Genomic DNA, 276,820 nt, shown 5'->3' with positions numbered 1-276,820 from the left:
AGTCCTGCTGGAAAATGAAATCCGCATCTCCATAAAAGTTGTCAGTAGCAGAGGGAAGCATGAAGTGCTGTAAGATTTTGTGGGAAAACAAAACTGCACTGACTTTAGACTTGATAATAAAACACAGTGGATCAACACCAGCAGATGACATGTCTCTCCAAACCATCACTGATCATCAGTAAATTTTACATTTCATTTGTAAATTAAGGGATCAGAGTCTGGAGGAAGAGTGGAGAGACACACAGTCCAAACTGCTCGAGGTCTAGTGTGAAGTTTCTACAATCAGTGATGGTTTGGAGAGACATGTCATCTGCTGGTGTTGATCCACTGTGTTTTGTTGTCAAGTCTAAAGTCAGTGCAGTTTTTTCCTGCAAAATCTTACTTGTGGATTTCATTTTCCAGCAGGACTTTGCACACTGCTCACACTGCCAAAAAAACTGCCACTGATTTTTGGGTTTTCATCTATTATTATTAGTAGTCCATGTCAGGTCCTGTCTGTCCTCGTGCCTGTGTGTGTTCCACGTGACCTGTGCCCCTGTGTTTTGTCCCAGTACTTTTCCACCTGTGTCTATTTGTAGCTCCGCCCCCTAGCCCCAGGTGTTTCCACTTCCCTTGTGTGTTATATAGCCTTTCTTCGTCACTTGTCTTTCGCCGGTCTTTGCACCAACTCCTGTTGTCTGTCTCTCTGCGTTTCTGTGTTGCTCTAGCCCTAGTTCTGTGTTTTATTCCTAGTTTGTTTCCCTTGCTCCTTATTCCATGTTCTTCTCTGTTTTATTCCAGTTCCCTGTTTATTTCCCTTGTTTCCTCCCTTGTATAGTTTATTTATCCTTTTTCTAGTTTAGCTCCTTGTTGTTTTCCTTATTTATATTTATATTTATCCCTGCCCTGTTTAGTTTTGTTTATTTCTTGGTTATCCTTGTTAGATTCTAGTTTCTTGTTTATTCCTTGTTTATGTTCTTAGCTCTGTTTAGTTTCTCGTTTATTAACCTCCCTGTTTGTTTGTTAGTTTTCTCACCTCCGTTTCTTGTTCATTTCTCTATTGCTTGTTTACTTGTTTCTTTTGTTCACCTTTGTTATTTATTTAATACATTATTTATTTCGCCTTACCTGCACTTGCGTCCGTCTCCTCGTCCCCCTGCCTGGGTCATCCATGACAGTTCAAATAGTATTTAAACTAGTATTAAACTAAATAATCATGTAATTAGAATTCAGCTTAGTCAGACTTTTATTCACCTTACCCTAAAAAAAGTAATATTTTGGACAAATTGTGCTAAATTGTTTTGTGATCTTGGAGAGAAATTAAGTTAAAAGTTGCTCCTAAAGCTGCTAATCATCCTAAAGACCTTAAAGCTGTTGAATTTCACAGCATCTCTATTTTTAAGCAGTTCTTCTGCTCTTCTCTAGATGGCAGCAAATCCTCCTGCTAAGAGTCTAAACCTGTGATAATCTATTGCTCTGTATATAATCTTATTTCACTCTTCTATTCACCTTTCATTGTTGAGGAAACACTCTTAAAGATGGTTTCAAGGGTGAAGGAGTAATGATGGAAATGGTTCAATAATTACAGTTTTTCCACATTGTTTTCACACAAAATATGGAACTATATGCACACAAATTCAAAAACATGAAGCTTATTTGTTGACATTGTGACTCCAAACTGCTGAACTCTAAACACAATCACAGAGGTTCTCACTCAAATATCATTCTAAATCACAGCTTTACAAATCACTAATCACTAAACACAAACTGCATCATTTAGTACAGCTTGGTCACCTAAGAATACATAAGAACCTACAAATACATAAATAATAAATACATTTCTGTTACCTCTTTGTATGTGAACTGATTTTCCTCGTCATGTTTCTCATTTTACTTACATAAGTGAAAATTACACTTTTCCAACGTACTACATACAGTAAAAACAGCTTACATTTGTGCAGCATATACATGTAGTACTGTAATGCTATATTTGGGGGTCCTACACCACACCAAATAAATATAAAGAACAGAAATTCAACATATTTTCATGGACTTGTATGTATTTGAATTTGTACAGGGGCCTCATGAAGTCAAAATCATAACCAAATACTTTTGATAACGATGCTTTGGATGTATCTTATCAGTGTTTATTTGATGCTCTGCGAGAGATAAGTATATAAATAGCTGTGTTTGTTGTTTTGGTGGAAAGAATCAGTTTTGCTGGAGATTTGTGGAGTTTCAACAAAACAGTTAATCTTTTTTTTTTTTTTTGAGTTTAGAGTTTTAAGAAACTGAGCCAAGTTTCTAGAAATGCGTTTAAACATTTGGGAAAAAACTGTGTTTGAATGCCTAATAAAAGGGTTTTACTATTGGCGAGTCAAAAAAACCATTCATTACTATATAAAATATTTTTGGCTGATTGTTGAACGTGAACGTCCAGTGCGTCCAGTGCGTCCAGCCCCGCCGACATTGTTAGCGTCATGCCGTTCAGTCCCGCCCACTTTGTCAGCATCATGTCTTAGCTCCGCCTCTGAACGGAAGTAAACAATGAAATCAGAGTTTAAAGCAATAATCAAAGACGGGGTTAAAAAATCTGGCAGGACAAATGGGATAAGGAGGAGAAAGGCAGGCATTTTTATAACATACAAAAAGAGGTAAAAGAGGAAAAACAGGTCACTATCACGGCAGGAGGAAACCTGGTCCACCAGGCTAAGGTTAGGACATACAGAACTGAATAGTGGACTTCACATTATAGGAAAACATGAGAATGGAATGTGTCCTTATTGTAATGAATTAGAAACCGTAAATCATGTACTTCTTACATGCAGATATTACTCTAAAGAGAGAGAACGTTTTAACAGGGTAACGAAGAACTCAGTTACATTGGAAAAATTATTGAGTTTGTGTGGTACAGAGGCTACAGTTAAGCTGTCATAGAATTTATAAAAGAAACACAAATTGCAAGAAGACTTAAATTTTTTTTTATTTTATTTTTTTTATTATTTTATTATCCAGTAGATGGCGGTAATGCAGTAACATTGCAAACTGCCATAAAACAACTACAGAAGAAGAAGTAAACAATGTAAAGGGCAGTTAGCGGACTTTAAATATAATGTGCCGCGTCGTCCGGCTTAAATACTGTGTATACACTACAAGCTTGCGAGACTGACAAGGCGTGGCGTGGACAAAGTGGGTGGGACTGGACGTGCTGGACGTCCAACTCCGCCTTCCCGCAGGCTGCAGTCAGTACCCCTCTCGATTGTTGACTGACAGAGATATTAAATAGAATTCACTTTAGGGTGCTTTCACCCCTGCTTTCTTTGGTCCAGACTTTTTGACTTCTAAATTTAGGTCTGAACTAAAGTATCGGTATTAACTCAACAATAAAGCTGCTGGTGTATCTTCACAGTGTGAACGAGCAGGTCAGTATCTCAGCTCTGCTGAGACGCACAAAAGCACAGAGCTGTTAAGATACGAACACGCCAAAGTCAGACTCTAGTGAAAAAAGGAGATTAAAGTATATTAAGCATTATTATGCTATAGTGCACTAAAGTGTTCTTGTAGCCACTTTATTATTAAACAGTATATTGTATAAAGAGTGCTAAAATGGAACAACTTTTTTGTACTTATTATACTTTAATTGTTTAAAATTAGTACAAAAGTCTTACTTGAATTGTGCTAAGTGTACTTAACTGTACTAAAATGGAACTATGTTACTTTAAATATACTTAAGTAACATTTAAACATACTACTTTATGTATAAAACTCTAACTTTAAACATGCTTACAGTGAAATACATATATAATACATTTAATGAGTTTTACAACTGCATCACTATTATACACCAGGTATATAATGTACTAAGAATTAATGTTACTTAGTACTAAGAATTGTACTAAGAATTTCTAAAATACTTATCTCCAAATATACTTTTGTACATTTTTAGCAAAGTGTGTTAAAAACAGCTGTTACTGTAGTTCACTTAAAGTACAATGTATCATTTATACTTTTTAGAAAGTAAATTAAATTACTTCTACTAATGAAAAAATTCTAAAGTAAATTTGTAACACGCTAAAAATTGTAATATAGTATATTCAAATATATATATTTTATACCCAACAAAGTATATTAGAAGTGTGCTACTTAAGACAGGAGACAGGAACAAGAGGCATATTTGTACTCTAACGTAAATATATCCTTATATTTAAAAATAGATTATACAAATTATACAATATTTTTTTCACTAAGGAATTTACCAGGTATTACAGCATATGCAGCTTGACATATTACAATATTACAAAATATGATTCGTAACCCTCAGCTCAGGAAACTCAGCAGCCGTAAAAACTCTTGTTGGAGGAAGTGCTTCAGTCTATCAGCTCCATGTATAGTTATCTTTACCATCTGTGGCCTTCCGCTCTTAACCTCAAAAATTCTACAAATCCAGCTCCAGACTGTTCTCCCTCCTACACCAGCTCCACTGTCTTTACTCTCCTATACTTACTGCCATATATCACAAAAGCTATGTATACAATCCAGACTGTAGTACCCCTCGATTTAATGAGGTGTGTTCAGGTAAATTTCTGGTGTATTTCTCTTTTGGCAACAGAAAACACAGGTACGCCACTGTCTGATTAAAACCCTGACAACCAGTCATGCAACAACCATCAGATGTTCATTCCTGTTTTGGCAATGATTGTTACACACACACACACAGGGATGAGCTGTAGTTCGCAAACCCAACCTTTACATCAAAAATAAAACACATTTTTATCTTATAAGAAAGTTTCCTCTCACACAGATTTGCGCAATTTTTCCTGCTGTGTGAATATAGCCCAACTGGAATAATTAAATAAATATTTTTTTCCTCAAAATGGTAAAAAAAAAAAAAAAAAAACATGCAATAAATCGCAGTATTCTGAATTATTTTCCTTTGATTGTGACATGTATACTATTGCTAGACTCTTGGCAATACCCAACCTTGTTTTTTTTATGAAGTTTTGTATTAAAATGATGTGATGCATAGAAAATTACTATAGAAAATTACAACTTTTTTACCTTGACTTACATTGAAAGTAAAAAAAGAGACTAGTTCAGTTTCTGAATCAGTTTCTCAGATTTTGCTATTTATAGGTTTATGTTTGAGTAAAATGAACATTGATGTTTTATTCTATAAACTACAGACAACATTTCTCCCAAATTACAAACAAAAATATTGTCATTTAGAGCATTTATTTGCAGAAAATGCAGAGCTTTCAGACCTCAAATAATGCAAAGAAAACAAGTTCATTTTCATAAATTTTAGAAATCAATATTTGGTGGAATAACCCTGGTTTTTGATCACAGTTTTCAGGCATCTTGGCATCATGTTCTCCTCCACCAGTCTTACACACTGCTTTTGGATAACTTCAAGCAGTTCACTTTGGTTTGATGGCTTGTGATCCATCTTCCTCTTGATTATATTCCAGAGGTTTTCAATTTGGTAAAGAAACTCATCATTTTTAAATGGTCTGAATTTTTTTCTGGAGCTGTATGTCCTTTTCTTGCAAAGGTGCCACATAAAAGATACAAATTGTTATTTGGTTATTATCTTAGGTCTCTATAAGAAAAGAAAGGTTTAACAAAAGTTGATTCATTTCACAGAAATTAATACAAAAAGGCCCATTTTTGTTGCGCAAGAAGAATTGAGTCACGTCCACAGCTATAATAATCTGTTAAAATAGCAGTTACCTAGTTCTAAAACTACACAAACATCTGATAAACATCTACATACCAACATCCCCTGTGCCATATTTACACTTACTGGCCACTTTATTAGATACTCCTACCTCGTAGGTTTACAGTTAGCTCATCTATTTCCATGCTGGGTTTGTGTTACTCATCCACCACCAGCCCATCATCAGCGGTCAGATCCTGACCACTACAGCACTGCTGGCTGGAGGTTCTGTTTGATGGGTTATTCTAGACCACAGTTTCTGCCAAAGGCTAATTTAAAGAGAAAATAAATAACACTTAATAAAAAAATAACATATTTTCCCAAATTACACATCATGTCTCAATGTTTGAGGACATTATTTCTAACCTAAATACGTTCTGTTACATCCTGACCTCACTAACTTGCTTTGCAAATACATACTGACAGCAATGCTCCAAATTCTAGTAGAAAGGCTTTATATAGGGTAGAGACAGTTACTCCAACAAAAACACAGTTGCGCCACTGTCTGATTAAAACCCTGACAACAGTCAACCATCAGATGTTCATTCCTATTTTGGCAATGATTGTGTGTTCCTTCCAAACAACTCAATTTTGGTTCCATCTGTCCACAGTATATTTAGCCAGTAGTGCTGTGGTGTCCTCCTATTAACTCCGTTCTTGTTTAATGTTTTCTTTTTTGTAGATTTGGCAACGCAAATGTTGGCATGTGCCAGAGATTTCTGTATTCAGTCTTTGGCTGACACTCTAGGATTCTTCCTCACCTCACAGATCATTGATCTGTGCTGTGCTCTTGCAGTCGTCTTTACAGGACTCTACCACGCCTAGGGAGATTAGCAACAGTACAGCTGAACTTTCTCCATTTGTAGAGCGTCTGTCTTACTGTGGATGCATGAACATCAAGTGTTTTAGAGATACTTTTGTAACCTTTTCCAGCTTTATGCAAGTCGCCAATTTTTGGACATAGGACTTCTAAAAAACAGCAAACTCAAAACTGTGTTTTTTATAGGGCAGATCATCCTGATTGAATTATAGAAACTTTGATGTTTCGCAATAAACAAATAAAAAAAGTGCATGTGTATTTATGAATACATAAAACTAATATGAGAAAAAAACAAGTAGCATAAGTTATATGTGTTTTATTCTATTGCTATTTTTATATCTGTTTTATTCAATAAACTACAAACAACATTTCTTCCAAATTCCAAATAAAGATATTGTGATTTAGAGCCTTTATTCACAAAAAAAATGAGAAATGGCTGAAATAAAAAAAAAAGATGCAGAGCTTTCAAAGATTTAAGAGTTCAGAAATCAATATCTGGTGAAATAAACCTGGTTTTTAATCACAGTTTTCATGCATCTTGGCATCATGTTCTCCTCCACCAGTCTTACACACTGCTTTTGGATAACTTTATGCCTTTACACTCCTGGTGATCATCCATCTTCCTCTTGATAATTTTCCAGAGGTTTTCAGTTTGATAAAATAAAATAAAAAATTATCATTTTTAAGTGCTCTCTTATTGTTTTCCAGAGCTGTGTGTCATTTTCTTGTAAAGGTGCCAAATAGAAGATACAAATTGTTATTGCAATATGTGTAAAAACTGCCCATTTTTGTTGTACAGGGAGAATTAAGTCACTTCCACAGCTATTTTAATCTGTTAAAAACATCAAACTCAAAACTGATATGTGTTTTTATAGAGCAGATCATCTTGATTGAATTATAGAAAGTTTGATGTTTCGTAATAAACAAATTATGAAGTGTACTGTATGTGTATTTATGAATACGTAAAACTAATATGAGGTAAAACATGTAGCAGATTTTTTTTTTTTTTTTTTTTTGCTTAACCTTCCCATGTGGGGTAAACAGGCCATTTCTAACACACCTTCAGACACAGTTCAGACTGATGGTAAATAAACAGCAATCAGGAGCTGAACCCAGCCCAGCTGAACCAGCGCTTAGCGTTAGTCTTAGCGTTAGCATTAGCCCAGCCGAGCCCAGTCTCCCCCCGGGCAGCAGACAGCGCAGCAGACAGACGTGTGGTCGGGGTGTGTGGGATTTCTTGGCAGCTGTGCTGTTTAGATTATGCGGTTGCATTATGAGACAGTGTGTACAGTGAGGCTGCTGCTTCCTCTGAGCCTTAAAAAAAGAAAAACAAAAAAAGGAAGACGACCAAAAAAGGACTTCCAGGATATAATGCTATTTGGCAGTATTTGGGAATATTTGGCATTTAACACATATTTGCCATGATTTCATTATTATTTCCAGCTCATTTTCTCGGAGAGGTGTGACTGTGCAGGGGACTGGTTAAATAAAGGTGGAGGAAGTGTTGCATCAGAGACCTGTCAAAAGATACGTAAGTGATGACGAAAGGATGTAGGAGCATCACACAAAGGTCCAAATATATACAAATATATAAGCACACCAAAGATATACAATGTAGCAACCATGGTCCGGACTTTCAGGTGTGAAAGCACCCTTAGTCTAGTTTTAGTCAGAGGTGGAAAAAGTACTAAAATACTGTAATTAAGTAAAATTACCTTTGCTTTGCTAAAATTCTACTCAAGTAAGTAAAACTACATCTAAAAATCTACTTGAGTAAAAGAAAAAAGTACTCAATTTAAAATGTACTTTGAGTAAAAGTTACATAGTTACTTTTAATTATTTGATGTAAAAAAAGTTCAACAAATCATAAATTAAATCGTTTTTAAAGAATCATTATTCCACAGTACTTGGCAGTATTTGTTCAGAACACCCCATAAAACATTTTTTCAAGAACAAGTAGTAAAGGTTTCTGTGATGCATTTTTTTCTTTACTGTTAAAAGTTGTGTTCATATAGGTGACTATAAACCGTATTTTTATAGTTTATAGTTTTACAGTTCATTATTACTTTTTAACTTCCCATTGATTTGCTTTCACTGCTATTTATTATTATTTTTTTTACATTCAAGCAGATTGTTTAATGATAAAATACTTCCTCATGCTTTCGCAGGTTTGATGTGGAAGTTATTCCACATGCGAGCATCCGTGCACCTGCACATCCCCACCAATAGTTTTTTTCCCCCAGCATTTAATTTTTTACTCAGTAACGTAACGAGTTTTACAATGCAGCGAAGTAAATTACTAGTGTCAAAATGTACTTGAGTAAAAGAAAATTACCTATTTTAAAAAATACTTTAAAAAATTACAAATTACTCATAAAATCTACTCAATTACAGTAATATGACTAAATGCAATTTATTACTTTCCACCTCTGGTTTTAGTTAACAAAAATAAACAGCATTTAATCTAGTATTTAGTCTAATGAATTTTAGTCATATAAAAAGTATGTATTACATATTTTTTTCATTATTTTTCTATTTTCTATTTATGTTGTTATTTTGAGATGTTTATTAAAATAATAGCCTTTAAGTTTTGTTTCATTTAAATAATGCTAACATTAAAATGTTTTAAAGCAAGTTACCTGTAACTATGGTAGAACAAATAAAGTCAAGTTTCTGAAATGATACACTTCTACTGCAGTACATATTTAAACTAACATTACTGGGTTTTAAAAGAGTAGACTTAGATTATTAAGTGGGGGGGGACCAGTGTTGTGCTGAATTCAGCACCCACGTCAGGAAAGGGGGAAAAGGTGGTGCTGAATTTGGCACAACCCCGATCATAAGGACGCTGTGTGGAGCGGCTGTATTCCGATCACTGCTCAATAATATCATTAATTACAAATACTTCCTCCATTCGTCCATCTTTGAAATTTTTGCTTAGTTTTTATAAGTTGACGAAAAGTGCAATAAATTACGTCATGTCATGCTTCCCTCTGTCTTCCAAGCTGATCCGGACTCCATTTCCCAGAATGTCACTGACACTCCTATTCATCATCACATGACACTCACTCAGTCTTAGTCACCTGACTAATTGATTGTTTTCACCTGCTAATCTGTCTATATATACCCTCTCCTTTGCTCAATTCCTTGCCAAGTTTTGACTAGCCACCTAGCATTACTAGCATTCCTGTCGCTCTTGTTAGATTTTCCGTGTATTACCTTTGCTACTCTATTTGTGACTTTGGATTTTTGCCTAGACCTCATTTGTTAAGTTGTCCAGACTTGCATTCTTTGATATGTACCTGTTTTTGCATTTTTGCGTCTCGTTTTCGTCATGAATTTTGTTTTTCGTCATAGTTTTCTTTAACAACATTAACACTGGTGCCAACAAAACAAAACCAAGCTCTAAAAAAAGCCAAGGCATTGACTTTATTCCATTACATTATGTTACATTAAATTTAACAGATGCTGTCCTAGAGGACCCAGGTGGTGAAACTAAATTTCACTGGGTCTCAGAACAGTAGTCACTTGCGATCAATGCCGACTGAAGACTCATCTTTTCAATATAGTTCTTAAACTAATCTTTTTTAAAAATAAAAAATTCCTAATGTTCTAAGCATTATCAAAGCTTGGTGTATCTCTTAATCCTAGTCTCTACAAACTAGCTGTGGATATTTTAAAGTAAACAACTGTTTACTCAATAAGTCGCTGTCAATAAGGCCGACTGCTAAATACCTTAAATGTAAATGTAAATGTAAATGTAATGCTTTTATCCAAAGTGATGTACAAATAATGATGTACATTTAGCAATGAAAGACATAGAAGTTTAAAGCAAAGTAAAAAAAAAATTGACAGGGCCTAAAGGAGGCCAAAAGGAAATAGTGGGATAGAGGAGGAAAGGATAGGACAAAGAAAATGAGCCAGTGCCCCAGTACTTTTCTCTATATACTAGTACATCTAAAAAAATACATTATCTTTGAAAAGTTACTTTATTTCAGTAATTTACTTCCAAATGTGAAATTCATATATTATATAGATGTCTATTTTGATGATTGGAACAATTGGTACTTTTGGCAGTGTGCCAAGTCCTGCTGGAAAATGAAATCTGCATCTCCATAACAATTGTGGGCAGAGGGAAGCGTGATGTGCTGTAAGATTTTGAGGGAAAAACAAAACTGCACTGACTTTAGACTTGATAATAAAACACAGTGGATCAACACCAGCAGATGACATGTCTCTCCAAACCATCACTGATCATCAGTAAATTTTACATTTCATTAAAAGTAAATCAAGGGAGCAGAGTCTGGAGGAAGAGTGGAGAGACACACTGTTCAAGCTGCTTGAGGTCTAGTGTGAAGTTTCCACCAATCAGTGATGGTTTGATATATTGGAGAGACATGTCATCTGCTGGTGTTGATCCACTGTGTTTTATCATCAAGTCTAAAGTCAGTGCAGTTTTGTTTTTTCCCTCAAAATCTTACAGCACTTCATGCTTCCCTCTGCGCACAACTGTTATGGAGATGTGGATTTTATTTTCCAGCAGGACTTGGCACACTGCCAAAAGTACCAATTGTTCCAATCATCAAAATAGACATCTATATAATATATGAATTTCACATTTGGAACTAAATTACTGAAATAAAGCAACTTTTCAAAGATAATGCGATTTTTTTTTAGATGTACTAGTATATGGAAAAAAGTACTGGGGCACTGGCTCATTTTCTTTCCTCCTTTATCCCACTATTTCCCTTTGGGCTTTTTTAGGCCCTGTCAAAAATGTTTTACTTTGCTTTAAACTTCTATTGCTAAATGTATATCATTATTGATAAGTCACTTTGGATAAGATTTCCCGGAAAATCTAACAGAACGTCATGCTTTCCTCTACTGACAACTTTTATGGAAATGTGGAATTCATTTTCCAGCAGGACTTGGCACACTGCCCACTCTGCCAAAAGTACCAATTGGTCTTATTTATTCTACGTTTCTGAGACACTGAAATAAACACTTAAAATAGATTACTCTGTGTGTGATAGATAGATAGATAGATAGATAGATAGATAGATAGATAGATAGATAGATAGATAGATAGATATGTAGCAGATAGCCTGATGTCTCATTGTGAAATCACACTCTTAGATCCACTTAAGAAATTCCACTGGAGAGCAGAGGGGGATTCTCCCCAACCTTGAATGATAACACTTTAACGACTTTTACGACCATTTGCTGGAAACATCTGTCTCGCTAAAAGCATCTGAACAAAAGACCCATAAACTTTGGGGATTAACATGTCACCTGCTGATCCGCTATCTTCGGAGCACACCTCTTAAACAGTCACATCTAATTTACACACTCACGCACACAGCGTGACCCTTTTACTGGTCCGGGACCCGTGGACCATTTAACAAGACAATACTGCCACCCGCAGGAGAAGAAAGGAACTTTTCTTGGAGCACGAGGCTATGATCGAAAAATTACATATGTATATGTTTTTACAATAACTTAAATAACTGTTGGTTAATTCTAATATTGTGAGAAGCAGGGTATCAAGCAATGTGATGAAACACTTTCTAATCAAGAGAACAATTTTGAGGTTTACCTTCATTTTCTTCTACAGGTTCCAGGCTGAAGAATTATGTCTTGTTTGTCATTGGTTGAACTATTGCAACTAGTCAGCGTAATTTTAACCTTTGCTTTGGTTATATAGATACATTTTCCTGTTTAGTAAAGAACAAAGTATGAAAGTATAAAGGTATAGTGAATTTCTGATTTAAAGAGGTCTGAAATTATGTTAACCAGAGCAATGAGACCCGCATTCCTTAGTGGGGGAGAGGTGTGAATTACGACGGCCAGAGTTCTTATCTCTTCAAATACACAGGAGAGTCTGCCTTTTCAAAAAGGAAATTTAAGGCTGAAAAATGTTAAAACATTAAAAACAAAATGTATTCTTAAGACGTGAATGAACATTAACTACAAAAAAGAATACGGATGGCAACAAACTAGCAGTCTGGTTAAAATAATTACTTAAAAGCTATCAGGGCATGTTTCCACAATACTTTAATCAGGTTAATAACCAAATCTTGAATTAATAAGTTTAAAGTTCATAACGAGTTTCTTTCTTTCCTTTCTAAGAGTCCGATGCGTGGAAGTTAGTGTATTCCCTGGTCATGTGTTATATTTCTTTCCATTCTTACACCTCAAAATCAACTATGATTATCTAATTGTCTGGTTAGGATTTCAGTTCTGAGATGTTTATTCATATCACTAAAATGCTATGCAACAGTGGGTGAATGTGGGGAAATTGTGGGTTTTCTATGTCAAAGTATATTTTAAATAAGCAATTGTTTAATCTGATCATTTAAGAATGTTAAGGTTTAAGTTAATAAAAGAAAAAAGGGGGAGTCGTCCAGGCAAGACTCCACCTACCTGGAGCTGATTGGGTTTTTAGAGATTATACTTGCAGTTAGGAAACCTATCACAAGTTAGGGCCAATACGTCACGAAGGGAATGTGTTTCCAATAAAGGGGGGTGTTAGATTATTCAGGAGTAGTTCGTAGTTCGTGGTTCGCAGTTCGGAGTTCGTGCGCTTTTTAGGTTTAGTTAAGTTCAATTTTTTTTTTTCTTAGAAGTAATTTTAACTTAGAGTTTTAGTTAGAATTTTGTACTCTCTCTTTTGTTTTACTTTCTCTTAGATTCAGCTTAGTGATTCTTAAGTTTTTGAGTCATAGATCTTAGCTTGGGCTGCGCTTGCAGCGCATCCGCGCTGACCAACACAAGTCCAGCGATTATCAACAGAATTAGAGAATTAGGTGCTTCCAGCTATTGAACACCTTAGCGCTACGGAGCTGCCTATAGTTCACCGCTCATCTTTAGCGTTATACATCGCTCGCCGTACCAGACCCAGACGCGAAGAGAATCCTGAATCAATCAGCTGCCCGGAGCGATCGCTCCCGCTTGCCGTTGGAACCGAAGCCCTGCTTGCACCGTGAAGTCCACCTGAAGAACCCGCTTCGGCCACTTGGATCGAGCTACCCTTCCTGGCGGTCGACACCAACGGTTCCCTTCGCGGCAGAGACGACACCGGTTGCCCGAGGCCGGTCAACGCAAAGTGAGGCGCTGGTTAAATCTCTAATTCTCTGGTGGCGTTCTGTTGGTCTGGTTAGGTTGAGTCTTGCTAAGTTTTCAGTTATAGTTATTCCCGGTTGAGAGATGGTGGGATCTCTGTCAGCTCCATAGTTCTAATGTAATCTAGTTTAACTCAATTAGCTTGGATTTAGAGCGTTTTGCTTCTTTAGTAGTTAGTTCGTTTATAGCAGTATATAATCACTTATAATCTTGTTTAATCTCCTAATATTCTTATAGTGGGTTTAGTTATTCATATTTAGGTTTATCTCCTAGTGGGTTATCATAATTACTTCCCCTTTGGTATATTAAACTGGGTATTGATTTGTTTATTTTTATCTACTTATACATTTCTGTTGTTTGGGTCTAAAGTGTTTTGAGTTATTCATATATGCGATGAGAAGGTTTGGTTGTAAGACTGTTATCATCAGCGTGCTTGAATTTCACTCTCAAATTGTTGTTTGAATTATGCCCCTTATCTAATTCTGCATATATCCATGTATTACTTTTATTCTAAATAAACATTACTTGTTTTAGCCAATTCTTGACTTAAATGTGTTCCTCCCGTGGTTCAAAGACTTTCTGAAACCGACAAGAACTCACCCTGAGGTTAAATATAAATTTTGTAGCTAGCCGCTACTGGCGCCCTATTAACCTTTAATATTAATATTAAAATTAATATTGATATCAGGTAAATAGTTCGGTATCCCTTGTAACCACTACATATTTGGCGCCCAACGTGGGGCCAACGTCACATCTCTGATCTACGGGAGAAAAGCACGGAGTTAAGAAAACGTATTGGTGTGTTGTGTTTATTAAATATCTACCTTACGCTCCGCGTTAGTAAAACGCCAGCGGGCTGGCGAAAGCTAACCGGGTCACCCCTCTGTCTGTGTGCGCGCACATCTATATACATCTATATATATATCCAACTCCTTTATGTGTATGTGTTTGAAAGAGCATTGGTAATCACTTGTGAAACGCCTCATATTACTCGCCAAAGAGCTGATCAGTGTGAGCGCGTGTGTGTATGGTAGACGCCGCTGTGCGTCTGCTTTCATTATCACTGTTATTGGTGCTTTACATTTACCCGGGGTATCTAAACAGGCTCAGCCGACAACTATTATCACGTGAATTATATCAGCGCTATTTGTAAAGGCCTCAGCGAGGTTGCTGTAGCTGCGGATTTCCAGTGCAGTAAACCCGCTTCCCAGTTTAAACGGCCCGTGTGCGCGGATTTCCGCACCCCGGTCGTACTGGGACCCTCTCGTGTGCCCCGCGGCTTTGCAAACCGCGGCGTAACGCTATCCTTTTAGGTGGTAGAGAGGTTTACAGTCGCGAAAACGCGACGGGCGAGGATCACGCCCTCAGCGGAAGCCCCGCTTGACTCAGACTGTGTGAAGTAAATTCCTGCGTGCTGTGCTCCTCTCTGTGTCTCTGTGTTAAGGTCAGCAAGACCGTTGTGTTCCCCACAAAGCTTGAAAGCAACTGAGCTCTCAGGAGCTGAGGTTTGTCCTCCCACTCAAGGGGGCGGGACTCAGTTGTGTCACCGGTAGGCGGAGCCTTCCCCACCAGTGGCCTCTAGTCGCCATCTCGTGGTCAACTGTATCAGCTACATCTTGCCTCAAGGCTGTCTTACCTTTTCGTGCCTCTAGGGGTAAAGCTATATCTACACTGCCCTCTTCTGGTCGTTTGGGTGAATACTCAGGTTAAAGGGGGTTGCAGTTCATTTATACGCTATTTTGGGAAATTCTTGTAGTAAACTGTGTTTACGTGTGGTTGGTGTTGGCTTCATATGAGTTTTGGCATACCTTAATCGAGATACCCTCTTCCCCTGCTTTCTTTGCTTGGTTACTGTTATATTTTAAATGTTGTATCGTCCTAGTTATTATTAATACTAGTAAGTGCCATTTCCATTCTTAATTACTAGTAAGTATATATTCAAAATAGAATTCACTTCAAATAGATACATTTAGATAACTCAATTGTAATAATTCACTATTTTGTTCTATGTAGCCATCCTACTTCAAACATAGTGTCAACTCTCAAAGCTAACTTGCTTGTCAGCTGTTCTACTCACATTGCTTACATTAAATATATTCATTTGAGCTAACCATAATATCCAGTATTTTTAAACATTCAAGTTATAATCATTGGTCGCTATAAATACCTGTTATTTAGGTAATCCATAGTAGCCATTCATTATTTTGTTTTGTCAAACATATTATCCACTTCTTCTTGTTATTCTAAATACAGGCATACAATCCCTATCCTATTTAGCCATATAAAAAAATAATAAATAAAAAATATATATAAAAAAAAAATAAATAAAAAAAAAAATAAATAAATAAAAAAATAAATAAAAATCTGCTCGCTAATACTGAAGGTAGCTTAGACTCTGTCTGAGTCACTTCGTTGAATTTCTAAATAAATCAAAGCCTTATAGACATACATACATCCGCTCTATGCTGGTTTTTGACAGGATTTGACTGTGGTGTTGGTGACAGCAGTGCTATCTTTAATGCATCCACAGTCATTCAAACCTTGCCAGTTACCACCTAGTTAACAATTTAATTAATTACTAATAGGTATTTGACAATTTTTATGCAAAACTATTAAAACTTATACCTATCCAAGGTCACCCAAATAAAATTAAAATAATAATTATCCATTAAAAAAAAAAAAAAAAAAAAAAAAAAAAAAAAACTACACTTTTGGCTTATTAGATTCACTAGGGACTACGCATCAAAGTTGTTACCCTAGCATCAATCTCTCCAATCTCAGCAGCAGTGCTAAGTCACCCATCCGGGACTGGCTTCCAATACAGCTCGCATCGCTTGACCCTCGTCAAGTCAAAATGAGTTCTCCAAGAGAGGCAGGGTCCCCGCTCCTCAGCGAGGCTGAGTCGGTGGACCAAGTAGAAGCCACTCTTCTTGATTTAGTAAGCTGCCGCATTCCAGACTATGCTGAAGGCGTGCAACAGGCAGATGATGCCCACCTTCAGAGTTTGATGACTAGCTGTGTGGACGACCACCTAACTAAATCCCTAAAAATAAAAGAACAAATAGACACCGTGTACAAAATGGCCCTCATACTCTGGAGACAACTCCAACTCTCACAAGAGAGAGAGCAACATGCTACTAACCACTGTACAGCTCTCCAGCAAACTAACCAAAAACTCAGGGACGAATTGGCGCAATGGCATAATACTGGTTCAGAGATACAATCCCAACAAGAAGCCCTTGAACATAAAGTAAAGTCACTGCAGGAAGAGGCCGCAACAGCCACAAAGCTTGCCATCCAGTCACGAGGTAAGCTGGAGGAAGCCCAGGAGCAGCAGACCGAACTCGAGGCTGAACTAACACAGGCTATGAGTGCTTTAAGATTAGCTCGTATAGAAAAAAGGGATGCAGAAACGCAGTTGGCAGAGTTCAAATTAGAACGGGATGAGACATATTCCCGGGGGCCAAAGGTAAGCCCAACAAAGGGTAGACCAGCGACCCCACATCTCTTTAAGACGGAGGTACATACTCCTACGCCCGTAACTTCCATGGGTTACCAGGGAGGAGCTGAAGCTCCTCGATCACCCATCAGAGTCAAACCGGAACCGGCTGGCCCCAAAAAGGTGAACCGGACCCTGTTTGGCTGGGACGAATCTGAACGCACCCAACGACCCCAAACAAATGCAGATATGGCCAGGCCCATAACGCCCTCAGATAGAGATTTGGATAAAGTTGCCCGCAATATCAGCCGGTTTGAACCTAAGCCTGGCTGTCCTAATGATATCCACCTTTATCTAAATGACATTGATTACTATCTACGGCGCTTCCCTCTGGCCACCATAGACGACAGAATCTATCTCATTAAAATAACATCCAACCGCGACGTTAGCAGTTTCATTGAACGCCAACCACCACACGTAAGGGGGAACTATAGGGCTCTCTGCCAAGCATTGGTGGCAGAATTCTCTAGCTTCTCAACCCAGTTAGGCCTCTCTGCTGCATTCGCGGTGAGGCAGAACAGGCAGGAGGGTCCCGAACAGTACTACTATCGCCTCAGGCGCGCTTACTTTGGCTTCAAGAATGAACCAGAGATGGAGGAGGACGAAAATTTCAAGGTCCTGTTTGTCCAGAACCTCCATCCTTCAACCAGCCACCATTTAGGTGTCTCGGCTTGTCCCCGCACCCTGACTAGTCGGCAGCTAAGAGATCTAGCTCTTAGAGGCTTTGCAAAAGTTCAGCAAAGTTTGGGTAAAAAAACCGACTCCGAGGTCCTTGCAGTAGCCAGTAACCCTTGTATGGAACTAGAGGGGAAGCACAGCTTCCAGGGAACAGATAAGACTCACGGGTCCAGACCCTATAGACAAGAACCAGCCCAAAGTCAGCAGGTCGATCCACAGCGACGCCGCTCACCTACTTATAAGGTGAATCGCGGCCAGGGCAGACCCCATCGAGGTCGAGCCTCCCACCATCAACGTGGTGGCAGGCCACACCATCATGGGAATAACAGGCACTCTGGACCAAACCAGACTGCAAAAAGCCCTAAATCATCACTTGACAAAACCCTTAACGGCCTGGAGGCAGGGGATCTTGAGTTAATCCTACAATGGGTTAACCAAATGCGCAAGGAGAAAAGGGGTAACCTCAACCAAGGGCGCAACATCCAGGAGCAGTCGAGCACTGCTCCCCATGAAAAAGACCCCAAACGAGCTACTTGGGAGCATGCCCAAGACACTGCACCTAGTGCAGTCCTAGTTGTGGAACTAGACACTGACCACTCTCTCAAGGAAGAAGACCCATTTCTAATTCGGGGGGAGCTTCCTTTCCGACAGTTCTTGGGCCATCTGAGCGAAAGGGGGGTGGCCAGAAAATTCTATCTTGCTACTACTTTGGAGGATGAATTTGTGCAAGATGCTCTTCTTGACACGGCATCAGACATCACACTGATGTCCATGTCCCTTTTTAACCGAGTGCGGGCATCCGCTCGGCGACGGAACAGGGAGATACAGCTGAGTAACTGTTCTCTCAATATCCAGCCCTACTCACACACGGGCATCACCATACATTCGATGGCCCTAATTCAACTTACGATTGGGCCCGTGACTGTTGTTCATCCAATTCATGTGTCTCCCTTGGAGTCCATCCCATTCCTCGCAGGAAAAGATCTTCTTAATCGGTTCGAGCCCCTTATCGACTTTCAAGGTCTTAAGATCTGGGCGCAGGTTCGGCAACCCCTTCCTGTTCTTCCCTCTCGTGAGGAGGAGATCCAGTGCTACCGTCTTTGTGGACAGTTCCAACCATGCAAGGGACTGATCGACCCCGTGGTTCCTATGGAGATTGAGGAAGAGCCTACAGCCGCCGTTTCACAGTTTACAAATCCTTCTTGGCCTCCAAGCTCAGTCTTGGAACAACGTGACACCTTCTTGTGTACCATGGTCCCATCTGAAAATCCTGGGGAATATTGTCCCAGAGTGGAGAAGGGGGTCACATTGGACGACTTCCAGGTGGATGACGTGGTCATCGCCCTGTGGTCGGACAAATCCGCAGTCAGCCAAGACTTAGTAAACTCATTATCGGCAACCCATGCTAGCTTTCATTTCATTCAATCCCAGGGAGCTTTTCCGCTTGGGCCCGTTCCTCAACCCACCTTGCCAGCAGTCGGCACTTGTTCTTTGACTGTCCGTTGGAACAAGAAAGAGTTCACCCAGCTTTTCCTTGTGGTCCCAGACTTACCTCACTCCATCTATGTGGGCGGTGACGTGTTAGTCAGGTTGGATGTTCAGGTAGACACCATCAATAACATCCTTTGGTCCCTCACAAACACTCAGGCAGATGGCTCTTCCCCTGAGCCAGAGTATCTGCACTCGGGTCAGACCATACCTGAAGTTTGTCAGGTGGCAAACAACCAAGCCATCACCCTACCGGCAAATACCAAAAATATCGGCCTCTACCTGACCATCCTACCTGGACAACAACTATGTCACCCCCATGCACTGTTCCAACCCTCACATCGATTCTTTGATCTTGGTCTGACCGTGGAAGCCACACCTCTTGTGGAGTTACGTGCTAGGTCAGTCTACTTGTTCGTTCAAAATTGTACAACCCAGGACATAGTGATTCCCCAACTCACAGAACTGGGTTGGCTGGTTAGCACCAAATTTCATGACTTTGAACTGCGGCTTCCAGTCATCGGTCCGATTCCTCAGCAGTTGCTCCCAAAGCAAGAGTCCAAGACATTATACACCCGACCGTCTGGGGCAATTGCTATTTTTCCTGTCTTGGAGACCAATGAAGATGCGTTGTACCGCATTGATCTGACCCACAGGGACCAAATGGTCTTGGATACAGTCACTGTCCTTAGTCTCGATTCTGTCCCATCACCTGGCACTAACACAGTCCTGGTGAAGCAGAAGGAGGAGGCCGACAGTTTTCCTTCAACTCAAACAGAGTTTGAGAAGCAACTACAGCAAATGCTGTTAGATGCGGATGCATTGCAATCAGACGAAGAGCGTGTAAAGCTCAGAACAGTGCTGACTAAGTATCGCGCGTCTTTCTCTCAAGATTCTATGGATTGTGGATTGACCCACATCCATATGATTCGTATTCCGACGCATCCCGACGCTGCTCCTGCTTACGTTCGCCAATACAAGATTCCACTTGCATCATACGGGCCGGTGCAAGAGATCATAGATGATCTCTTAGACAAAGGAATAATCCGACCATGCAACAGCACCTACTCTGCGCCACTTTGGCCGGTGTTGAAGCCCAATGGCAAATGGCGTCTGACTATTGACTATCGCCGCCTAAATGACCAGGTCCCTCTTTCTAGATGGCCCATGACCCAATTGGAGCAAGAACTCCCTAGGGTCAGAGATGCCAAATATTTTTCAACCTTAGAGGTGGCATCGGGGTTCTGGACCATTCCGGTCCATGTGGAAGACCAACACAAACTGGCATTCACATTCGCCGGCCGTCAATTTACATTCACCCGCTGCCCATTCGGATATTCCAATTCACCAGCTGAATTCAACATCTTTCTCAACAAAGCTTGTCCTGATGCAAGAGAACGAGGAACCTTGATTTATGTTGACGATGTTCTTATCCGGAACAATTCTCTCGATGCTCACTTGGAAGAGATTGATCATGTGCTAGATCAGCTCACAAAAGCAGGTGCGAAAATATCCCTAGCCAAATGTCAGTGGTGCAAAACTAAGGTCAACTATGTGGGCCTTTTGGTCGGTCCAGATGGTGTTCTCCCGCAACCATGTCGTGCCCAAGGCATCGTGGATATCGCGGAACCAAAAACCATCCACGCCCTTCGCAGCTTCTTGGGGGTATGCAACTACTCCCGCCAGTTCATTGAAAACTTTGCGGAACTGGCCAAGCCACTGTACCAGCTGTTAAAGCAGGATGTACCTTTCATTTGGGGTGAGGCCCAGGCACAAGCCATGCAAACCCTCAAAGACAAACTGGCATCGGCACCCTGTTTAACCTATCCGGACCACAGCAGAGAATTCTACCTTCAAGTTGGGTTTTCAGAGCACTGTGTGAGTGCTGGTCTATACCAGGTACACGATCGAGACAAGAGAGTGGTGGCTTATGCAAGCAAAGCTTTGATGGCTCCGGAACTCAAATACTCTGACTGTGAGAAAGCACTTCTGGCCACGGTCTGGGCAGTGAAACACTTCTCCAACTACCTTGGGGGACAAAAGATCATTGTAGAAACGAACCACCAGCCAGTGGTCTTTCTCAACAGTCAGCGCATTCGAGAAGGTGTGGTCACCAACGCACGAGTCGCCTCCTGGTTAATGGCCCTACAAAGTTTTGAGGTTGAGGTGCGCTATGCGCAAAACTCGAGATTACCTCTAGGCACTGATCTGGCGGCATGTCAGCGGTGCGAAACTGACATACCGGCCACATCAGGGCCCATTCCCAATCTCGCCTCCCAAAAACCCACAAACCATCGTTACTTTGACCCCAAGGAGTGTGAAAACATTCCCACGGTCTACGTAGATGGATGCTCTTTCCGACATGACCAAGAAGGCCTCAAAGCTGGTGCAGGAATCGTCTGGCTTGATGACAATCCTTGCGAACCACAACAGTTCAAACTAGGATCACAAACTTCTCAGTATGCCGAAATCGCTGCCATACTCATCACAATCCAACTTGCTATCGACCAGGGGGTAAAAACCCTGGTAATCTGTACAGATTCCAACTACGCACGTCTAAGTTTCACATGTCACTTGCCAATCTGGAAAACCAAAGGTTTTCTCACATCTGGCAGGAAAGCAGTCAAACACACAGAGCTGTTCACAGCCGCGGACTACCTGGTAGTTCGGCATGACATGCTTGTCTACTGGAAAAAGGTGAGGGGACACTCACGTGTCCCAGGGACAGACAAGACATACAATGATCAAGCTGATTCACTGGCCAAAAGAGGTGCCTTGGAAGGAGTTTCATGGGTCTTTGACCCGTTGAAATACCCAACCCAACCCAACCCCACTGTTTTAGCCGTGACTAGAGCACAAGCTAAACAAACCTCAACAACAGAAATCCTACCCTGCGCTGCGGTCTCCATTGATGCAGAAATCACAGATGCTGATTTGATCACGCTACAAGACGCAGACCCCGACATCAAATCTATTAAGGCTTTCTTGCTTGATCCCACCAACAATCCCATAACCAGCCAAATGCTGGAGGCATCAATTCCGCTTAAACAACTCTTGGACAACCGTGCATTCTTGAAGGTGGTCAAGGGCTTGCTTGTTCATGTCACTGAGACCCACACTTCTCCTGCGTTCGTGGTGCCTCCGTGCCACAGGGGGGTAATGTTGGGGCACGCCCATGACTCTCCATCAGCAGGTCACAAAGGGATCAAGGAAACCTATAGGACACTCAAACAGGTGGCCTTTTGGCCACGAATGCGGGAGCATGTAGCTAGTTACATTAAAGGATGCTTGGTGTGCTGCCAGTTCCAGCCGGCGAATCCTCTGCACAGGGCTCCCTTACAGAGAAAGGGGTTAACCTTCCCGTGGTCGGATCTGCAAATGGATTGGGTGGGCCCGCTCACAAAGTCTGCTCGAGGGAACAAATATTTCCTCACAGTCACATGTGCATTCACCAAGTGGGTGGAGTGTCTTCCAGCCGCCAATGACACCGCTATAACCACAGCGTGTCTCCTGGTTAATCATATCTTCACCCGGTTTGGTCTTCCTTGTAGGGTTGACTCAGATCGAGGTACTCATTTCACGGCAGAAGTCATGCAACAAATGTGGCACGTCCTCGGTGTAAAAGCCAAGTTGCACGTGAGCTACCACCCCCAGTCCTCTGGTCAGGTCGAACGGGCTAACCGCACAGTGGTCAGCATCCTCAAGAAATTTGTGGCCACGCATCACCGCGACTGGGATGTGAAATTGCCATTGGTACTCATGGCCATTAGGGCAACTCCTCACGATTCCACCGGCGTCTCTCCATTCGAGGTGATGACAGGCAGACAGATGACACTTCCGCTACATCTGTTATATCAGCCAGGTGGAACAGATACCTCAGTTGCCTACACAACACAGCAGTACATAGACGATTTGCAGAAACACCTAAAATCCACTTTTGCTTTTGCCCAACAGCACATGGCACGAAGTGCCCAGGGTCGGAAGGCCTACTATGATCAGAAGGCGTCCTATGACGAGCTTCAGGTGGGAGATAAGGTGTGGTACTACATTTTCGCTCAACCTGTCGAGAAACCCCAATCGAATACGGGTAGGCTGGCTCGCAAACTCATGCCTCGCTGGACTGGACCCCACACAATCACGGACAAATTGTCCCCGGTGGTGTACCAGATCCAGATCAGCCAAGGTTCTAAGGAGCCAACCCGCAAGTGGGTACACCGCAACCAAATTAAGCCACACCAAAGCCCTATGGGACAAGTCGGGGCCGCCAATGCCTTGATTAGAGTCTAATCAGGTGGACAAAACCCCTGCTAGACCCCTAGGTGTTTAGCAACTCCTAGCTGTACAACTGGCAACTAAACTAATAACTTCATTTTTTAAATTTAGGAATACATTGATCTTTGATCCATATACAGTAGTCTGTTGTTTGCAATTTCAACCCAAGTACCATTACACATCGGCCGATCAAGCCAGCCAACAGAACCATCATTTTGTGCCTGGGAATAGGATATCACTGATTGTTAGCCACTTATCTGTTAGATTCTACTTCATTGGTGGTTCACACTAGTACACCCAGGTTAATCATGTACATTTGTCTCGTTAGGAAGATGAGGACTCTCCTGCTCCTGACGCTCGTGCTGGGGACGATCGTCGCGGCCCCTGATGTGATCTCCCCCGGACCTACCTCAGGAGTAGTTCTTAGGGATAATTCGGGACTACTAATCACAAACTGCCGGTTACATACCCAAAGGGTGTTTGTACGACTGAACCCGGAGGAAGTATGTAAAAAGAACTTCCCTGATTGGTCCCGCCAAGTGGGGTGGGCTGGGCATTGGTGGGTACGAGAGGCAGTAAGCCATGCCGAACGAGACACCACCCACATGCTACAACAGCTGCAAAAATTTGCGGTCACACAGTCTGAACTGAATGGGGCTCAAAAGAGATCCAAACGGTTTCTTGCAGGTTCATTAACTGCTGCCGCCGCTGTAGGCTCACTCCTTGGCGTCGGCACATCCGCTGTTAATGCCGTGGGCCTAGCCACGGTCCGCCGTAATGTAGGGGAACTACAGGCAGAACTACCACACATCAAGGACCAAATAGACACCCAACAGAGACAGCTACAGGCAATTGGACAAACTTTACAGGGTACCATTGTGGTCCTCAATACCCACACGGTAGCTTTAAACAAAACTCTGCAAACGATCACCTCCCTGACCCGGGCAATCCAGACAGATATGGCTCACATCCAAGTGATTAACATGCTTTTGAATGACATGCTACAGGAAGTGGGATCCTCAGTAGACAGTCTAGCTATGGGCAAGATACCAGCTTATCTGGTGCCTTTAACCCTGGTACAGGAAATCCTCAGTCGGGCTACCCGAGAGGAAGTTACTGATCTCCAAGCACATTTAGCCTATACACTCGGAAGTGCAGTACCTCTTTATGTCAATCCAGAAAATAGAGAAGTAGCTTTTCTGGTCAACTTACCTATAATAGCTGCGGAAAACATTTATCGCTTAAAAGAAGTGGTAAATGTTGGGTTTTGGCAAAAAGAAGCACACATCAAAATTCAGACTCCGACCTTGGTAGCTTACCAAGACATCAATCCTGGACTTTATCTGGCCCCAAATTTGCGCATGTGTACCCTGTCCAAGGATATACACTATCTCTGTCCCAGTAAACCGTTCACTCGAGAGGGTGCCGGCAATCTTTGTGGCCTTAAGCCCATGCTCACTAAGGACCAGTGTCCTGCCACTGTCACTCATAGGTACCAACAGGTCGAGACTCAGGTTGAAATCGTAGGGAGCCGGTGGTTGGTAAATACTGCGGCACGGGAAGCGGTGTTGTCCTATGACCAGCATGATATCGATGAACGTATTCCCCTTCCGGAACAAACATTTTGGGTAGACGTACCACCTGGGGCTACTCTGCATGTTGGGGAATGGTCCCTGTACCACTTAGTACCTGATCAATATGAGAGTGAAATTGAGGTGTCTGATTTCTTTACTACCCACTCCTTAGAACTCAGCCCTGACACCCTTGGTCGGATACAGTATGAGGGTCCCCAGTCTATCGATTTGACCCCCATCAATAATGTCTTAAAAGAGATCGAGTCGCGTCCCACATGGACAGTCCAACCTGTAAGATACTCCTGGTCATTGCCCGATACCTTGTTAGCTGTGCTGGTATGTCTGGGGTATGTAGCAACCTTTGGTATAACGTGTTTTTATCGTAGGAAGACCGTGAAGCTACAGAGACAAATGGATTCATGGTCGGGTAAGGTGGTTAGATTTGTGAGACGTAGAAGGGGGGGTCAAGAAGTGTCAGTGGAAACTCAGGAGGACGCAACTGATGAACCTATGCAGGTAGCTGCAGTAAGGGAAGTGGTTTAGCTCTGGTTTGGATAACGCTAATGCAGCCTGTTGTGTACTGACCAGCAAATGCCACCAGTAAGAGTTGAGATACCCAGTAACCTTTTTGTCCACAGCTATCTACGTCATCTCATCGACTGATAACCTGGATCTCTGCTGATTATCACCCGATGGGGGGGGATATGTAGCAGATAGCCTGATGTCTCATTGTGAAATCACACTCTTAGATCCACTTAAGAAATTCCACTGGAGAGCAGAGGGGGATTCTCCCCAACCTTGAATGATAACACTTTAACGACTTTTACGACCATTTGCTGGAAACATCTGTCTCGCTAAAAGCATCTGAACAAAAGACCCATAAACTTTGGGGATTAACATGTCACCTGCTGATCCGCTATCTTCGGAGCACACCTCTTAAACAGTCACATCTAATTTACACACTCACGCACACAGCGTGACCCTTTTACTGGTCCGGGACCCGTGGACCATTTAACAAGACAATACTGCCACCCGCAGGAGAAGAAAGGAACTTTTCTTGGAGCACGAGGCTATGATCGAAAAATTACATATGTATATGTTTTTACAATAACTTAAATAACTGTTGGTTAATTCTAATATTGTGAGAAGCAGGGTATCAAGCAATGTGATGAAACACTTTCTAATCAAGAGAACAATTTTGAGGTTTACCTTCATTTTCTTCTACAGGTTCCAGGCTGAAGAATTATGTCTTGTTTGTCATTGGTTGAACTATTGCAACTAGTCAGCGTAATTTTAACCTTTGCTTTGGTTATATAGATACATTTTCCTGTTTAGTAAAGAACAAAGTATGAAAGTATAAAGGTATAGTGAATTTCTGATTTAAAGAGGTCTGAAATTATGTTAACCAGAGCAATGAGACCCGCATTCCTTAGTGGGGGAGAGGTGTGAATTACGACGGCCAGAGTTCTTATCTCTTCAAATACACAGGAGAGTCTGCCTTTTCAAAAAGGAAATTTAAGGCTGAAAAATGTTAAAACATTAAAAACAAAATGTATTCTTAAGACGTGAATGAACATTAACTACAAAAAAGAATACGGATGGCAACAAACTAGCAGTCTGGTTAAAATAATTACTTAAAAGCTATCAGGGCATGTTTCCACAATACTTTAATCAGGTTAATAACCAAATCTTGAATTAATAAGTTTAAAGTTCATAACGAGTTTCTTTCTTTCCTTTCTAAGAGTCCGATGCGTGGAAGTTAGTGTATTCCCTGGTCATGTGTTATATTTCTTTCCATTCTTACACCTCAAAATCAACTATGATTATCTAATTGTCTGGTTAGGATTTCAGTTCTGAGATGTTTATTCATATCACTAAAATGCTATGCAACAGTGGGTGAATGTGGGGAAATTGTGGGTTTTCTATGTCAAAGTATATTTTAAATAAGCAATTGTTTAATCTGATCATTTAAGAATGTTAAGGTTTAAGTTAATAAAAGAAAAAAGGGGGAGTCGTCCAGGCAAGACTCCACCTACCTGGAGCTGATTGGGTTTTTAGAGATTATACTTGCAGTTAGGAAACCTATCACAAGTTAGGGCCAATACGTCACGAAGGGAATGTGTTTCCAATAAAGGGGGGTGTTAGATTATTCAGGAGTAGTTCGTAGTTCGTGGTTCGCAGTTCGGAGTTCGTGCGCTTTTTAGGTTTAGTTAAGTTCAATTTTTTTTTTTCTTAGAAGTAATTTTAACTTAGAGTTTTAGTTAGAATTTTGTACTCTCTCTTTTGTTTTACTTTCTCTTAGATTCAGCTTAGTGATTCTTAAGTTTTTGAGTCATAGATCTTAGCTTGGGCTGCGCTTGCAGCGCATCCGCGCTGACCAACACAAGTCCAGCGATTATCAACAGAATTAGAGAATTAGGTGCTTCCAGCTATTGAACACCTTAGCGCTACGGAGCTGCCTATAGTTCACCGCTCATCTTTAGCGTTATACATCGCTCGCCGTACCAGACCCAGACGCGAAGAGAATCCTGAATCAATCAGCTGCCCGGAGCGATCGCTCCCGCTTGCCGTTGGAACCGAAGCCCTGCTTGCACCGTGAAGTCCACCTGAAGAACCCGCTTCGGCCACTTGGATCGAGCTACCCTTCCTGGCGGTCGACACCAACGGTTCCCTTCGCGGCAGAGACGACACCGGTTGCCCGAGGCCGGTCAACGCAAAGTGAGGCGCTGGTTAAATCTCTAATTCTCTGGTGGCGTTCTGTTGGTCTGGTTAGGTTGAGTCTTGCTAAGTTTTCAGTTATAGTTATTCCCGGTTGAGAGATGGTGGGATCTCTGTCAGCTCCATAGTTCTAATGTAATCTAGTTTAACTCAATTAGCTTGGATTTAGAGCGTTTTGCTTCTTTAGTAGTTAGTTCGTTTATAGCAGTATATAATCACTTATAATCTTGTTTAATCTCCTAATATTCTTATAGTGGGTTTAGTTATTCATATTTAGGTTTATCTCCTAGTGGGTTATCATAATTACTTCCCCTTTGGTATATTAAACTGGGTATTGATTTGTTTATTTTTATCTACTTATACATTTCTGTTGTTTGGGTCTAAAGTGTTTTGAGTTATTCATATATGCGATGAGAAGGTTTGGTTGTAAGACTGTTATCATCAGCGTGCTTGAATTTCACTCTCAAATTGTTGTTTGAATTATGCCCCTTATCTAATTCTGCATATATCCATGTATTACTTTTATTCTAAATAAACATTACTTGTTTTAGCCAATTCTTGACTTAAATGTGTTCCTCCCGTGGTTCAAAGACTTTCTGAAACCGACAAGAACTCACCCTGAGGTTAAATATAAATTTTGTAGCTAGCCGCTACTGGCGCCCTATTAACCTTTAATATTAATATTAAAATTAATATTGATATCAGGTAAATAGTTCGGTATCCCTTGTAACCACTACAGATAGATAGATAGAGTGCTTGTTTCTCTACATCCTGCTGTATGGGCTCTAGTCCTGCTGCTGCTGCTGTATGTTATGTAAGGCTTACAGCTCGTACATGTTTTCATAATTATAACCTTTATAATAAAACCCCAGAATATGGCGTAGCGGGCTGTGGATGGTTGGGTCGCCGGTTTCCATGACTTCAGTGGACCGTTCCTGTAATGTAGGCCTATGGTTTGTTTATACAGTATGCCCTTAATTAAATGCAGAGGTGTTCCCGAGTTGGTACGCTCTCATTATCCACTTCCTGTCCTGTGTGGGATGAGACTACGAGCATGCTCGGTGCGCTCGGCCCAGACACCCTATAGTTTACCACTCAAAATAGACCTACAGAAGAGGAAGAGGAGGGGTAGAGTGTGTGTACAGTATTCCACACATATGTGTGTACGTGTGTGTATAAGTGTGTGTGTGTGTGTGTATGAGTGTGTGTGTGCCCCTGCCCACACAGCAGTCGTGGTAAAGCTGAGCTGGCACGGAGGAAGTGATGCTCTCACCTTAACACAGATAAATAGAGACTCCTCCACCACAGAGCAGCACTTAATCCACACACACTCTCACTGAGAGACACCACAACCCGCACACCAACCGTCTGTCTGCCTGACTTACTGACTTACAGAGATACTCTGACTGCTACTGGGATTTACTACTGACACACTGCACCAGAGAACAGGTAAGAAACTCAGATTAGCATCTCTTTACTACATAATTATCTGTATTATGACTGAATATACAGTGTTCTTTCATTATTTCAATGATTTTTTTATGTTCTGTATTGTAGATTAATACAAATTAAACTCATCCAAACTGTGAAGAAGAAAAAATATGGAATTATTTACTGAACAAAAAAAAAGTGTGTTAAACAAACCAGAATATGTTTTATATTTTACATCCTTAATAAAGAAAAATAGCACCTCTTTCTTATATCACAGCTTTGCACATTTTGGCTTTTTTTATTTATAAATTTATTTACAAAGCACCTTTCATACCTTGGCAATCCAAAGTGCTTTACATGAGTAATAAAAGCATTATGACATTTAAAATAATAGTAATAAAAATATCAACAATTGAAACAATTGTTAAAATAAAAACGGTATATAAAATAAAATACATTAAAAAGAAGAACAAAGATTTCAAACAATAACAATAATAATAATAATACAAATCAAGTAAAATAATATAATATATAAAAAATAAAAAGAACAAAAAAGAAGAGTTTTTAACCTGTATTTGAACAATTCTACATTTGGGGCATTTTTAATATTTTTCTGGTATTCTATTACATTTATATGCAGCATAATAATTAAAGTTATTATTCTTCAGGTTTAGACTGAGCTCTGCATTCAACTAACTGACCCGAGTCCATGGATCTAAGAGATCTATTGGATCTATATACTCTTTCAGTTAACAGCTGTGCCCCGTCAAGAGCTAATTACTACAGTTTGAGAGCATCAGTTGTAAAGTAGTGAAGAGGTAGAGTTACAGGTATACAGTGAATAGTGAATATTTGAGTAATGTTCTAATCCAGATTATGAGAATCAAGAACTACTCAACTAAATAAAAACAAAAAATCCGTAAGTGAAGGTGGAAAGACCATCATGATGAAATCATGATGAAACTGGCTCTCATCAGGACCACCCCAGGAAAGGAAGAGTTCAATTCAATTCAATTCAATTTTATTTATATAGCGCTTTTTACAACAAAGGTTGTCACAAAGCCGCTTTACAGGTAAAACAAGTCCACGCCTCTTATGAGCAGCACCACAGAGATGCCAATTTTATGGTGACACAGTGGCAAGGAAAAACTCCCTTTAAGAGGAAGAAACCTTGGAAGAAACCAAGACACAGTCCGAGGAACCCATCCTACTTGGGTCGACCCGCTCAGTACAAACAAACAACAAACAACAAACAAATAACAGAACAAAACAGTACAGAGAATTAATGTGAACTATGGCTAATATAACAGGTACTAATTTATGAATATAAGAATGTGATGGGCACAAACTATAGAGCTATGGCTAATACAGAAACAGATACTGAGTGTGTTAATGGTAATCAGTGCAGGGTTGCAGAGCCGGAGAACAACACAGCGGGCAGTGGAGAGCCAGGCTGGGAACATCAGGAACAGGGCATCTCCATACATGTAGAAGAGATAGATAGAGAAAACAGAAAGGAAAGGAAGAAAAAAAAAGCAGAAGTTAGAAGGGTTGTGAAATAATTCTGATGAGTAGAAGGACAGGGCTGATTCCTGAAAGCTGGAACCACAGACGGACACATCCAGGAAGACCGGCCGGCCAGGCGTCTCAGCACATGTGAGAAAGACAGAGAGAGAGAACAGAGAGGGGAGGGAAGAAAAAGGGGTTAGAATGGTTTTATAAAACTCTGCTGGAGTGGGATGGGCACTGGTAGCAGCAGCTCAGGACATGGGGAGAGAAAGAGAAAGCAGATGATTAGGACAGGGTTTATATTTGCTGGATAAGCTGTAAGAGGAAGAAAATTGTAATGAGACATTACTCAAAAGCTTGAGCAAATAGAAATGTTTTGAGTCTAGATTTAAAGATTGGGAGTGTGTCTGAGTCCCGTATATTAATAGGGAGGCTATTCCAAAGTTGGGGAGCTTTATAAAAGAACGCTCTTCCTCCTGCATAGTTTTTTCTAATGCGCGGGACTAATAACAGGCCAGCGTCTTGGGAGCGGAGTGAACGCGGCGGATTGTAAGGAGTAGGGAGTTCCTGTAGATAATGCGTGGCCAGACCATTGAGGGATTTATACGTCAGGAGAAGTATTTTATAATCTATACGAAATCTAACAGGTAGCCAATGTAGGGATGAAAGAATAGGTGTAATGTGATCGAACTTTCTAGCTCTGGTAAGCACTCTTGCGGCTGCATTCTGAACTAGCTGGAGTTTATGGAGTAATTTATGTGGACTTCCAGCCAACAACGCGTTGCAGTAGTCCAGCCTGGAGGTTATGAATGCATGTACCAGCTTCTCAGCATCTTCCAGAGAGAGTATACTGCGGATTTTAGCTATATTTCTTAAGTGGAAGAATGCAATTTTGACTATGCTACATATGTGAGCATCAAACGAAAGAATTGGGTCAAAGATGACCCCAAGGTTTCTCACAGTTTTACCAGGTATAATTAGGTGACCGTCTATGTCTACAGTATTAACATTTATGTTTTTATCAATATTAGGACCTAATAGAAGGACCTCAGTTTTATCAGAATTAAGTAAGAGAAAGTTGTGTGTCATCCAATTTTTAATGTCTTTAATACAGTCTGTTATTTGATTTATGCAGAGCTCCTCGTTGGGTTTAGCAGATATGTAAAGTTGCGTGTCATCAGCATAGCAGTGAAAGTTAATACCATGCCTACGGATAATTTTACCCAGTGGTAGCATATAAAGAGTAAAGAGTAATGGACCCAGTATTGATCCTTGAGGGACACCATATTTTACTCTAGACTGATAAGAGCATTCGTTATTTAAGTAAACACACCGGAATCGATCTCTCAGATAAGATCTGAACCAGGTGAGGGCTGATCCTTTAATTCCTATAAGATTTTCTAACCTATCAAGTAGAATAGCGTGATCTATGGTGTCAAAGGCAGCACTTAGATCTAGCAGTACAAGGATGGCATTACTGCCCCTATCAAGAGCTGAAAGTAAATCATTAGTTACTCTAAGTAGAGCTGTTTCAGTACTATGGTTTTGTCTAAATCCAGATTGAAAAACCTCATGAATACTATTACTTTGTAGATACAAGCGCAGCTGGTTAAACACAATTTTTTCTAGGATTTTGGCTATAAAGGAAAGATTAGAAATTGGTCTATAATTAGCAAGCTCGCGGGGGTCCAGATTTGGCTTTTTGATAATGGGCTTAATGACCGCCAATTTAAGAGAATTGGGTACGTAGCCCATGCTAAGGGATGAATTTACTATTTCTAGTAATGATTTTCCCACCTTTGGCAGTGCCTGTTTAAATAATTGTGTGGGTACTGGATCTAATATACATGATGTTGATTTTGATGAGTTAATTACACTAAGTAAATCTTTTTCTGTAACCGGGCTGAAACACTCTAGGTGTGTCTCAGAGCTGGAGCAGCATTCATCGATATCTATAAGTAAATTCTGGGGGTGATACTGAATTTTTTGTCTAATGCTATTAATTTTATCATCAAAGAACTTCATGAAATCATTACTATTAATGTCGACAGGGATAACGGAGCTGGTTTGTTTTTGACTGCCGGTGAGTTTAGCCACAGTAGTGAAAAGGAATCTAGGATTGTCTCTATTTTTCTCAATAAGCGATGAAATATACTGGGATTTTGTTTTAATTAGGGCTTTTTTGTAGTCTGTGAGACTATGCTGCCATGCTAGCCGGAAAAATTCTAGTTTTGTGTTTCGCCATTTACGTTGAAAGTTACGAGCGGTTTGTTTTAATGTGCGTGTGTGGTCATTATACCACGGTGCTAGCTTTTTATCCCTGATTTGTTTTATTTTTGTCGGCGCTACGCGGTCAAGGTTAGAGCGGAGCACAGTTTGTAGATTTTCTGTTTTGTGCTCGAGATCATGCTCATAGGACGGAAGGGAGATAATTAAGTCGGGGAGTTTATTTACAAATTCATTAGCAATTGCGGTTGTTATTTTACGCTTGCTGATATAGCGGGGCGGGAGGAGGATATTTTGATTAAAAACTATTTCAAACATAATTAGATAATGATCGGATATTGAGTCATGTTGAGAAAGAGTAACTATATTCTCAGCCTCAATACCCAGTGTCAAAACTAAGTCTAATGTATGACTACATCGGTGAGTGGGGCCAATTACATTTTGTTTAAAGCCTAGAGCATCTAAAACTGATTTAAATGCAATTTTTAGTGGATCCTGGTCCTTTTCAAAGTGGATATTAAAGTCTCCAACAATTATGATCTTATCAGAAAGAAGAATTACTGCTGCTAGAAAGTCAGCAAATTCACTAATAAAATTTGAGTATGGTCCAGGAGGACGATACAGTGTTATAAGCAGAAACGAATGCTGCGTTTTGGAAGCAGGAGACGGGCCTGCTTCTTTAAGACTAAGAACTTCAAACGACTTAGCATCCAATTGTGAGTTTTGAGATATACCTAACATTGAGTCATAGATTGTGGCAACACCACCGCCACGACCAGAGCTGCGTGGGTAACTGAAATAGCTAAAACCTGGGGGGGTAGACTCATTTAAAGCGATATATTCATCAGGTTTAATCCAGGTTTCACACAGACATAGTGCATTAAGGTGATTATCAGTAATAATATCATTAACAATAACTGATTTTGGTGCTAGCAATCTTATATTTAATAGCCCTAGTTTCATACGGACGCTGCTGGTACTCTGAGAGACGGATGCTGTTGTTTTAATTTTAATAAGATTATTAAAACAGATTTTCTGAGTTTTTCGGTTTCAAGCGACACGGGGGACAGACACAGTCTCAATCCTACAAGGTAAAAATGCACTTGTATCTGAAAAAGGCACATAATTAAAACTCACAGCCTTATGCACAGGAAAGTGGCAAGATAACTCATTAGAACAATGTATATTACTAAACTGCCCATTACTTAGACCACTAACCTGGCCGGTATGACTGGTTAGAGCCAGTCAGTCCCGGCGTAGCACCGCCTCAATGTTACCAGAGAGGACGGTGGATCCCAGGCGGCTGGGGTGAAGCCCGTCTCGGTGGAAGAGGGCTGGACGTTCCCGAAAACTCTCCCAGTTGTCCACGTAGCCAACTCCACTAGCAGAGCACCAGTCCCGCAGCCAGCAGTGGAGAGCGTAGAGGCGGCTGAACGGCTGGCTCCCGCGGTGGTAGGTGGGCATCGGACCAGAGATGAGGAGGCGGGCGCGGGTCAGTCTGTGAGCGGTATCGAGAAGAGTGCGAAAGTGCTCCTTCAGGACCTCACTGCGCCGGGCGGACGTGTCGTTGGTACCCACATGCAGGATGACGGTGCCGGGGTCCCTGCGATGCCGAAGCACCGTAGGAAGCCGCCGGGCGACGTCCGCAAGAGTTTCCTCTGTTGTACAGGATAAGATCATCAAGAGTTACCAGCCTCAGAAACCACAAGTTAACAAACAGCTCCCCAGATAAGAGCATCTAAAAGCTTCTTCACAGAGTATTTTGGTCTGTTTAAGACTAGACCAATAGAAATGCTTCAAAATATGACTCTTTCATTAAAAGGTTCGGTATTTAGATAACATCACCTTCTTATTTCTTTGTGGTACTGTTGCAATTAAGCCCTTTAAAGGAATCTTGCCAGTGGTAATACTACAGCTCTGGAAAAAAATAAGAGACCACCTAAAATGATGAGTTTCTTTGATTTTACAAAATTGAAAACCTCTGGAATATAATCAAGAGGAAGATGGATGATCACAAGCCATCAAACCACCAAACAGAACTGCTTCAAATTTTGAACCAGGAGTAAAGCAGCATAAAGTTATCCAAAAGCAGTGTGTAAGACTGGTGGAGGAGAACATGATGCCAAGATGCATGAAAAATGTAATTAAAAAAAACTCATTAAGCTTTATGAATATGAACTTATTTTCTTTGCATTATTTGAGGTCTGAAAGCTCGGAATCTTTTTTGTTATTTCAGCCATTTCTCATTTTCTGCAAATAAATGCTCTAAATGACAATATTTTTATTTGGAATTTGGGAGAAATGTTGTCTGTAGTTTATAGAACAAAACAATAATATTAATTTTACTCAAACATAAACATATAAATAGCAAAATCAGAGAAACTGATTCAGAAACTGAAGTGATGTCTTATTTTTTTTAGTTGTATACAGTCCTGCTGTTTGTATGTAATGTAATATGTAATATAAGGGCTGTTTCCGCTGCATGTTTTTATAATTACAGTATATGAAAGTTTAAAATAAACCAGTGCGCTGTGCAGGGGTGGACCGCAGTGGATGATTTATTTTAGGCTGTGTATGACATGGTTTGAGTATAAGCTTTGATTCAGTGTTAAATGTTGGATCAGTGTGTTTCAGTGTGGTTGATCTGTGTGTTCTGCAGGATGAAGCTCACTGTTGTAATTCTCTGCCTGCTGGGAGCCACCGCTGCTAACCCTGTGAGTACTGGACACTTTCATATATATATATATATATTATATATTACACTCTACTTTGTAGAATAGGGGGTTATCTATCCTAACAAATAAATAAAAAAACATTTTAGTAGTACTGTATAGAAAATAAGTCAACTCAAATATTAATTCTGATGCTTAATCAGTTTTTGTCTTGTTTGAAAGTGATTATAAAGTGGACTCATTATAAATATTAGACCTAATGGGTTCAGGAAATTGTTAATTTCCAGAAAGTGTGAATTAAAAGTGAATTAAAATCATGTTTTCCATTGCTTTGGGCAGATCCTTCACAAGGTTTCCATGGAGATCATAGACCACGCATCCAATTCTGTAAGTAAATCACATCATTTCTTATCTAAATTCATATTTTTTTAGCATTTATTATGTTTGTATGATGAAATGCGACTAATATTAATTAATATTTGTTATGTTTTTACTTTGTTACAGACCTCATCTGTATCTGAATCTTCTGAAGAGAGCAACACATCAGAACATGATGTATGTATAATACATGGCTTTACAATACATTACAAGAATTTCTGTATATGTATGGCTTTAGATAAGGAAGACATTGCATTTACACCCATATACAGGTGTATCTTAACACCAGCAGATGACATGTTTCTCCAAACCATCACTGATTGGTGGAAACTTCACTCTAGACCTCAAGCAGTTTGGACTGTGTGTCTCTCCACTCTTCCTCCAGACTTTGCTCCCTTGATTTACTTCAAATGAAATGTAAAATTTACTGATGATCAGTGATGGTTTAGAGAGACATGTCATCTGCTGGTGTTGATCCACTGTGTTTTATTATCAAGTCTAAAGTCAGTGCAGTTTTGTTTTCCCATAAAATCTTACAGCACTTCATGCTTCCCTCTGCTACTGACAACTTTTATGGAGATGTGGATTTAATTTTCCAGCAGGACTTACTGGCACACACTGCCAAAAGAACCAATTGGTCTTTTATAATATTCTAATTTTCTGAGACACTGATTTTTGGGTTTTCATTGGCTGTAAGCCATAATCATAAAACTTTTCAATGATATGCCTAGTTAGCACCTGTACAGTATATTTGTACAGAATTTAAAATTAAATGCTTTATTTACTTTTTATTTATTTTTACCTTTTCTTTTTTCACAGAGTTCTCCAGAAAACACTTCAGAGAACATCGTAAGTACAATATTTACTCTTTTATAGCACACACTTTTATGTATCTTTGCTGAATCAACTTTTGACTTTTAGAAAAAAAATATTTTTTACAGTGTGCTTATTGTTTTGTGTATGTTTTTTTTTTATCATTTCTTGATTCAGTCCTCAGAATCAGATGAGTCTAAATCAGATGAGCAGGTAAGATAAGGAGATGATTAACTGCTAAACATTAAAGCCAGAATACAATAAATTCTGTTTCTAAACCAATTGTTATTCATTTGTCCTTTAACAGACCTCAGACCTGAGCCACAGTCACTCACTAGAAGAACGGGTAAGTTATTTAACTCTAATACTGCTCAGGAAATTCTGCTTTAGGATTAGGGTTGAACTGATTATTGATATTGCAATATATAATATGGTTTTCATTTGCAATATATTCATATTTTTGTTACTCGTTTACTTTGTTACTTGTATTTAATTCAGCAAAATTAAGCAATTCTACATTAAAATGCTTTACACATGCTCGCTTCACCTAAATTGCAAGCAATATAAACAGCTTACATGGTTAATATTTGCCCTTTACCTTTCTTATGTTACATTTCTTTCAAAAAGTGCTACTCTTTTTTTTTTTAATTTTTTAATAAAATGTAAAAGAAAATAAATTTAACTCAAGATATGAGTAGAAAATTTGTTTAGTTTTAAATTTACAAATGAAGCAATGTTTATTATCCCTTGGCCAAACATACTGTATGCAATATAAATATGTGTGTGGGGGGGGAGGGATTTACAGTGTGTGTTTATTGAAAATGTGTTTTGATATATGTTTTTCACAAAAAATGAGCCAATGCCAATGAGTTTGAGTTAGAAAAAATATATTTTTTGTATGATTTGATGAAAAATGAAAACGGGTCCCACAGACCCGAACACCACACAAGAGTTAAATGGTATAAATTTACTGGTTCTGATCAGATTCCATGTTGGTTCAGTTTGGTACAGGTGAGCCTGGAATGACCACAGACAACAGCCAAGGAAGCCAGGAGAACATGCGCAAGGTAAGCACTGACAGTTATACAGTATTTTTTTGTCCAATTAAAGACTATATACTATATTTGTGCTAATTACCTTATATAGTAATGCTAAGCATCATCATCATCATCTCATTGCAGAACTGGGTTCATCTCATCAACGTCAAAATGGCCAGTAAAGAGGACACGGAGGAAGTGACCGACCAACCAGACGAGGAGGACAAAGACACGACAGAGGACCAGACCTCAGAGAGCAGCGAGTCCACGGAGAAGCCCACCCCCAGCAGCAGCAGCAGCAGCACAGAGGACAGCAGGGCGGTGGTGGTGGACAGCTCTGAGAACAGCCACAGCAACAGCAGCAGCAGCAGCAGCAGCAGCGAGAGCCACGAGTCCAGCCACAGCACAGAGAGCACAGAGAGCCAGTCCAAAGAGTGCCCGCCCGGAACAGACAGCAACGAGTGCGACAGCGACGAATACCAGTTCCACGACGTCGGAGACGATGGAGCCACTGACCCCTTCAACGGCTTCCACACGCCCGACAACGCCGGCCACGAGTTCGCCTTTAAGAGATGACCGGCTCAAGCTTTTTAACATCTAAACTTTAAATATTGCTCTGAGATATGCTATTTGGAAATCCCTGGAGAGAGATTATTAAAGGATAACTAAAGGAATAAGAAGAGAGAGAGGTGTGAAAAAGGAGGTATCGTTACTTTAGTCAAACAAGGGCTAAAGTAGAGTAAAATTAAAAGTAGACTACCTTTAAAAAACCTTTGTTTTTTTGGAGTAAAAGCACAAAAGTAGCAGCTTTAAAACGACTTCAGTACTGTACTGAGTACTAGTTCTAGAACCAAAGTGGAACGTCTTAGACTTTCCAGCTCTGTAAGAACAGGAACCAAAGATTATTAAACTCTACACAAGGCAGTCCAGTATGAAATCACTCATATCAGCCATAACATTAAAACCACTTTACACATTACACATTACTATTATTGATTAGATTTACTCAGATAAAGAAATAGCTTGTTTTTACCAAATGCTTTAAGACCTGTAAGTTATGGATCACATCAAATGGGCCTAATGCACCATGTAGTTACCACAATCTGACTTTCGTCAAGTTGTATCACATTGTTATACTTTTACTGCTTCAACGTCACATGAACTCCAATAACTCTTTATTTTCTGTCTAATACTCTACATAAACTTGGCATCAGCTGCCAAGAGTCCCGAGAGAGCACCATTGGTCTTGCTCTCTTTCTGGGTGGGTACAGTAGATGGCGCTCTTTCCCCTCATCACTCCTAGGGTGATGTCGATCAGCACAAGGCTGCGTCTGTGAGCTGATGTATCAAAACCGAGTCGCCGCACTTTCCTCCGAGTGCGCTGTGATGCTACTTAGCAATGCTGCATCAGCAGCAGTTTAAAAAGAGGTGGAGTCTGACTTCACATGGGTTGGGTTATTGGCCTTGTAAACTGGGGAGAAAATGGGATTAAAAATTAGAAATAAAATTATTTTGAAAAATAAAAAAAAATCTATGTAGATCCCATTCCTTCCCATTCGTGCAGTCGGAACTGGATGTTTCAAGTGAATCAATGCTATTTACTTCACGTGTCAGTGGTTTTAATGTTATGGCTGATTGATGTTGGATATCATGACTTCACAAATGGTCAGTTTTGCTCCTTATTTTCCATATAGGGACTTTAGATAGGGCCCAATACTTTTTTTTTTTCCACATTTTACACTTGTTCACTTGATGTTTGGATCAATATTTGTTTCAGTCTAACTGTTATAGATTACGCTTATTTATTGTATTTTAGTTTAAATATATAGATGTAAAATATATGTAATATGTTATATATATATGTCGTTTTTCACTCCTGGAACATGGCTACCATACCTCAGTTACAGCATGAACTGTTGTTACAGTTTGAAATTGCACAGTATTTATTATTATTATTATTATTACTACATAATATCACTGTTTATTTATAGCTGAAATGACTCTGTATATACTGTAGTCATCTTATAGTCAATGACTCTGACGTCTGTAAATAAACACTGATGCAAACAGCAACGTCACGACTGTGTCATTTCTGTCATTTCTGTCCACTCTGTCCACTCTGTCTCTGTATGACGTGCAGTGTTGCTATAGACTGCGTGTTGTATTTGGTATTTAACTGCTCTGTGCTGATGGGAGGTGCAGTAAATATGGTAACTGAAGTTCTTTGGCTCTTGTTTTTATGCTCAGGCTGGAGGAACTGCAGCCGTCAGCACCTTTATAATCCTGAAACTATCAGTTTCTTCACAGTAATCCTGTAAATCCTTTAATCCTGTATTCCGCCTCAGACTAGCCCCTTATTTTAAACAGTTATTACCACTCCAGCTCATCCAGCTGCTGAGATGTCTTCACTTGCCCAGGCTGTGCTGCTCAAAAAGAGATTTTGTGTCTTAATACAGTTTCTAGGTTGTATTTTTTTATGTTTATAAAGATCAGAGGTGGAAAGTAATGAATTACATTTACTCAAATTACTGTAATTAAGTAGATTTTATGAGTAATTTGTAATTTTTAAAGTAGTTTTTAAAATAGTTCATTTTACTTTTACTCAACTACATTTTGACACAAATAATTTACTTCACTACATTGGAAAAATTACTGAGTAAAAAATAAAACGCTGGTGAAAAAATCGTCTGAATTAAAAAAAAAATTGGTGCAGATGCGCCAGCACACGGATGCTCGCGCCTTAAACCTGCGAAAGCATGTGGTGTAAGTATTTTTATCATTAAACAGTCTGCTTAACTGTTAATAAAAACATGTAAATAGCAGTTAAAGCACAGCAATGGCAAGTTAAAAAATAATAATGTACTGTACAACTATAAACTATAAAAATACAGTTTATAGTCACCTATATGACCATAAGTTTTTAACAGTAAAGAAAAAAATGGATCATAGAAACCAATGCCACTTGTTCTTAAAAAAAAATCTTTAAAAACAATTTAATTTATGATTTGTTGTATTTTTTTACATTAAATAATTAAAAGTAACTATGTAACTTTTACTCAAAGTAAATTTTAAATTGAGTACTTTTTTACTTTTACTTGAGAAGAATTTTAGCAAAGTAAAGGTACTTTTACTTAATTACAATTTTTCAGTACTTTTTCCACCTCTGATAAAGATTAATAAACTTAACTACTTCAACTACATCAACTTTAATAACTCAGACAACTCAAATAACTCTTCACTTTCTGTCTAATACTCAATTTAGATCTCATCCATCCAAAGGGTGCAATTGGAACCACATGTTGCAATTGAATCAATGATTTTTACTTCATGTGTCAGTGGTTTTAATGTTATGGCAGATTGATGTTGGTGATCTTAACTTCATAAATGGTCAGTTTTGCTCCTAATTTTCCATATAGGGATTTTTTTTGACATTGGAGAAAGTGGTGTGTTTGGCTTGTGGATACACTTAACTAGGTCCTCAAACTAAGGCAATAATGTGCTTTAATTAAATAAAATATATTTAATAGTGCAATATATAGCTCATATAGTGAATCATCAACACCTGGATCCAGATGCATGTCTTATTACTAGACTTTTGCTAGTATATCATAACAACCATAATTATGACACCCTTTTGGGCATCAGATAAATCAAGTTTAGTTCTTAAACTACTTGAATGAATGTCTGATTATTTTTATAACCCTAATAAAGTGATGCTTTGAGTAACAACTTTTTAAATATATCTGAAATTAATAACTTAAATAGGGTTAGCTGAGGTCTTTGTTCAGCTCTCACTTTAAACCATGATGTTCCCTCTAAGGGTGCTTTCACACTGAAAGTCCGGACCGTGGTCCGAACCGAGGTTCACGTTTGTGCTACATTGTATATATTTGGTTCGCTTATTTTTGTTTTCACACTGCAGTTTAAGGAGCGCACCAAAGACCTTTGTGTGATACTCCTACATCCTTTCATCATCACTTACGTATCGATGCGTTGTTTTCCTTAACCTGACGCTGATTGGTTTTAGAAGGACATGCGTCTGACGTTGGGGTGTTGACAATTCAGCGGCCGAGAAGATCATCAGGACTCCACTGCCCTCCCTGCAGAGCATCTACCACCACAGAGTCCACAGGAGAGCTGCATCCATCCTCAAAGACTCCACCCATCCCCAGCATGGACTGTTCACACTTCTGCCCTCAGGCCGGAGGTACAGAAGAGTAAAATGCAAGACCACCAGGTTAAAGAACAGTTTCTTCCCCACGGCCATCAGACTCTTGAACACACCTAAGGAAGGACCCTGCCTTCAGACTCTAAAGACACCTCAGGTATAACCCTGCGATCAGACTCTTGAACACAACTCAGGAATAACCCTGCACTTTACTTCAACATGTTTACATTGCAGCCGTCACTTTACTGTTAATCTTTTTTTAATATATATAGTTAATGTCCATAACTGCATTATTTCGCACTTGCACTTTTTTTATACATTTCTTTGCTTAAGTAACTTTTATTTTTTTATGTCTTTGACAATTAGTTTAATATTTATAACCTTATTGTATTTTTTTGCACTTTTTCTATCTTCTATTTGGCATTCTTGGCGAAGAGCAAAGAAAGAATTTCATTGTACACTGAAATCCGTTTCTGTACTGTACATATGACAATAAACTCTTTGAATTTTGAATTTGAAGTGGTTCATTCGGCGGGAAGCCTTTCCAGAATAAGGATAAAATGAATAAACAGATTCATTTCGTCTCCATATTAGTGCTGCTGCTATTGTGTTTTTATACCAGCAGCAGCAGCAACTTCAGTACAGTACTCTAGATTAGTTCAAATTCTCCAAACGAACGTGTTCGTCCTGAAGCAACTGTATCCACGGCTCATTTTTCCTGCTTTTCCGGTTATTTTAAGAGGGTACTAACTGCATCCTGCAGGAAGGCGGAGTTGGACGTCCAGTGCGTCCAGTCCCGCCCACTTTGTCAGCATCATGTCTTAGCTCCGCCACTGAACGGAAGTAAACAATGTACAGGGCAGGTAGCGGACTTTAAATATAATGTGCCGCTTCGTCCGGCTTAAATACTGTGTTACACAACAAGCTTGCGAGACTGACGAGGTGTGGCGTGGACAAAGTGGGTGGGACTGGACGCGCTGGACGTCCAACTCCGCCGTCCCGCAGGCTGCAGTCAGTAGTAGTTGGTTATTTTTCTTCTTCTGCTGCCGTTGCTGAGGAACGCCTGCTCAGCTTCCTGTGATTGGTCCGAAAGTTCAAACCATCCAGAAAAGCGCTTTCACACTGCAGGAGAACCGGACCATGGTTCAGAAGATCCGGACCGAGACCACTTCTCTTGGTCGGACCAAAATCTGGTCCTTTGGTCCGGACCATGGTTCGCGGCCCCTTTCACACCTGCTACTTTGGTTCGGACCAAATTGAAAAGTCCGAAAGTCCGGACCAAATGAGGCAGCTGCGAAAGCACTCTAAGTTAGGAAGCCAGTCAACTTGCTTTCTTTCACTTTTTCTCGTCTCTTAACCTTCTTCTCACCGTCTGTCCCTCTAAAAACGGGCAGCACTGAGCCTCTGTTCGTTTAAGTCTTTTATACAGGTCCCCTGCAGGTGTGGTTGATCAGTGATCACCAGTAATAAGCGCTGAGGCTTCTGGGAAACTGTTCCCTGAGTTCTGGGAGCTGTTCCCAGCTTATCTAGTACTACACTGCTCTAGCCTCCTACTGGTGGCCGGTGGTGTGGCCTGAACCCTCACAAATAAATCCTAAACCACATAAATGTTATTTACAGCTACATGGTTCTAGCTAATGTAATACTGTATGTTTGCTTTCTGTGTTTTGTGTCTATGATGTGTGTCTGACTCCCTCTACAGGAAGGCCCAGAGCAGACTGTACTTCCTCAGAAGGCTCAGGTCTTTCAACGTCTGCCAGAAACTCCTGCTGATGTTCTACCAGTCTGTGGTAGCCAGCGTCCTCTTTTACGCTGTAGTGTGTTGGGGAGGCAGCATCAGCAAGAGGGATGCTGAACTACTGGACAGGCTGGTGAGGGAAGCTGGTTCTGTGCTGGGATTAGAGCTGGAGTCCTTAACACCACTGGCAGAGAGGAGAGCCCTCAGCAAGCTGCTGAACATCATGGACAATGTTCACCACCCTCTTCACAGCACCATCACCAGGCAGAGGAGCTCATTCAGCGGCAGACTGCTGTCCCAGTCCTGCTCCACAGACAGACTCAGAAAGTCTTTTGTCCCTCAGGCCATAAGACTGTTCAACTCCTCTCAGCACAGCAAACTAAAGACTCTGTGACACTTTTTCACCCTGGCAACTCTGGCCATACCATGGACACACCCTCAGCTATAACACTTTTTTATAGTTCTACCCTATTCTGCACTAGTAGTTCATTCACTAGTTCATCCATCTACTGTTTACATATCTTTTGAACTGCTAAATTTAAGTTATTATATAACTGTGTTTGTACTTTCTGTATGGCTGACATCAGTATCCTTATCCTTACTTTATGCACATCAACTGGTGTTCACTGTCTATTGTTCAACTGCACTACCTCCATTCTACATTACACACACACTAAAGACTGTATTTTTACATTGTACATTCTATTTTTTTATTTGGTTGTATTTATATGTATCTTTATCTTTATATTATATATATTTTATTTTGTAAATTTGTGTATTCAATTTGTAACTTTGTGTATTATACCTACTGCTGGATGTCTAGAATTTCCCCTCGGGGATCAATAAAGTATCTATCTATCATGATAACTTGATAGACATCAGTGACCAGCTAATTAATGACATTATATTAAAAGAATGGTGAAGCGAGAGTGAAGCTAGAGTCCTTTTACCTAAAATGAGCTGACTAAGCAGATTCAGATTCGTGTTATAAAAATGATAATAGATCTTATATTAAAATATAACATATCATGGTACTCAATGCTTATTATATGATATGTATTTAAAGTGGAATATTTTTTGATGGTCTTTACAACTGTGTTTGAGGATAGTTTAAAAGTTCTTGGGGGTTTTTCAGATTGAGAGACCTTCATTTCTTAAAGTAGCTTTTTTAATTGAGTTGACTCTTTACTTAGTTGAGTAGTTCTTGCCATAATATGGATAAGAGAGCAAAAGTATTGGAACATGTGATTGTCATGTGTTTTGTTGCTCATGTGTGTCCTGTTACATTAATTATTCTAACAATAAACAGTGCTAAATATCCTTGTGCATACAGTTATAGATTTGGATTTTGCCTTTTCAGATTTTGCATTTATAGATAGAGGAGTAACCAACATTAAAACCAGAGAGTTGGAGAGTCTGTGGTTAATAAAGAAGTAACGGTGAAGCTGAGAGAAGACGGAAAATCAATCCGAGCTATTAGAGCACAAATATTGGTCATAGCCAGTGTTTGGCACGTTACTTTGAAAAAGTAATTATAGTTACTAGTTACTTCTCCAAAAAAAGTAACTGATTTACTAACTGAGTTACTCCACTATAAAAGTAACTAGTTACCAGTAAAAGTAACTATTGTGTTACTTTTGCATACCTGTCAAGTTTTGAATTTAAAAATAAGGGAATTTTTTCACCGCCTGCTTTGAGCCGTCCCACCAACCCAACTGAGGTTCAGTATCCCTTACATTTTAAGACAGGTTTACAAGAAATCTAAAATAACCACCTGTGAACCACTTACACACTACAATTAGATGATTCCCACACCGACCCTCCTCTGCGCTCCGCTAAACAAGCAAGCTGATTGGCTGTTTCTTCTGAAAGGCGGGACTTTCTCTTTGAACTGGCACCATGATTGGTTAAGATATTTAATCATCTCTCATTAATACGGTCATAAATACTAATACGGGAGGGCGGCGGGAAAGAGAGGTAAAATACGTAGTTTCCGGACCGAAACGGGAGATTTGACAGGTATGCTTTTGTAAAAAAAAAAGTTTATTAAGTGGTTAAAGTAACGTGCAGTAATGGGGTGTGGAAAATGATAGCGGCATTATAGTTACAGTCAGAGTAATTAGTTAGATTACTCATTACTGAAAAAAGTAACGGTGTTAGTAACGCCGTTTATTTTAACGCCGTTATTCCCATTACTGGTCATAGCCAGAACAATCGGAATGTTCGGAATGTTCTGAAGAAGAAAGTCATCACTGGTGTACTAAATAACATAAACATTGTGAGTTCTGTAATGAATCGTCTGCTTACAAAATACTTCATTAACAAAACTAAAGAGGCTTTACCAATGAGAACAGGATTTTTTAAGAAGTACTATGGACTGATTATGGTCTGATGTATAGTCTGATGAGAGAAAGATGAGAGAACATTTACCAGTGTGATGGAAATACTAAAGCTTGAAGAAAGAAAGGATCTGCTCATGATCACAAACATATATTGTCAGAGAGTGTCATGGCTTAAGCTTGCATGGCTTAATCTGTGATGTGTTCATTAATAAATAATATGTTTTAATCACTTTAATTTATGCTTTTTTTAAAGGTTTATCTGCTCCAGTACTTTTGGCTAATAAGAAAAATAGATGTGTCCATACAGAAGGTGCTGAATCTTCTGAACTGTGTATTAAATCCAGATGTAAATACCTGCAAATAAAAACTGAAAAGTTGATCTTTCGTCTCTTTTATTCATCTTTTATTTTCAGTCTAAAGCAGAAATAAAGGGATTTTCCTCACACTTCACTTCAATACCATACTTTTGCAGGGGAGTATAAATGGAGGCTTGCATTCTTGAGTAAGCACAGCTATGAAAAGCTCAAGAACACACAAAATTTCCCCTTTAATTATCTCAATATTCATGGTTAAGTCAGGTGTTTGAGCTCCTGTAAGCTTCTGTAAGAGCATTCAAAAGACTTCATCTTCTTCAAAGAGTCCAAACAAAGAATCTCCCACCAAAGAACAAAACCCCGAACTGAAGAGTAAAATTATACTTTTGCTGTAAATGATCTATAATTTTTATTCCGAAATCATAAACACATATTTAGCCACAGAGCGCATGTCCCTGCAGAGCACCACAAGATGGTAGCAAAGGCCATAAACTCCTCCAAACCCGGGCAGGTTCAGGGGGACTTCCTGCTGTCTCAGATCCCGCGTGCTCGGCGTGTTTGGCAGGCAGATGAAAGATGGTGTTAATATACAGAACTGTGGCACAGACTCTCTGCACTGTTCACTAATTACAGCGCTGTAATTAAAATGACTGTTTTATAGGGCAATCTTCAGATGCTGCAGTCAGCACCAGCCTCATTTACAGTCTAGACATTGTGTGGTTCAGGATAATGAAAGGCATTATGGGTTATTATGTAAACCCGTGGTTCTGAGCTGTACTGTCTTGTGTTTTCTCTGATTTAACACTTCTAATGCACATTCTTTAGTGTGTTATAATTACGCGGTGGTTTGAGGAGGGAACCTTTAGATTGCAGTGGTGGGGAGGTCCTGGGATTGAAGTTTAGAACTGTGGATTGGGACAAATTTCAATTACAAAGTAGAAATATTGATAAATGTGGTTGATAAAGAAGTTTAATCAATCAAAAATCAATATTTAAACTCTATAGGCCTTATTGAACAGCCTGCACAAGGTGTGATGTAAAGCAGCATCATGTCGCAAAACCACATTATGAAGCTTTTTTTGCGAAGATTACTTTATTATCACTTATATAAACCGAGTTTATGCAAAGTGACCATGCCAACACATTTTATCGTAGCCTACTTTATATATTTGCATGAATAATTAATAATGAATGAAATTACTGTAGAACAATAGGGACGATATTTATCATCATATCGCACAGCACTATCTGGAGGCAACAAAAGACTTGAGACCTTCCAGCAAGACAATGACCCTAAACATACAGCCAAAGCTACAGTGGAATGGTTTAGATCAAAGAATATTCATGTGTTAGAATGACCCAGTCTTAAATACCACTGAGCTTCTGTGGCAAGACATGAAAATTGCTGTTCACAGACGCTCTTCATGAAGAAGAATGAGCAAAAATCTCTACAGTCTCTAGATGTTAGAGACAAAGCTGGTAGAGACAAACCCCAAAGCATTTACAGTTGTAATTGCAGCAAGTTATGGCTCTACTAAATATTGATATGGGGGAGCTGAACACTTTCCAGCTTTTTATTTTATAAAAAAAAAGTATAATTTTCCTTCCACTTCACGCTTATGCAGTACTTTGTGTTGGTCTATCACTTAAAATCTCAAAAAAAAAAAAAAAAAAAACATTTAAATTTGTGGTTGTAAGATGATAAAATGTGGAAAAGTTCAAGGGGTATGAATACTTTTTTTGCAAGCCACTGTAGGTAGGTTCAGACAGATGGTACTTTAAACTATATAGGCCTTATTGAACAGCCTGCACAAGGTGTGTCACAATGCTCTTTGCTATCTTGCACCCTGTCAACAGTCTATTTTCACGACTTGTGTGTTTAAATAGAGTTTATTTAAATCTACACTGATGGTCGTGGAGGTCTGGAAAGTGAGGTGTGTTCAGGTACATTTCTGGCATTTTTCTGTGTATTTTGATGATGGAAAATACAGGAGCTCCACTGACTGATTAAAACCCTGACAACAATCAATAATCAGAATTTTCTTATTGGTGGTCCCAGCACTCTTACACGTAATTGCGACTTTCACTCCTCAACAACATAGAACAGAATATAGAATAAAATAGCATTGCTGTTTCCTTAAATGAGCTGCTGGTGTATCTTCACAGCGTGAACGAGCAGCTCAGTAGCCTCTAAAAGTGCCACACTGTCAAGATTTGAAAGCGCCAAAGTCAGAGCTCACGTGGCTCTTAAAGAGAAAGACAACTGGCACACTGATTGGTTTATTTTTCACATTATGCCCAAAACCTAATCACACCCATGATTAATTAAGAGAGTTAGTTCATGCCTTTTGTGTGTTTCAAGCTGCACAAGACGTGTTTTTACTAAAATAAAGACAAAGAAAAAGACATATATATCTAAAATAGGGTCTTATATTTACTATTTAGTGATTAATCATCAGGTGTTTAAACACTTGTCCCGAATATTGGATTGGAGATTATTGGATTTTAATCACTTAGAAAACTGAATTATATATGCTAATTAATTATTTCTTCTTAAATCAAGGCGATTTAAAAAGAGTTTATCCTGCTTTTGTTGGAGTAACTGTCTCTCCTGTCCAAGAAAGACTTTCTATTAGATTTTAGGTCAATTGTTATTAGCTCTAGGGAGTCCTATTCTATTTGCAACGCTTTTTAAAGTTATTTAATTATTAATTTGTAACTTTTATTTACTGTAGTTGGGCAAAACATTGCAAAAGTTTCATTGACATTTTTTTATTTATGGCAACACCATGCAGTCAAAGGGTTTAAATATGATCCTTAAAAATTCTATCTATTTTGGAGCCATATTCTATTTTTATGGAATTAAAAAGTCCATGTAATGTGTAAAACTCAAAGAATGTACAGTCTGTTCTGTATAAACAAGTAGTCAGTTTAATCATACCATCAGTTCAGAGACATCTGTTAAGCATTTAGTCTCAGGGCTACAAAAAAAAACTAAGGGAAAATTTGGTATGACTTCAGTTCAGAACCAAAGTCAGTGTTGTCTGATCCTATTATCTCCCTTTATTCTTCCCTTTGATAGTTTCACCTCTGCTGACATCTTTTATGGAGATGCAGATTTCATTTTCCAGCAGGACTTGGCACACTGCCCACACTGCCCAATACCAAGTACCAATTGATCTTATATAATATTATATATATATTTTTTATTTATTTATTTTTTTTATTAGATGGAAGCCATAATCATCAACAATAAAATAAATAAACTCTTAAAATATTTCACTTTGTGTTTAAAACATCTATATAATATGAGTTTCACAATTTTAACTGAATTGTAAAAAATAAAGTAGCCTTTCAATGGTATTCTATTTTTTTATATGCACTAATATGTGTATCTTAAAAAATGTAATATGTAGATTAATACCTGGATTTAGAACAACTATTACAGCTAATCAACAATTAGAATTATAGATAAAGTCTGCAAGAAGGTTTATCCTCAAGAACATTACAGATTTTTTTACAATCTATCTATCTATCTATCTATCTATCTGTCTGTCTGTCTGTCTGTCTGTCTGTCTGTCTGTCTGTCTGTCTGTCTGTCTGTCTGACTTTTATTAAATAAAAATGAATACTGAAAAGGGTTAATAACATACAAATTGAGACATCTATTTTTTTTTTACTTATTTTTCAGACTTTTCCATTTTTAATCTTTAACCAAAATCTGATGTTATAAACTTTTGGAAAAAAAAAAAGATATTTAATTAGACCTCAAATTCAGAGGGGAAGAAATATAAGAAATATTTAATGTGGTAATTCATACATTTTAATGTTTTTTTCATGTTTTGAACCATTCCCATATATTTTAAGATTAAAAACAATTCTCATTCATAAATTGTAGATACATTAATTCAAAGCTATCTACTGAATGTTTCTTATTTGTAAGTTTCGAAACATAAATTTGAATTTATGATTTTTATATTTGAAAATTGTATGTATTTTATGTTTTTTTTTTTTACAGAAATGTTTAATTCAAGTTTCATAAAAATCATAAAAAAGCATTGCAAACATTAAAACATATGAATTACCCCAGTAAATATTCTGTTTAGAATTCAGGTAATTCAAATTTAGAAAATGTAATTCTTAACTTGTCAGATATCAGATTTTAAGCTCCCAAATTAAAAATAAAACCTCTTTATTAAATCAATATTTTCTTCTTTTCTGCACTTTTTCTCTAAAAAAATAAGAGAGCACTTAAAAATTATGAATTTCTTTGGTTTTACCAAATTAAAAAACTCTGGAATATAATCAAGAGGAAGATGGATGATCACAAGCCATCAAACCAAACTGAACTGCTTAAATTTTTGAACCAGGAGTAAAGCAGCATGAAGTTATCCAAAAGTAGTGTGTAAGACTGGTGGAGGAGAACATGATGCCAAGATGCATGAAAACTGTGATTAAAAAACAGGATTATTCCACCAAATATTGATTTCTGAACTCTTAAAACTTTATGAATATGAACTTGTTTGTTTTCTTTGCATTATTTGAGGTCTGAAAGCTCTGCATCTTTTTTGTTATTTCAGCCATTTCTCATTTTCTGCAAATAAATGCTCTAAATGACAATATTTTTATTTGTAATTTGGGAGAAATATTGTCTGTAGTTTATAGAATAAAACAACAATGTTAATTTTACTCAAATATAAACCTATAAATAGCAAAATCAGAGAAACTGATTCAGAAACTGAAGTGCTCTCTTTTTTTCAGAGCTATATATATATATATATATATATATATATATTTTTTTTTGTATTATGTTTCAACTGACTATATTTTACTTCTCAGAATTTATTAAGCTTCCAGATTTACTAGAAGCAGCTAAGCACTGGTTAAAAGAACGAGGTGTACAGGCTTTGTCATGGGTAACAACACCTACTTACCACCCACCAACATACATAACAGATACGTAACACTCATCACCATTCTGCATATTCATGTTCACACTAAAATAGACCCAGTTTCCCAAAACACATGAGTTCAGATTATCATAACTGGCACAGAGAGAGAGAGAGAGAGATGCTGACTCAACCATTTAAAAGTCATCTTTTTACGCTAAGATACTTTCAGGAAATACAGCAGAAGCTGATCAGTGTGATTTCCTATGATGTCATTTTAGTAACAGGGGAGAAAAGTAGAGACTGAGTCAACTGATGAACGTGAGGCGGTCAGGTTATATCTGGTTGGCTAGGCCCTACACTGACAAAAATGATGCGTAAAATTTACTTAAAAAAAGTTTTGCAACTTTCTGCAAATTTACTTTATTTAAGTACTCAGTTTTAAGACTTAAATGTTACATAGAGTAAATAAGTGAACTGAACTTATGAATTATGAATGAGCAGGTGCCCCAATACTCCCGTCTGTGGAAGCAACAGTGGTTCTTCTATTGCATCGTTTTTTTTTTAAAGCGCTTACGCAATCATTGTTTTCGAGCTAAAGGAACAAACCCACTCATTTTGGTTCATAACGGAGCAAAATATGTTCCTTCGAGAACTTTCAATTGTCTCGAAGAACACTGTCATAAAAGTGTTGTAAACAAAATGCCCCTAAAAACCACAGGCCGAGGCTTTAAACTGCTGCATTTTTCCTCTTTTCCACGGATCAACATGCTGTTTTGGTGTTGAGGGGGGTTTCGAGGGGTTTCAATAGTTAAAGCGATGGTTTCATTTTAACATGCTTTACATTAACGTACCAAAAGAATTGCTATTGGTGTGTCCCATGACTTTTGGCATGACCCCTGGAAGCTACAAAACTCAGCACTGACATGTGGTGGGATATGTGGGCAGGGTCTCCCGCATTAAATATGGATGAGATTTCTGCCAGAGTCACTTCTCTGTTAGTCGTTTTCTGTGGAAATACACATTATATGGTCAGTTTACTGTACATAGTGCTATCCCATGACTTTTGGCATGTCAGTGTATTTCAAATATTTTGTAGAAATTTAATCCAAAAGGTTGTGATGTTAACATTAATTTTTTAAGGGGTGGACAGTGAATTCGCATTTAAATAGCTTGATTATTTTATGAAAAAAGAGCTAAATTAATCATTTAAAAGCCTTTTAATAGTAAAAAAATAAAATATTCAAAACGTTAAGAAAATACCATTTAAAACATGGTTTTAATGGCTATATATTAAAAGAGTAAGTAACTAAGTAAACTAAGTACAAATACTTTGTTACCTTATTTAAGTGCAAATGTTGGTTATCTATACTTTACTGGAGTATTTTTTTTTTTTTTTCACATTTTCACACATTTATCTGAACTTTCTACTCCTTACATTTAAAACAAACAAAAAAAGCCTCTTTATTCTCCTATTTCATTTCAGCTCGATTTTATTCCGGCTTCTCCTCGTTCAATAAAACCTCTATCCAGATAAATCTCTCCATCCAGATAGAGTGAATCTGATTGTGATTGGATGTAGAGAAGTATAAACATATACCATTCCGACTCTCTATTGGTTTATACTGTGATCCATCAGACCTGCATCACAACCCCCCCCCCCACACACACACACACACACACTCCAGCAAGAACATAGCAGACGTATGTAGTCTAGTATGAAGATGATCCATGCAGAGTCTCAAGAGAACTCCAGTTTTACAAACTCCAGTCCAACTAAGCCTTTTTAATATATTTACATTCTACTAAAATACATACAATGGCCATATACTAGTGCATGTCATCTGCTGGTGTTGATCCACTGTGTTTTATTATCAAGTCTAAAGTCAGTGCAGTTTTGTTTTCCCGTAAAATCTAACAGCACTTCATGCTTCACTCTGCTACTGACAACTTTTATGGAGATGCAGATTTCATTTTCCAGCAGGATTTATTATATAATATTCAAATTTTCTGCAGCTGAAACACTAGGGAGCCTAGTGCATCCCAAATTGATCAACATTAACATTTTAATAGAACATTATAGTAATTATGTCTTTTAGAAAAATCCATAAGAATTTTTGGGGGCATTTGTTCTTAATGGCTTTATTTTTGCCCTTGTTTCACATTATTTTTTTTTTACTTCAAATATGTTTGAAAGCAGTACTTTTACACTACTTTTACTTAAAAGTTAATACTTCTACAAAATAAAAAAAGTCTTTTTTTTTTTACATCCGTAGTATATATACCTCTATATAGCCTAAAGAGTAATGAATATAGAATACTTTTCACACCTTTAACTGATTAACTGAGTGACTAACTCAGTGAATAAGAAGAGGAAGAGAGTTGAGGGTTGGGGTGGTGTGGTGGGGGGTGGTGTTGTATATGTGTGTGTGTGTGTGTTCGCGCATGCGCACTGCTCAGCTCGGCTTTCGCTCTTTCTCGGTTTCAGAACGTCTGGATACAAAGTAACTGAGAAAACCCGCCTGAAAAGAGTGAGGAACAGCTGAAGAACAGCTGAGGAACAGCTGAACAGCCCGGGACTGTTCCCTGGAGGGGTTAGATGAATGTTTGGGAGTGCCAAAAAATATAGAACACATAAAAAAAAACAAAAAAAAAAAACACAGAGCAGCGCGAGATGGGCACGGGGAAGTCCCGCAGGAAATCCCCGCGTGGCGCACATCATTTCCTCCAAACTGACAGCTCTGACCTTCTGTCTCACAGACCTGCCTGTCTGCCTGACTGAGAGCGAGCGAGAGAGAGACCTCCGGCTCGAGCGCACCGCGCGCAAAGACCCCCAGAGCGAGGGGCACCTTCTCTTCCACCAGACCCTCAAACTCCAGGACCCTCCAGACCTATACACACACCACACACACATACACACACACACAACCATGGATCTCCACACCAAGAAGCAGGAGGATCACCCCAAACTGCGCAGCTGCTCCACCATCAACACCTTCTACCACGAGACCCAGCAGGAACTGGCCAGACTGGGCCAGACCATCCTCTCCAAAGACGGGCAGATCGCCGAGCTGAAGGCCAGGCTGGCCCGGCACGAGAGGACCACCGTGGGCCCCGTGGAGGGGGAGGACCTGGTGGGACCCTCCAGATCTCTGGTGGGCAGCCTGTGTAAAGAAATCCACAAATTAAAGCAGAAGCTGAAGGACCAGGAGCTGGACGCAGCGCAGAATCTGGATTCCAGCAAACGAGTGAGTTCAGTCTGCTGATCTGCTGATCTGTGGACAGTTTTTTTTACTGGATTATAGATTTAGTGGTGATATAATATAATGGGTTATAATGGGTTGTAAAGTTGTAAAAACTTTTTTAAATATATATTTATATATATTTTATATTTTATATATATATAATAATAGATTATTCTTGTTATGACATAATAAGAACAGTGAAGATAACAGTAGAGATGGGCAATATGGCAGAAAAGTATCAGGTATCACGATAATGTTTCACAATTCAGTTAAATTGTATTGTGTGTGTGTATATATATATATATATATATATATATATACATATTATAAAAGTGCAAAGGACTCTGGACACAGCGCAGAAACTGGATTCCAGTAAAAGAGTGAGTCCGGTCTGCTGATCTGTGGACAGTTTCTACTGGATTATAGATTTAGTGGTAATATAATATAATGGGTTAAAAGTTGTAAAAAAATGTTAATATATATTTATATATTTTTTATATATTTGTATATATAATAATAGACTATTCTTGTTATGACATATTAAGAACAGTGTAGAGAACAGTAGAGATGGGCAATATGGCAGAAAAGTATCAAGTATCACGATAATGTATCACAATTCAGTTAAATTGTATATATATATATATATATATATATATATATATATATATATATATATATAATAAAAGTGCGAAGGACTCTAGACGTAGCACAGAAACTGGATTCCAGCAAAAGAGTGCTGATCTGTGGACAGTTTCTTCTGGATTATAGATGTACTGGCGAATTAATTTTTACAGAAAATAGGCTTTTATATATATATATAAGTTATATATATATATATAAGTTAACAAAAAATGTACTTTTGTACACACAAAGAAAATAGCCTTTTATAATAGATTATTCCTGTTATAACATAATAAAAATGGTCTAAAACAAAAGTTGTATTGTGTAGTGTAAGTAGGGATGGGCAATATGGCAGAAAAGTATCAAGTATCGCTTCAACAATAGTACACACGATAATGTATCACGATTCAGGTTAATTTTATTTTACGAAATTTTATGATGAATAATTAATAATTACAATTAATATAAAATAAACATGTGAAAATGAAAAAATGCTGATCACGATGAGTAAATTGGTAAATTAAAGCAGAAGCTGAAAGACGTAGAGCTGGATTATAGATTTAGCGGTGATATAATAGGATAAAAGTTGTAAAATCACACAGATTTTACATCTGTGTGTGTGTGTGTTTGTGTGTGTGTGTGAATCAAAGTGTAATCACAATGAGTAAATTGGTAAAAAGATGGAAACAATGCAAGTCCAGTCTGCTGATCTGTAAATAACATTATAGATTAAGTGGTGATATAATGGGTTATACGTTGCAAAACTAAACAGAAGTTACAGAAAATTGCCTTTTATAATAGATTATTCTTGTTTTTTACATTACATTACATTTGGCAGACGCTTTTGTCCAAAGCGACTTACAATAGTCAAGTACAATGTAAAATAAGTTTAAAGGTAAAAACAACTTTGGATAGGGATAAAAGGAGGTCAAAGGGGAATAATAGGATAGAGAAGTGAAGGAGGGGAAGAAGGAAATGGGGTTAGAAGTAGTTAGTGTTTTAGAGGTGTTAAGAGAGTAAGTGCTCTTTGAAGAGCTCTGTCTTCAGGAGTCTCTTAAAGATAGCGAGAGATTCTCCTGATCTGGTAGTAGAAGGTAGTTAGTTAGAGGTGTTAGGAGAGTTAGTGCTCTTTGAAGAGCTCTGTCTTCAGGAGTTTATTAAAGATAGTGAGAGATTCTCCTGATCTGGTAGTGGAAGGTAGTTAGTTAGAGGTGTTAGGAGAGTAAGTGCTCTTTGAAGAGCTCTGTCTTCAGGAGTTTCTTAAAGATAGTGAGAGATTCTCCTGATCTGGTAGTAGAAGGTAGTTTGTTCCACCATTGGGGAACTCTGTATGAGAACAGTCTGGATTGCTTTGTGTGAATGTTTGTTTGGCAAAGCGAGGCGACGTTCATTGGAGGAGCGCAGCGGCCGGGAGGTAGCGTAAGCCTTCAGGAGCGAGTGCAGGTAGGAAGGAGCCTGTTCTGACATCACCTTGTAGGCGATTGTTTTAACATAGTAAGAACAGTTTAGAACAAAAATCTGAGAAAAAACGTTTAAAAGCTTCATAAAAGGTTTAATATTTTAAAACTGTATGCATAAGAAGTATAAAGGACTCGGCGCTGGATGCAGCGCAAAAACTGTTTCCAGCCAAAAGTGAGTCCAGTCTGCTGATCTACTGATCTGTTGATTATTTATTCAATATTATTAATATAATGGTGAAATCAAAAGAACTTTACAGAAAAAAGGCTTTTTATAATAAATTATGCTTGTTATAACATAATAAGAACAGTGTAAATAGGGTTAGGCAACATGACAGAAAATGATCAATTATCGCTTTAATAGTACACCCTGAAATATTGGCCAAAAATCTAAAAAAACTAAGAAAAAAAATCAGTTTACAGGAGTTTTTACAGAAAATAAATCCTTAAATACACAAAGAAATCAGTGTATATATTTATTATGGATGATTCTTTTTTTTAACATAATAGGAACAGCCTAGAACAAGTGTTGTATTGTGTAGTGTAAGTAGGGATGGGCGATATGTTGGAAAGTATCAAATATTGCATTAATATTACACACGATAAAGTATCACGATTCAGTTTAATTATATTTTTATGGATTCTATAGCAAAAGATTGAGTTTAAAGCGAATCGGTGGGAGGTGCTGAAATATTGGCCAAAATTTAGAAAAGAATTAAATAAAATATAGCCCTCATTTATATTCCTTGTTTACTTCTTGTTTATTTCCTTGTCCTCTTTAGTTTCTATTCTGTCTTGTTTTAGTTCCTCATTTGTTTCGTTTGTTAGCCTCCTTGTTTGTTTCTTTGTTTCTTTGTTATTTATTTAATACATATCTATCTTACCTGTGTTTACTAGGGGTGGGAATCGATTACTATCTCACGATTCGATTCGATTCCGATTTTGGGGGCCACGATTCGATTCAAAATCGATTTTTGATTCAAAACGATTTGAATTATAAAAATTTCTGCTTCTGGCTTATGAATCTTATTGAAAAAAAACCCTCCATAATATACACTGGTCCTGGAGCAAGTAATGTGTTACAAAAACAATAAAATGTGCAGGAATGTGGGTCCTCAGTGACAGAGGAATCACTGGGATATCACAATGACGTTAATGAACAATAAATAAATAATAAATAACACTGCTTTATTACCAGGCTACTAGCGGTGGTGTGTAGGTGACGCTGCTGGGCTGATGTGATGATAGCAGTGGAGCGCTAAAGTTCAGGAGCAGCTGCTGATTAACTAGTTAATTTAAGGTCGTTGTATTTCTTCAGAAAGGGGGCAGGAGGTGGAGAAATTAATTCATATGGTCCATTCCTTAATTCCTCTGTGATGAGGAGCTGAAATTAGCTCTGATTAGCTTATTGTTATTTTTCCGTTCCGCCTTAAATGCTGCAGCCCGCTGCCACCTGTAGCGTTATTTAAGGTGGAACTGGAAAGTTAGCTAGTTAGCTAGCTAACAGTTACTGAAACTAACTACTAGCGATCTTTTTTATGCTTGTTATGAAGCATTCTGCCATAAAACATTGAAACTACACGTTAATCTAATGTAATATAGTGCTTGTTCTGCCATCTTACCGGTGATTCTCAAACACCTACGCTCTGTGTGTGTCTGGAAGATCTCCAAAGGGACAAGCCCTATCCCCAGGGTTGCCAGGTCCAACAAAAATACCCAGCCCAAAATCAGTCTAAAACCCGCCCCTCAGAATCGATTTTGGGACATTTTAAATCGATTCTGAATCGTAGTAAATGAGAATCAAGATTCTTATGTGAATCGATTTTTTGGCACACCTCTAGTGTTTACGTCTGCCTCCACGTCTCCACGTCTCCCCCTGGCAGACCCTGACAGAAGAAACTAAAATATAAAACATATTCTTGTTTTTTTAATTTAGTAAATAATTGCATATGTTTTTTTTACTGGTACTGTACACAACTTTAATAAAAAAATAGTTTGGTAATTCATAATCAGAGGTGTTTATTTTTTTGATGTAGGAGATCCAGGTTCTGCAGCAGAAGCTGAGGGAGAAGGAGCAGGAGCTGGAGAGCGTCCGGCAGCGACCCGAGCACCAAAAGGACCAGGAGATCCAGCACCTGCACTCCATCCTGGCCGAGAGGGACCGGACCCAGGCCACCAAGAACGTGCTGTACAGCTCGCTGGTGGCGGAGGCGGAGGAGCTGAGGGTGCAGCTGGGGGCCACGGTACGAGTGTGCCAGGATCTACTGGGGAGACTGGAGAAGGAGAAGAGCCGGACCACCAACACTGAGCACAGGGGCAGTGAGGTGAGTAAATTTAGAGATGTGTGTAGTGATGATCTAATCTGAAGCTACATGAAGTTTGAATGGAGGTGTGTAGTGATGATCTAATCTGTAGCTACATGAAGTTGAGATGGAGGTGTGTAGTGATGAACTCTGAAGCTACATGAAGTTTGGATGGAGGTGTGTAGTGATGAACTCTGAAGCTACATGAAGTTTGGATGGAGGTGTGTAGTGATGAACTCTGAAGCTACATGAAGTTTGGATGGAGGTGTGTAGTGATGAACTCTGAAGCTACATGAAGTTTGGATGGAGGTGTGTAGTGATGAACTAATCTGAAGCTACATGAAGTTTGGATGGAGGTGTGTAGTGATGAACTCTGAAGCTACATGAAGTTTAGAGGTGTGTAGTGATGAACTCTGAAGCTACTTGAAATTTAGATGGAGGTGTGTAGTGATGAACTCTGAAGCTACATGAAGTTTGGATGGAGGTGTGTAGTGATGAACTCTGAAGCTACGTGAAGTTTGGATGGAGGTGTGTAGTGATGATCTAATCTGAAGCTACATGAAGTTTGGATGGAGGTGTGTAGTGATGAACTCTGAAGCTACATGAAGTTTGGATGGAGGTGTGTAGTGATGAACTCTGAAGCTACATGAAGTTTGGAGGTGTGTAGTGATGAACTCTGAAGCTACATGAAGTTTGGAGGTGTGTAGTGATGATGAACTCTGAAGCTACATGATGTTTGGAGGTGTGTAGTGATGTAGTGACTATGCTCCTCAGCATCTGCTGACCCCACTCTGTTATTTTAACTATTGGTTCAAAACGAAAGAAACAGCTGAACATGGAACTTAAATGCCATTCAAATGTCTGGAAAATTGTCCTTTGAACGTGGAAGGTGCTGATAATTAGTGAGGAAATGTGAAATCTGATTGTGATTGTGCACTTTTGGTCAGCATTTTGTCTGGAAATTAGCTTTTAAATCCTTTTAACTCCCAATAAATTCCAATTAATCCTAATAAATTCTTACAAATCCAAATTACATTAACTTGCATTGGAAGTTAAAAGTGTTTTATGGTTCCTCCCTAAAGTTTCACTTTAGAAATGAAGTTATTTTTGTGTTAGTTAGATGAACATGTTGTGTCTGTGCTCTTCAACAGATGATGGATGGCTCTGAGGTCGCTCATCTGAACAGCCTGGTCAACAGATTAAAGGAGGAGAATCAGCAGCTGAAAAATAGAGTGGCATATGTAAGTGTCTCCTGCTATTGGAAGCGTTTCTGAGTGTCTGTAATTTTACAGAGAAACAAAGTACAAAATAAAATGAAATTAAATGGTCTTCAAGCTACTTTTGAGATGTAAAGAAGTGTAAGTGATAGGAACATGAGATATTATGGCTAAAATAGGAATGAAATTAACTGTTTTTAGTATGATCAGTCAAGGCACATTTGTCTTCTGACTATTCCTCTGCTGCTGTTCCTCTGACTGTTCCTTTGCTGCTGTTCCTCTGACTATTCCTCTGCTGCTGTTCCTCTGACTGTTCCTTTGCTGCTGTTCCTTGAACCATTTCTCTGCTGCTGTTCCTCTGATTGTTCCCATGACCGTTCCTCCACTGCTGTTCCTCTAACCGTTCCTATGACTGTTCCTCTGCTGCTGCTCCTCTGATGCTGTTCCTCTGACCGTTCATCTGCTGCTGTTCCTCTAACCGTTCCTCTGCTGCCGTTCCTCTAACCGTTCCTCTGATGCTGTTCCTCTGACTGTTCTTCTGCTGCTGTTCCTCTAACCGTTCCTCTGCTGCTGTTCCTTTGACTGTTCCTATGACTGTTTCTCTGCTGCTGTTCCTTTGACCATTTCTCTGCTGTTGTTCATCTGACTGTTCCTATGACTGTTCCTCTGCTGCTGTTCTTCTGATGCTGTTCTTCTGACCGTTACACTGCTACTGTTACTCTAACCGTTCCTCTGCTGCTGTTCCTTTGACTGTTCCTATGACTGTTCCTCTGCTGCTGCTCCTCTGACCGTTCCACTGCTGCTGTTTTTCTGCTGCTGTTCCTCTGACCGTTCCTCTGCTGCTGTTTCTCTGCTGCTGTTTCTCTGCTGCTGTTTCTCTGATCATTCCCTTTAACCGTTCCCTTTAACCGATCCTCTGACCGTTCCTTTAATTGTTCCTCTGACCGTTCCTCTGCTGCTGTTTCTCTGCTGCTCTTTCTCTGATCATTCCCTTTAACCGTTCCCTTTAACCGATCCTCTGACCGTTCCTTTAATTGTTCCTCTGACCATTTCTCTGCTGCTGTTCCTCTGACCATTCCCTTTAACCGTTCCTTTAACCGTTCCTCCGACCGCTCCTCTGACCGTTTCTCTGACCGTTCCTCTGCAGGTGGAGAATCTGAACTCACGGTGGCAGAAGTATGATGTGAGTAGGGAGGAGTATGTGAGGGGACTGTGTCAGAAGCTGAAGGAGTCTACGGGCATGGCGGCACCGGGCGGCACGGCTCTGTATCAGCAGGAGATCGGGCGGCTGAACAGACTGCTGGAGGAGAAGATGCTGGAGTGTGAGAGACTGAGCCGAGAGAGAGACAGCGGCTCACTCAGAGACCGGGAACGCATCCAGATGCTGGAACAGCAGGTTAATATACCCTTATGTACTAACTGTGTATCTGTCTATCTATCTAACTGTCTGTCTGTCTGTCTGTCTTTCTATTTGCCTGTATTTCTATCATGATTTAGGATCCATTATTTTTGAACAATGCAAATACAATACAACACTTAGTAAAGTTTTCAGTTCAGCAGAATTGACATGTCCACTTATCTCCATGCTGTTTTTCAGGTCGAAGCTTATATCGAAGACTTCAAGTCTGAGAGAGCCGACAGGGAAAGAGCTCAGGATAAAATCCTGAACCTCGAGGAGGGGGTGACGCGTCTGAAGCTCCAAATCCACGCCCAGGCAAGCCAGTCAGCATCTTCCTTAAATCACTTAAATATAGGAATTTTAAAAACATTAAAACTAAACTAAGCTTGAAAAGAGTGGATAGACTGTATTACATCTCTTATTCTGCCTTCAAGACAACATACAGTCATTTTAACCCCTTAAAATGCCTTGTCCCGTATAAGGGCTACAGGTGTAGGTGACACAAAACCCTTTTTATCTGCAGTAAAATAACTTATTTACATTCTGAAAATTTGAGGGCTTTGAAATCTCCTACAGGACACTTGGAGAAGCTGCCTGTTTTCTCTCTACTGCACTTAATAATTCCAGATCAGTAACAGAAATTAACCCAAATTCGGCAAGTTTGAAAATAGACATAGAAACTAGACAAACATAATGAAACTAAAGGTTTGGAGGACATGAACTGTTTGATTTGTATTCAGGAAAATATTGATTTTAAAAAGAAGTTCAGAAAAGAGCCAATTTTATGATTTTATTCACTATATTTTGAAATCAGCAGATTTACTTAAATATGTTTTTATATTATCTATTACAATTACAATTATGCTTTGGCTCATCACATAATCTAAAAACTATTCTATTTGTGGTACATGAGGTGGAATGATATTGTATTCCCACTTTCCAGTTTACACACAAAGAGCAATTTAAAATATATTACTACAAAAGTAAAATAGATAAATACGCAAAATATAAAGGAGTAGGGAACTAGCAGCAACAGGAATAATATGATATTCCTGACCTGACTTAAAGGCAGCATTATATCAAGGTAATTAAGCCAATATATATGTTTTACTGTCTGATATGATTCCAGTCTCATAGCTGTTCTCTACAGCTTGACCTTGACATTTCATAATTAATGGAGCTATAGAAATGCTCCAAAATGCATTGAAATAAAATAATGTTACATTGGATTCTATTAAAAGAATTAAAAGAAATAATTTCTAATATGAGTTGTTAGTTCTGTTAATGAACTTATATGAACTGAATATGAATTGGAACGCCTTTAAAATTTAAATATAAAATATTAACATGATTCCACTCTATATTGTCTATTGGAAGATGTGTTAAATCCAGGTCCAGAAAGTTGAATTCCACCCGGGATTTTGTTGCAGCTTCAGCAGAGCCATCCAATCAGTTTAAACAAAATCCTGGGGTGGATTTTTACTTTCATTACATTTGTCCAAGTTTTGGCAACATTTGTCTACAGTGCCTTGCAAAAGTATTCAGCCCCCTTGAACCTTTCAACTTTTTGCCACATTTCAGGCTTAAAACATAAAGGTATGGAATTGTAATTTTTTCTTGTGAAGAATCAACAACAAATGGGACACAATTGTGAAGTGGAACAAAATTTATTGGATATTTAATTTTTTTTAGAAATAAAAAAACTGAGGACCTACCCCTAACAAAAGCTACAGCCCAGACTTTGGAATGCAGTTTAGATTTTGCCTTGATGAAGCCACTTTTTCTAAATAAATTGGGCCAAAAAATATGCCTGACCAATCAATGACATTGCAGCACTATAAACATGAAAAAAGCATATACATCTCTGGAAAAAATTAAGAGACCACGGTTTATCTGATTTTGCTATTTATAGGTTTATGTTTGAGTAAAATGAACATTGTTGTTTTATTCTATAAACTACAGACAACATTTCTCCCAAATTCCAAATATAAATATTGTCATTTAGAACATTTATTTGCAGAAAATGAAAAGATGCAGAGAATGGTTCACAAATGGCCAAGTCAAAGTCCAGAACGGAATTAAATGCAGAATCTGTGGAAAGAGCTGAAAACTGCTGTTCACAAACGCTCTCCATTCAACCTCAAAACAACTTCGAGGTGTTTTGCAAAGAAGAATGGGCAAAAATTTCAGTCTCTCGATGTGCAAAACTGCAAAAAAGACACTCCAAGTGACTTGCAGCTGTAATCGCAGCAAAAGGTGGAGCTACAAAGTAATAATGAAAGGGGGCCAAATAATATTGCACGTCCCACTTTTCAGTTTTTTTATTTACAAAAAAGTTTAAACAATCCAATAAACTTTGTTCCATTTCATGATTGTGCCCCACTTGTTGTTGATTCTTCACAAAAAATTATGTTTGAAGCCTGAAATGTGGCAAAAGTTTGAAAAGTTCAAGGAGGCTGAATACTTTTGCAAGGCACTGGAGGTGAAAATCTGTTCAAGCCTAAAATGACTGTATTTTTTTTTCTTTACACAGCACGTCAAAGAACCCCAGCCAACACGGCGGCTCCCCATCAGCCTGAAGAAACCGTCCCGCAAACAGACAGAAACGGCCGAGCCTCTGCTGAGAAACAGTCCTCCAGAGTCCAGCGCAAAACGGACTATCGGACAGTCGCTGGCGCAGGATCCCACCGACCTCATGTGTCCGCGGTGCATGGCCGTATACGACGAGAAAAACACGGACGAATACTTTAACCACTGCACTGACTGTGCTAAACTGTGAACTCTGAACGGACTTACTCTTCAAACTGAATGCACTACAGGAGCACGTGGAGGCACGGTGGAACCACGGCCTTCCTGAAGGTAGAGGACGAGGTATGTCTGCTACTGGTGATGCTGATGGACATTAAACTCTGGGAGTGGTTGATTACCCTGCGTTTACACTGGCAGGAGACAAGGCGACAAGGCGGCAAGCGAACAATCGTTTCCTGTGGGAGTACGTGATTTGTGGGAGTGCTGCTATTTGGCGACTAGTGGCAAACGACACAACGGCAGACTGACAAACGAGACATCGAGAATCTAGCTGCGTTCCAAAGTCTAGACTGGAGGATCAGTCTTCGTATACACACAGAAATGCAGCCAAACTTCTGATGAATCAGCGGACGCAGCTGAGGTATCCTTCCCATTTACTGTGGACGTACAGCATGAATGGAAAAAAAATATATAAAAAACTGTTTATTATTCTAGTTTATGAATGAAACAAGCACATTAATTTGGTATCACAAAGTCACCACATGATGTTCACGCCAGAATGTCACCAAAATGCCTCGTTAGACTGTTCCATATGCATGAACAACAGAAAACAAACCTCAGCAACAGCCCAGACTTTGAAACTGTTTAGATTTTAAATTATGCCTTGATAAAGTGACTTGTGAATCAATGAATTTGCTTGATCAATCATAGATATAGCAGTCTAAGGTTTCCAGCTTCTAATCTCTAAACATTTGATTCTCCCAGCACTATGGTTCTCAACCTGAAAAAAAGCATACCTACATATTGTTGCTGTCCAATGAAAAACATGCATCTCCAAAACCTCAACTTTACAGGAGATAAATAAAACTTCCTTAACTTTTAATGGAAGTCAATGTAAAAAGAGTTTTTCTTCAGGTGATTTTGGAGAATTTTCTATTTTCTACTTCCATTCATTAAGTAATTTTGACACATTGTTAGGGACAGCTTGTGTGTTCAAATTATGTAGAAAACTAAAAAGCGTCACAAATGAAGATACTGTCCTCCGAGTGGTCCAGTGGGCTAAGTGCTGCCATCCAGATCCTGTTCATGGAGCTTGCCTTCGGCTGCCGGAGCCCTGAGAGAGCACAATTGGCCTACAGTAGATGGTGCTTTTTTCAATCATCACTTCTAGGGTGATGTGGATCAGCACAAAGGTGCGCCTGTGAGCTGGTGTATCAGAACCGAGTCGCTGCGCTTTCCTCCGAGCAGTTTAACAAGAGGCGGAATCTAACTTTAAATGTGTCGGAGGGCTTTTTAATGAGTGGGTTGGGTAATTGGCTGTGTAAATTGGGAAAAAAAAATAAAAGAAAAATGGAGATGCTTGTTTTCATTGAACAGCAATGATACAGTTGGACAATTTGAAGTAAACTGAAGGTTAATAGAAAGCAACAACATATTGTTGGTGTCTTTGCATTGCTTGATTAGCCAGCATGCTAACTGTAAACACACTCAACAACGCAAGTAGCCTCCAGCACACCCACTAGTGACTAGTGACTAACTTGTGACGTGAACGTAGATTTGATAGTGAGCAACGTGTGGCATGCTAGTGTGAACACAGAGTCAGTATGGACAGTTTGACCTCTGAGCTTCTGAATCTGAGCTTCTAGCCTGGAGCAGATGGTGATATCTGAAGTTCTGAAGTTGTTCAGCAGCTGTTTCAGGGGTTAATCCAGTGCAGAAGTCAGACTGGGAAAGTTCAGAGAAGCTGGTTTCTGACATGAGTTACGTAGGTGGTTCAGAATGTTCTGTGATCTAAGATGGGGCATTCCTGAGTCAAGGAATTACTCGCTCACCAGTCATATGGTCCAGATATACTTCACGTACTGGCACAGCACAGCCGCGGCACAGTCTCATGATCAGAAAATAATATATTTAAATATTTTACAGTAGAAAATATGAAGGGTTTGGTTCCAAAATGCATAAAAAGCTATTTTCACACATATATACATGTATATACATATGTGCATATCGTCGCTGTCCAATGAAAAACACTTATCTCCAAAACAGCAACTTTACAGCAGAGAGAAAAAACCTTGTCAACTTTCAATGGAAGTCAATGTAAAAAGAGCTTATTTCAGGTCATTTTGAAGAGTTTCTATTGGTCCGTTCATCAAGAAATTTTGGCACAGTGTAAGGGAAAGTTTGTATGTTCAAATTATGTAGTAAACTAAAAATCGACAAAAATGGAGATAAGTGTTTTTCATAGGACAGCGACGATATACAGTATTTGTGTGGTTAATCTCTAAGCAATGCCAAATAAGAAAGAAGCCTGTCACAATAATTATGCTATCATAATTGTATACAATATTCTCGTGATTAATCATAATTATCATTATTTATCAGAAAATATATAAATAAAGCTCATTATCATAAATGTATGGCAAATTGTTTCAGCCAAAAAGTAAAAAAAAGGTCATACTTGAGTTTTAACTGACTTTTAATAGTAAAAATTCAAGCTTTCACATTTCTAACAGTAATAAAATTTCAGATCTACAGATCTATAAAGCCATTTCAACTAGTCATATTACAAGGAGAACATATCCAAAATATAATTCTGATTTTTTGTATAATTTCACTAATTTACATGGATTTTACATGGAATCTCATTCTTTAGTTATGTTTTACTAGCAAAAAAACAGTCCAGCTCCACATATCCATATATATCTATATCTATATATTCATACTATGATTTATAATGTATATGTTTTACTGATTAAGTTTGTATAAACTGTATGTACTTTATATGTCAGTATTTCAATTCCCCAAGTTCACAGATAAAAAAAAAACAGTAAAACTGTATTATTACGCTGTTACATCAACAAAAAATAAGATTATTATTATTATTTCTAAGACATATATATTGTCCAGTTACAGGCTGAACCATAGAAGAATCATTCTATATATTCTATATATATCATATATCATGAAAATGTCTTTAAATATCATGATACAATTTATTTACAACTTCATTTTTTTAATTTTATAGCTAAAGTTATTATTGCTTTTATGCATTTTGAATTGAATCTCTTCATATTTAATGTAATATAAAAACAAACCATTGCCACATATATAAAAATATATATAGTTTCTAGTTAATTAAGTCATGACATTTTGGATTTAGGGATTTAGAGTCATGCTGATTCAGATTCTGCTTTTTGTGCTTAAAGCTGGTCTTCAGATGGACACTCGCTTCAGTCCCGATATACCTCAACAAGTCTGTTTTTGACATAGTGTGAACGTCTAGCACTTTCCTGTCTGTATTGTAATATATTTCTTTGTTTTACGATGTAACATTGTGTCAAAAATTTCATTTTTAATTATATACATAAGCTTTCATAAAGTTTAAATGCATAAATCGTCCATACTATTTTTGTCATGGTGCTATTTTTATTATTGCAGAGTTTATATATATATGTATACATATATAAATATATACAAAGTGTTTTTTGTGATAATGTGTTTTGTTTATATAATTTGGCTTATTGTGCAGATTATGATTTTGTATATTTATACAGCTCTGAAATAATTAAGAGAAATCTCTCTGGTTTTATTATTTATAGATGCATTGAAATGTAGAGAATTTATTTACAGGAATTGATTGAAATGATTATTATAATTACATAATTATTACCAAAATAAAATAATAAAACTTAAAACTTTTTTAAATAATTCAGAAATTATTATTATTATCACAATAATTACAGTATTAACGTATTATAACATTTATGACCATATATGGATATATAGGTTATCAATGTATATGGATCTGGAATAAATTAAGATACCATTCCACATTATGATCAGTTTTTTTCTGCTTTTACTATTTATAGGCTTGTTTTTTTAAAAGTTAAATGCAATTTTTTACTGCATTATATAAACAACATTAACAACGTTTCTACCAAATTTCAAATAAATATTTTGCTACTTACAACATTTATTTACAGAAAATTTCATTTTTTTATCTTTAAGAGATTCAGAATTAACATTTGGTGAACCTTTAGGCAATAAAACAATATTTTGATGTATTGTGATGAATGTGGATCAGTTTTTCACATTGCTTTTTGTTTAATTGACATTTCACTCTAAACCAATAAGGACTGTTTACCAAATTTTAAATAAATATATTGCCATTTAGGACATTTATTTGCTCTAGAATTGTTATTATTTTTATTAAATCTCAAATCTTATAAACAAAAGAATAGCAATGTTTTATTTTCAAGAGACAAGAGATTCAGAAATCAATATTTGATGAACTTTTGGGCGATATAATGATATTTTATTGTATCGTGATGAATAGGTATCAGTCTTTCACATTGCTTTTTGTTGAACTGACATTTCATTTTTGTATTCTATAAACCAATAATGACGTTTTTACCAAATTACAAATGATTGTATTGGTATTTAGAGCATTTATTTGCATTTATTAGAATCTAAAATCTCTAATAATGCAATAAAACAAGGTCATCTTAATATTTAAACAACACATTAGTAAATGTTTAATCTTTAAGAGATTCATTAATCACTATTTGATGAACTTTTGGGCGATATGATAATATTTTATATTATATTATAAAATATTTTTTCATTTTATGTATTTTTTTTATTCTATAAACCAATAACGCCATTTGTACCAAATGTCAAACAAATAGCATTTGTTTGCATTTATTAGAATATTTAGTAATTTGGTGAAATTTTGGGCAATATAATGATATTTATTGTATAATGATGAATTTGGATCAGCTCTTCACAATGCTTTTTGTTTAACTGACATTTAATTTTTCTATTCTATAAACCAATAATGATGTTTTTACCAATTTTTTTAAGACATATATTGAGATGTAGTGCATTTATTTGCATTTATGAGAATCTAAAATCTCAAATAATGCAATAAAACAAGTTAATCTTAATATTTAAACAACACAGTACATTTTTAATCGTTAAGAGATTTATGAATCACTATTAGGTATATTTGAAATGTTGGGCAATATAATGATATTTTATTTAGATCAGTCTTTTACGCTGCTGTTAGGTGAATTTGTGCCAATTTTTGGCTCATAAATGTGAGTAATTCTTTTAATTTGTTGAAATAACTGAAATTAAATGTCTGCATGTGTGTAGAGATGGTATTTTAAGAAAAAAATGGGTGAAATCTCTTAATTTTTCCAGATTCTTTCACATTGCTTTTTGTTGAATTGACATTTGACATTTTTTTATTCTATAAAGCAATAACGACATTTTTCCAAAACTTTAAATAAATATATTGCTATTTAGAACATTTGTATGCCTTAGAATGATAAGCATAACACTTAACCAAATTAAATCTTACTATATAAACAACAAAACAGTAATGTTTTATCTTTAACAGATTCAGAAATCAGTTTCAATTTCAAATAAATATATTGAGATTTAGAGCATTTATTTGCATTTATTAGAATCAAATTTTTATCTCAAATAAAGCAATAAAACAAATTAATCTTAATATTCAAACAACACTTTAGTAAATATTGGTATATTTGAAATGTTGGGTGATATAATGATATTTTCTTGTATTGTGATGAATAGGGATCTGTCTTTCATGTTGTTATTGGGTGAATTTGTGCAATTTTTGGCTCATAAATGCGAGTAACTCATTGTATTTCTTGGAATAACTGTGTGTAAAGATGGTATTTTTATAAAAAAATGGGGGATCTCTTCATTTTTTCAGAGCTGTATGTGATTTGTTTTGTTATAATTTGGCTTATTGTGCAAATTCTGGTTAAACCTCCACTGAATTCTACAGCAGAAAGACTCACAGTATTACTAACTGCTTTATGTAATCTGATGTAATCTGATACACAGCCATCAAAAGCTCTGTTTATACAGCGTACTCACGGAGCTGAGCCTCCAGGCTTCTTCTGACTGTTAGGTACTTGCCGTGTGAGCGTTTGCTGGCCTCGACAGCACAAAACAGTCTAGATTTAAGTAAGAGAGGAAGTTCCCGACATCCTGGTTAGACCAGACATGAAAGCGTCGCTCTCAGAAAATCTGTGTAACAAAATGGCCTCTAGTTTCAACTCGACTGAGGCTTTAACACCAACCGACACATTACAGAAAACAACAGCATAAATATAATATACAAATATAGGAAATTATACGATGAAATGTTTATTTTTCTAAATAAAATATATGAATTTTGAGAAATTGTGTGCATTCCTGTGTGATTTATGTATTGTGTGTTGTATGTGTTTAGTCAATTTTCCTACATATATTTATATATATAGATATATATATATTTTTTTATATATGAATAGCGAGGTGATCCAGACTATGAAGAAACACATAAGAAATCATGTAGTAACTTAAAAAAAAAGTGTTAAACAAACCAAAAAGATATTTAGATGCTTTTATCTGGGCTGCTGTTTGTTAACTTGTGGTTTCTGAGGCTGGTAACTCTGATGAACTCATCCTGTACAACAGAGGAAACTCTTGGCCTTCCTTTTCTGTGGCGGTCCTGATGAGTACCAGTTTCATCATCACATTTCTGATGATCTTAGCAACTCACTTTTATATATTAAAGTATTTTTTTCTTTACTTATCCAAGTAATTCTTGCCATAACATGGATTAGAACAAGGGATGGGCCTTAAATATGGCCCTAAATTAATATCACGATATGTCATGTTTATTTTTCCGCAATAACAATATTATTGGCGATATGTTAAAACACTGAAAAAAAAAAATATATATATATATATATATATATATATATATATAATAGATAATAAAGGGTGGGTGATATGGCACCATATTTCGGGGTATAATATCATTCACAATATTCTAAAATGTTTGAGATATTATTGTGTATGATACAATATATGGCACACTCCTAATTAGAACATTACTTAAATATTCACTATTCACTGTATACCTGTAACTCTACCTCTTCACTACTTTACTTTAACTGATGCTCTCAAACACTTTATTAAGAGACAAGAAATTCAAGTAATTAGCTCTTGACGAGTTCAGCACAGCTGTTAACTGAAAGCCTGAATTCCAGGTGACTCTACCTCATAAAACTGACTGAGAAAATCCAGCCCAGAGGTGCTATTTTTGAAGAAGCTAAAATATACAACATACAGCACTTGAAAAAAATAAGAGGCCATTTAAAAATGATGAGTTTCTTTGATTTTACCAAATTGAAAACCTCTGGAATATAATCAAGAGGAAGATGGATGATCACAAGCCATCAAACCACCAAACTGAACTGCTTGAATTTTTGTACCAGGAGTAAAGCAGCATAAAGTTATCCAAAAGCAGTGTGTAAGACTGGTGGAGGAGAACATGATGCCAAGATGCTGTGATTAAAAAACAGGGTTATTCCTCCAAATATAATAGATGTATAGACAGTCGTATATGATCAGTAGAGCTAAAAACAAAGAGGTGGTCATAATGTTATGCTTGATTGGTGCATGCTCTTAAAAGGAAAGTAGGAAAATAGCCACTTGAATAGCTTAACAGTGATGAAGATGATGATGATGATGAGGATCATGTGATGTCGTGCATGAGCCTCTTGTCATAGATTTGTCCCATGGGATCTGAAAGAAAGAGAGTATGACTGTGACTCTGTAAATGTCTCTGTGTGTGTGTGTGTGTGTGTGTGTGTGTGTGTGTGTGTGTGTGTGTGTGTGTGTTGGAAAGCCCCGTCTCAGGCAGTGCTGAATGGCTGTGCTGTGAGTGCAGGAGGGTACAGCTGTCCTGCAGGCGCAGTGTGAGGCATTGGGCAGGGCGGTGGGCAGGGCGGTGGGCAGCTGAGGGGCAGCAGGCTGGCAGCGGCTATTTAAAGACGGGTGGGCCGAGGGGTCAAAGAAGGAGGTGTAGTGTGTATTTAGAAGTGAGTGTGTGTATGTTTGTGCCCTGTATTAAGACATGTACATGTGTGTGTGTGTGTGTGTGCGTGTGTGTGTGTGTGTTTCTTAAAAGTAGCATAGCATAGATTGGAACCTAGGAGTCGCAATTAAAAGAACATAATAGTTGCAGTTAACAGATCCTAAAAGTCACAAGAAGTCGTAATTAACAGAATGTAGTAGTCTCAATAAAGGGAGCTTAGGAGTCGCAATTAATAGAACATAGGAGTCGCAATTAACAGAACATAGGATTCATAACTAAGAGAGTCTAGGAGTTGCAACTAAAAGAACCTAAAAGTCGCAATTAACAGAGCCTAGAAGTCGTAATTAACAGAACATAGTAGTCTCAATTAAGGAAGTTGCAATTAACAGAACATAAGAGTTGCAATTAGCAGAACCCAGGAGTCGCAATTAATAGAACCTAGGATTCATAACTAAGAGAGTCTAGGAGTTGCAACTAAAAGAACCTTGGAGTCACAATTAACAGAGCCTAGAAGTTGTAATTAACAGAACGTAGTAGTCTCAATTAATGGAGTCTAGGAGTTGCAATTAACGAAATCTAGGAGATTTAACAGAACCTAGGAGTTGCAATTAAGAGAACGTAGGAGTCGCAATTAATAGAACGAAGGAGTCACAATTAATAGAACGAAGGAGTCGCAATTAATAGAACATAGGAGTCGCAATTAACATAGCCTAGGAGTCGCAATTAACAGAACGTAGGAGTCGCAATTAACGTAGTCTAGGAGTCGCAATTAACAGAACCTAGGAGATGTAATAAATAGAACCTAGGAGTCGCAATTAATAGAACGTAGGAGTCGCAATTAATAGAACGAAGGAGTCGCAATTAATAGAACATAGAAGTCGCAATTAACATAGCCTAGGGGTCGCAATTAACAGAACGTAGGAGTCGCAATTAACGTAGTCTAGGAGTCGCAATTAATAGAACATAGGAGGTGCAATTAACAGAACGTAGGAGTCGCAATTAATAGAACGAAGGAGTCACAATTAATAGAACATAGGAGTCGCAATTAACATAGTCTAGGAGTCGCAATTAACGGAAACGTAGGAGTCGCAATTAACGTTGTCTAGGAGTCGCAATTAACAGAACGTAGGAGTCGCAATTAACGTAGTCTAGGAGTCGCAATTAACAGAACATAGGAGGTGCAATTAACAGAACGTAGGAGTCACAATTAATAGAACGAAGGAGTCACAATTAATAGAACATAGGAGTCGCAATTAACATAGTCTAGGAGTCGCAATTAACGGAAACGTAGGAGTCGCAATTAACGTTGTCTAGGAGTCGCAATTAACAGAACGTAGGAGTCGCAATTAACGTAGTCTAGGAGTCGCAATTAACAGAACATAGGAGGTGCAATTAACAGAACGTAGGAGTCGCAATTAATAGAACGAAGGAGTCACAATTAATAGAACATAGGAGTCGCAATTAACATAGCCTAGGAGTCGCAATTAACGGAAACGTAGGAGTCGCAATTAATGTAGTCTAGGAGTCGCAATTAACAGAACATAGGAGTCGCAATTAATAGAACGTAGGAGTCACAATTAATGGAACCTACAGAGCCTTGGAGTTAAATGACAAGATTTAAAGATTAAAGGACTAGATAAATAAGATAAATAAGTTTTAAGCCCCACCCAATGTATAAGCTGACTACATTGCCTCACTTACTCGTGGCTAACTTGTTTAGCTTGTGCTTTTTGGTTTTAGATTTTGGAAACTAAATTATGATAAAACCTCTACTGTAGCACTTTACAATGAGGATCGCAATTATCAGTACTTGACAGTAATAAACACTGATAAATGGTTAAGCAATGTCTGGATGAATTATTAATTGACAGATATTAAGACATTATTCAACATTACTACTTTTTTTTAATTACTAATGAGAAATTAGTTTTAACTAGTAGTCTTAACTAATGTCAATTTAAAACTTAGAGTGTTGACACTTTTTTTTCTTAAAACCTAGAAGTAAAAACACACGTATCTGTTGTGTTTTTACGTAACCTCTCTGTGATGTAACCGAACCCTCGGGTTGGACGGATGGTGACAGATAAAAACAGAGCATCACTTTTAGTTGAGTCTTAAAGTGAGTGTATGTCAGAGTGCTGGGAGGCCTGTGATTCATCAGATTGATGGTAGAAACACATCTGAGGAAAGTTCTGTGATGCTAGAGAGTGTTTGCTGATCAGCGCCGGTGTGTGAGGGACTAAGAGCTGCTTATGAAAACACCAGTCATGTTACGAAAGCCACATCATCTCTTTAGAAGGTGTTATTCTGAGAAGACAGCTCAGCACGTACCATAAATCTCACTGAGGGGTCATTAGCAGTGACGCAACTCATGTTCTTCCACAGTGCTGGGAGGAGTTCACGCCGCCTGCTGTGATTCCTCTCCATTAAGAGTCTGTGAGATGGTGAGACGGGCCTCCTCAGGTTCTGCTGGGCCTCGCCGGGCCTGTGGGTCTGAGGGGCTGGAGAGGGGGCAGTGTGATGATGATGATGATGATGATTCCCCTGCGTCACGGAGCTCACGACCCCGACATGCCAGCAGGAGGGAAAACTCCAGCTGAAGTTTCACACTATACTTCAGTCAAGTCACTCTCTAGAAATGATGTCACCAAAGAACACACACTCGTACACTGGAACACAACTGTGCCTTGATCTGGTTCTCACTAGTGTGTGTGTGTGTGTGTGTGTGTGTGTGTGTGTGAGTTTTACTTTTAGTTTAAGACAAAAAAAAAAAAAAAATGCCCAGACCTCCCATGACATAAAACAGCATAAACAGGGTTATTTAACAATAAATAGTTAAAACAAATATTATACATATGGCACATGTAATCCTTACATATAGATACAGTATGTATGCAACGTGTAATATTTCTTGTATGTATTGCGGTATACGATAATACATGACAATTGGAAATATACTTATTATTATTACAATTATTAAAGGGGGCCTATTATACTGTATCTCTGAGCAGGTGTGTCCAAACTTTTGACTGGTACTGTACAAAAATTAATAATATAAGTACAAATACACAATGTATTATCCAATAGGATGTATTGTTTATATATATATATATATATATATATATATATATATATATATATATATATATATATATATATATATGTATATGTATATAGTATATGTATTTAGCATTATATACAAACACATATATACAGTATATGTGTATATCAAAAAAGTTTGAACACCTTAAATTCAGAGGTTCTTCATTATTTTAAAATGTTTTTCATTGTAGATTAACCTTACAATCATCCAAACTATGAATACAAACCAGAATATGTTTCATATTTTACAGACTTTCAGTTAACAGCTGTGCTGAACTCATCAAGAGTTAATTACTTGAATTTCTTGTGTCTTAATGTTAGTTTGAGAGCATCAGTTGTAAAGTAGTGAAGAGGTAGAGTTACAGGTATACAGTGAATAGTGAATATTTGAGTAATGTTCTAATCCTTATAATAAGAAGCAAGAACTACTCAACTAAGTAAAGAAAAAATAACTTTAAGAAAAATCCGAAAAGAAGAATTTTAAGAACTTTGAAGTATCCTCAAGTGCAGTCATAGCAAAGACCATCAAAAATGTTATGGTGAAACTGGCACTCATCAGGAACGGCCCAATGAAAAGGATGAGCAAGAGTTTCCTCTGTTGTACAGGATAAATTCATCAAAGTTACCGACCTCAGAAACCACAAGTTAACAGCACCTCAGATTATGTTTAACACTTTTTTAAGTTACTACATGATTCTTTATGTGTTCCTTCATAGTCTGGATCACTTCAATATTCATTTATAATGTATATAAATATATATTATAAGGAACAACTCTGTACGTGTGTGTGTGTGTGTGTGTGTGTTTGGGTTAAAGAGTGTGTGTGTGTGTAAGTGAGATAGAAAGTTGGGAGTTCTAACAAAAATTCTACCTGTAGTGCTGTAGAGTGGGAGGGTTTGTTAGCGTTAGCATTGTTCTGTTAGCGAGCCTCTGCTTCAGAGAAGTGAGAGGTGGGCAGGGAGGGATTCCCCACCTCCTTACACACACTCTACTCACACACCTACAGCTGCTGTGTGTGGGGCCCGGGGATCTGCAGCAGAAAAGCACACGCACCACAACTCACCCTCCCCGCTGGAAATAATTAGGTCAGGAAGTGTCACATGACACTTACTGTAAGACCTTCAAGGGAAAAAAATGTCCAGCATGCAAATATTTCACGATTTTCTCAAACGGGTGCTGCTTTAAGAGCCTCAGCGATCGTAACCACAGCGGGGGAAAAAATCCCTGCTGCCACTGAAGTCCCAGATGAAGGGCATCGAGCTTTTACTGCCAGCATACACAAAACTGCTTCAAGTATAAAATTAAAAGTAATGTAAGGGGGAAAAAATCAAGCCATTATGGAAAAAAAGCCTTTAGTGCACTACTACCCCCCCTCCCTCCATAAAACACATTTTTCTAAAAGCCATAATGACCATAATGTTATATTATTAAATATAAAATGTTAATGTTGATAATATAATTTGGGATGCACTAGACTCCCTATAGTGTTTCAGCTGCAACATTGAGAAACATTGAAGGTGACCCTCATTTACAATGTCGCCGAGCCTTTATAACATCAAAGGGATTGAACACATTTAATGATAATTTACAAATAAGAAATAATAAGAAATAAAATAGTAAAATAATAATAATAATAATAAATAAATAAATAAAAGTACGCATTTTAAATCAACATTTAATAAAAAATGTATATGTAAAACAGAAAAGTCTAAAATACCATAAAAACAACAAATTTGACATAAAAAAAATGTGTAAAATATAAAATACGTAAATAGATAATAGTAGAAGTAAAGTAAAATATTAAAAATGATGAGTGGTTAAATGAGTAATAGAACTAAGAACAACAACGAAAATACAAAACATTAAATTAAAATAAAAAATAAAAGTCATAATAAATAAACAAAAAATAGATTAAAAAAAAAAAAAAAATATATATATATATATATATATATATATATATATATATATATATATATATATATATATATATATATATATATATATAAATAATATAAGAAAAGAGATAAACTAATTAAAAAAGTCATTTAAAACAGTCACAGGCTTTCTGATGGTGATTAGAAACTAAAAGTTTAAAATGGTTCAGTGATCCCAGCGAGCTGAGCTTCAACATTTCCTGTAGTGAATTCCAGCTCGCTGGTGCTGCACTGTAGCTAAAAGCAGATTTTCCCAGTTCACTAAAAACTCTTGGTATCTGACATTAAAAATGAATGTATTTTAGTAGAATGTATTAAGTAATTATATTAAGGAGAATTCCAGTGTAAAATGAACTTTTGCTGTAGTAAAACATGATAAAAAGTACTTACCTTTGATGAATAGCGTCAAAGGTATGTAGAGAGATGCAGAAATTTTGCCAGAAAGTTTGCTGAAACACCCTTCAGACTGGGTGATACGGGGCATAATTTACCCTGATAAATTGCTTTTTTACCGTTATCCAGCTCAAAGCAGCTCCACACCTCTTTGCTAGAATCCGGAGAGCTCTGACATTTAAAATGAGGCACTAATAACTTAAAACAATGCACAAGAAGCTTATTAAAAAATACTGATTTCATCCTATAATGCTAGCTTCAGCTCTGAGCGCCGCCATCTTTGTACTGATAATAACATAGACATATATATACATAGACTCCGCAAAGCCTGCCTCCTGGCGCCAGCTGCTAAAAAGCGATTTATCAGTGCAAAATATGCCCTGTATCACCCAGTCTGAAGGGTGTTTGAACAAACTGTTAAAGTTTCTGGATCTCTGAACGCTGTGGGAGAACGGTGGTGTGTGAAAATTGAATTTTTTAAAATCCATTTCTAAAGCTCAGTTTATTTCCATTATAACTTACTAGCTGTAATCTATTAATGTCAATGAATTGCTTGCAAAAAAAAAAAATCAACCCGTCTTTTTCTAATTATTTTTTATTTATTTATTTATTTGTACAGATTTTAAAGTGTCTGTCTGTATTTACTTAATATACTTATTTACTTGATTCAATCTAAAAACTGGGGTCGGGTCGCTTTTCACGGGAGTTCTTCTTCTGGCCACCTCACGTGTCTTTACGTACATACGTCACACGTACAGCCTCTAAAAGAGGATCTGGCTCAGTTTTACTGTACGGGAGCGACTGGTGGAGCAGTGGAGACTTCAGAAGAGGAAACTCGGAGCTCAGCAGCTCCTTCATTCACTCATAGTAAAACCAAAGAAGAGTCTGTGCTAAAAGCATTGAACACAATATTCTTGTCCCTTCTCAACTCAAAAATGCTTCTGCATTCAGTTTAGAAACAAAATGTATATTACAAAATATAATATTTTTACAATATATTGGTATATTGTATATTATTTACAATAATAAAATTACTTTTTTAAGTTACTCTTTTAGTTCATTTGTTTTCCTTAAAGGCCCTGGCAGTTCACTTTAAAACTCTCTACGCTGGTTTATTTAGGTTATTGACTAGACCTAAATATCTTAAATGGCAAAAATAATGGGAAAAAATGGGGGGTGTTCCAAAATATCATTCTGGCAGTGTACACACACACAAATACACACCCATAAACACACCAATTTCCAGCCTTTACGAAACACCCTGCTAAAAAATGAAAAAAAACAAGGCCCGACTCCCTCCAGACGTATACAGAACAGATAGATACAGTCTTTAATCGTATGTGTATCCGAAAATAATGGGAATTTCCCATAACACAGGGAATTCCCGAAGCGCCGGCTGTCTATATCGCTCACTTGAAAGCAGAGCGCCCTGTACTTGTGTTGCCATAGACCACTGCTGCTAGTGGCTGCGGTAGATTTAGCGCCGCCGCTTGTGTTGGTTTTTTGATAAGAGAGCGAGCAGGACATCGGCTCAGACAAAAAGCTATTGTCTATCAGAGTGTGAAGAGCCAGCGGGGCTTTCCCTGCTGATGCTCCACAGCTTCAGGCCATCATCCTCCATCAGAAGATCTCCTGCACTGATTACAAGCCACCCGAACTCATCTTCAGCCTCTGATTCCCTCTAATAAGTCCGTCCGTCTCTGCCCGGCCCTGTCATTGACCACGGGTGGCGACTGCTGGCTGACTGAAAAAAAGGCTGAAAGTCTTTTAAAGTGGCAAAAAGAGGCAAAGTGCTCTATTGTTGTCACTTCTCAAAGAAAAAAAATGATCAAGTACCTGTTAAAGTGCCTTTTCTTGCAATAGACACTCATCAACACTTATCATCAAAGGAATAGTTAGTTATCAACAAAAGCATAACATAACATTGAGATAGATACTAGTAATCTTCATTATCTTCACAGCCTGTGTCTCCACATGTAAAGAGTTGTAGAGGTTCCTAATGGTGTGCTGTCATAATCCATCTCATGCATATCCAATATTCGCAAGCTGAGTGTGGATAGTGCATTTAATAGACTGCATCCATAGACTGTATATGTATAAGTATGGACCAGAGACTGTAAAAAAAGATGGACGCCGTGTCACCGTTCCCTTTCATTCAATGAAAATGAAGCCAAAATCTTCCGCCATGTTGGTGATCCTGAAACCCGAGTCTGCGCAGTAGAGGCCAAAGGTGGGAGAAAGACTGTGGAGAGACAGCCTACTCATTTGAATAACCCCGCCCCTGAGGGCTGCCTCGAGGTCACAGGCTGCAGAGCGGAGCGGAGCGGAGCTGACGGTCTGTTATCGGTCCCGCACATAACCAGCCCTTTTACAATAACCACACCTTTTTGAATAGAGCTGAATCACGTTTAAAAAAACTAATTCTGTGGGGATATAAAAATTTGACAATATAAGCAGAGGTTAGACTAGCTGCTGCATTTAAATAATGGAGGTAGAATTACAGTATATTAGAAAAAAACGTGATTGAAAGTTTGAAAGTCTGTTTTGCCATTGAAACCTATGGGAATGGGTGGAGTTACACAGCTTTCTGCAGCCGAACAGCAGGGGGCGCCCGACCTGTGGTGGCTTCACTTTTGAGAGACGATGCTCTGTCCAGCTATATACAGTCTATGGTATGGACAGGATGTCTCCATTCACTCTCATTGCAGCGATTTGAAGCCAAAATATGGCCGAAATGGAAGCTGCCATCTTGCGTGTGTTTGCGCAGTAGAGGCAAATTGGAGCCAGAACTGGCGCGGCAGAGGTGGGAGGCACCGCGGGGCCGGGCGACTGCCCAAACCCCGCCCTCCCCCTCAATTACTCTTTGCATTTCACCATAATTTTCACCAAACAAGATACTTAACTCAGCTAACCTGAGTTGGCAAACCTAGTTAACTAGTTAGCTATAGTGTTAAGTATCTAATGCTGGGTTAAAAACCAAACCTAGATACTAAAATTAGGGAGAAGAATAAAATATGAATACTAATGAATTGATGGAAGGAAATGATCCACTTACCGAAAAAACTGCAGAGAAAGTTTCCCTGAGGTTCTGTTACAACAGTTAACTGCTGAACAAGCCACTGCTTTACTTCAGAAATTCAGGCATTTTTAACAGTAAAAATGAAGATCTGACTGTGAGCTCCGTGACTGAGCCACAGAGGCGGTGTGTGTTCACGCTCTCAGGCGACCTGTCAATCAGGGCTCTCAAGTTTTGAAGTTTGGTGGGAATGAGATTGGGGTGGAGGGGGTGGGGGGGTGGTATTGGGTGCGCGCAGTTCTTCTTCAGTTGTTAAAAGGGGGTGGGGGGGGGGCTAGGTTTGCTGCCGTTCTCCTTCAGTTGTTCACCGACGTGTGTTTCAGTACTTTCGAATCGGACAGTTCTTTGTGCCTGACACTCTGGCTGAAACTCCACCCTCTTTGACTAGGTCTGCCTAACAACAGAGCGATCTATATTCTGACTGGCTCAACAAGAGTACATTAAAATATGCAGCCGATGGATTGGCAAGCATGAGAAATACCATGTGTGGCGTGTGAGCGTGTGTGAACTCAAAGCGTCATCACCACATCACCACACCCCTTTAAATATCACAGAATATTAAACTGCTATAAAACATATGAACTGTAAAGAAAAACACGGGGGGTTATTAACACAGGAGGGGGGCTTGCAGAATGCACAGAACCCAACTTCCAAATAAAATTCCTGGATGTGTGATTTTAGATTCAAGATTCTGCCATCACTCATTCAAATGAATAGAAATACTTACTTACTTACTTACTAAATAGGCGGGGCTAAAAGCTGTACTGGAGCCTTTAAAAATTTTAGTTTGAAAACTCAAGTTAGCATAACTTAGAACATCAAGTTATTACAACTAAAGTGGAAGTTGATTTAACTTTTTTATTTTAGTTATACTGTAAGACCGGATAAGTTGAGTTTAGTTAACTTTTTTAAAGCAGCTGGTTTGCTCAATTTTTTTAAATAATGATGAATGAAAACTTGAGTTAGCATAAATTAAAAGATCAAGTTATTACAAATAAAGGGGAAGTTGATTTATTTGTAAGGTAGCCCAGGGAGTGAGTGTTAGTCAGAAACTGTTGGACACACCCAGTATGCAAATAGATTGTGACAGAAGCCAATGGAAAAGAAGCTGCCAAAGACAACACTCAGTTATTATGTTAAGTTGGTTCAACTCAAAGATCTCAGTTTGAATAGTACAGTATATGTGCCCACAAAGGTTCAACTAACTCAAAATAGTTGAGTATTGCTCAGAAATATCCAATTTTATACAAAACAGACTTAATTTTTTTACAGTGTGGGCGTCCACCATTGGTTCCACCCATTCAAAGGTCAGCTTTCACAGAATGGAAGAACGTTAGAATGGAAGAATGGAAGGTCATGCAGAAAAGTTCAACAGTCCTGTGTTGCACAAGAGAATAACAATCCAGATTTCACTAGACCAGACTAGAGCAGACAGAAGGTCAGGTTACGTCATCAAAATTAGGCCCCGCTGAAGTTGTTTGACCTGAACCTGGCAACTCCCACGTTGCAGGATGAGCAGCGAGTGATAATGCTCCAGTATAAACATCCAGAGCAAGAGAGGATCATAGTAAAATCTTCCATTATGGCTCAATCTGGCTCCATTCCAGCCAGAAGCTCGACGCCTCGTCATACTGGGTATTAAAGAATCAGTGGTATTTGAAGCAGAAGCAAAACACCAGCGTAAAGAGCTGCCAGCAGAGCGGCTCAGGAGAGGAAGTAGGCGACACATTCCCATAATTATTACTGCTGCTAACTTTTCTACGTCTACTTCCTCTACACACGCCTCGAGAAACAAGAGAAGCAGGGCTTCAGTGGTTGGTGGTGGAGAAGCTTGTGAGAAAGCTTGTGGCGTCCTTTCAGTTTAGAAGACTTCAGCAAGAACCCACAGCTCTAAATAGGGGACTGGCAGAGCCGGCAGAAATACACAAGCCCCATACCTAAAAAAAAAAGTACAAAGTATAAATACTACAGTTCAAGAATACTTCATTAAACATTCAAGTACTCCAGTTAAAGAATACTTCAGTAAAAGTACAAGTACTCCATTTAGAGAATACTTAGTAAAAATACAAATACTCAAGTCAGAGAATGCTTTAGTAAAAGTACAATTACTCCATTTAGAGAATATTTACATACAAATACTCCAGTTGGAAATGACTGGGTAAAAGTACAAATATCCCAGTTCTAGTATACTTTAGTACAAATACTCCATGTAGAGAAAGCTTAGTAAAAGTACAAATGTTCCAGTTTAAGAATAATTTAGTAAATATTCAATTACTCCATTTAGAGAATACTTAGTAAAAGCACAAATACTCCAACAAGAAAATACTTTAGTAAATGTACAAATACTCCATTTAGCGAATACTTAGTAAAAACACAAATACTCCAATAAGAAAATACTTTAGTATATGTACAAATACTCAATTTAAAGAATACTTAGTAAAAGCACAAATACTCCAATAAGAAAATATTTTAGTATATGTACAAATACTCCATTTAGCGAATACTTAGTAAACACACAAATACTCCAATAAGAAAATGCTTTAGTATATGTACAAATACTCAATTTAAAGAATACTTAGTAAAAGCACAAATACTCCAATAAGAAAATACTTTAGTATATGTACAAATACTCCATTTAGCGAATACTTAGTAAAAACACAAATACTCCAATAAGAAAATATTTTAGTATATGTACAAATACTCCATTTAGCGAATACTTAGTAAAAACACAAATACTCCAATAAGAAAATACTTTAGTATATGTACAAATACTCCATTTAGCGAATACTTAGTAAAAACACAAATACTCCAATAAGAAAATATTTTAGTATATGTACAAATACTCCATTTAGCGAATACTTAGTAAAAACACAAATACTCCAATAAGAAAATACTTTAGTATATGTACAAATACTCCATTTAGCGAATACTTAGTAAAAACACAAATACTCCAATAAGAAAATACTTTAGTATATGTACAAATACTCCATTTAGCGAATACTTAGTAAAAACACAAATACTCCAATAAGAAAATACTTTAGTATATGTACAAATACTCCATTTAGCGAATACTTAGTAAAAACACAAATACTCCAATAAGAAAATATTTTAGTATATGTACAAATACTCCATTTAGCGAATACTTAGTAAAAACACAAATACTCCAATAAGAAAATACTTTAGTATATGTACAAATACTCCATTTAGCGAATACTTAGTAAAAACACAAATACTCCAATAAGAAAATACTTTAGTATATGTACAAATACTCCATTTAGCGAATACTTAGTAAAAACACAAATACTCCAATAAGAAAATACTTTAGTATATGTACAAATACTCCATTTAGCGAATACTTAGTAAAAACACAAATACTCCAATAAGAAAATACTTTAGTATATGTACAAATACTCCATTTAGCGAATACTTAGTAAAAACACAAATACTCCAACAAGAAAATACTTTAGCAAATGTACAAATACTCCATTTAGAGAATACTTAGTAAAAGCACAAATACTCCAACAAGAAAATACTTTAGTATATTTACAAATACTCCATTTAGAAAATACTTAGTAAATGTACAAATACTCCATGAGAATTCTTCGGAAAAGTACCAATAATTAAGTTCAAGAATACTTTAATAAAAGTACAAATACTCCAATGAGAAAATACTTAGTAAAAGTACAAATACTCCAATGAGAAAATATGTCTGTAAAAGTACAAATACTCCCATTTAAAGAACACTTAGTAAAAGTACAAATAATACATTAAGAGAATATTTAATAAAATTACAAATACTCCAATTGGATATAACTTGGTAAAAGTACAAAAACTCCAAAATACAAATCCTCCTTAGAGAATACTAGGGGTGTCACGATTTCGATATTTCATCAAAATCGATCGAAATTATGTCATGGTCTCAAGCCTCGAAGTCAAAAAGAGTATCAACGATTCCTCCCTCTAAGCTACGCAAACACGCACTGCTGAAAGAGCAGCCCTTTCTCCAGAGAATGAGGACATTCTCATCTTCTTAAAGAAAAACTTGAAAATATAAAAATAACAGTTGTTTGTCTAGCCTCAAATATGTTAATAGTTTTGGTACCTTAAGGAGCATCTTTCTCTCAGATAAAGTTAATAATGTATCTTTATTAAAGAAAAACAATCGTCATTCTCAGGAACCAAAAAGGTTCTAAAGTCAATTTTTTAGTGTTTAACTGTTATAGTAGGATAGAGTTCAGCTTGTTAAGGCTCTAATTGTTCTATTATTTTGTACATGACTGTTCCTGTATTTTTTTATTATTTATTTTGTTATGTTGCACATTGCTTTTTTTAATAGTGCACACTGCTGCTACCAAAAAAGCCACTACATGGCATTATATATATATATATATATATATATATATATATATATATATATATATATATATATATATATATATATCTTAATTAAATTATTTAAATTTGACCATTAGTGCCTAATGTGGTGTATTACAGATCACTTGTATCACTTTGCATCACTTATATCAAGCCCACCTTTTGAAATAAGATATTGTACATTTAATGAATCAAACCAATGACTGACCATAGACTAATCTAAAACTGGTATAGGCCTTTTTGCTGTAAGAAAATAGAAAATCGAGAACCGAATCGAATCGTGACCCTAAAATCGGAAATAAAATCTAATCTAGGATTTAGAGAATCGTGACACCCCTAGAGAATACCTAGTAAAAGTACAAATACTCCAATTAGAAAATACTTTTTTAATGTTTATGTGGATAATATAATAATATTATATTATAATGAATTGGTTTAGTGTTACGGAAAGAGAAATACAGAATTTACAGCATCTTTTATTGACTGATATTCATTACAGGGAGCTTTTAAATCTACGCCACTAAAATTCAACTGAATTTTACCGTTTAAAATCGTTTGATGACGGATGCGATTAATGTAGATTAATAAAAAAATAAAAAAATAAAAATGTTTTTTAATAGGGCCCTATATTTATAAAAAAAAATGCCTGTAATACTGAGAACACCTTTCTGTGTTTATTATCTTTTATATCCTGGTTAGGTAACACTGTAACAATGTAGCACTGTTACATGTACTCTGTTAAATACTCTGGAGTCTCTCATTAAGGGCAAATGTGTGTAAAGTTTATGAGTATGAAGCTTCGGGGTGTTGAGGAAATAACCTTGATTGATGTCATGAGATGTAAAAATGATCTCAGCTTCCTCAGCTTCGCTCTTTGAGTTTTATCTGTCTGTCTGGCTCGTTACGGAGGGGGCGGCCAGCCGCTCCGCCGAAAAGTGAAAGCGTCTCTGGCAGGAAGTAAAGGGGGGAAAAAGCCCAGCATGAGATTGGCGGTGAGAGCCTCAAAAGGTCGTTTTTGGTGGGCGGTTATGAGTAGAAGAGGAGCACCGAAAGGTACCAAAAATAAGCATTCTTTAATTCTACTTTCTTTTTTTTTTAGAAAAAGAGACACCATCAAAAAACTTAAAAATATCCCACTCTCAGTAAGAGTGACTGATACGTGTTTTGGTAAGTGTGTTTATTACTCTGAATCATTCTTGAATTGAGAAACTTGAGGACTTTTATCTTAAAAAACGGGAGAATCTGGCGAGGATCTCACTGAACGCTTTCGGTAAGTATTTCACAACAGGCCCACCAGCCAACAGGGTCATTCCGGTTCCTCAGTTCCGATAAGAGAGGAACTCCGGGACTAAAAACGCCAGCGTAGCACATATTCATTTCTCTAAGCTCTTTCTACTGAATTCAATCAGGAGCTGCCGAGCCTGAAGCTCTAAAACCCCGTCCGATTCATTCAGGGGAACGAGAGAAGAGCCGTCGGGACCGGCGAGGCGAAGCCAATCTCAGAATGACCAATATTCCCAGAGTGTGTCAGCCCGGGACTCTTTCACCAGTCACAGATCACAATTACTCACATGCAGAAGAAAGAACAGCATGTTATCATCACTACATAACACGATCAGGCGGGCCTGAGAGAAACGTGCCACCATGAGCTTAGCTAGATAACAACCAGTTAGTCAAGCACTGGTGTAGAAACTAGGGGTTCTTGGTGGTCACCCAATATCAATATAAAGAAATAGGTGGATTTAGAAATTAAAAATTAATAGAACATTTTATTGGGTATTTCCATTTTCTAAGTAAAGTTAAAGCTAAGAAGGCGTGGGTGTGGTCTCCTGAGAGAGGGTGCTTTTCCTGGCCAACACCAGCTTTACACCCAAGGGCAGTAATGAGAGCAATGAATCGAAATAATGACAATTAACTGCAATGCTTGTCATTCTAACAGATTGGGTGGGTTTGGGTTATCTAACATTTATATTAACTGCTGCCAAAAATATCTATGAAATGTAAAATTACATTATTTTAATAAAAGGAAACCATCGTATCGTACGAAGTGCTTTTAGTAGAAAAAATTCCTACGCCTTTGCAGTTAACTATTTATTACTGTAAAGCTAATGATAAATCAGGTACAACTGTACCATTAATGCCCAAAACTCTTTTATACTGTATATCATCCCTGCCCAATTAAAAACAATTATCTTAATTTTTGTCGATTTTTAGATTACTACCTAATTTCAACAAACCAACCGTCCCTAACCTTGTCTCAAAATTTCTTGATGACCAATAGAATCCCTCCAAAATTACCTAAAATATTTTTTTTTACATTGACTTCCATTAAATGTTTTTAATTGGACAGTAGCAATATATAAGCACATAGAGTAAGTATATCAAAACATTGAGGATATCATCAGGATATCATTCCTGATAGCAAAGAACCGTTTTGTTTTTGTTATATAACAAATATATATATATATATATATATATATATATATATATATATATATATATATATATATATATATATATATATATTTAAATATTTAATGCTGATAATGGAAATAACAACCTTTATTTAACATTAGCTAATAGGCCTCGTTTAGTTCTGAAATTCTCACATTGAATCAATGTTCACTTAAAGGCTTTACATGGTTGGTGTTTGGAATTTACACTCAATAAAAAAATACATAAAAATAATAATAAATGTCCCTACATACAGTACATTATATAAGAAAATAAAAGATAAAATATACCATCAATATATACAGCTCTGGACAAAAATTAAGAGACCACTTCTGTTTCTAAATGTCTGATATGTCTATTGGTATATTTTTGACTTGAATTAACATTGTTGTTTTATTCTATAAATTACAGACAACATTTCTCCCACATTCCAAATAAAAATATTGTCATTTAGAGCCTTTTTTTGCAGAAAATGAGAAATGGCTGAAATAACAAACAAACAAAAAAAATCAAATGATGCAAAGAAAAAGTTCATATTCATAAAGTTTTAAGAGTTCAGAAATCAATATTTGGTGGAATAACCCTGGTTTTTAATCAGTTTTTATGCATCTTGGCATCATGTTCTCCTCCACCAGTCTTACACACTGCTTTTGGATAACTTTATGCTGCTTTACTCCTGGTGCAAAAATTCCAAGCAGTTCAGCTTGGTTTGATGGCTTGTGATCATCCATCTTTATCTTGATCATATTCCAGAGGTTTTCAATATGGTAAAATCAAGGAAACTTTTAAAAAACTTTCCAACGCTTTATTAAAAAGTGGAAGGACTGTTAGAAAACATCCATCTTCCAGGAAGGAATGTGTATGTTTTAAAGTGAAAGTAAGAGCTTTTGCACATGCACATGCGATGTAAACTCAAGCGGCTGGGACTAAACAGCCGTGTAGCCTAAAGAAGAAACCTACATCCACTCATTTGAAGGAATGAGAAATGAGAATGATATTTTCGCTAAGCTTTGTTAAATATAGTTTTTACAGAACAGACTAAACAATCCTGATAAAACCGACTGGAGTGAACTTAGTTACTCAGGAGCAGCATTGCACAATTTCTACACGATACACAGAGTATCACTTTCAACACTTTCTCATGCAGTTTCTCAATCCTGCAAACAGCCCAGCCCTGCATCGTCCAGCACAGAGCTCAGCAATAAACCCAATACATAACCCAATATATCAGCTCAATTACAGCATTACTACAGACAGGGAAACGCTGACTGTCGGTATATTTACACTATATGTCACAATGTTTGTGGACATCTTTCTAATAAAACAAATAAATAAATTTGGCAGAGGTGGAAAGTAACTAATTACATTTACTCACATTACTGTAATTTGTCATTTTTAAAATAGTTTTTAAAATACGTAATTATACTTTTACTCAAGTACATTTTGACACAAGTAATTTACTTTGCTACACTGGAAAACTCCCCGTTACTGAGTCAAAAATTAAATGCTGGGGGAAAAAAAAAAACAAATTGTCTGAATTAAAAAAAAAAAAAAAAATTCCATGCACCGACCAACATGTTTTTTGTATGTTTTCATGTTTTTCATAATAATTCCTTACGTTTTTATTAGGAAAATCTGCTTGGATGTTAACAAAATAGCAGTTAAAGCATAGCAATGGCAAGTTAAAAAATAATAATGAACTGTAAAACTATAAAAATACGGTTTATAGTCACCTATATGACCATAACCTTTTAACTTTTTAACATTAAAGAAAAAAATGGATCAAGGAATCCTATGCCACCTGTTCTTGAAAATGTTTTATGGGGTGATCTGAACAAATACTGCCTGGAAGGTCCAAATTATTTATTTTAACAATTATTTAATTTATGATTGTTGTACTTTTTACATAAAAAAATAAAAGTAACTATGTAACTTTTACTCAAAGTACGTTTTAAATTGAGTACTTTTTACTTTTACTCAAGTAGATTTTTAGATGGGTACTTTTACTTTTACTTGAGTAGAGCTTTAGCAAAGTAAAGGTACTTTTACTTAATTAAAATTTTTCAGTACTTTTTCCACCTCTGGCATTTGGCAACAGTAAGTTGCACACGTTGCTGACCCAGGTATCTAAATGCACACACACAGAGAGCTTGTGTCAAACCTGTAAAAAAAAAAGTACTGCCAATAGAAAAGATAAACATGAACCATATAGCACCATACCTAATGTCAGGTGTGGGTTAGAGACATATAAAGACTCTGGAGCAGTTCCATCACTATCTCCATCACTATCTAATGTAGTAGCTTCCAAACTACATACCAACTCAATTATCCACCAAACTACCAAATACATTGTCTACGGAATGACCAAAATATCCACCAACAGGACTATCTGCCTACTAAGCTGCCAACTAAACTACATACCAAACTACAGAACAAAAATATTCTTGACAAAATATCTACCAAGCTGCCAAACTACTGACCTTCCAAATGAACTATCGAGTGAACAACCTTCCAACCAAGACATCCGCTGGCAGAACTACCTATCAAACAACGGCAAAAACCCACTAACCTACTGAACTACCTTACAAACTACCACATTTGCCTACTACAAAGTCACCTACTGAAATACCAAAATATCCACCAACAGGACTACCTACCTACAAAGTTACCAACCAAACTATCTACTGAACTACAGAACAAAAATATACTTACCAAAATATCTACCTACAAAATGACCTACCTACCTACCTGCTGAGCTAATGACCTTTCAACTTCACTACCTGCCAGCTTACTAAATTACCAGCTTAACTTCAAACTTTATACCCTACAATCTACATTATTTTCTATATTAACCTTTTTGAATATTATTCTTACTTACCTACTAACCAACCTTTTTTAAACTTCCTACTGAACTACAGACCTTCCTACCACACAATCTACCTGCCTACCGAACTACCAACAAATCTACTTATCTACCAATTAAACTCAAAGCTCCATACCCTACAATCTACCTTCCAACCAAGTGCACTATCTACATTTTCTATATTTAACCCTTTTAAAAATGTTCTTACCTATTTTTAAACTACCTACTGAACTACAGATTTTCCTATCTCATGATGTACCTGCCAATCAAACTAACAACAAACCTATTTACTAAACTACCTACTGAAATACAGACGTTCCTACCTCACAATCTACCTGCCTACTGAACTAAAGACATTCCTACCTCACAATCTACCTGCCTACTAAACTACCAACTGGACTACAACATTCACTATCTTACCCTTTTTGAATAATGTTCTTACTTACTTATTAAACTACCTACTAAACTACAGAGCTTCCTACATGATCTGCCTACTTGTTAAACTACCTACTGAAATACAGACCTTCCTACCTCAGGATCCACCTACTTGGTAAACTACCTACTAAACTACAGACCTTCATACCTTACAATCTACCTGCCTACCAAACTCCCAACCAACATACTTGTTAAACTACCTACTGAACTACAGACCTTCCTACCTCACAATCTACCTGCCAATCAAACTAACAACAAACCTATTTACTAAACTAACTACTGAACTACAGACCTTCCTACCTCACAATCTACCTGCCAATCAAACTAACAACAAACCTATTTACTAAACTAACTACTGAACTACAGACCTTCCTAACTCACAGTCTACCTGCCAATCAAACTAACAACAAACCTATTTACTAAACTACCTAATGAACTACAGACCTAACTACCTCACAGTCTACCTGCCAATCAAACTAACAACAAACCTATTTACTAAACTACCTACTGAACTACAGACCCTCCTACCTCATAGTCTACCTGCCAATCAAATTAACAACAAACCTATTTACTAAACCACCTAATGAACTACAGACCTAACTACCTCACAATGTACCTGCCAATCAAACTAACAAACCTATTTACTAAACTACCTACTGAACTACAGACGTTCCTACCTCACATTCTACCTGTCTACTAAAGTACAGACCCTCCTACCTCACAATCTACCTGTCTACTAAAGTACAGACCCTCCTACCTCACAATCTACCTGCCTACTGAACTACAGACCCTCCTACCTCACAATCTACCTGCCTACTGAACTACAGACCCTCCTACCTCACAATCTACCTGCCTACTGAACTACAGACATTCTTACCTCACAATCTACCTGCCTACTGAACTACAGACATTCTTACCTCACAATCTACCTGCCTACTGAACTACAGACGTTCCTACCTCACAATCTCACAAAGTTACCAACCAAACTATCTACTGAACTACAGAACAAAAATATACTTACCAAAATATCTACCTACAAAATGACCTACCTACCTACCTGCTGAGCTAATGACCTTTCAACTTCACTACCTGCCAGCTTTCTAAATTACCAGCTTAACTTCAAACTTTATACCCTACAATCTACATTATTTTCTATATTAACCTTTTTGAATATTATTCTTACTTACCTACCAACCAACCTTTTTTTTCCAACTACCTACTGAACTATTAGAGGTGTGCCAAAAAATCGATTCACATAAGAATCTTGATTCTCATTTACTACGATTCAGAATCGATTTAAAATGTCCCAAAATCGATTCTGAGGGGCGGGTTTTAGACTGATTTTGGGCTGGGTATTTTTGTTGGATCTGGCAACCCTGGGGATAGCGCTTGTCCCTTCAAACGGAGATCTTCCAGACACACACAGAGCGTAGGTGTTTGAGAATCACCGGTAAGATGGCAGAACAAGCACTATATTACATTAGATTAACGTGTAGTTTCAATGTTTTATGGCAGAATGCTTCATAACAAGCATAAAAAAGATCGCTAGTAGTTAGTTTCAGTAACTGTTAGCTAGCTAACTAGCTAACTTTCCAGTTCCACCTTAAATAACGCTACAGGTGGCAGCGGGCTGCAGCATTTAAGGCGGAACGGAAAAATACAATAAGCTAATCAGAGCTAATTTCAGCTCCTCATCACAGAGGAATTAAGGAATGGACAATATGAATTAATTTCTCCACCTCCTGCCCCCTTTCTGAAGAAATACAACGACCTTAAATTAACTAGTTAATCAGCAGCTGCTCCTGAACTTTAGCGCTCCACTGCTATCATCACATCAGCCCAGCAGCGTCACCTACACACCACCGCTAGTAGCCTGGTAATAAAGCAGTGTTATTTATTATTTATTTATTGTTCATTAACGTCATTGTGATATCCCAGTGATTCCTCTGTCACTGAGGACCCACATTCCTGCACATTTTATTGTTTTTGTAACACATTACCTGCTCCAGGATCAGTGTATATTATGGAGGGTTTTTTTTCAATAAGATTCATAAGCCAGAAGCAGAAATTTTTATAATTCAAATCGTTTTGAATCAAAAATCGATTTTGAATCGAATCGTGGCCCCCAAAATCGGAATCGAATCGAATCGTGAGATAGTAAACGATTCCCACCCCTATGAACTATAGCCCTTCCTACCACACAATCTACCTGCCTACCAAACTACCTACTGCACTACAGACCTTCCTACCATACAATCTACCTGCCTACCAAACTACCTACTGAACTACAGACCTTCTTACCTCACGATCTACCTGCCTACCAAACTACCTACTGAACTACAGACCTTCTTACCTCACGATCTACCTGCCTATCAAACTACCTACTGAACTACAGACCTTCCTACCATACAATCTACCTGCCTACCGAACTACAGACCTTCCTACCATACAATCTACCTGCCTACCGAACTATCTACCAACCTACTTAACTACCAATAGAACTCCAAGCTTATAATCTTCGATCTACCGTCCAACCAACTGCCCTATTTACATACTGAACATTTAAGTTTATCCTTTTCTATATTAACCTTTTTGAATAATGTTCTTACTTACTTATTAAACTACCTACTAAACTACAGACCTTCCTACCTCAGGATCCACCTACTTGTTAAACTACCTACTTAACTACAGACCTTACTACCTCGCAATCTACCCGCCTGTTAAACTACCTACTGAACTACAGACCTTCCTACCTCACGATCTACCTCCCTACCAAACTCCCAACCAACATACTTGTTAAACTACCTACTGAACTACAGACCTTACTACCTCACAATCTACCTGCCAATGAAACTAACAACAAACCTATTTATTAAACTACCTACTGAACTACAGTTCTTACTACCTCACAATCTACCTGCCAATCAAACTAACAACAAACCTATTTATTAAACTACCTACTGAACTACAGTCGTTCCTACCTCACAATCTACCTGCCTACTGAACTACAGTCGTTCCTACCTCAGAATCTACCTGCCTACTGAACTACAGTCGTTCCTACCTCAGAATCTACCTGCCTACTGAACTACAGTCGTTCCTACCTCAGAATCTACCTGCCTACTGAACTACAGACCCTTCTACCTCACAATCTATCTGCCTACTGAACTACAGACGTTCCTACCTCACAATCTACCTGCCAACCAAACTAACAACAAACCTATTTATTAAACTACCTAGTGAACTACAGACCTTGCTACATCACAATCTACCTGCCTACTAAACTACCAATTGGACTACAAACTTTATACCCTACAATCTACCTTACAACCAATAACACTATCTACATACCAAACATTTAAGTTTATCCTTTTCTATATTAACCTTTTTTAAAATAAAATCGTACTTACCTTCTAAACTACCTACTGAACTATCAACCAACGTACTTGTTCAGCTACCTACTGAACTACAGACCTTTCCTACCTCTCGATCAAACTGCCTACCAAACTACCAACTAACCTACTGAACTATTGACTTTTCCTACCTTACGAACTACCAAGCTACTAAACTACCAACCAACCAACCAACTTTTTAAACTACCTACTGAACTACAGACTTTCTCACCTCACAATCTACCTGCCCAATGAACAGCTAACCTGTTAAACTCCTTACCTTACAATCTACCTACCTGTCTAACTACATGCCTAGCTACAAAACTCCCAACCAAACCATTTAGTTTCTGTTTTCCGAGATTAAACTTTTCAGTAGATTTGAAGGGAAAAAGGTGGTAATTTTTTATTTGGTGTTTTTCAAAGTTAACCATTACATCAGTTGTAAAAATAATAAAATCAGTGAATTGTAGATGTGATCTATGAGGATCTTGGGTAAAGCACTGTGGACTGCCCACGTCTAAATCAGGAGAATAAAGAAACGGTTCAGAGTAAGAGGAAATCACCTTCAGCTGAACACTTCATTCAGTGCTGTTCCCCCTGACGTAACAGCAGCTATAATCGCACTCTACTAAACTTCTGGATTTCTTTCTCTTTAGGGAGGAAGCGGCACCATTTCCAGTGGAATCTTTCCTCTTGAGTGTATTTGGGAATTTCCTGGGTGGAAGTTGGTCTGCAGGGAGCTACATAAGTCTGTATTTACTATAATTATGTTATCGACTTACTGTACAACTGATTGAAATGTCCTCAGTATTTTTGGCTTTTGTTCACTTTTATATATAATATAGTCCATTGTGCGTTTACTTCAGTTTCTCTGATTTTGATATTTATAGGTTTATTTTTGAGTAAAATGAACATTGTCGTTTTATTCTATAAACTACAGACAACATTTCTTCCAAATTACAAATAAAAATATTGTCATTTATAGCATTTATTTGCAGAAAATGGGAAATGGCTGAAATAACAAAAAAGAAGCAGAGCTTTCAGACCTCAAATAATGCAAAGAAAACAAGTTATATATTATATCATATTCATAAAGTTGTAAGAGTTCAGAAATCAGTATTTGGTGGAATAACCCTGGTTTTTAATTACAATTTTTTAATGCATCTTGGCATCATGTTCTCCTCCACCAGTCTTACACACTGCTTTTGGATAACTTTATGCTGCTTTACTCCTGGTGCAAAAATTCAAGCAGCTCAGTTTGGTTTGATGGCTTGGGATCATCCATCTTCCTCTTGATTATATACTAGAGGTTTTCAATTTGGTAAAATCAAAGAAACTCTTCATTTTTAAGTGCTCTCTTATTTATTTTTGTAGCTGATAAGATGTACAGTGAGTGTAGAAACAAGGAGGTGGTTTTAATATTGTGACTATTATAATAGTGGCACAATGGTTTTAAAACAATGTTTATTGCAGTTGTTTCAGAAAAGATTTAGTTGCAAGTTCTGCTTTTATCGCTTCTGTAATCGTCTTATTTAACTGATTTCCCAATCACTGCTGCAGTTTCGCCATTTTAACAAAATATTAACTATTTCTACATTCTGTGGAACTGGCAGGTCAGAAGGTCATCACACAGGATGGAGGATTTGGCCTCTATTGAAACACTGCCTGACCATAACTAATATTTGGTTGGACCGTCTTTAGCTTTGATTGTAGGAAAGTGCATTCACTGTGGCATTGTTTCAATAAGCTTCTGTAATGTCACAAGATTTATTTTAATCCAGTGTTGCTGGATTACTTTTTTCACCAAGATCTTGCAGCAGCATTGATGATGGTAGAGTCTGACCACTGCACAAAGCAGCTCTTCTCCATCCAGCACATCCCAAAGATTCTCAATGAGGTTAAGATCTGGACTCTGTGGTGAACTCTCTCTCAATCCATGTGTGAAAATGATAAATGATGATCTCATGCTCCCTGAACTCTTCCACAATTCCAGCACCATTAATCCTGATATTATCTGTATCTTGGAATATGGCCGTGCTATCAGGGAGAGAGAAAAAAAAAATCCATTGATGGAATAACCTGGTCTATATTCAGTATATTCAGGTAGTCAGCTGACCTCATTCTTTCAGCACATACTGTTGCTGAACCTAAACCTGCAGACCAACTGCAGCAACAACCAACCAACACATCATTTACTTACTTAAATTCAGATGGAGACTTTTTTTGTTTTTTGGCCAGGCAGTGTATCGTTGTTTAATAATAAAGAGGAAGTGAGTGGGCTGAGTTCTATCATAGCTGGCTGTTTCATGCACTTCCATTTTTAAAGGCCTATTTGTAACGTTTTGGTGCGAGAGATACCACAGAGCTCCTTCTAGAGCTCTTTATAGAAATAACTCTTCTGCTGTGAACAGCTCGACAGATACAGTGCTGCTCTTCACAACGACCTGCGTTTAGAATTTTCTGCATTGAATGTAGATGTGATTTCAGTCATCTGGCCTCATTCCCACTCCCATAATTCACCTTGCCATGAGCACACAAGCCTGGGTTCAACATCACTCAGATAACAATCAACCAGATAACACCTCACAACTTATAGCAGTGTAGGCATTCCCATGCCAAGCCTCCTCCCTCCTGAGGTAACACTTCGTGATATGTTTATATAATGCTGTCCCATGACTTTTGGCATGTGAGCATATTTTGAATCAGGGTATCTGCAGGTATAGTGAAATCATACTTAAGACATTTTAGGATTTTTGAATGCCAATCAGTGATCAAATGTAGATCACTTTTGCAATAACAACATGGCAAAATGGTAAAATAATGCTGTCCCATGACTTTTCGTGTGTGTAATTATATTTAATAGAGAAATTATACTTAAAGCATTTTATGATTTTTTTTTAAGCCAATCAGAGATCAAATGTAGATCACATTCGCAATAACAAAATGGCAACATTATAAAATAATGCTGTTCCATGACTTTTGGCGTGTGAGCATATTTTGAATCAAGGTATCTTCAGGTATAGAGAAATTATATTTAAGATATTTCATACATCATAAACACTTCTTTACAATAAAGGTCACAAATAGCAGTGCTTACTGTAAAGTAAATGATGAAAGTGCACTGGTGATCGTGCATAACACTGCTTTAGTCCGGTGGAGGAATGGGCAGAGAAGAACGTTAGGATTTCGGCTCTTGCTCATGAATATTCATACGTTAATGAATATTCATACATGTTAACATATCGCCTCTGATTGGCTAACAGCACTGCGAGGCAGCGAGATGGACGTTTTAAAAGAAAGACATTTTTACACAAATAACAGTCTTTGCAATGCCATTTAGCATACTTTACAACATGTGTAATAATGCCCTGCTAAGTGCAGTTCATCCAGTGACAATTCCAGTCTCAAGAGTTTCTGTAAAACACAGAATCCACCGGAGATCCTATTTAAACCTATAGTTACTTACACACAGAGGTGGGTAGTCCAGGTCCAGAAAATAAAAATCCACCCCAGGGTTTTGTGGGCTGAGCCGCAGCAGAGCCTCCCAAGCAGTTGGAACAAAACCCCGGGGTGGATTTTTTACTTTTAGCTAGTATAAACAGAACTGTAGACAAATTCTAACCCTTTCTTAACTGTTCCTAACTTCCTTAACTACTCTGAATTACTGGGTAAGGCATATACTGTAACACTGATGTGTTATTCGCACAAATAACACAGGAATGAACTGCATGCTGTTTCTAGCGCTGTTAGCTCCGCCTATCTGACAAAACTGTCGCTGCTCAGCTTCAGCTCTGTCTGTGGATGGTCCCGAGACGAGGTGGGCGGGGCCATGAATACTAATTTTTACGGTTGACGTAGACAGGGTGCATTTCCTGACCGACTCTTGATCGTTTTTCTAAATCACGTTTTTCTTTTCCTAGCTACTGCACACAATGGAGGCTGATGAAGAGTTCCATGTGCAGCAGCATATACTCAAAGAGACCTACTGTACTTTACAAAGAACAAGAACAAGTGGATTTTAGCGAAAGACACCTTTATAAATGAATTTTAGCCTATTTTTTAAGGATCTGAGACGCCCTCTAAACGCCGTTTCGCTTTCATATTCTAAATTTAACCAGCATGTTTCACCTCATATTGATGGGATTTACTTATTTTTTTCTGAGACACAACAAAAACTAAATAATCTGCTGAGAGAGTGAAATAAACACACCAGACACGTGCTCCTGCCATTCTACTGTATTTCCATCTTTCAAAAAAGAAAGACAAGATTTTAATATTACTTAACAATATGTTAAAAAGTAGCCAGTCAGGCTTCAGTGTTAATACAATATACACTCTATAACAGATTGATAGTGTGAGTATTGTTCTTTTCTTTCAATTTGATTCTGAAAGTATTCTGATATAAGCTGGCTACAAGTTGAGAAAAAAAAAAAAACAGAAAAGGAAAAAAAACAAAAGAACAAAAAAAAAAAAAACAAAAAGAAAAAAACAAAACTGTAACTTTAACACTTTTTTTGTACTGAACGATTGTTAAATGGAACTGAGAAACCCAATGAGAACAATATCGGTCAAGTATTCGCCATCGGCTTGGTGGTGCGGACCAAGCGGCCGGTGGGAGGAGGGAGGGAGCTGAAGCGGACTATTCCCGTTCCCGTCGCGTCGAGTCGAGTCTAACTGTAATGAAGTGCAATGCTAAAAGAGAGAGAGAGAGAGACAGATAGAGAGAGAGAGAGAGAGAGAGAGATAGAGAAAGAGTGTCCGAAGCCACAATTACTGGGAATAAAACATTTTTCTCTTTTTCACTTTTGAACAATTTCAGTTATCTCTTTTTATCTCTTTTTTTTTTCTCATGAGGCTTTCTTTGTTTTCTTCTTCCGAACACGCGTTAAGCTTCTTGAGCTTTTTGAGCACTGGGAAGGCCAGGAGAATCCCAGAGTGCGGCCGAACGCTGGAGAGAAATTCCCGATTTGCAGACGAGAAAAGCACACGCCAAAACTTTTTTTTTTCTTAAAAAGGAGGAAATAAAAGGAAACAAAAACGTTTGAGGAACATTTCATGATGTTTTCCTGTCTTTGTTGTTCTTTTTTTCCTCCCTAAGTACTGCAGAAGTTTAAGCCGAGTTCGGGTTCTCCGTAGGAACCGCACAGCAACGAGGACGAGGCAAGGCAGCGTGGGTAATGGAGGCCAGAGGAGCAGCTGGAGGAGCATAGCAGCACTGGGTCAGCAGTCAGCCTGGTGAAAGAGGGAGAGAGGGAGAGAGAAGGAGAGGGAGAGTGAGGGAGAGAGAGAGAGAGAGAAAGGGAAATTGCTGATTGATTCCTGCCAGTCTCTTCAAGGGAAGCCCCAGTTCAGTGGGCAGCATACGTGGCCTTTTTCAAGCTAAAGTTGGACCAGTTGATGGAGAGCCTCTGCCGTGTCTGTCGGGCAGAGTCCAAGCAGAACCTGCGGCAGAACAAACAGAGAACATACAGTTACGAAAAGAAAGAGGAAAGAAAGACCTGTGGAAAACACACAACAGTAAATGAATAAACAAAGAGTTTAGAGATAAAAAAAAAGTGAACTGGGACAAAAAAAAAAAAAGCACCTTTTGAAATATTCCACCTCGCGCTCGGTCTCGTCCATTTCAACGCTGTCCAGATCGATGTCTTTAGGCAAGAACACGTCGTCTAAAACAAAATACACACATGAAAGAGATTAGACTACAGTTGACTTTAGTTTCTGAATCAGTTTCTCTGATTTTGCTATTTATAGGTTTATGTTTGAGTAAAATGAACATTTTTCTTTTATTCTATAAACTACGGACAACATTTCTCCCAAATTCAAAATAAAAATATTGTCATTTAGAGCAATTATTTGCAGAAAATGAGAAATGGCTGAAATAACAAAAAAGAAGCAGGGCTTTCAGACCTCAAATAATGCAAAGAAAACATGTTCATATTCATAAACCTTTAAGAGTTCAGAAATCAGTATTTGGTGGAATAATCCTGTTTTTTAATCACAGTTTTCATGCATCTTGGCATCATGTTCTCCTCCACCAGTCTTACACACTGCTTTTGGATAACTTTATGCTGCTTTACTCCTGGTGCAGAAATTCAAGCAGTTCAGTTTGGTTTGATGGCTTGTGATCATCTATCTTCCTCTTGATTATATTCCAGAGGTTTTCAGTTTGGTAAAATCAAGAATGTTACCACATTTTATTAATTCAGTTTAAAATGTGACACTCATTATAAATATGTATTACACACAGAGCAATCCATTATAAGTGTTTATTTCTTACTTTTTTATGATTAGGCCTTATAGCCGATTAAAAAGCCAAACATCAGTGTCTCAGAAAATTAGAATATTATATAAGACCAATTGGTACTTTTGGCAGTGTGGGCAGTGTGCCAAGTCCTGCTGGAAAATGAAATCCACATCTCTATAAAAGTTGTCAGTAGCAGAGAGAAGCATGAAGTGCTGTAAGATTTTGCGAGAAAACTAAACTGCACTGACTTTAGACTTGATAATAAAACACAGTGGATCAACACCAGCAGATGACATGTCTCTCCAAACCATCACTGATTGGTGGAAACTTCACACTAGACCTCAAGCAGCTTGAACAGTGTTTCTTTCCAGACTCTGCTCCCTTGATTTACAAATGAAATGTAAAATTTACTGATGACCAGTGATGGTTTGGAGAGTGGGGTAAAGTGGGGTGATAATCACCATTCAACATCCTGACCTCCCTAACTGATGCACCTGTCAATGAACGCAATCAAATCCTCACAGCAATGCTCCAAAAATTTAGTAGAAAGCCTGCTCTGAAAATTTGAGACAGTTACCCTTTAAGTTCAGTGAGTACCGTGAATTGGCACAAAGTCCAGTGACCTTACTGTGCTTAAAATGTCTATAAAAACTGGAAAAACGTGGGTGTTCTAAAACTTTTGACCGGTAATTTTAGGCGTTCCTCAGAAGTGTAAAAAAAAAAAAAAAAAAAAAAAAAAAATACACAGAAGAAAAAAGGTAGGTTGTTTGGTTATTACATTGTCCAAAAAGGAAAAAAGAAGTGTGTGTGTTTGTGTGTGTGTTTTGTGTGTGGGAGGGTAAAGAGTAGGAGGGGATATTTTACAAAGAATACCTTAAAGAACTGAAAACAAAACTGAACTGCCCCATTCACTCTGTTTACTAGTCAACAAAAGAGTAAATGAGTTATATATAAACCCGGGTTACACTACATGATTTTACTCCCTGTTCTAAGTCTGGCTATATCTTTGCTTGCTGGCTCTAGTCTGCCGATGTATAGACTATATATATATATATATATATATATATATATATATATATATATATATATATATATATATATATATATATTCAGGAGAAAATACTGATATCAAGACATACATATATTTTTCTCCAAAAAATTATTTGGGTGAGTAAAGCACTTTAGTTTATTTACAGTAAGCTTAGATTTCCATTATTTTGTCTAAAGGTGAGTTTTAAGTGAAGTTTCTCCAGCACTAAGGCTGGGTGCAGAAGCATTAGCATTAGCCGCTAACTGCAGTGCTAACAGGGCAAAAATGTCACCAGATAGCGCTACACTGAGGAACCCTGAGTGTTCCAGTAACCCAGGGCTCTATCAGCTAGCGGTTCGTCCTATATAGCTTGTTTTAACACAGTAAATACACAGACTACAGCCTTATATACTCACATATGATCAGCGAAAGAGCTAGCGCTGCGGTTAGCAGCTAATGCTAAAACTGCTGCTCCCAGCCTTAGTGCTGGAGAAACTTCACTGAAAACTCACCCTTATAATATTGTATTTCAGCAGAGTGGCTTTCCTGCTCCTTAATACCTGACTGGTAGAATTTATATATAAGGCTGCTAAAGTTGCAGCTTCATTACTGTATTAAGAGAAACATGACTTAATATTTTAGGGTTAAAATCCTGAGGTCACAAATAGTACAACAATTTTATAACTTGGATTATAAACTTTTGTTCTAAAAATCGTGTCAGAAGTAGTTTTATGGAATGTTAAACATTTAATGAATGTATTTCAATTGTTAAAGTGATGGGAATAGAGCTGTAGAAGCTAAATACATTTTAAAAGTAAAAAAAAAAAAAAAAGTATAGTTTTATTTCCAGAACTAACCCAACACTCTACATTCTGTAAATAAGGTGAGATCAACCCCACATGCATTCACACACTGTTCTGCAGTGATGATGCTTTCCAGATTAGGGCTGCACGATATATTGTTTAAGCAAAGTCATTGCAATGTGTGCATGCACGATAGTCACATCGCAGGAGTAAACTCGAGTTAACCACATGGCCTCCATCCACATGGTTGGACACATGCTTGTAAACGTGGGCACGTGTCGAAAGCTGTGCACCTCAGTGCAGCACAGTTTTGCTGCGCAGATATTTCCAGTTACAGCTGAATTCATGCTTTTATTTCCAGAAAAACGCTCTTATTTACCTTTTAAAAAGCCATTTAAATGCCTGATTAAAGGGTTTAGCGATTACTGTTGTTTTACTGTTATGCTTGAGTTTTAAGTGCTCGGCACTGACTCAGCTCCTAATCGGTCCGGACGCAAGACAGCGTGCGATATATATTAATTTCCTAAAAGTCGTGTAGTGAACCCAAGGTTTAAATGGGGTCTACAGATCCATATATGCAATATGCCTTATACCAGTGTTTACCTATAGAATTATTCATCTTATCTGCTTTCTTCTTCTTGTTCTTCTTGGCCTTGCCTTTGGGCTGGGGCGACTCGGCCGGCGCGGCTTTACCGTTCTGCTGGGGGGCTTCGATGAACGGGGGCTCGATTACGGGGGAATTTCTCTCCTCCTTCACTCCGTTCTGCTGCTTCCTCCCATGATTCCTCTCCTCCTTCTTGGCTTCAGAGTGCTGCTCCTCAGCAGGCCTGGGCCTGAATTCTGGGTGAACTCCGTTCATGCTGGCCGCTTTGGGAGCGGGCTCTGGAGCTCTGGGGGGCTCCAGTGGCTTCTTAATGGGCTCTCCGTTGATTGATTTGCAGGTGGTGTTAGGCTGCTGTCTGGATTTGGCCCTGTTGTTTGTGGGCTCTGGGTGAGGCGACGTGCCGTTGGTGAGAGCCGTGGGCTCGGTGGGTTTCTCCTTGCTGCTCTTTGGGCTTTGCTGCGGTGATTGGCTGTTCTTGGCCGGGGTCTGCGTCTCCGGCTCCAGGCGAGGCTCCTTGGGGGCGAGGTGGATGAGGCCGTGCAGCAGCTGCGTCTTGCCGTTCTGCATGTTCTCTAGAACGTTCTGTGCGGTCTGGCGAAGCGGCTGGGGGTTGTTAGTGGTGGGGATGGGGGTCGTGGTGGGTGCAGGGTGGGAGGGTGTGTCGGGCTTGGCAGTAGCCGTCGTAGCTGCAGCTTCTTTGGACTTGTGTTCCTTCTTCTTCTTCTTGGCCGCGCGGAGTTGCCGCATCTCCTTGAGCCGCAGCAGCTCCTGCTTCAGCGCCTCCTCCTCTTCCTCCCGCCGCCTCCGCTGCTCCTCCAGCAGCTGCTGCTGCATCTCCCGCTCCCGCGCCTCCGCCTCCAGACGTGCTTTCTCCTCCATCTAAAAATCACGAAGCACACACACAGATAAAACATATTCATTAGATTGCAGTTCAATGAAAAGCCAGTATTGCTGAACTTTCAATTTCTGCAAAATTCTCCAGAAGCAGAATTTCTCTTAAAAAAATTTCTAACAGAACATTGTTGGTTGTATGAAAACATGATATATTGAAGATATGTTATCCCAGAAATTATATTACTGTTTATTTTAATTAACAATGTAGCATAACAAAGCAATTATACTGTTTTAAAAACAACAACATTTGTAATAAATCATAGGATTAATTAAAGGAAATATTTACTTTTTTCTTCACCTGCTGTAGTCCACACTGTGTACGGAGTCACAGTTATTAAAACATTGCTCTGGTATTGCATGATTGGCGGTATGGGGGTCACGGTTCTGTTCGCTTAAATGCACGCTGAATACACAGTACACAGCCTATAGAAGACTCTCCCTCACCCTCGCCCTCTCTCTTGCTCTCTCTATCTCGATCTCTATCTCTCAATATATGTTTATGAAAAAAGAGATGAATCCTCTCATGATGACAGTAGGACAGAATCCTGCTTTCAAACATCATTATAAAAAGAGCTTGAGCCCTGTTACAGCATTTCATCCCATAAACTAAACATGATTAGAATGAAGATTCAATGTTATTATGGAGTTAGTAAAGGTGAGGCTATACAGAATGTCCAGTCTCTTTATTTTTTCCACCAACCGTACCGAAAACATACCGAAAACATACCGAATCTTGTGGTTTATACCGAGGTGTGAACAGAACTGTGAATTTTCTCTACCGTTACATCCCTACTTTTCACTGACATATATGTAAACAACAAATATTGTCTATTATATGCATTTGAATATACCCATTATTAAACATTATTAAGGTAATGTCCATTTATTGTACAGTAAATTGATAATGTAATTATCATGACAGGCCTAGTGGTATTTTAATAAACTGTTTAGTTTAGTGAAGTGTGCATGTAGCTTTGCCTTCAACAATGTTTCAAGCAAAGAATCTAACATACACTCATGGGCAGATATGTAAATGAGAATAGGTGCGGTTTGATTAGACATTAGACATTAGAAAAAGGACCTCCCCTGCTACCCTACAGAAGGACAAAATCATTTCAGGGTGGTAGCTCCTTGGGAAAAAAAAAAAGTGAATCTCCTGAAACTAACATCCAGCATGTTTCCTATAATATACTTTGTAATTTTTTGTGTAACATACGTACGTCTATACTATAAAACTATAAAAATGTTCTGCAAAATTGGTCTTGGGGCCTAAATGTTTAGCTGTATTTACCAGTAGAAAGTACAAATGGACAAGTCAAATACTAAATTAGTCATTAGTTGCAGCCCTAGTATTAATGTGAGGGACACTAACAGCTCAGTGATGTGTGTTGCCTCCCATAGCAGTGCTTCCCTCTGGAATTTTTCAGCAGGATAATGCTCATCCACACACATATATTAATCACTCTAATTACATATAAATCCTTTTTGGTGTGTGCTTGTTGTCTATAGGTATATAAATGAAAACCTAATTATATGATGTAATTAAACATACATTTGATGTAATGGATGCATTTTCTATTTTAACTGTGCAGAGAATTACCCGTTCCGATGCCACATCCCCCAACTCATCTCAACAACAGGCCGGATCACTTTACCTTCTTCTGTTTGTGCCGGGCCCGTTTGGCTGCTTTGGCGCTGCTGACCGGTTTGTTATCAGCACTGTTGATGAACTGCAGTAGGTCCTCCACCTTGCGGTGGTCCTCCACCCCGTCCCTCTCCAGCACCAGCTCCTCCTTCTTTGGCTGCTGCTCCTCCTTCCTTTTGGTGAGCCGCAGCCGGAGCTTCTCCCGCATCTCTGCATAGTTCCTGCTGGTGGGGGCCGCGGGGGGCTACACATCATCAGAACATACACATGCAGGATTAATCAGTCATTCTTTAAGGTGATAATATTACATATACTGTAAATACAATATAAGGACAAAAGTATTTGTACATGTGCTCCAGTGCTGGGAGAGTAATTAAATTAATTTGATTATTATTTTGATCGTATTACAGTTTTAATGCCATTTTCAAAAAGCTACAGAGAGAATCTCAGTAGATAGACAGTTGCTTCAGCAAGAAACCTGTACTAATAAAATAACTCTTTTATTTGGCAGCGATTATCAAATTTTATCACATTATTATTATTATCACATTTTTCTTAATTGGAATACAAGGTTATGTTTACACCTTGTTTAATATATAAAAACTGCATGTAAGGTGGTGCTTATTATTTGTTTAAAAAATAATAAAAAAAACTAAAATAATAAAAAAATATAATAATTTTGTAAAAAAAAAAAAAAAAAATGAACGTAAAGGAAATCACTGTGCATCACTTTGAATGGTGTCATCGTTTATGGAGGGGGAGAAAAAAAAAAAAACTGAAATGATGTACGAACTAAAAATTGTAATGGAGAATAGCTCACCTGAAAGTCTTACCCTGCGTTCACACTGGAAAGCGACAAAGCGACAGGCGACCGTTCATTTCCTATGGCAGGGCGCGATTTGTCGGCGCGACACGCGAGAGGCGACAAAGCAACAGAGCGACAGAGCGACACAGAGATTAATTTTTCTCAACTTTATGCAAATGAGTTATGACACGGTGAAGCGACATTCTAACCCGATTGGCTCCTAGCTTTTCTTTGGACCAATCACAAGCAAGGCGGTTCGACGTCCTCAAGCTCCTGCTCTCTGAATTTTTAGTTTCTTTCCCGGTTAATTCTGTTAAACGAGGTGGACCCATGTCGATCTGCAGGAACGGCTGCGTTTCCAGCGCAGTTAAATCACAGAAACGCCCAACAGTCCAGCAAGTTTGGGAGTTATAGCTGGAGAATAAAGTGGCCAAGCGATTGCTTTTTTGTGCCTTTTTTCTTGTCGGAGGCTGGACCATGATAAACACGCGCGTTGAGCTTGACACGCCTACAAGCGACAAACGCTGGGCGACACAAGCGACTCGTCGCGTTCCAGTGTGAACGCAGGGTTAGGTATGTACTGTAATTTTTGCGCGCTAAGTGCCTTATAATCCGGTGTGCCTTACAGTGCGAAAAATATGATACATTAGGTTTGTTTACAGCAAATTTACAGTAAATTTTACCATTTAAGACCTTAATTACCCCTTTTTAATTTAAGACATTTGAAGACTTTGCAAGGACCTGTGGGAACCCTGTATGTGGGTGAAGTTTCTCTACATTTCATATTAACTGGTTTGTAGAATGTCAGTTATGAGTTCTGCTTTGAGTTGTTTTTCTTTCAGGTGTTGTGCTGATTTCTAACAGAATTGTGTAAACGCGTGGTTCAGACCCAAACTAACAAAAAGTCAGAAAAGTTCCAAACAAACAAGGTTGTTGTGAAAGCACCTTAAAGTAGCTGAATGCATTGAAATACACAAAATATCTTAAATATCTTTAGGCATGTACTAGTCTTGCACAAAGTAAAAAAAAAATAAATAATAAAGTCTAAGAAAATAAATGTAAATATAAAACGAATAGTGCAGCTAAAAGAAGAGTAGACCAGCGAGTTCCCTCACCCCTCCATGGCCGAAGAATTCACAGTAGCAGCAGTCACAGTATTTTCCTTCCTTCTGATTGGTGGAGGTGGAGGTGGAGGAGCTATGTTCAGAGCAGCTGTCCTCATCCGGACTCTCCTCACCTTCATACGCCTGGTGCTCATAGGCCCCGCCCCCTTCGCAGCGATGACCCTCACAGTCTGGATCACTGCAAAACAAACCATGTCAATTCAATTCCACTCCATTTCTATAGTGCTTTTCACAACAAAAGTTTTCACAAAGCAGCTTAACAGAGAAAAACAGGTCCACGCCTCTTATGAGCAGCACCACAGAGATGCCACCATGGTCACCACAATCACTGTGTCACTCACTAACCAATTCCAACCACTAACAATTACACTATTGTCATATTATACAATACATAAGCGTGACATAATTTTTATATGAATTTTGATATTGACACTTAAAAAGAGCTCATTAACATTAGACAATATGTCGACAATAAAATAAATGAGTTTGGGCACCCCTATTAATCTTACTCATTTTTAGTTCTAAATATTTGGGTGTTTGCAACAGCCATTTCAGCATGCCACAAACAGAGTCGCCTGAGGTATGCAAAAAAAGCACACCTCAGGCGACTCTGTTTGTGGTGTGCTTGCAGAAATGGCTTCTTTCGCATCACTCTCCCATACAGCTTCTCCTTGTGTAAAGTGCGCTGTATTGTTGACCGATGCACAGTGACCCCATCTGCAGCAAGATGATGCTGCAGCTCTTTGGAGGTGGTCTGTGGATTGTCCTTGACTGTTCTCACCATTCTTCTTCTCTGCCTTTCTGATATTTTTCTTGGCCTGCCACTTCTGGGCTTAACAAGAACTGTCCCTGTGCTCTTCCATTTCCTTACTATGTTCCTCACAGTGGAAACTGACAGGTTAAATCTCTGAGACAATTTTTTGTATCCTTTCCCTGAACAACTATGTTGAACAATCTTTGTTTTTAGATCATTTGAGAGTTGTTTTGATGAGCCCATGATGCCACTCTTCAGAGGAGATTCAAATAGGAGAACAACTTGCAATTGGCCACCTTAAATACCTTTTCTCATGATTGGATACACCTGGCTATGAAGTTCAACCAATTCTGTGCTTCAGTAAGTCAGTAAAAAGTAGTTAGGAGTATTCAAATCAATAAAATGATAAGGGTGCCCATACTTTTGCACCGGTCAAATTTTGGTTTAATGCATATTGCACATTTTCTGTTAGTACAATAAACCTCATTTCAATCCTGAAATATTACTGTCGATCAGTTATTAGATATATCAAACTGAAATGGCTGTTGCAAACACCCAAATATTTAGAACTAAAAATGATTAAGATTAATAGGGGTGCCCAAACTTTTTCATATGACTATAACATATGAGTTTCACGTTTTGAAATTAATTACTGAAATAAAGTGACTTTTCATTAATAGTCTTATTTTCTGAGATGCACTAGTATAGACAATAATGCTCTGGATGCATCAGGCAAAAATAAACAAACAATAATAAATAGATGATAAAGTTAAATCACACAAACCCTGTAAAAGTATAAAAATCTTCACAAACGTTATATTTCCAGTACTATTTTGCCATTAACTGGCAACCCTGACTGACCTGCATACACTGTTGGGTCCACTGATTGGACCTTCAGCTGGAGCAGGGGGCTGCTCCCCGGCGGACAGGCACAGACCTTGGTGGGCCTCTAAGAAGCCTGGGGCTGGAGTTACAGTCTTTGGGAAGGGCTGAGAGCCCATGCTGGGTAGGTGCGTGTTTGGGGCAGGGGGGTGACTGGGGCCGTTTAGAGGGGGTAAGGAGGCCAGACCGGTGGGGCTATTCCTAGGGGCAACAGGGCTGGGTTGTATATGGTCCTCTTTTACTATATTGTGAAATACTTCACCTAAAGAGAAGAAACAACACGAGAGATGTAAGAAAAAACATTGACAAATATCTAGATCTATATCATTTATTATTACAAAGAATTTAAATATCTGATTACTATGGTTATTATTATTAAGGGTGTAAATCTCTAAATTCATTTTTTTTTTAATCACAAGATTACAAGTTTTAAAGCCTTGCTTTAGTGCTCTGCATCGTATCCAGGGCATCTGCTAATTAATCTGAAATTAATACGACTTTTTAAAATCACTGAGAGGCAAAATCTAAATCTCCATAATAATAAAAAGGCAGAAAGCAGATAACACCAATATTAAAGGAGAAATCCAGTGTGAAATGGACTTGTAATAGTGTGTTATAGTAAACAATTCTAAAATACAGCGCTTTTAGCCGATGCTCCTAACTGGCTTACAATGCTAGCGATAGGGGCATAGAGCTGCCCATGCAAAAAAATGGCTATTTTTACACCATTAACAAACTTTTAGTGGTGTAAAAAAAAATTGTTCTGGGCTCTGAGTGGTCCAGCAGTCTAAAGTGCTGCCACTCTGATCGGGAGATCTTTGGTTTGAATCCCGATCATGCAGCTTGACATCAGCTGCCGGAGCCCAGAGAGCGCAATTGGTCTTGCTCTCTCTGGGTGGGTACAGTAGATGGCGCTCTTTCCCCTCATCACTCCTAGGGTGATATGGATCAGCACAAGGCTGCATCTGTGAGCTGATGTATCAGAACCGACTCGCTGCTCTTTCCTCCAAGCGTTGTGATGCTACTCAGCAATGATGCATCAGCAGCAGAGTCTGACTTCACATGTATCAGAGAAGGTATGTGCTAGTCTTCACCCTCATGGTGTTAAATTGGGCAAAAAATTTAATAAAAATTTGAAATAAATAAAAAAAATAATAATTTCCTTACATGGGCAATTCTATGCCCCTATTACCTGCATTGTCAGCCTGTTGGAGCATCAGCGCTGTATTTTATAATGCTGGGAAGTCCAGAGGTGGACTATTCATTTTACATCTAATTTCTCCTGTAAGATTCAACAAAAATGGTAAGCGTTTGTACATTAAAAAAAAAACTTAACCCATCTAACCCCCAAACCAACAGTACTGAGTTTTTACTGAACTAGGAAAATCTGTATTTAGCTACAGAGCAGCAGTGAGCTGGAATTTACTATACAGCCTACAACCTGTTTTACTTTTCATTTCAGTTCTTATTAGTTCTTTTTATTTATTTCCTTATTTAATTTTATTTATATATAGTTTTGTACTATTGCTTTTTAACTTAATTTGATTGTCTTTTTTATTATTACTTTTTTTTTACAGTTTTTAGCTCATTTATTATTGTATTTTTTTATGTTATTCATCTTAATCTTATCTCAACTTTTTTGTTTTATTAACCTTATCTTCTTTTGATCTTAATTTCTTATCAACTAAACCAAGTTTTATTATTATTATTATTATTATTTATTTTATTACTTTAATTATATTTTTATCTATTTTTATCTTATATTTACTGTTATTTTAAAATGATTAAATGTAGTTATTATTTTCTTTGTCATGTCAATCCCTGTATTTGTAAATGCTCGAATACACTGAAAATGAGGGTTGCCCTCAATGTACTTCCAAGTCAAAATAAAGGTTGATTGATTAATCAATTGATTGACTGTATAATGGAAGTTTGGGCAAATACACATACTGCTTTACTGTATTATTTTACTAAAAAATAAATTAAACTAACTTTTGAACTTATAACTTTAAGTCAACCTCTTTCTGATGGATATACCACTATCAATGCGTTTTACACCCCTAATAATCACAGCAAATCATAAAAAAAAAAACCACACGACACGAACAGCTGGCCTTGACTCCGGCCGCTAGTGACCCCACGGCGTCCGGCTACCCTCTTTACCTAGCGAGGTGGGTCTTTTAGATGAAACGTGGATGTGATTATTACTTGACTGGACAGTGGTGGCGGTACTGGAGACGGAGGAAATGGCCGAGGAAGTGACCATCACGACTTCGCTGGCCTCCATGAAGGCATCTTGGTAGTTGAATAGACACTTCTTCTTAGAGCCGTTCTTCTTCTCCTTGCCGTCGGGGGCGGGGAGAGAGGAGGAGGGGGAGGCGGGGTCTAAGCCTGAGGAGAGGAGGGGCACGTCGGGGAGAGGCGGACCTAGCATGTCACCTTGGTAAGAGAAGAAGGGATGTACAGTACAAGTTAAAAGCTTGGACAATATCTTTCTTATTCAGAGATTATTCTATTTTTTTACATTATAAACGAATAGTGAAGTGATCCAGACTATGAAGGAACATATTATGAGTCATGTAGTAACTTAAAAGTGTTAAACAAACCAAAAAAATACCCTGTAAAGCATTTAGATGCTCTTATCTGAGGAGCTGTTAACTTGTTGTTTCTGAGGCTGGTAACTCTGGTGAACATATCCTGTACAACAGAGAAACTCTTGCTCTTCCTTTCCTGTAGAGCTTAGATCGGGTCAAAAAATCCAGCCCGATCCGCTCCATAAACTGTCTTTATGAGCCTGAGCCCGATTTAAACCAGACATTTCTTATTTAGTAAGCAGAGCATTAAAACTGAGCTTTTTAAAAACATTTTGAGGCTGTTTGAATGAGCGAAATCTGTTCAGAATGATGTTAATTAACATTGCAACACTGAAGAAGCATAGACCTATTTTTTAAGAAACACATTTATTAAGAACCGATCTCCCTATCTACTCCTAATATATAATTAACAATGTTTAAAAATATAAAATACTTCCTTAACAAAGTATTTTTAAGCATATAGCTTAAACCAAAATTAAACTGAAATAGACCAAGAACAATAACATAATTTGCAATTACTTTTGTCTACTATGTTAATTATGTTAGTTAATTAACAGCTCTTGCTTTCCTGAAGAGATTACATCGGGTACAAAAAATACAGCCCAGGCAATTTTTTTAGTAAGTAGACCATTAAAACTGAGCTTTTTCAAAACATTTTCAGGCTGTTTAAATGAGTAAAATCTGCTCAGAATGATGTTAATTAAAATTGCAACACTGAAGAAGCATAGAGCTATTATTTAATAAAAAAACATTTATTAAGAACCGATCTCCCCGTCTACTCTAATATAATTAACAATATTTAAAAATATAAAATACTTTCTGAACAAACTTTTTTTTATTTTAAGCATATAGCCTAAACCAAAATTAAACCGAAATAGACCAAGAACAATAATATAATTTACGATCACTTTTATCAACTCTTATATAATTAACAATGCTTTAAAATATAAATCACTTTCTGTTTTACTTTAAGCATATAGCCTAAATGCAAAAGACACAAACTGCAATAAGGCTACACACTGCACACTAATAACAATTTACATGCAAAAAAAAAAAGTGCAAGTCAAGTGCGTAATGCGGACGAGCAGAGAAGCTGACGTGATTATAACATTCTAACTTGTGCAACTTTTCTTTTCTTTTTAAACACAGTTTGATTTGTTATTTTGCTGTATGGTGATTATCATGCCTAAGCTTTATATAAAATAGAAATAGCATTAAAAAAAGAGACGCACAGACTATTTTCTTGAGAATCTAAGATCTACTTTCCTGGGGTGATCCTGATGAGTGCCAATTTCATCATCATAATGTGTCTTTTTTGCAACTGAACTTGAGGATACTTTTAAAATTCTTAAAATTCTTCTTTTCAGATTGACTGGCCTTCATTTCTTAAAGTTCTGTAATTTTTTTTTTACTTAGTTGTGTAGTTGTTGCTTTTCATAATATGGATTAAAACATTACTCTATAAATATTCACTATTCACTGTATACCTGTAACTCTACCTCTTCACTACTTTACAACTGATGCTCTCAAACACATTAAGAGACAAGAAATTCAAGTCATTAACTCTTGATGAGTTCAGCACAGCTGCTAACTGAAAGCCTGAATTCCAGATGACTCTACCTCATAAAACTGACTGAGGAAATCCAGCCAAGATTTGCAAAGCTTAAATATATAACATATTCTATTAGGCTAATTGAAATTTTGTGAATCTGAAGAAGACAGTGATGCTTAGAAGTGAAATGTGAGATAGTTTTCACCCACTTATTTTCTCTTTTTTTCTCTTGCTATTATTAGTTATTTTCATTATAGTTATTTTTATTTATTTACTTATATTTTTTGGTAAAAGTTTTTATCTTCTTTATTTCCTCATCACCTTTTTTCTATTATATAGATATTACACTAACTTTTTGCTAATCGTATTTATTTCTAGGAGGGGGAGGTTCGATATTGGGGTAAAGACCTCTTCTAGGGGTTTGGGAGTGGTTGTGGGATTTCGAACACCAATTGTTGTCATTGGATAAATGTTTCACTGTTATATAAGTACAATATAAGTTCCTGTGGTTCTAAAAATGCAATAAAAAAATTGGAGTAAGATATAAAACATATTCTGGTTTGTTGAACACTTTTTTTGTTTGCTAAATAATAATCCCATGTGTTTATGGTACTGTTTGTTTACATGCACTTTAAACCTGTTAAACTCAGTGATGGAGTAATAAAGGAAAGTCACCAGGTAGCGGCTCCTGCAGCAGCACACTGGGGTTCCAGTTTTTCATCATGTGCGTGTCCCACAGGTTCTCGAACTTGAGCGAGGGGCAGGGCAGAAAGCCGTTCCAGTCTCCCGTTCCACCGAAACAACTCTGATAAACGTGTTCCGGTAGAGCCGGGCTGAACACCTGCTGCTGCTGCAGCTTCCCACCACCATGGTTAGACGTTGGGGCTGGAGGAAGAGTCTGCAATACATACAAATAAACATAAATAAGATCAACAAGAAGAAAACATATTAATTACAGCTGGAGATTCTACAACACAGAAAATAATAGAGGCCAGGACTTTCGTCAACTGTCTGCCTGACATTACACCACTAAATCTTGAAGATTTCTATTTAAGCATTAAATAAATAGCTTTTATGTTTGATAAGGAACAATCCTGAAAAGGCATAATTGTAAGTGTTTCATAAAACATACATATATATATATATATAAATAAGTAAATCTGCAACTGTTAAATTACAATGAATAAAATAATAAACATTTTTATGTCTATTTTCAAACCTGCAGAATTTGGGTTGATTTCCATTTTGTTCATATTTCCATGCTTTATTGTTTCATTATAAGCAGCTGGTAGTTAATATCCAGTGTACTAAATCACTTTCATTAGGTAATAATATTGGCCATATTGGCCCTGAATAAATGATTCAACCTCTTTAGCTGCTATGACTGTCAAGGTCTTAGCAATCTGCATGCTAGAGGTGGGAATATCAATAAGAATAAATCCGCCTGGTGCTGCTCATGTAATGAATTATCAATAAAATACTTATACTTTTAACTATTATACACTCTAATCTAACTTTTATTGAAAAGAAAACTCTTGTGTGCATTAAATGCATTAAGTCTGTACATTCAAAAATACGTAAAAAAAAAAAAAAAATTAACATTTTTATCAAAACATGGTAAATTCCATTTATATCTCAAATTATGACATTATAAGGTGTGATTACTTCTGCTATAAAGCAAAATAGTAATAACATGTGGCTACCTCCTAACATAACTGTGTTATAACAAGTGAAAGTGGAACTGACAGAAATGGAGAAAAAAAACCCCCACTAAAAATAGGCTGGGGTTCAAAGGGTTAAGGCATGAATTAGTTAAGGCAAACTTACAGACACAAGCAGAGCAATAGTTCTGGTAAAACGGTCATTGCTGGACAATAAATCACATGTTTTACACCAAAAAAATATTTAATATTTTGAGTTAGGGCTGGAAAATATGTGGCATAAATCTATATCTTCTATGGAACAAAGAAAAGGTCATGGGATACAACACTAGTCTCTGTCCCATGACTTTTGGCATTTCATTTCAGAATGATCGAATAATAAGTATTAATACAAGAGACTAAACAATAATAAATTACTGCAATAATACAGTTTAAGAAGAATAAAGACAGAATTACAGAACAGTAATCTCTGGATGCCGAGCACAGATCAAAAGCATTAGCATAAGTCATGGATTTTTATCAAATTCATTTCGAGAAAGAGACATTTTAATGAAATAAGGAATCGATGAACAGAAACAGAGAAAGGGACCTGCCCAGTCAGAAGTGAAATAGTGTGTGTGTGAGTTTAAGCCCTGTTTCAGAGAAGTGAGCACTGCAGTGGGCTGTAACGCTGATGCAGTACACCCCCTGTTGTTGAGGAAAGGATAATGCAACTATATTAACAAAATATATATATTTTTTTGGCCAAAACTGACTTTTTACACCCTTAGCTGATTAGATCACTTGAATCTACCTTTTTAGGATAAAAGTCTATGTCCTGAGTGTGACTTAAGCTTATTTATTATGAATAAATCAAAATAAAATGTGATTTAGGAAATTTTAATAGCTTTCTAAGACTAGGCTCCTTCACTTAACTAATCTCCATCATCCAGAGCTCGTCCCCAAGATAACTATAATGTAAATTACTTAATATTAATTAAAAAGTCCATAGGCTAAACATATATATATATATATATATATATATATATATATATATATATATATATATATATATATATATATATATATATATTTTTTTTTTTATTTTTTTTTTTTTTTTTAGTTTATTGTTATTTTTTTGTTTGTTTGTCCATAAAGTTAAAAAAGGCTCCACAATGTGTGGCTGTTAAAATGTTAAGAATATAAAGTGTATTCTGTCTTTTTAAACAATTATTTCAACATTTTGAATTAGGATTTTTTGTTAGTTGTTTTGCTTTTTTGTGTTTTTCAGAAATCTTGAAAAAGAAAAAAAAAGTTAGCTGATTATTTGGTGACAGGTGACAAAAAGCAATCTACTTTCACAAGGTTTTTGGTGATAAGTTCTTCCAGATATTACAATGACAAATGACAAAATTACATCTTTTTACAACATAACAGGGGCTAAGATATACTAAAATATATTCAGAAACTGAACTTTGAAATATATAAAATGTTCACTTTTTTCCCCAAAACCACTGACTATAAAGTAAGGATGCACCAAAATATTTACAAACTAAATTATTCAAACCAAAAAGGGTAAAAAAAAAATAATTATGACCAAATAAGTAAAATAAGACTGAATAATCCAAACCAAACAATATTGTGCTTTGCTGGTTTATCTGCTCGGACTTTCAAATATGTTTATGTTATTTTTTATTTTATTAAATTAATTTTAAAAAGTAGTTTTGCCATTTTTTTTAAAACCACAAGACACAAATAGGCCCAAAAACCAGTGTCTCGGAAAATAATATTATAATTAAGATAATTGGTACTTTTGGCAGTGTTGGCAGTGTGCCAAATCCTGCTGGAAAATGAAATCCACATCTCTATAAACGTTGCCAGAAGAGCATGTGTATGTGTGTGTGTGAGACAAATTAAACTACATTAAATTATAATATATTATAGTGTGACGATGCTCGCCGAACTCCCGTGTAGGGAGACACGAAGTCACCGGGTAGTGCAGACCAGCAGTGGGTGTATGGGAACAGGAACCAAGCTGAAGCAGCAGATCCAATCCATGCAGTGAAACTTTTATTTACACGTGCAAAAAAAATATATATATATAAAAAAAAAACAGTATATACAAAAACAAAACGGATTAAATGGTTGCCTGACTAAAAGCAGTAGGCTACATTTCTCACAGCTCTAACTCAATGATCTGTGCTTCTGCTGCAGCAACAGGTGAGTACCTCAGAGCCCCCCAACAACCCCTTTCCCGCCCTTCTTATGGGTCTCGCCCCACCCCCTATGTGGACCAAACCATCCTCAAGGTGAGCTAACCCATTTAGGTGGGTCAAAGTGAGTTTCTTTTTTTAAAAAATCAGCTGATAACATTATAAACCGGTTAAACTTAAATATGTACACTTACAAGCTTATGCTTTCAAAATAGGATTCCTGGACTCCCCCCCCCCAAGCAGAATAAGCCGTGGGCCCTACGGCCTACCCCCCGAAGTGAGCCATCCCATTACAGGTAAGTATTACAGACAGATAATAAAAGGTACGCATTACACTGCTACTGGTGATGAGCATTCTATGCTAGCCTCATCACATATAGTAAATAAATATTATAAATGTATAAATAAATGTGTAAATTTGATTAGATCAAATTAGTAAATATTAATAATGACCATTATCTAGAATACGAGCTGTTTTAGAGTATTTTTAAATAAATACTTTATATCCAGATCAAAGAAAGCACTTTTTGGGCCAATGTATTATTTTAATATATCAGTATTGAAGTCAATATTGTGTGCGTGTATGTGTACATGCATTGCTGCATGATTAATATATGTTTATCTCCATGTGAGTGTGTATCTGACCTTGTTGTGGGTGAGGGGATGGCTGGAGTACAGTGTGGGCAGCAGTGGGCGGGGCAGTTGGGACAGGTTGTGCAGGGGCAGGTGGCCGTGTATGTGGGGGTAGAGGTGCAGTGCCGGGTGGGCCGCAGTTTTCTCAGAGAAGAACTGGTGAGAGCTCGTGTGCAGGCGGCCGGGAGGAAGAGCAGCCGTGCCCAGTCCCGCCGTGCTGCCGTCACCACTGCCCTGATTACACACGTGACACTCGCACGGGTGCTGCACCTGCTCTACCTGAAACACACACACAAAACACACACACACACACACAACATACACAAGGAGAAGCAGTAATGAATAACCCAGATTAAAGATGAGGTAATAATATGCAATAATAACCCATATTATTAACCCAAGCAACACCAATGTAAATATTACATTAGATATAAATGTTAGATTTATATATACATAAAATATATACTGTACCAGATGGATTAGATTACATATACACATGCAATATCAGCTTTAGTTTTGACTAAAATATCAGAAAACATACATCTCAAAAGCCATAACAGCATAATAACTAGAGGTGTGCCAAAAAATCGATTCACATAAGAATCTTGATTCTCATTTACTACGATTCAGAATCGATTTAAAATGTCCCAAAATCGATTCTGAGGGGCGGGTTTTAGACTGATTTTGGGCTGGGTATTTTTGTTGGACCTGGCAACCCTGGGGATAGGGCTTGTCCCTTCAAACGGAGATCTTCCAGACACACACAGAGCGTAGGTGTTTGAGAATCACCGGTAAGATGGCAGAACAAGCACTATATTACCTTAGATTAACGTGTAGTTTCAATGTTTTATGGCAGAATGCTTCATAACAAGCATAAAAAAGATCGCTAGTAGTTAGTTTCAGTAACTGTTAGCTAGCTAACTAGCTAACTTTCCAGTTCCACCTTAAATAACGCTACAGGTGGCAGCGGGCTGCAGCATTTAAGGCGGAACGGAAAAATAACAATAAGCTAATCAGAGCTAATTTCAGCTCCTCATCACAGAGGAATTAAGGAATGGACAATATGAATTAATTTCTCCACCTCCTGCCCCCTTTCTGAAGAAATACAACCACCTTAAATTAACTAGTTAATCAGCAGCTGCTCCTGAACTTTAGCGCTCCACTGCTATCATCACATCAGCCCAGCAGCGTCACCTACACACCACCGCTAGTAGCCTGGTAATAAAGCAGTGTTATTTATTATTTATTTATTGTTCATTAACGTCATTGTGATATCCCAGTGATTTCTCTGTCACTGAGGACCCACATTCCTGCACATTTTATTGTTTTTGTAACACATTACTTGCTCCAGGACCAGTGTATATTATGGAGGGTTTTTTTTCAATACGATTCATAAGCCAGAAGCAGAAATTTTTATAATTCAAATCGTTTTGAATCAAAAATCGATTTTGAATCGAATCGTGGCCCCCAAAATCGGAATCGAATCGAATCGTGAGATAGTAAACGATTCCCACCCCTAATAATAACACTCAAATAATTGTATACAGTATTGTAAAAATACAACTAAATAGTATTTTAATAATTACACATATCTGCTATAGTAATTGAGAAACAACTGCGTAATTACACAAATAAAAAAATATAATTACATTTTTATTTACGTAATTACAGTGATTACAATATGAAAGTGGGAACTTTTTGTTTTACGTCTCTTTATGACAGTGTGATTACAATTAAATGTTAGCTGTTGTAAAATTAGATTATTATGATAAAACAATAGTAATCCTGATTGTACTATCATCATTACTGTTATTAATATTATCAAGATATAATATTATATTTATTATTATGACTGCCTGTTAGAAATCGAAATAAAGTTACGCTAAATAAACGCTACTACATACAGATATATATATATATATATATATATAAATGTAAAATGTTGGCAGGAATGATGTGATGGTGGTATACCTGTGTGTGCGGGTACGATGGAGGAGGACTGTCAGTTTTGCTCCGAGAGAGCTCCCCCTGCTGGCCCAGAGACTGACCCACACGCTCCCCCTCCCCCTCCTCATCATCCCCCTCTGAGGAGCTGCTGCTGCTCCCCCTCGGAGACTGAGGAGAAAATATCAATTCACATCAATCAATTAATCCATTAGACCTTCACTGAGATTCAGAATGAACTAACTCAGGATTAAACTACATCTACTGTGTAATGATAATAAAAAAATACAAAATAAACCACTTTAATTACACTGACAGAATATATAAAGACAGACTATTGTAAACTAGAACATTGCTTACACTGATCACCAAGGTATCCCATGTCACAGTATGATGGTGCTAAGTGGTTTATAGGTGGTTGCTAAGGTGTAGCGATTGTATACATGGTGGTTGCTAAGGTGTTGCTATGGTGTTGTTAAGGTAGTTGCTATAGTATCTGTGGTGGTTGCTATGATGTTGCTAGGTGGTTGCAAAAGTAGTTGCAATAATATCTGTGGTCGTTGCTATGACGTTGCTAGGTGCTTGCTATAGGGTTGTTAAATGGTTGCTAAGGTGTTGCTATGCCATCTGTGGGGGTTGCTATGGTGTTACTAGGTGGCTGCTAAGATGCAGCCAGGTGGTTGCAAAAGTAGTTGCATTAATATCTGTGGTGGTTGCTATGACGTTGCTAGGTGCTTGCTATGGGGTTGTTAAATGGTTGCTAAGGTGTTGCTATGCCATCTGTGGGGGTTGCTATGGTGTTACTAGGTGGCTGCTATGTTGTTGCTAGGTGGTTGCAAAAGTAGTTGCATTAATATCTGTGGTGGTTGCTATGACGTTGCTAGGTGCTTGCTATGGGGTTGTTAAATGGTTGCTAAGGTGTTGCTATGCCATCTGTGGGGGTTGCTATGGTGTTACTAGGTGGCTGCTATGTTGTTGCTAGGTGGTTGCAAAAGTAGTTGCAATAATATCTGTGGTGGTTGCTATGACGTTGCTAGGTGGTTGCTATGGGGTTGTTAAATGGTTGCTAAGGTGTTGCTATGCCATCTGTGGGTTGCTATGGTGTTACTAGGTGGCTGCTAAGATGCTGCCAGGTGGTTGCTAAGGTAGTTGCTATGGTATCTGTGGTGGTCGCTATGGTGTTGGTAAATAATTGCTAAGGGGCTGCCAGGTAGTTGCTAAGGTGTTGCTATGGCATATGTGGTGGTTGCGGGCGTGTTACTAAGTGGCTGCGTAAGATGCTGTCAGGTGGTTGCTAGGTATTGCTTTGGTATCTATGATGGGTGCTATTGTGTTGCCAAGGTGTTGCCAGGTGGTTGCTACAGTAGTTCCTAAGGTACTTGGTAAGGTACTCGCTATAGTACCTGTGTTGGTTTCTATTGTATTGCTAGTATTGTTAAGTGTTTGCTAGGTGGTTGCTAAGGTGCTGCCAGGTATTTGCTCAGGTTAGAAGTTGCTAAGGTGCTGTCAGGTATTTGCTCAGGTTAGTAGTTGCTAAGGTGCTGTCAGGTATTTGCTCAGGTTAGTAGTTGCTAAGGTGCTGTCAGGTAGTTGCAAGGGGGGGCTATGGTATCTGTCATGGTTGCTTTAGTGTTGCTAAGTGGTTGCTAAGGTGTTGCTATGATATCTGTGGTGGTTGCTATGATATCCGTGGTATTGTTAAAATAACTCTAATTGCTAAATCAGAGTAAGCTGTTTTTGTTAGAAGACCCACCTCATCTTTGAGAGCCATGTTCTCTCCCCCTCCGTTCAGCTGTGCGTGGATTCCGTTCATACTGGCCACAACTCCAGCATCTTCATACCTGCTCAGGGGGTAAATGGCTGAGAGTGGAGGCACTTCATCGTCGTCATCTTCATCACTACCGCTGCAGTAAAAAAACAACAACACAAAAACAGAAAGTTGTCAGTAGCAGAGGGAAGCAGGAAGTGCTGTAAGATTTTGTGGGAAAACAAAACTGCACTGACTTTAGACTTGATAATAAAACACAGTGGATCAACACCAGCAGATGACATGTCTCTCCAAACCATCACTGATCATCAGTACATTTTACATTTCATTTAAAGTAAATCAAGGGATCAGAGTCTGGAGGAAGAGTGGAGAGACACACAGTCCAAACTGCTTGAGGTCTAGTTTGAAGTTTCCACCAATCAGTGATGGTTGATGGAGTGATGGAGAGACATTACATTTGTTTCCCTCTGCAAGAAACTTTTCTAGAGATGCGGATTTCATTTTCCAGCAGGACTTGGCACACTGCCCATATTGCAAAAAGTACCAATTGGTCTTACATGATATTAACATTTTCTGAGACACTGATTTTTGGGTTTTCATTGGTTGTAAGCCATAAATATTTAACAATAAAATTAGGCCTGTCACTATATGTTTGCAATAAATGATATTGTTGCCATTTTAACACCATTAAATGGCACTAATATAATGATAACATAATATCATAACAAAGGAATTCTATCTATTTAAAGACAATAAACTTTCAATTTCTGTTCATGGGCCTAATCTTGGAACCTGAATAGTTTCCAGCTTGAATCAAAGTAGGGTATATATATATATATATATATATATATATATATATATATATATATATAGCGAAGTGCAGAGGCAGGGGAACCATGGGTCCGCCCCACACCATGCAGCCCCAGTCTGCCCCAGCTGGCACACGTTGGACCGGCATTACGACCCTGCCTCAGCCTTCACTCGAGAGATACGCTGACGATGAGAGGAAGGATAAGGCAACAAAAACCTAAGAGACACTAAAGTTAAGCAACTAGAGCCGCACTGGGCATTTCTATGTGTCTTTTAGTTAGTTTTGAGTGTTGATGGAGGACATTTTTCCTAATAAAGGTACATTTTGATTTCATTCACTCCCTGTGTCTGTCTCTCTGTGCTTCTGCACTACGAGTCATGCCTACAGTCACAACATATGTAAGTGCATTTTGTAAGTGCAAACACAATGGACGATACCACGATTATTAACATGATAAGGACATGTCATTAGGTCATTTATTAAACGATACATCGATAATGTATTTATTGTGACAGGCCTAAATAAAATAAATAAACACTCTGTCTGTAATACATCTATATATTGATATGAGTTTCTCATTTTGAACAGAATTACGGAAATAAAGTAACTTTTCAATGATATTCTAATTTTTTGAGATGCACTAGTCTGTTCTGAGATATCTGAACTGTATAATGCAGCGTTCCTCACAGGGTTAACATTTCTCTTAGAGCACAGCAGTATGACTCACAACGTGGGGGCTCCGTCCTGAGGCAGGAGGAGGCGGGGGTGCTGCTGGATGGTGATTGGGGAGCTGGATGCTGATCCTGACCCAGATCCAGACCCGGATCCAGAGCCACAGCTTCCAGAGGAGATGCTGGGAGGATGCACCTCAGCCAGATAGTCCCTCGGAGGATCTGCCTGCAGCGGTAACTTCAGGTGCAGCTCCTCCCCCACCGGGGCATCCATGATGCCACATGTGAGGATGTGCGAGAGGCTGCAGTCGTCACACGTGCACCTGATGAAGGAAGGAGGAGGGGCATAGAAAATAAATGAGCTTGGATTGGTCAAGCAAAAGAAGACTCGTTTATCTGCATTCTGTACATTCTACTACCTGTGAGAAACACAAATAATTTAAATAAAGTGTAAGTAGCTCTGGTTTAGAGCATTAGCATCAGCTATGGCTAATAGCTAAACTAATTCTGCTTAATTCATAATAGGGCTGAAATATCAAGCACGGATTAGTAGGGGTGAAATAATGCACTCTGCTTATAACCTGATTTAATTCATGATTTTGGATTCAAGATTCAATTTTCTCAGGATATTTGAAAGAAATGTTAAATGAAAAATAATAATTAAATTTCTTAAATGTATACACAATGCCAAACACACTTTGTATAACAAACACCCCCTGAGTAAATACATGTATACATACTGTTTATTAGACCTATTGTACAGTTTTAAGGACTGTTTTAACAACCCCAGCTCCCACAAGTCAAAATAACACATCCATACTAATCCCTGGTAGGAGGGGTGAACAACTCTGGTTGCTCGTTGGCTTAATAACAAGTGACTGACATCAAAAAAAGCAGTTGTGTGATTGCTTTCAGTACAAAAGTATTGACATACAGCATTTTCCACCCTTAGCTTACGCCCACTGGCTCTCCAGCCTGCACTAGTGCAATTCCGACCTCTGGTGTTCAACCAATGCAAGTGCCAGTGGTGGTGCAATAAATTTTTTTTTATTTTTACATGATATAAAAACACGGCGGCTTATATACTAGTGTGGCTAAGGAGCTTCAAAACTGCAAAAGTTTACTCACTCAAATAAACTATTAAGCGTGTACATTAATCCAGGGCTTGTCTGGACAAAAGTATTTGCAGATACTCAACATCAGTGTGAATTGTGTTTTTAAAGTGGTGCTCTGAGCAGAGTGGAAAGCTTGGATAAAAAGCAGCGAGAAATAATTTACTAATACCGGACGCATGCAAAGAGGAACTTTTGTTCAAATCTGCCAGCGGATCCTGACAGCGTGGAGCAGAGTCAAAAAATCTACTATCAGCAACAGGTTTCTAAATGCTGGACTGCTGCATGATGAGGATGTGTCTGGAGACAAATGAAAAGTATTTTTGCAAAAATCAAACACAATAAAAACAATTTCATACGAAATCTGAGCCAATCAGTCTTAAAATTTCATAAATGTACATTTACCCATCATGAGTTCTGTCAACAATTATACAAGACATTTTGATGACATTTTAGAAAACAGAACAAGGCTGTTACCATTAGATTTGGAAACCATAAATATTTTTCCATACAATATGTTGGAAATACTACAAAGACCATAATTCTTTGCAGCAGGATAAGGTGGGGCCTAGGGTTTATAAGATCAGTGTTGGCCATTTTTACTTTACTCAGTTTGGCATGGTCTGAGGAATTGTACATTTATGGATTGAAGACTGTTTTTCCTATGGGTGTGTGTTTGTGTAAGTTTTTGATCAATCACTTTATCCATTTATGTTAATCTGTCAATTTTTATTGCGTCCATTTGTTTCCTTTGTTTTGTTGGTCACTTTGTTTGCTGTTCCTTTGTTGCACTGTTTGTATTGTGTTTTACTGTTCCTTATATATTTTTTATATTTATTTGTAGATGAACCATCCATGCATCCATCACCTTCCTTCTTCCTTCAACCATCCACTCATCCTCATCCATGCTTTAATCACTATCCATTCATGCATCAGTTATCTTGATTCTGCTCTGCGTCATTATAAAAGACACTGAATAAAGTGCATCAGTTGTAGGCTGTTCATCCTCCTGTGCTTTAATGAACACACCATCGTGACAGCCAATCTTTCAGTAATGAAACCCAACAAAACTGTACACAATAGTTTCCATTTTCCATACTTTTCTAGAACTGGAAATGTATAAAATCAAATTCTGCACTTTTCCATACTTCCATATTTCCATACTTGCGTTGGAACCCCTTGATACTTCATTACACCATTACTGATCAATCATAACATAAGCACCACTAGACCCATATTTAGTAATCTCCCACTACAACAGATCAGATCGGGTCAGAGATCGAGAAACTGACTCCACAGGATCTTTATTTGCTGCATAATAATACAGTATATACACATTTGGCAGATGCCACTATAGATGAAGAAAATCAATGTTCCTTCACTTCACCGGTCAATAGTGATAATGTTATGGCTGATAAGTGTATAAAGGCTCACAAACACACAGCCTGAAGGTACATTACCTTCTCCTGTAGTTGCAGTTGGGACAGTCTGGGATGTTGAGTCTAGAGGAGAGCATCTGCTTTACGGTGTCTGTGAAGGTGCTGTCTCCTGCCAGAGACTTCTTACTGTTCTGCAGGAACTGAACAGACATTGTTAGCTCAGATTAGATCATTTCATTATGAACAAAAATAAACTTCACAAATGGTATTATCATCACACAGACACTGCACTTAATCACACTCATCTTACTTTACAGACCATATACAGCTCTGGAAAAAAAATAAGAGACCACTTAAAAATGATGAGTTTCTTTGATTTTACCAAATTGAAAACATCTGAAATATAATCAAGAGGAAGATGGATGATCACAAGCCATCAAACCACCAAACTGAACTGCTTGAATTTTTGCACCAGAAGTAAAGGCATAAAGTTATCCAAAAGCAGTGTGTAAGACTGGTGGAGGAGAACATGATGCCAAGATGCATGAAGAAAACTGTGATTAAAAACCAGGGTTATTCCACCAAATATTGATTTCTGAACTCTTAAAACTTTATGAATATGAACTTGTTTTCTTTGCATTTTTCTTTGCCATTTCTCATTTTCTGCAAATAAATGCTCTAAATGACTATTTTTATTTGGAATTTTGGAGAAGAATTTGGGAGAAGGGACTTTTGTTGTGCAAAAAAAAAAAAGTTATGAACATTACCTGCTCCTCAAAAAACCTTCTCTGTTTGAAGATCTCCCCATCTTCTTTAAGCATGCGCTGCTTAGTCCTTAAAGACATCTAGGCAATCAAAACATTTACAATTAATTTATTTGAAGTATAAAAACTGAATCATCAAACAAAAGTTGAAGAAAAAAAAAGTTGCGATAAAACAACTTACATTTTTACTGATTAGAGACTTATGTGGTTCAGTCCGCTGATTTGTGAGGTTTTGCCCTTCCACCTTAAAAAGTAACTGAGAAGCAGAAAAACAGAGAAACTGTTTAAAATAAAGTGAAGTGTTGGCCTTTAGCAAGCAATTAAATACTAATATCTGTCAAACCGGTTACAGACATTTCCTAACTCTGCCTTTCCTCCTTCAGTCAATAAACATGCGCCTTTCTAGGACAACAATCCCCAGCATGCATCTGACAATATCATATGTTTGGACTCAGCCAATCGCTTCAATTTCTCATGCTCATCATTCCCGGAATTCTAGAATTATTTTCAGCTGTTAATCATTTGTACGTGTATATATACCCGTTTGTTTGCATAGTTTTTTTCCGCAAAGTATCGAACCCATGTCTTCAGGGTCACGATCCAATACACTACCGCTGCCCCGGCTAGTGAACTGGGACACGACCGGGAAAAAACTCCTTTATAAGGAGATAGGGAGCCCAAGAACGAGCGGAAAAACGAGAACGGGCGGAAACTAGTCACGCCGAGCGCGACAGAGAGAGAGACGGGGGAGGAATGTAAACAAAAGCTAGCCAGATAAGCATTTCATTATTTTTTTTTTTTTTCATTTTCGTTTATTAGAGTTCAAACAAACTCACGAGCCCTGATTTATTGGTTTATTCTCTCTCTAGTTTTGAAAATAACTTTTATTTTGACTATGGTCTCGTTTTTTGCCCCTAGAAGTAAAGCCTTATCTACTTTTCACCGACAGTGTCTGTCTATAAAAAATGAGTCTGTTTCAGCAGTGATTTTAGAGATCCAGTCCAACCCTAAGGTCAAAATCCACAATCTGCCTACAAGCAACTCTTACGGGTGTTTTTAAACCAGTATTATTAGTTATTTCCTACTATTAGTTAAAACGGTCTCCGGTTCTTTTGTACTCTTATTGCAGTTCAATTGGTGTGAAAACCCGGTTGTTTTGATACGGTTCTGAGTGCGACTACAACAGGAGGTAACAAGTGGAAGTCTTTATAAATGTATAGATTTTCCAGGAAATCCAGTAGGGATGCAGGATTATATTGGAATTATTTTGGTATAACCTGTGGTGGTAAAGTGTCAGTGTCAGTAGAGTGTGATGTATTACAGTGTATTATAGTTGAACAGCAGCTACAGTGGTGCTGAGTGACAGTGACCTGCTCATCAACGTAATCGTCTATCCTCTTCTCACACTCCATCCATTCCACCGCCACTGCCTTCATCTCCTGCTCCAGCCTGTGCAGACTGTCCAGCAGCGCCCTGTACATGTCCTCACTGTACGAGTCGTGAGACGCCGTGCCCTGCCTGAATCACACACACCAAACACACACACAATATTCATACACCGCTAAGAATTTTATTCCAACACAGAAACATGATCAAAGCCTTAAAAAGGAGAATAAATCTTGCTCAATCAAGCAGGACTGCAGTGTTTAAACAGTTATGCGGACAAACACACACAGACAGACAACACATGTGCAGACAGTAACAGCTACACACACACACAGACACACCCATGCACGCAGACAGACAGAGAGAAAGACACAGCTATACACAGACAGACAGAGCTACACGCGAAGACAGAGAGAAACACATACAGAGACACACACAAAGACAGACACACACAAAGACAGACACACACGAAGACAGACATACCAGACAGACAGAGACACATGCGAAGACAGACAGAGACACACGCGAAGACATACAGAGACACACGCGAAGACAGACAGAGACACACGCGAAGACAGACAGAGACACACGCGAAGACAGACAGAGACGCACACGAAGACAGAGAAACGCAAAGACAGACAGAGACACATGCGAAGACAGACAGAGAAACGCGAAGACAGACAGAGACACACCAGACAGAGACACATGCAAAGACAGACAGAGACACACGCGAAGACAGACAGAGTTACACGCGAAGACAGACAGAGACGCACACGAAGACAGAGAAACGCGAAGACAGACAGAGAAACGCGAAGACAGACAGAGACACACCAGACAGAGACACATGCGAAGACAGACAGAGACACACGCGAAGACAGAGACACACGCGAAGACAGACAGAGACGCACACGAAGACCGAGACACACGCGAAGACAGACAGAGACGCACACGAAGACCGAGAAACGCGAAGACAGACAGAGAAACGCGAAGACAGACAGAGAAACGCGAAGACAGACAGAGAAACGCGAAGACAGACAGAGAAACGCGAAGACAGACAGAGACGCACGGGAAGACAGACAGAGACACACCAAAGACAGACAGAGACTAACCAAAGACAGACAGACAGACAGACAGACAGACAGACAGACGTGCAGAAAGGCAGACGTGCGCAGGCAGGCAGACACGCGCGCAGACAGACACAAAAGCAGAGAGATAGACACATACACGCAGACAGACACACACTGACACATGCAGGCACACAGCTACAAGCCAAGCTACACACACAGACACACACACACTCGACCCCAGACACCCCCATCTGAGAGAGCCGTACTTGAGCTGGGAGACGAGTGCAGGCAGGCTGCTGTGCAGGATGGGCTCGGAGAACACCAGGCTCTCGAACAGGTGCTTATTGTGAAGCTCCCACGTCACCTGGAACTTCTTTAGATGCTCGTTCTCCTGCAGAACAACAGAGAAAAGACAATAATGTTCTTTACTCTTAAAATAAGCTTTCTTTAGCAAACAACTACAATACCATCAACATCACTGAACATGGATGTAGCGATTGGTAGGTTTCTTTTTTTTTTTCCCCATGAGGTTACCTGGAACAGGACTATGATAACTGAGGGACTACAGGTTTAGGCAATTACAAAAGACTAATCAATATGATACCTTTAGAGCCACAGGCCAATTTTCAGAATTTTACTGCTAGTTTGAACAACCTTTACTGTCCTAAATATTAAAGCTGCTGTCCGTAACTTTTGGGATTTAGGACCCTCTCTGTTGAGAATGGGTAATTGATCCGAGCATGCGGAAGAATTATATAATGTGTGTGACGCGGTTTCCTTTCAAAACGGATGAATCCGATTCCAGGTTATGTTCAGTCAGAGAGAGCGAGAGAGTGAGAGAGAGAGAGTGAGAGAGAGAGAGAAACTTCACTCCTCCGTTTCTTTGTTTTTACTATGAGTGAATGAGTTACTGAGCTCTGAGTTTCCCCTTCTGAAGTCTCCATTGCTCCACCAGCCCCTCGCGTTTAGTAAAACTGTGCCGGATCCTCTTTTAGACACTGTATGTGTGACGTAAGTACGTAAAAATGTGTGACGTGGCCAGAAAACTTCCTGCAAAAAGTGACCGAACACCCCAGTTTTTAGTATTAATATATTATAAGGCTTAGCAGGGATGGTGGTTCCAGCACACTGTTTCCATTCAACACAATATTTTATCCCTTATCCACTCAGAAATGCCCTAGAAACAAAATAATACGGACTGCCACTTTAAAGTACTTACAGAAATCGGTCTTCTTTGCTCTGTAAATATTAACATTTTTGATATTTGATATTAGTTTGACCATGTTTTGATCTAAAATCTAGCTAGCATCTGTATTTTATGCTTCTATTTTTGGAAATCTTTTTGAGAAACGGTAATCTAGGGTGTTTTTTTTAAGCTGAAAATACAATAGGTTTAAGTCAAAAGTTTGAAAACATACTGAAGGAAATTCACATTGCATTTACATTTCCCTCTATTTGGGACAAAGGTATCTATTGTATGCACACTGGCCACTGTACTCCACAATCTTAAATCAAATTTTTTTATTCACTCAAAATCTGATTTAAGACTGTAGAATTCCACACACACAGTGCAGATTCACACCAAATTAAAACTGCAGAAATTAATATTCCTTCCAGACTCTAAACATCACCTCTCACAAGATACATTTCTCTGAGTGCTGGGAGAATACTGAGCAGGCACTGGTCCTCACCCTCCCCAGTGATTCACTTAATCCATTCCTGTAAAATTCTCGGAGGAAGAAAGACTTCCAGAAGATATAATTGGGTTTTACTGCTATACACAGCAACATGAAATCATTTCCTACAGTTATGAAACGCAGACCAGTTTCAGCGAAACTCAGCCCAGCCAAGAAAAGGAAGAAACTCCAGGGTGAGGTCACTATTCTTACATTATGATCGGGAAATGAATGCAAACAGAGATTAATTCACATGCCAAGACGTTACAAATCATTTGAGGCAGAATGAAAAATTCCAAATACCATTATGGAACGTTATAACATAAATGCTGCTGAATCATTTTACTGTAAATCCAAGAGAAATCAGAAGAGAAGCTACACGGGTTGCACAATGAAAGTAAAACTCCTGGTTTTAGAGCACAATAATTTATTGTGGTGACGGACAGTTCTGGTGGAAACAGGAGAGTTGAGGTGCACATTGAATTCTGCCGTGATTTGATCAGCCGTGGTTTTATGTTTTTTGGATACAATCCGGGTTAGCACCCGAACATCCCTTTCAGACAGCTTCCTCTTACAGCGTCCACAGTTAATCCTGTTGCATGTGGTTCATCCTTCTCGGTGGTATGCTGACATTAACCTGGATACCGTGGCTCTTGATACATCACAAAGACTTGCTGTCTTGGTCACAGATGCGCCAGCAAGACGTGCACCAACAATTTGTCCTCTTTTGAACTCTGGTACGTCACCCATAATGTTGTGTGTATTGCAATATTTTGAGCAGAACTGTGCTCTTACCCTGCTAATTGAACCTTCACACTCTGCTCTTACTGGTGCAATGTGCAATTAATGAAGATTGAACACCAGGCTGCTCCAATTTAGCCGTGAAACCTCCCACACTAAAATGACAGGTGTTTCAGTTTCATTGTCCAACCCCTGTACATTTCTATTACTGCACATCAGACACGTGGTGTTATTCACTACCTGGCCAAAAAAAAAAGTTGCCACCAAAAAAAAAGGTCACACACCCTAGAGCCCTATCCGGATGGGAGTAGTTTCTCAGGGGGTTCTGGGGTAATTTTCTCTTTTATGGGGGGTCCTTTGTGATTTTATTTTTGTCCAAAACGACTATGCATGTTTTTTTCTCAGACGTCCTCTGAGGCTGAATTATCTCCTGTTTTTCGTTGAACTCCGTGGTTCTCAGGTAATTTTAGTCCTGTCCAGGCACACATCTCTGAGTTTCTTCACCTCACGTTTAATAAAATAGCCATTTTGTCCACTGCCCCGCACTGTAATCTTGGAATATGGCTGTGTCATCAGAGAAGAAAAAATCCATTGATTGAAAAAGCTGGTCTATATTCAGTATATTCAGGTAGTCAGCTGACCTCATTCTTTCAGCACATACTGTTGCTGAACCTAAGCCTGCAGAACAACTGCAGCTTCAACCAACCTCACATCATTTACTTACTTACATCGAGGTGGAGACTTTTTATTTTTTTGCCAGGCAGTGTAGATGCTAATGCTAACTCACCAGTGTAAGCAGGAAGCTGCTGATGGTTCTCGCCGCCTGGCAGAGGGCACTGTACTCCTCCAGTAGCAGCGAGATGAACTGGTGGGCCTGCGGTGGACCCTGAGTGGCTCCTGCAGCTTCTGAACCGGCCGATAAGTGTTTGAGCAGCCGAACTTTTGTTTCTAGAACGTATTCGCGCGCTTGCTGCTCCAGCCGCTGGTACAGCTGGTACGGGTCCTTTTCACAAAGCCTGTGTGAGATATGGGGGAATGATGAGATGACTGCACAAACTGCACAAGACATTATAATTCAATTAAAAAAATTAATCAATGAATACAGGAGATTTATTGATTACCGAAATTATTTAATGGTGTCTGGTTTTATTCAATAACCTCCATAAATAAAAAATCAGTGTATTTTTAATGCCAATGCAAAATAACAGGGTCATAAATAAGCTTATTAAACGGCATCAAAACATTTTGAAGTAAAACTAAAAAAAAAAAAAAAGTCACCTGCTTAATGTTCATACATCAAACATAAGTAATTAATGTTTTTTTTAATTTTATTTTATAAAATTATTAAAGTATTAAATTCATAGAATCAAAAACACCAGTAAAGCAGTGCAAAAACTGAGTGACTTGTGTCATTCTTTAAGTTCTAAAACACTACTTGCACGAAAACCTTCTCTGTTTGAAGATAATGAAAGATAAAGGCTGTAGATTAGATCTGAACTCACCTGTCCACCAGCTCCTTCATGCTCTCTTTGTCCCGGTCCAGCGGCTGGTCCTGGTCGTCGGCCAGTGGAGTGCCTGTCTGACGGTAGATGCAGCGGACGAGGTATCGAACCTCTGACCAGTGGTTCTGTAGCTGCTGGGACTCGCGCTCTGATTCCGCTGTGATCTCCCTAAAAAATTGAAAAGATTATTAAAAATTAGTGGTGTCAATCGTTTAAAAATTTTTTATCGGATTAATCACAACAAAATTCTGTGATTAACTGCGATTAATCGCATTTGTTTTTCTTCAAACGTAAATTACTATAGTAAATATTTATGTATAAATAAAATAATTAATGTAATAAATGTAAAATGCAATTATGTATATTATGTATATTAGTGGTGTCAATTAAAGTATTAGTATATACTTTATGTTTGAGGGAAGATAAAATCAACGCAGGGTGCTGGAATAAAGAATGTGTGATTATGTTGAGAGGAATTATGAATTCAAACTTAATTTAAATATTTAAAAAACATCAGAGATGAGGACTCTAACCGGGTCTGAGCTGGAAGTCTAAACCTGAGTGTTACTTCTGGACACCGTATGAGCGAGCTGTTCAATCGTTCAGCCAGTAAAGAGATCAGTGTGTTGGGCAGGGTCGGAGCAGATAACGGTGAAAGCCTTAATTAACTTGCGTTAAAAAAAAATAGTAACGCGTTACTGATTACAAATTTACAGCGTGCATTAACGCTTTAACGTTGACACCCCTATTAAAAATTGATCTCCAAATAGTTAAACAAACTAATAAATAAATACTGATCTTTAGACTCGGGGTATACCATAGATTACACCTGATCTAAAATGTGTAGTGTTACAGACTAGTAGCTCTCCAGCCCAGAGGGTTGTTGAACACAATTGCAGAACAGTTAATCTCAAAGCAGGTAAACCCAAGAAGAAAATAATAAATAAAAACTAAATAACTACACACTCCTCGTCAGGGTTGCGCCAGAAAAAAAAAAAAAAAAAGATATATAAAATATAAGCAGATAGGGAGCCTGAAAACGGGCAGACCACTCTGAGTGAGGCAGAGACATAGGGGAGATTTGTAAACAAAAGCTCACCAGAGAAGCATTTTATTTATATTTATTTTATTTTATTTTTTCATTTTCGTTCATTATAGTTCAAACAACCTCACGGGCAGAGGTTTCAAACTTGTGGGCCACATTTGCAGGCTGCCTATTGCTGATCCCTGATGTACAGGACCGTGATTTAAGCCCCCTTTTACACCTGATACTTTGGTTCGAACTGGACCAAACAAGGCAGGAGAAAAAGCTATCTTAGTATTTAAGTATGTTTTTTGGTGCTAAACATTATACATTATATATTTTTTAATTTAATAATATTTAATATAAATGTTGCTGCTGAATATTTAAAACTGTTACAATAACATGAACTAAAACTCGAAAATTGAGTGTACCCTAAGTATGGCTGATTGATAAACCCTAAAATAATATGGCGATATTTCTTGTTATAATTATAAAATTAATTTCTATTGAAACAAAACAAATGTAAGTCAGTCAAATCCAGCCTCTTCTACAGAGGGACATTTAAACAGAGTTTAAATGTAGCCGCTTCAGTAAAGTGGTAAATCCCGCAGGGAGAAGCAGATCTCAGGTCAGTGCTGGTGAAGTTATTTTAGTCCTCACCTCCTCTCGTTGCAGGCCTCACAGCTGCACACCGTGTCTGCGGAGATCTGCGTGCTGAGGTCCGGTGTTGGTAAGGTAGGAGCCCCCACAATTAACCTCCCGCCGGCTCCCGCTGCCTCCTGGGATAATCCACCGCTACCCATCGGCATGTGCAACAAAAAGTCCTGATTCTGCAGCAAGAAAGGAGAGAAAGCCAAACCAAACTGAACTGCTTGAATCTTTGCACCAGGAGTGAGTAGCATAAAGTTATCCAAAAGCAGTGTGTAAAACTGGTGGAGGAGAACATGATGCCAATTAAAAACTGTGATTAAAAAACAACCAGAGTTATTCCACCAAATACTTATTTCTGAACTCTTAAAACTGTATAAATAGGAACTTGTTTTCTTTGCATTATTTGAGGTCTGAAAGCTCTGCATCTTTTTTGTTATTTCAGCCATTTCTCATTTTTTTGCAAATAAATGCTCTAAATGACTCTAACATTTTTATTTGGAATTTGGAAGAAATTGTTGTCCGTGTTGTTTAGAATAAACAATAAAACAACGATGTTCATTTTACTCAAGCAAGAACCTATAAAACGCAAAAGTCTCTTATTTTTTTTCCCTGAGCTGTATTAACTAACTAAATAAATAATTAAAACTCTTCAGACAGGCAAAATGTGCACATGTAATCAGCATTTTGTAGGTTATTAATTTTATAGTGTATCTGGAAAAATAAAAGTAAAAATGGATAAAAATAAGTTAAAAATGCGCACACGTACAGCTGTCTATAAGCAGTGATGGCATAGTTATTTAAAAAAAAAGTAATCTGAATACTGATTATCCCTTTACAAAGTAACTTAGTTACTAAAATCAAGAAATTGATAAAGTAACTAAATTAGATTACAAGTTTCTTTATAAGTTACATTCAGCAGCTACTAAAGAGAAAGGTCTAAACGTATTTGCATTTATGACAGTGGAGTAAAAGTGTATTACACTGTCCAACCACAGGTAGAGTCCAGGAGCAAGTAAACAAAGTAGAATGAGATCAAGATCTTGCTCCATTTTAAAAGTCAAATTTGATGCTTTTTAAGCCCTTTTTAATACCTCAATAAATATAAATATTAGTCCAAAAAATGTAGTCATAACGTCTTAGGTAGAGAATAATTTATTGTATTGAAAATTAAATCTAAACGTTCACTATTTGGTATCAATTTTCTTTTTCAATTTTGTTCCATTGTGATGCAGCACATGTTAGCACGCTAGCTAGCTCACCGCTAATGTTAGCTAGCTCTCCACTAACCCTAGTTTTCTCCCCAGTAAGGTAGCTAACTTGCCGCTAACATTAGTATGTCAGCTTAACCTTAGTTCTCTCCCTGTTAACGGTAGCTAGCTCGATGCTAACCTTAGTTCTCTTCCTGTTAACATAAGCTAGCTCTTCACCAATCTTAGCTATCTCTACACTAACCTTTTTTCTTTCCCCAGTAACGTTAGCAAGCTTGCGGATAACGTTAGCTAGCTTTCTGCTAAGCTTAGCTAGCTCTACGCTAACTTTTTTCTCTCCCCGTAACGTTAGCTAGCTTGAGGCTAACGTTAGCTAGCTCTCCGCTAAGCTTAGCTAGCTCTACACTAACCTTTTTTTTTATCTCTCCCCAGTAATGTTAGCTAGCTCTCCACCAACCTTAGTTCTCTCCCCAGATAACTTACCGATAAAGTTAGTATATGCTTTCCCATCGGCATTAAACCATCTAAAAATGTAATACCTAAAGCTAATTAACAGACAATTATTTATTATCATTAATAAATTTATTATTAACATATTATTTATTTTTCTAATTTTAATTTAAGACGTTTTACGTTTTTTTTTAGGAACCCTGAAGATTATATATAAGATATAAGATAATTAGTGTATATACATATATATATAAATATATACACTAAATTATCTATGATTATGCTTATAATTCTTGCAGTTTCAGGAAAGACCTGAACACAGAAGTGACTGCAGGACAGACACCTGAGAAGCTGAGTGTATACAGAAACATTTACTGTGAACCTACACACCTGAAATCTGAAACCACCACTTCCAAACAGACCAGAATGTGTGTTAAAGTGTCTCAGTACAGCTTTTATAATAACACCCAACAACTAAAAAAGACATGCTGAGCCCAGAGTCACCTCTTCCTACACGTCTCAGGTCGAGACTTTAAGCCGTTTTACTGGATCTGGGAGAAAAATGATTGTTTTGGGGTCTTCAGTTCTCCTCTCCCTTTCATTGAAAGCTTGCGTGTATAATCACAGCCAGGTGTCTTTCTCCAGGCTTTAATGATAGGGAGGCTTTGGAGATAAAGCGTAGTTTCATAACATTTATATTGAACAGCAAAAGGTGGACGTGATGTTGTTAGCTGTGTGTTTCTCTCTGTGGCAGTTTTGAGTAATTAAAGCAAGATTATGTATAATGACCATCTTAAACTTCTTAAAAGCTTTAATTAAAAACAGCTAATTTCAAAACACTTTAGATGAGAGTAATGAGAGTTGGGTAAATACAAATTGACAAACTATGAACCTAAAACAATGCTAATTCTCCTTCAAATATAAGACAAGCACACCAAACAGAAAAAGTAAAACAGGCCAGATAAAAAATTCCAAAACTGTTACATCACAGTCTCAATTCATTATAATAATGAATACTCATCTCTGAATGGTGAAAGAGCTTGTGCTTAGCAGGTAGGGGTGGGCAATATTATATCGTGTACAATATATCGAGACACAGAAATATCATGATATTAAAAATCCATATCGGGATAATAGGGCTGTTCTGTCTTAAAAGTAGTCTATTATTTACTGTGAAGCTTTAGGTGTATTTATTGTATAATTGTTTTAGTTTGCAGTTTATATGCATGCACTAAATATTCTGCAATATTTTTTGCTGCATTATATTATTTTATGCTATATAATTTATTTTGCCACATTATGATTATTCTGTTATACTATTATACTATATTCCTGAAATTAATGCATTATTTTAGTTTTCCTATATCGCCAAGTATATCGTTATCACAAAAATACCCTGAAATATTGTGATATTTTACAGCCATATCGCCCACCCCTACTATTTTAAAACGATGGAATGAGATCTTTAATAATGACTAAAGTTTACTACAGAGTTATAAAAGGTAAATGGCTGTAGTAAAATTTCTACTGAGCTTGTATCGGTATATTCAATCTATCCAGTCCAACATCCCTAAAGCAAACTGAAGCAACGCAGCAGCTGAAAGCAGGAGCTCAGTGAAACAGACAGGGGGCATTGGGACGTACCAACGAGGACTGGTCCGAGGGGGGCTGGCGGTTGTCCTTCTCCACAGTGCTTTTACAGTCGGGGCAGACGTAGAGGGGTAACTGGAGGGCGCTGGAGGCTTTGGGGGATTGGCCCGTGCCATTCTGTCCCGATTCCTGTAAAGCGCTGTCCTTACGCTCACTGCGGCACAGCAGACACCGATCACCGGTGGTGTAGGGGGCTTTCTGATTCAGACCGAACGTGAACGGGGTCTGTGTGAGAGAGAGAGATAGAGAGAGAGAGAGAGAGAGAGAGAGAGAGAGAGAGAGAGAGATCAACATCAATAGAGACAGAGAGAGAGAGAAAGACAGAGAGAGAAAGACAGAGACAGAGAGAAAGAGAGAAAGAGAGAGAGCGAGAAAGCGAGAGATTGAGATAGAGAGAGATTAAGAAAGAGGAGAGAGAGAGGAGAGAGAGATTAAGAAAAAGAGAGTGAGAGAGAGAGTGAGAGAGACAGAGAGAGAGCGAGAAAGAGAGAGATTGAGATAGATTAAGAAAGAGAGAGGAGACAGAGAGAGGAGGAGAGACAGATTAAGAAAAAGAGAGAGTGAGAGAGAGAGAGAGTGAGAGAGAGAGAGTGAGAGACCAAGAGAGAGGGAGAGAGGGAGAGAGAGAGAGAGAGAGAGAGAGAGAGAGAGAGAGAGAGAAATAAAGACACACTTTGGTCTGCTGCACATCTGTAATGTCCCTATGAGGGAATACTCAATATGCACAAACATCAGAGCACCAGGAGAGGTCATTTAGAGGACAGTGAGAGCATCACAGGGTGTCGGACTTAATAGAAATAGGTCTCCCATCCTCTTAACCTATATGGTTGAATTATGTTTTAATTTTATTTGATATGATATAATTCCAATATTGATATGGATATCATAAAGTCCTCTGCCTGTGGTGTAGGTCATCACACACTCCATTTATTACCAGGCTACAAAAACCTATGGTGGGCTCTAAGTGGTCCAATAGACTAAAAGCGCTGCTTTTTGAGAGATTGTTGAATGGTTCGAATCCCAGTCATGCAGTTTGCCATCAGCTGCCGGAGCCCCGAGAGAGCAAAGCTGGCCTTCTCTCTCTGGGTGGGTACAGTAGATGGCGCTCTTTCCCCTCATCACTCCTAGGGTGATGTCGATCAGCACAAGGCTGCGCCTGTGAGCTGATGTATCAGAACCGAGTTGCTGCTCTTTCCTCCGAGAGCGCAATTTAATAATTATTATTATTTTATTTTTTTTTGAAGGAACACATAAGCAATCATGTAATAAATTAAAAGTGTTAAACATAGCAAAATACTTTGCAAAGCATTTAGATGCTCTTATCTGAGGTACTGTTAACTCTTACTCTTCCATTCCTGGGTTGGTCCTGATGAGTGCCAGGTTCAACATAACATTTTTAATGGTCTTTGTGACTGCACTTATGAGGTACTTTCAAAATTATTGAAATGTTTCGCACTGACTGACCTCCATTTCTTCAAGTAATTTTTCTTTACTTGAGTTGAGTAGTTTTTGAGTCTCATAATATGTATTAGAACATTACTTAAATAGAGCTATTCACTGTATACCTGCAACTCTACTCTTCATAACTTTACAACTGATACAAATGTAAAAAGATTGAGAAAAAAAATAAATGGGTATTGTTGGGTATATTCTAACTCTATAAACATTGACGAGTAAAAAGCAATAGAGGACCCTGGATGACTCAGAGAACCGACTCCAGCTGCAGAGAAGATACAAACCATCTCAAGCATCAATAAACTCAAGGTAAAAGAGAGACAGAGAGATTCGCTTTTTACCTGAAGGACTCCGGAAAAGTCTGAGTTCACTGGACCTTCAGAAAACTGCGGCGTACCATTCATCGGAACCTGAAAAGACATGATGACGCCCACTGGTGATTACACAATACACACATCATCCACTTCATTCAGAATATAAACTCACATTCAAAGCCATTTACGTACACACTAGAAATGGGCGATATGGTTATAAAATAATATGATATTTCACGGTATTTTTGCAATAGAATACTGTTGGTGATATTTTAAAAATAAAAAAAATATTGAAAAAACTAAAATGTAATTCTATTACTGCATACAATATGATTTGGCACATCCCTTATTAAGATATTAAAAAGTTCAAGAATTTTATTAGATTTTTAACAGAAGTCAATGATCCAGAATATCATAATACTAATAATAATGCACTCTAAATATCTTCTTATATACAGGATTAAAGTAAATAAAAAATGATAATGGACAGATATAATTTGTCTCTAGTAGATATTATATAATGGGAATTGAGAAAAGTGCAAATTTTTCTTTTGCTAAAAACAGCTAAAAAGTCGTACCCTGATGTGATAAGCAGGGGTGGGTCATATGGTGCCATATTTCAGGGTCTAATATCGTTCACTATATTCAAAATGTTGGCAATATTATTGTGCACGATACGATATGGCACATACCCAAAACACACTATATTCTTATGAATGCATTGAGCAAATGTACATACAGATCTTGTCCAGTCCCTGTAGAGTACTTCCAAGTACTACCAATAGAACAGAACCTTCTAATAGGGCTGCAACAATGAGTCGATATAATAGGCAATGTCGATTAGTTAAATTTGTCGACCACAAATTTTATTGTCAAATAATCGTTAATTTGTAACAGTACTGAATTACACAAACTGCTGAAGACAGAAGTGCAATGGGAGATGGGTAAATGGCTCACTTCAAAAGTGCCCAAACACTACAGATTACATTTTTATTCACTATATTTCAGTAATTTCCACAATTTAACAGCATTCAGACATTTAAGCTGTATCTATCATTTTATTATTCTATCATAGAGATGGAGGACATGGCAGAAATAATCGTTGACTAATCGAAAAATTAATTATCTAGCTCTACCTAATAGAAATAAATATGAACTTTTTGTTATCTTGCCTAATGTCAGGCATGGGATAGAAGAGGGGTATAAAGTGCCCCAGTTTTGAGCTGTGGATTATTGGAACTGTGTTCCAAAAGTACACTTTTGTGTCATTGCATGCAATCAAATCCTCAAAGCAATGCTCAAAAATCCAGTGGAAAGTAGATACAGTTACATATACAGTGCAAGAAAAGTGGAAAAAAACATTCAATACCCTTGATTTTGGATGAAACAATGAATGAGAAGGTGTTCCAATACTTTTGTCCATATAGTGCATGCTATAGGCCAACCCTAAACTACTCAACCATAAACTACTGTACCAAACTAGGACTTTGACCTGGCAATAGCATATGTATCATGATGCAGGAGTTATGATTTAATATACAGTACCAGTCAAAAGTTTAAACACACATTTGTATTCAATGTTTTTATTTATTTAATTTATTTTCTACACTGTAAATTAATATTAATTACATGAAAACAGTTAAGGGACACATGGAATTACGCAGTAAACAATAAAAAAAAGTGTTATTCCTCCACATTAATCCCCTGATCTAAACCTGATGAACTGAGATGGTGATTTGAGGTGATTTAATTGGGATGAGCTGGAGATTCACAGCATGAAGGAAAAGCAGCAACTATTGTTCAGCACCTCCAGGAACTCCTTAAAAATTCCTTCAAGATGCTGAGAAAACTATTCCAAGTGACTCTCCCTCATGAAGACACTGAGATTAAAAATAAAGATAAATGTACTACTAAAAAGTATATAAATTATAAAACAGTTTCAAGTTTATTTTTGTATAGCTTTAATGTCTTCAATATTAAATTTACACTATAAATTGCTGCATTGGAATATGTTGTCTAAACTGTAATAGCCTAAAACACTCAACATTACATGCATACAATCTAAGTAAAGGAAACGCTGACTTTTATCTAATCAGAGCAGTGGGATCTAAAGACAGTACAACACTGCCAACTAGTGGTCAGAATTTAAAAACTACACAAAATGAACCATTGTTTGATACCAAAGAATTGACATGAAAACTACTTATTAAAAATAAACAGCATTGTGTTTATGAGAATGGACACAGTACTGTAAAACATACTATCACAATATTTCAATATAATCAATGCCATTTTAAACCAATAAAATATTTTTAAATGAATATAAGGTTGAGAGAATCAGCATCCTGACTAACACAGAGCCCCATCACCCTCCAGAAAGCCAGAGCTTCAGCCATGTCTGGTTCTCTGCTCTAACCTACGTCATGTTTGTCTCTGATAATTGAAGTCCCAGAAGACAAACCGGCCTCACTGCCAGCCAAACCGTCTCTTGGCAGCAGCTGTGTAGATTTTACGTAGTTCAATCTGAGTCTATTCGATTTGCCTTGTTAACTTTAGCGTATGCACTGGAGACAAGTCATTCCAGAAAGATCCTGGGGGGCTGTCATGTAAACAGTGCTGATTACAGAAATACAGTTTTTGATTAATAAATGATTTTTATTATTAGTAGAATTTATTATTAAAAGTATTAGACAAAAAAAGGCTGCGATGAAGGATCTAGCCAATGTCCTGGTCTGTATTATGGATATATGTGGTGTTGTATTGGACTTTTTTCCATGCTGTCATATTTATGCCTGAAACAGGACTATAAAACAGAACTTCCTCTTTAGAGAAAGGTCTCAGACCTGTCAAAATTATTACACAATCCCCTAATCATAATTAATAGTAATGTTCATAATTAGGTGAACTGAATTACATAATGCAGGAATCAATGTAAATCATAGCAGTAAATTCAATTACATCACAAGACAATATTCTTTAAAAATCAAGGGAATTAAAATGTATTTATACTGCTTTTGTTATTGTAAATGCTTCTACTGTCCACAGAAGGTTTTGTACAAGATTTTAGAGCTTTGCTGTGAGGCTTTAATTGCCTTTATTGGAAAAAGCATTAACAAGTTTTGCATATTGTTTCTCAATTCATTTCTCTCTCCGCTAGGGGTGGGCAATATGGCCCTAAAACAGAATCATGATATTCATAGTATTTTTGTGATAATAGATATATTTCAAGAATACACTAATGCAACAAAATAAAAAAATAAATATTATTGCATGCATATTGCACTACCCTTAAATAAAATAAATTAATCAGATTTGTAACAGACGTCAATGATCTAAAATGTCATGATACTAATAATAATGCACTCCATATATCTCCATATATCAAGGATTAAAGTAAAATAAATGATACTGGACAGTAAGGGTGTGCCATATCGTATCGTACACGATAATATCGTCAAATCGTGAATGATATTATGCCCTAAAATATCGTGCCATATCACCCACACCATTTTCCATTATATATCTATAAGAGACATAGAGATTATATCTGTCCAGTATCATTTATTTTATATTTATTTAAACTATAATCCTGTATATATGAAGATATATGGAGTACATTACTAGCATCATGACATTCTAAATCATTAACTTCTGTTACAAATTGGATAAAATTATTGTATTTTTTAATATCTCAGGTAGGGGTGTGACATAAATCGTATGCAATAATAAAACAAATTTTTCATTTTGTTGCAGTAGTGAATTCTTGAAAAAAATAATTAATTTATATCACCAAGAGTATCGTTATCGCGAAAATACCATGAAATATCGTGATATTATTTTAGGGCCATATCGCCCACCCCTACTGGACAGATATAATCTGTCTCTAGTATATACAGTGAGTCCAAGAAGTATTTGATCCCTTGCTGATTTTCTTCGTTGGCCCACTAATAAAGACATGATCATTCTATACTTTTAATGGTAGATGTATTCTTACATGGAGAGACAGAATATTAAAAAGAAAATCCAGAAAATAAATCTAAGGAATATATATTAATTGATTTGTATTTCATGGAGTGAAATAAGTATTTGATCCCTTAGTATTCATTAGCAGTTCTGGCTTTTACAGACCAGTTAGACACACCCAATCAACTTGTTACCTGACCTGAAGCCACCTGTTCTCACTAATCACTTGTGTGAAAAACACCTGTCCACAGAATCAGACAGATCACACAGATTTCAAGTCTCCAACATGGGTAAAACCAAAGAGCTGTCACAGGACCTCAGAGTCAGAATTGTTGACCTTCACAAAGCTGGAATGGGCTACAAAAAGATTAGTAAGGTGTTGGATGTGAAAGTAACAACTATTGGTGCAATTATCAGAAAGTTTAAAGAGTATAACATGACAATCAACAGACCTCGGCCCGGTGCTCCAAAGAAGATTTCGCCTCGTGGGGTGGCAATGATGCTGAGAACGGTCAGAAATCGTCCTGCAACCACTCGGCAGGAGTTAGCAAATGACCTGAAGGCAGCTGGGATCACAGTTTGCAAGGAAACAATTGGCAACACTTTGCGCAACAATGGATTCACATCCTGCAGTGCCCGAAAGGTACCCCTGCTGAAGAGAGCACATGTGGAGGCGCGCCTCAAGTATGCCAATGATCATTTAAAAGATGAACCAAGTTATTGGGAGAAGGTTTTGTGGTCAGACGAGACCAAAATTGAACTTTTTGGCCTCAACTCCACCCGCCATGTGTGGAGGAAGAAAAATTCTGCCTATGACCCCAAGAACACTGTGCCCACCGTCAAGCATGGAGGTGGAAGCATAATGTTTTTTTCAGGTGTTTCTCTGCCAAGGGTACAGGGCTACTTCACCGCATCACTGGGAAGATGGATGGAGCCATGTACCGCACAATCCTGAGGGACAACCTCCTCCCCTCTGCCAGGGATCTGAAAATGGGCCGTGGTTGGGTCTTCCAACATGATAACGACCCTAAACATACAGCAAATGCAACAAAGGATTGGCTCAAGAAAAATCACATTAAGGTCATGGAGTGGCCCAGCCAGTTGCCAGACCTCAATCCGATCGAAAATCTATGGAGGGAGCTGAAGGTCAGAGTTGCCAAGCGACAGCCCACCAACCTTCATGATTTAGAGAGGATCTGCAAAGAAGAGTGGGCCAAAATTCCCCCTGGTGTGTGTGCTAAACTTGTGGTTAACTACAACAAACGTCTCACCGCTGTGCTTGCAAACAAAGACTTTGCCACTAAGTATTGAGTGTGTTTGGCAAAAGGGATCAAATACTTATTTTTTTGTATTGAAATACAAATTAATTAAAATATATTCTTTAAAATTATATTCTGGATTTTTGTCTTGATATTCTGTCTCTCCATGTTAGAATATATCTACCATTAAAAGTGCAGAAGGATAGTGTCTTTATTAGTGGGCAAACAAAGAAAATCAGCAAGGGATCAAATACTTCTTGGACTCACTGTATATAATGTAAAATGAGAACAGTGTGATTTTTTATTTTGCTAAAAACAGTAATAAAAAAATTATAATTAAAAAGTAGAACCCTGATGTGATAATTAGGGGTGGGTGATATGACATGATATTTCAGGGTGTAATATCTTTTACGAGATTCAAAAGTGTTGCCAATATTATTGTGTACGATACAATATGGCACACCCCTAGTATCCACAAACCAATATAGAAACTTCAGGTTTCAATGATTGTAGTTGAAATTAAATAAAATATAGATTTTTTTATATAACAGTAGCATCAAGTTTATGTCCATACCACACTCACCAAAGTAACATATATGCTATAACACTACACATAAAGACCCGAGCAGAAGAAACACCCGAGAGAACACACTCTGAAACTGACCCTGGACCTGGATTCAACAACACACGTCCTTCCACTTCGAGCTGCACTATAGTCGGTCTGCTGAAATGTATACGTTATCTACAGGGCCATAGTTCACTACAGTTAACACCAGACCGAGCCCGCTAGTGCTCCTCCTTTTCTTAAGTCAACATAATGAACCTCTCCAGCTACAGATGTTGTTTCCCTGGCAACATTAGTGCAACACTTCTAGAAATGACGTAAAGACAGCAGCTGTTCGGCTGATGTGGCGTATTACTGTATTATAACACTTCTGTACATTGTGTAGTTAGAAGAGGAGCTAAGGGACGCTTCTTCTGGATGGTCATGACTTCTGACTGTGATCCAGGCAAACTGAGAAATCCTGATTAGTATAAAATAGTGACAGACTATTAGGAATATGGTGCTCCATGGGTTCTGAACCTTTGGTCAAATGTGAAAGCTGTCCTCTTCAAATCCACTGACTGGGGTTAACTCACTTTTTAGTGGACTTTGGTGAAGTTTGCTGCAGGTGTGGAAGCTATCTGCTCCTGGTGTGGTGTGTAGGGTTGTGTGGTTGGTTCATTTTTAATGTGACTGCTTCTCGTGTTACTTCCCTTTCCATCACTTTATCCTATATAGCCACACTCTGATAGGACTGGAGCAAAGATACTGTAATAAGCACAGCTCTGGTCCCCTAACCCTCACTTTTTAGTGGACTTTGGTGCAGTTAGTTTGCTGCAAGTGTGGAAGCTATCTGCTTCTGGTGTGGTGTGTAGGGTTGTGTGGTTGGTTCATTTTTAATGTGACTGCTTCTCGTGTTACTTCCCTTTCCATCACTTTATCCTATAATGTTATAAAGCAGCAAAACTGCAAAGAACTCACAAACCTACCACACAAAAAAGTGATGCAGGAAACTGGGTGTAAAAGCAATAATATAACCACATATAATGAGTCTCTCCATAGAACAGACCCTGAATTAGTGTGAAAACACCTAAAATCTGCTATCAACAATACCAGGGTTTGATTGCAGCTAGAGAACAGAGTTATTACGTTGTGGGTTCAATACCCAAACTATAATTGGACTGTTAACCCTCAAACGGGGGACACATTCCACTTGTGTCTAAAAAACACTAGTACAGTAAATATGTATGGGAGTCTTGTCCTGAAGAATCCTTGGGAAAGACTACAAATACACAGACAGGTCAAATCAGGTCTTTCTTGCACAGAACTGACAACAAAATTGACTATTATATATCTTTGAAGGATGTTAGAAAAAGAAGAAGGAACAGGAAAAGGCCTTCCAGATCTAACAACACATCTATATTTTCCTATAGAGACAAAGTTAACCAGCTTTCCAACACCTTGCATTAAACCACCTTGGGAAGGCCAAACACTTGCAAACATAACCACCATGAGTCTTTTGCAATACGTATTAAAATCTTCTTATAATGTTAATACTTACAATTACATTGTCAGTCCAGTCAGGGCTCTGTTTTCCAGTACTGACCTCAAGACTAAATATAAGTTATTTTTGACGTATGCTAACTCTTAACAAAAAAGGGTCTAGAAGGTCCAACACAAAAAGGACAGGCGTAGAAATATAAAATGGAGATAGATGAACAGGAGGACGCCTTTATCTGCCATCTGTATGCTTATCTGCAGTGCATCTATATGGTTTCTGCACCTTAAATACAAACACAAAGAAAACTGCTTCCTGTCTGCATGTTTACAATTCACACAGAAAGGCCAGTCAGGCTGATACTGCTGCACAGAACTGACTCAGGACTGTCCATCACAGACGAGTCTAGGTCAGTTGTTCTCAACCCTGCACATTTTAGTGCTTTCCTGGTCACAACACAATACAGTGGATTCAACTACTCAGTTCTAATCAGTTAATTACCAAGCCCTTTCAGAGATGGAGCTGATGTGTAAAAGAAGGGAATCCACTACAACGTGCTGGGTTGGGTGCCTCCAGGACTATGGTGGAGACACTCTGGTCTAGGAGGTCCAACCTAAAGAGTCGTCAAGTCTTACTATGTTTACAATCAGACAGACAGGTCAGACAGGCCACTGCTGTGAAATACTACCCTTTAAACTTGAATATAAGACACTTCTGAACCATCCTAAGTGTAAAACCACATCCTATGCCAGGGATCGGCAATTAAGTTTGGCCACGGGTCAGATGTTTTCCAAAAAAATTAAAAATAAAAATGTTTCGGAAAATTAAGTGTAATGGGATGGAGTGCTACAGACTAGTAGCTCTCCAGCCCAGAAGGTTGTTGAGCCCAATTGCAGAACAGTTGATCTTAAAGCAGGTAAACCCAAGAAGAAAGGAAAAAATAAAGAAAGAAACACACCGCTCCTCACGTGGGATCAAAACCGGGTTGTCAGGGTCGCGGTCCAATACACTACCGCTGACCCAGCTAGTGAATTGGGACACGGCCGGGAAAAAAATGCCCTTATAAGGAGATAGGGAGCCCAAGAACGGGCAAAACTTAAGTCACGCAGAGCCCAACAGAAAAACAGGGGAGGAATGTAAACAAATGCTCACCAGAGAAGCTTTTTATTTTTTTTATTTGTTTCACTATTAAACATTTCATTGTGTTTTATGCATGTGGCCTATTGCCGACCCCTGCAGTGCAATCAGCTGGTCAGTCTTCAAACAACTCATGACACATGCTTCTGCTTGGCTGGAATGAAAACCTGCAGTCACATCAACCCTTTGAAGACAGGTTTGTCACCTCTGGTCGAGACGGACTAACACGAAGAGAAGAAGAGAAGAGGAAATGAAGGAGAACAAACAAGAGATGGTATTCATCTGGAATCTGTACATTTATCTGCAATGCACGTGTAGGGATCCTGTAAAAGAAAATACTAGCCAGCTTTCCAACACCTGGTGTGTGAAAAGCCTGGATGATGATGGACCTAGAAGGTCCTGAGAGGTCTAGTACAGTTAGGCTACTGCTGGATACTCTACATGCAGTGTGAGGGACACTGCGATATGAGATCTAATGTAGAAAAGGAGCAGGGAAGAAGGATTAAGAGGAGGAACAAGAGGATGCCTTAATCTGCCATTTGTAGATCTACGGGTGCATCTCAAGGAAATTGAATATCATTGAAAAGTTACTTAATTTCGGTAATTTAGTTCAAAATGTCTCATATATTATATAGATGCAACATATACAATATATAGAGTAATCTATTTAAAGCAGTTATTTATTTTACTGTTGATGTTTATGGCTTACAGACAACGAAAACCCAAAAATCAGTATATTAGATAATTAGAATATTATATAAGACCAATTGGTATTTTTGGCAGTGTGCCAAGTCCTGCTGGAAAATGAAATCCGTATCTCCATAAAAGTTGTCAGTAGCAGACGGAACCATGAAGTGCTGTAAGATATTCTGAGAAAACACTGCACTGACTTTGGACTTGATAATAAAAAAGAGTGGATCAACCCCAGCAGATGACATGTCTCTCCAAACCATCACTGATCATCAGTAAATTTTACATTTCAATTGAAAAAATCAAGGGAGCAGAGTCTGGAGGAAGAGTGGAGAGACACACAGTCCAAACTGCTTGAGGTCTAGTGTGACGTTTCCACCAATCAGTGATGGTTTAGAGGAGAGACATGTCATCTGCTGGTGTTGATCCACTGTACTACATTTTTTTCTAAAGCATACCTGTAGTAGAAAAACCTAGCCAGAGTAGCCAAACCACAAGTCTTAAATCCCTGTATTTAACTGGACGCAGGTGGAACACATAGCTACTAAGGTAAACATGACCACCATGGTTGATGTAAGAATGTGAAAACCCTGGGTCAGACTGCACCTGAGTGGAGGACACACACTTGTATACAAGACCACCACAGCTCCTAAAAATCCATGGTATGGTCATTGCTGCAACAGTGCTGACCTGAAGCTTGAATATGAGATATTTATGAGCTAAGAACAAGATCTAATATCTATAAAAGACATGCTGAGGAGGAGGTCTAACACAAAGAGGAAGAAGGAAAGGAAAGACACCTTAGTTTGCCATCTTCAGATATATCTAAAGTGCATCTGTAGGCTTCCTGTAAAGGCTAAATTAAACAGCTTTTTAACACTAAAAGGACAAACATGTAAAGATAACCAGTACTGACCCTTACAGGCTAGTCAAGTGGAGGAGGAACGAGAGGAGGCCTTCATCTGCCCTCAGTAGATCTATCTGCAATTCATCTACCTATAGAGTTCCTGTAGATCCAAAACTAATCAGTTATCCTACAATACAACTCTGAGGACCCTGGGATAGACTGGACCTGAGCCGAGAACATACACATGTAGACATAACCACCACAGTTCCTGAAAGAGCAACTCGGGCTTCTGCTGCTGCTGAACAGTGCTAACCTGCTAACCTTCTAACCTGGCAGAGAGGTGTTAAAGAGGTCTAAACAGAAAGAGGAGAAGATTTGAGAAATTAGAGGTTTCATCTGTGTATCTATCTGCAATGCATCAAAAAGGCTTCATGTAGAGACAGAACTAACCAGCTTCCCAACACCAGGAGTGTGATAACCATAACATACACATACACATACACATAAACATGAGCACCCCAGGTCCTGAGAGGCCAGTCAGACCACTTAGAGCACTACTGCACAGTGCAGCTGACCTCAAGCCCCAATATGAGATACTTTTAAACTATTCTAGGTCTTTAAGAGATCTCTAGAAGGTCTAACACAAAGAAAGGCCATCTGTAGATCTAGCTATAGGTATAAAGTGCATCCACCTACATATATAGATAGCTCCTAACTAGACAAGTGACAAGCCTAACTAACTAACTAACTAACTAACTTTAAATAGAGGCTTAATTAACCAGATATTTAACCAGTACCTGGTGAGTAGCTAACAATCCTGAGTTAGACTGGACCTGAGTGTAGGACATCCACATATAAACATGGCCGGAGAGGCCAGTCAGACCACTTAGTGCGCCGATGCACACTGCTGCCGATTAGGCCTGTCACAATAATTGCAATATCAATTAATCGTACAATAAATGAACATGACCTCAATAACTTTTGCTAATCTCGATATCGTCTATTGTGTTTATTTGTATGTTTGTTCACACAAATGACAGTAAACAGTATTTTAGGCAGTCATGTTTTAATAAACGTGACTCCATACACACAGTGTGGACTAAAGTAGGTGAAGAAACTAGTTACTAAAAATTAATTATCATTTTTGCTGTCTTTAAAAAGTGTATAATTACTTTTTTTATGCTATTCTGTTATTAATATGTCAATGGCATTTTATAGTCTTAAAATTACAAAAATATCGTGTAATGCAACAATTTCTGGGACAATATATCGTCCACAAAAAAATCTTATCGTCACAGGCCTAATGCTGATCTGAAACCTGAATATGAGACATGTCTTAACTAGTCAAGGTCTAGAAGAGAAGTCCAGAATTAATCTGTATATCTACCTATAGGTATGAAGTGCATCTATATAGATATAGGGTTCCTGTTAATGCAAAACTAGCCAGATTTCCAACACCTGGCACAGACAGAGCCCTAGTGGCAGACATACAACACATGAACATCACTGTTCCTGAGCGACCAATTAAAAGGAGGCGGAAGAAGAACAGGCCTGCATCTGTCAAATAGGCTTCATATAGAGGCTTAATTAACCAGATATTTGACCAGGACCTGGTGTGTAGCTAACAAGCCTGAGTCAGACTGGACCTGAGTGTAGGAAATATACCTGTAAACCTGAATATGAGATACTTTTAATCGAATATAGGTCTAGAAGAGATGTCCAAAACATGCATTCATCTTTGAAGTGCATCTACATATATATACAGGGTTCCTGTTAAAGCAAAACTAACCAGATTCCCAGCACCTGGTGTATAACAACCCTAAGTTAGACTTGATCTGGGTAGAGAACATACACATATAAACAAGAACAACCTCAGTAACTGAGTCTACAATCAGTCTATTCTAGGTCTTGAAGATATGTCCAAAAGGTCTAAGACAGAGAAGAGCCACATGTAGAACTACCTATAAGTATGAAGTGCATCTCCCTATATGGTTCATATAGAAGCAAATCTAGAAGAATTTCTAAACACTGGTGTTGTCAGCAGATCTTACTACTAACTAACTATAAGCTTCATGTAGAGACTTAATTTATCATGGGTTGGACTGGATCTGGGTAGAGAACATACACATGTAAACAAGGCCAGTCAGATCACTATAGTTTTACTTCCGAACTATTCTAGGTCTAGAAGAGATGTTCAAAAGGTCTGACATAAAGAGAATATAGCTGTATATCTACCTGTAGGTATAAAGTGCATCTACATATATATAGGCTTCATGTAGAGCCAGAACTACACAGGTATCCATCAGTCAAGTCTGAGAACCCTGGGATAGACTGGACCTGAGTGGGAGACATACAAACCATGTAAACGTGACCACTTTAGTTCCTGAGAGGCTAATCAAGAGGAGGAGGAACAAGAGCAGGCCTTCATCTGCCATCAGTAGATCTATCTGATGTGCACCTAACTAACTACAAGCTTCATGTAGAGGCTTAATTAACCAGCTATCTAACCAGCACCTGGTGTGTAGCTAACAACCATGGGTTAGACTGGATCTGGGTAAAGAAGATACACATGTAAACAAGACCACCTCAGTTCATGAGAGGCAAGGTCAGACTACCATAGTTTTACTTCTAAACTATTCTAGGTCTAATAGAGATGTCCATAATGTAGATCTCTATAAGAATTAAGCGTATCTACCCATAGGGTTCCTGTAGAAGCAAATCTAGACAGATTTCCAAAAACTGGTGTCATCAGTAGATCTGTTTGCTAACTAACTGCAAGCTTCATGTAGATGCTTAATTATTCAGCACCTGGTGTTTAGCTAGGTAGACATATAACACTTCCATGTTTTTGCTTCAAATCTATTCTAGGTCTAGAAGAGATGTCCAGAATCTCTAATGCAAAGGGGAGCCATATGTAGGTCTACCTTTAGGTATGAAGTGCATCTACCTATATATACACATGGTTCTTGTAGAAGCAAATCTACCAAGAGTTCCAACAACTGCTGTCATCAGTAGATTTACTAACTACCTAACTACTAACTAAGCACTAACTAACTATAAGCCTTATGTTGAGGCTAAATTAACCAGCTTTTTAACCAACAACTGGTCTGTAGCTAACAACCCTAGGTTAGACTGGATCTGGGTAGAGAACATACACATGTAAACAAGACCACCTCAGTTCCTGAGAGGCCAATCAGATCACTACATTTTACTTATAATCTATGTTAAGTTGGGAAAAGATGCCTAGAAGGTCTAACATAAAGAGGAGATCTCTGTAGATCTACCTGTACATATTAAGTGAATCTACCTATATATAGCCTTCATGTAGAGCAACAACTATACAGTTATCCATCACTCAAATATGAGAACCCTGGACCTGATTGGCAGACATACAACACATGTAATCATAAACCCCTCAGACCCTAGCCAGTCAGACTACCGTAGTTTTACTTCTAAACTATTCTAGGTCTACAAGAGATGTCCAAATGGTCTAATGCAAAGGGGAGCCAACTGTAGGTCTATCTACAGGTATAAAATGCATCTACCTATATTTACATGGTTTCTGTAGAAGCAAATCTAGCCAGAGTTCCAACAACTGCTGTCATCAGTAGATTTACTAACTACCTAACTACTTACTGAGTACTTACTAACTATAAGCCGTATGTTGAGGCTAAATTAACCAGCTTTTTATCCAACAACTGGTCTGTAGCTAACAACCCTAGGTTAGCCTGGATCTGGGTAGAGAACATACACATGTAAACACCTCAGTTACTGAGAGGCCAATCAGATAACTATAGTTTTTCTTCTAAACTATTATAGGTATGGGAGAGAGGGCCAGAAGCTATAAGATAACAAGGAGATAATTGTAGATTTACCTATAGGTATGTAGTTTATATACGTATATACATGATTCCTGTAAAAGCAAAACTAGCCAACACCTTTCCAACAACTGGTGTCATCAGTAGATGTATCTACTAACTAACTGTTAGCTTTATGCAGAGGCTTAAGTAACCAGATTTTAACCAGCACCTGCTGTGTAGCTAACAACCATGGGTTAGACTGGATCTGGGTAGAGAACATCCACATGTAAACAAGACCACCTCAGTTCCTGAGAGGCCAGTCACTATAGATTTTCTTCTAAACTATTATAGGTCTGAAAGGGATGCCCAAAAACTCTAACATAACAAGGAGATATTTGTTGATTTACCTACAGGTATGAAGTTCATCTACCTATATATATATATATATATATATATATATATATATATATATATATATATATATATATATATAGATGGTTCCTGTAGAAGCAAAACTAGCCAGATTTCCAACAACTGGTGTCATCAGTAGATCTATTTACTGACTAACTATATGCTTACTGAAGAGACCAAATTAACCAGCACCTGGTGTATAGTCAACAACCATGAGCTAGACTGGATCTGGGTAGAGAACATACACATGTAAACATGACCACCTCCGTTTCTGAGAGGCTAATCAAGGGGAGGAGAAACAAGAGCAGGCCTTCATCTGCCATCAGTATATCTATCTGCAGTGCACCTAACTAACTAGAGGCTTCATATAGAGGCTAAATCCAACCAACCATGGGTTAGAGAAGATCTGGGAATATCTGATCAGCTAGTTAACAGTTAGATCACCCTGGTTCTTGAGAGCTAGTCTGGATAGCAGGAGTGTCAACAGCTAGCTAGCTAAGCTACTGTCTGCCAGGTTTTATCTTGGTTCTGTCCAAACACACTAATGTCTCCTGACCCCTTCGAGTCTTCTTGGAAACTGACACCCACTTTTAAATGCAGAAACACCATAAAACAGTCTGATATTTTGGTGAAGGAGAGATTAACTGCGCTTAACTGAAGCTAAAGGCTCAGGCCAGCCTGCCTGCTAAAGGCTAATTAGCTAACTAGCTAAAGGCTTTTTATATCTTGTGTCTTGTGTAAGTACTAACACAGCACCCACCTCCCCGTTCAGACCGGTTTCCCCGCTCCCTGTGCTCAGAAAGCCCGCGTTAGTGGAGGTTGCTGCTGCCGCCGCAGCTGCTGCAGAGGCCCGGGCCGCACTCTGAGCCCCGGTCTTTCCTGCGGCGCTGCTCCCCGTGCTGCTGCTGCCACCGCCGGCGCCCCGCTTGTTCTTCCTCCGCTTGGCTCCCCGCTTGGCATCGGTGGGGCTCATTTTCTGTATTTTTCCGCACGAATAACGCAGACAGCTGTCCGTCCGCCACAGGCCGGCTGTCGGCTGGGGTGTCAGGGCTTTACCCGTGCGGTGCGGTCGAGATTAATATGTATTTTCTTGCTTTTTCCAGATAAAATCTGACTGCTGCCGGATCTTCACATTCCAATATGGCCAACTCAACAAGAGTTTACGCCCTTACGCACCGGCGTCAGCGAGGCCGCGGCATCATGGGAAATGTAGTTTTACGCCCAATGCGAAATTTGTAGTTTTAATTAATACGTTTATAAACAGTCTTGCGCAACTGCCTGTGTAAACCCTGATCCAGTGACACATATAGATCAGTTTTAAAATATATTTTAACTTTTCCTCTACATTAACGTTTCCTCTACATTAGGTGGCTCTTATCTGGGGTGCTGTTTTTAACTTGTGGTTTCTGAGGCTGATGAGAGCCAGTTTCATCATAATGTTTTTGATGGTCTTTAGGATACTTTCAAAGTTCTTGAATTTATTTTTGAATTATTTAAAGTATTTTTTTTTCTTTACTTAGTTGAGTAGTGCTGGTCATAATCTGGATTAGAACATTACTCAAATAGAGCTATTCACTGTATACCTGTAACTCTACCTCTTCACTACTTTACAACTGATGCTCTCAAACACTTTAAGAGACAAGAAGTTGCGAAGTTCCAGCATATCTCAAATTACCATCTCATCTTATCATGTTTAGATCAGGGGATTTACTGTTTACTACCTAAGTCCATATATGTCCTTTAAATGTTTTTATGTCTTTAATAATAATATAAAATGTAGAAGGTGTGTCCAAACCTTTGAGTGGTATTGTATAATGATCTAATCTAATACTCTAATAATTAAATGGAACAACTTGTGTTATATATATATATATATATATATATATATATATATATATATATATATATATATATATATATATATATATATATATATATATAACAGTTAAGTGAGCATTACAGTGACATTAAGATCATTTTTATAAAAGGATACTCAGGCCTCCTCACGTATTGATTATTATAGGAATCACAAATGCTTCTTACACACTAAGGTTCATAAGTATAATGTAGCTTTTGGATAACAAATTATTTAAAAGTTGCATTTAATATTTTTTTCTGCTCTGTATTTATATATTAATACCGGTTCAAATGATTGTTATGACTGTATACTTTGTTATTTCCTACACTATAACTTCCTTTGAGTGCAACGGGTATGGGAAGGGCGGGGGATGTTTTTGTTTTATTGTACATTGTATATTGTAAATTGTAAAAAGACAATAAATGCCTTTGGGAAATTGGTAACAGTATTGAATGTTCCTTGGTGTGAGCCGGCTAAATGTTTGGGTTATTTGACCACAAGAGGGCACTGTGGCACCTCTTAATAATGAATTTCATTTTTTTTTTTTTTTTTTTTTTAATTGCTTTATTGTCATCCAGTCCTAAAGGTAAATACATAGTAAACAGTGAATAGTGTGTTTATTTTCTGAATATAACACAATTCCACTGTGGGTTTTAAATGACATTTCTTGATAGACTGATACTTCTTTAATCACTTTTTTTCTTTCTGCATATGATAATTTCAATTTGCATGAATAACCTTGAAATTGAGTGTTTTTGTAATTGTAATCCAACAACCCAAACAATGTGATATCAGGTGATTGTTTTTAGCTGCAAAAGATTCAAATAAATGACAGGGTAGACAACTACAATGAGAACTTTATTAATATTTCACCTTTCACTCATTACTCTCTAACATGAAGAGACTGGAATTTAAAACACAAGACGTCTAGATTGCAGGGCTCCAGACCTGACAAACTCTTTTCACAATCATCCCAGAATTGTCTCAACACAGTCCTGAGCTGAAAATCACTTACCCGTCCTTTCACCTTGTTCTTAAAGCACAGTTCTGCTATTTGCCAGTGAGTGGCACAGTTTCCTGGGCCACTGATTACTGTTGCCACTTTTGAAGTTCCGCAGTTGACTGACATGGCAATCCTCCAACCACAACTACTGCAGAGACTGCTTATAATAAAATTTACAACACACAAATTCTCTATACCAAAAAAGCTTTAATCGCAAGTGTGCCACGTGCTATTTTTATTAGTTAGTCTGGAGCCCTGCTAAACTAGAAGAATGATGAAGCTGAATCTAAGATGGGAACATGCTGAAACTACTTAAACAGATCAGACTGGTCTGGAGGATGAACTGGTGGTTGTGAAAGAACTGCAGAGCTTGAGTGGGTTCAGTATAACACCAGCAGCAGGAGTAATAGATAAGACAGATAAGTCAATGTTACTGTAATACAGGATTCTTATTGGGTGAAACGTGTATTTATGAACAGATACAGAAATATATATATCATGCAGCAGTGCTTGTTTGCAGTTGGTTTGATCAGAAAAGAAGCAATATACTGTAGATCCTACTAACAGAAACAGACATTCTGAACTCAAAGTGACAGATGAGTTTGTCCATCTTAGTGTGTGAATAAATATATTAATATACTGTTTATGGAGCTAATACAAAAAGAAAATCAGCTTTATCTAGTGACTGAGGTGTAAAACACTGCCAGTCAGAGTGGGTTTGGTGTGAAATGCTTTACAGAAGGACTCTTTACAGATATATTTACAGTAGTGGTGACATGAGTTACACATTTCTATTATGGTCTGGAAGTGAGGTGTGTTCAGGTAAATTTCTGCTGTGTTGCTATCTTGCCGGTGGGAAATACAGGTGCGCCACTAATTGATTAAAACCCTGACAACAGTCAACAGTCAGTCGGCCAATATTATCTTAGGCATGCAGGAATGATAAAAGAATAAAATAACAATGCTGTTCCCTTAAATTAGCTGCTGGTGTATCTTCACACAAAAGCACCACGCTGTTAAGATACGAACGCGCCAAAGTCAGAGCTCACCCGGCTCTTAAAGGGAATGACGAGTGGCACATTGATTGGTTTATTTCACGTTACGCCCAAAACCTAATCACACCCATGATTCATTAAGAGAATTTAGTTCATGCCTTTTGCACATTTTGAGACAGGTAAGGCAAGCTTTTTCACATCTTTATTTAATGACATTTTATTTAACAAACTTAGTCAGAAAATCGTGAATAGGTCAGAAACTGGTAAATTTAGATCATAAAAATTTTTTTTTTGAATTATTCCTGCTGTATATTTAGAGGGATCACTCATCTCCTTCATTCTTTGTGAAAACTTTAAGCTGTGAGGCAAGGAATTATTATATATTAATATATTTTAATGTTCATAGCTCTTGATTTCTCATAACTCTTATAATGATGCATTAATATTTTCCTTATAAACAAAGCAAATTCCAAATAAAAGAACAGAAAATCATTTAGCCAAATTTAAAAAGATAAAGAGAAAAAAGAAAAAGAAAATGCAGGAATTCTTCTGTCTAAGTTTTTTTTATTTATTTATTTTATATTATTTATTTTATTTTTTATTTATAAATTTTAATAGTCTTTGTTCTTAAAGTAAAGTCCTTGTAAAGAGTTTAGGTCAGATTTATGACGTGTTTTTAATGTGCTGACATCTCTTATAATGATGCGTCAATATTTTCCTCATACAGTTAACAAATCCCAAATCTCAAATAAGAAAACTCCTGTAAATATTAGAATCTTTGTGTGAATAGGTTTTACAGACGGACTCTGACATCTTTACATTAGTGGGGACATGAGTTACACATTTCTATTATGGTCTGGAAGTGAGGTGTGTTCAGGTAAATTTCTGGTGTGCTTCTATCTTGGTGGAAATACAGGTGCGCCACTGACTGATTAAAACCCCGACAACAGTCAACAGTTAGCCGGCCAATCCTATCTTAGCCATGCAGGAGCGTTGTGCACAAATCCAGCTTTTACAGCAACTCCTATAATGATGTGTCAATATTTTCCTCATACAGTTAACAAATCCCAAATCTCAAATGAGAAAACTTCTGTAAATATTAGAATCTTTGTGTGAATTGGTTTTAGGAATAAACTTGTGATAAATTGTGATATCATGACAAGATCTCTAGTCTTTTATTTCTCTCTTTTTAAAAATAATTTCAATAATTCTTTAAAACTTATTGATGAATGAGGTCGATTTTTTTTTATTTTCTCTTAAGGGAAAGAGTCCTGCTTTACAATGTTATCTAGTCATTTATTCATATTCAAAGGGTTCACATATTTTTTTCTTCTTGACACTGTATCTACTGTAGCTTTAAAACAGCTTTATTGATATTTTGAAGTAAACTGGTTCCATTCACCACCACTGTGAAGATTTCTACCATAATAAATTCCATTAAAACAGCATTTCACACCAAACCCACTCTGAAAAACTGTGTTTAACCATTGAATTATTCATGAATTTTGAAATATCAGTGGACTTTCCCTTTAGATCAGGGGTGTCCAAACTACAGCCCCCGGGCCATTTGCGGCCTGTTTCCGTTTTTGGAGCGGCCCGCGAGGTATTTTAGAAATAGAATGAAAGTTGGCCCGCTGTTAAGCAGGTTTTTATAATGTGAGATTCGAAGTTTAAACGCTAGGTGTCAGAAACGGGCCAAAGAGTCTAAAAGCGGAGAGAGTGCGCATTTCTAGCGCAGAAAAACAGGTCAAAGAGTCTAAAAGCGGAGAGAGTGCGCAGTTCTAGCGCAGAAAAACGGGCCAAAGAGTCTAAAAGCGGAGAGGGTGCGCAGTTTTAGTGCAGAAAAACGGGCCAAAGAGTCTAAAAGCGGAGAGGGTGTGCAGTTTAAGTGCAGAAAAACGGGCCAAAGAGTCTAAAAGCGGAGAGAGTGCGCATTTCTAGCGCAGAAAAACGGGCCAAAGTTGCCGTAATTAAGGAGTTTAATATTAAGAGACATCATGAAAATAAACATCAATTTGAAAAATCTTAGTTTACACAACACTGTCAGAGATAAAGATAGTAAGTCAAGTAAAATGGTGTGTAAATAAAAGTAATCAGGAAAATGTATTATTTAAAGTGGTATATTTCATTATTTGTTTTATTACAGAGTCTGTGGCCCGTGACTTCAAATATATTTCTCCTTCTGGCCCCCAACAAAAAAAGTTTGGACACCCCTGCTTTAGATTAAACTAATCTACTGCAAAATTACAGAGAGAGATAGAGCAGAGTGAGGCACGACCTCCTAACACATCCACATCCAGCCCTTCAGTACCATCAAAGGCAAGCGCTTAGATTCCTATTTTACATATTCAAAACATATTCATATTTAAATCAGTGGAGCGCTCATCAAAACTATACACACACTCACACACACACACTTCAACACACACTCACTCACAGTAACACAACTCGCGTTCAAGTTTCAACAGGACAAGTTCTCTGATCAGTTCAAAAACACACACACACACACACACACGTTCTGCAACTAGTCCATCTCAAAGCCAGCAGCAGCTCCCCCACACACACGCACACACACACACACACTCTATCTATTCATACTCATCATTAATACACACTCGTGTGTCAATCAAGCCACAATAAATAATAGAAATAAAAATACTCTAACAAAAGGTTTCGCTATAACAGCAGGGGGACGTCCTTCAGTGCACACATGTACATATATACAATCCATTACACATACAAAACCTGCCCCCCCCTCCCCATCCCCCCTCCCAGAGCGGAGACGTATGACGTACGGGGCCCAAGCGCCGCTGGAGACAATGGAGACAAAAGGTGGAGCCATAATAAGATTTTGGACCTTCAGCATTTTCACTCACAGTCCTGCAGAGCCAGAGCTTTAGCAGTGATCTTCTAACAGCCTATACATTCAAACAGCCATTTTTTAGTGATCCAGACTATGAAGGATCACATATGGAATCATATAGTAACTTAAAAAGTGTTAAACAAACCAAAAAAATACTCTGTGAAGAAGCATTTAGATGCTCTTATCTGGGGAGCTGTTTGTTAACCTGTAGTTTCTGAGGCTGGTAACTCTGATAAACTTATCCTGTACAACAGAGGAAACTCTTGCTCTTCCTTTCCTGAGGCGGTCCTGATGAGAGCCAGTTCCATCATCACGTTTTTTTAATGGTCGTTGCGGTGACAGCACTTACTTGAGAGGGATACTTCTCATTTCTTAAAGTACTTTTTCTTTATTTATTCAAGTATTTCTTGCTTCTCATAATCTGGATTCGAACATTACTCAAATATTCACTATTCACTGTATACCTGTAACTCTACCTCTTCACTACTTTACTTTAACTGATGCTCTCAAACACTTTATTAAGAGACAAGAAATTCAAGTAATTAACTCTTGATGTGTTCAGCACAACTCTGGAATAATCTTCCCGAATATGTTCAGGACTCAGACACAGTCTCAATCTTTAAGTCTAGACTAAAAACTCACTTGTTTAGTTTAGCTTTTGGTAATTAATGTTTTTTTCCTTTAGATAAGGCTGCAGATCCAGGGGCTCATGGACAGAGGGAATTGTGGGTAAACTGCCAAAAAGGCTGAGTTATCTAAAAATGCTATCAGTTAACTCCAAAACACTTTGAATTAACTCAAAAATGCTTAAAGTTAATTCCAAAACTCTTTTGGAGCAGGTGGCTCTTCAGGACTGTGAGTGATTCTACAGGAAGCTCTGGGTCTGAAGCTGAAAGATGATAGAGGTGGATTTTGAGTAACAGGACAGGGTGAAGATGCTGAGCTACTCCTCCCGCTGGAAGCCCGGGATGCCGTCGGTCTCCTCGATGCACTGGGAGGAGATGGGCGGGGCGGTGGAGGAGGGCGAGGGCAGGGGGCCGGCTGTGTCGGGGGTCTGGGGGGAGGTGGCAGGCTGAACCGGGGTGGCTCTGGAGGCTTTGGAATCGTCGGACATGGCTGAGCGTCTCCGTCCCGAACGTCTCCGTCTCCTCCCTCCTTCCCCCTCTGGCTGGGGTGGGGCGGGGCTTTTGGCGGGCGGGGCGGTGCTGTTCTCCTGGGCGTGGCGGGACAGCTGGATGTTCTCCTTATCTAGAGCCGTGCTCTACAGAGAGAGAGAACAACAGTCAGGTACCAGGGTTCAGTATATGTGTGTGGACACATAATTACACACACAGTAGGGTTGGGTGATCTTCATTTCTGATAAAAAAAATAATATTGTAAAAAGAAAGTGCTAAAGTTATAGACTGTCTGATCCTACTGATGGGAATAAACAGTAAAAAAGCCCAGATGCAGAAGTCAAAAAAAATTGTGAGCTGAGATCAAGTGTTTTGGAGTTAACTGACAGCGTTTTTGAGTTAAGTCAGAGCATTTTTGTGTTAACTTAGTATTTTTGCATTAACTCATTGCATTTTTGAAAATGCTCTGTGAGTTTATTTTAAAAGTGCTTCAAATTAACTCAAAAATGCTTTACGTTAACTAAAAACCATAAAGTTAACTCAAAAATGCTTTAAGTTACCTAAAAAACACATAAAGTTAACTAATAAATGCTGAGGTAACTAAAAATGCTAACGTAACTAAAAAATGCTAAGTTAACTTATAAGAAAACGCTCTGAGTTTACTCAAAATTGCTAGTAGTTAACTCCAAAAAGACTACAAATTAACTTAATCATTCCTGAAGTTAACTCAAAAACGCTTTAAGAGTCAACGCCAAAAAGGCTTCAAATTAACTAAAAAATGCTTTACGTTAACTCAAAAACACTCAGAATGAACTCAAAAGTGCTCTAAGTGAATGCCAAAAATGCTGAGGTAAATCAAAAACGCTCTGAGTTCATTTAAAAAATGCTCTAAATTAACATAAAAACACAATGAGTTAACTCCAAACATGCTTCAAATGAACTCAAAAACGGTCGGAGTTACTCAAAAATGCAAACTGAAAATGCTGAGTTAATGCCAAAAAGGCTGAGTTAACTCAAAAAATGCTCTAAGTTAACTCAAAAACGCTATAGGTTAACTCCAAAAAGGCTTCAAATGAACTCAACAAATGATTTAACTCAATAAAAACACTTCAAATAATAACACAAAAAAGAGTTAACAGAAAAATGCTTTGCGTTAACTTAAAAACATGTTTTTTTTTACTGCAAAAAAAGTTTTTGTAATATAACTTTACCAGTCTTTTACTTTTTAATTTTTTCCTTATAGTGTAGAAAAAACACTACACAAAAACACCAAATGATGTCAAAGGTCAAATATACCAAAACATCTATGTAAACTGACATACCAGAAATCATGGGACAGTAAACTGATTATGAAGTGTTATTTTGTTGGCTTGAATTTTTTGACATTATGAATTCACCCAACCCTAATACACACAATCATAACACACACAGATATACACACACACACACACACACACAGAGATACACACACAGAGTAAGAGAAAAGAAATATCAGTTTAGAGAAAGAGAGAAAGAGGTTATGATCTGGTTATGATGTGGAATAGTGGAATCTCAGCAGTAATGACATATTTATTTAGTTTGTGTGGGAATTAATCAAGTGATGATTTCTAAGCTTGTTTGTCTTCATTCCAAACAAATACAGTGCAGTAAATGTTAGTAACGAGTTTAATAACAGAAATAAATGAACATGGATTATAATTTATATTAATGATGGTGTGAAGAAGAGTGACCACACACCAATCAAATCCACATAACTGATCTCTGATTACTTATGATGACCTCACATTATCACCTTATAAAGCATTCAGGAGCCTTTCTGGAATTGATATTGTTTATAATGACATATCTGTCTGTCTGCCTGTGTCAGTGTCTGTCTAACCCTGTTTGTCTAACTATCTGTCCATTCGACTGTCTGTCTATCCATCCATATCACTGTCCATCCACACTCACTATCTATCTATCTATCTATCTATCTATCTATCTATCTATCTATCTATCTATCTATCTATCTATCTATCTATCTATCTATCTATCTATCTATCTATCTTATACTCTCTCCATCTATCTGCCTGCCCACCTGTCTCTGTCCAACAATCCATGTATCTAACCTTCTGTTTATTTAGCTGTATAACTGTCTGTCCATCCATCCATCCATCCATCCCTTTTCGAAGTGACTGTATGCCTAACTGTCATCTGTCTGTCTGTTTAATCACATGTCTGTCTAAACATCCATCCATCTATCCATCCATGTGTCTCAACTTTTTATCTATCCTCTTGTAGAACTGTGTGCCTGTTCATCCATCCATCCATCCATCCACCATCCATTCATTCAACCATCCATCCATCCATCCATCCATCCATCCATTTGTTCAACAATCCATTCGTCTATCTAAATTTGGAAATGCCATGTCCATCTAACTGTCTGTCTGTTTATTCACATGTCTGTATCCATCAGTTCGTTCATCCATCCATCCATCCAACCATCCATCCATCCAACCATCCATCATCCATCCATCCATGTGTCAAATTTTGTTTGTCCTTTTTTGTCTAGTCTTTTGTATAACTGTGTGCCTGTTCATCCACCCATCCATCCCTTCATTCAACCATCCATCTGTCTATCTAATTTTGGAAATGCCTGTCCATCTAACTGTTCATCTGTCTATCTGTTTATTCGTATGTCTATCTAAACATCCATTAGTTTGTTTATCCATCCATCCATCCATCCATCCATCCACATATGTGTCACATTTTGTCTATCCTTTTTTGTCTAGCCACTTGTATAACTGTGCCTGTCCATCCATCCATACAGCCATCCATCCATCCATCCATCCATCATCCACCTATCTATCTAATTGTGCTAAATCCATCTACCTATCTGTCTGTCTATCTGTCTTTTTGTCAGTCTGTCTATCTATCTATTTTTCTGCCTAGCTGTTTGTCTCAATAAAAACACTCCAAATAATAACACAAAAAAGAGTTAACAGAAAAATGCTTTGCGTTAACTTAAAAACATGGGTTTTTTTTACTGCAAAACGCCCAAAAAAAGTTTTTGTAATATAACTTTACCAGTCTTTTACTTTTTAATTTTTTCCTTATAGTGTAGAAAAAACACTACACAAAAACACCAAATGATGTCAAAGGTCAAATATACCAAAACATCTATGTAAACTGACATACCAGAAATCATGGGACAGTAAACTGATTATGAAGTGTTATTTTGTTGGCTTGAATTTTTTGACTTATTATGAATTCACCCAACCCTAATACACACAATTCACACATTCATCCATCCATCATCCACCTATCTATCTAATTGTGCTAAATCCATCTACCTATCTGTCTGTCTATCTGTCTTTTTGTCAGTCTGTCTATCTATCTATTTTTCTGCCTAGCTGTTTGTCTGTCTAACCATCTGTCCATTCCTCTAACTGTCTATCTGTCTGTCTTTCTGTCTGTCTGTCTAAATGTTAAGGTAATTTCATGAGCATTTTGGGGAACTCTTTGTTTCATTACCTATAGCGCACAATCAACTCACAACCAATTATAAACCCATTATGAACACTATATAAGGTGAATCTATTAAACTCTCAGCATTATCAGTCTTTGAGTGTTTATCTGCTCATTAATATCTAACTTGTATGTGTGAATGAATGTATCAGGTGTTGTGGTCACTGGTCACTTTCCCCGGGTTCATTAGGGTTCTGTGTGAGATGGAGGAGACAGAAGCAGCGAGTAGAAGCAGAGCGTTAGTGTTAGTACATACCATCGCCTTGGAGCTACGCAGAGGATAGCAATGCCGGGGGCGGGGCGGGGAGCAGAAGCAGAGGGACAGAGACTAGTCTTACTCACAGAACACACACTAGGCATCAGCATACACAGCACACACACATCTCCAATAGATTACATACAACACTTTAGCTGAAGGACAATTCAAATATAATTCAAAAATTCATAACCTGAATTATATAGAATAGATTATGAACTGAAGTCCTTCAACCAGAGTGTGACTAATATCACATTTCTATAATCAGGGTCCTACTGAAGAATCCTAACAGCAAAGCATTAATGGAAGAGAAGCAGCTTTACAGCTATACAGCTATAGAATACATACAGAAGCAGTTTTTACCAAGTTTGGACACACCTAAAATTATTATTTTTTATTATTTTTAAATTTCTGCATTGTATATGCATACTAAAATCATCCAAACTATGAAGAAAAATATACGAAATTATGTAGAAAAACAAAAAATGTTAAATAAACCAGAATATGTTTTAGATTTTACATTCTTTAAGATATTGGATGACAGTTTTGCACATCTCTGCTGGATTTTCTCAGTCAGCTTTATGAGGTAGAGTCACCTGGAATTCAGGCTTTCAGTTAACAGCTGTGCTGAACTCATCAAGAGTGAATTACTTGAATTATTTGTCTCTTAATAATGTGTTTGAGAGCATCAGTTAAAGTAAAGTAGTGAAGAGGTAGAGTTACAGATATACAGTGAATAGCTCTATTCGAGTAATGTTCTAATCCAGATTATGGAATAAAAAATACTCAATTAAAGGAAGGACAAAATGACTTTTAAGAAACGAAAGCCAGTCCTTCTGAAACATTTCAAGAACTTTGAAAGTGTCCTCAAGTGCAGTTACTGCAAAGACCATCAAAAACGTCATGATGAAACTGGCACTCATCAGGACTGCCCCACGTAAGTCTCAGAAACCGCAAGTTAACAGCACCCCAGATGAAAGCCAGAGTATTTTGGTTTGTTTAACACTGTTTTTAAGTTACTACATGATTCCTTATGTGTTCCTTCATAGTTTGGATTACTTTGCTATTCATTTACTATATAGGAAGAACATGGGTGTGTCCAAACGTTTGACTGGTTCTGTACACTAGAGGTAGGATGAACTATAGGATATATAGGACAGAATTGATTTATTACAGGTGCTTAAATTATCTTCAGGTAAAGGTGTGTTTAAAAAAGTGTTTAAATATATATATAATGAGTGTTTTCTATAATTAAGCACAATATTATATATGTATTAGAATCTATTTTCACACAGTCGTCCTAAGCAAGGGTTACATTATTCTGTAGCATGTCTGTCCACAAGGTGTCAGCAAAGCTTCTCTGCTATTCTTTCTCAATAATGATCCCTCCCACATTACACTTTAATCTGTTTAACAAAGTCCATTTAGAGGTCCACCCACATTTTTATACAATAATGACAACCTTTTATAGATTTTGAATGGGCGAACATAAAGGTATAGGAGTATAGCGTTTTCTCTAACATAAAATAATCTGTTAAAGATTCATTAATGTTTATAGGTTAAAAAAAATGTAAATGCTATCTGCCTATAACTTCATTTCACAAAAAAAAATATTATTTACACATTTATATTACTCAAAAACAAAAAAAAAAAGTAAGATATTTTTGGCATTGCTTTATTTGGAGGATTCATTATAGATGCCTCATTGATGCTCAAATAAAAATCCAACTAACATTTCACTAAATCTATTGAATGTAACTTAAATATAAGTTGAATGTAAACGATTCTCTATAAAACCCAAGCCTACAAACCCTTCAAAAGCTTCTCAGAGTGATGCCCATAATGCTATTTTAGATTTTAAATGGGTAAAGAATCTGTATATGTATACAGCTCTGAAAAGAAAAGAAAATAGACCACTTAAAAATGATCAAATTCTTTGATTTTACCAAATTTAAAATACGGATGGATGATCACAAGCCATCAAACCAAACTGAACTGCTTAAATTTTTGCACCAGGAGTAAAGCAGCATAAAGTTATCCAAAAGCAGTGTGTAAGACTGGTGGAGGAGAACATGATGCCAAGATGCATGAAAACTGTGATTAAAAACCAGGGTTATTCTCTTAAAACGTCTTTATGAATATGAACTTGTTTTCTTTGCATTATTTGAGGTCTGAAAGCTCTGCATCTTTTTTTGTTATTTCAGCCATTTCTCATTTTCTGCAAATAAATACTCTAAATGACAATATTTTTATTTGGAATTTGGGAGACATGTTGTCTGCAGTTTATAGAATAAAACAACAATGTTCATTTTACTCAAATATATACCTTTAAATAGCAAAATCAAAGAACCTGATTCAGAAACTGAAGTGGTCTCTTAATTTTGCTCCAGAGCTGTATATAAAAGCTGCTCAATATTAAAAATAATGCAGAATATTCAACATTTCATCTTAATTACGCATTAAAGCTAAAGAAATAACACCCACTAGCGTGTCATGAGCAATAAAACATTGATATTTCACAGATTCCTTGCTGTAATATAAGGTTAAAAAGCACAGTGAGAGAGGCAGTCAGAGCAGAGCACAGGGATAATACTGAGCACAGTGAGTATAACTCTGCATGCCCAAACTAACCACACTGCAACAGCCTGAAATAAAACACACACACACACACAGAGCAGCACCACACTGCAGCTCAGAGGAGGACGAGACAGAGACTTCAGCAGCTGTGAGGAACCAGGAGACACACACACGCAGATGCATGGAGTGATGAGAGAAGATGTGATGAGAGTCAGGGCTCAATCAGGTCCTGTAAGACTGTAAACCCCCCCCAAAAAAATAATAAAAATAATAATAATTGGGTATCTCTGAAATATACAGTACCAATTAAAAGTTTGGATATATCCTTCTCATTCAATGTGTTTTCTTTCTTTTTATTATTTTTTTTCTATTGTAAATTTAATATTGATGACTATATTAAAGCTCAACAGGAACATATGCTGGATTATTATGTAAATAAAAAGTGTTAATCAGTCCAGAACAGGGGTGTCCAAACTTTTTTTGTTGGGGGCCAGAAGGAGGAATATATTTGAAGTCACGGGCCACAGACTCTGTAATAAAACAAATAATGAAATATACCACTTTAAATAATACTTTTTTCCTGATTATTTCATTTACACACCATTTTACTTGACTTACTATCTTTATCTTTGACAGTGTTGTGTAAACTAAGATTTTTCAAATTGATGTTTAATTTCATGATGTCTCTTAATATTAAACTCCTTAATTACGGCAACTTTTACACTTTGGCCCGTTTTTCTGCGCTAGAAATGCGCACTCTCTCCGCTTTTAGACTCTTTGGCCCGTTTTTCTGCACTAGAAATGCGCACCCTCTCCGCTTTTAGACTCTTTGGCCCGTTTTTCTGCACTAGAAATGCGCACCCTCTCCGCTTTTAGACTCTTTTGCCCCGTTTTTCTGCGCTAGAAATCCGCACCCTCTCCGCTTTTAGACTCTTTTACCCCGTTTTTCTGCGCTAGAACTGCGCACTCTCTCCGCTTTTAGACTCTTTGGCACGTTTTTCTGCACTAGAACTGCGCACTCTCTCCGCTTTTAGACTCTTTGGCCCGTTTTTCTGCACTAGAAATGCGCACTCTCTCCGCTTTTAGACTCTTTTACCCCGTTTTTCTGCGCTAGAAATGTGCACTCTCTCCGCTTTTAGACTCTTTGGCCCGTTTCTGACACCTAGCGTTCAAACTTTGAATCTCACATTATAAAAACCTGCTTAACAGCGGGCCAACTTTCATTCTATTTCTAAAATACCTCGCGGGCCGCTCCAAAACAGGAAACGAGCCGCAAATGGCCCGGGGGCCGTAGTTTGGACACCCCTGGTCCAGAATGTGTTTTATACTTTAGATTCTTCTAAGTATCACAAGTATCTTTGAGGACAGATTTGCACACTCTTGGTATTTTAATCTCAGTGTCTTCATGAGGGAGAGTCACCTGGAATTAATAGTTTTCTTAGCGTCTTGAAAGAAGGAGTTCCTGGAGGTGCTGAACAATAGTTGCTGCTTTTCCTTCAGGCTGTGAAGCTCCAGCTCATCCCAATTAAATCACCTCAAATCACCATCTCAGTTCATCAGGGTTAGATCAGGGGATTAATGTGGAGGATAAACACTTTTTTTTACTGTTTACTATGCAATTCTATATTTAAGTGTGCCTGTATCGTTTTCATGTCTTTTAATATTAATCTATAATATAGAAAAAAAAAAAAACATTGAATGAGAAGGTGTGTCCAAACTTTTGAGCTGCACAGTTTAGTGTTTTATCTGCCCAAAGTGGGCTATGTGAGTTTGCTCATTACCAAATGCCTTAAAGCAACTATTTTAAAATAAATAAATTGATTCATTAATTGGCACATTTTATCACTTAACCCAAATGCAGTAAATTAGCCAAGATAAGTCTGGTGTCCAAATTTAGCTTCTTATTCACTATTATACTGAAACTATGAGGATTAAACTGCAATAAGTCACACAAAGAAAATAACTTTAAAAGACTTTATGTATTTGTTCCCCCAATAAGTGAACTAAATAACATAAGTTATCTAGGCTTATGTTTGTTTTGTCAATAACTACTAGACGTTTCTCTAGATACATCACCTTTTAGTTATTTTAGTTAGTAGTGCTACCAGTTCAATTTTGGCCAGCTACATTTATGTTCAGCTAGAAGCGTAGCTAAAATAGCAATACGCCAGAAATTTACCTGAACACACCTCATTTCGAGATCACCAGATATATAGATATATTGTAGGGGTGTAACAAAGCATCGTCCCACGATGCATTGCAATGGACAAATTTGACGATGACGTTGTTTAAACAAAAAAAGGACACAATCCTGCTAGTGTAGACCAAAGAACCAGTGGGCGTAAGCAAAAGGCTGAGGATATGTCAGTCATTTTTGACTGATCCGATTACATGCTTTTTTGAACTACGTGGTAGAATGGAATCTGTTGTTCCTTCTGTTGTTTCCAGTAATGTAGTGGAGTTAAAAGTAAGATGTTTTAATTTTAAATAAAAATACATAAGTAAACATACACAAACATACACAAACATACTACATTTTAGTAGAGTAATTAATTATATTTTCTTAGTTACTACCCGCTTAGACAATAATTCTTTGGGCCCTATCGTAGACCCTGCATGATGCGCATCGTTATGCTCATAACTACGTTTCACCCCGTCCACAGTCTATTTTCACGCCCCATACACTGTAAAGAAGTTGTTCGAACTCAAATGATTTAAGTCTGTTTTACATAAAATTGGATATTTCTAAACATTACTCAACTATTTTGAGTTATTTGAGTAACATTTGTGAGCACATATACTGTACTATTCAAACTGAGATCTTTGAGTTGAACCAATGTATAATAACTGAGTTTAGTCTGTTTTGCCATTAACAGCTTCTTTTCCATTGGCTTCTGTCACAATCTATTTGCATACTGGGTGTGTCCAACAGTTTCTGACTGACTAACACTCACCATCAGTGTGTAGTGATTCCCCCTGGGCTACCTTACAAATAAATCAACTTCCCCTTTAGTTGTAATAACTTGATGTTCTAGGTTATGCTAGTTTTTATTCCCCATTACTTTAAAAAAATTAAGCAAACCGGCTGCCTTAAAAAAGTTAAATAAACTGAACTTATCTGGTCTTACAGTATAACTAAAATAGAAAAGTTAAATCAACTTCCCCTTTAGTTGTAATAACTTGATGTTCTAAGTCAGGGGTGTCCAAACTACGGCCCGCGGGCCATTTGCGGCTCGTTTCCTTTTTTGGAGCGGCCCGCGAGGTATTTTAGAAATATAATGAAAGTTGGCCCACTGTTAAGCAGAGTTTTTATAATGTGAGATTCAAAGTTTGAACGCTAGGTGTCAGAAACGGGCCAAAGAGTCTAAAAGCGGAGAGGGTGCGCATTTCTAGCGCAGAAAAACGGGCCAAAGAGTCTAAAAGCGGAGAGAGTGCGCATTTCTAGCGCAGAAAAATGGGCCAAAGAGTCTAAAAGCGGAGAGGGTGCGCATTTCTAGCGCAGAAAAACGGGGCAAAGAGTCTAAAAGCGGAGAGGGTGCGCATTTCTAGTGCAGAAAAACGGGCTAAATAGTCTAAAAGCGGAGAGAGTGCGCACTTCTAGTGCAGAAAAACGGGCCAAAGAGTCTAAAAGTTGCCGTAATTAAGGAGTTTAATATTAAGAGACATCATGAAATTAAACATTAATTTGAAAAATCTTAGTTTACACAACACTGTCAAATAAAGATAAAGGTAGTAAGTCAAGTAAAATGGTGTGTAAATGAAATAATCAGGAAAATATATTTTTTAAAGTGGTATATTTTATTATTTGTTTTATTACAGAGTCTGTGGCCCGTGACTTCAAATATATTTCTCCTTCTGGCCCCCAACAAAAAAAGATTGGACACCCCTGTTCTAAGTTATGCTAACTTAAGTTTTCATTATCCATTACTTAAGTTTTTTAAGACAGTCGGTTTCCTCACATTTTTAAAGTAAATTTAACTTATCTGGGCTTACAGTGTAGGCTACTTAAATATCTTGGCTAATTTACTTTTTTTTTAGGAAACTTGAACTCTAATTTAGGAGCAGGTAAAATACTAAACTGTTCAGGTGACAGCAGGACCTGGTCAGGTCTGTCCTTTAGGAGATATCTGCTATCCTCCACAGAACCTGGATTAGAGAGCGAGGTCAGGAAAGCAGCACTGCAACACCACAACTCAGAGCTTTACACTTCAGTCAGGCTTCAGTTCACACAAGCTTTTAGTACAGAGTTTAGAGTTTTTAGAGGGAGGCGTAGATCTGGAGTCAAATACCAATACCCAGAATCCAGCAGGGGGCTTCTCCTGGTCCCAGGACAGAGGGGGAGGGGTGTAGGATACAGCCCTGGCCTTACAGATCAAACTGTTGAATGAGATCAATTTCAGTGATTCAGGCTCCAGTGATTCTTTTCCATATATGTCATCTTTATTTCTCCTGGGCTGGGATTACCGGGACCTTATTTATTAACACCAGCAGATTACATGTCTCTCCTCTAAACCATCACTGATTGGTGGAAACTTCACACTAGACCTCAAGCAGTTTGGACTGTGTGTCTCTCCACTCTTCCTCCAGACTCTGCTCCCTTGATTTACTTTAAATGAAATGTAAAATTTACTGATGATCAGTGATGGTTTGGAGAGACATGTCATCTGCTGGTGTTGATCCACTGTGTTTTATTATCAAGTCTAAAGTCAGTGCAGTTTTGTTTTCCTGCAAAATCTTACAGCACTTCATGCTTCACTCTGCTGCTGACAACTTTTTTGGAGATGTGAATTTCATTTTCCAGCAGGACTTGGCACACTGCCCACACTGCCAAATGTAATATAAATGGTCTTATATAATATTCTAATTTTCTGAGCAAAAGATTTTTTGTGTTTTCATTGGCTGTAAGCCATAATCATCAACAATAAAAGACAAAATTGGTTAAAATAGATCACTCTGTGTGTAATACACTTTAAAATAAGACTACCCTTATAAAGGGTTTATAAATGGTTTATAAATTTGATGAATTTGATTGTGGATTAGGTTATAAATGCCTTAAAACCATTGATAAGTAGTTACAACTCATTAATTAAAAAAGGCAACAGTGATCGGTTGTTTGCTTAGTCATTTAATCCAACTAAGTCATTTAATTTATATTAAAGAGTTTAACATATTTACAAATATTAAAAAAAATATTAATATGACAGGTTTAATGCTGATTGATGGAAAACACAAAGTAAAGAAAGACTGTGGAGAGACAGCCTACTCATTTACATAACTCTGCCCCTGAGGGCTGCCTCGAGGTCACAGGCTGCAGAGCGGAGCGGAGCGGAGCTGACGGTCTGTTATTGGTCCCGCCCATAACCAGCCCTTTTACAATAACCACACCTGTTTTGAATAGAGCTGAATAACGTTTAAAAAACCGAATTCTGTGGGGATATAAAAGTTTGACAATATAAGCAGAGGTTACACTAGCTGCTGCATTTAAATAATGGAGGTAGAATTACAGTATATTAGAATATAAAAAACGTGATAGAAAGTTGTCTGTATTGCCATTGAAACCTATGGGGATGGGTGGGGTTACGCAGCGTTCGGCAACCGAACAGCAGGGGGCGCCCGCCCTGTGGTGGCTTCACTTTTGAGAGACGATGCTCTGTCCAGCTATATACAGTCTATGATCCCACCATAATCAGAGTCCTGCAGTTATCTAATCTGTCCAACGGCCATGTAAAGAGTATACTCTGATTACTTAGGTTGGATGAAGGCCCAATATTTTGATGCATGTTGTAATGTTGATATTTGTAGCATAGTTTTTTCAGTACTTTTATTTCAACCATGTTGATGTTTCAGATGTTTTTAATGATGCAGTGTTTGTCAGTGATTGGAGGAAAAGCTCTTCTGAAGCTGTTCTGAAACACTGCAGTGTGAGCCACCAGGTGATGGTAATGATGGAGGTGCTGGAGGTGAAGGTAATGAGTGTGAGGAGAGTGTGTCAGGAGAGTGAGAGGACCAGTACTTCCTCTGCAGCCACAGAGGGACAGGAAGTGAGGTTATGGGTGCTGGAGGACGGATTTATGAGGATACACAGGAAAGGAAATGACTGGAATGCTTCACCCACAGTAACCCTCTTATAAACAGAGAACAGGGAGGATACACAGTGACACAGAGAGGATTATCACTCAGTCAAAACCAGCAGATCCCTTTATAGAATATTTACAGTATAACAGTGCCTGACAAGATGCTGTCTAGTGATAATACAGTAATCTGTAAAGCTTTAAAGCTCTTACATCACTTCCTCTGTGGAGACAGATTAACCCTTGTGTGGTGTTCATATTTTTGTTACTTGTTTACTTTGTTGCTTGTATTTAATTCAGCAAAATGAAGTAATTTTACATTAAAATGCTTTACACATTCACCTAAATTTCAAGCAATATAAACAGCTTACATGGTTAATATTTGCCCTTTACCTTTCTTATGTTACATTTCTTTCAAAAAAAGTGCTACTCTTTTTTTTATTAGTTTTTAATAAAATGTAAAAGAAAATGAATTTAACTCAAGATATGAGTAGAAAATTTGATTAGTTTCAAATTTACAAATGAAGCAATGTTTATTAGCCCTTGGCCAAACATACTGTATGTAATATAAATGTTTGTGTGTGTGTGTGTGGGGGGAGGGGTGTACAGTGTGTGTTTATCGAAAATGTGTTTTGATATATGTTTTTCACAAAAAATGAGCCAATGCCAATGAGTTTGAGTTAGAAAAAATATTTTTTTTGTATCATTTGATGAAAAATGAAAATGTGTCCCACAGACCCGAACACCACACAAGGGTTAAAGCCTGATTGATTGTTATAGCATTTTTCAGTTTGTATTATATGAGATCTGACACTCCAGAAGGTTTAATTTAGGCCCAGTTCACACACAGCTGAAGAGATAAGACCAGGGCATAGCCAGCAACAGCTTATTTGCATAAAAGTGTCAGAGCCCTTAAATGGCGTATTCTTAAAGGGGATTGAAACTGGTAAGAATAGAGCTGGTGAGATCTCTATCTTTATGTAAGAATGATTTTGCACAAAGAACCTCATGATACATGTTTTGTATAGACAAGAGATATTCTATATTTTGTAAAACGCACTATATTATGTTCCTTTTAAATCTGGAATCAGAATCAGTATTATGATACAGAAAACGTATCATGATATAATATTTTAATATACAGTTCTCACGCATAAAGTGTGCCCAAATCTGTACCAGTAGTTAGTTACAGGAAAAATCAGATACATAACGTGGGCCCAAAACCTGAATAATCAATGAACCAGCCATAACATTAGGACCTAATGTTGAGTATGTCTCTCTTGTGCTGCAACAACAGATTTGAAAAAAAAATTAGACAAAAATAAGAAAAAAATCGCTGTCAAATTAAGAGATCTCACCAACTCTATTCTTGCCAGTTTCAGTCCCTTTCAGAATGAGCCATTTAGGGGCTCTGTCACTTTTATGCAAATAAGCTGTACCACATGTTAGTGTGCACAAAACTCATTGTGTAACAGTACTTATATATCTCTCTCATTTGCTAACTTGCCAAAGACAGTAGGTACAGATCCCTCACTCAAACAAAGTCTGCTAGTTCTCAACCAGTAGACTGTTATGGCAGATCTTCAACTGATCTTGTGGGTTGGGCTCTGGTGGGGGTTGATGAGTGTCAGGATGGTTCTATGCAGATTTCTTTCTTTATTGTCACAATAGGGGAGATTTAAAACATCTCATAGAAGCATGTCATTCCCGACACCAAACTCTTTCAAACTTATTTTTTTGTGAGCTTGGATCTAAGTGTTTATAAAGGCATTTAAGACCCAATGGAAATACAAAAGCATGCATGCAAAAAGTGAGTTTTGCATAATATTTCCCCTTTAATATACTATGGTATCATTTATTAGTCTGCCCATTAACACATGTAATTATGCAGGTTGACTATCTTCGTTTTGGACTATAGCATATAATTCTGTTCACATTAATGGTGTAGTTGGTCTACAAGCATGATTACCAGATAACTGGTCCTGATCTGGACTTTTCAGCAAAAAAATCCAGATCAACATGAACTCCAGAGAGTCTTATCTCATCCAGTAGGAGTGAACTGGGCTTGTATAGAGTTCCACTCATATTAAACTGAGGATAACCTGAGAGCTGTGCTGGTGAATACAGTTATATACTAAGATTATACACTGGATCATCTGTGTAACTGCGTGTGGGTGTGAGTATGATCTTACCATAATAACAGACACTCCAGCGGAGGTGTTTCCCTGCTTCTGTACAGAGGTAAAGTGCTTCTTCAGCTTCCCCGTCACCTCCATCTTCATGTTGTTCTCCATCGCAGCGTCCTCCTGATACACATTAACACAGGGGTGGATTACTGATCCTGCACCAAACAAATAATGTCTTTGGTATCGCTAAGGCACAAAAAATATGCCTTGCACGGCTCAAAATGCACAAAAGGCAAGTTTTGAGCGTAAAATGAAAAAAAAAAAAAATCAGTGTGTCAGTTGTCATTCCCTTTAAGAGGCAGGTGAGCTCTGACTTTGGCACATTTGTATCTTAACAGCGCTGCACTTTTGTGCATCTCAGCAGAGACAGATACTGACCTGCGTGTTCAAGCTGTGAAGATACACCAGCAGCTCATTTAAGTTAACAACAATGTTTATTAATCCTTTATGCTGTTTATTGTTGAGTTAAAAGTTGTATGTTTGCCCTGCAGTGTGTTTATTTATGTTTATCAGTGGCTGACTGTTGACTGTTGTCAGGGTATTAATCAGTCAGTGGAGCACCTGTATGTCCTGCCGCCAAGATAGAAACATGCCAGATATTTAGTTGAACACACCTCACTTCCAGACCACCACATCCATCAGTGTAAATTTATTCCTAAACTCTGACGCTTTTTTAACACCGTGGGTACATGTTGTGAAAATAGACTGTTGTAGGACAGGGTGTAAGATAGCAATAAGCGATAGGGTGTACGATAGGGCCCTTAGTCTGTTTTTGTTTAACACTATAAAAAGCAGTTAATTTAAGGCTTTAGAGGATTCTGTTACAACATATTTGTTCTTTATTTATTGTAAACTGTTAAATAACAACTCTGTAAAAAAGTCAGATCATTTTGAAATAATAATACAGTATGTAAATACAGATCACCATTAAAACAGCAGCAATAAGCACAGATTTGGTTGATCCAGACAGAAATAAAATCACTAAAAAACATATAATTATCTCAGGACTGTGTAGTACTAATACTGTCTGTACATTATTAGTACTGGTGCTATATTATTATTTCTTATTGCAGTCTAAATCGGGAATAATTTAATTTAATATGTGCCTAATGCTTGTAAACATTTTAAATTAAGCAATACAATAATGATACTTTACTTGGTGGCCTTTAAAACCATCCATGTACATTTTTCTCCCTCTCCTAAAATAACTTATATTTACTTATTATTCTATTTATATATTAAAAGTTTTTTTAAATATAAAGGTTTATACCCCCCCCAAAAAAAAAAAAAAAAAAAAAAAATATATATATATATATATAAAAAAAAAATAAAAACAAAATAAAAATGAATAAATAAAACTCACACTCACCGTGACCCAAGGATGACACAGTACATCTTCTGCTGTGTATCTGGCCTCAACATTTACTTGAAGCATCCGGCCAATCAGCTCCTGCAAAAAAACAGGAGGCAAATGACCATGCTTGTTTCATAAATGCTTATGTACTAATAATTGGGGTAAAAAGAGGGTAAATAAAGCACAATACATACAATAAATGACAGAAATGTAATGGATATACTCCCTTTTTTCATATATACACGGTGTGAAAAAGATTGTTTGCATGTTTTTTTCACTTTTAAATGTTTTAGATCATTACATACAATGAAAAATTGGTTAAAGGCGACACGAGTAAACATAAAATGCAGTTTTTAATTATAGGTTTTTATTGTTAAGGGAGAATACATGGCCCTGAGTGAAACAGTGTGAAAAACATAACTTGGCTGTGATTCATCACTCCTGAGTTTAATCTCTCTATCCCTACTCAGATATGATTAAATAGGACCTGCTCTTGCTCATGAATATTCATACATGCAAACACATTGCCTCTGATTGGCTAACAGCACTGCGAGGCAAAAACACGGAAAGAAAACAGTAAGAAATAATAATAAAATAAAGACATTTTTACACTAATAACAGTCTTTGCAATGTCACATATTACTTTACAACATGTGTAATAATGCCCTGCTAAGTGCATACAGTTCAGCCACTGACCTTCTCGTTTTAGAGTCTCTGTAAAACACAAAATCCACCGGAGATCCTATTTAAACCTATAGTATCTTACACACAGAGGTGAGTAGTCCAGGTCTAAAAAGTAAAATATCAGGGTGGATTTTCACTTTTAACTAATGTAAACAGAACTGTTCTAAACATACTATACACCTACCTATCTCAATTGTACTTGGCTGGTGGTGTTTCTCCTCCATAGACTAATTCTAACCATTTGTTCCTTAGCTCTGAATTACTGGGTAAAGCATATATATAACAGTGATGTGTTATTTGCACAAATAACACAGGAATGAACTGCCATGCTGTTCCTAGTGCTGTTATTTAGCTCTTATCTGACGAGACAGCGTTTCTGCCTGGCTTCAACTCTGTATGTTGGCGGTCGCAAGCTGAGGTGGGCGGGGCCATGAATGCTAATGCACGGGTTGACGCAGACACAGTGCTTTTCCTGATCGACTCTTGATCGTTTTTCTGAATATTTTCTTTTACTAACTACTGCAGACAGTAGATGTTGAGGAAGAGTTTCATGTTTCATGTGCAGCATCATAAACAACTCAGAGAGACCTATAGTATTTTACAAAGAATAAGAAAAAGTGGATTTTAACAGGAGGACACCTTCAAGCATTCGCTAGTATTCAAGCTCTGATGAACTAAATGCTCTTTTAACATCTTTTTTACCATAAGTTAACCCTTGTGTGGTGTTCGGGTCTGTGGGACCCGTTTTCATTTTTCATCAAATGATACGAAAAAAAATATTTTTTCTAACTCAAACTCATTGGCATTTCACATTTTTTTGTGAAAAACATATATCAAAACCCATTTTCAATAAACACACACTGTACACCCCCCCCCACAAACATTTATATTACATACAGTATGTTTGGCCAAGGGCTAATAAACATTGCTTCATTTGTAAATTTGAAACTAAACAAATGTTCTACTCATATCTTGAGTTTAATTCATTTTCTTTTACATTTTATTAAAAACTAATAAAAAAAGAGTAGCACTTTTTGAAAGAAATGTAACATAAGAAAGGTAAAGGGCAAATATTAACCATGTGAGCTGTTTATATTGCTTGCGATTTAGGTGAAGCAAGCATGTGTAAAGCATTTTAATGTAGAATTGCTTAATTTTGCTGAATTAAATACAAATAACAAAGTAAACGAGTTACAAAAATATGAACACCACACAAGGGTTAAAAATATATTAATGAAATGAATTATAAAGTGTTACTGGAAACTCTATCTAGATATGGACTTGAACCTATGACCCCAGTGCTGAGAGGTGAATGTGCTTAATAGAAAGAAAACCTCTATTAACAGTAATGCTGATTAGGACTCTACGCTTCTAAGCTTCACTTCAGAGCTGCATGTATCACTCCTCTGTTCTCTCTGCGTGAGAGGAGGAAGAGTGAGCGGTGTAATTAGCTGCGTGACATTGTGCCGTGTGCTGTGCTATCACTGTAGTACAGAGGGCTAATTTAAGGCATGCGCTGCCCTGCTTACCCACAGCATACATCACTTACTGAGACACACACACACACCTACCCGTACCCGCCTCGTACCCACACATCTACAGTCTAATATTACACACCTGCCCACGGAGAAATGCGTGATCACTGCTGCCTACACACACACACACACACACACATACACACGCTATTACATAGGCTGAGCTTTAGCATCAGAGGGGGTGGATTCAATCGGTGCTGGGGTGGAAACTGTAAGTAGGATGAGTAATGAGCAAGACTGTGTGTGTGTGTGTGTGTGTTCATGTACAGAAAATAGTGCAATACTGAGATTTTACAGTTCACATATTATTCCAGGTGTATTTACTTTTGGTAATACCTGCCTTAATTATCATATTTTGAAATGTTGAAAAGACTATCAGAAACGTCAGCCTTGGGTCATGGTATGATCATGGTATGATGTCGCTGAGTAGTAGTTGCAGTGTAGTTATTAAAGGTTTCATCTGCTAAAATCCACTTTTTCTTGTTCTCTGTGAAATACAGTAGGTCTCTCTGTATACGTATATGATGATGTAGTTGTACATGATGCTGCACATGAAACTGTTCCTCAAACACCATTGTCTGCAGTAGCTAGTAAAAGAAAATCCTCAGAAACATTTGTTTATCAGGAAAAGTACCCGAGTCTACGTCAACCCGTGAATTAGTATTCATGGCCCCAACCATCTTGGCTCACAGACAGAGCAGAACCAGCTCTGTTTACACCAGCTAGTTAGAGTTAGCTATCTTATGTAAGTTAAAATAGTTTAAATCGGATCTCCGGTGGATTCCACTTTTACTGAGACCTCAAATGTACACTAGGGAAGCACGACTCTTCATCAGATTTTATGATATAGAGCGGACTCTGGGGCTTTGACGTGGTAAAACTGCTCAAGCACCAAATCAACAAGTCTGAGGAAAGAGTTTATTAGCGTTAGTTAAGCTGAAAGAAATATTATAAATGTCGCAGGGAGAGCCGCGTCGCTCTGTCGCAGGTGGGGGGGTGGTGGCGGTTGATGTGTGGGGAAGAGCCACAAGTTTAAAGATAACTTTACCTAGCACTCAGTGCTATATCTTTACAACTATGGCTCTCTGAAAACATTTTATAAATTGGCCACTTATAAAAAGGTCACTCATTTCCTTGTGTCTAACGCTGCATTTATATTGCTCCGTCGCGACAGCGCACAGCGACGTACCCATTGATTTTCAATGGGAAGCGTCGGCTTCATCCGACTGGGGGATGCGATGCGATTAAATTTAAGCAAATGAATCCGTCCAATGCGATGCGTCTATCCAATCAGAGAGCAGCAGTTTGGCTTGTACGTGTCCTCAGTGCAGGATATGAAAACACTTTAGTTCTGCTTTCAAGCGTGAAAAGAGCAAGAAGAGAAGTTTCAGGCTTTCCTGTCCCTTATGTTAAATCCCTGCTGATTTACAGGGACTAAAGGTTGCAGAGATTGTTGGGGTCTCTGGTGGGTTTTTGAAATATTAATATATAATTTAATTGGAAAAGTTTGCTTTTGTTAGCTTATATACTGCTCACTAGACAGTGTAACGACGCTCAATCAAACATTTATATTTATAAATACACATTTATATGTATTAGTTTATAGGAAATAATAATAGATTGTATAAAAGCATTTAACATTTATTTAAATAATTTAATTGGACGATGCAGGAAATACCTTTGTAACGCTCACATGCGACCAGTTGGAAGGGGGCAGTGCGATCATGTGCGTTGACACAACAGAGCAGTGTAAATGCACCATAAGTCTGACAGTAAACACAGAGAAAGGCAGTTCTCACCTTAGCGGAGTGTGAGATGTTCTCCCAGTATGGAGAGGGGAAATCCAGACGACCCTGCAGGATCTGATCAAACAGGTCCTCCTGCTGATTATTCTCACTGTACAGCACAGAAACACATACTGTACTCATCATACACATATTATACACATATACAAACTGCATGCACAAGAACAGTATGAAATAATATAGTGCTACAGTAACCTCTGGAATTTATCTCAGCTAATGTAAAAAATATATACACAGGTGCATCTTAAATAATTTGAATATCACTGAAAAGTTACTTTATTTCAGTAATTCAGTTCAAAATGTGGAACTCATAAATTATATAGATGTACTACATACAGAGTAGTCTATTTTAAATAAGACCAATTAGTACAGTTAGCAGTGTGGGCAGTGTGCCAAATCCTGCTGGAAAATGAAATCCGCATCTCCATAAAAGTTGTCAGTAGCAGAGGGAAGCATGAAGTGCTGTAAGATTTTTGGGAAAACAAAACTGCACTGACTTTAGACTTGATGATAAAACATCACTGATCATCAGTAAATTTTACATTTCATTTGGAAATCAAGAGAACAGAGTCTGGAGGAAGAGTGGAGAGACACACAGTCCAAACTGCTTGAGGTCTAGAGTGAAGTTTCCACCAATCACTGATGGTTTGGAGAGACATGTCTGTCATCTGCTGGTGTTGATCCACTGTGTTATATTATCAAGTCTAAAGTTATATCAAGTGTTTTCCCGAAAAATCTATTACTATTAAAAGTAGAAAACGTATTTCTTTAGAGGAATTACAGATGAAGCCAGAGAGCGGTGAGTACTGTTTCCTACACCTTCAGAAGACCCACGTCTGGCTGCTTTAGCTTTAGCCTTTAGCTCAGCCTAACATAGTTGCAATAAAACTCAGAAAACTCAGCTTGTCTGGGCCGTACATCACTGCTTCTCCATTTGAATCAGCTAATCAATGTTACTCACTTTATCTGTCAGTGGTTTTAATGTTATGGCTGATCAGTGTGCGCTGTTTTTAAAGCAGTAATTAGCATGCAGTGTATGTGGAGCTAAAGCTGCTGAATGGCGTCTCGGTGGCGCTCAGAGCAGGTGAGTGAGGACAGTACCTGCGGAAAGGAGGGAAGCCACACAGCAGGATGTAGGTGATCACCCCCGCCGCCCAGATGTCCACTTTCAGCCCGTAGCTGCAGCAATGACCGTGCCGGAGAGGACAGGGACACATGGAGGACAGTTAGTCAGCATTTTAATATTCATCGTCTTTATTTAAAAAAATACAGCTCATTACAAGGATCAAAGAATAACCTTGTAAGAAAACGGGGCAAAGAGTCTAAAAGCGGAGAGGGTGCGCATTTCTAGCGCAGAAAAACGGGCCAAAGAGTCTAAAAGCGGAGAGGGTGCGTGTGCGTTTCTAGTGCAGAAAAACGGGCCAAAGAGCCTAAAAGCGGAGAGGGTGCGCATTTCTAGCGCAGAAAAACGGGCCAAAGAGTCTAAAAGCGGAGAGAGTGCACGTTTCTAGCGCAGAAAAACGGGCCAAAGAGTCTAAAAGCGGAGAGGGTGCGCGTTTCTAGCGCAGAAAAACGTGCCAAAGAGTCTAAAAGCGGAGAGGGTGCGCGTTTCTAGCGCAGAAAAACGGGCCAAAGAGTCTAAAAGCGGAGAGAATGTGCATTTCTAGCGCAGAAAAACGGGCCAAAGAGTCTAAAAGCGGAGAGAATGTGCATTTCTAGCGCAGAAAAACGGGCCAAAGAGTCTAAAAGCAGAGAGAGTGTGCATTTCTAGCGCAGAAAAATGGGCCAAAGAGTCTAAAAGCGGAGAGAATGTGCATTTCTAGCGCAGCAAAAGGGTCTAAAAGTTGGCGTAATTAAGGAGTTTAATATTAAGAGACATCATGAAATTAAACATCAATTTGAAAAATCTTAGTTACACAACACTGTCAAAGATAAAGATAGTAAGTCAAGTAAAATGGTGTGTAAATGAAATAATCAGGAAAAAAGTATTATTTAAAGTGGTATATTTTATTATTTGTTTTATTATAGAGTCTGTGGCCCGTGACTTCAAATATATTTCTCCTTCTGGCCCCCAACAAAAAAAGAGTTTGGACACCCCTGGTATATGTCTATATTTTTCATCCAATCATAATCAGATTCACTCTATCTGGATGGAGAGATTTATCTGGATAGGGGGTCTATTATAGGATAAAAAGCTGTAATGAAAATGAGCTGAAATAAAATAGGAGTAATGAGGCTATTTTTAAAATGTAAGGGGTAGAAAGTTCAGATAATTGTGTAAAAAGTTAAAAAAGTAGAAGTAACAAGTTAGAAAAAGTCAGAAAAATATTCTGTATTTTGATTAACTGCTTGGTCTCAGTGTTACAGGCTGTAAGAGCAAGTAACCATGTTGTATGGTAATAATAATAAAGGGTAATAATACAATGTCCACTCATGCATTCATTTATTTAGTTAAATAAAGATTTTATTAAAGACTCTATTATTGTTATTCTAAATAAATGTAATTGAGTGGCACTAACATACAGTACCTTAATAAAAATAAACCTGTTTGTTCAATCTAGCTTTTTCAGATGTTTTAAAGTTAAGTGAACTTATCTGGGTGGAATTTATCATTGAGAAATAGGAAATTAAACAAAAATAAATTCTGCCTGCTCATTTTTAATAATTTAATTTAGTTCAAAGCTGCCGTACCCGGACTCTGCAATGATCTCCGGAGCGACGTACGTTGGGGTTCCACACACAGTGTAGAGTGGGCCCTCCACCAAAGTGGCCAATCCGAAATCACCCAGCTTCAGAGATTTAGTGCCGTCAGGATACTCACACACCTGTCAGTGATACACAACATTAATAAACACTATAAAAGATGTTCATATATTACTTCATTATCTACAGCTCTGGAATAAACTAAGAGAGCACTTCAGTTTCTGAATCAGTTTCTCTGATTTTGCTATTTATAGGTTTATGTTTGAGTAAAATGAACATTGTTGTTTTATTCTATAAACTACAGACAACATTTCTCCCAAATTACAAATAAAAATATTGTCATTTAGAGCATTTATTTATTTGCAGAAAATAAGAAATGGCTGAAATAATAATTCAACTTTACTCCTGGTGCAAAAATTCAAGCAGTTCAGTTTGGTGGTTTGATGGCTTGTGATCATCCATCTTCCTCTTGATTATATTCCAGAGGTTTTCAATTTGGTAAAATCAAAGAAACTCATAATTTTTAAGTGGTCTCTTATTTTTTCCAGAGCTGTATTTACTTCATGCTTTACAGTATTGAAACATTATGTACGTAAAAGTATCTAATTAGCATATTTATAGAGTCTTATTTTAGTGATCTGTAGGCGAGCCGTCAACCACACACTGCACAGCTTGATTTAGGGCACGTCAGTGTGTCTTTACTATCATAATGTCGGGAAAAGTACACCTTGCCCTGCTCAAAATGGGCAAAAGGCATGTCCTAATTCTCTTAATTAATCATGGGTGTGTTTTGGGCGTAACATGAAATGAACCAATCAGTGTTTCAATCCTTTAAGAGGCAGGTGTGCTCTGACTGGTGGATTGCTATTTTAACAATGCAGCTACCTGGACATGTCCAACACTTCTCTGCAGAGAAAACTGACCTAATCATTCACGCCGTTGCTAATATATTGCTAATGTAAAAGTTTGCATAGCTGCTAACAGGCATGCACTATGGGTTTGTGCACTGCTCTGTGTCCACGTGTGCAAAACAAGCATGAGTGTCTTCAAGTTATTGAGAATTCACTGCCAAGATAGCAATGAACATCAGACTGTTGACGTCAGTCTGGGTTGTATTAAGTCAGTGTAGCACCTGTGTTTTGCCAAGATAGCAATACTTTTACAGAAATTTACCTGAACACACCTCACTTCCAGATCACCACGCCCATTGGTGTAGATATATTCATAAGCACTGTTGCTATTTAAACGATGCAAGCAGAAAGATAGAAAATAGAAAATAGACTGTTGGAGGGGTGTAAGATAGGGCTTATAGGATCTGTCTGTGTGTGTGTGTGTGTGTGTGTACCAGTAGGTTTTCAGGTTTGATGTCTCGGTGGACGATGCTCATCCTGTGCAGGTATTTGAGAGCTCCAGCCAGGTTGTACACCATGGCGCTGGCGTCTCGCTCTGTATATTTGGTAGAAGATGTGATGGAATCGAACAGGTCTCCACCCTGCAGACAGAACATGTGATCAAATTATAATTAACAGTGATTATTACAGGTAAATCAGTTAAAAAAATAGATTTATTATCTTACTCAATGTTAATAAAGCCTGCTAGAGTAGTTAAACACGATGTTTCATTTTTAGTAATTTGCATTAAGCTAGCAAACAAAGTACCATTTGTCCTCAGTTTTCCATTCCACCTTAAATGTGGCATTGTTACATTCAGAGTAATCAAAGTAGAAGACCAATCCAATCTTTATTTTTAAGATAATTTCTGACACTGAAGTTTTGTGGAAGTGTATGAGAATCACATCCGAGTGTATATCTACATTACATACACTGCTTTTGTTTTATGGACACATTAAACAATACAAATTCTCTGATTTTGCTATTTATAGGTTTATGTTTGAGTAAAATGAACATTGTTGTTTTATTCTATAAACTATAGACAATATTTCTCCTAAATTACAAATAAAAATATTGTCATTTAGAGCATTTATTTGCAGAAAATGAGAAATGGCTGAAATAACAAAAAAGGTGCAGAGCTTTCAGACCTCAAATAATGCAAAGAAAACAAGTTCATATTCATAAAGTTCATAAAGAGTTCAGAAATCAATATTTGGTGGAATGAACCTGGTTTTTAATCACAGTTTTCATGCATCATGGCATCATGTTCTCCTCCACCAGTCTTACACACTGCTTTTGGATAACTTTATGCTGCTTTACTCCTGGTACAAAAATTCAAGCAGTTCAGTTTGGTGGTTTGATGGCTTGTGATCATCCATCTTCCTCTTGATTATATTACAGAGGTTTTTAATTTGGTAAAATAAAAAAAACACATCATTTTTAAGTGATCTCTTATTTTTTTCCAGAGCTGTATATTAGGTTGGTTGAGGGTTTCTTGTATATTTAATCAAATTATGAATCAAATTGGGATCTTGTGAATCAGAATCAAATATATAAATTAGAAGTGATACCCAGCCCTACTAACTCACTAATGCTCAAATCCTCACAGCCATGATTCAAAACCACACGGAAAACCGATACTTCAAGTCTCCAAAATATAGTATAAACTCTTCCCTGGGCAGCGGAGACAGTTACTCCAATAAAAGCAGGATGAACTCTTTGGATTTTTGAAAAAAAAAAACAATAAAGGAAACAGTATCCCATTTATTTTCTCTATATAAAGTGTGTATATAAGTATGCAGAATCGTTTGGAGGCGGAGTTCTGTACCTTGACTAACTCCATGACCAGGTAGAGCTCAGAGGGCGTATCCACCTCTTCCATCAGCATGATGATGTTGGGATGCTTGACCCGCCTCAGCACGGCCACCTCGTTCTCGATCAGGTGTTCCTGATGGAAACAACACCAAACAAATATTATATATTTTTTTTTATTCAAACAAAAAAGATTAATACAGCCACAGTATGTTAGAACACGAAAGTCACTTTGAACAACGATTTGGAACCAATGTGTTGTATTTAGCTGTTAGCCAGCTAGCTAATTAAAGGTATATTCTGGATTCTATTACTTTTACCGTATTTAGTCTTAAACCATTTGAAAAAAGTTTGGACACGACTTAAATTCAGTGTTTTTTCATTATTTTAAATAATACATCCAAAAGTCATTCAAACTTTGATTGAGAGTCACCTGGAATTCAGGCTTTCAGTTAACAGCTGTGCTGAACTCATCAAGAGTTAATTACTTTATAATTTCTTGTCTCTTAATTAAGTGTTTGAGAGCATCAGTTAAAGTAAAGTAGTGAAGAGGTAGAGTTACAGGTATACAGTGAATATTTGAGTAATGCTCTAATCCATATTGTATCACAGTTGGTTCCGACCCTGCAATGTGATTGGCTGAGAGGCGTTCTATGAGTGCCATTATCAGCCGGTAATGCACTGTAACCGAAGATCTCCGTGTATTACTCACATCGCCACATACAGGTAACCTATAGCAACGATGCAGCGCTTACAAACCAAACAGCACAGCTACAAGCAGAGCAGCAATGGGACTATTATAACTGGCAGAGTTTTTATAACCAAACAGAAGCAATCATAAAGCAGTCAAAAAGACCATCAAAAAAGTTATGATGAAACTGGCACTTATCAGAGTACCTAAATGATTTTGCTTTGGTTTGTTTAACACTTTTAAGTTACTACATGATTCTTTAGCTGTTCCTTCATAGTCTGGATCGCTTTACTATTCATTTAAAATGTAGGAAAAAAAATTAAACTAGAAGGTGTGTCCAAACTTTTGATTGGTACTGTATATTTATTTAAGGCCTTGACTCATCCTGAATTCCATCACTGTAAAGGAAGCAGCCCTTGATGCTGGATCAATACTGTATCAGCAGAGAGAAATCTCTAATATCCAGGAATAAAATCACCTCCAGAATAAAATGCTATTGATTGCATTAAAATTCTCATCTGAAGGTCAGAATTTATATTAAAATATGCAAAAGCATGATTTTTAAGCAGCAGGCTGGGTGAGTGGCGCTGAATAAAACAATCTTATGTCTGATTTTATTCGGTTTAATTACAAAAGATCAAAAGGAGCCAGTAGTACCTCACTGGGATGTGAATAATTCACATGTCTGTGATCAGGTTTGAACAGAACTGTGCTGTCAGCCTCTGATACAGGTTATAGAGTTTACACTGATCTGAGGCTGGTTAGCCATTTTCATTTTTTGCTACATAGTTAAGATTAGACTGTTTGAATAGGATTTGCATGATATATATATATATATATATATATGTATGCTTTAAACAGATTATAAATATATATATATATATATATATATATATATATATATATATATATATATATATATTTATAATCTGTTTAAAGCATACATACTTGTGTTCAAAAGTTATTACTCAGATCCGCATCAAACACTGATGTTTTTAAAGGATGTCTCTCTTGGTTTACTACACTGTAAACAGTAGTATACAGTTTTTGATCAAAAGTACAGTTCCTGGAAAGTAACAGAAACTGTACTGTACACCATTGCAACCACTTAGCAACACCATATCAGCCATCAGCAACTCCACAGCAGCCACCAAGAAAGAGTATAGCAAGAACCTAAAAGGCCATAGCATCCACAAAGCACCAAGCAGACTATTGGCAATACCATAGCAACCGTAAGCAACCCCACAGCAACCACCTAGAAAGAGCAAAGTAACAACATGGTATATCGAAGTACCCACCGTGTAACAGCAAGGCGACCACCTAGCAATACCATATGAGCAACACCATTGTAACCACCTAGCAGCCACTTAGCAACACCATAGCAACCACCTAGCGGGTTCTTAGCAATACCATAGTGACCATCAACAACTCCACGGCAACCACCTTAAAAAGAGCATAGTAAAAATCTGGAATGCCACAGTACCCATTGTGCAACAGCAAAGCAAGCCCCAGCAATACCATATGAGCCACACCATAGCAACCACTTAGCAGCCACTTAGGAACTCCACAGCAACCCCCTTGAAAGAGCACAGCAACAATCTGGGATGCCACAGTACCCACCGTGCAAAAGCAAAGCGATTACCTAGCAATAATATATGAGCAACACCACAGCAACCACTTAGCAGCCACTAAGCAACTCCGCAGAAACCACCCTAAAAGGAGCATTGTAAAAATCTGGGATGCCACAGTACCCACCATGCAACAGCAAACCAACAACCTAGAAATACTCTATGAGCAACACCATAGCAACCACTTAGCAACACCATGGTAACCACCTAGCAGCCATTTAGCAACTTAACAGCAACGACCTAGAAAAAGCATAGGAACAGCCTGGGATGTCATAGTACCCATTGTATAACAGCAAAGCAACCACCCAGCAATACCATATGAGCAACACCATAGCAACCACTTAGCAACACCATAGTAACCACCTAGTTGATGCTTAGCAATACCATAGCAACCACTTAGCAACCCAACAGCAACCACAGTGAAAGAGCATAGTAACAACTGGGATGCCTCGTACCCACCGTGTAACAGCAAAGCAGTACCCTCTGTGCAACAGAAAAGCAACCACCTAGCAATACCATATGAGCATCACCATAGTAACCACTAAGCAACTCAACAGCAACCACAGTGGAAGAGCATAGTAACAACCTGAGATGCCACAGTACCCACCTAGCAATACTATATGAGCAGCAATATAGCAACCACCTAGCAGGTTCTTAGCAATACCATAGCAACCATAAGCAACACCACAGCAACCACCTTAAAAACAGCATAGTATAAATCTGGAATGCCACAGTGCCCATTGTGCAACAGCAAACCAACAACCTAGCAATACTCTATGAGCAACACCTTAATAACCACATAGCAGCCACTATACAATACCATAGCAATCATTAGCAATTCCACAGAAACCACCTTGAAAAATCATATGGATGAAACAGCAATGCAACCACCTAGCAACCACATAGCAATAACATAGCAACCAGTGGAAAACACTTAATCTCACAAACCTTTTAGGAAATTATTATTTTTACTGTATATTACTGTATATATTTAATATAATTTTTAAAGCAATTCTTTTTGACTTTCCTGTACATAAGTCTGACATAAGCCTGAATAACTGTAGTATAGAAGTAGTTCTAATTCTATACAAAACACATTATAGAGCAAGAGCACAGAGTTCCTCTGCAGTGTTACGGTTGGGATTCACTGTAACCAGATCAGTGTTTCTACCCTCCCACCAGAAACCCTGCAGGATCTGACTCACTTTTCCACGGCATTTATTCTTATCGATGATCTTCAGCGCAAACTCCTTTCCTGTCGACCTGGAGGAAGAATAAACACAATCATACGGCAGGTCACACAGGTAATCTCAGTAAATATGATATATATTAATGTAAATCACTGTTTTTTTTGTATAGTTATTTAATTATAATTTATTCGTTAATCACACTGCACTTTTTTTCCATTAAAAATATAATGATATACTGTTGGATTCTGTTAATGCCAGCTTTAAATTCCTTTTTAAATATTTTTTTAGAGACAGAAAAGAAAACTATGACATAGAGAAACACTTCACAACATCTAACCAGCGTAAAAAACATATAAATATTAGCAAATTCATTTAATAATATTACATACTCTACCATAGAGTACACTCTAATACTACCATACAATTTTACTTAATTTGAATTTTTTTTTCTCAATACACAAATAAATATATACAGATTTTGCATAAGACTATATTAGCAAGTTTAACACAAACTGGAAAAAAATGGAAAACTGGAATGGAAAATATGAAAAAAAAAAATTGGATTTTTCTTGAATTTTTATAATCTGCTACTGACTAAGCAAAGAGATTAAAATCTATAAAAATAGAGTAAAAGCGATGTAATAAACATAATAAACAGTTGTAATTACAGTGTTAATAAAATTTTAATATGAATTTACCTTTCAACACAGTCCTTTACCACAGCAAAGTTTCCATCTCCGATAATCTTTCCCACTTTGTACTTTTCCAGAATGGAGGAGGAGGTCAGGTTTTTATTGCCATTAACTAGAGAAGACAATTAACACGCATTAGACCTGTTAGATTATTTCCCATTGTATTATTATAAAAGGAATATAAAGTACTATATTTTCTGTAGAAAGTCATAACATGATCAAGGTGTATCATTAAATAGATATTAAGGAAACATGTTGAATGTTGATGTTAAAGCATTGACAGCTTCTGCCAGTATTTTCTTATTAGAACTGTGTGGTACGGCACAGTAATCAGTGTGGGTTTCAGCCTCCAAATCTGCCCACCGCCATTCATTCCCCCACTCCCATTTCCACACCCCAGGCTGCCAGGTATAGAAAACAACAGCAGACAAATAGTGTGCTGCAGCCATGGAAACACGCAAGCTGGCTATTGCATAGGTGGGTAATGCGCCACCAACACTAGTGTAGTAGAGGTGGGAATTTCGGACAATGAACTATATATATTTACTGATCAGCTATAGAATAAGACTAGTCGTCAATCTGGCAACCCGTGTAAGCTTCGTGTCTGGGAAAGAGAGACTCCACTATGAGTTATTAAAAGACAATATTGATTCTGAAAATATAGCACTCTGGAAAAAATAAGAGACCACTTAAAATAATGAGTTTCTTTGATTTTACCAAATTTAAAACTTCTGGAATATAATCAAGAGGAAGATGGATGATCACAAGCCATCAAACCAAACCAAGCTGAACTGCTTACATTTTGGCACCAGGAGTAAAGACATAAAGTTATCCAAAAGCAGTGTGTAAGACTGGTGGAGGAGAACATGATGCCAAGATGCATGAAAACTGTGATTAAAAACCAGGATTATTCCACCAAATATTGTTTTCTAAACTCTTAAAACTTTATGAATATGAACTTGTTTTCTTTGCATTAATTGAGGTCTGAAAGCTCTGCATCTTTTTTGTTATTTCAGCCATTTCTCATTTTCTGCACATAAATGCTCTAAATGACAATATTTTTATTTGGAATTTGGGAGAAACGTTTTCTGTAGTTTATAGAATAAAACAACAATGTTCATTTTACTTAAACATAAACCTATAAATAGCAAAATCAGAGAAACTGATTCAGAAACTGAAGTGCTCTCTTAATTTTTTCCAGAGCTGTACTTATTCTTGATAAATGAAATCCAATTTTACAAACTTAATACTGTAATTAACAGCATCTTTATTTTATACTGAGATATAAGAACTGAGTATCTTGACCATAAACAATATCACAGTATTTAGTAAGCTCTTGTATTTATCTGTCTTCTTCTCTTTCTGTCTGTCTGTCTATCTGTTGGTCTGTCTATCTATCTATGCAGCACGTGCAGGATTTATAGGTATATAAATGTGTTTATATATTTTTTTGTCAGCACTCTGAGAGTTTTTACTGTATAAACAGCAGTTTAAAAGCTCAGCTTCAGCACGTCTTAATAAATCAAACCAATCAGAGCAGCACAGAGTCATCAGAACTCCACACCAGCCGAGCGGAGAGGTCAACCATCAGACACGCTTCACTGAGTCACGAGTCAGGCCTGTTTATGTGTGTGTGTGTGTGTGTGTGTGTGACAGAGATAGAAGTGTGTGTGTAAGTGGTCAGTGTTTATTAGTGTGTAAGATTAAGAGTGTTGGTCAGTGCTGTTTTACTTGTGTGTGTTTCAGTAAGACTGTGTGTGTGTGTGTGTGTGTGTGTGGTGTGTGTGTGTGTGTGTGTGTCAGCACTTTCAGCAGCCAGGGCCTGCAGCGCTCCTGCACACACACTCAGGGAATTACGGGATAGGAATAGGTGTGACGAGTGTAGGTGGACAGACCAAAAGAGAGAGAATGACAGGAAGAGAGAAAGAGAAGTGTGTGTGAGAGAGTGAGAGAGACAGCTTATAACATTGTGAAGCTGCTGGATGTTAGAGACCCTGTGCTCCTTTATCTTCTGATATAAAAATAACTTTTTAACCCTTGTGTGGTGTTCGGGTCTGTGGTACCCGTTTTCATTTTTCATCAAATGATACTAAAAACTTTTTTTTTCTAACTCAAACTCATTGGCATTGGCTCTTTTTTTGTGAAAAACATATATCAAAACACATTTTCCATAAACACACACTGTACACCCCCCCCCCCCCCACACACACATTTATACACATTTATATTACATACAGTATGTTTGGCCAAGGGCTAATAAACATTGCTTCATTTGTAAATTTGAAGCTAAACAAATTTTCTACTCATATCTTGAGTTTAATTCATTTTCTTTTACATTTTATTAAAAAAACTAATAAAAAAAAGAGTAGCACTTTTTAAAAGAAATGTAACATAAGAAAGGTAAAGTGCAAATATTAACCATGTAAGCTGTTTATATTGCTTGCAATTTAGGTGAAGCAAGCATGCGTAAAGCATTTTAATATAAAATTGCTTAATTTTGCTTAATTAAATACAAGTAACAAAGTAAACGAGTTACAAAAATATGAACACCACACAAGGGTTAAAATGATAATTTCGTTTATTAAAGGAAAAAAAAACTATGTGACCTCCTGGATGAGTTGTTCAGGCCCTTTTGGAGTAATTTTGGTTGGCCGGTCACTCCTGGGAAGGATCACCAGTGTTCCATGATTTCTCCATTAGTGAATAATAGTGAATCACTGTGGTTCTCTGGAGTCTCAAAGCTTTAGAAATTACTTTATAACCTTTTACAGACTGATAGATGATCAATGACTTTGTTTTCTCATCTGTTTTTGAGTTTCTTCAGATGGGGGTATAATAATAATGTGCTGCTTTTTGAGATCTTTTATCTGTTTCATGTTGTCAGACAGGTTCTATTTAACTGTGGTCTGGCAGTAATCAGGCCTGGTTGTGGTTAGTACTGAAATTGTACTCAGCTTTACAAAAAGTGTGATTAATCGCAGTTCATTTATAGGGGGGGCAAACAAATTTTCCCCATAATAAATACAATCATCATTTAAAAAGTGTTTTATATTTACTAGATTGTATTTGTTTGATATTAAAGTTTGTTTGATATTTTGAAAATTGTAAGTGTGACAAAAATGTGAAATAAAAATTATATTTACACCACTGTATGCATATATAAACCTCTGGAATATAATCAAGGGGAAGGTGGATGATCACAAACCATCAAACCAACTCAAACTAAACTGCTTAAATGTTTGCACCAGCAGTAAAGCAGTATAAAGTTATCCAAAAGCAGTGTGTAAGACTGGTGGAGGAGAACATGATGCCAAGATGCATGAAAACGGTGATTAAAAACCACCAGGGTTATTCCACCAAATATTGATTTCTGAACTCTTAAAACTTCTTTATAAATATGAACTTGTTTTTTTTTTTTTTTTTTTTTTTTTTTTTTTGCATTATTTGAGGTCTGAAAGCTCTGCATCTTTTTTTGTTATTTCAGCCATTTCTAATTTTCTGCAAATAAATGCTCTAAATGATAATATTTTTATTTGGAATTTGGGAGAAATGTTGTCTGTGGTTTATAGAATAAAACAACAATGTTCATTTGATAAAGAGAGAGAGAGATGTACCTTCAGGGCTGCTGTTATTGAGGTGAAGAGGCTGATGAGGTTGAGGTTGAGGTTCTGAGGATCCGTTGATGTTGGAGGCGGAGGAGTGATGAGGAGGAATCTGGAGGAGAAACTCTGTTAGAATCTGAACTTCAGTCTGATCTGATCTACAGTGATGATGATGATGATGAAGTTCGTGATGGATGATGAGCAAAGCTGCTGGAAAACCAGACTACTGTAAACCTGAAACCACTGAGGAGTTTCCACCAGTGAAGAAATCCTCTCTGTTACAGCAGGAAAATCACCTCCCCTTCCTGCAGCTGCAGCATGACACATTAGAGACGCACTGATTCTGTACAACCATAGCTTGGGTTTATTACAATTAAAAATAAACCAATTGAATTAATTCATATCGTCACTTTCCAATGAAAAGCACTTATCTCCAAAACAGCAACTTTACAAGAGAGAGAAAAAACCTTATAAACTTTCAATGGAAGTCAAAGTAAAAAGAGTTTATTTCAGGTCATTTTGAAGAGTTTCTATTGGTCCGTTCATCATAAAATTTTGGCACAGAGAGAAAACACCTTGTAAACTTTCAATGGAAGTCAATGTAAAAAAAGTTTATTTAAGGTCATTTTGAAGAGTTTCTATTGGTCCGTTCATCATAAAATTTTGTCACAGTGCAAGGGACAGTTTGTCTGTTCAAATTTTGTAGTAAACTTAAAATTGACAAAAATGGAGTTTTTTTTTGTAGGACAGCAACTTATATATGAAACAGGACTGTGATAAGAGGCTGGGGTGTTGATGCCTTCAATTGTTTTACTGTATTGAAGTTTAAAACTGAAATTCATGAATATTATTATATTTAAGTGTTATACTAAAATATAAAACATACTAAGACTGATATAAACCGAGCTATAAAGCTTTTAATGTTGCCTTGTAACTGTAAAACCCTTTCTGCTGCTATTTAGAGCCATTTTAGAGCAGCATTTTCACAGTGCTTGAAGTTGTATCAATATGGCAGATATGTTAAAACTTGATGAAATATTAAAATATGGGAGGTTTTGTAATGCTTCTTTAAAAAAATGGATGAATATATGCAAAAAATGGGAGATCTCGTAAAGCTACGTAAAACTTATTTATAACAGGGTTGTAAATAGGTATGTAAAACTTCATCAGAGCATTTTCCACCCCTAATAAACTCAAATACTTACTATATGCACATCAGACAACAACTTAAAAGCTCCATACACGCATTCTTTGTCACTTTTAAAGAAACATTTGTATTTTTTTAAGTATTGATTTGAATAAATTGATTCCATATCAAGTCATTTTTCGGTTGTACATCCAAAAAAAACGTTTTTTTTTTTTTTTTTTTTTTAATATAAAACACAATGTGCCCTATTTTAGTGATCTATAGACGAGCCATCAACTGTGCACTGCGCAGCTTGATTTAGGGTGTGTCAGTGTGTCTTTGCTATCGTAACGTCGGGAAAAGTACTAATTCTCTTAGTTTTTCATGCATCTGTTTATGGCATATGTCATTTGCCATTCCCTTAAAGAACCACGTGCACTCTGACTTTAGTGGATTGCTATTTTAATGGTGCAGCTGCTGCACATCCATTTGTGCGTAACAAGCTAGAATGTATGCTTGTTGGGGCGCCTGTGTTGACAAGATAGCAATGAATGTCTGACTGTTGACGCCTGTCTAGGTTTTATTCAGTCAGTGGAGCACCTGTGTTTTCTGTTGCAAAGATAGCAATACACCAAAAATTTACCTGAACACACTTCACTTTTCAGACCACCACACCTATCAGTATAAATATATATTAACAAGAACTGTTGCTATTTAAATGACGCAGGTGGAATCAAGGAAAATAGACTGTTGGAAGAGTGTAAGATAGCAATGAGCATCCCAACACGTCTTGTTCAGGGTATAAGATATGGCCGAACATGTTCTTTCTCCAAAAAAATCCAAATCTCCAAAAGGGAAGTTACAGAAGTACAGATATCAGAGTGCATCTCTAATGTTTAATGATTATTTTAATTTAATGTGAGCAGTGAGAGGGCTAAAGCTAAGCAACTGAATGGGAACAAACAGCAGCAGCATCAGCATTGAGTTCAAATACTCTCTTTTATTGATTTATACTAATTTATACTCATATTTCATATCCGATTCATCACTAAAGATTAATTTTTGTTAAGTAAGTACAGTTTAATTGCAGAGCAGTGCTAATGCTGGTTAGCGGGTTGAACAACAGCCCAGCCTGGCGTCTATATGTGTCTATAGCCACACACACATACAGTTTAATACAGCAGATTTATAATACCTGCACAGAGAGATGGAGGGGGCGTCCCATCCGCTTGTTGCAACTAAACTAAAAGCAAGTGGAAGATATTTATAGAAGCACAAAGATCCCACCAAGTTCCACCTTAAAAGCTCTAAAACAAGGTGCAAAGAACCAGGATGACAGAGAGCGTCCCACCTGCCCACTTATTACACCACATCCTCACTGTTACAGCAGCACTAATGCTGGAATATCAGGAATAATTTATCGGATTGTTCAGTCCAGAGACTTTAGGAAGGTCTGGGTGTGTTTTATATAACGTCTCACAGGGTCACTGCGCTCTCTGCACTGCTGACTCCATTACGCAATCTCACCAAATACCCTAAAACTTTCTCAAGAAAAGTTTCTTCTTTAATAATAAAAAGAGTAGATATAATTCAGTAAATATAATATACAATTAAACATGAAGCAATTCTGTTCTTCATCTACTACTTTAGATAAGATCTCAAATAGAAAAGTCAATTAAACAGATTATATTAGAATAGTGATTACAGTCTTTACAGTCAATGAGACAGACAGAGAGACAGACAGAGAAACATATAGAAAGACTAAGAAGCAGACAGAGACAGACAGACATAAATAGATAGACAGAGATAGACAGCTACAGACAGAGAGATGAAGAGACAGAGAGACAGAGACAGAAAGAGACAGACAGACAGACAGAGAAACAGACAGACAGTGAAACAGACAGCGAAACAGACAGAGACAGACAGGCAGAGAGTGAGACAGAGAGACAGATAGAAACAGATAGAAAGACTGAGAAGCAGATAGAGACAGACAGACAGAGATAGACAGATACAGACAGAGAGATGAAGAGACAGAGAGACAGAGACAGAAAGAGACAGACAGACAGACAACAAAACAGACAGACAGAGACAGCGAAACAGACAGAAACAGAGAGTCAGACAGAGAAACAGACAGACAGAGATAGACAGATACAGACAGAGATGAAGAGACAGAGACAGAAAGAGACCGACAGACAGAGAAACAGACAGACAGTAAAACAGACAACAAAACAGACAGAGAAACAGACAGAGAGTGAGACAGACAGTGAAACAGACAGAGACAGACAGAGAAACAGACAGAGAAAGACAGATAGACAAATACAGACAGGCAGAGATAGACAGACAGAGACAGACAGGCAGAGAGGGACAGACGGGCAGAGACAGACAAAGAGATGAAGAGACAGACCAAGAGACAAAGAGACAGAGAAAGACAGACAGAGAAACAGACATACAGAGACAAACAGAGAGACAGGCAGACAGAGAAATAGAAAAGGAGGAAAGATACAGACAGACAGAGGACAGAGACAGACAGAGAGAGACACAGGCGAAGAGACAGACAGGAAGAGACAGACATTGAGACAAGGAGACAGACAGAAAGACGAAAAGACAGACAGAAACATGCAGAGACAGACAGAAATACAGACACACAGAGACAGAAAGAGACAGACAGAGAAACAGACAGACAGAGAGTCAGACAGAGAGACATACAGAAACAGACAGAGAAAGACTGAGAAAAAGACAAAGTCAGACAGAGAAACGACTAGACAGACAGACAGACAGACAGACAGATAGACAGACAGATGACCACAATCAGTCCTTTACTTTACTCTATTTAACAGGGTCTGTGGATTTAGACAGCACTCTGAGAGATGTGATAACAAGCTACTATTTTAGGCCTATAACTGTTATTCTATATACATGTAGTGAGTGTTACAATGATCCATTAAAGAAGAAAAAAGGGGAAAAAATAGCATTTGTCCCTATTTCCTAAACCCTCTATTTTAAGCTTCGGGTTCGATTGATGAAATCATGTTTAACTGACTCTATCTAACAGCTCTTTTCTCCTCTACACTTCCTGTTGAAACATCTTCTTATAGAAGTGACTGGACTCCGCTATCACAGCCTCTCCTGTCTCTCGTCTCTCAGTTTATAACCTTTGTTTTCTGGAACTGAGACGTGATTCTACAGCGAGAGACTCGACACACTGCCCAAAAACTGCGGGTACCAGAGGCAGGCCTGTTGCCATGCCAACGGGCTCTTACCTTGAAGTTGTGCATGCTGCGGGGACTGGTGGGGGAGGAGCTGGAGGACTTGGTGGATTTGGGGGCGGAGATCGGACAAGAGCTGGGAACTCCATTTACTAGAGAGAGAGAGAGAGAGAGAGAGAGAAAGTGAGAGAGAGAGAGAGAGAGAGAGAGAGAGCGAGAGAGAGAGAGAGAAAGTGAGAGAGAGAGAGAGAGAGAGAGAGAGCGAGAGAGATTCAGTGACTGATTAAAAAACAATGAGTTGAGTACTAATGACTAATGACTTCTATTTTGTGTTCTATGAACACATGCATGACACATTATAATGCATTTATAAGACGTCATAAACATTGTGCTAAAAGAAAAAAAAAGAAAAAAAATATATATATATAAATATATGATAAGTCTGTCACTTTAACTGAAGCGTATAAAGACATGTTATAATTGATAAGAAATGAGTATAAGCTATTATAATATTTAACATATATACAATTCTTCCGTGTTTAAAAGCAATTGTAGCATAGCTCAGTGTGTGTTTAGCAGAGGAATTAAGTAATGTAAAATACAATATATTTACTTTGTAACCTTACTCTACTAGAGTAATTATTTATGTTTTCTATATTTTACTGGAGTATTATTTAATTATATGTTTAGGTATTCACAGTAAAAACATTCTGACGGGGGACAGGCAATTTTTTTTTTTTACGAGAATCCTTAAAAAATGAACAGACGTTTTTTTTTCCGAATACAAGTATTTTGTAAACTATAAAATATGGAACACAAGATGTCAACGCACCACTTTAAAATAAGACTACCTTCATAAAGGGTTTATAAATGCTTTATAATTAGTTTATTAATGGTTACTAATTAGGTTGTAAATGCCTTAAAACTAATTAATAATCATTTATAACACATACGTAGAGAGGGCAGCAATGACCTGTTGTTTGCCAAATAGTGAATCCACAGCCATCTACATTGTTGCCCTTTCTACGTGTGTGTTATAACTGATTATTAATGATTTTTAAAGCATTTACAACCTAATTAGTAACCATTAATAAACGTGTAAAAAAGTGTAAACCATTTATAAACCCTTTATAAAGATAGTCTTATTTTAACCTGGTACCGATGTCAAAATATTATAAACCAAACTCAATTTTTTGTACAATTGTCTTGTATTGAATGAATACTAATACATATAAAAAAAAGTTTGTTTTAAAAAGCACATTTTGGCACTAGTGTAAATCAGTTATGAATTGAGACTCACCTTTTTTGATATAACTGCTGATTGTAAACTGTGGATCTGATCATAAACAGTGGAATTTAACTGTCCTGTCTTTAATACACAGTCTAATAAATCACGTCCTCCACACGCAGGATAAGTGTTCAGCTGTCACTCAAACAGACGGATGTCTCAGAAAGACTCCTGTGGGTAATCCGCGTAATCAGACGCAGCAGGAGTTTAACCCTGAGTAGATCAGCTCTGAAGTTCTTCACACTGCTTGTTTTGACTGTAGTCTCTAAATCAGGCGCTTGACTCTCTCCAGCCTGTGCAGCTCCGCCCCCGGGTCGACGGGGTCTGAACACTGTGTGTTAAAGCTGCATTAGCCACTGAGCTGCTGTACTGATGAAGACGCTGTGCTGTATATAGAGTACACATCCGATTGGCACGTCTCAGATTAGAAAGCATGCGTGCCGGAGTTTGGGCGGAGGCCAGGCAGACGTTTTTAAATAGCTCTGCTCTCACTCGCTCTTATCCTGATTGAATGCCACACTCCGAGGTCAGAGGTCACGTACTGCTCACTTTAAAGCCGGCTGAGCACTTGTCGCAAGGTCAAGTCACGAGCGAACAGGGAAAATCTTTACGAGACGCTCTGAAATTGGTTTAGTCTGAGTCTCTCTTTTGCTAAATGTCAGTACACTATTCCTATTTTCTCCCAATTTAGCTGATGCCACAACACAAGGATGGTGAAGACTAGCCCAAGCCTCCTCCAATACATGTGAAATCAGACTCTTTTTAAACTTCCGAGAGAAAAAAGCGCAACGACTCGGTTCTGATACATAAGCTCACAGACGCAGCCTTGTGCTGATAGACATCACCCTAGCAGTGATGAGGGGAAAGAAAGAGCACCATCTACTGTACACAATTGGCCAGAGAGAGCAAGGCCAATTGTGCTCGCTCAGGGCTCCAGCAGCTGATGGCAAGCTGCATGACCGGGATTCGAACCAGCGATCTCTTAATCATAGTGGCAGCACTTCAGACCGCTGGACCACTCAGCACCAAGTACACTCATTTAAGGAGCCAAATTAAAGTAGCAGTGCCTAGGATTTTTTTTTTCTTTTTTGAATTGAAAAAAAAAAAACAATAGTATTCCTAAGTTGGGACAAGCCAAATAGTTTAACGTCTAATATATTCATTCATGAAACAGATTGTTCTGATAGATTTGTTGGATGTTATTGGTTTGTAGATTTTGACGGCATTTCATAAATGCATAAAATGGACAAAACAATATAATCAAAAACGACTGAACGACTGAAATTCTGATTATTTTATTTTTTTATTATTTTTAAATGTTTCTCATTGTAGATTAATACTAAAATTATCTCAATTATAAACAAAGCTTTATGAGGTAGAGTCACCTGGAATTCAGGCTTTCAGTTAACAGCTGTGCTAAACTCATCAAGAGTTAATTACTTGAATTTCTTGCTAATTTCTCTTAAAGTGTTTGAGAGCATCAGTTAAAGTAAAGTAGTGAAGAGGTAGAGTTACAGGTATACAGTGAATAGCTCTATTTGAGTAATGTTCTAATCCAGATTATGAGAAGCAAGAACTACTCAACTAAGTAAAGACTTTAAAATGACTTTAAGAAATGAAAAATGACTTCAAGTACTTTGAAACAATCCTCAAGTACATTCACCAAGACCATCAAAAACGTGATGGTGAAACTGGCACTCATCAGTACCGCCCTAGAAAAGGAAGAACAATACTTAGCTCTGTTGTACAGGATAAGTTCATCAGAGTTACCAGCCTCAGAAACTGCAAGTTAACAAACAGCTCCCCAGATAAGTATTTTGGTTTGTTTAGCACTTTTAAATTACTACATGATTCCTTTTGTATTTCTTCATAGTGACTCAATAAGAGTGGGATGCTGTAGAAACATCATGGAACAGCTACAAAACCCTGCATGCAGTTATTTCTCTGTGCAGATCTTTAATCAGGTGCTTAGCAGAAGAAAATTTGGTGTCTAGGCGACCATTGTGTGTCCTGTCACTGACAGCCAGTCAGACAGCTTTACCTTTGTTTTTCAATTGTATTGTGAATAAGAAACCTGGACTACGACTGACAGAAATCATATTGTCTTTAGCAACAAATCCAGATTCTGTTTGGGTTTTGACAGAGGCTGGTTCAATTTCGGAGGCCTCCTGGTGAGCACTTTAACCCTGTGTTTGCTGTGGAGACAACACTGCTCCTGTAAACTGTTGGTGTGATGATCTGGGGAGTCATCACAGACAAAAGTCATCTACCCCTAGTAGTGAAACCAAGACTAAGGGCCCTAGTTTAGCAATCTATAGGCGAGCATGCAGCTTGATTTAGGGTGTGTCAGTGTATCTTTGCTTTCATATCTACGGGAAAAGCACACATTGTGCGGCTTGAAATGTGCAAAATGCGTGTTTTGGGCATAGGAGCCAGGTGTACTCTGACTTTGGCGGATTGCTATTTTAATGGCGCAGCGCTTCTATGATTTTCAGCAGAGGACACTGACCTGCTTGTTCACGCTGTGAAGGTGTTGATGTAAAACTTGGGTTTGTGCACTGCTGCTGTTCCTTTGTGCATTCAGTCAGTGGAGCACCTGTGTTTTCCGTTGCCAAGATAGCAATACGCCAGAAATGTAACTAAACACACCTCATTTCCGGATCAGTGTAGATATATTCAGAAGCACTGTTGCTATTTAATAGGTCTGCTTCCTTGTTCTGAGCAGTATTCAGATACATGACCAATCGAGAATTTATAGGAGCAGATGGAACAGCAGATTCAACAACCTACGAGTGTAGCGCAGAATCTACACTCTGGGTTAATGTGCTGAATAATGCCATATGGAACCTGTTTGCCTCTACAACCAATCATATCTCATCTTGAATCCAAGCTAGAGGCGCCAACAGTGTACTTAGAGCCTACTTTCAACACCATCAGTATGGGTATATACATTGGGTATACGCTATATGACAACTTTTGGAATCCTTCTTTAATTTTACAACATACATCATCACATAAAATAAAAAGGTATCATGGATTCCCCATAAAAAAGCAGATTTTTTGGGGAAAATCAAGTAATCCTTAACAACAAAAAAAAAATGTTGCTGGGAACTTGGTCTTTGGTCCACCCATTCCTGAGACATATGAGTGGCTGATTTAAACCCACGAATACTAACATACATCAGGTAAATTACACCCATAAAATTACATTAGTTACTCTCCATTACTAATTTCGGATGAAAATCAGCTGAAGGCATTCCTCTTGAAAAAAAACAGATGGGAAGAGGGAATCAACCATAACATTAATGACATCAATCAACACCCAGAAGCTCCACAAAGTCCCATACAACTCAGACAGCAGCAACACAAAGAAAATCACGTGAAAAAAAAACAAAAATGTGTGGGTGAAAATAACCCAGCGTTTGCATTCTAGGCTTAACCCAAAACCCAACTGGAGTAAAACGGCAATGAGAGCAAATAAAGAAAAGCCTACCTGGAGATTTGACAGGAGACTGGCTGCTGGTGGAGAAATGACCAGGGTTTCTTCTAACTGTGGAGAAATAAAGAGAGAGATACAAAAATGAAGGAAAAGTTTAAAAAAGACTGGAAAAACAGCATGACTCATCTTGCTAAGCCCAAGCCACGCTGTATTTATTCATCAAACAGGCCTGCAATTAGCTGCCAAAACCCCCAAGCCCTGCTGACATGGGGACTTTGTGAAACCCCGAATTTCTTCCATGTTTTTTCAAAGAAATCATCCATATTTTATGCAAACGACACATCATTTCCACTTACAAATTACTGAAGTGTCACACAGGAGGCTGGTGAGATTTACTGGATTTGTGAAAATTAACTTCAGTAATGTGTGTAGAGAGAGAGAGAGCACAGGGCGATGCTTTAACAGTGTGAGATTCACAGCATGACAGAGTTTGGCATCTTATCAGCCTGTGCTTGATGCTACAATTTATGGGTTTTGAAAAGAGTTTATCATGCTTTTGTTGGAGTAACTGTCTCTACTGTCCAGAAAACACTTTCTATAATATTTCAAAGCATTTCTGTGAAGATTTGATTGAGGTCAGAATATTAGATTACAGGGCTCTGAGTGGTCCAGAGGGCTAAAGCACTGCCACTATGATTGGGAGATCGCTGGTTCGAATCCCAGTCATGCAGCTTGCCATCAGCTACCAGAGCCCTGAGAGAGCAAAATTGTCCTTGCTCTCTCTGGGTGGGTACAGTAGATGGCGCTCTTTCCCCTAATCACTCCTAGGGTGATGTGGATCAGCACAAGGCTGCATCTGTGAGCTGATGTATCAGAACCGAGTCGCTGCGCTTTCCTCCGAGCGTTAGCGCTGTGATGCTATTCAGTAATGCCGCATCAGCAGCAGTTCGAGAAGAGGCGGAGTCTGACTTCACATGTATCAGAGGAAGCATGTGTTAATCTTTACCCTCCTGGAGTTGTGGCATCACTAGTGATGGGGGAGTCCTAATGAGTAGGTTGTGTAACTGGCTGTGTAAATTAGGGAGAAAATGGGATAAAAATAGAAATAGAAATAAAATAACCAAAAACCCACCAGTCAGTAATGTTGGGGGCTTTATACCTCTAGAGCCCATTCGTGACATTAGACATGGTATGTGTGTGCATTTGCACATCAGTGTCAGCAATGTGTATTTGAGCATACTTTGACTAAACTTTGGCATTTATATATATACTACACACTCTTAAATTGACATTCTTAAAAACTAGTTTTAGTATTTAGTATTAGTATTTAGTAATAGTAATTGGAATGCACCTTGGCCTCTATTTTAGCGATCTACATAGGCTTAACATTAACGTGCACCAAGCAGCTTAATTAAGGGCGTGTCGGTGTGTCTTTGCTATCAAAACTGTGGGAAAAGTACAACTTTCGCAGTTTGAAACAGGCACAAAATGCATGTACTTATTTTCCTCTGAAATAAATCAATCAGTATTTCACTTGCTATTTCCTTTAAGGACCAGGTGTGCTCTGACTTTGGCAGATCACTATTTTAATGGCGCAGCTACCTGGCTGCCTGTGACGACAATTCACTGCCAAGATAGCAATGAACGTCTGACTGTTGACTAGGTTGTCTAGGTTGTGTTCAGTCAGTGGTGCACCTGTGTTTTCTGCGGCCAAGATAGCAATACGCTAGAAATTTACCTGAACACCTGAACCTAATTTCCAGACCACTACGCCTATCAGTGTGGATATATTCACAAGCACTGCTGCTATTTAAACAAAACAGGTGGAAAAAAGGGTGAAATATATCACAATAATTCTTAAGATTCTGACGGTTTTACGGTATATCGCAGTATTTTTTTTCTTTTTTTTTTTTTTTTGCATGACTGGCCTTTAATATAGGTTTGTGAGTTACTGTACTGTTAGGATTTACTTTGTCCTAAAAAAATACACAATAACTGAAGAAATCAAACTATTATCAGAAAAATAGGTAAAGAAGTAAACAATCGACATTTAAAAATAGATACCCTAACAAATTTAACACGGCTCCCTTTACAAACTTAAATATTTAATAAATAGTTCCATAAACATTATAAACAAACCTAAAGAACTCAATGTTTGAGTATTCAAAGAAATATTTCTTGAAAGTTCTATTGCACAAGTTAGATACAAGTTTAATATAAATTGACTGCATGTTATTCCTGAAGCCATTAGAGGCATTACAGTATTAAACTCAGCCACAATTCCCTTCTTTCTCCAGTTAACAAATACATTTAAATCATCCTTCAAGCTACAGTATTAAATATATTTAAAAGCGCTGTAATTACTGCTGTATTTTACTGAGATAAAAACACTCATACAGTAGAAACAGCAGCAGGAGCTCCTCAGATTTCCTTGCAGCGTTTGACTCTCTTCTTTGATGGTTCTGTTCCGCACGGCACTCCGCAGCGCCCTCTATCGGTATGGCGGCATGAGAGAAACGCAGTTCACCCCGCAGTATACTGAATGAAATGCTATACCGCCCAGCACTAGTGTGAAAATAGACTGTTGGTGGGTAGATAGAACCCTAGGTGTGTGTGTGTGTGTGTGTGTGAGTGAGACACCTGTTCCAGGTGATTTGCTGCGTCGTGTTGATCCTGGACTCTTGCTGCCTCCAGCTCTCACTGGAGTCATGGATCGGGAGCCGTAGGAAGACTTCAGAACACGGCACTCTGTAAAACAAACACACACACAAAGAAAGTTAGTAAAATACATAAAATACATCATAAAAACACATAAAATACATCATACTGCAGCATAGCAAGTCAGCAAGGTACAGCAGGCATTTATAAATGATGGCATTTAGTTAGTGCAGGGCAGGAAGTGATGTTAGACAGGCAGGATTCAGCTGCTAGAAACAAAATACACTACCTGACCAAAAAATGATGTGGGGTTGGTTGATGCTGCAGTAGGTCACAGGTTTAGGTTCAGCAACAGTATGTGCTGAAAGAATGAGGTCAGCTGACTACCTGAATATACTGAATATAGACCAGGTTATTCCATCAATGGATTACATTTTTTCTTCCCTGATGACACGGACATATTCCAAGATGACCAATGCCAGGATTCATGGGGCTGGAATTGTGAAAGAGTTCAGGGTTCAGGGAGCATGAGATCATCATTTTCACACATGGATTGAGAGAGAGTTCACCACAGAGTCCAGATCTTAACCTCATTGAGAATCTTTGGGATGTGCTGGATGGAGAAGAGCTGCTTTGTGCAGCGGTTGGTCAGACTCTACCATCATCAATGCTGCTGGTGAAATCTTGGTGAAAGATTAATCCAGAAACACTGGATTGAAATAAATAAATCTTGTGACATTGTAGAAGCTTATTGAAACAATGCCACAGTAAATGCATGTTACAATCAAAGATAAAGGCGCTCCAACTAAATATTAGGGTGTGTGACCTTTTTTTTTTGGCCAGGCAGTGTATATTAATGTGCTTTAGAGGTTTCGAAATAATAAAGCATGACAGAAGAATGCATATGAGACTTAAAAGCATAGTTATGTATTTGTATCTCTGTATACTTTATTATGCTCCTCCTTCTTTCACCCTGTTCTTCAACACTCAGAACCACACATAAGAGAAAACCACCACAGATCAGCTATTATTATTGTTATTATTATTATTAGTATTATTATTATTATTATTATTATTATTATTATTATTATTATTATTATTATTATTATATATATTGTAATAATTAGTCATTTTTTCCAAAAAAAATACTTAACAGAACAAAGAAAACAACAATTACTTAGGAATTTTGGGATACATATTTTTATATTTATAATTTCTAGGCAGCATCAGAAATCTTTATCTTTAGAAATCTATTTATCGTTTATCTTTATCTTATTATTTTAATTTTAAATTTGTTTTATTTACTTAACTATTTTTTTATTATTTGTTTTTAATGTTCTTAGTTCATTATTGTTGATTTGATCATTTTTATCATTCTTATCATTTTAATTTACTTTTATTATTATTATTATTATTATTATTATTATTATTATTATTATTATTATTATTATTATTATTATTATTATATTAATTTTATGGTCTTTTTGGAATTTTCTATGTTTTATTTTTTTACATATATATTTTACTCATCAATATAAAATGTTGATATATAAATGTTTTATTTATTTTGTTATTTTTTTACTATTTTATTACTTTCTATTTTTAATTTCTTATTAAATGTTTTCAATCTCTAAACTGTAAACTGTAAAAGCTCGGCGGCACTGTAAATTAGAGTTACCCTCAATGTATTTCCGAGTGAAAATAAAGGTTGATTGATTTAGATAATAATAACTGTTTCACTGAGTATCGATATGTGCAATAACCATGTAACTACAGGTGATGTATCTTCTGCTACAGACTGTATAATTACATAATTACTATCTCAATATAACAGCTGTAGTCTTTACTATGTGCTTATACATGTGTAATAAGGCAAACATATTTTAGTAATATTAATGTTCAAGTTTAATTACGCAAGCTGTACTATTTCAATTAGTAACAGTGGCATCACCAGTACTTAAACTTAAGTATGTGTTATTACACATATTGTTAATGTGTAATTACATAGTTATTATACATACTTATTAGAAAGTGTGACTAGATCTCAACCCAAGTTATTGGTTTATTTGAAATATGAAATGGAAACAAGATGAAAGGGCAGCAGACAGTGTAGTAAACTGTGATGCACATATACTCTACACACATATACGTTGCATCAGGGGTCGGCAATTAAGTTTTGCCGTGGGCCAGATATTTCCCAAGCCATTCCGTGACGGGAAAATGAAGTGTAATGGGATGAAGTGCTACAGACTAGTAGCTCTCTAGCCCAGAGGGTTGTTGAACCCAATTGCAGAACAGTTGATCTGAAAGCAGGTAAACGAAGAAGAAAGGAAAAATAAATAAATAAATAAATAAACACACCGCTTCTCACACAGAACCAAACCTGTCTCGTCAGGGTCACAGTCCAAAACAATATCACTGCCTCGGCTAGTGAATTGGGACACAGCCGGGCAAAAAAAGCCCTTATAAGGAGACAATGTAAGGAGGGCATGTAAACAAGAGCTCGCCAGAGAAGCATTTTATTTATTTATATTTTTTTCATTATCGTTCATTATAGTTCAAACAAACTCACAGGCCAGATATTTCATGCTTATTGCCGACCCCTGCTCTATATACATACACACGCATAAACACAGATATATCATACACAGGCAATTTAGCTGTAGATTTTATTAGGGTTACGTCCTAATCATTAGAGCGAACGTCCTAATGACTAGAAGCCAGATTGCTCCACATAGGGTAATAAAGCAGACTACAACATGTATGTGTGTGTGTGTGTGTGTGTGTGTGCAGATAATGAGCAGGACCCTGCAGAGGCATCATTAACCTGCCTGTCCGGAGTCACTGAGCTCTTTATAGCATCAGTGGGCCACAGGCTCCCCCACTGCAGCCGATCTATCTGGAGTTATTTCTGCACCCTGTTATTCCACCTCATAGGGTCCTATTTTAGTAATGTATAGTGCACCGGTCAATTGCACATCCTGCAGCTGGATTTTGGTGTACATGTCGGTGTGACTTTGGTATCGTGAGGGTGTAAAAAATATGAATTGCACAGTTCTAAATGTGTAAAATGCATGTACTAATTCTCTTAATTAATCATGAGTCTGAAAGTCGTCGTTCCATTTAAGAACCAGGTGAGCTCTGACTTTGGCGCGTTCGTATCTTAAGAGTGCGGCGCTTTTGTGCGTTTCGGCAGAGACAGAGTCTGACCTACGCATTTTGACCTTCGCATTTTATTCTTTTTTCTGTTTATTGTTGAATTAAAAACTGGATTTGGTGCTCCAGCATGGCTAAGATAGGATGTGCTGTTGACAGTTGTCAGGGTTTTAATCAGTCAGTGGCGCACCTGTATTTCCTAACTCCAAGATAGACACACACCAGAAATTTACATGAACACACCTCACTTCCAGACCACCACGCCCATCAGTGTAGATTTATTCCTAAACTCTGATGTTATTTTAACAGCACGGCTGCAAGGCGTAAAAATAGACAAAAAAAAAATAGATGTTTTTTGACGGGGTGTTAGATAGCAACAAGCATCGTGACTTGCGCAGGGTGTACAATAGAGCGCATAAACCGTGCACAGAGACCCTGTTAGCCCCCTGATTAACCCCCACTCTCTGCTTCAGATCAGCTGAACTGCGCAGGCGACTGCAGGCGACTGCAGTAACAATGGGAACACAGCGCTGCTGGGAGAAGTAGGTCAGCGGCAGCCGAACGACAGCAGAGCAGCCAGTTCTGATCACTGTCTCTCTGTCCTTTCTGAACACAGACAGATCTGTGGAGAGGTCTGTAGGTTCAGCAGACTGTAGTGGAGCACAGAATTTGAAGAGATGATTTTTTTTTTAGGTCATTTGTTACCTCAAATCTTTTAAGTAATGTTTACGGACAACAAGTTAATTAGACTTAAAACGTTTAGTTATTACCGTTATTAGTTATTTTTCGCACTATAAGGTGCACTTACCCTCATGGATGAAGGAGCATCACCTCCAGCTAAACCTTTCAAAGACTGAACTTCTGGGTATACCAGTGAAACATAACTTCGCTGTAACCATCGACTCTCTCTCTTTCTTTCTCCGACAAAGGTTGCTAGGAACCTGGGTGTTATGGTTGATGATCATCTAAAGCAGGGGTGTCCAAACTACGGCCTGCGGGCCATTTGGAGCCCGTTTCCTTTTTTGGAGCGGCCCGCGAGGTATTTTAGAAATAGAATGAAAGTTGGCCCGCTGTTAAGCAGGTTTTTATAATGTGAGATTCAAAGTTTGAACGCTAGGTGTCAGAAATGGGCCAAAGAATCTAAAAGTGGAGAGGGTGCGCATTTCTAGCGCAGAAAAACACGGCAAAGAGTCTAAAAGCGGAGAGAGTGCGCAGTTCTAGCACAGAAAAACGGGCCAAAGAGTCTAAAAGTTGCCGTAATTAAGGAGTTTAATATTAAGAGACATCATGAAATTAAACATCAATTTGAAAAATCTTAGTTTACACAACGCTGACAAAGATAAAAATAGTAAGTCAAGTAAAATGGTATGTAAATGAAATAATCAGTAAAATGTATTATTTAAAGTGGTATATTTCATTATTAGTTTTATTACAGAGTCTGTGGCCCGTGACTTCAAATATATTTCTCCTTCTGGCCCCCAACAAAAAAAGTTTGGACACCCCTGATCTAAAGCGTCTGCCAAACGTAATGTAATTTAACTTACAATCCTTTAATTTTCCCCAAAATTGACAGTGCACCTTATAATCAGGTGCTCCTGATGTATGAAGTTTACCAGTCAGGTATTAATAAGCAGTAAAGCCACTCTGCTGAAGTACAGCACTATAGGGGTGTGTTTTCAGTGAAGTTTCTCCAGCAACGTTGATTAAAATGTTTTATTTATTTTATTATTTTTTACTAATTTTTCCTTTTTATTTTTAATTTCTTATTAATTGTTTTCAATCCCTATAAACTGTAAACTGTAAAAGCTCAGCGGCACTGTAGAGTTAGAATTAGAGTTACCCTCAATGTATTTCCGAGTGAAAATAAAGGTTGATTGATTTAGATGTAATAATAACTGTGTTTCATTATGTAGTATCAATATGTGCAATAATCACGTAACTACTGGTAAAGTATCTTCTGCTACAGACAGACTACTGCAATTTGTAACAGTGACATCACCAGTACTCAAACTAAAGTATGTGTCATAACATATATTGTTAACATGTAATTACATAGTTAATACACATACTTATTATAAAGTGTGACTGGATTTCAACCCAAGTTGAGGTTTATTTGAAATATGAAATGGAAACGAGGTGAAATGGCAGCAGACAGTTTAGTAAACTGTGATACACACATAAACAAACATATACTCTACATACATACACAAATACACAGAAATATATCATACACAAGAAAGATCATCTAAAGTATCCGCCAAACGTAATGTAATGTAACTTACAATCCTTTATTTTTTCCCAAAATTGACAGTGCACCTTATAATCAGGTGCTTCTTATGTATGAATTTTACCAGTGAATGAATTTTGATGTAGTACAGCATTATAAGAGTGTGTTTTCAGTGAAGTCGCTTGTGTCGCCCAGCGTTTGTCGCTTGTGGGCGTGTCAAGCTCAACGCGCGTGTTTATCATGGTCCAGCCTCCGACAAGAAAAAAGGCACAAAAAAGCAATCGCTTGGCCACTTTATTCTACAGCTATAACTCCCAAACTTGCTGGACTCTTGGGCGTTTCTGTGATTTAACTGCTCTGGAAATGCAGCCGTTCCCGCAGATCGACATGGGTCCACCTCGTTTAACAGAATTAACAGAGAAAGAAACTAAAAATTCAGAGAGCAGGAGCTTGAGGACGTCGGACCACCTTGTTTGTGATTGGTCCAAAGAAAAGCTAGAAGCCAATCGGGTTAGAATGTCGCTTCAATGTGTCATAATTAATTTGCATGAAGTTGAGAAAAATTCAGCTCTGTGTCGTTTGTCGCTCTGTCGCTTTGTCGCTTGTTGCCTCTCGCGTGTCGCGGCGACAAATCGCGCCCTGCCATAGGAAATGAATGGTCGCCTGTCGCTTTCCAGTGTGAACGCAGGGTAAGGCTGGGTGCAGCAGCATTAGCATTAGCCACTAACCTCAGCGCTACACTGTAAGCCCGGATTTTATTTCTAATTAAAAATGTATATTCAATGTACATAAATGATTAAGTTTTAGTCCATTACTGTCAAATGTAAGTATATTGTACTCATTCCAGCACATGTTTAAACGTGTTAATAGTTTTTAGTTTAATAAACTAAACATTTTAAGTTTTTGAACTGATAGACTTAACTTTTTAAGTTATTTAACAGAAAAAAAACTTTTTTTTTGCATTTAAGCCCGCCCTTTTCCCAGCTTGCTGTTGGTGAGGCAGACTTATTTTTTTCGTGTTTAAGTAGCCATTTGTTTTGTGACCACATTTTCACCTGCTGCTTTTCATCTGATACTGCTCTTCTACCAACCCTGCCATTTGGTAAGTGTTTACTTTACATCACAATAATACAATTCTAGTTTTACTTATTTGTTGCCTTTAGGCTAAATCACATGAGCCAGTGGAGGATACATATTAATTGCATTTAGACTGTCCGACACGCAGGCTCAGCGACACGGACAGTGGCAGCTGTGACTGGTCCGCTGGTCCATATTTTAGAAAATGTTCGAATTTTACGCACTTTGCTACATGGAAGAATTTCACATGTTACTGCTTGAGAACATAAGCAATGTACTATTGTACTGTCAAGTTAGTTGGTTACATTTTAAGAGGTGTTTTTGAGGTAAATATGTCCATTGTGTTCATAAATGTATATTCCAGTTTTTAAATGAACACTTTTGCAAGAACGTTACAAGAGATATGCCTGTTGTATTTCATGTTAATATATTGAAATTGAAATAAAACACAAATAATGTAATTGTTGGTCTGTTTTTTCCATGAATATTTATACAAATATTTAAGTAAAGTTTAATAAAAAAGAAAAGTAAGAAGAAATCAAATTTTTTGTTTACTTGTAACTCAAGATACTAAGTAGAATTGTTGGGCAAATGAATTGGTGTAACAAAAACAAAAGAGTTGAATCAACTTTCCATTTAGTTGTAATAACTTGATGTTTTAAGTTATGTTAACTTAAGTTTTCATTGCCCATTACTTAACTTTTTTAAGGCAACCGGTTTCCTCAATTTTTTTAAGTAAACTCAACTTATCCGGGCTTACAGTGTAGATCTTTTGTAGTTCAGAGGCGAGTATATTTGACTACAGTCTGCGTGTTTGCCGTTTTAACCCTTGTGTGGTTGTGTTTTTCATCAAATGATACTAAAAAAATATTTTTTCTAACTCAAACTCATTGGCATTGGCTCATTTTTTGTGAAAAACATATATCAAAACACATTTTCGATAAACACACACTGTACACCCCCCCCCCCCCACACACACATTTATATTACATACAGTATGTTTGGCCAAGGGCTAATAACCATTGCTTCATTTGTAAATTTGAAACTAAACAAATTTTCTACTCATATCTTGAGTTAAATTCATTTTTTTTTACATTTTATTAAAAAACTAATAAAAAAAGAGTAGCACTTTTTGAAAGAAATGTAACATAAGAAAGGTAAAGGCTAAATATTAACCATGTAAGCTGTTTATATTTCTTGCAATTTAGGTGAAGCAAGCATGTGTAAAGCATTTTAATGTAGAATTGCTTAATTTTGCTGAATTAAATACAAGTAACAAAGTAAACGAGTAACAAAAATATGAACACCACACAAGGGTTAATAAACAAGCTACGTGGAACAAACCGCTAGCTGATAGCGCTCCGGCTTACTGGAATTCTCAGGGTTTACCTAAGGTAGCCTGGGGGGAAAGACTACACACTGATTGGGGCGTGTCATAAACGTTCAAGTAAAACTCAAAATAGTTGAGTAAAAGTTACGTAAAACAGACTTAATTTGTGTTTAAACATACTCATAACTGAACAAATCATTTAACTGGTCCAACAGTAAGATTATCTGGTTATTCAGTATGACAAGCTGGAAGATTTTATATTCACCTCTAATGTTTCAGCCAAGTCGGGGGGGAAGATTCTGCGAGTGATAAAAGAGAGCAGGTCGGTATCTACTGTCAGACGAAGCTCACCGGTTCCTTATATTTTTGGAAAAGTCCTACTTTATCTAAGTGGAGCAGGAGAGGAGCAGAGGCAGGAAGTAGGACGAAGACACCAAACAGCTGAACTATATTCTCTCCATAGTTAGACGAGTTAGTGTAGAGTGTGTGTGTGTTTTTGTGTGTGTGTTTCTGCATGTGTGTGTGTGTGTGTGTGTCTATGAATGTGTGTACTGCATGAGTTCCGTCCTATAAGGCTCTGAAAGCACCTTATCTAAACAGGAAGTTTTCTAATAGCTATATTTGGAGGTCCGGGACCCCTGAGAGATAAACGATGCCCCGGCAGATGAGCTCACTGTCCTTGTCTGCAGCCCACCAGAGACCACTCTGCTATTAGAACAATAGAGAAAGTACTTTCATCAAGGCGGGTCACTTCCTGAAGCAGGTTATCAACGCAGATAACTGGAGAATGCTGATGTAGGGGGCGTGGCCATTGAGCAGAAATGAATGGACAGTGCTGCAGTGGAACATGGAATGATCTGATGACGCTTTCTGAAGGTTGTTGCTGATGTCACTAACAGTTATTTTAGGGTTTTTCTTTACATAAACTACTGTGGTTTTCCTTGGTCTACCTGTTATTTAGTACACCAGAGACGACTTTCTTCTTCAGGACATTCCAATGGTTCTAATGCTCTAATGGTTCCAACTGATTTTCACCCATAGACTCTCAAAGCTCTCTGATTCAGACTACAGTAGAAATCAAGGTAAAGACCCCACTTTTCCAAAACTTTTGCAGAGCACTGTATTAGGAGTTGAAATCACAGGGTATCTCATTATATAATATTATTGCGTTACATTGCCTTTAATAACGATGATGTCAAGATCCAATATATCATATAATACTATCAATATTTAGCACCAGCCCTAGCATCTATTATTAATTAAATATTTTTCAATATATATTAATATCTGATTACTTAATATCTTATCTGATTAGTAGATACTAATTAATTTATTATTAAATTAAATAATTTATAGTAGACACTGATAAATTATAAATACATTATTGTAGAAAGGAAATGATGTGTAGTAATAACAGAATAAATCATAGTATTTGGAAAAAAATAATAATAAATGCATAATAATCCTACAGTTTAAGGAATACATTAACATTCTCAAATCTGTCAAACATCCAGTTTGGAGTAATGTATCATATTATTAAATTGTTTTGTACACAGTTTAATATGATCAAAATTCACAGTTTACAAGAAAATATTAATTGGTATGTTTTAAATACATATTAATACATATATACATACAACTCTGGAAAAAAAATAAGAGAGCACTTTAGTTACTGAATCAGTTTCTCTGATTTTGATATTTATAGGTTTATGTTTGAGTAAAATGAACATTGTTGTTTTATTCTATAAACTACAGACAACATTTCTCCCAAATTCCAAAAAAAAAAATTGTCTTCTAGAGCATTTATTTGCAGAAAATAAGAAATGGCTGAATAAAAAAAAGAAATCAAAAATCAATATTTGGTGGAATAACCCTGGTTTTTAATCACAGTTTTCATGCATCTTGGCATCATGTTCTCCTCCACCAGTCTTACACACTGCTTTTGGATAACTTTATGCTGCTTTACTCCTGGTGCAAAATTCAAGCAGTTTAGTTTGGTTTGATGGCTTGTGATCATCAATCTTTCTCTTGATTATATTACAGAGGTTTTCAATTTGGTAAAATCAAAGAAACTCATCATTTTTAAGTGATCTCTATTTTTTTCTGTATTTAGCTGAAGTAATAAAATGAATACAGTAATAAATAATCTGTGTATGACTACTATAGTTTGTCTTTTTTATGTATATTTGTGTGTGTGTGTGTGTGTTTAAGGGTAAATAAAGCATGGGGAAAAGGCATGGTTTAAAGACACTGGGTTAGTAATGAAGTTAGTGATTAGGCAGGCCTACCAGTCAGAAAGGCTTCTGAAGCCTTACCGCTGTGATCCAACACAAAATCATCCTGAGCGTAGCGGAACTTCTCCGGCCCACAGGCGATGAACACGTCGTCCTCTCCGAAGAAATCCTGCAGACACGTGATCTGGAGGAGAAGAAGAAACCAGCGTGAGTGATATTAGAGTATATATTATATACTGCAGCCATGAAATGATATGCAGAATATACTGGATTGCTGCAAAACTTTAATAGATACTGACAAGGGCAAAAAAGCGGTTTAAACTGTGTTTAATATAAAAGCTGCTGTAAGGTTGAAGCTCCCGATGGCCTCCATTCACATGGTTGGGCACGTGCTTGTAAATGTGAGCATGTGTGGTAAGCTGTGCACCTCAGTCCAGCACAGTTTTGCAGCACAGATATTTCCAGTTACAGCTGAATTCACGCTTTTAATCCCAGAAAAAACAAACGCTCTTATTCACCTTTAAAAACCATTTAAATGCCTGATTAAAGGGCTAATTACTGTTGTTTTAATGTGTTTCTCGGTTTTTGAGTGCTTAAGGCTGACTCAGCTCCTGATTGGTCCGGACGTGAGACAGCACACGGGTGGGGGAGGGGCTGGTGAAGTCATGGGCCCTGCATTGTTTAATATCGTGATATATGTCGTCAAAAAATCGTAAAATCTTTCCAGAATATACTGGATTGCTGCAAAACATTATTAGATACTGACTTTTTCCACATGAGGGCAAAAACGTGGTTCTGTTTAAACTGTGTTTAATATAAAAGCTGCTGTAAGGTTGAAGCTCCTATAAGCTGCTTATTATTCATTCATAAAGGCAAGACAAGAGATTTAAAGACTAAACAGTAAACATGAGGTAACCGCATGGCCTCCATCCACATGGTTGGACACGTGCTTGTAATTGTGAGCACATGTGGAAAGTTTTGCACCTCAGGCAAGCACAGTTTTGCACAGATATTTCCAGTTACAGCTGAATTCACACTTTTATTCCCAGAAAAACGCTCTTATTTACCTTTATAAGCCATTTAAATGCCTGATTAAAGGGCTAATTACTGTTGTTTTGCTGTTTTTCTCAGGTTTTGAGTGCTTAAAACTGACTGGGTCCTGCATTGTTTAATATCGTGATATATATCGTCAAAAAATCGTAAAATCTTTCCAATATCGTGCAGCCCTAAGATACTCCTTTCACTCTAATACTGTAATCCAGTGCAGGAGGCTGTTTCCAGGTTCCAGGCCCTTTAAAACACTGGGATCCAGCTCAGCAGGAGCTCTGGGAGCTGAAGTCTGCTGTTGCCAGGCAGTGTGCAGCTTACTGTCGCTGATTTCTTTACTGTACTGTAAGAGGGAATCCCACAGAGACCAGAGCTGCCCACAGTGCTGCTGACGGACGACCAGTAAAACCAGTAAGACAAGCCTGAACCACTTTACACCCAGTTACAGGAGAGATACACCGAGAAAACTGCAGGTTAACCCACTCCTCCCTCAGAGAGGTGGGCAGCACCAGAGGCAGATGGTCCTCACGTGGAGCTCAGTCATACACACACACACACACTCTCTACACACACTTCACACACACACACACACAGGCAGTGAGTGAGTCAAGAGAAGGATCACAAGCAGATGGAGACCAGAACTAAAGAGTCCAACTCTCAGAGAGAGAGAGAGAGAGAGAGAGAGAGAGAGAGTCAAGAAAGAAAGAATAAAAAAGACTGAGAAATAGTAAGAGTGATAGAGAGAGCGAAAGAGAGAGAGAGAGGCAATATTGTTTTTAAAACAGTCTTTGCTAATAAAACTTGAATTGATCTAAACTGAGAGAGAGATTCAATGAGAGAGAGGAAAATAAAGAACATGAGAGAGTAAGAAAGAGAGAGAGAGAGAGAGAAAGAATAAGAGAGAGAAGAAGAGAACAAGGAAGAGACAGATTTACAGAGTGAGAGAGAGTAAGAAAGGAAAAAAAAACAAGACAGAATGAGAGAGGGAGTAAGAAAGAGACAGAAAGAGAGTAAATAAGAGAGAAAGAACAAGAGACACTAAGAGAGAGAAGAAGAGAGTGAGAGAGCGAGAGAAAGAAATGAAAAAAACAATTCTGTGAGTGAGAGTAAGAAAGAGAGACAAAGAACGAGAAACGGTGAGATAAAGAACGAGTGAGAGAGCTAGAGAGAGAAAGGAAAATACAGATTCAGTGCGTAAAAGTGAGTAAGAAAGAAAGAAAGAACAAAGAGAGACAAAAATGAGAGAGAAAGAGGGTAAGAAAGAGTGAAAGAAAGAAATAAAAAGAAAGAGTGTGTGTGTGTTGTGTAATCATTAAACACCTCCGTTTGACTCCTATGAGAATGCTCTTTCTGTTTTCGCACTGAGAGCTGATTCATCCTTAACACTTTCAACACTCAGCCTTTCTCTCTGTCTATCTCTACTGTATATCTCTCTCTTTCTCCCTCTCTCTCTATATATATGTGTCTTTCACTTCCTCTCCCCCTCACACTGCAGTTTAGTGACTATGCTCTCTAAAGAACTTTACTATACTCTGTCACCATCGCATACATGGCATGTTTTCAATTCACAAGTTCTGATGAATTCTGTCACCCCCTTATTACATATTTCTATGCTATCTTGGTGGTGGAAAACACAGGAGCTCCACTGACTGATTAAAACCCTGACAACAGTCAATCATCAGAGTCTATTCCTATAGGTGCTCCCAGCGCTCATACACCCCCACTCATTAAACACACACAGACACACTGCAGAGCACAAACACAACTTTTACCTCAACAATAATCAGAATAAAGAATAAAACAACATTACTGTTCCCTTAAATGAGCTGCTGGTGAATCTTCACAGTGTGAATGCACAGGTCAGTATCTGTCTCTGCTGAGACGCAAAAAAGCACCACACTGTTAAGATACGAACGTGCCAAAGTCAGAGCTCACCTTCCCTCTTAAAGGGAATGATGACTGGCGCACTGATTGGTTTATTTCATGTAACACCCAAAACACACCCATGAAATTGACCCATTTTAAAGTTTGAAGATCTAAGAAAAATAGTTGAAAGTATTTTTTTTCAGTATGAAACTTTTCTACTTATCTTAATTAGTGTAATCAACATATATACACAATATAAAAATGGTTCATCTCACATATTTGTGAACACCCCCTGCAAAAACTAAAATTAAAACAAAATTAAGAAATAAAGTAGCGAAACATAAAAAAACAGTTTGATAATTTTTGCATGAAAAACAAGTGAATTGTCCTAATTGAAACACCACCCCGGATACCATAGTAACACCTTAGCAACCACCTAGCACCCACATAGCAACATCATAACAACCACCCTGGACACCATAGCAACCCCATAGCAACCACCCCGGATACCATAGTAACACCTTAGCAACCACCTAGCACCCACATAGCAACATCATAACAACCACCCTGGACACCATACCAACACCACAGCAACCACCCTGGACACCATACCAACACCACAGCAACCACCCTGGATACCATAGCAACATCTTAGCAACCACTTAGCAACACCCCCTGCAAAAACTAAAATTAAAACAAAATTAAGAAATAAAGTAGTGAAACATTTTCATTTTTTTCCATTTTTTTCATGAAAAACAATTGAATTGTCCTAATTGAAACACCACCCCAGATACCATAGTAACACCTTAGCAACCACCTAGCACCCACATAGCAACATCATAACAACCACCCTGGACACCATAGCAACACCATAGCAACCACCCCGGATACCATAGTAACACCTTAGCAACCACCTAGCACCCACATAGCAACATCATAACAACCACCCTGGACACCATAGCAACACCATAGCAACCACCCCGGATACCATAGTAACACCTTAGCAACCACCTAGCACCCACATAGCAACATCATAACAACCACCCTGGACACCATAGCAACACCATAGCAACCACCCCGGATACCATAGCAACACCTTAGCAACCACTTAGCAACACCATATCAACTATTATGGATACCATAGCAATGCCTTAGCAACACCTTAGCAACCACCACAGACACCATAGCAAGCGCCTAGCAACCTCATAGCAATGACCATAGCGAACAGTGGGAGCCCTTTTAGCTGCGCAACCATTCTGCGATTCCTTCAGGAAATGCACTTATCTAGTTTTATATGTTGGTCTTTCAAAAGTAATAAAGTAGCGAAACATAAAAAAAAAACAGTTTGAACTTTTTTTTTTTATGAAAAATGAGTGAATTATCCTATTTAAACCATTACCTGTTAAAGGTAAGGAATACCACTGCACTAAATATGGCTAGAATAATTAGTAAAAGAGTTAGTAATAAAACCTTCACACGATTTTTAATTTTATTTAGATTTTTGATCTATAATATTATAATATCGATAATTAAACATGCACCAGGTCAAACTGACCCAGGAACACCACTGCTGTTCCTGACAAATGAACATAACAGGAGGGTTAAGAGAATTAGTACATGACTTTAGTGTGTTTTTAGCCGTGCAAGGCATATTTTTTGAGGCCTCATGAAACCAAAAACACACCAACACCCTCTAAATCCAGCTGCACAATGCAAAATTGACCAGAACGCTATATATAGCGTTACCTTACCTTAAGATCACTTAAATAGTGCACATAAAGTCTAATATAAGAGAAAAAGAGTGTAAGTAAGAGTGTGGTTCACTTCAGAGCTGTTTTGGAACGTCTTTTATTTCTATAGCTCAGAGCTGATATATATCAGTAAATCTGTAAATCTGTAACCCTGTAAATAAATGATAACCTAAAGTTCTGCTAAAGTGTTTTTAGTAGTACTGGGCGATGAGAAAAATCATATATCACGATATGGATTTTTTTTTTTATATCACGATAACGATATATATATATCATGATATACAATATTTAAATATGTTTTCAGTTATTCTTCAAAAAATATGACAAAATAATATCATTGCTTACTTTTTTTCAACTTTAATTCAAAGTGACATTAAACCAAACTTTCACAAATGAGAATTACTACCTTTTAGTGCAGCAATATATATATATATATATATATATATATATATATATATATATATATATATATGTATCAAATGAAAACAGATGAAGTAGATGCAGTAGCTATTTTTTTCAAAATAACAATGCGTCTCCATTGTTCAGCTCTCATGAGTTTTAATAACGTAAAGCAGCGCCATGTCGCAAAACCACATTATAAAGCTTTTTTTGCGAAAATTACTTTATTATCACTTGTATAAACCGAGTTTATGCAAAGTGACCATGCCAATACATTTCATTGTAGCCTACTTTATATATCTGCATGAATAATAGATGAAATTACTGTAGAAACGATAGGGACATTAGAAGGTATGTAGCACAATAGACACTTTTCTATCTTCCCCATGATATTTATCGTCATATCGCACAGCACTAGTTTTACTATTGCAATTGCTATTAAAATGCAGCTAATAAAAAAATGTGGTAAGAGTGAGAAATGAATCAGAATGTACTGATCTGAACGAGGAAGCATCTTCAGTGACTCACAGTGACTTTTTTTTCTACACCATCCTGACAGTGTACAGTACAGAGAGCATATGGGAGCAGTAGCTGGCATCACCACAGCACCAGACTGCACCCACACTGAGAGCTTATGAACTATAGATGAGATGAAAAAGCTGCCCAATATCCACTCATTCATTTACTGTAATGTAGACTGCAGGTCATATACATATACAGTATGTTATATTAAAGGAGAATTCCAGTGTAAAATGGACTTTTGTTATAGTAAAACATGATAAAAAGTTCTTACCTTTGATGAATAGCGCACCTACGTTCTCCCACAGCGTTCAGAGATCCTGAAATAAAATTAAAAGTTTGTCCAAACACCCTTCAGACTGGGTGATATGGGGCATAATTTGCCCCGATAAATCGTTTTTTCCACCGTTATCCAGCTCAAAGTAGCTCCACACCTCTTTGCTAGAATCCGAAGAGCCCTGACATTTAAAACAAGGCATTAATAACTTAAAAAGTGCACAAGAAGCTTATTAAAATCCACTCTTAAAAACGTAGCTTAAGCTCTGAGCGCCTCCATTATTGAACTGATAATGACATAGACATATATATACATACACAGACTCTGCATAGCATAGCAGTTGCCGCCAGAAGGCAGGCTATGCAGAGTCTATGTATATATATATATGTATATGTCATCGGTGTTCAGTTCAGTGTATCAGTTCAGTGATGGCGGCGCTCGGAGCTGAAGCTAGCATTATGGGATGTAACCAGTGTTTTTTAATAAGCTTCTTCTGCACTTTTTAAGTTATTAATGCCTCGTTTTAAATGTCAGGGCTCTCCGGACTCTAGCAAGGAGGTGTGGAGCTACTTTGAGCTGGATAACGGTGGAAAAGCGAATTTGTCTGGGTAAATTATGCCCCGTATCACCCAGCCTGAAGGGTGTTTGGACAAACTGTTAATGTTATTTCTGGATCTCGGAACGCTGTGGGAGAGCGGAGGTGTGCTATTCATCGAAGATAAGAACTTTTTATCATGTTTTACTACAACGAATGTCCATTTTACATCGGAGTTCTCCTTTAATAAAATGAAATAATGTCATCATTCTATATATATTACTTTGTATAAAATAGGACTCAAAAATAAAGCTTTCAGTATTAAGTTGTGAAGAAGTAGAGCTAAGTGTGCTCTCTGAAATGATGCAGCTCCATCCATTACTTAGAGGAAACAAGTTCTGCTAGTCTTGTGTCCCATGACTTTTGGCATGTCAGTGTATATTATCTCCTGAGGGAATACTTTAATAGTCGTGTCCACTCTGCCTCAGGTACAAACCCTGCACATTTGTATTCAGTGTGGTGTCATTGTGAGGACAGTGTGTGTGTGTGTGTGTGTGTGTGTCAGGAGTGCAGTGTGCTGACAGGGCCAATCCATTCTCATCTGACTAATGTCGTCAGCACATTCACACACACACACACTCTCTATAGTGTGTTTTCCAGGCTTTGTGGAGTGTTTTCGTGAGTTTCTGTAGTTTCCTGATGGAAAGCAGCCAAACATCTCCACACCCACAAACTACAAGTCAAACAAAGGGCATCCAATCCCCACAAATAACTAAACACACACACACAAACATACACACACACACACACAGGGTCACTGAGATCACAAGCTATTGGTTGGTTGGTTGTTATTGGGTGTTATATCTCTTATGCTGGGCTTGCAACAAGTTGGTAGCCGTGGTTTTTTGGATACAATCCGGGTTAGTGCCCGAACATCCCTTTCAGACAGCTTCCTCTTACAGCATCCACAGTTAATCCTGTTGGATGTGGTTGGCCCTTCTTGGTGGTATGCTGACATTACCCTGCATACCGTGGCTCTTGATGCATCACAAAGACTTGCTGTCTTGGTCACAGATGCTCCAGCAAGACGTGCATCAACAATGTGTCCTCTTTTGAACTCTGGTATGTCTCCATAATGTTGTGTGCATTGCAATATTTTCAGCAAAACTGTGCTCTTACCCTGCTTACTGGTGCAATGTGCAATTAATGAAGATTGGCCACCAGGCTGCTTCAATTTAGCCATGAAACCTCCCTCATTAAAATGACAGGTGTTTCAGTTTCATTGTCCGACCCCTGTATATATATATATATATATATATAATACTGTATCAATGGCTTTATTACTGTTCATCACTTCACCTGTCAGACTAATTCTAACTATTTTCTTCACTGCTGAAACTGAGACTTAGTTCAATGTTAAGCTGAACTAAAGGTGCTGTTGCCATGTGGGTCAGCCAGACGTCTTCCTGTACCAGAGTCTTTACATTAACACTTTACCTCTTATGTCTGTTTTATTACATCAAGAGTGACTAATCAGTAGATGCATGCAAAATCAATACAAACTGGCAGAATTGCTCCTAAGTTAGTGCATTAGAGGTTTTAACCACTGAAAAAAAAAATACTTCATGCTCACAAACCCGTCATTTCTGTACACAGGCACTGTAGTGTAATAATTTTAATAAAAAATCACATATGCACTGAAGTGGACAGAATGAAGCTCCTTATGTATGTAGTTCAGAACTAAGCAGTGGGTTTAACTATAGCTCATTATAATCACTGCGTCTCCTAACGATCCTGTTTTAAAGTTAAAGCTCTAATTAGGGTTTCCATCGTCAGGCTGAGACTGAAGCTCCGCCCCTCAGTAAAGTACAGGGCCGGAGCTCAGAGCGCTGACAGGGCGACGGCTGTAATAACCGGCTGAGACAGCGCCAAGCTGACGGTAATGAGGGGGGCGAGGGGAGTCGCTGCTCCTGCTGCAGGGGGGAAACGAGGGATGAAGAAAGAGGAAAAGAGGAGAGAGAGTAAGGGGGACTGGGGGGGCGTGGCCATGCTGTGATCTGAACCTTTATCAAGGTCAGAATACCACCCCCCATCACCCTCATCATCCCACAAAAAGACAATTATTACAAACTGGTAGTCAGAGTTCTTACTGTCATTGGGCTATTAATTTTCTATTAAAATGTAATTACACAAAAATATAGTTAATTATATAGTTTATTACACAATAACACTTACAATCTATTTCCACCCTGTGAAGATGTTTGTTTTGAGGCCAAACTATAATAATAAAGCAAAAATAGCCTAATATAGCATCTTTATAGTGTCTCTAATAATATTAAGAACAAGAAGAAGAATAAGAAGAAGATTTACAGGGGTTGGACAATGAAACTGAAACACCTGTCATTTTAGTGTGGGAGGTTTCATGGCTAAATTGGAGGAGCCTGGTGTTCAATCTTCATTAATTGCACATTGCACCAGTAAGAGCAGAGTGTGAAGGTTCAATTAGCAGGGTAAGAGCACAGTTCTGCTCTAAATATTACAATGCACACAACATTATGGGAGACATACCAGAGTTCAAAAGAGGACAATTTGTTGGTGCACGTCTTGCTGGAGCATCTGTGACCAAGACAGCAAGTCTTTGTGATGCATCAAGAGCCACGGTATCCAGGGTAATGTCAGCATACCACCAAGAAGGACCAACCACATCCAACAGGATTAACTGTGGACGCTGTAAGAGGAAGCTGTCTGAAAGGGATGTTCGGGTGCTAACCCGGATTGCATCCAAAAAACATAAAACCACGGCTGATCAAATCACGCAGAATTCAATGTGCACCTCAACTCTCCTGTTTCAACCAGAACTGTCCATCACCACAATCAATTATTGTGCTCTAAAACCAGGTGTTTCATTGCCCAACCCCTGTAGATTCTTATTAATATTATAATATTTATTCCATTATTGTTTTATTTTTTTCTTATTGTCACAAATATAATAGAGAATAAACCTTGATCGAAACCTGTTGTTTCAATGATATACTGAATATGAAGTGATAAATATTTTATTATAGTCAGCAATCCGTATCTGCTGCAGTGTGTGAGGGTGAGTTAAGGTCCTGTACAGTGAACTGGTGTGAGGCAGTGCAGTGTGGAGGATCAGAGGCTAAGAGGTTATTTACTCACTGAGAGCAGACAGACTTTTACACACTTAAACACACGGATTACAAATCACCAATCAGCTCAGAGAGACGCCTGATCACCCACAGACCCGTCACGGCTGAGGAACCGGCACTGAGAGTCAGGGCCCATCATTATCTGCTTCAGGAACACGCCTAATTACTGATAATGTGCTGCTAGACCTGAAACAGCAGCCAGACTCCCATCAGTCAGACTCAGAGCAGCAGTCTGAATCCGGAGCAGCAGTCTGAACCCAGAGCAGCAGTCTGAACCCAGAGCAGCAGTCTGGACCCTGAGCAGCAGTCAGGACCCAGAGCAGCAGTCTGAACCCAGAGCAGCAGTCTGGACCCTGAGCAGCAGTCAGGACCCAGAGCAGCAGTCTGGACCCTGAGCAGCAGTCTGTACCCGGAGCAGCAGTCTGGACCCTGAGCAGCAGTCTGAACCCTGAGCAGCAGTCTGGACCCTGAGCAGCAGTCTGAACCCGGAGCAGCAGTCTGGACCCTGAGCAGCAGTCTGGACCCAGAGCAGCAGTCTGGACCCTGAGCAGCAGTCTGCACCCGGAGCAGCAGTCTGGACCCTGAGCAGCAGTCTGGACCCTGAGCAGCAGTCTGAACCCAGAGCAGCAGTCTAAATCCAGAGCATCAGTCTGAATCCGGAGCAGCAGTCTGGACCCAGAGCAGCAGTCTGAATCCGGAGCAGCAGTTTGGACCCAGAGCAGCAGTCTGAACCCAGAACAGCAGTCTGGACCAAGAGCAGCAGTCTGGACCCAGAGCAGAACCTATGGATTCTGATGATTGACTGTTGTCAGGGTTTTAATCAGTCAGTGGAGCTTCTGTGTTTTCCACTGTCAAAAGGGAAACACGCCAGAAATGTACCTGAACACACCTCACCACACACAGACCACCACGCCCATCAGTGTAGATTTGTTTCTTTTTTAGGGCCATTAGCCTCTAAAAAAATCTATAATCAGTTATTGTATCAGTTTAATTTGATTAACTGAGTTGTGCTGTAGTAATGCAGCACATCGTCTCATGCACAAGTGACTCTTAATTTGAAATCAATTTTTTTGGCCTTACCCACTAAAGTTCTCTGCATAACTGGATTGGACAACAGAAATTGATTTTAACAATTGAAACGAAAAACGAGGCTCCTTTATAAATGGTTTATGAATGGTGTATAAAGGAGTTTATAAATCAAGTTGTAAATACTTTATAAACCATTAATAAGCAGTTTCTGCATATAATGTAAAACAAAATAGTGTACCAAATCGTGATTCCACATTCATTTATACTGTTAAACATCAGATTAGATCAGTTATTGGATGCTTATATGACTTTTTCTCTTCTATCTGCCAGTAATTATTAACATATATGTTATTAACTTTAACAACTCAGATTAATCATTAATCTAATAATCATAATGTGGTGCATGTTAACATAAAATAGCATTAAATAACTAAACTGACTTTCTATATTATTTTATTAGATTAGATATGATAGCACTGACTAATGGGGAAAAGGATAAGTTGTATTTGTTGTAACTATCTAATAGTTTATAAAGTATTTACAACCTAATAATTTACTATTAATAAAATCCCCGTTTAGACTACTTATAAACCCTTTATAAAGGAGGTTTATTTTAAAGTGATACCAAACAAAGACATTAAGATAAGATTAAGAGAGCACAAGCCTAGGAGAGGGTTTGATTTCTCTGCAGTTTGACTGTGAGTCAGGGTTGAGTTTTGCTGAAACTGCAGGAACACTGCAAGATTTCAACATCACACCTCCAGAGCCGAGCGCCAGCCTTCAGATCCCAGACCAGAGCCCTGCAGCAGAAACACACACCTCCATCACTGCTTCAGTTTCAGCCCCTGAATCCCGGCCAAAGTGCTTTCACACAGGACCCACACTGCCCTCTGCTCCAGATCAGTTACTGCACACAGAGGACGAGCTTACATAAAGAACCAAGCGGTTCATTACAGTTTATAAGCATGTAATTAATGCTTAGTAAAGGAAGAATAGGTGGGTTTAGGAATGAGGCCTTTATGCTAACAGTACCAGTCTAAAGTCTGGACACCTCTTTTCCCATTCAGTATTCTTCTTAGTTTCTTCATTTAATGGGTAACACTTTATTTTAAGGAACACAATTATTGTTATTTGCTTAATAAAGCCTTACTTAGACATTTGTAAATGATTTATACACTATTTATTAGGGGTGTTGCGATTTCAATATTTCATCGAAATCGATCAAAATTATGTCATGATCTTTTGGTACCTTTAAGAGCATCTTTTTCTCAGAAAGTTAATATTATATCTTTGTTAAAGAAAAAAAAAAAACGTTTTATTCTCAGGGACCGAAAAAGTCTTAAAGTCTTATTTTTCATGTTTAACTGTTACAGTAGCATAGAGTTCAGTTTATTAAGGCTCTAATTGTTCTATTATTTTGTACATGACTGTTCCTGTATTTTTTGTTATTTATTTTGTTATGTTGCACATTGCTGTTTTAATAGTGCACACTGCTGCTACCAAAAAAAGCCACTAGATGGCATTACATATATATCTTAATTAAATTATTTAAATTTGACCATTAGTGCCTCATGTGTTTTATTACAGATCACTTGTATCACTTTGCATCACTTATATCAAGCCCACCTTTTGAAGTAAGATATTTTAAATTTGATGAATCAAACCAATGACTGACCATAGACTAATCGAAAACTGGCACAGGCCTCTCTGCTGTAAAAAAAAAAAAGAAAAAATTAAATCGGAAATAAAATCGAATCGAGGATTTAGAGAATCGTGACACTCCTACTATTTATTATTAGCCTTTATTCTGTGTAAGTGTTATTGGTGCTTAATTAGGGGTCTGTGATTGATGAAATATTCATTCAGTTCTTTTTAGTGTCTAATCAGTAATGAACAGAACCTCACTTTAGAATATGGTGCACATCTTGGTCTATTAGTGACTTAATAAACCATTATTAACTCAATAAACTCCAGCACAGCCATAACCTTACCAAACTCACATAGATCAAACTGCTGCCAATTATAATAACACTAATAACATGTAGAATTAGCTAATAGTTAATGCTTAATAATCTGATTAACAGGGTGCTAACATGACTGTTTATCGTGCACTATAAGAACTAATACAGCCATTATTAATAATTTCCACATAATAGACCCCTAATTAAGCACTAATAAGACTGAATACACAGAATAAAGCTTAATAAGTAGTGAATAAATCATTTACAATTGTCTAATTAAGGCTTTATTAAGCAAATAACAAGACATTAATAAGCGCCTAATTTGTGTTCCTTAAAATAAAGTGTTGCCGTTTAATGTATTTTCTACATTGAAGATTAATATTAAATACATTAAAACAGTTAAGGGACACATATAGAATTATGTAGTAAACAGTAAAAAAAAGTGTTATTCCTCCACATTAATCCCCTGATCTAAACCTGATGAACTGAGATGGTGATTTGAGGTGATTTAATTGGGATGAGCTGGAGCTTCACAGCATGAAGGAAAAGCAGCAACTATTGTTCAGCACCTCCAGGAACTCCTTCCTTCAAGACGCTGAGAAAACTATTCCAGGTGACTCTCCCTCATGAAGACATAGCTATAGCTTCAATATAGTCTTCAATATTAAATGTACAACGTAAAAAAATATATATACATAAAGAAAGAAAACTAAATAAATAATAAATGAGAATATGTTTTTCCAAACTTTTGACTGGTACTGTATACTATATGGACAAAACTATATGGACAAAAAAAAAAGGACATGTGCACAATACACCTGCATGAGCCTTTATGAAATCTCATTCTAATCTCATGAGTGACACTGCTGAAGAGAAATGACTTGGGTTTAAAATTTAAAAACTTATAAAAGTATTGGGACACCTACATTAGATATGGTTCCAATAGATTCATGTTTATTTACTTGCTGCAGAGAGTCCTATTCTATTGGCAATACGTCTCTAAAGGATCTATACAAGCTGTGTATGTGTGTGTGCATTTGCACATCTGTGTAAGCTATGGGTGCAAGTATTTTTCCCACTATAAGGTTATTAAAAGGTGCATTATGTGAAACTAGTAAGGAACAGGGGTGTCGCCATGTTTCTACTTCTAATTCAGCAGGACTCATCATGGGGCAGTGAGTCCTGTAAAGCTAAGCTAAGCTAAGCTTAGTAAACAAAACTGTAATTCTTAAAAAAAAAAAAACATCTTTTAAAGTCAAACACGCGCTGGATGTTAATCTACACAGATTTCTTTCCTGAAAACAGTTTATTTGGGTAAAGCACTTCCATTTATATACAGTAAGCTTAGATTCTAGATTTCCACTAAGGCTGGGTGCAGCAGCATTAGCATTAGCAGATAAGCCCTAAGCGCTCGCCACGGTTAGCAGCTAATGCTGCCCGGCAGCTTTATACTGAGGAACCCTGAGTGTTCTGATAAGCAAGGGCGATTTAAGCTGTCGGTTCATCTTACATAGTTTGTTTTAACACGGTAAACATGCAAATAACGGCAAAAGAGCTAGCGCTTAGCACGGTTAGCGGATAGTCTTAATGCTGCTTCAGCAGTGCTAGCCAGGGTTAGCATTGTATTACTGACTACATGCCGATATTACTCACCTCTGCATGGTGAAAGAGCTAGCGCTTAGTGCAGTTAGCTGCTAATGCTAATGCTGCTCCAGCATTGGTGTTGGAGAACTTAACTGAAACTCCTGTATAACTCTGTACTTCAGCAGAGTAGCTTTACTGCTCCTTAACTGGTAAAATTTAATGAATAAGGCGCACTGGATTTTAAAGCACACTGACGATTTTTGGGATTTGTAAAGGTTCAAAACTATTTAGACATATACTTAAAATAGATAAAACCAAAAGTATGTAAGTTGATTATTGAGTAATAACTTAGGGAACGGTTTGAGAACGTACAAAACTTAGTTGTATTTGGGGGGCAGGGTCTTAAGGAGTTTAGAACTCCTATGTTTCAATAAATATATATAAATATATTTGATGCCACATATCTAATATGTATCTCAAAACGCAAATGAAACAGTATATTGCAATATCAATATTTTATCTCACCTCTGGGTCTGATAGTGGAAGCAGGTTGATTGAAAATGCCACATATTTATGATTTTTTTAATCCACAGGTGAAAATTACCACCCACAGTGGACAGCTCAGTGCATTGTGACCGGAGATTTAATGCATCCACGTTCAATGCAAGAGGCTCCAAATGCATACCCACTGGCCAGTGCAGTATTCTTTACCTTAGATAAGGCAAAAGTCATGGGACATGATCCTATTTCATATGCCGGGTCATTGTTGGGTTGATTTTTTATTAATATTAAATATTTTGTAATAAAATTTCACCTTTTCTGATCTCTTCTGAAGTCATTAAACCTCAAGAAAACCTGAGATTTTTCTTTTACTGTAAATGCTTGTAAAATGTTAATTCAGAAGATGCTGGTTTAAAATATGTTAAGAAATCTGCTTTTTAGCCTATAAAATGTAAAATAACAATATTTTATAGAGGAAAAAAATAACATTATATTGGAAAGTGAAAGCCCATTCCAGTAAAGCTGAAACAACTCTTTTCCTGAAGCTGCCTCTATAATAACCGCCCCAGTCTGGACTGACCAAAACAAAACAGGGCATTGAGATCACACAATGGTCCCGGCTGGCTCCGCTGGCATGTTTCTGGGCATGTGCCAGCCCTGTGCCCGCCAGCGAACAGACTGTCAGCCAGGGCACAGAGAGACAGGAGAGAGAGAGAGAGAGGGGGAGAGAGAGAGATAAAGAGAGAGGGGGAGAGAGAGATAAAGAGAGAGGGGGATAGGGGTTTCATGTTTTGTTTGGGGTTCTTTTGTCTGGTCTTTAAGAATGGGGGGTGGGGGGTTCAGAGCACGTGGGGTACGGCGTGACTCACTGACTGTAGAGAGAGAGAGAGAGAGAGAGAGAGAGAGAGCTGACATAACACTGTTAATATGGATGGATAGATGGATGAAAGGAAAATTGGATAATGACGGGAGAATAGATGGATGAGCTGAATGATCCCTATTCCTGTAGACAGGTACGGATATAGACGATATCTATAGATATAGATTTGGATAGGGATAAATAAATGAATGGAAGCATGGAGGTATTATATCACAAAAAGCTGGTGTTGGCATATTGATACATATGGATGGATAGATAAATTATAGGAATAAATAGATAATAAATAGTAATAATAAAAAGTAAATGGATCGATCCTTATCTTTTATACAGTAGATATGTATGGATAGAGATGAATAAATATAGAGAGGGATGAATGGATGAATAGGAACCAATATAAATAAAATGGGATGGAAGAATGGGTGGACCGGTGAGATGGGAAATGGATGGATGAATGGATGAAAGAATGGGTGGACAGGTGAGATGGGACACGGATGGATGGATGGATGGATGGATGGATGGATGGAAGAATGGGTGGACAGGTGAGATGGGACATGGATGGATGGATGGATGGATGGAAGAATGGGTGGACGGATGGATGAATGGATGGATGGATGGATGCATGGATTGGAGAATGGGTGGACAGGTGAGATGGGACATGGATGGATGGAAGAATGGGTGGACAGGTGAGATGGGGCATGGATGGATGGATGGATGGAAGAATGGATGGATGGATGGATGGATGATATAGACAATGTGGTAAGGATTTACTTACACAGTATCAGGATAAATGGATAAGGATGAATAAGGATAAGGATGGATAGAGCTTAGTGAGGATGGAAGAGTATAAGGATTGGTACAAGTAAATATGTGTGGCTGGATTGTATTGATGAGTTATAGATAGATGAACGGATAGAGGGAAAATGGATGGTTGATAAATATGGATAAATGGATAGGGGAAATGAATGGATGAAAGGCATAAAAAGGAATCAACAAGGATAGAAGGTTAGATGGTTAAATCAATAGCGATGATGGAATGAATGAATAAATGAATGAAAATATAGATCAACATAGATGGATGGATGAGGATCAAAGCAGATGAATGGAAGAGGATGGAAAAGGACAAATAGATGGATGGAGCATAGTGAGGATGGAAGGGTAGTTGGAAGGGTTATAGTAAATATGTGTGGCTGATTGGTAGGGAAGAATTATGAATAGATTAATGAAAGGATGGATAGACAGATGTATTAGACATGAATGGACAGATAGATAGGGATCAGTAAGGATCATCAGAGATTGAAGGGAGGATGGATTGTTGGGATGGACTGATGAATGGAAAGCAAGGGATGGATGAGTGAGTAAATGTACAGATGGACAAGATAGATAGATAGAAAGACAGACAGACAGACAGATGAATTATGGATGAATTAATGGATAGATAGAGGGAAAATAGATGGGTGATAGGGATGAACAGACAAGGATAAATTGAAAAGTGGATGTGGGACTGGAAGGATGAATGGATGATAGGGATCAATGGGGGTCAACAAGGATAGAAGTTATAATGGATAGATGATTAATAAGGATCAATAGTGATGAGGGAATAAATGAATGAATGAATGATACAAACAGACAGATAGTGATTAAACAGGATCAACAGATCTAGATGGGTTTATTAGGATGAAAACAGATGAATGGATGAGGATGGAAAAGGGTAGATGGATGGGTAAAAGTAAATATGTGTGGCTGGATGGTAGGGATGAATTATGAATAGATGAATGGAAGGATAGATGGACTGATGTATGGGATATGAATGGACAGATAGATAGGGATCAGTAGGGATCAGCAGAGATTAAAAAAAGGATGGATTGGGTGTATTGGATTTGGATGGACTGATGAATGAATTAAATCATAAATAAATATTCCACAAAATCTGATAATGTAAAATAATAATATTACATTAGATTCCACAGATGAAATATTAGTTCAGCTCTGCAGTAACAGTCTGTACATGCTTCAGTCTCTCATCCTGCTGTATTTACTGTGTGAAGTCAGTGATTATAAGCAGATAATGATGGAGGACAGGCTGCTGAAGCTGTGTTTACTGTGTTTATAGTGTGTTTGTCCATAAATCTAACCTCTCAGTTACTGCAGTAAACTTTCGCGCTGTAGTTCAGCCGCGGCTGCAGTCGGTGCAGATGGTGGTGAGTATTAGACGGGGACAATGGAGGCCAGCAGCTTGGCTGCGGGTGTGACCTCAGCGGAGCGCCGTAATCCTGACATGGCCCTAAAAACAAGTCAAGCCTGACAAAAGTGGGGCCACCGGCGCCTGTGCAGCACAGAGGACAACTCGAAGGGTCGGCTGTTATTTGAGTCACAATCCTATCGGACAGGCGCCGAGCGAGAGGCCCGGCAACACGGGCAGAATCTCCACTTAAAGAGATAGTCTGTGAACTCGATTTCAAGACTTAAATGTTACTAATAAGTAAATAAGTGAACTGAACTTCAGTGCATGTGCTTTACATGGCTCTGTTTTGCTTTAGGTCCTGTCTCCGCCTCAGCCCCTCCCTGTCATCTGTAGTCCCTCCTGTCTCATTTGTAACCCCGCCCCCTCGTTACTTCCACAGGTGTCCCTTGTCTGTGAATGTGTATAAAACCCCCATGTGCTCCTTTGTTTTCTGCCGTGCTTTTTGTGTTTGACCCTCTGTCTCTGTGTAAGCTCTAGCCTCTGTATTTTGTTCCTGTCTTTTGTTTGATTTTTCTTTGTTTGATCCTCAATCCTGCTGTTTTGCGTAAGTTTAGTTTCTGGTTTGTTTTCTTTAGTTTATGTTTCTTTGTTAGCTTATTTTGCTTGTTTGCTTTTAAGTCTTATGGTTAATCCTTTGTTTTATAGTATTTTTTTAGTAGCGTTAGTGTTTCTTTTACTTCCCTAGTGTTTGTTCTTTGTTTATTATTTCAGATATGTAAAATAAACAAGACTTGCATTTGCATCCTGCCTCCACCGTCTTACACAGAAAAACACAAGACAGGCACAGGCTAATGTGTGACATAAAACCATGAACCTCAAACACTACTGTTCCACCTTCAAAAGAACATGTAGGAGAACTAAAACAGATTTGTAAAATGGACCAATTCTAAAACCTCAAAACTGTTACATCACAGTTTTGACTTAGTATGATTGTGCATTGCAACTACCTAGGATACCATATCAACCAACTAGCAGATACCAGAACAACCACTTATGAACACCACAGCAACATGCTTGGATTCCATAGCAACCATCTGGAATACCCTAGCAACCTCCAAGCAACACTATATTAACTATTAAAAAGAGGTATAATTTAAGCAACATCGCAGCAACCACCTAGGATATCACATCAACCAGTTAAGCTTTTTGATTGGATGCATGGTAAAGAAGTTTTGGCACCCTTTAAATGTAACAATGACACGAATACACCTGTACCACCTAATTACAAACATTAGGTACAACAGCTGAGCAGCACCTGAGCAACCACCTAAGGTACCACAGAAAGAGAAACTGCCTTAGCAACATCCTGGCAACCACTATGCAGGAACACAACAACTGCCAGAAATACCATAGCAGTCACTTCGTCACACTGTAGCTCCCACCTAGCATCCACTTAGCAACAACATAGCAACCACCTGGGTTACCATAGGAGCTCTATGGCAGCATGTGCGTACATCAGTATGTGTGTATTTCAAGACATACTCTCGTCTGTCTGATTATGGTACACTACACTGAACCTGATGGGTGATCTGAGGCCATGCACACGCGTGTGTGTTTGCTGTGTGTGTGTGTGCTGTGTGTGTCTGCATGTGTGTGTGTGTGTTAAGCCCTGTGTAAAGGATAAGCGTCTGACCTGAGATCAGATCAACATGTGGGCTTCGTTACGGCGCCAGCAGCACCCAAACACGCCAAGGGCTGCAGGCCTTTTATTATGCTAATCCGCTCCAGGCTGTCAATCACCAGCCACCACTGTCCTCTTACAACACACTCCACACACACTACAAACACACACACACACACACACACACTCCCAAGCACCCCACTCACTGTTAATCTCTCCTCTCTTTCTCTCCGTGTCTCGGTTTCTCTTTTTATAGTGATCAGATTTCCCCTTTGCATCGATTTTCAATCAGAGATATATTAGATATATGTTACAGTGGGCCATGCAACACATAACCACAAACAAACAGACAAAAAAACTCAAAAGCAGCAACTTATGTTTAATTTGTTATCTTGTAGAAGTGTTTATATTTGTTTGAATATATTGAAAATATAGCTGGATGTATTTTAAGTACAATTTACAATATAGACTTTATTTTTACTCTATTGGCTTTGGCCCAGAGAAGACAGCAGGATCCATTTGTGGATGGTGTTAAAGGAGAACTGGGTGTAGTAGTAAAACATGATAAAAAGTATTTACCTTTGTTGAATAGCACACCTCCAGCCAGTAATTTTGGGCTTTTTGACCAGCACTCTGTACAATAGCCGCTTTGGGGCATATTTTGCCCAGATAAAAGTAGCCGCATACCTCCTCGGTAGAATCCAGAGAGCTCTGACATTTAAACATTTAAAAGGAGGCATTAATAACTTAAAAAGTGCACAAGAAGCTTATTAAAAACAACTGCTTACATCCCGTGATGCTAGCTTCAGCTCCGAGCGCCACCATCACTGTACTGATAATGACATAGATATGTATACATAGACATAGACTCCGCATACCATAGGTCTGTCTTTATTAAAGAGCATAATACAAAGTATTTCAGCATTAAAGGGAGGTATTTGTAATGTGTAACAGCGCCCTGAATCATTACTACATCTCTGCCATTTGTAACAAACCAAACTGTGTGTAAATCGGGTAAAAATGGGTAGAGTTGGGTAGATTATGGGTATGGGTAGATTATTATCGGTGTATTAAACACCTTCCTCAGTGTAAATAAATGCACTGAGCTCTGGCTGCTACACCAGGAGGCAGGCTATTTGGAGTCTATATGTCTATGTTATTATCAGTTCAGTAATGGTGGCACTCAGAGCTGAAGTTTGGATCTTTCCGGGCTCACTGGATTCTAGCAAGGAGGTGTGGAGCTACTTTGAGCTGGATAACAGTGGGAAAAGCAATTTATCTGCAGGTGAAAAATATGCCCCGAAGAGGCAGATGTAAAGAATGCTGGGAAAAAGCACAAAACTACGGGATCTTTTAATGCAATGAAAAATCTCAAACTTTTTTTTTTTTTAATTGAGGTAAATCATAATATTACACAGCACAATATTAACAGTACTCTCTGTGTACTCAATGTGTTGGATATAACTGAATTACATTTGACTTTGTTCAATCTTTGGTGTGAATATTGAAATTGACATTGAATTGATTAATGATATTGAATTACACTGTGCAGTCTTTATTGTGCCTGTTTTTAATGCAGTGCCACCTGAGGGCCCAAAGATCACCAGCATCTAATACTGACCATCAGCCATGTCTAATGTGTGCTTGGATTCAGTTTCTCCAGTTTCTATGAACTTTTTGATGATATTATGTAGTGTATACGAGGAAATATCCAAAAGCTTCACAATTTTATATTAAGAAACCTTTTTATAGATTCTTAAATTTTATTGGTTATCCCCTGTCTATCTATTGAAATGCATGCACACATTGCTGAATGTATAGTATATTGTGCAGCCTTATTTAATATGATATTCTATATAATTGCAATGGTGTTGCTAAGTGGTTGTTAGGTAGTTGGTACTTTGATGGGTGGTTGCTTGTTACTTGCTGTGGAGCCCAATCTGGTTGGTTGGGTGTTACTAATGCATTTATCATATCATCATGACTTCATTCCTATAGTGAAAAAAATCCACTGATACATCAATGCCATAGAATAATTGGCTCATCTGTATCTGTCTCTTTACAGTATGTATAACTTTAATTCCCCATTTAATCCCATTACATTTCCTTATAAAAGAGCACGTCTGACAGCATCGTGCAGAATAATAGACTGGAGGAGAGAAAAGAACAGACAGAAAACAGATGGAGAACCAGAATGAAAGGAACTGACATGAGTATCTTGAGGATTCCCCCTCCCCCCCCTCCACCATTCCACCCCCATCCTTTCTTTTCCAGTACTTTCTATGATCATGAAATCTTCACGAGCTTCTGCCCCAGGTGACCCACCGCTATCTCCCCCCAGAGACAGACCGACGGCCCTCATCCGGTCCTGTAAAATGATTAGGAGACTCTATTAGCATGTCATTGGCTGCCATTAGCAGCTAATCACGAGGAGCCCAGCTGAGAGCAGGGGTAATGCATGCTAACGCAATTCAACTCCAACAAATCAACTCAAACACCACCATTAACACTGAAAAAATCAGATATAATCCACTGTTTAACGTTCCAGAAGGAGCCTGGCATCGGGAACGTGTGCTGATCTGAATTAAACTCAGATCAGGAAAATAATGTACTTAATTGTACTTAAAACATATTAAGAAATGTCTAAGTATGCTTAGACGGATTTATGTACTTAAATATATATTAAAAGTGCATTAATATTATGCTTTCATCCAATATTTAAAAGTAAAATTTGATCATACTTTTTAAAAAGTACAATATAGTGTATTTAAAAAAATAGACTTCTATGAAGTACATTTTTAGTTTAATGTAATTCAGTATTTTTTCTAAAATAGTTGTTTCCAAATATACTTTTGTACATTTTTAGCAAAGTGTGTTAAAAACAACTGTTACAGTAGTTCACTTAAAATACAATGTATCATGTAACTTTTTAGAAAGTAAATTAAATAACAACATTTTTAAAATATTTTTTAAAAGTAAATTTGTAACACGCTAAAAATTGTATCACAGTATAATAAAAAATATTTTTATACCCAACGAAGTACACTAGAAGTGTGCTACTTACAAAAGACAGGAACAAGAAGCATATTTGTACTCTAATTCTTAGAACATTTCTAATATACCTGGTGTATAATAGTAACACAGTTATAATACTTATTATATGTATATAATTTTACTGTAATCATATTTAAAATATGAGGCTACATACTTGAAGTAATATGTTTAAATGTTACTTAAGTATATTTAAAGTAGTTCCATTTTAGTACAGTTAAGTACACTTAGCACACTTTAAGTAAGACTTTTATACTATTTTATACCATTAAAGTATAATAAGTACAAAAAAAGTTGTTAGCACTCTTTAAATATACTGATTAATAATAATGAGGCTACAAGAACACTTTAGTGCACTATAGCATAATAATGCTTAGTATACTTTAATCTACTTTTTTCACTAGGGCAGACAGGCTGCTTTTTAACTTTCTTATTATTGGCTTTATTACTGCTTATCACTTCACCTGTCAGACTAACTCTAATTATTCTCCTCTCTGCTGAAACTGAGACTCAGTCCTTAATCATGTTAATCTGAGCTAAAGGCTAAAGCTTCTGTTTCCATGTGGGTCAGCCAGACGTGACTCTTCCTGTAGCAGTTTTCTCCAGTTTCCAACCTTTTGAAGGTGTAGGAGACGGTACTCACCGCTCTCTGGCTTCATCTGTAATTTATCTAAAGAAAAGAACTTCTACTTTTAATAGTTTCAGAGTTCTCTGTGTTTCTTTGTCTTTTTATAGAATTATAATGAAAGTGATCATTTTTATACTAACTTTACTGTAACATTTTGTACACTGGATTATTTTGTACAATATATATTTCCAAATATTGACTGGATATATATTTTAACATATTTAAAAAATAAAATATATGTAACATATACATAAAAAATAAAAGACCACTTAAAAATGATGAGTTTCTTTGATTTTACCAAATTGAAAACCTCTGGAATATAATCAAGAGGAAGATGGATCACAAGCCATTAAACCACCAAACTGAACTGCTTGAATTTTTGCACCAGGAGTGAGTAGCAGAAGTTATCCAAAAGCAGCGTGTAAGACTGGTGGAGCAGAACATGATGCCAAGATGCATGAAAACTGTGATTAAAAACCAGGGTTATTCCACCAAATATTGATTTCTGAATATAAACTTGGTTTTTCATTTTCTCTTGTTTTTATTTCTCATTTTCTGCAAATAAATGCTCTAGATGACAATATTTTTATTTGGAATTTGGGAGAAATGTTGTCTGTAGTTTATAGAATAAAACAAGTATGTTCATTTTACTCAAACATAAACCTATAAACAGCAAAATCAGAGAAACTAAGTTGCTAATAGAATAGGACTCTCTAGAACAGAGAGAAAACCTAATGACCATTAAATTTTGATAGAATGTGAAGAACAATTACAAAAATTACAATTACAAAAAAAGCCACAATTAAAAAAAAACTGAATGGAAATTTAATGAAAATTAAAATGTGCAAATAAATATCCATACAAAACACTAAAATCTCTTGGCTAAGCTAACCATAACGTCTTCCAGTGAACCTGTGTGGTCCTTTTGAGGTGTAAAACCCAGCCATTCTCCCCATCAGAGAGCATTAGCCGGCCTTTATCCATTAGCATTCATGTACAGCAGTGGTCTGGAGCAGGGCTGGACTGAGAGCGTGTTGTGTGGAGGCTAGCAGAGGTCGCATTAGCGCCGGTCAAGGGCCTCCACCTGCCAGCTGCAGTTTAAATCTCCCCTTATCCCCCCTACACCCCTCATACGCCCCCAGCCTTTAGGTCTAATTACCCCAGAGCTGAACCGGGTCTCAGCAGGCGGCCCGATACAGCCCCTCCCCCTCCCGCTCTGATCTGGGATCAGGATGCTCAGAAGCAGATGGCTATTAGCGGCAATTGACTTGCCTTTGTGTTGGAAAACTATAGGGCTGCACAATATATATCGTTTCAGAATTGTCATAGCAATGTATTGTGCTTAATACAAAGAAAAATGTGAATTAAGAGACCAATTCAGTTTATGAATCTTTTTTTTTTCTGATTTTGCTATTTATAGGTATATGTTTGAGTAAAATGAACTTTTTTGTATTATTCTATAAACTACAGACAACATTCCTCCCAAATTCCAAATAAAAATATTGTCATTTAGAGCATTTTTATGCAAAAAAAAATCATATTCATAAAGTTTTAAGAGTTCAGAAATCAATATTTGGTGGAATAACCCTGTTATTTAATCACAGTTTTCATGCATCTTGGCATCATGTTCTCCTCCACCAGTCTTACACACTGCTTTTGGATAACTTTATGCCTTTACTCCTGGTGCAAAAATTCAAGCAGTTCAGTTTGGTGGTTTGATGGCTTGTGATCATCCATCTTCCTCTTGATTATATTCCAGAGGTTTTAAATTTGGTAAAATCAAATAAACTCATCATTTTTTGGTATTTTAAGCTTCCCAACAGAAACAGAATGATGTCTGCGTGTAATGCTGTTACACCTGAGGGCCTGAAGATCACCAGCATCACCAGTCTTGGTGACTGTTGGTTTTGTCCTTTACTTATTAGGATTTCACCAGATTCTGCAAATCTTTCAATTATATTATGTACTGTAGATGATGGGATATCCAAGCTTCACACATTTACTTCAAGGAACATTTTCTGAATGATTAGAATAATAAATAGATTTAATACAAAAAATATGTGCATTTTTGCATCACATATGTAGTATATTTGTTAGTTTTTGCCAATAAATTTTTTGCAGCGTTAACAATATCTATAATATTGCATATATGGTATCTACCCAGTATCGTTTATGTTACTCCAATCATTGATACACAGACTGCATCGTTAATATTATGACATATTGTATAATGGACTGATATTTGAGGCTGGTAACTATGTTGAATGTATTCCTTTCCTGGTGCGGTCCTGATGAGTGCCAGTTTCATCATCATAACGTGTTTGATGGTCTTTTTTTTGCAACTGCACTTTACACTTTCAAAGTTCTGGAAATTCTTTTTTTTGAGATTGACTGACTTTCATTTCCTAAAGTCTTTTTTTTTCTTCATTTAGTTGAGTAGTTCTTGCTTCTCATAATCTGTATACCTGTAACTCTACCTCTTCACTACTTTACAACTGATGCTCTCAAACACATTAAGAGACATTTAGACATTCAAGTTATTAACTCTTGATGAGTTCAGCACAGCTGTTAACTGAAAGCCTGAATCCAGGTGATTCTACTTCATAAAGCTGACTGAGAAAATCCAGCCAAGACGTGCAAAACAATTTTTTTAGTATACTAAATAATTCCATATGTTTTTCTTCATAAATCGGAATTAATCTACAATGCAGTTAGTGTATAATTCTTGTTTTGCACAATTTTAAACTAAAAAAAGAGAACAAGAAGGACCACTGTGTAAAAGCTATGGCGTGATTTTAATACAGTATATCACTGAAGCTCTCAGACTTTTACAAAGCTCCCAGACCTAATTAGCCTGTTACGGCTATGATAACCCCACCATATGGCATCCCTTCAGGTAGCCGTTTCCTCAGTTCGTAATGTAATTAAGACAGAGCAGTTAACAGGAACAGTGGAGGTCGAGCTGAGGTCTGGAAAACCAAGAAAGCTTTCAGAGAAGACTGCATGCGGATTCCTAGAAAGCAAATCAAAATCTTGGTTTTACAGCAAAAGACCTTCAGTAGGAGTGAGCAGACACACGAGTGAGGGGTGTGGCTTTATACACAGTATAAATATGGTGATATCACGATACTGTGATCCTGTGATACTCGATGCAGTATATCACAAGAGAATTCTCTAACATACTTCACAGCATCTGGTGTCCATTTATGTTTACATTTACATTTTATGACATTTCGCTGAAGCTATTTTTAAAAACATTATTTTTATTACAGAGTTGAGCCAATTTTAGGGGTCTTACCCAAGGACTCTTACTGGTGTAGCGCAGCATTCAGTCACCCAGATTGGGAATTGAACCCCACTTTCCAACATGATGTGGTAGCTCACTGGCAGGCATCGGTGTTATCCACTACGCCACACCAATCACAGTTTCACAGATTAATTTGATAAGTGCCACTATGTGAAGTAAGCAGCAATTTTAATACGTCAAATTAGGAGAGTGTTAGAGAGTAATTGAAACAAAGAGTTCCTTTTCTTTCAATAAAAATATTGATATATGATGCCAGCAAGCAGAAATTATGCAATATATTGTAATTTTGATATTTTGTTCCAGCTCTAAACATGACCTTTATTAAAAAAGCAATCAGAAAGAAACGTTTCCTGTGCTCACAAGGAGCAAAATTCAGCATTAAATGTTATTTTTGGAGAAAAGAAGGTCTGAACCTTAATAAAAAGAATACTCTTTTTAAACTGTTATCCTGCTTTGGGTTTGTGTGGCAGCCGAGGGGGCTCAGAGTGATCCAGTGAACTAAGGCGCTTCCACTATGATTAGGATAATTGAATATCCTAATCCTAATCCACTATGATTAGGCTGATTTGAATCCCAGTCATGCAGCTTGCCATCAGCTGCCCGAGCCCTGAGAGAGCACAATTGGTCTTGCTCTCTCTGGGTGGGTACAGTAGATGGCGCTCTTTCCCCTCATCACTCCAAGGGTGATGTAGATTAGCACAAGGCTGCATCTGTGAGCTGATGTATCAGAACCGAGTCGCTGCACTTTCCTCAGAGTGTTAGCTCTGTGATGCTACTTACTAATGCTACATCAGCAGCAGTTCAAAAAGAGGCGGAGCCTGACTTCATACCCTCCTTGTGTCCTTGTGTTGTGGTCTTAATGAGTGGGTTGGGTAATTGGTCTTGTAAATTGGGGAGAAATTGGGATATAAATTGTATAAATATATATACACTGGATGCTAAAAGAAGAGGAAATCTTAAAAAGCAATTTTTAAACTACAGTGCTCCAGTTTTTTAAAATATATTTCCCTATAAAGCAGCAGTTTTATCTAGGACAACATGATAGGACGTCCCGCTGCACTGGGGGCTCTTGACACCGTCTCTCCGCATGCAGACAGGAGGACACGTCTACTGTAATCGCGTGTGACAAGCAGAACCCTGTCATGCTCCCAGGCAAGAAATACCAGACATCCCCTAATCAACACAACTCCGTCCTACACACATACACACACACACACACACACACACACACACACATCTGAGCCTTAGTACACTGTAAAAATAAATACATAAATAAATATCTAAAAGAAACAGAAGAACTGTAACAAATAGTACAGTTTGTGTCCGCCAAAAAACATAAAATTCCTGTTTAATTAAAAAAACCAAGTTTAAATTACAGTCAGAAGTGATCCTATTGAATCAGTAACTTGTTAATAAACATGTGTTGATAGTTCTAAAGGCCTTAAGTCCAGATTTGGGCCTTAGACCCATTTTTTATAGAAATTGTGGCCTTAAAATAACTAAAAATAACACACAGTTATTGTATATATAAATATATATTATATATGTATATATTTTTTAATATATATATATATATATATATATATATATATATATATATATATATATATATATATATATATATATATATATGTATGCATTATTAATGTCAATAAAGTTACATTTTTTATTTTATTTCCCAGTTTTTTTTTTTATTGTTTAACAAATAAAATGTATTTGACGAAAAGCTAAAAGTTGTTATTAATTTTAAATAGTCTGTTTTTAATTTTTAATATGGCAGACTGGACACATGATGTGAATAAGAAATCTGGCACTTTGTATGTTAAGGATGATTATTTATTTTGCTTAGTTGTCTTGTAGACATAATGTAACACAAATATTTATTAATGAATGAATGAATAAATTTATTTATTTGTTCTTTTTTTACTTTACTTTGTCTTTGTTACAATAGTTTGATAATATTTGCCAATGGAAAGACACATACTGCACTTTCTTTTGTGGAATTAAATTACATTTAATGAAACAGTCTATTCTTGTTCATTTTATACTGTAAAATCTACTGTATAAAGCCAGTAAAAATATATATTTAACACTGTACGAGGGACAGTTCAGTAGAAAAAAGAAATCAGAAACGTCTCGGGGCGCCACAAGCAGCTTAACTGAGTGACAAGCTCCATCAGAGAGTGCTCTAAACTCCAGGATTAGGCCAATCTGCTGTATTAGCCTTAGAAAGGACACGCTGGCTGAAGCTGCAGCGTAATCTATCTTAAATATTTACCCCCTCACAGTTTACAGACCCTTATCACCTCTCAGAAGACCCTTAGCAGGCTGCTGGAGAAAGGCTCCGTTCAGCTGTACAGCAGCAGGTGGATGGACTGATTTAGCTAAACCCATCACCAGCCAGAGCACAGCAACTGACTCGGGATTCCTGAGGCTGAGTAACGCTAAAAATACACAGATTACAACAGATTCCAGCTCATTCATCAGATTAAGGAGGAATGGCCCAGTTAAGACTGTTCACTTTCAGCTAACTTTTTTTTTTTTAAACTCGGAAGTACATTGAGGGTGACCCTCATTTTCATTGTAGCCGAGCAAATACAATAGTGATTGAAAAGCAAAATTAAAAGCAAATATTTAATATTTATGAAACAGAAGAATAAAACTGAAACTAAAAAATAAAACTATTTAGTAATAAGAATAAAATAAAAAAATAAATAAAAAAAAAAAAAAAAATAAAAAATATATAATAACAGTATTACTGATAAAACATAATAAAAAAAAAATTAAAATAAAATAATTATAAAAAGTAAATACAAAAACAAAAATAATAAAATAAATAAAAATAAATAAATATATAAATACATAAATTATATAAAATAAATAAAAGGAATTTAAATATATATATATATAAAAAAATAAGAGAACTAAAACATGAAGTAAAATAAATAATTAAGATTGAGTAAAACAGGTACAGGCTGTCTGAAGGTGGTTAGATATTGAAAGTTTAAAATGATTGAGTGACACCAGTGAGCTGAGTTTTAGTGTTTCCTGTAGTGAGTTCCAGCTCGCCGGTGCACTGTAGCTAAAAGCAGATTTTCCCAGTTCAGTAAAAACTCTCGGTACCTGGCAGCTGATCCAACCACTGGAGCGAGTCTGATAATTACTGTTATTAAAATTTATCAATGAAGTGATGTATTCTGGCATATGACCGGAGAGTGTTTTATAAATTAAAATTAACCAGTGCATTTCCCTTCGTGCAGCTAATGGAGGCCAACCAACTTTTCTGTACAGATCACAGTGATGAGTTCTATAAGGGTCGCCAGTGATGAACCTTAGAGCAGAGTGATATACTGGATCCAATAATTTGAGGGAACTGGCGGAGGCATATTAATAAATGACATCACCATAGTCTAGAACAGATAAAAGGGTTGCCTCAACAATTGTTTTCCTAGCGTGCATGGGGAAACAAGCTCTATTTCTATATAAATAACCCAGCTTCTGTCTACATTTACTGACTAGTTTATTAATGTGAGGTTTAAAAGTGAGTTTATCATCCAGCCATATGCCGAGATATTTATATTCTGTAACTCTTTCAATGGTGGATCCTGCCAGGGTAGTAAAATTTACACAATTAACATCACTATTAAGAGATCTGGAAAACAGCATTAACTTAGTTTTCTTAGCATTTAAAACTAGTTTGTGATTATTTAGCGCAATCTGTAGAGCATTAAAAGAGTTCTGTAGTTTTATTACTGCAGCATGTATAGAGTCAGCTGAGCAATATAAGATTGTGTCATCTGCATAAAGGTGTATTTTGCAATCTAAGGAAGAAACAGAGGCAGCAATATCATTAATGTATATATTAAATAAAACTGAACCCAGAATGGAACCTTGGGGGACGCCCTTAGAAATAGCTAGGAAATCTGATTTATAATTATTGAATGCTGTGCATTGTTGTCTGTCTGTGAGGTAGTTTTGGGACCATTCAAGAGCTTTTGCATCAAAGCCAATCTTTTTTAAATTTCTTAAAAGAAGAGTGTGATCAACTGTATCAAAAGCTTTCGTTAAATCAATAAAAACAGCTGCACAGTGTTTCTTCCTGTCTAAGTCTGAATACAGATCATTTAAAACCAGTGTTACAGCCGAGATAGTGCTGTGTCCTTCTCTAAAACCAGACTGATAATTGGATAAAATAGAATTTTCATTAAGAAATGATTTCAGTTGGCTGTTCACTAGAGATTCCAAAATTTTTAAATTGGCCTATAATTATTCAACTCTGTTGCCTCACCACCTTTATGCAGAGGAATCACATGAGCTGTTTTCCAGACCCTGGGAATTCTGCAAGATAAAACTGAGAGATTAAAAATATCAAAGTCAAAGTCAAAGTCAAAGTGGTTTTTATTGTCATTTCAGCTATATAAAGAGTACACAGTGAAACGAAACAACGTTCCTCCAAGGACCATGGTGCACATAAACACAGTGTAGACAGAACAATAGTGCAACGGTACAAAAGTGCAGACAGACAATACAACACAATACAGACAAAGAATAATAAATAACAAGACAGTGTGCAAATTTTGCAGTGTGCAAAAAGGACCAGGTGAGGTAGTAATTACTCTATTACACAGTGTGCAATAGAGTCCAGTGAGGTAGTAGGGTTTTTAGTGCTTTCCATTTTCTGGGGTAAGTGGGGTAAGAGTGTGTGTGCATGTACAGAAAAACCATCAGTTCAGTCTCTGCCGTTAAGGAGTCTGATGGCTTGGGGGTAGAAGCTGTTGCAGAATCTGGTCGTGCTGGACCGGATATATAAAATATAGTCTAAAATAACTGGAGCTGCAAGACGCAGGAAAAAGGTCCATCTTCTCCAGTCCATCTTCTCCAGTAGCTTTTCGTGGATTAATTTTCAGCAGGACATTAGCAACTATGTATGGAGAGAAGGGCTGGAGTGAGAAGAGACCATGGCTTTTAAAAACAATAGGGTTGAGATCAGTTTGATTTAATAATGGATTTGTATTAGTGTTATCAAATATGTGACCAGCTGCAGCAAAGTGAGAGTTAAAAACCTGACAGAGTTCCTTCTGATCTGAGATCAGCTGATCATCCACTAAAGCCCTGGTAGGAAAGGGATTGGAGTTCTTTTTAAGGGAATTTACATTTTTCCAGAAGTTCTGGGGGTTTGTGGAGTTGGACATTAAGCTAAGGTAGTATTCTGATTTGGCTTTTCTAACAGCAGAAGTACAAGAATACAAGAATACCGAAATTTTGCTACTTTTTCCACCATTGCATTAATAAAATAGCCCTACAATAAAACATTGTATTGCATTTCATATTTGCACATCAATACACAGGGGTTGGACAATGAAACTGAAACACCTGGTTTTAGACCACAATCATTTATTGTCCCGACAGACAGTTCTGGTGGAAACTTAAGGTGGAGAGTTAAGGTGCACATTGAATTCTGCCGTGATTTGATCAGCCGTGGTTTTATGTTTTTGGATACAATCCGGGTTAGCACCCGAACATCCCTTTCAGACAGCTTCATCTTACAGCGTCCACAGTTAATCCTGTTGGATGTGGTTTGTCCTTCTTGGTGGTATGCTGACATTACCCTGGATACCGTGGCTCTTGATACATCACAAAGACTTGCTGTCTTGGTCACAGATGCTCCAGCAAGACGTGCAGCAACAATTTGTCCTCTTTTGAACTCTGGTATGTCTCCCATAATGTTGTGTGCATTGCAGCATTGCTTACCCTGCTAATTGAACCTTCACACTCTGCTCTTACTGGTGCAATGTGCAATTAATGAAGATTGGCCACCAGGCTGCTCCAATTTAGCCATGAAACCTCCCACACTAAAATGACAGGTGTTTCAGTTTCATTGTCCAACCCCTGTATGTGTATTTAAGAGAAAAGTTGTTGATATTTGCCAAAATGCTAATGGATGCTTAGTGATTGTGTTTTCTAAAACCCACTAAGGAGCAACACGTTCTGCACCTGTAAATCCAAACTACATTATATCAACCCCTGAGATCAATTAAAACAAAAGCTTGTTTATTGGCCACTTTATCTAAAGCTGAAATAGGCCACTGGAGTCCTGGTTGTTTTCACAGTGATGGTAAAGTAACGGCACTCCTCCTGATTAAGTGTTTTCTCTCCCTGTCTCCTGAACCTCAACGGATAGTTTAATACTATATAAATAAATCTGATTTTAGCTACAGAGCACCAGTGAGCAGCGAGAATTCTCTACAGGAAACTGTGAAGCTCAGCTTGCAGGGATCACTGAACCAGACTTTTCAAACTTTTAGTTTCTAATCACCATCAGAAAACCTGTGACTGTTTTAAATGAGTTTATACTTTTTCTTCTTATTTACATTTTTTCTTAAGATATTAGTTCATTATTATTAATATTACAATTTCTTCTCATTCTTGTCATTTTATAATTTACTTTTACAATTTTTTTCTTTACATGAAATTGTATAAATTATTTTTAAATTCTCTATTATCTTTTTATGTGTTAATTTTATTGAGATTTTATATTGAGATATATATATTTTTTTATTTGCATTTTCTTTTATTTCTTTTTTTTTTTCTAGTTTCTTATCTATGTTTCCAATCCCTTTCACACAGTAAATGCTTTTCAATTTATCATTTACTTTTACTACACTGTTTTATAAATTATTATTTTTTTTTTTATATTTTTATGTATTAATTTTATTGAGATTTTATAGAGATATATATATATATATATATATATATATATATATATATATATATATATATATATATATATATATATTATTTTTTTTTTATTTGTACTTTGTACTTGTTATTTTTTTTTTGTATTTCTAATTTCCTATCTATGTTTCCAATCCCTTTTTATACAGTAATGGTGTTTATTTTATAATTTACTTTTACAATATTTTTTCATTTTAAATCTATCTTTCTTACTTTCTATCTCTAACTTGGTATGTGTTGATTTTGTTGATTTTCCTATATATATAGAAAATATAATAATATGTATATATATATATACATATATATATATATATATATATATATATATATATATATATATATATATACACACAGATATCTATATATATATATATATATATATATATACATATATATATATATATTATTATTTTTATTTTATTTATTTTTTTGTACTTTCTTTTATTTCTTTTGTTTTTTTTTCATATTTTTAATATCTTATCTATGTTTTCAATCTATTTTATACTGTAAATGCTCGGTAAATAAGGGTCTCTCTCAATGTACACCTAAGTGAAAATAAAGGTTGTCTGACTGATTAATTGATTGATTGATTGATTGATTGATTGATTGATACAGTAGCTGTAGGACTAATAAAGTATTATCTTATCTTATTAGGACATTAATATACTTTAGTTTTACTGCATGTATACTTTTAAAGTGAGATTTACCTGAATTTGCTGTAAATTCTGTGATTTTGCTCCTCTCTCAGTGAGCTGAGCTCCTGGTCTAATGAGCTAATGGCTCGTGGCTGTGAGTGCAGAGCTATTCCTTGGCATGCATTTTTTATGCTGATGGGCTGTGATCCATTTGTCGCTGGTGTAAGAGCCGGAGGGCTTTCCTGCTATGTGACGTCTGCCTGTGTGACCTGCAAGGTCATCACAGCTCCCCTAATAACTGCCTTATGGGGCTCCATTTTCATCATAATGAAAAATCCATAGCCATAGTCTGTATGATCAACAGTAAGAACAAGACAAAACTCAATTTTCAAGAGTCAATTTCTTGTTTTTTTTGTTGTATATTTCTGTACTTTTATTGGTGGAGAGGTTGTAAAAACAGCCGTAGCCCAGCTGCTTCTCTATTGTGACTGATAGCAGTTTAAAGCCCAATCACATTTCACCCCTTGGCCCTACCACTCAGACTGCGAAAGAGATTCAAGACAATGTATTGTATTGATGTATTGATAAGTACTGATATATACTTTTGCACGTCACACTTTTCAGATTTTTATTTGATAAAAATGTTGAAAACTATGTTTCATTTTCGTTCCACTTCACACCTATGCATTACTTTGTGTTTGTCTTTCACTTAAAATTTCAATAAAATACATTGAAGTTTGTGGTTGTTAGGTGCAAAATGCAGAAAAGTTCAAGGGGTATGAATACTTTTGCAAGCCACTGTACTGACTAAAGCTCTGGTGGCTAGAGAAGACTTAAAACATGCTTAAACTTAATATCATGTCTTAATATCTAATCACACACCCACATCATCAATTCATCAGTTAATATAATACATACTGTACCTTTAAGAACATCTACTTAAGTAATAGAAAGAGAAAATAAATCAAAGAAATTTAAGAAATTCAGTTTGAATATGCTTTAATATGGACTGTGCCTTCCGCCCAAAAGTAGTTCCACAACAACTGTAACAGAACTGAAACTTAACTACAAAACGGTGTATGGTTCATACAGACTAACACCATGAAAGTTAGCTTGAAATCAAAATTGGGAATAAGTGAAGATGGTAAATGTTAGGAGCGTGAAATAACGCTGATACTCTCCTCTCCTGCTCAGAGGAGTCGTCTTCAGGTGAAAGCTGTGCATTTTTGAGCATTTCTGCTTGTTTTGCTGGGTGATTAGCTAGGTTTTAGCTAGCCGGCTGGACTGTGGTTAGGTTAGCGTAGCTTGCTTTAGCTCAGCATTAGCTTAGCGTAGCTTAGCCTAGCCTGGCTGGTTAGCGTTCTGGCTGTCAGACGGCAGTAACCGAGAGATTTTCTTTCCCTTTTTTCCTCAAATGACGAATCAGCGCTGCGGGCGAGCGTGCCGTGGCTGAGCGCTAGCCTGTGCTAAGCTAATGCTGCTGCGGGTGTGCTGTGTGTATAAATACGCCGTTACTCGGCAACGCGTCGGCGGAGTGATACAAGTTTAGTGTGAGAATGCCGTGATGTTATCACATATATCAGCACTGCTAGAAGACTTCTCAACCAATCAGATTGTGAGGTCGGAACTAACTGTTGTATAAAGGCCAGTATTGTCCAGTATTTTCCAGTTTACTCAAATATAAAACACACTTTTTACATTAGCCAAAGTGTTGGCAGACGAGAAAGCCCAGAGGTTTTGTTGGCGTTTCTTTCTGGCACATTGAAAATCACAGTTTTTAAGAATAAAGGAAAATCCAATAAGACCCAGAGAATAAACCATTCTCTCTTTCAATCATCAGTGTCACCCTCTGAGCGAGAGAAAGAGAGAGAGAGCGAGAGAACAAGACAGACAGAGATAAAAATCAAAACATCGCCTGGAGCAGTAATGCTCGACTCGTGCCAACCCATTTGGGATATTACCATAATCATTCTGTGTGCGGTTTTGGCTGCGAGTGTTTTTGGGTGGTTTTGAATAATTCCAGCAGATCTAGGCGGTGCAGTGTTTCAGTGGGAGGAGGAGTCCCCATGCAAAAACACTGAAACAGAGAGAGAGAGAGAGAGAGAGAGAGAGAGAAAGACCCTGCAGCACTCAGCCTTCCAGCCTTCCCTGTTCATAGGAGAGTATTATCTGCCTGTAGCCTGCTGCTAACCCCGGCTAGCACTGCTGGAGCAGCATTAGCATTACATGGGACAAACGACTAGATGATATCGCAAATGTTTACTGAAACATTTAGTAGGGTTCCACTAGCGGTTAGCCGCTAATGCTAACACTTCAGCCTTAGTGCTGGAAAAAATTAGAAATCTAAGCTTACTGTAAAATAAAAAGAAGCACTTTACTCACCCAAATAAACAGTTTTTAGGAGGGAATTCTATGTAGATTAATATTAATATCCAGTGCTGGTTTGACTTTGAAATAAGTTTTTTTTTTTTTTGTTTTATAGTTTTGCTTACTTAGCTTAGCTTTACTTAACTTTGTTAGCTAAGTTACCCAATATTTATTTGCCGGATCGATATTTGCCGCAGTAGAAGATTTCTATCATTTCTATAATAAACACATTTTCAATATTTTAGCAACACTCAAATCCCAGTAACTACCTGCTGGTTTTTCTAACCTTTATTGCTGAAGATTAGAGTAACAGACTGACATCAAATCATACAGCAGAACCTACCATATCTAACCAGCGAAAAACAAAACCAGTTAGCCAGCTGCATTTTTGGTAATCAACCATTTTAGCCTTCATAATAAAAGTCTCCAGGCCAGATAGCATTAATAAAAATATGTATACTAAATACAATAAAAAAACAGACATTTTTTTTTTATTCTGGCTATTTTAGTTCATTTGGACAAAATTTGGTCAAATATCTAAATTCTAAAAACTATCATCTTTATACATATTCTGAATTGTTTAATACTTTTCGTTTAGAGAACAACTTTAATGTATTCAGTATTAAATTAACAATGTAAAAGAAGGAAAGAAAGAAAAAAAGAAAGAAAGAAAATACTGGTACTGTATTCCATAGAAGACTGCAAATGCCATTTTCATCAAAGAAGAAAAATATTTTAATTTAAATACCCCATTATTTCAATTATTAAGTAAAATCTGTGGGGTAAACAGCAAACAGAGAGCTTTTCTCTCGCTCTGTTTTGTTTTTTCCACATTTACGTAAATGCAGGCAGTGTGCCGTGCTGTATATACTCCATTACTAAATCACATGATGCTTTAACCTATAGCCTCCAGCATACGCTGAATAAGAGCCAGCTGACTCAGCAGAAACTGCGAAAACTCTTGGACTGAAGCCACTTATCCTTTTTTAGCCACTTCGTAAATGAAATCTTCTTTTTTAATATATTTATAGGACAGTAGATCATACCAATCTAATACCTCCCCTTCAGAGGATTTCAGAGGTAGAAAGAGCTACAATACAGTATATACAGTACTGTGCAACAGTTTAAGGTACCAAAGCAAATTACACTAATCCATTTATCTCAGCAATATGAGTGATTTTACCTGAAAAAGCACCACATATGATTTAAACAGATGCAAATAAACATAAATACAGTAAAACGTAACAAGGAATTCTCGTTTTTAACTATACGTATGTTATATCTTGTGAGCCAAGCTGAAGAGCAAAGTGTAGAGATTCCAGATTTCTCCTGGATGCTCCTCAGTCAGCATGTGTATAAAGATATGTTCAGTTCCGTCAGCAGCTCACCTGATTTACCACATTTACCAGTAATTTACCAAAGCAGGTGTTGATTAATATGATGAGAACTAGAAAAAATAACTCTATTAAACTCAGATGCGGAGGAGAGATTAAGAGATGTTTTAAGTAAAACAGGGCCGTAAAAGCTGAAACTGCTTTTTGTAAAATTGCTGTTTGTATTTATTGTAATGCTCAGTGTTTTACTGAGCTATTAAACACTTCAAAATATTAATATTTGACTCTACAGGGGTTGGACAATGAAACTGAAACACCTGTCATTTTAGTGTGGGAGGTTTCATGTCTAAATTGGAGCAGCCTGGTGTTCAATCTTCATTAATTGCACATTGCACCAGTAAGAGCAGAGTGTGAAGGTTCAATTAGCAGTGTAAGAGCACAGTTCTGCTCTAAATATTGCAATGCACACAACATTATGGAGACATACCAGAGTTCAAAAGAGGACAAATTGTTGGTGCACGTCTTGCTGGAGCATCTGTGACCAAGACAGCAAGTCTTTGTGATGCATCAAGAGCCACGGTATCCAGGGTAATGTCAGCATACCACCAAGAAGGACCAACCACATCCAACAGGATTAACTGTGGACGCTGTAAGAGGAAGCTGTCTGAAAGGGATGTTCGGGTGCTAACCCGGATTGTATCCAAAAAACATAAAACCACGGCTGATCAAATCACAGCAGAATTCAATGTGCACCTCAACTCTCCTGTTTCCACCAGAACTGTCCGTCACCACAATAAATTATTGTGCTCTAAAACCAGGTGTCATGTGCATTGCAATATTTAGAGCAAAACTGTGCTCTTACCCTGCTAATTGAACCTTCACACTCTGCTCTTACTGGTGCAACCTGTGTACTTCTGTAGGCATAGCTCAATAAATATGATTGAAAGTTTCCCATACGAGTCTAAATGTTTATTCATTTATTGTTCCTGCTAACTTTTATCATCCTTCCATATACCGCAGCAATTCGACACTTCCCTCTGGATGAATCAGAGTCTGAGTAAGTGAAGCAGGATTTCAGCTGTTGCTGGGTTTTCTGGGTTATTATTTTGTGAGTGAGTCACTGCAGCTGATCTGTGTCTCTGTATACTCCCCATGATCCACAGCGATTCAGAGCCCTCCGCCCTGAACGCTGGGCCAGCGGGATGCACAGCGCTGCCCTGATTTCCCCTCTTATCTCCCTCCGTTCTGCTGTGTAACGACACCACTGAACAGACTCACTCAAATATTTATAAGCTGTAAACACCAGTAGAAATGTAAGCATGCGCTAAAATGCTGAGGATTTGTTGTTTGGGATGATAGAGTGTACATCCTGGCACTAAAACAGCGTCGTAATCTGCAGAGAAAACACAGGAGCTTCTAAGAAGTTATATGAAAGTCTGGTGTCAATAAGTGGTTTGCAATTTTGAACTATGTCAGATCACATTTGGTTTTCACTCTTCATTGCAATTACATTAACAGATCAACATCACATTAATGAGGTCCTGCAACCAGTGGACCTTCCTTTTCTGTACACACACTCCTTCCAACAAGACAATGCTCGTCCACATACTTCTGCCATCCCAAACTATTGGACATGCTATCAAAAGTCCTCACACCCTGACCACACAATCTGCAGTATTAAGTCTTTTGTAACAAAGGGTAATAATAGATAAATATTTTTTATCAGCTACGGTTAAAGTGGTTGGACAATGAAACTGAAACACATTGAATTCTGCTGTGATTTGAGCAGCCGTGGTTTTATGTTTTTTGGATACAATCCCGGTTAACACCCGAACATCCCTTTCAGACAGCTTCCTCTTACAGCGTCCACAGTTAATCCTGTTGGATGTGGTTGGTCCTTCTTGGTGGTATGCTGACATTACCCTGAATACCATGGCTCTTGATGCATCACAAAGACTTGCTGTCTTGGTCACAGATGCTCCAGCAAGATGTGCACCAACAATTTATCCTCTTTTGAACTCTGGTATGTCTCCATAATGTTGTGTGCATTGCAATATTTTGAGCAAAACTGTGCTCTTACCCTGCTAATTGAACCTTCACACTCTGCTCTTACTGGTGCAATGTGCAATTAATGAAGATTGGCCACCAGGCTGCTCCAATTTGCATTAGTAGATCAGCAAAAAGAACACACACTTGCCCTCACCCACGTGTTTTTACCTTTTTACCAACGTACTTTACGTCTGAATGGCTTCATCTTCTCTTTCTAGATGCTCCATTAGGTCCCCTCAACCCCAACCCTCTCCAGACTAGTATACACCCCCATCATCTGTGTGGTTTCCCCAATAGCATGGACACACCCTCTCTAAAACACTGTAGGATCCTTGTAAAATGTATTTAAGACGCTGTGACAGTTTTCATGCATGACCTGCATTAACACTGCTTACACACGTCCCCCTGCCATCCGTCTGAGCTCAGCTGGTTAAGGGTATAAACGGGTGCAGGTGCTCAGTAATAGCTGCTGATTCATCCAGCTGAACTATCTATATGTAAATACTGCCACAACCCTATAATTCAACGCTCCCCTGTGGGAACTGTCATGGATGCAGGCTGTATAATGTATTGTCTGGCTATCAGGAGACAATTACTCCCCCTAGAGCAGGACATCTGAGGACACTACATGTCTTCTGCTTGTCAGAAAGCAAAGGTTAACATGTCAGAAGGAGCCAAACAAACACGTTCTATTTATTTTGGCCTATTTTAGAGTAAGGACACACTGGCAGCAAAAGTTTTTATAATAACTTTCATTAATATATATATATATATATATATATATATATATTTAACTAATGATCAGTAGATGTGAACAAAGCAGTAGTTTCTTCAGAATTTGACTATTAACAAATGCTCACACATGACACTTATTGATCAGCATAGTTATTTGTATTAAAAATGTTAGCAAATTCATTAGCTTATCAGAATTTAAACATTAATAAATCGCTAGTAAATACATACAGGAATTTTAAGCCGGGCATATGAAAAATAACAGCTATTAATCATTAATAGTATATTAATGAAAGTTATTATAAAGTGTTACCAAGGTTTTATGTATCAAAGGAGGTTTAACAGTAGGTGAGGAGTCTGAACACTGTATTCTCCTACTCACATGTGTTACATGTAAATGCACAGATTTGGACAAATAAAATATATAGTCTATACCTAAAATCAAGCAAAAATGATTTTTTTGCAGTGTGTGTAAAGCCTGAACAAATAAAAGCGATGCTTTTCATAAAGCCTGGACAAATAATAATGTTTTCCATTAAGTCTAGAGTAAATAACTGCTGTAGTGTATTGATAAAAGTATTGACAAATGCAATTTATAGTACAGAACTGTATGCATCACTTGAAAAACAAAACTAAAGGAGAAATCTGGTGTGAAATGGACTTGAGTTGCACTGAAACATGATAACAAGTAAGAACTTGTGTTGAATATTCCACCTCTGTTCACCCCCAGCAATCCCAAATACAAAACTTTTAGCTGATGCTCCCAAAAGACTTACAATGCTAGTGATAGGGGCATAGAGTTGCCCATGCAAACAAATGGCTAATTTACACCATTAACAAACTCAAAGTAGCTCCCATTTTTATTGGTAGAATTCTGAAGGTCCTGACATTTAAAACGAGGCACTGAGAGCTTTGAAAGTGCAAAGATAGTTTATTAAAAAACACTGTTTATACACACAGTACCTTCAGATAGTTCTCCAGATGTTGATAATTCATTTATGAGCATGAACCAATAGGTAGGATAGAGGGGAACAGACTGCAAAATTAATTCAGTGGAAATGCTTTAATATTCTTGATATATTTTTAACAATATCTGAAATCCATCCATTTCCACTTTGAGCTTGTTTATTGTGTAAAAATAGCTATTTCTTTGCAGGGGTAACTTAATGCCACTATCACTAGCATTGTTAAGCCTGTTGGCAGCATTGGCTAAATACGCAAAAAGCACAGGGAATGCTGGGTGTGACAAAAGTTTGTACTCGTTATCATACTCGTTTCACTACAACCCAAGTCCATTTCACACCAGATTTCTCCTTAAAAAAAATAAATAATAATAATAAAATAATTACAGGGGTTCCCAACTGGTCTCAGCCCAGAACCCACATTTATTTTATCATTGTCATTAAGTTGCGACCCACTTTTATAGAAACCAAACAATTTTTTTTTTCTAAAAAATAGGCTTCAAAAACCCATTTAAACATACAATACATATGCATGCAAGTATATTTAAGAGCAATTTTTTTTTTTTTTTTTCATTTTTTTCTACGATCCACCACTTAAGTCGCACACTCATATATATTTCATTAGACCACTTTAACCTTTGACTGCGGCACACATTCACTGTGGCATTGTTTCAATAAGCTTCTGCAATGTCTCAAAATTAATTTCAATCCAGTGTTGCATTAATTTTTCACCAAGATTTCACCAGCAGCATTGATGATGGTGGAGTCTGACCAACCGCTGCACAAAGCAGCTCTTCTCCATCCAGCACATCCCAAAGATTCTCAATGAGGTTAAGGTCTGGACTCTGTGGTGAACTCTCTCTCAATCCATGTGTGAAAATGATGATCTCATGCTCCCTGAACCCTGAACCCTTTCACCATTCCAGCCCCATGAATCCTGACATTGTCTGGTCTATATTCAGTATATTCAGGTAGTCAGCTGACCTCATTCTTTCAGCACATACTCTTGCTGAACCTAAACCTGCAGACCAACTGCAGCATCAACCAACCCCACATCATTTACTTTACTCTAGACAAATGCAAACTACAGTGTGAAAAATGTGAACAAATGCAAAGTACAGTTTGTAAAGTCTGGATAAATTTATATTTAGTGAGCAAATACAACCCAAACTGTACACAGTCTAGTAAACAGTAACCCCCTCCTACCTGCTTTCCCTCCAGAGTGTAGAGTCTCTTGACCACGCCCGAGTCCAGCTTTATGGCGTCGGTGATGTCGGTCAGCACCTGTTCGAAGGAGTGGGCCGTCTTTTTGTTGAGCAGGATTCGGACGGCTTTACGCGGTTTGACGCCGCTGCGGATGACCGTCACCAGCTTGGGCTTGATGAAGTCCTTGTTCTCCCTCTCTCTCAGCTCGTTCTTCAGCGTGGGCAGCGAGGAGAGAGAGCGCGAGGTGCCCGTCTTCACATTCACAGACCAGTTCGGGTTCACATTCTTGGTGTACTCCATTTTCCGGAAGGGTTCATTAGAGGCGCAGACATAGCTCTCACCTACAGGGGGACAAGAACAAAGAGAGAGAAGATGTGTGAGAAACCCTAAACCAGGGTTCAAATTCGTCAAAGTTATTTGAAGTGTAATAGGATGGAGTGCTACAGACTTGTAGCTCTCCAGCCCAGAGGGTTGTTGAACCCAATTGCAGAAAACGTTGATCTCAAAGCAGGCAAACCCAAAAAGAAAGGAAAAAAATAAATAAATAAACACACACTGGTCCTCACACGGGATCAAACCCGTGTCATCAGGGTATCGCTCCAATACATTACCGCTGCCCCAGCTAGTGAATTGGGACACAGCCGGGAAAAACACAGCCTTTTAAGGAGATAGGGAGCCCAAGAACGGGTGAAAAAATTTAAACGGGTGGAAGCTAAAGTCACGCCGAGCATGACAGAGAGAGACAGGGGAGGATTGTAAACAAAAGCTCACCAGAGAAGCATTATACATATAATTTTATTTTTTTTCAATCTCATTCATTATAGTTCAAACAAACTCATCGGCCAGATGTTTCATGCTTGCGCACCTATACATCACCCAGTCCCCCTCCCATTTTTTATCATTTTTCAAATTTCAAAGGGTGAAGTCAGCTAAAACCAGTGGGTTTATGCCCCTTAAACACTAACATTCAAAACCATCTGATTTCAAATGATTGGAATCATTGACAGAGGGTTGGAATCAAAGGATTGTGGTTGGTTCGGGGCTTATGGTTCAATATATCACTGTATATTGCGATACTGCAAGCAATAAGCGAGTGTTTATATCAAATTTTAGGGGAAAAAATGACGTAGTATAGAAACACACATATATATATATCGTAGTATAGAATCATATTTATAAAAGTTGAGTAAAAGAAAAGTTTACTTTGTATCCAATCAGAACAGTGGAAACACAACACTTTATGAACCACTATCTTTACATGGAATCTACTAATTAAAAATCTATATTCTACAATAAATCTATTATCTATATCTAAATTCTTAAGAATTGATACAGTATTGCAAACTAAATATCACAATGTGATACAATTTATATATTTTCCAATATCCCTATACACTAAATATGGTGATAGCGGCAAAAGAACTGATCCTTCATCAGCGTTTACTGTACTTTTAACACTCTTAACCTCCTTTCTGCTTTCTGCTTCCTCCTTTTGCAGAACTTCCTCGCTTTTCCGAATCAAATATCTCCAGGAATCTCAGATGAAAGACTCTTCTTTCAGATGCTGCCAGCAGCTCGGAACTGCGCTAAATACTGTAGCTACAAATCTGCCATCAGAATTTTAACACAGGCTTTTTATCTCACTTCCAGAAGCTTATCAGAAGACTGGAATTTCGTTCACAAAGAGAAATTTCCCAGAGAGCTTCCACTCAGAGAGACTATTAACACAGAGAGCCTCTCGAACGGTTAACTGGAGGAACGATGGAGGCGAGTTGAAGTCGTAAAGTCGCCTCTACGCCACTTCTGTCGTCGCGTACTCTTGCGTTATTGGAAAGTGTCCCAAGTATTCTCTCCGGCATTCCAGAGTAACGGCTCTCAGACTAACATTCCTGTTCCCCGAGGCATCGCTCAGCTCCGCTCAGCCCCGATCACACACTGAGGGTAAATGGAAACCACAAGAAGAACTGAAAGAATGAATGAAGGAGCATTTCCTCTCTTAAACAATGGCTTTCCTCATCTCTCCGTCTCCTCTCCACATGGTTTATAAACACATTAGTTCAGATTTGGCTCAGAAGGAACATGTTTTATAGCTTACAACTCTGGACCCAGTGCAAGAACACTGATTAAACAGTCTCTACAGGATTCTGCAGATAAAACTACACTGAACAAAAATATAAATGCAACACTTTTGGTTTTGGTTTTTCACAATTGTGTCTAAATCTGTGTTAGTGAGCACTTCACATATCAAAGTGCTGATTAGACAGAGTGATTATTACACAGGTGTACCTTGGCCACAATAAAGGGCCACTCTAAAATGTTCCGTTTTACAGTTTTGTGAGAATCTGCAGGACATCAACTTGTCCAACCTATCTGATGTACTTGAAGAAGAATTGAGAAAACAGTGTCATTAAAGCTACATTCATGCTACATTCTCCATTATGGCTTCTATACAAGGAATCAGTGGATGGACACTTGTGCTGGGCGGTATGACAAAACATTTTTTATAGGATTATAGGATTTATAGGATTTTTTAAAGATTCTGATGATTTCACAGGACATCACAGTATTTTTATTTTATATAGGTTTGTGACTTACTGTACTGTTAGGAGTATATATAATATCAAACACTACGACTTTAAATTAAGACTTTGATTACTATTGGGTTTACTTTGTCCCATAAAATTACACATATGAAGGAATCAGACTTGATTATCAGTAAAACAGCTGAAGAATAAACAATAGACCTTAGAAAGAGACATGCCAACAACTTTAACACTGCTTTCTTTTTAAATGGTTCCATAAACACAAAAATTGATCAAATACTCAATGTTTAAGAATTTAAAAGATTTTTAAGTATTTTCAAAAGCTATATTGTACAAGTAAGACATAAGTTTAGTATCAATTCACAATATGTTATTATTGAAGCCATTAGAGGCATTACAGTATTAAAATCACTCACAATACTGTAGCAGTATGTGAAAAATGCAGACAGTTTTTGCAGACAGTTTTAATTACTTTTAAGTTTTTATAGCACTGTTAGATTGCTGGTTTGAATCCCGGTCATGCAGCTTGCCATCAGCTGCCAGAGCCCTGACAGAGCACAATTGACCTTGCTCTCTCTGGGTGGGTACAGTAGATTGTAAATTCCCCTCCGATACACCATATGAACCTGTATACCGCCAGCAGTAATGGATACTAATGCAGTAAGAGAAACAGCTTTACATCCTGCTACAGTTAAGTTTAAGTTACGGGTTAAATCTTTGGTCTTTCAGTCGCATATGTACAAATTTCTCTTAAGAAAACAGCTAAGAGAAAGCCACTCAGTAAAACGACTGCAGACTCAACAGCCCGTTGAACAGTAACAGAGCCGTATGAAGCGAGAGTGATTCTGGTCTCAGGAGCTGCAGCAGTTCGTTGAAGGGAGAGAACACAAGGCGTTGGTGAGTCACGTAGCAGGAATTAGCCATCCTTTATTCACCAGAGAGTACGGAGCAGCAGCGTGTGATTTAATCACGACAGCTTGGTGATTAGACAGCATGAAAAACACTCTTTTTATTTTACACCACAAAAACCAAAACCAGGCCTAGCATTAGCTTCAGATAATCATAGGCCATTCTTCAACCCTGGCATCGAAGATCTACCCTCATACTGTCATTCCATCCAGACACACTTGACACAGGAATACGGGCAAGAACAAGAACCTGAGACACTTTAAGAGGACCAAACTGTGATGTTGTTTAAGATGACTTGAACAGAACATCTCCAGAACATACTGAATGCTCTACTGCTCTAAAAATCAGTATAAGGGACATGAGAGACCACCTCAAAATTTACAAGGCTTACGGGAGGCATGGTATTCCTACAAAGTTCAAACACAGATGACTTAACTCACCTGTTAACCCTCTATTGCAGGGTGTTGTCTTCAGGCAACAAAACACTTTTTTTTTATTATTACGCTGTCTATTATTTTTTGATATGTAAAGAAGCATATTTAAAGGCGTCAGTTAAAGACTATTCTGGCTATGTTGTTTTCATTTACTTTACAAAAAAAGGATTTTAATATCATGCAATTAGATCACACAGGAATCGTGCTGAAACCAGTGGTTTTTTTATTGATATATTTAAGGGGACTCAAAAGATCCCAAAATTATTTTTTTCCTAAACTATATATCATGCTATAGAGAGTTAGCTTCAAGTTTTGATAGCTTTTTTAGATTAACAAATTTTGTTGCACACTGGCCCCAGTTCACTATTTCTACTTTTTCCATGGTGGTTGTTGTGGTATTTCACATCAAATTGCTAAGTTGTTGCTAAGTGAGTGCAAACACAGCTAACAATTTTGCTTAGTTATGTTCATATATCAGTCTGGAAAAGGTTACAAATAGGGCTGCACAGTATTGGAAAAAAAATTACATTGCAAATTCGACTATTCAATGTAAAACAACGCAGGGCCCATGACGTCACCAGCCCCGCCCCCACCCACGAGGTGTCTCACGTCTGGATTGTGTAAGAACTGTTTCAGTGCCGAGCTCTCAAAACCTAATAAAAACAGCAAAACAACAGTAATCGGCCCTTTAATCAGGCATATAAAAATCTGGCTTTTTAAAAGGTAACTAAGAGCATTTTTTCGGGGATTAAAAGCATGAATTCAGCTGTAACTGGAAATATCTGTGCAAAACTGTGCTGGACTGAGGTGCACAGCTTTCAACAAGTGCATTTACAAGCACGTGCCCAACCATGTGAATGGAGGCCATGCAGTTACCTCTTGTTTACCCCTCCATGTTTACTTTAGTTCTCTGAAAATCTGAGTGGTCCAACGGTCTTAAGCACCACTATGATCGAGAGATTGCTGGTTCGAATCCCAGTCATGCAGCTTGCCATCAGCTGCCAGAGCCCTGAGAGAGCACAATTGGCCTTGCTCTCTCTGGGTGGGTACAGTAGATGGTGCTCTTTCCCCTCATCACTCCTAGGGTAATGTGGATCAACACAAGGCTGCATCTGTGAGCTGATGTATCAGAACCGAGTCGCTGCGCTTTCCTCCGAGCGTTAGCGCTGTGATGCTACTCGGCAATGCTGCATCAGCAGCAGTTCAAACAGAGGTGGAGTCTGACTTCACATGTGTCGGAAGAGGCGTGTGCTACTCTTCAACTTCCTGGTGTTGTAGCATCACTAGTGATAAGCTCTACATTATCTCTACATTACAGCTCTCTAGTTCAACCACAGCAGTATAAATAATCTTTAAAGTCAGTGTCAGTGTCTCGTCTAAAGATAATAAAATCTCCATTCTGACTCTATTCTGACTCCCCAGACTGCAGGCTTTATTAAGCGGATAAATTAACAAAAGGCTAATTTAGCTGGTAAGTTCCAGATGGGGTCGGTCATACTGATGAGAACAGTGACACCGAATGCACAGGGGATTGTGGGACATGAAGGCGACATGAAGACAGTCCAGACGTGGGACTCAGGTGCGACATTTCCTCAGACGCTAGTGACCCCGGACCACCCTGTATTAAACAGTCGTTCCTCTGGAGTCCAGCTGAGCCTCCATATTGACTCGTCTTTAAACAACATCAGCTGGGACTCACTGTCACGAGCATGATATACTGTAAATTACCCAATAAATCCTATCAGCGCTAAATTGCTGTCTGTGATTTAATATAGGATTAGATTAGGAGGTCTGCATGGGGGCAAATCTTTAATCCCACCTCCCACCTGCTCCCGGGAGAATTCATCCTTCGCTTCCTCTAAAGATCATAAGCATTTGTCATGTTTCTAGCTCCCACAATCCAACATAACTCACAAAATAATTATCATTTTCTTCTATCTAAAATAATATAACTATATACGTATTGTTCAATATTTACAACAGACTTTAAACTGTGTATTGCCTTTCATACAGCTCTGGACAAAAATAAGAGACCACTTCAGTTTCTGGATCAGTTTCTCTGATTTTGCTATTTATAGGTATAAATTTGAGTAAAATGAAAGTTGTTGTTTTATTCTATAAACTACAGACAACATTTCTTCCAAATTTCAAATAAGAATATTGTCATTTAGAGCATTTATTTGCAGAAAATGAGAAATGGCTGAAATAACAAAAAAAGATGTAGAGCTTTCAGTTTTAAGAGTTCAGAAATCAATATTTGGTGGAATAATAATAATTCAGGTTTTTAATCACAATTTTTATATGCATCTTGGCATCATGTTCTCCTCCACCAGTCTTACACACTGCTTTTGGATAACTTTATGCTGCTTTACTCCTGGTGCAAAAATTCAAGCAGTTCAGCTTAGTTTGATGGTTTGTGATCATCCGTCTTCCTCTTGATTATATTCCAGAGGTTTTCAATTTGGTAAAATCAAAGAAACTCATCATTTTTAATACACATGTTTTATATTGCAAAAAATATATATATATATATTTCCTATCAACAAAGTGTTTAATTTAAAGCATATTGCTTCAAGACACATTTTTGGAAATGCAGAGAAAGCATATTTAATGTGTAATTTCATGAAGTATATTAAATTAAAAATGTACTTTTAGTACTCTTTATCTAATTTGAATCACAACAGCAGTCAACCATTATATACTGTATAATATAACTGCATACCTGGTTGGGCAAGATTACACCATTTCTACAATAAATACACAGAGACTAAACTAACAAATAACAACTGACAACTGATTTAAGCGTTAAGAAACTGCCAATACTTTTTCCATAGTGTAGTTTATACTCTGTTAAAAGTGTAACAGCACTATTATTCTATAGTGTTATCAATAGTTCACTGGCTCCTTAACTATAAATTCATTCATTGTTATTATTTCTGAGACACAATATTATAAAATGTAAGTATCATGAAAGGCCCAAATATGAAAATATTTAAGAAATGCTTCATCTTTAATTTTATGGCATTTGGAAATCAGGTCATCTTTTACTCACTTATCTATTCATCTATTCATACCAAAATATTATATTTAAAATAAAATAATATAAAATATTTTGACCAGTGGCTCCCAAACCCTCGTATGGTGCCATATTTTTCTACAGGCCTCATGGAGTTAGAGAGGGACAGACGGATAGAGAGATAGATAGATAGAGAGATAGAGAGAATGCTGTTTTAGGCGTGATGACCCTTGATGCTCAAAGAGGATTACACAGATCACAGACTAAAACTTGTCAGTAAGATTAACTTATTACTGCGGCTGCAGCTCCACGCTGAGTACTGACTGAAGCTGAAGCCAAACCAAGAAAAAGACAATCACAGATACGACTGAGGCTCGTCTTTAAAGCCTCATTTCTGCTTTCCTGATCAATCAAAAGCTGTCATAGAAAAAAAGCTGATAGAATTATATGAGCAAAAGATTATAATGGCTTTTGTAGTGGATTATAGTGTTTTTTTTCTTTACAATACTATCACTGTTTCTGTCATCAATTGCTTTGGTTTTCCTTGGTCTATATGTTTAACATCTGTTACTTAATACACCAGTGATGACTTTCTTCTTCAGGACATTCTAAACCAGGGGTGTCCAAACTACGGCCCGTAGGCCATTTGTGGCCCATTTCCTTTTTTGGAGCGGCCCGCGAGGTATTTTAGAAATAGAATGAAAGTTGGCCCGCTGTTAAGCAGGTTTTTATAATGTGAGATTCAAAGTTTGAACACTAGGTGTCAGAAACGAGCCAAAGAGTCTAAAAGCGGAGAGGGTGCGCACTTCTAGCGCAGAAAAACGGGGCAAAAAACACTAAAAGACGAGAGGGTGTGCATTTTTAGCGCAGAAAAAACGGGCAAAAGAGTCTAAAAGCGGAAAGAGTGCGCATTTCTAGCGCAAAAAAACAGGGCAAAAAACACTAAAAGACGAGAGGGTGTGCATTTTTAGCTCAGAAAAAACGGGCAAAAGAGTCTAAAAGCGGAGAGGGTGCGCATTCCTAGCGCAGGTAAACAGAGTCTAAAAGTTGCCATAGTTAGGGAGTTTAATATTAAGAAACATCATGAAATTAAACATCAATTTGAAAAATCTTAGTTTACACAACACTGACAAAGATAAAGACAGTAGGTCAAGTAAAATGGTGTGTAAATAAAAGTAATCAGGAAAAAAGTATTATTCAAAGTGGTATATTTCATTATTTACATTACAGAGTCTGTGGCCCGTGACTTCACATATATTTTTCCTTCTGGCCCCCAACAAAAAAAGTTTGGACACCCCTGGTCTACATGTTTAACATCTGTTACTTAATACACCAGTGATGACTTTCTTCTTCAGGACATTCTAAACAGTTGTTCTGGCTATGTGCAATGTTTATGCTACAGTATTATCAATAAAGTCCACTAGAAAGTCAGTGCATGGTTTGTTATTGTTCAGTTACTGCTGTGTTGTTTCTTTCTAATCTCTGGTATCTCAATTATTGATCGAAATAATCCCCACATTACTCGATCATTCAAACGATCAATACTGACAGCCCGCAAATGGCTGTCAATCAATGATTCCAGAAGCACAGAGCTGGCTTCATACAGGACAAAGTGTGGAAGGAAAGCACTCTGTGGACGGAGAGCAGGGCATGCCTCTGGGAAATCATCATTCTGAAAGAGCCGCTTTCACAGCCAATGGACACCCGGCACATCAAAACCTCACCAGCACTTACAGCTGCTCCCTGGCCATGAATCAATGCCATTCAACCAGCTCGGCATAAAGACAGTCATTAGCAGTCAAGGGCTCTGCATTCCAGGGTCATTCCTGAAGGTCTCGCACTCCTGTGTCGTCTAAATCCTGCCTCAGCAGAACTGTACAAACTTACTTTAACAACTGTGTTTAGAACAGAGACACAACATCAGTACAAATGTCTGTAGACACTAAGGGTGAGACGATATATCAATATATCGATATATCATATTGTTTTGATCTGAATGTATCATATCGATACGTGATGTAAAATATCAAACTCTAAAAGTAGGACGATATATCGATATACTGTATTCTTTTGATCCGATTGTATTGCACTGATACTTGACGTCAAATATCAATATTTGTTTTAAACATAGACGCTCTAAAAGACAATATATTAATATATCATATTCTTTCAATCCGATTGTATCGTATTGAAGTGACATCAAATATTAATATTAAAACATAGGCAATCTAAAAGCGACACGATATATCGATATATCACATTGTTTCAACTGAATTGTATCGTTTCAATACGTGACATCAAATATCAATATTAGTATTAAAACATACGCACTCTAAAGTGGGACAATATATCAACATATCACGTATCAAAATATCATTCTTAGAAACATAGGCAATCTAAAAGCAGGACGATATATCAATATATCACTTTGTTTCAATCGAATTGTATTGTTTTGATACATGGTGTCAAATATCAATATTAGTACTGAAACACAGGTGTTTTAAAAGTGAGAAAATGTATCGACATATTATATTGTTTCGATCGGATTTTACTGTTTTAATATGTGACATCAGATATTAATATTAGTATTAAAACATAGGTGTTCTAAAAGTGGGACAATATATTGATATATCATATTTTTTTCGATCCAAATGTAATGCAATGATTTGTGTTGTAAAATATCAATATTAATAATGAAACATTGGTGCTCTAAAAGTGGGACAATAAATCGACATATTATATTCTTATATTCTTATATTCCTATAGGACTCTCTGGAGCAGATAAAGAAACATGAACCTATTGAAACCATGCCTCCTAATGCGAGACGTGGGCTAGAGGGATATAATAAAGCCCCCAGCATTGATCTGTGGAGCAGTAGAACTGTATTTCCTAGAATGACGGAGCTCCATTCAGTAAATTTGGGATGAGTTTGGGAGTTAAGGATAAGGTGGGGTGGCAATTATCAGCATCCTTACCTTACACAGCCAATGGTCTTTGTCCTGTTTATATTATATAAAAATGTATTGAAAATAGTGTTGGGTTTTCTTGGACATAAATGTGTATATAATGCGGCGTTTATGAACTGTAATTTTCTGACTATAAAGCTCACCAGATTATCAAGTGCTCTGTCGATGAATGTCTATTTTCTCGTCTACTTTCATACATAAGGCTCACCAGATTATAAGGCGCATTTTTAGGAGCAACAGTAAGGAACAAGGGTGTCACCATGTTTCCCTTCTAATTGCTGGAGGTGCCTAGGTAAACATTAACGCAGCAGTGCTAACCGAGGTTAGCAGCGTTTAGCGCTAGTAAATGCCGCCTGGTAGCTCTACACTGTAACCCAGGGCGCTATCAGCTAGCAGTTCAGCCCGTTAGCTGGTTTTAACATGGTAAACACGCAGACTACAGTCCAATATACTCGCCTCTGAACGACAAAAGAGCTAGTGCTGCGGTTAGCTGCTAACGCTAATGCTGTTGCTTCAGCCTTAGTGCTGGAGAAACTTTACTGAAACTCCTGTATAACGCTGTACTTCAGCAGACTGGCTTTACTGCTTTTTAATACTTGACTGGTAGAATTCACATATAAGACGCACCAGATTAAAAAGTGCACTGTTGATTTTGGGGGAAATTAAAGGATTTCAAGTGTGCCTTATAGTGAGAAAAATATGTTAATTAAAAACGAATACAATCAGCTTAGAAACAGTGGTCAAAGACACTGTGCATCCCTAATGATATTGAAGACGTTGGCCAGTAAGCATGCTTTGAAGATGTACTGAGTAATGACTCTTATGTAACGACGCACTGCAGACACTGGAGCTCTGCCATGTTTATTCCCACAATCCAAAGAATCGTAATGGAATTCTGGCCTTAGACACGTAAACTTCAGCCCTGAAGTCCTGAAGCTTCCAGAGCTCAGACCTTACAACCATACAAATAAGCAACTAACCAACAATCCAATCCAAAAAGATAAAGTCTTTAAATGAGGCAATAAATAAACAAATCTTAGTGAGCGCATAAGTTAATAATTTAGCTAATTAGTAAATAAAAGAGTGAGATAGCATATGAACAATGAGTGAACAAGAGTTTGAATGTATGAGAAAGTGAACTAGTGAGGGAGCAAATGCGGGAGTAAGTGAACAAGGGATTGCTCCAGTGTGTGAATGAGAGAGTGAGTGAGTGGGTAAATGAATGAGAGTAAACTAGTGCAAAAATGACTAAGTGAGTAAATGAGTAAGTGAACTAGTGAGTGAGTAAGCATTGAGGGTGTAAACCAGAGAGAAAGTAGAATGAAGGATAAAGGAGTGACCTAAGATGTGTATAGCAGTGTTGTAGCCTAATAATAACTTAATAATATGTGAATGAAATAGTGAGTGAGTGAGTAAGTAAGTGAGTGAGTGAAAGAATAAATGAACTCGTATGTAACTTGTAACTGAGTGTATAGTTGAGTTTCCTAGCCTCTTGAGAGAGTGAATGAAAAATAAATTAGTGTGTGAGTGAATGAGTGTGTAATCCAGTGTATGGACAAAAGTGAGTGAGTAAACGAGTGAGTAAAGGAGTGTAAGTGAGTGAACCAGGGAGTAATTTAGCAAGAGAATGAGTGAGTGAACTAGTGAGTGAGTTAGAGAACTAGCGAGGGAACTAGTGAATGAGTAAGAGAACTAGCAAGGGTACTAGTGAGTGAGTTAGAGAACTAGTGAGGGAACTAGTGAGTGAGTAAGAGAACTAGCGAGGGAACTAGTGAGTGAGTAAGAGAACTAGCGAGGGAACTAGTGAGTAAGTAAGAGAACTAGCGAGGGAACTAGTGAGTGAGTAAGAGAACTTGAGAGTAAGTGAGGGAACTAGTGAGTGAACGAGTGAGGGAACTAGTGAGTGAATGGTAAGGGAACTAGGAAGTGAGTGAATGAGCGAACGATGGAACTAGTGGGTGAATGAGTGAGGAAACTAGAAAGTGAGTACATGGACATAATTAGTAAGAAAACTGATAAGTGAATGAGTGAGTAAGGAAACTAGTGAGAAAGGAAACTAATTGAGTAATTGAGTGAGTGTGGAAACTACTGAATGAGGGAACTAGTAAGTGAGTAAGGGAACTAGTGAGTGAGAGAATGAGTAAAGGAACTAGTGAGTGAATGAATGAGTAAGGGAACTAGTGAGTGAGTGAACTTGGGAGTAAGTGAATGAGTTGTGAATGGATGCTCCCTCTCTGAAGAGGTCATCAGAGGTCAGGAGACTCAGCTTCCTCTTTTCTTCTCACCTTCCAGTAAGTCGTCGAGGCTGGTGACCCTCCTGGCCCCGTCTACGGTGTAGATGAAGCGGACTCCCTGCGGCAGGTTCACGTTATCCGACAGCGAGCGCGTGAGCTCCATGAGCAGAGCGTCCAGAGAGCGGAACCGGTCCCCGGACACGGCGTACACCAGGCCCTTAAAGTATCGGTCCCCGTTCCTGTAGAACCTCACCTTCCGGGCCTTCTTCTCGGTGGTGAGGGACTGCAGGGTGCGCGTGCGGTAGAAGCTGCAGTGCGCGCTGTGCGCGGGACTCGGTACTGATCCGTTCCCGCGGGCCACGGCCTGGGACCCTCCGCTGCCCCGCGAGGGCCGGCGGGGCTTCTCACGCTCCTCGAAATGCTCCCACTCTATACTTCTGCTGGACATGATTTATTTCAGCTTAACTGCTCTTTAACTGAAGCTTAGTGATGAAAAGATTCAGTTTACTGAATCGAATATGTGTCAACTAATCGAATATTCGAGTCAACGATTCATTGATTCAAAGAGTCATTTCCTTACTATAGATGCTTGTGATTCAATAACGTTAAATGATTCGAATATCCTGTATCCAAAACCAAAAAGTTCGATTAAATCGATTTAAAAAAATATTTATCTCAAGGATTCTTTCATGAACAGGACATCATTAACGACTCACTCGATTCCTCGATTCCTTTCCACAGTTCCCAGTGATCGTTCCAGTATCACAGTCTAGACCCAGTCAGGCTTCAGTACGAGTCCCAGTAAGCAGCAGACTGGAAACCAGTTTTCCTCCAGAGCTGAATAAACTCCCAGTTCGCCCAGATCCCGGAGTCACATCACCTCCCCGCTGATGCTGGGAGACCCTCCGCTGCGCTGGATATCCCACCAGAGCTCTCCGGCGCTCACACACACTCTCACACACTCTCACACACACACAATCCGAGAGGCAGCGGGGAAATGCGAGCCAGCGCGCGTCTCACTGCAGGAGCGAAAGTCGTGGGTGGGCGGAGCCTCCTTCAAACTCCGCCTCAGCTGAGTTTCTATTGGATTGGACGTCAGTGGGCGGGGCCATGCGATGCATGATACTAAACACGGAGGATTAATGGGCTAAATAAGATAGAAAATGAACTTTTAAGTAAGATATTTATAATAATAATAATAATAATAATAATAATAATAATAATAATAATAATAATAATAATAACATTGTTATTTTAAAGCATATTTTATATAAAAAATGCAGTACTGCTAAACTGCACTACAATACAAAGTCAAATAAAAAATGTATTCACATAAAAACATTAAAAATGCCCAAGATAAGAATAATTTAATAAAAATATAGTAAGTATTCGCTCACCCATGTAGATAGGCATGTAGACCGCTTCTAAAAACGTTAGTTTTTTATTTTATTACTGTCCCCTCACAACAATACTGGGAAATTCCATCATTAAAAAATGTATCATAATTTAAATTAATTTTTAAGTGATTAAAAATTATTTAATATAATTAAATTTTGACAATCTAACGCTGATATTTCTTAAAAAGAACTCAAACACAAAAATGCATCCAGTAATATGCTTAGTTAAAAAAATATTTGTATAGTTTAAGCAGTTAAAGTAAGGTTTTTTATTTTATTTTAATAAAGCACCACAAACAGGCTCAATGTTTGTTTTTTCCAACAAAATCTAAAAGATGAATCTCTCATGTTGACACTAGGAGAGAACCCTGGTTTCACGCATTTAATAAAAGAGCTCGAACCCTGTTACAATATTGCATCCCAAAAACAAAACATGATTATAATGAAGATTTATTGTTATTATGACGTTAATAAAAGTGAGGCTATATAGAATGCCCAGCCTCTGTAATTTTTCTGTCAACCGAAAATGTACCGAAAAAACAAAATATATATTATATATTTTATATAATATATATAATATAATATATAGATATATTACACATTTATTCATTATTCATTATTGTTGATGATTATGGCTCACAGCCAATAAAACCCCCCAAAAATAGTGAAATAGTGTCTATTTTTGGCACTGTGGGCAGTGTGGCAAGTCCTGCTGGAAAATGAAATCCACATATCCTTAAATGTGTCAGCAGAAGTAAGCTTAAAGTAAAGTATATTCATTATAAGATTTTTAAGTCTAAAGTCAGCATAGTGTTTTTTTTTTTTTTTTTTCCGGAAAATCTTACAGTACTTCATGCTTCCCTCTGCTGACAACTTCTTATTTTCAACTGAATTATTGAAACTACACTAGTATATATGATGAACAGAATAATCATATCTTATTCTTCTTTGCCTTTTCCAGTTTACAAATTCAGGGTCAGACTGCAGGGTCAGCTATGCTACATCCCCCTGCAGTAGACTATATTAAGGGCCTTCCTCTAGGGCACAACAGTGGCAGTTTAGGGGAGGTGGGTAATGACCCCACAACCCTGTGATCAATAACCCAGTGCTTTAACCGCTGAGCCGCTACTGCTACGGGTTAAAGCCAATTTCATGCTTCAGTTCTTTTCAAATGGTTTTGGTTTTTGGTTTTAGTCTGTGTGCAAACAGTCAATACACACAAATCATTAGGTCTAGCATTGTCTTGTTGATGGGTCAAGCCATTATCTGTGGCTCCCCACCAAAAACGATGGGTTAAATTTTAATCCATAATAATTGAAACACTGTAAAATCTATTTGCATTTCTTTCTGAACTAATAAAGTTAACATAACTTAAATATTATTACAGAAACTTGGCATCACTTATGCTGATAAAATGAAACTAAGCCAAAAATGATTTGTTGCCTTTTTGCATTTATAGCTGCTATTTAAAAAAAGTGTTTGTTCTAAGTGTTTGATTTGAGTTAGTGTAACTTAAATAATTTAATGCAATCAGTTTTCTCAAATTAAATAATAAGTTGAGGCTGTTTAATAGGAAGTTTTTAAAGCTACAGCATATTTATTTTACTTTAATAGTTGTAAATGAGTTAGCTTAACTTTATTTGCTGAAGTTGTGTAAAACAGTGAATTTAAGTTGCATGAAGGCAGGAGTGTCCAAACTACGGTTCCTTTTTTAGAGTGGCCAGCGAGGTATTTTAAGAAATATAATGAAAGTTGGCCCGCTGTTAAACAGGATTTTATAATGTGAGATTCAAAGTTTGAACGCTAGGTGTCAGGAGTGCACAGTTGTAGCGCAGAAAAATGGGCCAAAGAGTCTAAAAGTGGAGAGAGTGTTCAGTTGTAGCGCAGAAAAATGGGCCAAAGAGTCTAAAAGCTGAGAGAGTGCGTATTTCTAGCGCAGAAAATTGGGCCAAAGAGTCTAAAAGTGGCGATAGTGTTCAGTTGTAGCGCAGAAAAACGGGCCAAAGAGTCTAAAAGCGGAGAGGGTGCGCAGTTTGAGCGCAGAAAAACGGGCCAAAGAGTCTAAAAGCAGAGAGGGTGCGCAGTTGTAGCGCAGAAAAATGGGCCAAAGAGTCTAAAAGTGGCGAGAGTGTTCAGTTGTAGCGCAGAAAAACGGGCAAAAGAGTCTAAAAGTTGCCGTAATTAAGGAGTTTAACATTAAGAGACATCATGAAATGAAACATCACTTTGAAAAATCTTAGTTTACACAACACTGTCAAAGATAGATAAAGATAGTAAGTCATGTAAAATAATGTGTAAATGAAAGTAATCAGGAAAATGTATTTTTAAAGTGGTATTTTTCATTATTTGTTTTATTACAGAGTCTGTGGCCCGTAACTTCAAATATATTTCTCCTTCTGGCCCCCAACATAAAAAGTTTTAAGTTGTAATGCATTTCTGTTAAGGCAGACATACTTAATTTTATTGAGTTGGCACAACTCTTATATACATCCAAACTGAGATCTTTGAGTTAAACCAACTTATAATAACTGATTTTAGTCTGTTTCCACTGGCAGCTTCTTTTCTATTGGCTTCTGGCAAAATTTGCATACTGGGTGTGTCCAACAGTTTCTGACTTACACTCACCATCAGTGTGTAGTGATTCCCCCTTGGCTACCTTATAGGTAAACTTGTAGCTCATATATCATAAATAACTGCTTGGTCTCTGTGTTGTTATAGGCTGTAAGAACAAGCAGCATCATTTTTCTAAACTGTTGCAGTAACTCCTATTGGCTGTGCTCTCAATACTGTTCACTCTACAGCTAATTTATGTGAATGAATAATTTTGAGAATGAATGTTTGTTCAACTTCACACAGTATTAAAATTAACTAAAAAAATAGCGGTACCACTTCAAAATGAGACTACCTTTATAAAGGGTTTATAAATGGTTTACAAATAGTTTATTAATGGTTACTAATTAGGTTGTACATGCCATGTACATGTTATAACTGATTATTAATGATTTTCAAGGCATTTACAACCTAATTAGTAACTATTAATAAACTAATTGTAAACCATTTATAAACCCTTTATAAAGGTAGTCTTATTTTAAAGCGGTGCCAAAATAGCTTTAAAAACTTAATTCATTTGAGGCTATTAAAATTAATTAAATATTAAAATTAAATTAAAATTAAAATTAAAATTAAATAGTTAAAGGTAATCAGTTTCCTCAAATCATTTGAGTTTGTTTAACTTGTTTATTTAAAGTTTTAAAGTGAAGAAGTATATTTCATATTTTTTCATTTAATATCAGACTGTGAAGGCAAAACTGTATACAGTCACATTTAGAGATATTATGCGTATTTAACTGGGTCTCCACATGGTCAGGCCAGCACGAGGAGGAAGGAACTGCTCCAGCGAAGAGGAAATCCTGCCAACAATAAAACATCCCACCAATCCAGCCGAGACAGGAATCCCACCCTCCCAAAAAAAGGGAAAGAGAGCAGAGAGATTTCAGTCAAAGTGCAGTAAGAGAGTCGTAAGGGCAGAATTAACATAATCTCCAAATCCTTTCTACTACAAAGCGAAGAGCTGAAGATATCAATATGTTATTAATATTATTAAAATTCTAATGTTTAGTCATGACCTACAACTGGTGGACTGGTGCCTCGCCCAAAGTTACAGAGGTAACTCTTGCTCTTCCTTTCCTTGGGCCTTCCTGATTAGTGCCAGTTTCATCATAACATTTTTGAAGGTCTTTGCGACTGCGCTTAATAAAGTTCTTGATATTTTTCAGATTGACTGACCTTTATTTCTTACAGTATTTTTTATTTACTCAGTTGAGTAGTTCTTGCTTCTTATAATATGGATTAGAACATTACTCAAATAATGCAATAATGATGGGATGAGTTAGGGTGTTGGGGATCCTGACCTCACATATGCTCTTCTCACTGAAAGCAATCAAATCGCATCAATGGTCCAGAATCTAGTAGAACGTCTTCTTTGGATAGTAGAAACAGTTACTTCAACAAAACACTCTTTTTTAAATCTCTGAAATCAGAAAATCTAATGAATGAGCAGCTTTAATTCAGACTGACTTTTTTAGAGGTTGGGGGCAACTGGTGCCTCGATGGTTGAAAAAGTGTCCAATTGTCATATTATACTCAGCAACCGGAGTGTTAGCACAAGAGCCTGGGGCTGATTCCCATATTAAACTCAGCAACCAGGGTGCTGGCACAAGCGGCTTGGGACTATTCCCATTTTATATTCAATAACTGGGGTACTGGCACAACTGTTTTGGGACTATACACATATTTTATTCAGTATCTGGGGTACTGGCACAACTGGCTCAAGCCATTTGCCTAGTTATACTCAGCAACCGGAGTACTGGCAAGTACTGGAGTAGCGGCTCAAGCCATTTGCAATTCAATTGGCACAATTAAGTTGGTACAAGTGTCTCTGGACTATTCCCATATTATATTCAGTAACTGAGGTACTGGCACAAGCAGCTCAAGCCATTTGCCATATTATACTCAGCAACCGGGGTGTTAGCACAAGAGGCTCAGAACTCTTCCCATATTATACTCAGTAACCGGGGTGTTAGCACAACTGGCTTGGGACTACCCCCATATTATTTTTAGTTTCTGGTCCATTGGCACAAGTGGATCAAGCCAATTGCCATATTATACTCAGCAACTGGGGTTTTAGCACAACTGGCTCTGGATTATTCGCATATTATACTCAGCAACCGGGGTGATAGTAC

At 37.7% G+C, this 276,820-nt stretch overlaps 5 protein-coding genes across 12 annotated transcripts; 3 read left to right on the top strand and 2 right to left on the bottom strand.

Annotated features, from left to right (window-relative positions):
- Positions 1-13,219: 13,219 nt before the first annotated feature.
- On the top strand, positions 13,220-25,941 carry LOC125802949 (uncharacterized). Its single transcript, XM_049481393.1, has 2 exons — positions 13,220-13,620; positions 23,903-25,941. The coding sequence occupies exon 2, from the start codon at positions 23,907-23,909 to the stop codon at positions 25,689-25,691; it is 1,785 nt and encodes a 594-aa protein (XP_049337350.1). The 5' UTR covers positions 13,220-13,620; positions 23,903-23,906; the 3' UTR covers positions 25,692-25,941.
- A 3,186-nt stretch (positions 25,942-29,127) lies between these two features.
- On the top strand, positions 29,128-40,005 carry scpp1 (secretory calcium-binding phosphoprotein 1). Its single transcript, XM_049481411.1, has 9 exons — positions 29,128-29,315; positions 35,692-35,746; positions 36,044-36,091; positions 36,209-36,259; positions 36,902-36,931; positions 37,073-37,108; positions 37,203-37,241; positions 37,897-37,962; positions 38,077-40,005. Exons 2-9 carry the CDS (start codon positions 35,693-35,695, stop codon positions 38,506-38,508), a joined length of 756 nt encoding a protein of 251 aa, XP_049337368.1. The 5' UTR covers positions 29,128-29,315; position 35,692; the 3' UTR covers positions 38,509-40,005.
- A 13,833-nt stretch (positions 40,006-53,838) lies between these two features.
- On the top strand, positions 53,839-65,690 carry tnip2 (TNFAIP3 interacting protein 2). 2 transcript variants are annotated; one of them, XM_007232150.4, is made up of 6 exons: positions 53,839-54,631; positions 58,743-59,030; positions 60,161-60,250; positions 61,374-61,622; positions 61,824-61,948; positions 64,159-64,330. In XM_007232150.4, the coding sequence occupies exons 1-6, from the start codon at positions 53,987-53,989 to the stop codon at positions 64,202-64,204; spliced, it is 1,443 nt and encodes a 480-aa protein (XP_007232212.3). In that variant the 5' UTR covers positions 53,839-53,986; the 3' UTR covers positions 64,205-64,330. The 2 variants fall into 2 exon arrangements, with proteins under 2 accessions (XP_007232212.3, XP_007232211.3); XM_007232149.4 differs by having other exon boundaries at positions 53,840-54,631; positions 61,824-61,940; positions 64,159-65,690.
- A 32,827-nt stretch (positions 65,691-98,517) lies between these two features.
- fam193a (family with sequence similarity 193 member A) lies at positions 98,518-154,591 on the bottom strand. 2 transcript variants are annotated; one of them, XM_049481374.1, is made up of 23 exons: positions 154,196-154,591; positions 139,314-139,382; positions 137,512-137,742; positions 134,219-134,388; positions 132,535-132,702; positions 131,820-132,048; positions 128,882-129,006; positions 127,533-127,680; positions 126,344-126,418; positions 126,166-126,243; positions 125,480-125,598; positions 122,964-123,230; positions 121,411-121,561; positions 119,685-119,828; positions 117,726-117,992; positions 113,903-114,125; positions 111,245-111,520; positions 109,061-109,343; positions 107,437-107,623; positions 105,527-105,760; positions 102,977-103,856; positions 99,881-99,962; positions 98,518-99,738 (listed from the first exon to the last, which is right to left on the bottom strand). In XM_049481374.1, exons 1-23 carry the CDS (start codon positions 154,406-154,408, stop codon positions 99,645-99,647), a joined length of 4,713 nt encoding a protein of 1,570 aa, XP_049337331.1. In that variant the 5' UTR covers positions 154,409-154,591; the 3' UTR covers positions 98,518-99,644. The 2 variants fall into 2 exon arrangements, with proteins under 2 accessions (XP_049337331.1, XP_022540154.2); XM_022684433.2 differs by having other exon boundaries at positions 111,290-111,520.
- A 1,541-nt stretch (positions 154,592-156,132) lies between these two features.
- dclk2a (doublecortin-like kinase 2a) lies at positions 156,133-271,689 on the bottom strand. Of its 6 annotated transcripts, none has more exons than XM_022684438.2 (19): positions 270,733-271,689; positions 258,579-258,919; positions 216,248-216,377; positions 206,152-206,259; positions 203,566-203,622; positions 198,839-198,936; positions 196,774-196,821; positions 194,465-194,564; positions 190,857-190,962; positions 190,174-190,231; positions 186,666-186,785; positions 185,293-185,439; positions 183,936-184,069; positions 182,346-182,423; positions 181,239-181,335; positions 177,236-177,316; positions 175,873-175,986; positions 165,033-165,045; positions 161,301-161,415 (listed from the first exon to the last, which is right to left on the bottom strand). In XM_022684438.2, the coding sequence occupies exons 1-19, from the start codon at positions 271,127-271,129 to the stop codon at positions 161,399-161,401; spliced, it is 2,244 nt and encodes a 747-aa protein (XP_022540159.2). In that variant the 5' UTR covers positions 271,130-271,689; the 3' UTR covers positions 161,301-161,398. The 6 variants fall into 6 exon arrangements, 5 of the variants coding, with proteins under 5 accessions (XP_022540156.2, XP_022540157.2, XP_022540158.2 ...); XR_002651879.2 differs by lacking the exon at positions 165,033-165,045 and adding an exon at positions 171,905-171,986 and having other exon boundaries at positions 161,331-161,415; XM_022684435.2 differs by lacking the exon at positions 165,033-165,045 and having other exon boundaries at positions 156,133-161,415.
- Positions 271,690-276,820: the final 5,131 nt, after the last annotated feature.

This window comes from Astyanax mexicanus, chromosome 7, assembly GCF_023375975.1.
Source record: "Astyanax mexicanus isolate ESR-SI-001 chromosome 7, AstMex3_surface, whole genome shotgun sequence".
Classification (NCBI taxonomy): domain Eukaryota; kingdom Metazoa; phylum Chordata; class Actinopteri; order Characiformes; family Acestrorhamphidae; genus Astyanax; species Astyanax mexicanus.
This window is presented reverse-complemented; position numbering and strand designations above follow the sequence as displayed.

Bases quoted from the DNA above. Each gene is read 5' to 3' on its own strand.
- scpp1 (XM_049481411.1), top strand. From the start codon at position 35,693: ATGAAGCTCACTGTTGTAATTCTCTGCCTGCTGGGAGCCACCGCTGCT. The intron at 35,747-36,043 runs GTGAGTACTGGA...TGCTTTGGGCAG, and splicing joins GAGCCACCGCTGCTAACCCT to ATCCTTCACAAGGTTTCCAT. The intron at 37,109-37,202 runs GTAAGATAAGGA...GTCCTTTAACAG, and splicing joins AGTCTAAATCAGATGAGCAG to ACCTCAGACCTGAGCCACAG.
- LOC125802949 (XM_049481393.1), top strand. From the start codon at position 23,907: ATGAGGACTCTCCTGCTCCTGACGCTCGTGCTGGGGACGATCGTCGCG.
- fam193a (XM_049481374.1), bottom strand. From the start codon at position 154,408: ATGAGCCCCACCGATGCCAAGCGGGGAGCCAAGCGGAGGAAGAACAAG. The intron at 127,681-128,881 runs GTACGGCTCTCT...TGTGTGATTCAG, and splicing joins GCACTCGTCTCCCAGCTCAA to GCAGGGCACGGCGTCTCACG. The intron at 103,857-105,526 runs GTAAAGTGATCC...CGTGATTTTTAG, and splicing joins CCCGGCACAAACAGAAGAAG to ATGGAGGAGAAAGCACGTCT.
- dclk2a (XM_022684435.2), bottom strand. From the start codon at position 271,129: ATGTCCAGCAGAAGTATAGAGTGGGAGCATTTCGAGGAGCGTGAGAAG. The intron at 203,623-206,151 runs GTGTCTCACTCA...ATTTCTCCACAG, and splicing joins CAGCAAATCACCTGGAACAG to TTAGAAGAAACCCTGGTCAT. The intron at 196,822-198,838 runs GTAAGAGCCCGT...ACTTGCTTTTAG, and splicing joins GCAGCATGCACAACTTCAAG to TTTAGTTGCAACAAGCGGAT.
- tnip2 (XM_007232149.4), top strand. From the start codon at position 53,987: ATGTTTGGGAGTGCCAAAAAATATAGAACACATAAAAAAAAACAAAAA. The intron at 54,632-58,742 runs GTGAGTTCAGTC...TTTTTGATGTAG, and splicing joins ATCTGGATTCCAGCAAACGA to GAGATCCAGGTTCTGCAGCA. The intron at 60,251-61,373 runs GTAAGTGTCTCC...GTTCCTCTGCAG, and splicing joins TGAAAAATAGAGTGGCATAT to GTGGAGAATCTGAACTCACG.